Raw genomic sequence first — 257,769 nt, forward strand, 5'->3', positions numbered from 1 at the left:
CACATGCCATCCTCCCATGTGCAAAGCAGGGAAAATAGAAGGATATGTAATGTTTGCCAACAATGAATCTCACCTCTTCAAAACTCCAAATGTTATAATTTGTGGGATCCTTCTTTTGCCATTTTATGAAGATATGGTCCTCTTCAGCTTTTATGGAACTTGATATGTTCTCCAAGATTTCTTGGCCAGAGGAAAATCAAGTTCTCAGTAAGTTCTTTCAATACCTTAATTATGAGATTCAAACTCATTCTAATAAATAATTATTTGCTGTTCATTTTTCCATTAATTTCTCATTTTAATCCTTCATTCTGTTCTTCATAATTGCCTTGTGGAACGTATACTCAGAAAAGACTGAGACAAAATAGGAATTTAATAATTCTACCTTTTCAATGCTTACCTATTTGATCTCTTCATTGAGAAGTGAACATACTAATTTGTTTCTCTTTAGCCATTTTTGTTGTTTGAAGCATTTATATTTTTTGCCAACTTCAATTTATTCTGTGCTTTAGTCTGACATTAAATTTCAGGTTACCTCCATTTATCATTCTGTGATGCCCCTCTTATATGTCCATTTCTTCAGATCTTCACTAAGTATTTTGTGCAGCTATGTGGACTTCTGCTTCTTCAATTCTTCTTCCCTCACTGCAATTGTGCTTTTAGGATCTTCTTTTTTAGAGAACTCCCACATATCTTGAACCTCTTTTCCCACTAGCTTTCATGATATGGAGCCTTATTCATGATTGGAGAAAGATTATTAGAATTCCCTTTTTTAAAGGAAGATAGACAACAAATCACATCCAGGTTTTCCAAAAATAACAACAAGAACATTATATAGGCTCTTTCTCCAATGCTAGATCCAGTTCCTCAACTAAGCCTAAACTATTTGGTTAATTTCAAGATGAGTATCAATTTTCTGGAAGAACTTCATTTGGCATTCTCCTAACAATTGCTAGCGTAATTACATTTTTCCATCATTACCATTTCACAGCACTTTAAAAGAGCACAAAAAGCAGTGTGATGAAGGAAATAAAGGAGTCAACTATACAAGGACGGACTAAAGCAGGGGTCCCTAAACCTGGCAACTTTACTTTTAACTTGGGGACTTCAGGCCTCAGAATTCCTCAGCCAGCAGTTGACTCTTAAAGTTGTGAGGTTTGGAAACCCCTGGGCTAAACAACATATCCAACAATTAATAAATACAGGGAAAGAAGTGCTTATGTGTCATACTTTACTAGCTACAAATACTCTGTTTGAAGGGCTGTCGAGAAACAATTCATTTTAATGTTAAATGTATATATGTTACCCTTCAGAACAAAGATATTCCTAAAGCCTCATCCTAATTTAACAATTTGAGACCTGCAATTGCAACACATCGACTAATGTCTCTCGTTCTTTCATGCTGCAGTTGAAAAACTGGAGCCATAGTCCCTCTTTCTCTGTGTACATGAACTGGCCATCTCCTTTCAATTCATGGGGGGAAAGTGCTTGTGGCAGGAATTATTTCAGTCATGAAAAGTATATTCTATAAGAGCATCCAGAGGGACAAACCATTAGAGGGCAGCATGTTCTTAATTGTTTTAATTTGTTTGGTTCATATAGTAGTAGCTGGATTTAAAAGAGAGAGAGAGAGAGAAAGAGAGAGAGAGAGAGAGAGAGAGAAAGAGAGAGAGAGAGAGAGAGAGCATTGAATCTCAGATTAAAGGCATTGTTATTGGGTTATCTTTAATTAGTTAAATTAATCCATAGATCCTTAGGCAACTACTCTTTAGCTGATTTATTCATCATGGACAGACTGGTTTCATTTCAAGATTATATTTGTTTCAGAATGTCCACATAATTAAGAAGGGAAGGGAAAGCAGGGAAAAAAAATAGATTCTTTTCTAACTGCAGACTTCAGAGGTTGTTAATATACACATTGTTGAATAAGAGGCACATTTATCAATCGTTTTATATATTTATGTTCATTTTAATATAATAAGATTCCCCTCAGACAATACAAGATTGCAATCTTAATCACGCCAGCTCTGCTTCTAAAGCATCATATGCCAAAAATATTGTTTGTACTCCATTTAGGACAGTCGGTGTAGTTTGTCACCATTGTGGTGTTTATTTATTTATAAGTGAAATTTATAAGGCCGCCCAACTCATGGTGGCTCTGTGTGGCAATGTGCATTAAGGGCATTGAAAGAAAGAGGGGTTAAGGCTCAATTACACTGAAATAGCACTAAGTCTCTGAACAAATGCTGTCTATTTGAAGCCATTCTTGTTAAACATATTCAATTATTTTTAACCTGTGGTATAATCACCATGGAAGCAATAATAGCTATATCTCACATTTTAAATTTATCCCCCTGAAATCAGTAGGACTGAAGCTTGGTCACTTGCAGTGAGAAGTGAGAAGTGAGAAGAGAGGAGAGAGGAGAGAGAGAGGAAGGGAGAGGGGACAGGACAAGACAGGAGAAGGGAGAGGAGAGGAGGAGAGGGGAGAGGACAGGATAGGAGAAGAGAGAGAAGGACAGGGGAGAGAAAGAAGGAGAGAGAGAGAAGGAGAGCAGAAAGGAGAGGAAGAGGGAGGGGAGGAAAGAAGACGCTTCTGTGAGAGAACATTGAAGAAAAGATGGTTAAAAGGGAAAAAAAGAAGTACAATCAGGAAAGGCCATCAGAGTATGGCTCAATTTCCTAGCATGAGACAATATTCTCTAAACATGGCAGGGAAGGGTAGATTTACCACATTTTGAAGTGAAATCATAAGCCAAGATATGGCTGTGGAGACCAGAGTTGAACATTGCCTGGGATGATTACTGGAGAAAAGTGGCAGAGAGGATTTAAGGTGGAGGAGGATCTGGAGTTAAAAAGAAAAGGAAAGATTAGTCTGGGGATTAGGATCAGCCAATGAAAGAAAGGTAAACAATTGGGATTGCATGAGTTTATTGTGGGATTATGTCCCCGGGCATTTATTAAACAAGTATAAACAGCAGATCTTTAGCATGCTGTTATTTCTCTTTTCCCTGTAATTGGCTTCTGAGGATAGACTGTTGGCAAGTGAGAGATTTGCACTGCCAGTTGAATTAAGAGAGGGGATTGTCCTTCAGCAAAATATATCCTGCTCTACAATTCACTCTCAGGAAAGAACAACGGAAACATCTTGATATGCAAATGCTTTGTGGCCATGACATTATACCAATACAGATGAAACAGGAAAATTTGACCTTGCCACTTGGGTACAATTTTCAGTTTATGTGAATCTGACTCTAAATATGTTAGCTTGGCTGCTGGAGAGGTGTCTCACGCTTCCAGGAGTTTAACACAAATTGTTAAGATGATAACCACGAGTGGTCATCAATGTATGACCACAACTGAGCCCAAAAGTGAGAAATTTGTCAAGTGTGTTTTGCCCCATTTTACAGCTGTTCCTGCCACAGTTGTTAAGTGAATCACTGCAGTTGTCAAATTAGTAACATGGTTGTTAAGTGCATCTGGTTTCCCCATTGACTTTGCTTGTCAGGAGGTTGCAAAAGTTGATCACCAGGACACTGCAACTGTCATAAATATGAGTTAGTTGTCAAGCATTTGGATGTAAATCACGTGACCCACAGGGATGCTGCAATAGTCATAAGTGTGAAAAATGGTCGTAAGTCATTTTTTTCAGTGCCGTTGCAACTTCAAATGGTCACTGAGTGAAACTGTTGTAAGTCGAGGACTACCTGTAGTGGCATTTTTTCCTGGTTAAGGGAGCTAATTTGTGTCAGCCTATTCTTTTGCTTTCTTTCAAAGGAGTAATTTCTTCAACGACCAGAGTAGGCAAGTGAGTCACTTCCAAATAGTTCAGACTTCAGTTCTTACAACCTGTTGCCACCTTGGCTAAAATTTCTAGATGATTTAAATCCCCCAAATCTAGAAGAGACTGGGTTGCTTGCCCCTGTCTTTTCATTCATTCACTCATTCATTCCTCTGATTTATCTAGCTGCCCATCTGACATATGTGACTCTAATATGAACTAAGCATGAAGGTGAAAATACAATTAGATTGTTGTGAGTAAATTGCTGCATTTCTCTTCCCCACAGTCAGCAAACACCAATCACCCAAGCTTCAAGTCTACAGCTACAATTCTAAAATGAATTAGATGCGATATCCTTTCCGTCTGTAGTAAAATCTGGGAAGTATTCCTCAGTATTCCCAAATACCATGTTATATGATCATTTGCTTAACCAAAGCTTGAATGAAAACTGTGAATGAAAAGAATTTACCATATTTTTTGGAGTATAAGATGCACCTTAGTTTTTAGGGAGGAAAATAAGAAAAAAGCTGATTGGCAGGTGGATTGGCCTCCCGGAATACGCCCAATCAGCTGATTCTGTAACTCTGCTTCAGAAAAAAACTTTCTTTTCTGCCTCTGAAAGCCTCTGAAACAGAGCTTCAGAAAAAAAGCCTCTTAAACTCTGTTTGGGGCTTCTTTTCTGAAGCTCTGTTTGGGGGTTTCTTTTCTGAAGCTTCGTTTCTGATGCTTTTTTCAGCCTCTGAAACCTTCGTTTGAGAAGCTGGGCAGGGCTACATTCGGAGTATAAGACGCACCCAGATTTTCACCCTCTTTTTGGGGGGGGACAGGTGCGTCTTATACTCCGAAAAATACGGTAAGTAAATTTGAACAGTCAGAATATTAAAATGGTACGGCAAACTTCTTTGTTTTTACTTGGTTACACAAACATACAGCTAGTCCTCAACTTACAACAGTTCACTTAATGACCATTCAAAGTTACAACGGCATTGAAAAAAGTGACTTATGACCATTTTTCACACAACCATTGCATCATCCCCATGGTCACACAATCAAAATTCAGACACTGGCAACAGACTCATATTTATGACAGTTACAGTGTCCCTGGGTCATGTGATCCTCTTTTGCAGCCTTCTAACAAGCAAAGTCAATGGGGAAGCCAGATTCACTTAACTAACCACTTCAGTGATTCATTTAACAATTCTGGCAAGAAAAGCCATAAACGTTTGGGCTCAATTGTGGTCGTAACTCAAGGACTACCTGCATGCCTATACATACATATCTGATTATTTCTCAACAAATCAACTGCAAAGTTGACTGCACTGTCAATCAAATAATAGAGGATGGAAGGGAAAGCAGGAAAAAAAGAAACACCGTTCTCACTGCAGACTTTAGGTGTGGGTAATAAAAGATCTATTTTACATTGAAACGATTTGTTTTATATGCTGTTTGATGAGATAGCTTCATAAAGATCCATGTGTACTGGGTGGCTTTAAAACACTTTATTTTTTGTTGCTGTATGAAATAAGGATCACAGCATCCTTATGTCCATTTGCCACTCGGAGTTAATCCATCCTTTTTTTTAGCAGTTTCTTATTTCTTAGCACCAACCTTGGACTGCCTATCTCTCTTAGAATCAAATTAGAAGTTGTTTTACATTTCAAATTCAATGTTGAAAAATGTAAGGTTCTACATTTAAGCAAGAAAAACCAAATGCACAGGTATAGACTAAGTCAGGGGTGTCAAACTCAATCCCATCGTGGGCTGTATCAGGATTTTGTTTGCCGATGGGGCCTGGTCATTGCGGCTGACTGGGTGTGTGGGCCAGGGTGGAGCGGGTCTGGGGCAGCACAGGCCGGTTCCACGCTGTATCTGGGACAATCCCGTGGGACAAATCTGGGCATATCGCGGGCCAGATCCAGCCCACAGGCTGCATGTTTGACACCCCTGGACTAGGTGGTATCTGGCTAAATAGTAGTAACTGCAAGAAGATCTTGGAGTCTTTGTGAACAATCACTTACAAATGAGCCAGCAGTGTGCTGCAACTGCCAAAAAGGCAAATGCAGTCCTAGGCTGCATCAACAAAGGAATAGAATCAAGATCACAGGAATGTTAATACCACTTTATAATGCCTTGGTAAGATCACATTTGGAATAGTGGATCCATTTTTGATCCCCATGATGTAAAAAAGAAATTAAGACTCTAGAAAAATACAGAGAAAAACAGCAAAGATGATTAGGGGACTGGAGGCTAAAACACATGAAGAACGGTTGCAGAAATTGGGTATCTCTCATTTAATGAAAAGAAGGACTGGGGTGACATGATAGCAGTGTTCCAATATCTAAGGGATTGCCACAGCGAAGAAGGAGTCAACCTATTCCAAAGCAGGATAAGAAGCAATGATAGGAAACTAATCAAGGAAAAGACCAAACTATAACTAAGGAGAAATTTCCTGACAGTTAGAACAATTAATCAGTGGAACAACTTGCCTCCAGAAGTTGTGGCTGTTCTAACACTGGACGTTTTTAAAAAGAGATTGGACAACCATTTGGTATAGGTTTCCTGCCTGAGCAGGAGGTTGGACTAGAAGACCTCCAAGGTCCCTTCCAACTCTTATTCTGTTATCGGTTAAACATATAAGAAAATCTGATGAAAACCTAGTGTTTTCTTGCCAGAATACCTAACAGATGTTTACTAGCAACAAAGAAGAGCAAAATTGGTTTATCTATGTGTTTTCCCTCTGAACAACAGTCACTGGGAACAACTGTGAGAGAGAGTTATTGTACTTGTGAATTTCTCATGGGCATCTGATAAGCTATTGGGAAACACAAATGCTGTTTCATCTTTTATTCTAAACTTTTTCATATATAGCACACAAATGTACAGCCATACGATGGGTGTGAAGTTCACTTTTTTTTTCTTTTATTCAGATTTATATGCCGCCCTTCTCCCGTAGGACTCGGGGCAGCTCACAACAATAAAAATATGTATTGGAATGGAGAAGATGGATTGACTATATACAAAACAAATATGGGACTAAAAAGTTGAAAATAGCTTATGAATGAAATATTTGGATGATTTTTCTTCTTATTCTGATATTTTGGTACCTATGGGGGAGTTAAAGAGTAAGGGGGAGTTAAGAGCTTATAGTTAGTTTGTTTATGTTAGATTATGTTTGTTTGTTTGTATTTTGCTCTGGGAAGTCGGGGGGGGAGGGAGAAGGGAATGGGTGGGGGGAGGAGGGGGAAAATCTGTTTGTAAAACATTCTAAAACTTTTCAATAAAAAAAACAAAAAAACAAAACAAAACACAAATGCCACAATGAAAGAAAACTTAAGATTCCCATAAGATTTGTGAATGGTTTTATATGCAACTATTAAATGATACAACCATTCTCTCCTTCAAATACCTTTGATGCTGCAGCCCACTTAAGTTGAGATCTACTTGTCAATTGAAATTCTGTTGCTAAGATGCATAACAATGTTCATGTTTTCTATCTTTTTGACCTAAGGACTGTGCGGGTATGGTAATAATGCTCTAACAACTCCCAAAGTCACAGGAAATTTAGGGTGACTTTTATGGGGCAACTCCTCAACCCCTTCCCAAAGAAAATGGCCCCCAAAGGTTGAACCTTAGCATTTTGTGGCACTCTGGGGAGACTGCAGATTGAGCAGTGAAAGGCTTTATACAAACTCTGCATTGCTCATTTCTGAGTTAATGATTCCCAGAGCAATTATGTGTATAGAGCAGTGGTGGGTTGCCCCCAGTTCGGACCGGTTCACAAGAACTGGTAGGTGAAACCGTTGGGAAGCCCCGCGCCCACCCCGGATGTCGTCATCGGCGATCTGCGCATGTGATCCGTTGCGAACCGGTAGTAAAGGTAAGTAGAACCCACCCCTGGTATAGAGGCATATAAATGCTGAACTTTTAATGTTGAGCTGGAATATGCTCGCCCTCAGTTGGGGGGGGGGAGAAATTGTCCCTATTAGAACGGGTTCGCAATTTGGGTGTCCTCCTAGACTCACAGCTAAGATTAGAGCAACATCTGACAGCTGTGGCTAGGGGGACCTTTGCACAGGTTCGCCTGGTGCACCAATTGCGACCCTACTTGGACCGGGAGGCTCTCCTCACGGTCACTCATGCCCTTGTCACCTCACGGTTAGATTATTGCAACACGCTCTACATGGGGCTACCCTTGAAAAGTGTTCAGAGACTACAGTTGGTCCAGAACGCAGCCGCACGAGCTGTCGTGGGTGCACCTAGGTACACCCACATTACACCAATTCTCCACGAGCTGCACTGGCTCCCTATTAGTCTCCAGTCACAATTCAAGGTGTTGGTTATTACCTTTAAAACCCTACATGGCTCAAGGCCAGGGTATCTTCAAGACCCCTTCTACCGCATAACTCCCAACGACCGGTAAGATTCCACAGAGTTGGTCTCCTCCCGTCAGCTAAACAATGCTGGCTGGCAGGCCCGCAGGGGAGGGCCTTGTCTGTGTCTGCCCCAGCTCTCTGGAACCAGTTACCTCCTGAGGTCCGGACCATCCCCACCCTATTGGCCTTCCAAAAAGCAGTGAAGACCTGGCTTTTCTGGCAGGCCTGGGGCCGTTGATCTCGCTCTTGCGATCCGGCGAGATCTGGCCATGAATGGTGTGAATGAGTTTTAATGTTTTTAATGTTTTTAATTTTTAAATGTTTCTTATAATGATTTTAAATGCATTGTGAGCCACCCTGAGTCTTCGGAGAGGGGCGGCATACAAACTGAATTAATAAATAATAAATAAATATCTTCAGAGTGTGGTTAAAAAAAAAAAGCAAGATGGTGGACAATATGGTGTGACCATAGCTTCAATCAACCATACCCTACTTTGAAATGCAACCTTTGAGAAAGAACAACAGATTGTGAAGATTGTGAAGTAGCGATAGCATTTTAGGCTTATATACCACCCCATAGTGCTTTACAGCAGTTTCTGGCAGTTTACAATGTGAGCATTATTTGCACGTTGGCCCCAACAATATGGGTCCTCATTTTACCAGCCTCGGAAGGATGGAAGGCTGAGTCAACCTTGAGCCCCCTCAGGATCGAACTCCAGGCTGTGGGCAGAGTTTGCCTGCAATACTGCACTTTAATCATTATACTACCACAGCTCATTATTCCAATTTAATTCATGAAAGAAGAATTTTACTCTGTGCTAATGGGAGGAGGGAGGAGGGCAAACTTCCCTAAGGGAAAGTCTGATTGGTTTCAATAGGTCACTCCCTCTTGAATATATCTCTGAGACAGAGATTTCATATATACAATGGCAACATCAAATATTCCTGTGCATCATGTACAAAGCATCTCTGCCAAACACAGTATGTTGTTAATCCACGTCAATTGGATCATGAATTGAAGCGCTTATAATTTAATCCGACAGCACAAATCAAGATTAAGAACCGCAGCTGCACAAATGCCCAATTGGGCACAAAATGGGAGCTGTTTGCTAAGAAGAAAGAAGCAGATGCTGGATTAATAAGGTCTACAGTAACATATCAATTTCCGCAAAAAGAAAAGAACAGTCTGCTCCCTTGATCCTTTTCTCAGCCATTATTTTCATCACCCCTAATCAGATTACTATTACCAAAACTCTCGTATTCCAATATGTGAGAACAGTTTTCATATTCTGAACCCTAAAATGTTATATTGGATAACAACAACAACAAAAATATGGAAGAATGAGTAGAAATATCATTCCTACTCAGTAGTGACATGTTTATTTCATGATTTATTTTGCAGTTATTTCCAAAGAATTATTAGGGAAGAAATTCTATTAGAAACATATTTCTATGTTTCCCAAGGCAATGCTTCTAGCACAGAGAAGTTTTAAAGCAGCAGCAGACAATTTATCCACCTCTCCTTGAAACCTAATAATCCACATAGATTTGGTACTCTGATTGATATAGTCCAACAACACCTCTCCATCAACCACTACTCTAGTTCTTTCACTGGCTTCAAAATGGCAAATGCTACTGGAGGGATCAAAGCCCTGCCTCTTTTTACATACACAGGAATTAAAAAGTAGTAGGGCTGTGATTGATCCGCCATTTTGATGCGGTCGACTATTACTTCAGATTGCCCTGAAAATTCTGCCACTTTCTTATAGCAATAGCACTTAGACTTATATACCACTTCACAGTGTTTTACAGCCCTCTCTAAGCAGTTTACAGAGTCATCATATTGGTCCCAACAATCTGGGTCCCCATTTTACCGACCTCAGAAGGATGGAAGGTTGAGTCAACTTTGAGCCTGGTGAGATTCAAACTGCCAAATTGCAGCAGAAGTGGCCTGCAGTACTGCATTCTAACCACTGCGCCACCACGGCTCTTATAAATCCATGGCTGCTATACTGATGGATTATTACCAAGGTAATCTGCTTTATTAGCACATGAAGATCTGAAAATCTACTTAATAGAAATATTTGTGTGGGTTTTTTAAAACACTTTTTAATAAACAGAAGTTTATTAAACCTTTAAGCCTATCATAAACTATCATAGATTTCCTGCCAGTCTATAGAAAGATTCACTGAAACATGACCAAAACCTGAATTGGGATAGGTCCTCCAGATCCTGACTTGATACATTAGAACAATAATCCTGTTGTCTTATGCCTATAACTAAGTCCCACTGAATAAGTAAGCATAATCACAACCAGATTTTAGAAATGTTCCGAAATAAACAGTGAACTTACATTTCCTGTATAAATACGCCTACCTGCTATTCAACTAGAGAAGAAACAAATCCAGAAATTCCCCATTTCTTACCCCTTTCCATGCATTCCAAGGATGTCCACACAACTTTGCTTCCTCTACCCAATTTTTCTTCCCTGTGAGGGTATGTTCATGGTGGAACATGAGCAAGGTTTTCATTCAGAGTTCAGAGGCTGATGGTCATGCACCTGTCATTTTGCAGAAGGAAGGTTAGCTTCATCTCATCACTAAGTTATGGATTGTTTTTACAGGACACATTTTAAACTGCATCAAGGATGACATTCCTTTGTCTCCGCGAAAGGATGTAGAGCTAATTGGCCCCAGGAGATTGTTAGGGTGAGCGGTATGTCAGTATGTGAAATAGAAAAGCTTTTTCGGGCAGCTCTTTTCAAAATGAAAAGCTTTCTGGTGGTTTTCTTACTGCATCATCTTACATCTTTTCAAACCAAAATTCCATCTTGACTAGTGGCCATCCATCTTCTTCACTGATTTAATCTCTATGGAAGTTATAAAGTTTATCCTCTAAAAATGATATAATGGATGAAGTTTAATCTACAAGATTCTACAAGTGTGTTCTCTCTCTCTCTCTCTCTCTCTCTCTCTCTCTCTCTCTCTCACTCTCTCTCTCTCTCTCTCTCTCTCCCTGCCTCCCTCCCTCCTCCCTCCCTCTCCCTCTCCCTCTCCCTCTCCCTCTCTCCCTCTAAAGAAATTAGAACCACATATTTTTGTTCTCATCTGTGGGTCTTTTTCCTCTCAGTTTCTAATACAAGGACACAGATATATATTTAAAAAGTTTGATAGTGTAACAAGCAAATGAAAGAAGCAATGCATAACTCTGGTTTCTACAGTGGCATTCTGAAGTTTGAAAATTAAAATGTTTGTAACATTTTAATAGTCCATTTCACTTCCCTCCACCCTAACCTAAATATGAAGCAATTGTAAGGGGAAACATCTGGTTTCATTTTTCTTTTCCCCGTTGCTATTTCTATCTGACAAAACGGTAGTGCCTGCCAGTTTTCCCTAGTAAAATTAGATGTTGTGCCAGCTCCTTTCTAAGGCCTAAACTTTTAGTGTGAGGTAAAAGAGTTCTTATCTTCACAATAGTGTTCAAATGAGTATTTCCAGACATGGCTTTGGATTCTTACAGGAAGCAAACTGAGTTACCTACTACTCAGTTGATGGTATCACTGGGGACTTTCCATCATGACAGGTCCTGGCTTCTTTCTGCTATGATGGAAATGTTTTCTGCAGTTACAATAGTCTTGGCCCGGTCCACCATGGTAGACATTTTATGACAGAGTAATCTTTTTTACCAGCATTACCAGTAGTCCTTACAACCATTCATTTAGTGGCCATTCAAAGATCCAACAGCATTGAAAAAAAATGACTTATGACCGTTTTTCACATTTATGACCATTGCAGCATCCTCATGGTCAGGTGATCAAATTTGGACACTTGGCAATTGGCATGTACAGTATTTATGACAGCTGCAGTGTTTCAGCGTCTTGTGATCACCTTTTGAGACCTTCTGACGAAGAAAGTCATAGGGGAGCCAGATTCACTTAACAACCATGTTACTAACTTAACAACTGCAGGGATTCACTTGGCAAGAAAGGTCATAAAATGGGGCAAAACTGACTTAGCAACTGTCTTGCTTAGCAACAGAAACTTTGGGCTTATTTGTGGTTGTAAGTCGAGGGCCACCTATACTGTATATTGAAATATCTTCTAGAATTTTTCAAATTCCAAAATGTACCACATCAGTTCCAAGAGGTGGAAAAACTATGTAGCATATATGTATAGAAAATACGTCTGCCTACTAACATATGCATCTGACAGAGTAGCCTTCAGAAATTTTAGTCACAATAAGTGTGCCATTATTTGTTGTTGCTTTCATTCCTTGGATCTTACACTAGATATATATAGGCATATTTACCTACACCTCAAGCAAGTATGAATCAATTGTGTGCCAATGCTCCAATCCAGTCAATAGGCCTTCTATTCCTTCAGCATCAAAACAGAAAAGTGAATGGAAACAAAAATCATGCCATTTTTACTCCTTGAGATTCTCTCTTTCTCTCTTCTCTTTTTCCCCATTTTTCCCAGAAATTAAAAAGAAAGAGGCTGGTGAATAGAGAGACAAAAAGGCATCTGCTACTCTTTGATCTGTTGTAGAAGTAACAGAAAGACAGGATCAAAGAAGGTACTGAATGAATAAAACATCTTAATTAAACATAGCCCTAAAACAATTGACACAAAAATGTTATGAATGTTAACATTTGAAAATATAATCATCATTCTCTGAAATACCAAAAGGGTGATAGATTCCCATTCTAGCCCTTTGTCAAGGATGTTGTAATTCTGATTTATGTATTGGGGATAGTGTTGGGAGTATAGTGGGAGGGGAAAGTTGACCTTGATATCTGTGGCTCCTTCAAACTCTGAGATCTGGTGATAGCGCATCTCTCTATGCTATACTCTAGTCACCATGGAACTAGTTACTTCTGATGTATAAGAAGAAAAGGAGTATTAAATTAATTGTCTCATAGATTTCTCTATCTATATCTCTATATCTCTATCGCTAAATTGGCAAGGGTCTGAGTCTCCCTGCTATGATAAAATACATTCTTTTTAAAATACATTAATTATTCATACACTACAATCCCTATTTTTAAATTAGCGTATGTCTATTTCATGCACTTCGGCATCTTATCTTCTCCGAACATAATTTTCCTCTTTAATATAAATGGATATCCTAAAGGAAAATTCAATAGACACAGTTTCCCGGTGTGTAATTCCCATCTCCTCCCCTCTCCCTCAAAATTATTTTTCCCTTATTCTTTTCCTGCATTTTTGGCTAGGCATTGTGAAGTGGTGGCTTTGTAATTCAAGAGGGTAGTTAAATAAGGGACATAGAGAAATACATGATCATATCAGGAGCCTGGTGGTGCAGTGGACTAAACTACTGTTAAAGTAGTATTTATGTGCCAGCTACCTGCAATTACTGCGAGTTCAATTCTCACCAGGCTCAAGGTTGACTCAGCCTTCCATCCTTCCGAGGTAGGTAAAATGAGGACCCAGTTTGTGGGGGCAATAAGCTGACTTTGTATAAAATAGAACACCGCTTAGGGAGGCCAAAAACCCTACTAAGCAGGTATATATAAAAGTATGAAGGCTATTGCTTAAAAGCATTGTAAGCCACCCTGAGTCTCCGGAGAAGGGCGGTATATAAATCAAACTAAATCAAACTAATAAATATCTGATATCAAGGTTACATAGATGCACTCTTCCTGAACTTCTGGGAAGAAGTCTCTTTCTTTGCAACTATAAATAGTGACATAGTTGAAAAATCAGGACTTGTAAAGAATTTGTTTAAGATGGTACGGACTGTGAAAGTGATAAGATATTATTAAAATACTGTATCTGTGCACACAATTATTGTCTGTGTTGTCATAAACTGAGAATATCTGGATAATGATGTACTTTTATTTGTCTTCTGGTAGGTTTTTGTGTAATAAAACAGCTTGATTTTCTGATATTTTTATTCTGGGTAATTTGCTTTTTTCACTTATTTATGTGAAGTCTTCTATTTTATTTATGTGAACATTTCTATTTTATTTATATTGTATAAGAAGATATGATTTACCCATATAAAGGGTTCCATCAGAATTTGCACTGTGAAAAAAAAAATTAAGGTGTGGTAGAAAAACTGTTTTACTGAAGTGAGGCATCATTGGGGGGGGGGGAGATTGAAAAGCACTTTTAGAATGTCCAAGTAGGCAAAAATTTGGGTTCAAATTATTATTCAAACCGGACTTATTGGAAGATCTGCTACTAACTTACTAAGAGCAAGAAGACAAGAGAACATCAAAGCCAGGGAGATATGAAATGTATATGTATCAGCTCTAGATACAGTAAAATATAGTACGACAAGCACTTTTGTCTACTTCAGAGATGTTCAACCTTAGCAACTTTTAAGACTTGTGGACTTCAACTCCCAGAATTTCTCAGCTATGCTGCCTTGGAAATTCGGGGAGTTGAAGTCCACAAGTCTTAAAATTGCCATGGTTTGGCACTCTTGGTCTACATCAAACTTCAGAGATTTTCATAAGTCAATTGCAAACAGCAATGATTCTCAATACATTCAATCAATCAATCAATCAATCAATCAGAATAGAGCTGGAAGGGACCTTGGAGGTCTTCTAGTCCAACCCCCTACTCAATATACCATTTCAGACAACTGACTGTCCAGTCTTTTCTTAAACACATCTAGTGATGAAGCATCCAAAATTTCTGATAGCAAACTGCACCACTGGTTAATTGTTATCATTGTTAGGAAGTTTCTCCTTAATTCTCTCCTTGATTAATTTCCATCCATTGTTTCTTATCCTGCCCTCTGGTGCTTTGGAAAATAAATTAATCCCCTCCTCTTTATGGCAGCCTCTCAAATACTGGAATACTGCTAACAAGTCCACTAGTACTTTTTTCTGTAGACTAGCCAAACCCAAATCCCGCAACCATTCTTCATATGTTTTAGTCTCAGGCCTTTAATCATCTTAGTTGCTCTTCTTTGTACTTTTTCCAAAGACTCAACATCTTTTTTGTATTGTGGTGACAAAAACTGGATGCAGTATTCCAACTGTGGTCTTACTAAGGATTTATAAAGTGGTACTAATACTTCACGTGATTTTAATTCTATGCCTCTGTTTATACAACCAAGGATTGTATTAGCTTTTTTGGCTGCTGGCTCATATTTAAGTGATCGTCCACTAGGACTCCAAGGTCCCGCTCACTGTTTTTGAGCCAGGTTTCGCCTAATCTGTACTTGTACCTTTGGTTTTTCTTGCCTCAGTGTAAAACCTTGCCTTTCTCCCCATTAAATTTTATTTTGTTGGATAGGGCCCATTGTTCAAGCCTATTAAGATCTTTTTGGATCCTGAGCTGGGATGTTAGCTATTTCTGCCAGCTTAGTGTCATCTGCAAATTTGATGAGTTCCTCTTCTATTCCCTCATCATTTATAAAGATATTGAAGAGTATCGGGCCTAAGACAAAACCTTGTAGTACCCCACTGTTTATTTCCCTCCGTATAGATGTAGTATCATTAAGGACAGATGTAGTATCATTGAGTACAGTTTGTCAGTTACAAATCCATCTGGTGATGATACTGTCTATCCCACATTTTTCTAGCTTACCAAGAAGTAGATTGTGGTCTACTTTGTCAAATGCTTTGCCGATGTATACATAGTATACTATGTCCACAGCATTTCGCTGGTCTACTAGTTTAGTCACTTTGTCAAAGAATAAAATAAGATTGACTTGGCATGATCTGTTTTTAACAAACCCATGCTGGCTTCTAGTTATAACTTTATTTGTTTCTAGATTCTTTCAATATGAAACTCATTTCAGTGGTTTCCCTGCTCTGCTTTTGTGGCAATATCTAAATAACATCTACTGAGGACAGCTCCGTTATTTTTTCTGCCTTTCTTTCTTTCTTTCTTTCTTTCTTTCTTTCTTTCTTTCTTTCTTTCTTTCTTTCTTTCTTTCTTTCTTTGCACATGTTAAATCTACAACACGTAAAGGAAATAGTCATGGTGGCATATTGATTATTGAACTGAAACCCAAGATTCAATCCCTCACATGACTGGGGAGCTCACAGGATGACCTGTTTTGAGGATAAAAAATAATAATAAAGGGTAATGCCATATATACTTCTTTTGGTTCCTGAAAGGAAAGCTGGGATACAAACCTCAGAGGTACAAAAATAAACGAACATAAAGAAGCCCAAATTGTCTGTGCTCAACTGTCTAGGGGCATAAATAGCTAGCTTCCCACGAGGATCAGACCAGCCTTGGCTTCTTCTTGTGTGCTTTTAATATTCAAATGCAAGGGCCTGGCAAAGGGAATTGGAGCTGGTAATTTCCTTTCTGCATCAACTTTTCAAAATTCTTTCTGCTGGCTTAGTGCCTACCTGTAACCCCCTCTCTGGAGCAACAAGCCAAGCACATGTGGCCTAAAAGCTGTTCCTCCCATTGAGGGGAGAAAGATACCAAACCACAGCAACACTATGAATGTATAGCCATCTGCATGAGCTGTTCCAACAGTTCCTTGGTGGAAGGCTGGGACCTGAGCTAGTCTTAGGAAATGCCAGCCAATTCTGCAAGCCACACATCTAAAGGTTGGCAGCTGTTGAAATGCAAATAGTCTTCAGCCTGACCTTGGGACAGAATTTGCCTTACTATCAGAGCTAGAAAGGAAAAAGGGACAGAATCCGAGTGCATCAGGATCGTGATAATCTAATCTAATCTAATATATAAATCCAATAAAATAAAATAAATAAATAATAATCTAAACCAGTGGTGAAATCCAAATTTTTTTACTACCAGTTCTGTGGGCATGGTGTGATGTGGCTTAGTGGGTGTGGCTTGGTGGGCGTGGCAGGGGAAGGATACTGCAAAATCTCCATTCTCTCCCCACTTCTGTGGAAGGATATTGCAAAATCTCCATTCCCATTTCCCACCCCACTCTGGGGCCAGCCAGAGGTGGCATTTGCCAGTTCTCCGAACTGCTCAAAATTTCCGCTACCGGTTCCCCAGAACCTGTCAGAACCTGCTGGATTTCACCCCTGATCCAAACCCTATTCAATTGAGATAAGGAGCTTGCAGGAGAAGAGCAGGCAGAACTGGAGGCAGAATACAATGCATCATCAGTTTAGAATCCTTGCCTTGCTACAAAAGACCCAGGTCCATCCACCTTGCATTCCATTATCTATCAATTTAGTGCTGATGGTTAGTTGACCAGATTCTTATTTATAGGCTTCAATAAATCATGTAGGCTGCAACCTACATGAATGGTCCTGATTCTTTGTACCTGATACAGCCGGGGTATCCCCACTGATAGCTGTCTTCCTTTTCATGAAGGACAGCCCACCAGCCCTCTAGGTAATGGATATAACATCATAGGTATATAATATGCTTCATTATCCACACTTCCAGAGATTGGGAGCTTTTTGGTAAATCCAGGGGACACTTTTCTCCCTTTCACTAAGGGCACCCATACACAGTTGCAGAGCACAAGATAAGAGAGCCTTTTGGGGGCTTTTGGTATAGACACCAGTTTCTTTGATATCAAAAGTCTTTCATCAAACAAACCTGGATGTAAAGGATAGTTATGATGAAGCTGAGGTGGAAAATAGCTTCTTCCCCAACCCTGCAGTGCTAAATATAAATTTGGGGTACCATTTTTGTTTGGCACCATGCTAACTTCAGGACTCAAGTTTCTACCCTTCCCGTATACAAAGACATACAGGTAGTCCTTGAGTTAAAACCACGATTGAGCCCAAAATTTAGGTTGCTAAGTGAAACATTTATTAAGTAAGTTTGCCCCCTTTTACGATTTTTCTTGCCACAGCTGATAAGTGAATCATTGCATTTGTTAAGTTAGTAACATGGTTATTAAGTGAATCTGGATTCCCCATTGACTTTGCTTGTCAGAAAGTCATCAAAGGGCTTCACGTGACCTCAGGACACTACAACCATCATAAATATGAACCAGTTGTCAACCAACTGAATTTTGATCATGTGACCATGGGGATGGTGCAACGGTCATGTGAAAAACGGTCATAAGCAGTAGTAGGCTGCCTGCCGGTTTGGACCGGTTCAGGCGAATCAGTAGTTCTGACCAGCGGAACTACTGATTTAGACACTATCACAGCCTATATAATTGCCGGGTTTTCAATGCTGCGCGCATGCGCGGATGGTGCACGCACGAGCAAAGTGCGCAAGCGAAGGCGGGCTCACATTTTTGGTTCCGGGCGAACCGGTTGTTACAACTGGCAGAAGCCCACCACTGGTCATAAGTCACTTTTTTCAGTCACTTTCAACAGTCACTAAATGAACTGTTGTATGTCAAGAACTACCTGTACTTGGATTCTGTAATTGGCCCTGAGCTGCCTACTTTGCATATTCTCAAAAGGATTATTTTGCACTCAAGGGTACCAGTAGATCATGTCATCAGTTGTAGGTTTGGTCTGAAATATCTTGCTATGCACTCAAGCTGCCCCTTCCGCCCAAATCTAAAGAAATAAAGGTGCATAATAACTGCATGACAGGCATTTCTTTCTGTATTGGTAGGTTTGTTTCGTTGTTTGTTTATTGGCTCTATGTATAGAAACTCAAGGAAGAATAGATACCGCTTCTCCTCCTGTTTTTCCCCCAATCAACAATCTCCTTGGCCTTAATTAGCAATCATAATGAATGACACTAATAATTTTCTCTCCTTTATGGCCTCCAAAAGGGGCCTCGCTCAGTTTCAAGGAAAAACTGAAGGAGATCCTGAAGTACTGGACATGCATAATCTTCCCCTGATGATGTTTCCAACAGATGCATACACAGACCTTCTCCTCCCCACCCAACCACCCCCTCTTCAGCATCCCCTGTGCTGACTCAGGCTTTATGGCAGTTTGTAGTTTCTCTAAAACAGGGATTCTCAACCTCGGGAACGTGATGCATGGACTGTTTATGAGAGATAAACAGGATGAGAATACAAACAAAAATTAGATACCCATTCTGGATAAATAACCTTGCCTCGAGCCTCAGGAAAGCTTTACAGCAAGCAGGGCTGTTTGCAAACAGGATGGGTCATCAGATAAGGAAGTGCATTTCAGGCACCAACATTTCCACTCTGCTGGCTTTAACTCTATGGAAAAAAACCTTCTCCCCACAAGAGTGTGGCTTGCTTTTGAGCATGCTCGGTATGGAAGCCACTAGAGATATTTATAAATCCTATAAACAAATATCAGATTTGCAAGGCCATTGATTCATATGATCCATCCCAGCATCAGTGCCTTCATCTTAACTTATTTGTTTCACTAACTAAACCAGCTAAATCTATTGACCATATGGGATTGGCTCAGTTTCCAGCTATTAAAAATATTAACTATTAAAAATAGATAGATAGATAGATAGATAGATAGATAGATAGATAGATAGATAGATAGATAGACAGATAGATCACTCTCCACCTGTTCATCGTTTTGGTATTCCCATGGTGTTCTTTTTCATTGTTTATTTTATTGTTCTATTATTTTACTTCTGCTATTTTTTATTTTCTTCCTTTTTTATTATTGTAAGTCACCTTGAGTAGCCCAACTGTGAGAAAGCAACAAATACCATAAATTTAACAAACAAATACATCAATAAATATTCCCTCATATAATTATTTAATGCAAGGACAACTTTTGGAGTTCTGGACAAAATCTGTGGGTGACAGATTGCATGTGAGCCTAGGACCTGAGACTGTACATTCTTGCCTTAAATGCGATTTTAAAAAATGTATTTATAAAGAATTTGTAGATGATTAGGGGGCTGGAAGGTAGAACATATGAAGAGCAGTTAAAGGAATTGGGAATGTCTAGTTTGATGAAAAGAAGGACTGGGGTGATATGATAGCAGTGTTCCGATATCTGGTGCAGGGGTGAAATCCAAATTTTTTTACTACCGGTTCTGTGGGCGTGGCTTGGTGGGCATGGTGTACAAGAAAACAAAAACAATGAAAAGGCAATAATGATAAATACTAAGAATCAAATAGATAATCCCTTAAGAGTTTACAATAGCACCGAGAGAGAAAAGGAAGACTTCCCAAAAATAATGAAAGGGTTATGGATGAGTATCCAAATGATGCAGCAGAAGGAAATAAGGAGTAAGGCAGAGGGAACATTCAGTCTATGTAAAAATGTTAGAAAGAAATATAGGATCCCAAGAGAGAAATATAAAAGAATCACCAAAAAGTCAATAAATGATGAAATTCTAAAAAAGCTGAGAGATGACGGATAGAGACATAATATTTTGTAATACTGTGATTGTATTAAAAACTAATAGAAACAAATAGAAAGTACCGTGTTTCCCCAAAAATAAGACCTGTTTTATATTTTTTTGAACCCTGAAAAAAGCACTTGGCCTTATTGCCATGCACTCAAAAGCCCAACTGGGCTTATTATCAGGGGATGTCTTATTTTGGGGGAAACAGGGTATAAATTGGGAAAATAGTAACACATATATAGATATATAATAGAATTTATTATAACCACAAATATACTAAGGTTAGGAGGTGGAAGACTGTGATTAGGCATATTTAAATGTATTATTATGACTAACTGTGTAAAAAATATATTGGAATCCATAGCTTTTAAGGATTACAAATTCAGGGGATTTAGTGATATAATCCCAGGATCGATTAAATTTTATTAAAAATTGGTTTATAGAAAACTAAGATATAAGAAAACTAGGATTTATGGCGGAAATTGAGTAATACTTAAAATATTAAAATATTGATGACTTAACAGGGATCAACAAACACATTGTACGAAGAAATGTAATTGATGTTTAGATATATATATTTTGGAGAAAGCGATAAAGTATCATAAAGAGAGAATAGTACTGTTTAAAGATAAAGAGGTGAATATGAAGAACCCCAAAAAGTGTGTGTGGGGGGGGAAATAAGTACAAATTGGGAAAATAGTATTATACATATTAATATATAAAAGAATATATTATAATTATAATGAGCATATTAAGGTTAGAAGTTGGAAGATTAAAACTGTAATACAATATGTAATTGTATTATTACTGTCAGCACTGTGTAAAAAATGTATTGACCCAGTCATTACACTGTCCACAAGATATGTTGGGTGTTAAAAGAAAACTGCAAATAAAACATATACAAAGAAGAAGAAGAAGAAGAAGAAGAAGAAGAAGAAGAAGAAGAAGAAGAAGAAGAAGAAGAAGAAGAAGAAGAGGAGGAGGAGGAGGAGGAGGAGGAGGAGGAGGAGGAGGAGGAGGAGGAGGAGGAGGAGGAGGAGGAGGAGGAGGAGGAGGAGGAGGAGGAAGAAGAAGAAAAAGAAAAAGAAGAAGAAGAAGAAGAAGAAGAAGAAGAAGAAGAAGAAGAAGAAGAAGAAGAAGAAGAAGAAGAAGAAGAAGAAGAAGAAGAAGAAGAAGAAGGGGGACAGATTGGAGCAAATTCAGAAGAAGGCTATCAGGAAGACTACCAGGATATAACGGAGTTGGATGGATTATAAGCCTTTTAATGAATGATTGAAGAACCCTGTCTATGTTTAGCTTGCATAACACACAATCAAAGGGAGATATGATTGGGGTCCTTGGTGAGTTTGCTTGTTTTCTTGTGGATGTTTCATTACCCAAACTAGGTAACATCATTAGTGTTAGTATCTAGTAGCACTGATTACGCTACTTAGTTTGGGTAATGAAACGCCCGCAAGAAAACAAGCAAGCTTAGAGAGCACCAAGGACCCTTCATGTCAACCCTAAGCTACAAATAGTCTCCTTTATTGGGAGATATGATCAGTCTTCAAATATCACAAAGAAGAGGAAGTGGGCTTCTTTCTATTGCCCCAGAAAGCAGGACCTGAATAAAAGGGTTGAAATTAAAAGGAAGTAGGTTCAGACTAGAAGTCAGGAGAAATTTCAAAACCGTATGAATTTTCAACCAGAGAAATGGTTGCCACATAACATGGTAAGTGTTGCTTCATTGAAAATCTTGAAACAGAAAAAATTGGCTGGTCATCAGAAATGTTCTAATGCAGGGGTGTCAAACTCGTAGTGTCATGGCGGTGTCATGTGACGTATCGGGACTTTTTTCTGCTTTGCTAAACCGGGAGGGGGCAGGGCCAGTACGTGACGCATCCAGCCCATGGGCCGCAAGTTTGAAAGCCCTGTTCTAATGGATCCTGCACTAAGCAGACAATTGTAGTAAATCCATCCCAACTCTGATTCAGCTACACTGGTTAACCCTTCAAAAAAGCAATCAGATTAACCAGATGCTACCATCTACCAGGGCACTGTGTAAAAACAACCAGATCGTTCATTTGGTTTTTACCAGTGGTGAAATCTAAAATTTGTTACTACCGGTTCTGTGGGCGTGGCTTGGTGGGGGGTGTAAAGTGACTGGGTGGGCGTGGCCATTTTTTTTTTTTTTTACTTTTAAAACCATTTTTTCTACAACTTCTTCGGCAAAGAGGTTGTAAAAAATGCTTTCAAAAGGCTCTGACTATCCCAACTCAGTTGGGATCGTCAGAGGCATTTAAAAGAAAAAAAAGTTTTTTTCTTTTAAAAGCCTTTGATGATCCCAGCTGAGCCGCGCGATCATCAGAGGCTTTTTTTTTTACTTTTAAAAGCATTTTTTGCCCAAAGAGGTTGTAGAAAAAATGCTTTTAAAAGTAAAAAAAAAGCTTCTGATGATTGTGCGGCTCAGCTGGGCATGGGGGGGGGCAGGGATTTTTGTTACTGGTTCTCCAAACCACCCGCCTCCATCGCTACCGGATCAGGCGATCGGGTCCGAACCGGGAGCATTTCACCCCTGGTTTTTACTTATATCTTGACATGAACTGTATTCTCGAGTATTTAATGGGAAACAGCACAACAAATCATGAACTTCCATTTTAACTTGTGTCTAATTGTTTGTTTACCTTTGGAAAATAAAAGCCATATTCCCAAGTAACGAGGCAAGATATCTTTTGAAAACTGAGTGCCAGTGCTATCTAATATGAATTCATTATAGCACAAATCAGGGAGTCAATTTATTCTCCAAAGCACCTGAAGGTAGGACAAGAAGCAACGAATGGAAACTAATCAAGGAGGGAACCAACCTAAAACCAAGAAGTTTCCTGACAGTTAGCACAATTAATCAGTGGAATGGCTTGCCTCCAGAAGTTGTGAATGTTCCGACACTGAAAGTTTTTAAGAAGAGATTGGACAACCGTTTGTCTGAAATTGTATAGGATTTCCTGCTTGAGCAGGGGGTTGGACTAAAAGACCTCCAAGGTCCCTTCCAATTGTTATTCTGTTAAATTAATACGATAGCTACACATGTGGGCAGATTACTAAATCTTTTTGTGGTCTAGTGACTTTTGTGGCTTAGCTTTCACATTTCATCATGTGCAAGTAACTGCCAATAGCACACTACTCGGGTTCAGTGTAAATGTGCAATTATTTAATTCTACATTGTACTAAAATCTAGGGAGCGAGAAGAATACAGACTGGCAATGATGATGCACAGTTGCGACGTCCTCGTGAAAGTGACGTACACTTACGTGGACTGCACTGCAGTCAGTCACATTAATTCTTGATACAAAATCTGGAAGATAATGAGAACCGAAACTGGATAAGTTTCAAAGAAGAGTCATATGCTTAAAAGGGGAGTTACGATACAATCAGCCTAGTTTACAATCTGCCTATCTAGAGATATTTAGAGATGCTACACTCATACTTCATGTAGGCAAACAAATACTAAATATATACTGTAAGTGGAAATACTCAAGATAATTGGGGAGGAGGAAGTTTGGGGAATTGATATACCTTAAAAATGTAAGCTGCAATGGATATTATCTTTCCCTCCTTCTCAGGCTGTTTTCACATGAATAACTCCTGATATTAATAATCCAAAGGTGTTAGCCAGGCCAACTATACCATTAATATAGAGAAGGGTGATTATAATAAAGACCCAGCTATTGGCATCCCAAGAAACTACAGGTATAAGACTATATGATTCCCCTCAATAATAGCTAATTTTCAAAGGGCAAGATCTTTGTTCCGATTCATCTCTGATTGACTAACTTGAAGCAAAGGATGTACTAACTTCTACAAACCTGTTCAATATGGGCAACCCAATGAGAACAAGAAAGAAACTTGATTTTCCCAGGATCCAAAATAACTCTGTATCGTTTAACCACATGCTTCTTTTATCACCCATCTGACTTTCCATTTATTTAGTTGTTGACTTAGAAGTTTGTTCTGAATTGCCCTTTGCCTGTTGATTTCCCAATGTTTTTTTCCCCTTTCCATTTAATCATGTCGAATTCTTAGAAATTTCCTGGACAAATCCGTGTTTCCTTGGCAAGATTTATCGGAAGTGGTTTACCATTGCCTGCTTCTTAGGGCTAAGAGAAAGGGACTGGCCCAAAGTCACCCAGTTGGCTTTGTGCCTAAGGAAGGGCTAGATATCATGGTCTCCTGGTTTTTAGCTTGTTGCCTTAATCATTTCACTAAACTGGCTCTTCCTGAGTTATATATTAATGTAACACATTTTCTTATTCAACACCGTATTTCAGGAAGTGCATTCCCTGTTGGATTACTGTTTTTAATTCTGCTTCTTTTTACTGCCTTAAATCCACTGAGGCTGCTTACCTGTTGTGGCCTGTCAGTGGCCTGTGCAGCTAGTAGCTGATTTCAACAGCGAGGAGGCTAGTGTGGTGCTGCGCCAGCAGCCTGTGCAGCTGGCACTCGAGTCAAACAATGAGGAGGCTGGAGAAGATGTGGTGCCAGAGGCAGGGATTCAGCCAGGCCCTTCAGAACCTCCAGAAGCTCCCATAAGTGAAGAGGAAGAAGAGGAGGAGCCTCTTCTCGATGCACGGGCGTGCAGAGCTGCCAAAAGACAGGAATGGTTCCTCAGGAGAAGGTCTCCTCGAGAATAAGGCTTGGGGCTAATTGGCCACTCCCTTAGTGTATTTAAGGAAGGACGATGACTGAGGCAATTTGCAGGGAACAACTTCGTTCACTCTCCTTCGCATCTTGATCATAGTTCTCTTATCAGTTTCCTGCAAATTGCTTCTGGGCTTTCTGCCAACCATAGTAAGATTATGATTATTTATTCTTTGGATTCTTGTAGGCTGTTAAGAAAGTTAATTAACAGCCTTTATTTGAAAAAGACTGATTTAATTTAGTAAACTAAGGCTTGTACAGACTTTGTGTGTGCTGCGTTCTTTGGGGTCCGTAGCTGGGGCAGAACATTACCAAACCCCTCAAGTTTCTTTCCCTCTTGTGCTTCCCCAACCAGGACTCCTCTTTTGCTGGACTTCAATCCCCATTTATTGTCAATCATGATGGTTAGGGATAATAAAAACTGTGTATTACAATTTTTACCTCAAGGACAAAATCAGTAAAGGTTCTCTGCAATGTCAAGCCATTTATACAAACTTGATAACAGCAGTCTAATAGTATAATTGTAGACATTAGGGAAATACTGGCCAGGGCAGGTACCTTCCATATTAATAATGACATTCCTCCAAGACCCAAACTTAAGTAAGAGACATACACTTTCATTATATTTGAACCAGTGTCTATCAGAATGCTACACTCTACAGAGTCTATCTTCCTTTAAGCTCTCACAGAAGAGAGCTAGAGATGTTATATTACTGTTTCCCCAAAAATAAGCCATCCCCTGATAATAAGCCTAATCGGGCTTTTGAGCGCATGCGCTAAAATACCCCCCTCCAGAAAATAAGCCCTCCACAAAAATATTTAAACACATGTGCAGCCAGTCCCTGCCATTTCCTCTGGTTTCCTCCACGCGCCCCAAAATAATAAGACCTCCCTGAAAATAAGGCCAAGCGCTTATTTTGGGGTTCAAAAAATATAAGACAGGGTCTTATTTTGGGGGAAACACGGTATATCATGTCCATAAAATTTTATATGAAAGGCGAGGGATATTTCCATTTTTTTCCAGAGTGTATATTCCATATGGAACCCAATGGCATAATTAATGTCAATCTCAAACAATAGTTGGACATATACTATATGCCATTTAAAAATATATAGTATTTTCTTGCAACAGGTTGGGCCATCTTCTGGTGTCTGAGGATTGGAAGTGAAGTACTGGAGAAATCAGGAGATCCAGTTCAAATGAGTATAAAGATTTATTGCAAGCCTAAGCTCTCTACAAGAATCTGAACTATTAACAGTCCTAGCAAATTGGCAATAGGTAAGAGTCACAAGAATTCAGAGTGGGCTGCACTTAGATCTCCTGTGAGCACAAAGAGATTCATGACTGATGACACATTTGGGCTCAGCCTGGTCATCTCCTACATTGTATGTCCGACAAGGCCCAGCAAAAATGCAATGGTTCCAAAAAGAAAATGATCTTAATCCATTTTGCAAAGCTAATACTTTTTATTTTTTATTTCAACTATTGGGTGGATGTTATTATTTTTTTTAATGTAAAACTTACTTTAGCATTAATGACACGTTGGCCATTTGTTTTAACAGGATAAAAATACCATCTTTGGAAATCACATCAAAAGTACAAAAAAGTGGGGGGGGGGCATTCTGAAGTCACACATCCATTTCCATTCCCCCCCCCTCCATATCCTAGAATCCAGTAACATGCTAAACCTATCAGGAAATCCATGACGGGTTCCAGAGACTTTGAAGATGGTGAGCATGCTAATTAACCAGGGGTGAAATCCAGCAGGTTCTGGAGAACTGGTAGCGGAAATTTTGAGTTCGGAGAACCGGCAAATACCACCTCTGGCTGGCCCCAGAGTGGGGTGGGAATGGGGATTTTGCAGTATACTTCCCCTGGAGTGGGGAGGGAATGGATATTTTGCAGTGTCCTTCCCCTGCCACGCCCACCAAGCCACACCATGCCCACCAAGCCACACCCACAGAACCGGTAGTAAAAAAATTTGGATTTCACCACTGATGCTAACTATGGGAACACCACATCCCAGCAAATGCCACAAGAAACAGAAGAGGCAGTGGGTGTTGGAGCTTTGTGAAATGGAGATTTATTTTGCAATCTACATGTATTATGATCAGAAGCAATGTTAAAAATTAAAATTCTGCTCCAGGCAGAAATGAGGGCTGCTTAAGCAATTTACCCAGGCTTTGGAGTTTGATGGGAACTCAGCACTGACTCTGCGTGACTGTGTCCTCTTAAGAGAAACCAGAAGAGAAAACACTGTAAACCAAGGCTCATTAAACTTGGGGCCAGGTTGTTGATAGAACTGACAACCAAACTTTTTGTCGGGCTGAATATTAATACTCATAAGAAAAGCAAGGGAATGCAGCTGTTGGAAACATTGGCAGTGTCATCTGTGATACACTTGGCCCTGCAGGTGCCGTCCCACTTCCTTCTTATATGCTCTTTAATAAAAATTGTGGGAATGTTGGAACTGGGATTAAAAGCCTGTGGACGACAGCATCTAAATGATCAGAGATTAAAGTTCATAGAAATCTTTTATGCAGCAACTGTCAGTTTCCTCTGAAATACAGCCATAGTGTCCTCACAAAGAAATTATTTATCTACTCCATTAGAGGGGTCAGTGATATTCTCAAAATACCCTTAGAAATGTCCTAAGGATTACCGTGATACACACTGCTTTGCTTAATTCATACTCAATAGTGAGTTTGGAAAAATGAAAAATACACCATACGATTTTTCATGGCAAGGTGTGCTGCAGTTTTTTGAAATAAGAAAACATTGACTCAAAAGTGTTTCTTTTTTCCTTGAAAATCCCATTTTCTTCTATAATGACCTTTCTTAGGAACAATAATGCATTCATCATCATTATCAAATTAAGACTCCAAGACTTCAAATGCCCAATTTTCTCCACAGCCTGCTTTTCCATCTAGTTTAACGTATATATGTACTAGATGTCCCATCTTTTTTTTTTTTTTTTGTCTTCTTGTTTATCTCCCCATGCTGCAGCTTTCAAATATTTCTTTTCCATCAGCGTTGAAGCTCAGGGCAGCTCCCAATCACAGGAATGATTAGAAACATATGTCTTAATAAAATACTCCTGCCGGTGTTTGTGTCAAATCATTTTGAGTAGGGAAATCTGCCCATTTGTCTCTCTTGGATGTTGAAATGAATCTGGCTTAGGGAATACTGTAAGTATTTACTCAGTCATTAGATCTTAAAAGAAAAGTAATCACTCCGAGATGATGCTTCTAATATCTCTCCAGGGTACCATGTTCTTACAACTGTGCCACCCAGTGGCGAAACACAGCTACAATATCAAAATTATACGTACAATCCACCTTCCCTTAAGCTCTGAGAGATGCAGATGTTACATTAGGTCATGTCCCCATTTACGAAGTGTTACTGTACTTCCCAACTCCATCTTTGGAAAGGAGTTACCGTGTTTCCCTGAAAATAAGACTCTGTCTTATACTTTTTTGAACCCCAAAATAAGCGCTTGGCCTTATTTTCGGGGAGGTCTTATTATTTTGGGGTGCGTAGAGTAAGATGGGGCTCCTCTTGCCGTCTTCCCTGATTTTCAGCTCTGCGTTTAAATATTTTCAGGGAGGGCTTATTTTCGGGGGGAGGCTTAGTTTAGCACATGCGCTCAAAAGCCTGATTGGGCTTATTATTAGGGGATGTCTTATTTTGGGGGAAACAGTGTATATACCCTCTGTGATGTATTCTTCAATTCAAGAATTAAAAGATCTTCCCCCTTTATGCATTTGCACTAGCAAGGTAACTATTTGCACTAAGCGTGGGCAAATATGAAGGGAGAAAAACAATTCAGTTTATTATTAAATACAAATCTTTGGAGGGGGACAAAGTAACTCATTAAGAGAAAGAACAAGTGTAATATTCTGGGTGTTTTTTGCTTTTGAAAAATAATCCCAACTGAAAATACACAAAAGCATTATTAGACTCCCAAATGCACGAAAAGATCATGGTTTTGCAACTTCCAAAGGTACGATTTTCTTTTTAAATATAACCTTTTATTGCGTAGATCGTTTGATACAGAACAGCATTATTTTCATCACTTTGAATCTGGAAGTAACATATAACTGAATGAGAAGAATAGAAGTACCCAAAGAAATAGTGTGATTCTCTGTTCATGTGGCATAAATCAGTCTTGTACACAACTTGTAGCAGCAGTTTTTAAACGTTCCCTTTCGAAAATATATATATATCTATATTTCTATATATAAATTGTACACACTAATTATCTCCTTGCACGGGCTGAAACTTTTAGAATTAAAACATCCATCTTAAGTGAAGAGAGAGAAATACTCCCCTCACCCCATCCCATCAATACTAACCAAACTTGCATTACCAGAAGGGAGAATCTTCAATGGATAAGTTACCTCCTCAAAACCATGATAGTGTCACCTTGGGCTGAAGGACACAGAGGTAAGGGATTTATCACTTCATGCAAGCTCATTGCCCTGACTTCCTTTCTGGATCTTTTCACCGACTTAATGGCTTTGAGAAACCAGAGGATTTAAGGCAGTGTCGGCTCTACTCTCAATTATTTCACAATTCAACCATCCGACCAACACAGCAGGCAGCAACACGCAGGTTCATCCTGGGACTTGGAGGTACTCCAACAGCGACTATAGCGTTGATGGGAAAATTGAGGATCAGGTTGTAGAAAGAAAACAACAATAACAACAAATCATGGGGAAGCTGGAATTAAACCATCAAGAGAGCTAGCTCTACATCAGTAGTGCTGTTATTGCTGCACGTATCAGGTCTACTTTTATTCTTGGTTCTTTTTATACTTTCACAGTCAAGTGCTTATTGTAGTGATTGAATTTTCACCATTAGCTCCTTTACAAGTCCAACAAGAGATTTTCAGATTAAAAAAAAAAAAAAAAAAGCCCTGAGAGAGGAAAGGGGAGGGAGAAGAAAAATCATGAAGATGCAGAGAAATGAACTAGCTCAACATGCAAACTAAGCCTAAGATTCACCCATAGTTTAAACACATTATAAAGTTCACAGTTTTAATATAGGGGGGGATTGTGAATGTGAGGAGAGGAAACAACAAAAGGGAACACATTTTTTTTCTTCCATCAAATGCAACTAATAAAAACACCAGTAAAATGTGGCAAGATTTTATAATATACTACGATATACATAAAGACTAAATAAAGCTTTAAATCAATAGTGATTATTGCTAGCAGATGTCCCGGCAGGGTGCTGGGATATTATTTGCTACATTATTTCTGCAGCATAAAGTTTTGTTCAGATCTGTCAGACTTGCACCCCTCCCCAAACAAAGGCCAAGAGATTAAATAGGTCTGCAGAATGACCCATTCAGCCTGAGGGCAGTTCTGACACTCCTGATTTAGCTAATGGCTTCTCCCCCACAATATTGCGCAGTTTAGTGTGGGGAGCTGCAAAAAAAAAATACCCCTCAAATTAATAACAAAATATTCCCAAATAACAATTATAATAATTATAATAATTATAATAATAATAATAATATAATAGCAATTTATATTAAGGGATGCTGAAATTGACTTTGATGGAAAGCATCATTTAGCAAATGATTTTATATTCTAAAAGAAACAACTGGTATTTATTTTTAATAATCCAGAGGATTGGTTTCAAAACTGTTTTATACACCCTCTACAACAATGAAATCTGTGCTTCATATTCTGTATGAAATACTATCGCCCCAAAATGATCTCCTTGCTCTTCCTCTGCAGTCTGAGTTGAATCTCTAAAAAAATAACGAACATGAAATAGATTGGTATAATACCCCCAATTTTGACTGAGAATTCAGGATATATTACTTTATTTCTATGTAACATCAACTTGTTTCTAATTTGTTTTCAGTGCTATTTGCACGGAGTATCACTTTAGGCAAGGCGGATCAAAATTGGTTTTCCAGAACTTTTTAAATTAATGTTCCAAGTTACAACAGCCACTGATTAAGAATGCTGGGTGTTTTTAAACCAGTCAATTTGGAACTCCACTATTTTTTTCCACCCTGGATTAACAATTTTAAATTAAAGGGCAGGGGGGAAAAACTGAACAAAAGAGGTTCAATGTGAAAGAACAACAGAAAAAAGTCCCAGAAATACTATGCCTTTGCCCTATTATATACTGTATATATATGCCCCACAACTAAGTAAATGATCATTCCTGACCCACAACTCAGTCTGAATCAGAATATGTGGACCCCAGGCAAATTTCGGCAGACTCCTACATATGCAGGGTTTCTTATAAAAAGAAACATATCGTCTCTTATCAAAGGCTCCTTGAAGAGAAAAAGAGATTGCTTTGAGAACTGGGTTCACAATCATGTAGAACTGGAAAATAATTGTAAATTTCCTCCATCTTTAAGATGAGGGTACAGAATTAGGATAGCCATCCCAAAAGGCAAGCTTTTTTCACACTGGGCACAGAATTAGCCACATAGCATCCTCTGGGTCACGCATTAGTAGCAACAGACCTACAAGTGAAATTGTCAGCTGTCTTGTTCACATCCAATTCTGCGTTTGTTATCTTTAAAATTGAAATACAGGAATGTAGCAATGCAGCCATATTTGCACACATGCACACAAGTCACACATACATGAAGAGGGCAATCCCACTGAAATTAGTTATTTTTTTCCCTCTCAAGACAAATGGGCCACACATCAAAGTAGCAGAAAATGAACCTCACAACCGAACACACCAGCTTAACTGGGTCAGTGGATCAGTTTTAATGTTGGAGGACTTGCCTTATCTCCTGTTGCCAGCAACAGGAATGTATAGTCCATTCCCAATTCAGAACAGAGTTGAACATTTGGAAAAACCTCTAGAAACCTTGGGGAGTAAGTATTTTTGTCCATCTGGAAATTTTATTGCCAGTAGTAGACGAGTTCCTTGCTTTAAAGCACATTAAGGTAGTAAGATCACTTAAGGCTTCAAAAGTTTTCACTTTTCTCTATTGTTTCTAGAAGACTAAATCACCTTAGTTGTGTTTTTTTTTAACCGCAACTACTGCAAATTCCAAACTATGCCACCGCATTTGCAGTGCCTTTCAACATGAAATCTGGATAGCCTTCTTCTAACTCATTTATCTTCACGCCAGCCTGCCATTAATTCATTTGTCTCCTCTCTCTTTTATTAACTTACACTGAACCCCCTTTATCTGCTGAGGTTCATTTGACACAATCGTTCCCGAGAAATTGAAGGCATATGTATGATTGGATGGGAAAACAGAAGTGGACACACAGTAGCAACTTACATACGCTACATGCATTCAATTGGTTGTGTGTGGGGGTAGGGAAAAGACATAGGAACAATCCTCTGTGGCATGAACTTTCAATTCCAGCAAGGACTCTTGTTTTCCTGAATTCCTTTATCAGACATGCACTTCTTACCTATGTATCATCAGTATGAACACAGAGGAATTGGGGAAAGACCACTGCTTTAGTATTCACTCTTTCTATTCCCTCCATGTAAATTTATGCTATGTCCACCTGGATTGAATTGTGAACGGGCCTTTCACTGTTTTCCATTTGATGCTAAGAGGTTTCTATGAATATATATTAAAAGAGCGTCAAACCCAAAAGAAGAAACGTCGGTGAGAGACTAGGCAGAAATATCTAAGCAGGCAATCCAAGCTGTGTTGTAGATCTCCGTGGACAAATATTGTCCATTGGTTTCTGCAGAATGCAGAGATTAGCAAACTAACAACTTTTATAAAATATTAAAACAATAATATATTGAAACACAAATCAAACATTTATATATATATACACACACACACACACACAAACTGTATGCATATATATGTGTATGTATACACACACATACATATATAAACATAAACAGTGGGCGCCTATTTCCATAGGTTTTTTTGATTCACTATGCCACCCTTTCTGTATACTCTTTAAGTCCACAATGGTCAGAAAGGGCCTTATACAAAATGACAGTAGCTAGAATGCCATCACTGATCATGTGAAGAAGAGGAGGAGGAGAAATAGAAGAAATAATGAAGATAACAGTAATTGTGGCTTCCTGCTTTTAGCTTGAACCAAGCTTGAAAACCTTAATTTATATTAATATGTTAAACTGCTTTAACTCTCCCTCATGTGATTAAAAAAAAAAAGTCTGAAAAGACAAACCAAAAACAAGTTAACCTTTTATATCTACTTCTTCTGCTTGGGATTTTTTAAATTTTCTTCCAGTTATTGGCTGCAGTTTTTTAGGGCTTTCCTTGCACCACTGACCCCCCCCCACCTTGTTTCCAGCTCAGAGAATACACAAAAGCGGCTATCACAGATATACAAGAACAAACTCACACACCCGAATTAAAAAAAAAAAAGTAACATTAATGCTTAAATGAAAAAGGTCCTCTCCAAATAATTAAAATATTTTTTTTAAAAAAAAATCATCTAATTTGCTTTAAAAAATATCTACGATACCAAAAGACCTAATAAAGTAGTAAGGCACTCAGACCAGTATATAATTGTAGTCTTTTGCATTATTTATACTGAAGGGTTTATGGCACTGAATCCAGACTGCCATATATCCTCCCCGATCCCATCCACCCATCGCCCACTCCTGGGTCACCACAGCAGGTTGACACAGCAGCAAAGGAAAGCTTGCTCTGTCAACTTTAATCCTGTGTCTTGGATCAGGTTGCTGGGGTGCCGCTGAAGCCATAGCTGTCATTCAACTTCCAAGAGCTGAGGCGCATTCTCTGCAGAGGCGAGGATATGACTCATGGAGGATTTCTTGTTCTGGATCTCCAGCAAGTCCTGAATGAAATCAGAGGAGCTCTCCCGAACGGCCTTTCCTCGAGACTCCTGCTCTTTCGCTGTCGATTTCGGCACGTTCTTGCTTGGCTCGGCAAGGCCTAAACTTGAGGCTTTCCCAGCTGGCTTATCTTCCTTACAAGAGTGATCCTTGGTGGCATTGGCCATGCTTTCTCTGCGGCTCCTGGTCACTGGAGAATGGCTTCCAGGCCCCACAAGGGCATCGCCCTCATTTTCCGAGATGGGGTTTGTGCTGCTGGGGAGAGACTCGTTCTCACTGTCTTCTTCCCCTCGTGAACGGGTGTCCTCTCTATCACTGTCCTTCTCGTGATTCTTGGCACTTTTTACCTTCTGATGAATGCGCTGATGACGAACCAGGCTGTGTTTCAATGTAAAGGTCCGTTCGCAGGTTTGACATTTGTATGGTCGCTCCCCTGGGATCAAGGGAAAAAAAGACAAAATCAAAGGTCAGACATTCCTTCATCCCTGAGAGGGTCCTTCCTTTCTTGCTTGGGATGACCAGTGACAGATCCTCTTTAAGGTGTACAGAATTAGCAAGACTGACTAGGGGCAAAGGAAAAGTGTCTACCATGAACACTGGGACAATATCATGATTTTTAATCCATTTCTCCTGAGGCCTATTTAAATGGCCATATTTTACCCAACTAACTCTAACCTGTATGATATAACCTAACAATTATATCATACAGTATATCACAGAGATGAGTACACCTGCTCACCTTTTGTAAATATTTAAGTATATCTTTTCATGTGACAACATCAGAGGTGGTATTCAGCAGGTTCTGACCAGTTCTGGAGAACCAGTAGCGGAAATTTTGAGTGGTTCGAAGAACCGGTAAATACCACCTGTCTGGCCCCGCCCCATCTATTCTCTGCCTCCCAAGTCCCAGCTGATCAGAAGGAAATGGGGATTTTGCAGTAACCTTCCCCTGGAGTGGGGAGGGAATGGAGATTTTACAATATCCTTTCCCTGCCATACCCACCGAGCCACGCCCACCAAGCCATGCCACACCCACAGAACCAGTAGTAAAAAAATTTGAATCCCATCACTGGACAACACACAAAGTATTTTTTGTATTTTGGGCCCCACACTTTGGGCCCCATTTTAGCATTATCACTTAGGGATGTACTCACTTTTGTTGCCAGCGGTTTAGACAATAATGGCTGTGTGTTGCTTTATTTTGAGAGGACAGCACATTTACATTGTTATACGAGCTGTATACTCACTACTTTACATTGTAGCCAAGTGTCATTTCTTCAGTGTTGTCACATGAAAAGATATACTTAAATATTTACAAAATGTGAGGGGGTGTACTCAGTTCTGTGACATACTGTATTATGACATATATATATATATGTATGACATATATGTATATGTGACACGCTGTAATTTAAGTAGTAGAAATTTCACCATTACCATCATTTTTGTCTTATTTTTAACAGCAAAAGCAACATGGTGCATTTTAAATGTTTTCAATTACAGCTATCACATTCCTTTTCACATAAAAATTCCAAAATGGCTTTATCCTTGGCCAGATTCAATCCCCTCAGCAGTTATTGAGGGAAGATACTATAAGGTGCCCTTTGAACAGAGACTGTGACCATACAAGACAAATAATTGAAACAATGGAACATGCAGAGGCTCATATCAATAGCACTTACACTTATATATTGCTTCACAGTGCTTTAGAGTCAGCATTTTGCCCCCAACAATCTGGGTCCTCATTTTACCAACTTCGGAAGGATGGAAGGCTGAGTCAACCGTTAAGCCATCGAACTCATGGCAGTGAACAAAATTAGCCTGCAATACTCCATTCTAACCACTGTGCCACCATGGCTCCTCACCAGGAATTAGTATTTCCATTCTTTACTAAACATCAAGATCTTTAGAAGCTGGAAGACTACTTCAAAAAACTGATTGTTTCATTACAATCCTTTCAGATATAGGGTTTGCTGATGATAGGAGCTGAAGACCCTTGACAATGCTGCTAGGAGAAAGATTTGTGCATTTGTCCCTACTGATAGGAACAGGAAGAAAATGCTCTGCTCCTCTCACACTTTACCTTTATAAATGTCTATCTAATCATGTCTATATACAAAAGTCTGCATTTTGTTGTGGTTTTGAAAAAATAATCCAGATAGATACCGTTTCCTCCAAAATAAGACATACCGTGATAATAAACCCAATCGAGTTTTTGAGCGCATGGCAATAAGGCCAAGCGCTTATTTCAGGGTTCAAAAAATATATATAAGACAGGGTCTTATTTTCGGGGAAATACGGTAGATGGATGGATGGATGGAGTTTAGATAGATAGATAGATAGATAGATAGATAGATAGATAGATAGATAGATGATAGATAGATAGATAGATAGATAAGCTTAGATAGAGGATGGATGGATGGATGGATGGATGGATGGATGGATGGATGGATAGATAGATAGATAGATAGATAGATAGATAAGGGATGGACGGACGGACGACTATCTGACTCTACAGAATACACAGAAGACTGGAAAATTAGCTCTTATAAGGAAAGATAAGGGCTTAATAGAGGGAAAAATGTAGTTTCCATTATCTTCGCCTCATTTGGCTTCTTTAAAAAAAAAAAAAAGGAAGTAAGAATGAAGCATTCCACTTTATCAAAGGTGTAAAGTATTTGGTCTTCAATGGTAGATCGCAAAGGAAGTGCCACTTCATGAGTTGTTATGACCGGTTTTCATTTTTCCCTAGATTCATCTTACACGTTTTATCTTTTTAACTTTTTTAAGAGATTCTTTTGAGGCTGCAAAGAAAAATGCCTTATCATAGCTACCTGACTTTCACTAGCTACCTGAATTTCACTAGCTACCTGAATTTCACTAGATGGGCAACTATCATACCTCATACAGTTTGTTTGTTTGTTTATTATTTATTTATTATTTATTTATTTATTTATTGGTTCAATTTATATGCCGCCCTTCTCCGGAGACTCAGGGCGGCTTACAATGCATTAAGCAATAGCCTTCATACTTTTGTATATAGTAGGGCTTTCGGCCCCCCCAAGCGGTGTTCTTTTTTATACAAAGTCAGCTTATTGCCCCCACAATCCGGGTCCTCATTTTACCTACCTCAAAAGGATGGAAGGCTGAGTCAACCTTGAGCCTGGTGAGATTTGAACTTGCAGTAATTGCAGGCAGCTGCAAGTGCTACTTAACAGCACTTTAGTGTGCTGTGCCACCAAGGCTTTATCCTTCATTTTTAAGCAACATGCCAAATCCTTACAACATGGGAGAGACAAACCCCGTTTTTAAATCATCTTACAAAATCTTTGCTGTTCCACACAGATCAATGAGTGATTAATGACCAAAGACATATTTGCAGAAAAATAACTTCTTTCACTAAGTTTAATTCAGAGTAGAATGGATAGGAAAAAGACTGAAATGTAGGCTGTCGTCTTTCAAAAACCCACAGATATCTATTGCAAGAGCTCTTGCTTAATTCAGAGTCAATGTGATTAGATTGCTAAACTGGGGAACTCCCTGAATGACTGCCAGACTGAAGCGTAGGAAATTTAGTAAGTGACCTGGGATAATCACCATGTCTTGGACCAATCATCACCTCCACGTCTAGCCTGGATCACTGGTAGTTGAGAAGATTAGAGAACCACCTAGTTTGTCTTCCTTAGGACAGAGAAGGAAAACCCATCATGGCTCATGAGCTTAATCTTACCTAACAGAGCTTTAAACAAGGCCCCTCTCTGCCAAGATTGCCAATGACACATTTCCAGGCAGCTAAGCTACAGCACCTGCAAGGGTGGCTTATCTTGGCTTCCTGTTGCCTTCAGCGAAGAGCCAAGATTGGGCATGACCACTCATGCAAGCGTTCAAAAGCACCCGTATATTCAACCCAACCACTGAAGGCATGAGAACTCTGAAGGCACTTTTAAGCAAAGACGGCAATATTGTCTCTCTCCTCTATTCCTTCTCCGTTAGCCTGAATATGTGTGACAAATCAGATAGATGGGCTGTATATTAACTAACCCAGAGAAAGTAAATACAGGCAGTTCTCCACGTACAACAGTTCATTTAGTGACCGTTCAAAGTTACAACGACACTGAAAAAAGTGACTTATGACCGTTTTTCACGTTTATGATTGTTGTAGCATCCCCATGGTCATATGACATGTCCCGGAGTCATGTGATCAGTTTTTGTGACCTTCTGACAAGCAGAGTCAATGGGGAAGCCAGATTCAATTAACCACCGTGTGGTCACTAACAACTGCAGTGATTCACTTAACCACCGTGGCAAGAAAGGTCGTAAAATGGGGCAAAACTCACTTAACAAATGTTTCAGTTAGCAACATAAATTTGGGGCTCAGTTGTGGTTGTAAGAAGAAGACTACCTGTATTTGGGATTTTGTCAGGCCAGAAGCTTTTCTCTCCCATATTTTGTGACCTTCAATTCAGAGGTGGTATTCAGTAAGTTCTGACCAGTTCTGGAGAACCGATAGTGGAAATTTTGAGTAGTTCGGAGAACTGGTAAATACCACCTCTGACTGGCCCCGCCCCCATCTATTCTCTGCCTCCCGAGTCCCAGCCGATTGGGAGGAAATGGGGATTTTGCAGTATCCTTCCCCTGGAGTGTGGTGGGAATGGACATTTTACAGTATCCTTCCCCTGCCACGCCCACCAAGCCACGCCCACAGAACTGGTAGTATAAAAATTTGAATCCCACCACTGCTTCAATTCCAACTGAGCTCCCATCATTTGACATGGAATCTCACACCAAGTGGTTTTGTACAAAACTGCAGATCTCTTGAAATACAGACACAACTTGCTAATAAATACTGAACTTCTGAGGGGAAATCAAACAAGCTGCAAAGTAAAAGTTGAGATAAACTACCTATAGTAGAATATGCATCTAACTTATATGTCCTACTGTTCAAGGTACTAAGAATTTATGCAGGATCCTAACCTAAGTTTGCAAAAGTGGGCTCATGCTAAATAATTTTATGCTAAAATAAGTGTTTTGGAAAGTTGCCATCTTCCTTCTTTATGTTGCTCCAAATATTTCAAACTGCACAGGGCCGGAAACCTGAAGTTAGTTCTACATATTACTTGGTGCGCAAGGGAAATCAAACACTTAAAATAACAGGTTTTGCCTTATGCAGAATCTGACAGTCCCACCTACTGTAGTTCAGCAGCCTCTGAACAGCCAGTTTTTTAAACAGTGGTGTTTCCTCAGTTTAACAAAACATCTTATGGGTTCTATCTGGAACCTCTGAATATATTCTATCACAGAGTAATTATGTTACTGCAAATAATCCTCAGTGGCCCCCATGTACCTGTGTGGGATCTCATATGCCGAGTCAAATCTTGTAGAGACCAAAATCTCTTGTTACACACTGTACAGACTTTCTTCCTTTTGTCTGCTTTGGATTCACTCTTAGTGCCCGCACCAGGCTTTGGCTTCCGGTCTTCATCGCTCTTTTCAGAAGATTTTCTTTCCGTGCTCTCTCCCTCGGAGATGCTTTCGCTCTCCTCATTTTCCCTTCCTGTTGCCTCACCATCTGTGGGAGACTCAGCGCCCTTAATGTCCTTTCCAGGCTCTTCCTGTTCAAGAGATGGGTCCTCTTGCATGACAGGGACACGGGCTTGGTCTCCACTTTGAACATGTTTACTTTCATCCTCACTGCTCTTTTCATCTTTCCTGTCATCATGTGCATGGGCTTTTTTGTGCCGGCTAAGAGTACCAGCAAATTTGAAGGATTTCCCACATGTATCACAGGTGTGTTTATTTTCAGACTGAGCCCCATTGCCTGGGTTTTGATCATTCTCAGCCAGCTTGAATTCCATGAACTTGCTAGCAAAATTGAGGTCCAGACTTTTGTTGCTGACTGAATCTTCTTCTGGTTCGTCTTCCCCCTCACTTAATTTCCCTTGTGCAGTCTCCTCGCCTTGGGATAGATCCATCTTCTCCTCTTCTTTGGGACTGCACTCAGGTTCTTCTAGAAACTCAGTTGCTTCCTCTAGGTGGTCTCTCTCCCCAGAGGTCAAGTCGAGTGCTTCATTTCCTGCACTTGTATTTTCTTGGTCAGACTGACTATCTGCAAGAGAGAAGAAAGAAATATTGACTTCTTCAACACTCAAGGAGGCCCCATCAACATCAACTTTCTGTAATACCATCGTCGACTATGTTTATCTGTTCTCTAGTCTTTTGTGTCTTGCATGTAGGACATTCAGCAATATATAATAACAATATTCTTGTATTCCAAACTCAATACAAGGACAATTGTGTGATGCCAAATATGTCAGCTTAATTCAAAAATGAACAAACAATAACCTGGTGTATGAATGCTTGAGCCCTGTGCAGTAATTTCATCAATTCATGTGCAATACTTCATATGCTATGACATTCTGGGAAGATTAATAAATCCAAATGTGTTTTTTCTTAGCAACATGATAGAAATGTGAAAACAATGGAGCAAGCTATTTAATTAATGGGATCAGACTCAAAGAAATCCTAGTTCCCCATAGTTAAATTGTTGTTGATTTATCTGTGGATACCAAGGAGAAAAAAGCGGAATATACTATTAGCAAAGTTACTGGAATTTTGATGAACCTTTTGTCATGTTCATGAACTATTTCCTTTAATCTAATGGAAGGAAACATGCACAACAAACAGTATTCTGCAAAGTTTTGATTGAACAGCTGGACTATTTATGAACATATTCATCAACATCTGACTGAAGGTCCTTGAATTAATCAGTGACTTTCACTAGAGGCTTCTGAATCAAATTTCAGTCCATGGAAACCATGATGCAGGCACCCTTTTAGCATTCCTCTGTTCTCTGAACTACATCAGGGAAACTATTTTTAGAATTGGTGCTCCTTCCCTATCCTTACAAGCTAATCCTATATTCCTTCTGGTACTCCCAGAGAGACACATAGCAACATCATTATATCTCTTCCAAAATCCCAGGGATTATATATTTAGTTTGTCTAAACGAAGTCATCCTTTTAAATATTTCATTTTTGAGGGAAGGAAGAGGAGGGGCAAAGAAGCTTAGTCAGAGTGGAGGGTCAGTATGGTAGTTAGTTCTCGACTTAAAAACAGTTGGTTTAGTGACCATTCAAAGTTACAACAGCACTGAAAAAAAGTGAGACTTATGACCCTTTTTCACACTTATGACCATTGCAGCATCCCCGTGGTCACATGAACAAAATTTCAGATGCTTTGCAACTGACTCATATTTATGACGGTTGCAGTCTCCTGGGTCATGTGATCCCCTTTTGCGACCTTCTGACAAGCAAAGTTAGATAACAACCATGTTACTAACTTAACAATGGCAGTGATTCACTTAACAACTGTGGCAAGAAAGCCATAAAATGGGGCAAAACTTATTTAACTCTCTCGCTTAGCCACAGAAATTTTGGGCTCAATTGTGGTTGTAAGTCGAGGACTACTTGTATGGTGCAGTGGTTTAAGTAGTTAGACCAGGGTTGGGAAAAGGCAGGCTGAAGTCCACCTTCAGCTTTGCAATCGCTCTGGGTGACCTATGGCTGGTCACTCTCTCTCAGACCTACCCACTTCACAGGGTTGTTGGGAAAACTGAAGGAGGAAGTGCTATTTGTGTCATCCTGACTTTGTGAAGAAAAAATGGGATACAAACCTAGCCAATTAACCATTTCCTTTTTATCTTCAGCACACTTCATCAGGCTGGATATAAAGACTAGATGAATGATGAATGGAACAAAAGAATACCTACTTAGATGTACAAAATGAGCACACTGTTTTGTAACTTTCTGGTTGTTTCTAATAAAGTTCTAGCTAGCTGTGGATTTTTTTCTTCACCAATCCTCGCCTCCCCAACCCCCAAACTTTAGCTAATGTTGCAGCATAATAGGCTATGTAATCCTGATTAGATTTGGTATTGATAGCCATTCTGTTTTTTAGAATGCCTTCTATACTTTACAAGAACGAACAGTCTCTAGATAAAAAGTCTAAACCCTTTGAGTTTTTTGAAAGCTCAATAGTGGCTTAGAAATTAAAGGGATGTTGGAATGCTGATAAAATAACGTTTTAGATCCTTTTTGTGCTGATTCATCGAGTCTGCATTTATGAATGACAACAGGACAACCTTGAAAGACCAGACAAAGACAGGCCACAAATCAAGAGGCTATGCACAGAGTTTTAAACACATGAAAAATAAAATGCAGGCATTTCAAAACAAAGGGGGGGGGGAAGGTAGGCTACGGAAATAAAGCAGTATCACTGGCTACAGATAAAATTCTATAACAGAATACCTGATCTGAAAATTCATGTGTTCTTAATGAAGTAACAGCAATAAAACCGTAGTTGATTGATGGAGGAAAGAGCCTATGTTTGAAACCTTTATTCAAGTAATCTGTGGGCAGGCATTTAAGCATGTTTTGTCTTTGCAATGGGAATGGGATAGGGATGAGGGTGCCGCAACTCCTCCTTGAAGCTAGCATTTGATAGCTTGCTCAAAATTTCCCAGCATCCCCAAATGTCCTCACCTTTAAGGACTATCTGCAGAAGAAACTCCATAATTACGCAAATGCTCTTTGGCAGTTCAGCAGGATCAATATAGCTTTCTTCTCCAGACTGAAAAATAACTTTTCGCACTATTTCTTGGGAGTGAAAATATGTATATACATATGTATGTATGTATGTATATATTGAATTTTTGTCCCACTTTTATGACTTTATAAGTAACCCAAGGCAGCAAACATACACAATACTCTTTCCTCTTCCTAATTTCCACACAACTCCTCCTCTGTAGAGATAGGTTGGGTTGAAAGAGTGCACGGCTTCAAGTCAACCAGCTGGCTTTCACATCTAAGGCAGGACTAGAACTTACAGTCTCTTGGTTTCAAAGCTGTTGCCTTAACCACTACACCAAACTGGCTCTCTATATCGTACTGCGCTGCACTGATGAAAAGATTACACTCTAATAAATGATATGAATAGCCAGAATCCATCTTGCAAAATAAAGGGCAGTTAAGTCCCCAAAAAGCTTTTCAATTTATAAACCAGCCAGTGTTGATTAACTGAATCTCTCAGTTCTTTTCAATAGAAAGAGTGCTTGACACCTATTTTTTCTTTCTTAAGACGAAAGCTTTGTATATATCTCGCAGGCCAATGCAACAAAAAACTCAAAAAGCCTTATTTAATAAATGAGATTTTAAAAACTAGATTTGGTTACTAAGAAGCTGAAGCCCTTACTCCCATTTGTCTCCCCATTAAAGTGTGATTTTAATATATCGTTTCACATATGAATTCTATTATTTCTCAATTTTTGAATAACATTTTCCAGGTTTCCTTAATTTCTCCCTCATTAAGGATGTTTTGAGATTACAGATGTTTTGATTTTACAGAGTTTCAGCCTGACTGGTGGACAGAAAATAGACTGAGGTCTACTAGCAGATCTGAGTGATTTTCAGTAATGTACAACTATGTATCATTAAGAGCAATAACTTCTACCTAAATTAGAATGTTGAAACAAATAAAGTTTGGCTAATCAGATATGAAATTTTGGCACAAAGTTTATTATTTAAGGGGGCCATCCCCCTGCTTTGCATAACTGATTCCAGTTCATAGATTTGAAGGTTCTAGTTAAAAAGACAAATACAAGAAATCAATACTTGGCCCCAGACAACTAAGTAATGTAAGACCAAACAGAAATATAGCACATCTGCCTTCTCTGTTGCCCAGCCACTCCCAGAGCCATATTTTACTTATATTTTCATGTGAAAAATCCCACATCCATGATTCCTTGGGTTAGTAGAACCAAAACATACATATTGTACCAAATTTGTATGTGGGAAATGACAACTTCGGTAAACCATTTCCTGGGAGCTGTAACCTACACCACAATAGTATGGCATGATTAAACATTATGCACCAAACCTAAGGGGAAGTTGAGAGTTTATATATACAGTCACCAGACTTTAAGGTATCTTCCTAATCCAATTATCTTTTGTATGTTCTAAGCATTTTGCAGGTTGCCATGGACTGCTGACCTCATAAATCTGCAGCTAGACTCCCTAATACTCCTCGCTTTATAAACATGTGAACTTTAGCCCGTTTATCTTTTTCTTTTCTTTTTTACGATGACTTGAGCAAAACCCCACCCTGATCTTTCAGAGACCTTATAAATACATGCCCATTGTGTTGTCCTCCCTTCAGTAAGCACAGAGAGTCACATGAAATACTGCTGCTATTAGTAAAAAGAATAGATGGCATTATAGAAATTCTGTCGGACTGGGAAGCCAAGTTTAAACCCTGTTCTTTCATACAGGTAACTGTTCTTGGGTGGGGTGGAAACAGCAATTCGTTATTTAAAACTGTAAAGACCAAGTTTCGAACCGAGTGGCGATTCTCAAGCACCACATACAGGCCTTAACTAAAATGCCTGTACGTTTTATGATTTGCATAACAGCCTGTTATATAAGGCATACATACCAGCTTTCAAAGGCTTAAGTTATAAACCATTGGCACTTTGTTCCTAAAGGACTCCTTTTCATTCTGTCACCAAACAGGGAGAAAACAGCAGCAAGCAGGACCTGAAAGGTCACTAGCTTATTAAATCTGACTCAAGAATGCGAAGATCTAATGACACATGCTCCTGACTGCACTATTTAAGATGTGCAAATAATGCAAACAAACATTTTCAGAAACCATAAGATAATAGCTAAGTAAATAACTAAGAAGGGGAGGGCAGGGGGTGAGAACAAGTTTTTAATTCATATATTTCTCAAGTTATTTAACATCACGCTGTATTGATTCCCTTTTGTTGGCTCATGACTTTATTTGTAAACTAAGAAGCACAGCATACCAACTGTAGGCAGAAATTAATCCAGGATCTACTATTAGATCTCAGGGTGATTTGCAGTAAATTGTATACCTAATTCCCAATTATCTAACAATAGCAGCATCCAAAACCATTTGATCCTCCCTAATTGAGGATGGTGATAAAGAATGTTTGGTGGAGGAAGTGGGAATAGATTTTATCTAAAGAGACTTATGAGTTTAGTTCTGGTATGAGTTTTAATTTGTGAGCTGTCCCTGGCCTCACAACACTGGCAAAACACTGCCTGTCTGAATTTGCATCTATCTGAACATGGCACCTTACTGTAGTTTATACCCAACTCAAACAAATAGTAAGCCTAAAATGTTGAAGTATGCACTTCCTTCATCTACAGTCATTTCTAATTTCTCTCAACAGTAAATTATATATATATATATACATATACATATACATATATACATATACATATACATATATATATATATATATATATATATATATATATGTATATGTATATGTATATGTATATGTATATGTATATGTATATGTATATGTATATGCATATGTATATGTATATGCATATGTATGTATATGTATATGTATATGTATATATATGTATGTATGCATGCATATATATATATATATATATATATATATATATATATATATATATATATCCATATCCTGTGGTTTTTTTATAATGTTCCAATCTCAAATAGCTTCCACTAGGTGGAACACTTTGGTAAGATCACTTTCATACAAACGAAAGAATTCATATCAAATGCCGATTAAACTTATCTTAAATAATTTTCAGTGATGTACTTAAATTTATCCCTTGATAGGTTGCCTCCCCTCTATGGCAGGGTTGCAGTGCGTTCACTCTACTTTATGCATTGCCTTGTAGAGAGAAAAAGTCCTCAAAATTAAACATCCATGGTTAGAACCAGACACAGATTCCTAAATTCTCCAATCTGAGATGCTGAGAACAAGAACATGGATGGCAGCTAAGAGCAGGTACTTGCAAACATCACATTCAGAGGATTGCTTTTTTTGTTCTAATAATGGGAAAAGGTCTCTCCTCCTGTCTTTAGCATATTTCTACATGTACATCCACTGAATTCCAGATACAGGTAGTCCTTGACTTACAAGCACAAATGAGCCCAAAATTTCTGTTGCTAAGTGAGTCAGTTGTTAAGTGATTTTTATCCCATTTTATGACCTTTCTTGCCACCTATGTCAAATGAATCCTTGCAGTTGTTAAATTAGTAACCTGACTGTTAAGTGAATCTGGTTTCCCCATTACTTTGCTTGTCTGAAGGTCACAAAAGCTGATCCCATGACCCTGGGACATTGCAATCGTCATAAATATGAGTCAGTTGCCAAGCCTCTGAATTTTGATCACATGACCATGGGGATGCATATCGTAAGCGTGAAAAATTGTCATAAGTCACTTTTTCAGTGCTGTTGTTACTTTGAACAGTCACTAAATGAAATGTTATAAGTTGAGGACTACCTGTATAGATAGATGAAGCATGAACAACCACAATTCAAGTGATACAAAGGAATAAAAAAAGAATGAAGCGGTAAATTTACATTTTCTATTATTAAGTTATGAAATTTTCAATTTTTCTGTCAGTTTATTCCTATCTATTATTTCCATTTATCCTCTGCTTTTCTTACAGGAAACCGTGGCATGCTATAGCTGCTTCTCTTCACAAGAATCCTCGCTAAGCTGAGTGAGAGGTGACTGCACTAAACAGCCCTTTCTCCAAAAACTACCCAGATTCCCAGTCAGCTTTCTAATTTCATTCTACCACTCAATACACCAAATCAAATAAAAATAACTGGTTAATGATACTAAACTATCAATAGTAGTTCCCAACTATCAATAGTAGCTTTAATCCAGTTAATTTTCTCCAACTTCCATATAAAATGTTACAAAAGCCAAAACATCTTAATAATACAAACACAGGATTTCTCATCATGTATTATCTTCAGGTGAAGGCTTTCTTACTTAGCATAATGGAGATCTGGAATGCCAGGGAAGAAAAACGGCAAACTGAAAATGGCTCTGAAGGATGCAACAGAACAAAGAGCCAGTGAGCAGACCGTCTTTTTGTAATTCTTTATGGACAAGGAAAGAACATGGGGATTGCCCAAAAATGCTTCACAGTTTCTCCTCATGAGGAAACTGCAAGAGAGGTGTCTCCAGCAGGTTTAGAGCTCTAGTTGACAAGGGAATAAACTATCTTGCCCAAACCACAGGTGGTATCTTTAAAAGGATCCTGGGTTCGCATTCTACCCTTTCTGATCTCTTTTGAAAATTGCTTTTTAATTGCTTTTCAGATACTCAGAACTTTTGGATCAAAGGATTTTACAGTACTGGGTGAGGTTCCTTAAATCCTTAGTGAAATCACTTATAAATACAAGTTTAAGGACTTTTTAAAAATCTGGATAAACAACACAGGGGTGATTAAAATTTTAATTTTAGAAAGTTACAAACATCCATCTTTATAAAAAGTGAAGGTAATTTTGAAATAAGATTTTGCAATTAATTATAAGGAATTCTTCTTTTGGAAAAATGTTTTTGTCTTGAATTCTTAAAAACAGTAAGATCCAACTTTAAAAATTGGACATCATAGAAAACGAGAAGCAATTAAGGATTACAATTAAAGGGAAAGAACATTAAAACTCAACGTACAAATACAGAATGAAGCAAAATATTTTAACATTGGACATACTGAAAGGAATTTTTCAACAATGTACTCAGAAGTTAATTTTAAGAACGTCTGTCTCATAGGTAGACTATGTATTAAAGCTGCTATGGAGAACGAATATTACCTGATGTGATTGAAATTGATTTGAAAGTGCATTTAAAAATGACTAGCTACAAGAATGACATGGAAAAAGATGTTACACCAGACATAGAAAAGAAACTAGTTGATGTTTTAATAATTAAGAGGAATGTACAAATAACAAGCCAAGAGAGTGACATGGATAATTTTCTTATACCGGATTTACAAAAAGATTGTTAAAACTTCGAAGAATCTCGTGAGAAAGAAAAAATGAAAAGAAATCAAGTTCTAGACCATTATTTGATGATAAAGATTGTTAGAAGGAAACGAAAAGAATATAAAATTGGTTTATTTGATCAAGGTTAAAATAATTTTTATTTCATCTAACACTCAATGGACAATTGTTGATCAAGATTGAAATGACAAGATTTTAAGGATTTTTTTTCCCTTTCTTTTCTATTTTTTTCCCCACACCTTCTATTTTTCCTTTTTCTTTTAGGGTTTGCATCATTGTGAATTGTAATTCTAATAACATTTCTATAAAAATAGGATGAGTGGGATCCAAGACATTTAGAAAACACTAAGTGATTCCTCATTATGGTACATATATGCTGTAACAAATCTCATTACAATTTAAAATTTGTAAACTACTATCAGGCATGTCTGCTTTGATAACCTATCTAATCAGATAGGTAATCTAGAACCAATGACAACTATCTTGGTCCCTATCTCCTGGGTATTTGCTGAATACAAATTCCTCTCAAGGCCAAATTAAACACTGCAGCAACACAACCTATGCATCACCGAATCCAAAACTTGTGATTTCCAATGCTGAACAGATGAGCCACTGAAATCCCAGCACTGGGCAGGCAAGAATGTTGAACATTTTTCTGTCCCTTGATGTTTGCTGGGTAAATATTATTTTTCATCTGAGATCTTCATCTGAAGCAAAAATTAGGGTAAGATGAGAAAGAGCAAGATTTGACATAGAATCCTCTTGCCTGTCTGTGAGACGTTCAATGCTCCCACCTCTTCTGAATAGGGTGGAAACTCCCACAACAGACTTAAGTTAGTCAAGGTGTTAACATCTAGTTGAATTTGTCTATGGAGAGTCTCAGTCATCCAGGTCATGCTTGTTCCAAAGGTGCTTTTTTTCCAAGAGGCAACTGGACTTTCTGGTTTTTCTTTGAAGATGTTTCGCTTCTCATCCAAGAAGCTTCTTCAGCTCTAACTGGATGGTGGGGATGAATAGTGGGGAATCCTTCCATTCCCCACCATCCAGTCAGAGCTGAAGAAGCTTCTTGGATGAGAAGCGAAATGTCTTCAAAGGAAAAAAGAAAGAAAGTCCAGCTGCCTCTTGAAAAAAGCACCTTTGGGACATCTAATTGAATTCCTCAGGTCCTGAAAAGTCTTCTAAAGCCTCACTGATTCCTCTAAAGGCCCAAAGCAAAAAGGAACACAACTTATCTTTAAATTCTGGAACAACCTAAAAAAGCTACCTGTGCTATCATGAGCTCCAGCATCACTTTCTTTAGACTGGGGGATAAGCCCGTTTCTTCTCAGACAGTAGTTGGCAACTCCATGTTTGCGTAAGAGGTGGCGTTCACAGTTAGATTTGGTAGAAAAGAAGGCATCACATTTTTGACAAGGGAAGGGCTTCTGACCTGAATGAAGCAGGGAAAAAAAACATATTTATCTTTTTTTTTCTAATGTATCAGAGGAGCTCCTTGTGTTTTCCTATCCCTTCAACTTAGTTTGAACAACTTTGACTCAGCTCAGTCCTAAATCGATTAATTTTATTTTAAAAAGGTCCCTAATAAATTTGAAGCAATTTATTTCCCAAGTAGCACGTTCAGGATTCCAGTATAGCCATACATAAAATAACCTAAGAAAGATAGACTGACTCTGAAACCCCAAAACTCTGAGAGTTCTCCAATATAATTGCCTGAAAAATCACTTAATAACAAATAACTATTTTGAGATGTTGGTATCAGTGGAATACACTGTAATCAATTGTTCATATGACACCACATAAATCCAGAAGGAAATATATGATTGGCTGAAAATGATCATAGCTTCTGTGGCCCATTTAGAACTGATCTACAAGGTCATGGGCTTGATAAAATGAAAGGCAACTATAGAACTGGCTTGCAACCTTCCTTTGGCATTTAAACTCATCCAAAAGCTTCCATCAGTTACTTAAAGGGAAGATTCTTTCATTTCACACATTTATTTAAGTCCCCAATAAATTTCCATGGTGCTATCTGTCTAATTAGAACACTCCATGATATCATTCCTTATTCAATCTACCTGCAAGAAATGAGTTCTGAGCTCAAGAAAAAGAAAGTTCATGACAAAATTAGAGACAAGGCTATGGAAATATATGATTAATTCATTTTATAAAGTAAAATTCCAAAGAGATAAGGTATGTGATAGAGAAAAAAAAGATAGAGCATAGGGCATGGAGAAACAAGATGCTTCAGAAAAGTTAACTATCAGAATCGTTACTACCTCTGGCCATTTCTATAGCAAGTAAAAGGCTTAAAAGTTAGCTGCCTAAGGAAGGCCACAATTCCTCGTAGTTGCATGTAGCTTCGATCAATTCACACACAGCTATAAAAACAAACATTAGAAGGCAGAACAAAATTCTCTCCTAGTCAAGTCATCAAAATACAATTTGCAATGCCAGCTGGGCTTCATAAGTAAAATAACATACAACTAGTCATGCCATTCAACCATGCATAAAGGCAGCCTCTAATCATCTTGAAACCCCCAAAAGAACATGAGGCAGGAAAAGGAGAATAGTGGAATATCACAAAACAGAAAGCAGGAATGAATCAGAGTGTCAAAATACTTTTTTCAAGTATATTTCAAGCATTACAATCTCTCAAGAGTCTTCCTAATCACTGCTCGGGTAGTAGGCATTTTCACAGTTCATTAATGGACATTTTTTTTCAGATACACACATAAGCCTCTGGGAACAGATAATTTCAGAAAATAAATACTATGTTATTTAATCTCTCTCTTAAAAAAAAAATCATGTTATCATATTGTGCAACAGGTCCAAATAAAAGTCTCAGTATGATCTGTATTAAATAATAATGCATTAGGCCAATTATGACAAACCTACGCCAGCATTCACCTACACCCAGCAACAATTATTCTCAAAAGTATGCCCCATTCTTCTGCAATTTTCTGAAGGTTGTAGAGGCCGTGTAAGAAAAAGATGTACTTTTGTGCGACCTCTAGAACCTTTAGAAGTTGCGCGAGGCCATGCTCTTACAAAAAGAAGCCTCCAAAAATCACATGAGAATGGGGTGTGGATTGTGCAATTTTCCAAGGCTGCAGAGGCTGTGGAAGAGCCTTCCCCAAAGCTGCTTCAAGAATGAAGGTCTTGTGCGACCCAGAGCAGCTTTTGGGGAGACTGCACAGGCTTAAAAATAAGCAGCACATTGAAGATCCTGGGGGGTGGGGGGCTGTTAGCTGAAGCTGAGGCCTGGTCCTTGACTTTAGGCCCAGCCTCAGGGCTACCACCAACTGCTACTGTTCAAGGTAGCCTAGATTTGGGGGGGGGGGGGGAAGAGAAATAAAGAATTGTTTGTTTTGTTTGGGGAGGGGAGGGGAGGCAATGACATGCCAGCAAAATCAAGTTAGGCATTTTCTGAATTTTTGACACACTGAGCCCAAAAAGTTCTGGTTGGTCTCTAAACATGGTGGGCTTAAACTCTCATAATCTTCCCTTGGCAATTAAAGGAACTGGTTTTGTACGATTAGAAAGTGCTAAAATTATGAACCAGGACCAAAATCTTTTTATTTTCCGCTTAACAGCTTTTTCCTTTAAGAAGAGGAAGAAAAAAAACCACCCACAAAATCTTGATACTGGAGCAAGAGCTACTGTGGGAATCTTGTCATTGCAGTGTGAGATTTTAGGAATGTTTTCCAAGTTTGAATTTGTCATTTTCTTCCTCCCCGCCCCATTCTGCTGCAGAAGCAAATGAATCAACACTGAGAAATAGGTGATCATAACCACAGGGGAGTCAATGGCAGATATTTAAGGATAATACAGGCTGTGTGGTAGACATGGAGGGCTTGCTCTGATTTATTCATCATTACACCAACATTACAAGAAAAAATAGAAACAAATAAAAAGAGGTGAGAAACAATGAAATTAAATTGATGGAGGGAAAGTTAATGTACTGTATTTTGTCGTAATTGTATGAAATCCCAGCTCCAGGGAGTAGCAGTTAATACTGAAGTTACCACAGGAATGACATAAATATATGGCAGTGCCCAATTCATTCATCAATTGTACATATTATCAAGATTTGGTTGGTATGTAGTGTGGACAGCCCCTTCCCTTCAATAGACAAGCATTCTTCTGAATGTTCTGGGCCTTTGGCATGAACATTGAATTTATATCTGGTGGTGGTGGTGGTGGTTGTTATTTTTTGAGGGGTGGGGCTTCTGAAAAGGAGGGAAAATCACACAAAGCAAATATTCACATGGAGCTATAGGAGGGATTATTTGTAAAGCCAAGAAGAGGGCTGTTATATTGTTCTTAAGCCTGCTATTTCAGCATTGACCCAGCTGAATGAATTCACCAGGGAATAGTTTGCCAAGCATTGCAATACCCAAGTTCTCCCAATTTGAATGGTATTAATAGATTCAGCATGTTACAGCAACATCTAATGTACAGAATATATTTCCATTCAATCAATTCAGTTCAGATTCTTTCCAAATGCTCAACACCTACTGTTATGCATTCTACACTTATTATTAGCAATAGAGTTCATATTTATCAAATTTATATCTCATCACAATCTAAATGGATGCTCATCAGGTTACAGCAAATAGGTATTTATGAAAAATAGCTTCACCCATGAACAATAAACTGTCCTTATTCCCCTTCCTTTGCTACATTGCATCCCAGAGGGTGTCTCATGCTATGAGAAAGTCTATTAATACTTAGCCCTTTTAATGCATGTGGAAGTATGAACTATGGGGTTCTTTTTTAAGTGACAGAGCCAGCCAACAAGTTCTAGACAATACAGTCCAAAACAATGAGTTAAATCAACAAAGAGAATTATTTGGGGAGGCTATAATTAAGATTTTAAAAATGACCTGGGTCTACTCTGAGTTCAATGGTAAAGACTAAATTGGCAGAAGTTATCTTCTACACCCGGAATGGCGAAGCCACATTTTTTAAAGAAAAGGCTAAGACTTTTGGTTAGCATGGTTCATCTCATTCAGGAGTAAGCAGCTACTTTGAGTCAAGGACCGTTAATCATCTTGCCTTGATTCCAATTTTGGAATTTCTTCTTTTGTGCCACTACTGGTGACAAATATTTTAGGACTATTCTCCTATTGCTGTTACCCAACACTAAACTCCTGCCATTCTTGCAAATAGGTTTAATTCCTTCCTGTAGATTCTATCCTTTCCCGATGACAGCACCATAAAAGGAAATAAGATTGACGAAGAGGCTAATCCTTTGATTCCCTCATTTGAGACAATGCAAGCACCTATACTGGGTGCTTAAGCAGGCCAACTGCTCTGGCTGCCCCACGCAGCTGTCCTTGAAAATGGTGGGAGAAATACTATGTATGAGCAATGCATTTTAATAATTAATCACTGTCTTCAATGCCAATCTATTGCCCTTTATTATTTGCAAACTTCAACAGCCTAGTCAATCCACAAGTGTTCCTGTTGCCTCTAACACTGAATGCTCTAAAATATCAAAACAGAAAACAATTGTTTGAATTCAGAATTAATAAGACGAGGGAATATATTTAAGATGGCAAGAAAGAAGTATGGGGGGGAGTATAGGTAAGAAAAAACATAACAATATTCATAAACCTAACAAATAGCATTTGCCAGCAGTATATGAATCGTAGGAATTTAACAACAGTACTTAACTGCAAACAGATTTGCAAAAACAAAGCTAGTTAGTGTATCTTTCACACACTCTTAACCACAATAGTGATTTTTTTCCCCCTCTTACCAAAGCCAAATGTAATAAAGAAAGATCCCTATCTTAGAATCTGGAAGCTAAGTTTAAATAAACAAAAAGCTCTGATGCCATTTATTAAAATAGAGACCCATATAAAGAAAGACAAAAAGGAAGAGTAGATGTATGTCTCTTTCTCCCTTTCATCTATGCTTGAGGAGAGTCAATAGAAAGGCATTTTTTCCTCACCGTGGCTTTCAATTCAAGAATCGGATACATCAAAATCAGGGCATGTCTAGTCGTTGAGTGATAGCAAATTTTAGATATTCTACATGGGGCATCTACATCATAGATATTAAAAGTTAATGCAAGTTTTGTCAGCAATTCCTTTAGAAGGGGGGGGGGAACGATGGCCCTTTATGACTTGTAGACTTCAACTCCCAGAATTCCTGAGCCATGAAAAGCAACTTCTAATGAAGGCAATGAAGACAGGAGGAGCAGAAAGTAGCAGCACTGCGGCCTTCTTTCCTCTATTGTTATTCCAAATGCTGCTCAATATTTTTCTTTTTTCCACTGCATTGAAGTGTAGGAGGAAGCAATGTTTAAGCCTCACAAATGGAAAAACTGAGAAGGGAAACAAATCTGACAGCAGGAAAACAGAAGATGTACTCTTCCCTTCTGCTGTTTCTTTCCTCCCAATCTATTTAACCCAACCTTTGCTCTCTCAGCTTTTCCCAACCTGGATCCTTCAGATAACCTTGGCATTTACTTCCCATTATCTCTAACGCCTGATGAAACTAGAGTGGATAAGAGTCAAAACCCTATAGCTACTCTAGTTGACAAGGAGGGAGAATTAAGTCAGAAATCCTCACTTATCTATCATTTTAAAAAAAAATATTCTACAGAATGAATTTAGGGCATAGCAAAACTACTTCTGCAACACCTTCTAGTTTTGCTTTTTGTCAGAAAAAAGAAATCCTTATACTCAGAGCAGTAGTTAGAGGTTAAGAGATTAAGTTGCCACAGTAGAATTTGGCACTGTAGCCATGAGTCCTGGGTTCTCCCACCCCTGATACACTCTACCCTGTTTGGTTGCCGCAAATCATAGACTGTCATGCTCAAAATAGAAAACTGGGCTGTAAATCAGGATTTGATCTTACAAGTACAAGGGACAACCCTCTAGCATGAGGTCAACTGCTGTTAATCCATGCAAATAGAGGGGAGAGGGAGCGTGTTGTCTGGTTGATTGTGTGTAGTTCAATTATGTTCTGCTGCTGTTCTATAATGTTTGAAGTTATGAACGTTTTTCATCACCAGGCTGTGCTTCACCTTTGTGTCTATTGCTTTTAACTGTTAGCCACCCAGAGTCATCTATAAGGGATGGACAGCTATATAAATTTACCAAATTAAATTATTGGTGCACAAATATAGTGCACAGTCATACATTTCCCAATTAAAAAAAACAACAACAACAGGATGTCCCCAGAATGGTGCAATAGAAGGTAAACTTATCAATACACTAAAGCTGGCAGATTTTCCTGGCAATTCCTTTTGGATGTAATGAATGAATGATGCTTTTCCCTCTAGATCCCTCCCGGTCACTCAACTAAGATTCCTGTGAGCGTATCCTGCCCCTCCCTAACCCACCCACCCACCCCCGGCCATTTTGTAAGAGCTCTCTTACCTGTATGAGTGAGCATGTGCCTCTGCAAAGAACTTGCCCAGGGGAAAATTCTAGGGCAGTGGGGGCACTTGATTTTCTGAATGCAGTTTGAGTAGGCATTTCGCTTTCCACGCAGGAGCTTGTCTTCAACAGCCTCTCTCTCTTCCTCGCTAGCTCCGTTTTTATCAGCCGCTTCTTTAAAGTCTGCAGTTGATTGTAGAAATGTGCTAAATTTATTGGTGTCTGTGGTTGCCAGCATTTTCTCTATGCTGGCAAACTCCCCGCTTGATTCCAAGTCCAGACCGCTGCTTGCTTTGGGCTTGTTTTTTGTGCCTTTCTTTCTGCCTCTTTTCTTTACCGATCCAGACGTCGAGGATTTCTGGGACCCCGTTGGACTGCTGGTGCTCTTCGTTAAGTCACTGGGAGTGTTGGTATCTGTTTGGATAGTGGCTAGGAGAGTTGCTTTAGGACTGGGGCTTCCTAACTTTTCAGAGGTGGTAGAGCTGCCAATGGCCACCTTGGGGACAGAGTCTGAGACTTCTGCTTTGAGCAAAGCCGGAGCAGAAGCCACAGATGAAATAATCTGTGCAATGGAAGCGAGGGGTGGCAGCTCTTTTGTTGCGAGAGGTTTTGGCAGGAGAAGCGGAGGTTTGGGCCTCAAAGGCCTCAGCAAAACCGAGTTCCCCAAGATGCCTGGAGAAATTATTGGGACAGTCAAATGAAGTGGTCCCTTCAGTGGTTGGGAATGTCTGAGAGCTGTGTTTTCCAGGTTGCCGTTAGCTGGAGGAGGCGGTAGACAGCCTTGGAGTTTTTCATCGTGACCATCATGGAGCTCTTGCTTCTTATCCTCACTCATGCTACCCTCATCGCTGTCCTTTTTTGGAGGCTTGGGAATTGACAGATCAATGGGCTCCATGGAGCTGTCGTAGAGAGAGGACCCGAATGGGTTCTCTTGCTTGACCAGTACAGAATTCAGGGTTTTGTTCTTTTGTGAGAAATCTAAAGGCTCATCAAAATCCATTGGGAAGTTATTTGCAGTTTCAAGTTTGATCGATGCATGAGAGGGAGCCCCCCTTAAAAAGCCATTCTGCGATTCCAGGAAAGGTGACACAGATTTGCAATCCAGATAAGTGCTTTCTTCCAGTAACACAGGGTCAGGCTGGCTTTCTGGAGGAGTGCAGTCCACGGCCAGCACATAGCTCTCGATCTCCCGCTCCTGGATGTGCAAATGCTGCTTGAGGATATGATGAATGCAGTTCCGCTTGGCTGAGAAGGCAGTGCCGCACTCCTTACATTCAAATGGCTTCTTCTTCTGGCAGCTGCTATGTGTCCTCATGTGGACACGGAGGGCACGGTAATGTTTAAGGTCCTCCCCGCAGAATTTGCACACGGTGTCTGGGGAGCAGAAAGCATCGACCATCTCGGCCGCATTGCTGGCCACATACTCAATATTCTTCTCGATTTCCTTTCTAGTTGTTTTGAGGTGTTTCTTGCGCAGGTGCCTTTCGCAGTTGGCTTTCACCGTGAAAGGGTAGTGGCAGATCTTGCAAATGTACGGCCGCTCCCCACTGTGCGTCCTCAAGTGCCGGATCAGAGCTGCCTTGTCGGCTGCAATGTAGTCACAGATGTTACACTGATAAGGGGAGATACCTAAGTGAGAACGGATATGAGCTCTTAAGACTCCAGAGAACGGGAACACCTGCTCACAAAAACGGCACGGATACAAAACTTTCCTCACAGCTGGGGTTTTCTTGTTTGCGGTTCCAGTCATGATGGCCTTGAAGTCTCGCTCAGTCACCTCTTGTTTTATTTTTGTCCCCATTGTCAAAGGCAAAAGGGCTTCTATGATTCTGTCTTGCTCCAGCTGAGTTTTCATTTCATGTTGAGCCATAGATTCTGGCTTAGCCTGGGGAGAAGGACTGGAGTTTGTTCTGGATTTATTGTGTGTGATGGAAGAATCTGAAGTTGATTCTTGGTCTGAGGTTTTGACCATTTTGGGCGGTACTGGAGGAAGGCTTGGGCTGATACATCCTGGCGAGGCTTGCTGAGTGTTGACCAATGGAGGTGGTGTTGAACTTGCTACAGCAGTCCTAGGGGTTACCAATGGCTTTGGCTTCAGTGGAGGCATATGTTTGAATATGGATGGGATGGGGATATGAGATGCCTTAGACAGCGGTGGGAGGTTGATTTGTGGAGTCGCTGAGGACGCCATCTTTAGGATCTGCTGGATATCTGCTAATTCACCAGAAATGGGTTTAACAACAATGCTATTGTCAGGCTGGATTATGAAGCCTTTCTGGAAAGGCTGTAGTGAGAGTAGCTTCATATTTTCTTTTGTAGGGGGAAGGACTGAAAAGGGGCCTCCCACAGAAGCACCCTCCAGAGGGGATAGGTTCAACTGGTTATCACTTCCAGGTTCCTGAGGTAGGTTACATTTCAGTGTTCGTAGCTGCATTTCTTGGACCTCATCATCTGGCACGAGCTCCTCCTGCTTGACAGATTCAATATCTTTGGTATGCTGCAGCCCCAAGGATGCCATATAAGCTTTTAGGTCTGCGTCCTCTGAGTGCAGGTTGTGCACGTCTCTTCCCTGATCGGTTGCATGGGTGTCTTTGTGCAGCTTGAGCGCTGAGAGCATGGGGAATGCCTTGTTGCATACATCACAGATATAGCGATGATAATCACTGGTGCATCTCCGCAGGTTTGTTTCACACCAAACCTAGGAGACATCACAAGAAAACACATGAGCATTAAATTATCCACAAAATCCAAAGGTCAACAGCAGCCAGTTTTTGTGCAACTGAAACTGATTCCAAGAGACCGATGCATCAAATATTTAGTTCCCAATTCTCTTCTAAATTAAATAGAAAAGGAAGTATGGATATTACACAAACAGCCAGGTCAAATGAGCAAATACCTGAGAAATGCGAGGAAATTTCCTACAAGAAAAGTCTGTGAAGCCCAAATCATGGAAGCCGGCAGGAATTGAAGGATTGTTCTGAATATAAGGCTTTCCAGTTGAATCCTTTGGAAGTTGTTTATGAATAACTGCATTATGCCGCAATAACCCCCGGTGTGTGCGGAAGGTAATACAGCAGACATCACACCTAGAGAGAGGAAAAGAGCATAATTACTTATGAGAAAGATACATAATCACACCATTGGTATCAGTCCAAACAGAACACTGTTTCTTACCATTCTCTTTCCTTGTAAAAACAGAGCTAGTATCATAATGGAAAACCAGATGCTAAAAAGTTCCTATAACCAAGGCAAGTAACCGTTGCTTCTGGATAACCAAGATGATCATCTCCCAACAGGATTCGTTGGCTTTGACTTGGCATGACATGTGAATCTATCTGCAATTCATGGCATGCATGGTTTATGGCAGTGAAGCTCAGTCAGAGATCCCCAGGCTATGTATAAGTCCTGTCAAACTTTGAGTATGACACTCAGAACGACTCTAAAAGTGGTTACCAAATTGTGAAGTTTGTATGATGTAGGGTGCAAATTATTAAAGAAATAGGGAGAAATCACGGTAACTGTATTCAACATGTCAATTAACTTACAATTAATTTTAATTTGTTTTAATTTAAAATACGGATTTTTGCCTTGACCCCACCCAAGTATTGCTCCTGCCTCTGTTAAATTCAATTGTTTTAATGATGCGATGTTTTACGTAAATCCAATCACATCATGTCGGAAAACAGCATTCTAAACTCAACACCTGTTGCCATGATTGCAGATGGAAATCTGAAGTCACAGTAGCAGAGCGAGAAGTAGTCACCCAAAAACATCAACCAGACACACTTCATTTCAAAACCCGGCTCCTCCCAAGACCTCCCACTTACTCTCTGGCACCTTGTTTCCACATCTCCTCCAAAAACAATAAGGGTCATTGTGAGTGGACTCTAAAGGCATGAAAAATGAAAACAGAGATAGTCTTTGGGCTTTTAAGGTCTCTCCTGTGAATCCCACTTGGGAGCATCAAACAGCTGGAATGAGGCCATTACAGAGAAAAGAGCAATAAACTATGTAACAGCAGCTAGCTAGAGGAAGATAGCAAACCACCAGGGAAATATTAACCAATTATCTTCTCCACTGATAGAGACATATTGAACATACTGTAAAAAAGGGGCTCTTACTTTCACACTAATGCTCAGATTGACCAAGGAAAAATAATTATAAACTCATCCTGAACACAACACTTTAGCTTTGCAAATAAATCCACAGATATCTTAATCCAGGATGATTTTTCAAATTACTAGTTTAATTCCCCCAAATATCTGTATCGAAGTACTGCGCCTAACAATGGGTTCATTGACATTTAGATTTCACTTTGAGCAGTGAAATGTCTCTGTTACCACTAAGGATATAGATAAATTAGCTTAAATGCCGTTTGATGGAACTTTATGATCCTATTCCCAGTAAGAATCAATGTAGTACTAACTGCAATAAAGGCCAGGAAATATAAACAACTTTGTACAGAGTTCTACTATTAATTCTTGCAATAGATGTGAAAAGGATATAATTAAAACCAGGCGATTCATAAGCATTTATGGACAGCATCTTTAAGGACCAATTTTGAGCCTCTTTATTGAATTTTAAAGAAGTACCTTTTCATACAGAAATTGGCTGTGTCAATGGAGAAAACATATGATAAACACCTTGAACATAATGATATCAAAAAAGAGAGAAAACAAAAAACATGCAATCTTAATGTGAACACCTCACACATAATGTCAAGCTAAATACAGATAGGATGGTTACATAAAGCAGAGATTGAAGCAGACAGAGGGATTTAAAGTAGAATGACTAACAAGAGTGACAACTAAAGCTGCTGTACTAGCAAGGCATTTTTCCAGTTGTTCTTCAGTGACAGTTTGATGTAAGCTATGATATTAGCATCAGAAAACTAACATTTTTAGTTATTTGCAAACAGAACTTAACTTCCACTTCTTTTTCAATAACAGCAAAAACAAAAAAAAATCAAGCTGTCCAACAAGAGTCAGATTTGTGTAACAGCACATTTACATGTGTGCAAAACATAAATTCCCTTGCACCAGGCATTCCAACAGGATTTTGCAATAATGTACAAAATTACATTTTAAAGCTTTCTGTCATGTCAGCTACTGCATATAAAGAATATTCAAAAAGGACTTGAACATGAGTCTCTTGCGATTCTTGGTGTCAAAGGAAGGCATTCTGTCGCACATGCAGAGGTATTTTTATTATCTATCTCCTCCCCCCCCCAGAGTCACAAATGAAAGCGGGAACTGATCATGATAAATGAGTATGGTGAAGGACAGCACAATTCTCAGATTCTTTCCACTTTAATTCCAAATTAATAACATGTAAGTGGGCAGATTTAAAGATCTAGTTAAGGTTACTCACGCTGAAATCAAAAGCAACAGAGAAATGCTTCACTTTTTCTTGAAATGTGCCCAATGTTAGTACTTTGGTGCATGCAGTACTTTAGGGCTAAACCAGTGATGGCTAATCTTTTCCAGACAGAGTGCCCAAAGCACACACGCCCGAACCCCCAAAATGCAATGCGTGTGTGCCCCCCCCTGCATGTGCCCTGCGCATGCATGCGCTCCCCGCACATGCACTGCCCAGTGCATGCACCTGTGCCCCACCCATGCACGCTCTGCCCCACACACGTGCCCTGCCCCCGCACATGCGTGGCAGGGACCCAAAGACCAGCTGTCTGGCGGGAGGTGCACACACAAGCTGGGGCAATGGAACTGGGGCAATGGCTTGCGTGCCATCAAGCGGGCACTCCGTGCCATCTCTGGCACATATGCCATAGGTTCGCCATCACAGCCCTAAACTGTTTGTTTTGTTTTGGTTTTTTTAAAAAAGTGACCCAGCTTTTAGCCATGGGGAGAAAAAGCTGTAAAACTGAACTGTACATAATTGTTTACATTAACCAATACTCAGGCAGAAATTTCCTGATCATCACAAAAAATATTTTCTGAACCTCCAAATGCCCCTTTGCTTCTGCTTTAAGAAGAGATTGGCAGAATTCTAAAACAGCTTTGAAGTAAAAAAGCACTAAGTAGCCATTCAAAGCAAATGACTTATTCACTGTTGAAAAGATTTCAATGTTCACCTTTATTAAATGTGCACTGGTTTATGTCCCTGTTAACATTAGCAGTTTTTGCCTTTCAGGACAACCCCAATCCAGTCTTTTGCCCAGAAGTCTCTGAGAAATGGGATCAAACAGCTGCATTAATCCCCAGTTACTGGCACTAGAGGAGCTGGCATTAATACTGAAGGGAAAAGAGCCAAGGGTGAAAATCTGACCAACAGATAGTGGGACAAGACAACTGTTATTCAACAGCTTATAAACACAATCAAGAGCTTTTAGCTGCAAGAAAAGAGGTTCTATACTACGATGGGACTCAATTAATTCCCCAGTATATCATGCCAGCTGCTGTATGGAAATAATATTCCTCACCCTGTGTTAATAGGCTTGCCATTCCTTCTAGAAGGCAGAAGAACACTCCATGCACAAGTTTAGGTCGCAACCAGGAAGCTCTGGAAATTTCTCAGAGCAGCCTGGCATTTTCAAATTAAGATTCCCATTCTGGCTTTCAGCTGAAATGAAAGCAGAGCCTCCCAGGGAAAGGTTTGATAATGGTCAAGGAGGAGATTTAACAGATTAACAGAGTTTGAAGGGACCTTGTAGGTTATCTGGTCCAAAGCCTGAGGAACAGCTGAAGAAGTAAGGTCTGAGAGGAGACTAAGCAAGTTTATACAAGTTTAGAATCTGTGGAGGACAGAACAGGGAGGAGACAGGGCAGGAGGTATAAATTGGAGGAAAGGAGTCAATATTTGCTAATAAAAGTAATAAACTGAAAGTAAACATATGTCACAGACTTAGCTGTTCACTCGACAGGGTTACATGTTCTTAAAAATCTGGCCCATTCAGATCTAAAAGCTCTTATTCATCAAAGTTGGTTCTTCTCTCTCTCTCTCTCTGCCTAATTGTATTCAAAAGTATAGTTGATTGTAAAATCCCTGATTATTCACATCATATTTTCAGCACCAAACCTTAAAGAAGCAGAATAGGATCAAATGATCTAACCCTATCCCCTCAGGTATTTTCCTACCAACCATAACATCTAAACCAAGCTTTGACACATTCTTAGCCCTTTTCCCTTTTAAACTCAGGTAGACATTTAACATCATACATTACAGAATTTACTGTGAAGGGATACCATCTTCAGTGCACACAATTTGCTTCCAATTCCCAATCTCACATCACAAACACCAAAGCAATGAAGACGGTAATCCTGCAGAGTTTTATCTTCAGTTGATTAAAAAAAAAATCATTTCAAGAATTATGTGCAATGCTATATACCCCAACATTCCACAAAACACTGGTTTACTGTGAACCAGCCATTGTTTTAAGTTCTTAGAGAGCTATTTTAAAGACAACGGGCAGATAGGAAGATGGACAGAAACCTAAGAATCATGGTATGCTGGCTGTCAAGGAAAGACAAAAGAAGAATGAAACCAGTGTCAGGGACAAACCTCCAATCAACTGCCCAAGAATGAAACTAACTTGTATTTTTGTTCAGTTGTCACAAGAGGATTTCTATTCTCCTAGGCAACTTTGAAAAGAAGAATGAAGGAGCTGGACTGAAGGCTGAGACTGACAGAAACACAGATAGGGAACAACTTACTTAAGTAGAACAGTTTGGATTGCAACCTGGGGTACCCCCAGGATTTGGCCAAACTTTTGTGTATTAAATTCCAGAAATCCAGAAGGGGTGAAGTACCAGGCAATGGAGGTCGAAAATGAAAATCCAAAGACCTACAGAGCCCTGATGCCTGGGAAGATTATAAAGCAGACCACAAAGAGAATGATCTTGGTGTGCTTTAAAAAACAATGTAACAATTACCAGAAGTCAACATGGGCTTGTTAACAACAACCAATCTTACTTTACCAGACTGCTGTAGACAAATCTTAATTTCAGCAAAGCACTTTAATAAAGTGTCTCATGACATACTGACTAGCAGACTGGTTAAAGGCACACTAAATCACATGAAACAAAACTGATCATATAGGTGGGTTTGAAAATCATATTTAAAGAGTACTTCTTCTTCATCAAATGAGTGGAGTGTTAAGATTCAATCATGGACCCTGAATTCTTGAACAAGTTTTTATTAAGGAACTGAATGAGGTAAAGCAAATGCTTATCAAATTTGCAAATGATACAAAAGTGGAGGGGATGTCTAATACCCTAAGAAGACAAAAATACAATTCAGAAATCAACTTGATAAGGTAGAGAAAAGGCTGAAAATTTGAATGAAATTTTTAAAAGACAAATCTAAAAGTAATGCATGTAGAGGCCTGAAATAATTTGAACAGGAATATGATAGAGGATACCAAGTTAAGCAATATTAGGTGTGAAGAAGTTTTCTGAGTAGGAGCTGGGTGAAAAATCAGTATGACTCAGCATTGTGAGATGGCAGAAAGAGAGACAGACAGACACACACACACACACAGCACACACACACACACAGAGAGAGAGAGAGAGAGAGAGAGAGAGAGAGAGAGAGAGAGAGAGAGAGAGAGAAAGAAAGAAAGAAAGAAAGAAAGAAAGAAAGAAAGAAAGAAAGAAAGAAAGAAAGAAAGAAAACCGCAATTTTAAACTATATCAACTGATGTGTAATTTCCAAACCACAGGACAAAATACTTCTAACATTGGTCAGATCTCACTTCAGGTTTCCAGATCCCGGCACTACACTTTAAGGAGCATTCAATAAAATTGAAATAGCTTCAAAGAAAGCAACAAGGATGAACAGAGAACAAGAATATGGTATCCCAAGTACCGATCTTGTTCTATGCAACATCCTTTTAGGTAAAAGTGAGTTCAAGTTTCACCTTAGCCATGAAAGCCAGCTGGTGATTTTGGGCCAGTCACTCTCTCTCAGCCAACACACCTCACAGGGTTGTTAGGGGGAAAATAGGAGGAAAATGAATTGGATGTGTGTGTGTGTGCGCGTGTGTGTGTAAATGGAATTTAGGAGTCTGCCTAAAAGGATATCACACAGAAGAAAATCAATGCTATATTGCTAATAAATGCCTGTAGAGCAGGGGTGAAATCCAGCAGGTTCTGACAGGTTCTGGAGAACTGGTAGCAGAAATTTTGAGTAGTTCGGAGAACTTGCAAATACCACCTCTGGCTGGCCCCAGACTGGAGTAGGAATGGAGATTTTGCAGTATCCTTCCCCTGCCATGCCCACCAAGCCACGCCCACAGAACCGGTAGTAAAAAAAAGTTGGATTTCACCACTGCTACAGAGCCCATTACATTAAAAACAGGCCCCTTTAGAGCAGGGGTCTCCAACTTTGTCAACTTTAAGACTTGTGGACTTAATTTCCATTGCTTAAAAAATAGACAATACGGAATAATGGATTTAAATTGAAGGGAGATTCCAACTGAACATTAGGGAAAAAAACCCCTTTCTATTGGCAAATGAAGTTTAACAATGGAACAAATTACCGGAAAAGTAATACGTTCCTCTTTGCTGGTTGTGCTAAAACAGTTGCTAGACAGTCATCCACTTACACAGGATGGTCTTAGTGGCTTTAATCTTGATTCTATGATTTAAATCCTCATTCATCAAAAAGCCTTTTTGAGTAATTTAGTTTTGTTACTGCTGAAGCTGTTGAATGCTGAGGGGAAGTAACATTTATAGCTTCAGTAGGAAAACCAAACTAGGCACGGGGCAGTTTCAGAAGAGAAAAATCCAACATGTGAAAGACTGCTTGTTTTTCCCTATTGGCCATGTGGCATTTCCCAGTTCGGCTAATTATATCATCGCTCCTATATAAATGCACCAAAATAGCTGGAGCCCTGCTGGCTGGCCTGACTGAAGAGAAAACTAGAGTCTTAACTAATCCTAGCAGGAGGGAAGCCAGGATGAAAAGGGCAGTGTTGTGCCCATCTCCTAGTGATGATGATGGTCCCTAGAAGACATCAGTCAGAGTTACCCTGCCCTAACTAGCCAGTGTGGCTAGCTCCAGGTTGTTTCAATAGGACAAGAGTTTAGACCTGAAGAGTAAATTCTAGGGTAAGCGCCTCATTTGCAGCCAATTGTCAATGCAACAAAGGACCCTATTATTTTGCATACAGACACACACAGCACTCATGGAGAGGGCTGCCCTTAGCCGTAATTATCAAAAATGCATAATTTAAAGGTGTCACATCATCAAAAGAGGCTGGCCACCCCCTCAAAAGAGAAGTTTCTCACCCAGTCAATGCATGTGTTTTGAGATCATACATTTACATTCAAAAGACGTTGGTGTATTGCTCACTCGCCAAGTATCAGACTGATCACCCCCTTCCTATTCACTTGCTAATCTGACAGTAGCAGAATAGGTTTGAATCCACCTGGTCACTTACAGCCTCTCTTTGCACAGTTTCAAAGGCAGGACTAGCAACCCTTCCTCAGACCTTATTTATTTGCACAATAATCCTGTGTGCACTTGAATCCCAAGGACTTATTCTGCCAAAAATATTTTGGGAGGCTTCATAGAATGATGCAATTAAAAATAAATTACTATGGGCCTGCTATCCCTTCAACATCAGATTTACTATGCCAATAATGCTGATCTATTTCATTTCATTAACTTTATCAAAAGAGCTAAAGTAATTAGTTTTCAGGAAAAGGCGCTTCTATACAGGAAGCGTACACACACAGGACATACAGTATATATCAGCATACACATATGAGCACTTTCAAATGGGAGAATTCCTTCATTTTTTTTGTTAAGAGCCAACTTAACAAAAAAAAACCCTAGAAAGTGGAAACTTAGAAGAATTATACAATGCTACAAGTTATGAAGTTCACATTCCATGCAAAATCAAACAGTAACAGAACACAATTACCACATTCACATAACAGCTTAGGCACAAACTGCTAAATCATAACGTGTGACATGTTGGTTCATATGGCCTGCTAAAAGAACAGCTAAGTTCCTACAACATCTGAACTTCAAACTGCCCAATCTCACTTTTAGCACAATGTACAATGCGCCTTTGGCGTTTAGTCATGCCAGCCACATGACCATGGAGACGAGCACCGCCCCCTAGAGTTGGAAACGACTAGCACATATGTGCGAGGGGAACCTTTACCTTTACCTTTACAATGTTATGGGAACTCGGTCTCTGAACCGAGGTCTTTGTGGCATGTCCACAAAGAGACTTACTGCAAGGCACATCTTAGACCTGTGTCTCAACTACTGATTGATACTCTATGCTAGATTAATTCCCAGCCTTGCACCACAGTATAATTTGAGTGCAACAGTAGCATGTAGAATAGAAATGAGAACAGATTAGTGCATTCACAGGAACCTGATTGCACAAAGATCACACATTCCAAACCACTGTTTCCCAAACTAGGCAACTGTAAGATGTTGTAGGCCAAAATATTGCCTCCCAAGATGTATTTTATTTTGTCATGAAGATAGTAAAAGTAATGGTAACAGCAATGAAGTTTCATAATAATGCTAAAAAATGCCTGCAGAGCCCATTTCATTAGAAACAAGCCCCTTTAGAGCAGGGGTCTCCAACCAGCTTGCTGGCTGAGGAATTCTGGGAGTTGAAGTCCACAAGTCTTAAAGTTGACAAGGTTGGACCCCTGCTTTAGAGTTCAAATGTGACTCAAATTTGCTGCACGTGACATCAACTTGAAGTATCTTGTGTTTCACAAATTATCTCGCGGCACTCTTCTTACCTCAATGAGGTATCTGGATGTACTTCCATGTGGGTTTCCAGCCCAAACTTGCAGGAGAATTCTTTGAAACAGACTGGACATCGATAAATTTCATCAGCCCTTTTTTCAGCTTCACCATTTTGTGGTTCCTCCACAACCTGTTCATGGTAAAAAATTTTAAAAAAAGAGAAATTTTCAAACCCAGGCTGCAATTCAGGTAACATTTTCTGGTAACTAATACATTTCAGCTGGTAAATAATTCACTACTTTATCCCTTGGCTAAATGTTACAAAAAGGGACTATATGGATCAATAAAGATAAATCCAAAATTTAACCAGGAATTTCTTTTTATATTTGGAGAGCCATTTTTTTAAAAAAAGAAAGTCCTCAACATTAAGGAATGTGAATGTTTCCTTACAAAAGCAATTTAGTTTAACTAGCTCTTTTGACCTGTTTGGATATTTCTCTCATTCCACTCCCTTTATCCCTTCTTTAAGAGGTATTCCACATCACACAGAATATGAACATATGGAGGAAATTATTTCATTTCTCAAGGTTATCAGGCAAAACAATTTGATTACAATCAATTGTCACTCACTCAAAACAAATCCAGTATAGTAATGTAATTATTCCAAATAATAATAATAAATACAAAGAATCAAAATACAGAACTCAAAACATCGTTTGAAGTTGCCATGTTGACAGAGAAGGTGTTTTCACTAATATTTTATCCTGAATCTTTGGAGACAATCCAAAGTTACACTATTTATACACTATCATTTATTTAACATCAGTCCTAGAGGTAAATAATGGAGATCAGCATAGATAAATAGACACAACATCTTCTGTTGGCTGGGAACTAAAGGAGCTGAAGAAAAACCCACAATGTTTTTATTTCTGGTCCTGACTAGTTACTTTATTAAGTATATATCTTTATCCAAAATACTGCATAATACTTTCATAAGAAGTATGCACAACTTCTAAAGCATGCTGTGTGTCTCAAATTATAAACTAGTTATTGTGTATCTATTATACTTCGCCTTCTTTCCATTTTTAAGTGATTAACTGAATTCATAATCTCTCATTTTAAGCAACCAGCGGGATTTTTTTTTTTGCTAGAGGACCTTCTTTGCTGGACTCTGCTCTTCCTTGTCGGCCTCGGTTTCATGACTGAGTTTTCGTTTGGTGGACAAGCGCCTGCGTTTCAGTGGAGAGGCAGGGGTTGTACTTGTGGCACCCGTCGCATCCTTCTCGTGGATTTTCATATGTCTAAAGTCAGGTGGGAAAAGAGTGAGAAGGCAAAAAAGAAGATGTTCGTTACAGGTCCTGAACTGGAAAGTAGCTCAAATCAAAGTTAGACTTGGAAAGAAGCCAATTTCTTGTTTAAGGAAACTCAATCATAAGAATAAGAGTTGATTCTTTTTTTTTTAATATGCTAGTTACTAAGCTTTTCAACATCAATTTAAGATATCAGAAGTATACAAAAGAGCACATTATCTGACAAGCCAAAGACAACAAAAGAACTCTGGGGCTAAACTGAGGCCACATTTTCCAACTACCACTCCTAAGAGAGCCACTAGTATCTTTAATCCTTCATGATCTGAAAGTATTTTATTATGAGCCCTCATTTCGGAACACAGGATGTAGTCAGTGCAAAACCCACAGCTGTTAACTGACTCACTAAAGCATCTTTTCCCTGTTTTAACTTCCCCATTTTTTAACGATGTGTCAAGTCATTTGTCCCAGAAACTGAGGTGCAAGAGAAAAGGAGAGACATTTGGTCAGGGTGGTTGCCTGTATGTTGTCTCATACAGTCTGAGTTGAAGAAAGCTTGTTCCATTATGGCTCTGTGGGGTGTCCCAAAATACTTCTGGGTCTCCACTGAGATTCTGGGTCTCCACTGAGGCAAATGGAAATATTCATGCCAACAAGAGAGCAGCCAAAAAAAAAAAAAAAAAAAGTCCAGGCTGCATTTAGTAAAGTTCAATCAGCTCAGCAATAATGACTTTAAACAAATCCAGATGCATCCAAGCAATACAGTGAGTGCTTACTTTTCATGAAACCGATTCAGTACAGCCACGGGCTGCTTCTCCTGGGACATACTGGTACTGATTTAATAAATAGATAAATAAACAATGCAACTGATAAAGCAAGCTCAGAATTCATAGGCAATCTTAAACTGAAAAATGCTGGTGTATAAAACTTATCCTTATTAGGTACATACATTTCAATTTAAATTTAAATAAACTAGGAGGGAGAAACCATCCATTTGAAAATGATGTCAGCAGAATTATCAATCTGCCATTTTTTAAAGAGAAACTCCTAATTCTAAATGTGTAGATCCAGTTTCCCAGAACTAAAGGAGATTGAAGAAGGGACTTAACAGAACGGACTAAGGAAGTGGGAGGGTGGGAGTACTATAGGAAAGTGGGTGGGGGGGACTTGGAGGAGGGTAATTGAGGGTAGGGATATAATTGAATTTTCCACCTGGACCCAAACCTGATTATATGGGATGGGGGGGAAAAATAGGCAGACAGGACATTCAACCACACTGACCAAGATTGTATCAAAAGAGAGCTAATAATCTCTGCAGCATTGAGATTTTCTCATGGAGAGTTTCACATAGTTAACTGAATACCCAGGCTCCGACTATTAACTAAGTAACACCAAAGAGAAAAATTCAGATGATAAAGAGATGGTATCATTTAATCCTATTAGGAATACAGAAGAGAAGCCTATTCACTTAAGTATATTATTGAAATTTAAGAAAATTATCTATTTCCATATTTGAAATTTATTCCGCAAAGTATAAACTATTGTTTTACTTTCCTTTTTTTTTTTTTACCAAAATATATAATACATCTGCTGTAAACCAGATTCTTCCCTCTTCCCCCTCCCCACCCCCCACTCCCCACTTGCTGGCTTTGGATTTGTACTTGCAACTAAATTTATTTATAATTTTGGCAAGGCAGGATATTTTTTTTTCTTTCAAATAAGGAAGAAATGAATTGACCAGCAATACTAAGTAAATTAAAGTACAAAAAGATAATTAAAGTACAAACAGCATAAAACATGGCATTTTTTCTACTCCTTCACTTTACATTTCTGCATCACAAAAGTATGCTAGAATCTTAGATAATAAGTTTTAGATGACTTCCGCTTCTTCAAACTTGACAAGCAGCATAAAAAAGCCACAAACAACTGACATATTTTAGCTGCTGAAGTGGCCATGGTAATATACCTAATAAGGCACTATAATTAAACAGTATGTTCCTATGTATGTTTTTAATCAGTGTAATCATTTTTATGTAATGACAAATGAAAATTAACATTTTCTGGAGAAATTCAGGAGAAGGGTTTAGAAAATACAGTTTAAATGAAAATAAGATACATTCCGATACTCATAAAGTCCAATTAAACTCAAAGGGATTTACTTTGGAACAGACATTTATAGAATTACAATCCTACTTTTTCATATTTGCTCTTCTCTTTTCACAGAAGGCCTGAATCCCAATAGACACAATTTAATTCATTTCCAGTGGGACAGCAGTGTAAGTATCTCACAGCACTTTAAATATGAACCAATAAAAGACTAATAACTCTGTTAAGACATTGTGATTAATGTTGCCAGGTTACCTCAAACACTACTAAAATATATTGTGTGTGATCTCTAACACCGTGGGTATAGCACATTCTGAAGCCAGTCTAACACCAACATTATTTCATTTCGGTGCTGACCGAAAATATTAATTTTAATTCTGACTTGTCTTAGTGACCGCAGATCAACTTGAAGTCACCAGCAGTTTACAGTAAATCAGTTGTCGATTTAAGCTATACTGTGATGTTATTGTTTTTATCGTGGTTTGTTTTTACATGGTTATTATTGTATTTCATTCCAGCAACTACTTAAATTGAATGTGTTGTAAATGTTTAATATACAAATTAATTATTGTCCTGAGAAATAGAGATGATCCTGTTTATCTAAATTTGTATGCTCAGGCGGTGATAAAGGAACATGGTTTATCAGGAAACCTAGCCTTATAGTAATTTCAAATGCAAGAATTTGAACCTGAGTGCATAAAATAGGGCTATATATTTGGGGGTGAGGGCAAATGCCTTTGCCTTTTGAGTGCCATGTTGGAGGCAATTATAAACAAAAAACATGGCATTTGATTTCATTGATTTAATGCAGAGTAAACTTCCAATACATTTAACCAGCTGGACGCCCGTGCTTCGATATGAAACTATGTGCTCGGGCTTGATAAATTGACACTTACAGCCTGAAACTTAATGTAGAATGTGTAACTCCATAGCATCAGATTGTGTTAATATAATGCAACTGGCAGTTGGAACGGGGGGGGGGGGAGGGGGAGTAGAATGTCCCAGCCCGCAGCATCCATCAGTATTCATCTGACTAGCAACCTATCAGTGTGTGAGAGAGTTGAGGGGTGTTTGGAAACTCAAACAGTATTTGCTGTGTGAGCAAGAAGGAGACAGGAAGGAGGCTGGGTGTGGTTTAGCTCAATTGTTCTGTAGTAAAGCTGCTTGCTGCTGTGAAAGTAAAACTAAAAGTGAAACTCTTCTCTTCTGCTTGTGTTTTGCATTTGGAACAGATTTCTTTTCAGGTGGGGAGGGGGAGTAGAACTCCTTAACATCAGAGGGATATTTGGAAAGTGAAATAGTATTTGCTGTGTGAACAAGAAGGAGACAGGAAGGAGCCTGGCCATGGCTTAGCTCAAGTGTTCTGTATAAAGCTGCTTCCTGCTATGAAAGTAAAACTGAAAGTGAAACTCCTGTCCTCTGCTTGTGTTTTGCATTTGGGACAGATTTCTTTTCGGGGGGGGGGGAGGTGGAGTAGAACTCCTTAGCATCAGAGCGTGTTAATAATAATATAGGAAATACTAATGCTCTGATGGTCATTTAGAAAAATCCTTTCTTAGTGAGCACCTAGAAGCCAAGAGGAACATACGTGCCAAATTTCAAGTTTGTAGGCTTTATGGTTCTGGAGATTTCATGATTACGGCGTGACTGGTTTTCGCTTTTATATATATAGATAACAGTTCAGAAGGGACTCTTGGAATTTTATTCAAAGCTTCTTGTAGCTTTGTGTAACCCCAGAGTCTAAAGTCATCCACCTGGTCTAAGAACTACTTATTATCACAGGAAAGATGCTCCAAAATAATTTATTATGAGGTAATAAAAGAGTCATATTTGTCAAGTATATTAGAAATACATAATACAAATAATTTACAGAAGCACATCTCAATTGTACTTCTATAAATTATGTGATTAAGAAAAATAAGGTTTTACATTTAGGCAAGAAAACCCAAATGCACAGGTATAGACTAGGTGGGACCTGGTTCAATAGTAGTAACTGCAAGAGGGATCTTGGAGTCCTAGTGGACAATCACTTAAATATGAGCCAGAAGTATGTTGCTGCTGCTAAAAAAGCCAATGCAGCCCTAGACTGCATTAACAGAGTGGTAAAATCAAGATCACATGAAGTGTTAGTACCACATTATGATGCCTTGGTAAGACCACACTTGGAAAATTGCATCCAGTTTTGATTGCCACGATATAAAAAAAGATGTGAGATGCCAGAAAGAGTGCAGAGAAGACCAACCAAGACAATTAGGGAACTGGAGGCTAAACCATATGAAGAATACTAGCAGAAGTTGGGTATGTCTAGTTTAATTAAAAGAAGGACTAAGGGTGATATGATAGCAGTGTTCCAATATTTGAGGGGCTGCCACAAAGAAGAGGGAGTCAACCTATTCTCCAAAGCACCTGAAGGAATGACAAGAAGCAATGAATGGAAACTAATCAAAGAGAAAACCAACCTAGAACTAAGGAGAAGTTTCCTGATAGTTAGAACAATTAATCAATGAAACAGCTTGCCTCCAAAAGTTATAGGTGTTCCAACACTGGAGGTTTTTAAGAAGAGATTGGACAATTTGTCTGAAATGGTATAGGGTTTCCTGCTTGAGCAAGGTTGGACTAGAAGACCTCCAAGGTCCCTTGCAACTCTTATTATTCTGTCAATTCATCACAATGAGGTAGGCTTTCAGCATCCGTAGCACATATCAAAAATGTCTTGCTTCTCCATCTCTGCCCTTAGCATAACATAATGTGCATGCTTTCCTTACAAAGCACGAAAAATAACTGCAATGAAAAACAAGTAATAAGTAGAACTTTCTACAGTTCTAAATGGAGACAAACCTATTAAAAATTGATGGAAACTCCAGGAAGTTCCCCCATCTCTTCCAGTAAGTCTGAATAAGAACACTTGTCGCTTTGAAATAAGATGGCTTTAAAATAAAATTACTTTTACCACAAGAATTAATTATTTCAAAGAGTTTCATATAAACCAAAGGTGTGACCAGTTTGGAGGTTATTGTTCACATGCGAGTTTATTTTCACATCTGTCAAACCATAAGAAAGGCCCTGCTGAATCAGCCCAAAGACCTATTTAACCCAGTATCCTGTTTCCACAGTGGCCCACCAGAGGCCTATGATGTCTACCAGCAGGACATAAATACAATAGTATTCTCCCAAGGGGAGTCTGCAGCAATTATGCTGAAAAGCATATTGTCTCAAAGGTCAGGAGTAATATAGCTATTATGACTAGCAGCCATTGATAAATTTATCCTCCATGAATCTTTCATCAAATCATTCTTTCTACTTCTGCACATGTATTTTAATGCTAAGAACTTAGTACACTTATTTATTATGAGGTAAAAATGGCTGCTGTCCGCTGGACCATCTTCAAACCAGCTCCTTGTGTGGGAAAGGAGAGAAAAATGATCTTTAGTCCCCACATTCCCTTTTGTGCTCAATTCTCTTCTGACCATAATTGCTAAAACCAGTGGTGAAATCCAATTTTTTTTACTACCGGTTCTGTGGGCGTGGCAAGGGAAGGATATTGCAAAATCCACATTCCCTTCCCACTTCTGGGAGAAGGATATTGCAAAATCTCCATTCCCACCCCATTCTGGGGCCAGCCAGAGGTGGCATTTGTCAGTTCTCGGAATTACTCAAAATTTCTGCTACCGGTTCTCCAGAACTTGTCAGAACCGGCTGGATTTCACCCCTGGCTAAAACCAGCACTATTTCTTGCCATTTTAAAACTGTGTTAATAATCATGTCACTCAGAGGTGGGTTTCAGCAGATTCTGACCAGTTCTGGAGAACCAGTAGCAGAAATTTTGAGTAGTTCCGAGAACCAGTAGTAAAAATTCTGACTGGCCCTACCCCCATCTATTCTCTGCCTCCCAAATCCCAGCTGATTGGAGGAAATGGAGATTTTACAGTATCGTTCCCCTGCCACACCCACCAAGCCACACCCACCAAGCCATACCATGCCCACTAAGCCACACCCACAGAACTGGTAGTAAAAAAATTTGAAACCCACTGTTAAAAATAAAAAACAATTGTATATGGTTGTACCCACTTTGCAGGCCCAAACTTTCAAAGGAAAGGGAGCTACTCCCAAAATTATTCACCTATGTCTGAGAACTTTTGTAACAGAGTATTAAATCACACCCAAATCCTTCTGATTTTATAGCAGTACAGGAAGTTCTTGACTTACAACCATTCGTTTAGTGACTGTTCAAAGTTACAAAGGCACTGGAAAAAGAGACTTATATTTTTTAAAGTCTATTTTTCAGACTTATGACTGTTGCTGCATCCCCATGGTCATATGATCAAAATTTGGGAGCTTGCCAAATATTTATGACGGTTGCAGTGTCCAAAGATCATGTGATGATTTTTTTTCAAACTTCTGACAGGCAGCCTATGGGGAAGTCAGATTCACTTAACAACCATGTTACTAACTTAATAACTGCAGTAATTCACAACTGTGACAAAAGAACTCATTTAACATCTGTCTCGCTTAGCAAGAGAAATTTTAGCCTCAATTGTGGCCATAAGTTGAGGACTACCTGTCAGAAGTCATATTCATGGAAACTTTGTTTCTTAGAACATAAGAGCCATGGTGGCACAGTGGTTAGAATGCAGTATTGCAGGCTAATTCTGCCGACTGCCAGCATTTCGGCAGTTCAATTCTCACTAGGCTCAAGGATGACTCAGCCTTCCATCCTTCCAAAGTGGGTAAAATGAGGACCCAGATTGTTGGGGGCAATATGCTGACTCTGTAAACTGCTTAGAGAGGGCTGTAAAGAACTGTGAATATATATAAGTATATAAGTCTAAGTGCTAAGTGTATATAATAGCTAAGTGCTATTGCTATAAAAAACCAGAAGAGTATATGAGACTCTGCATATGAGGAGAAGGGAAGTGAGTGGCAAGAACTTTTTACAGTATGTCTCTAGAAAGCCAAAATGTGTAGCAAGTACCTCATGGATTTAAGTGCTCAAATTTGGGGGTGGAGTGCTGTTTTACACAGTCAAATCTACTAGGATCTCCTGATTCATTCTTTTAGCAAAAAAGGCATTTTCCAACTTCTTTACTGCACTTTACCACACTCTACAATGTAAAAGCATCCTAATCATCTTCCTTCAGGGCTTCCAGGTGAGAGGAGAACCCTGGTGATTACACAATACACACACGCATACACACTTAAAATATTCTTTCTTGAAATAGATTCTGGCCTTTGAATTTTGGGTTTAAGAGAATGAGCTAAGTATTCTTGCTTTGGCTCATAATTAATGGGAGTTGGAAATAAAACAAATGTCACCAAATTAGAAAGAAAATGATTCTGAGTGAGAAAACTGGAGCAGCCTTAGCATACCTCCCCCCTCCCCCAAAGGAACTGCGGGTTAACTAAAAGCTGTTGGTTAAAATAATAATACCCCCGCCAACAAAATTATTATCCAGATTTTTGGTTTTGATTATAGATGCGGTACTTCTTTGGGGCTAATTTACACATCAGTTCAGGAGAGAACTGATAGAATCAAACATCCTTCTATCTCTGCTGGTCATTTACATAAGGGAGTCTGTCCTTTTTACAGCTGCCACAGAGAAATCTTTCTAACCTTGGTGATTTCAGATGTGTAGCCTTCGATTCCCAGAATTCCCCAGCCAGCATAATTATAGCCGAGAATTTCAGGAATTGGTCTACAGCAGGGGTGGGGAACGACACCTCTTTTATGACTTGTGGACTTCAATTGCCAGAATTTCTGAGCCAGTCGCCTCCCACCCCACCCATGTTAAGAGGCAAGCACTAACTGAACCTGACACATTGATTTGCAATGTTTACAGAAAATTCCCTTGTTCCCAAGATTTATGGGGAATCCTAATATTCACTAAGTCAAAACGTCAATGCTGAAGCATTAAAAAAAACACAGATGAGTCCATAGATCTGGGGAAATTGCAGGACACATTTAAAACAAAACTGCAACCAGAGGAAAATAATCAATGCATGTCGGCTTGCACATGATAAGCAGGGAAAAGGAGTACAGAATTGACCCTAAGCAAAACTGTATTTCAAGCCCTCTCTCAGATGGAGATACCTTACACTGAAGGCTTCCTGGCCTCAATGGGCTACAAAGAAAAAAGTCCCAATGACATGGGGTCAAAACCAGTAAAGTCTCTACCTTGAAAGGTTTCAAACAGCACCAGAGAGAGGCGCACACATGCACGCACGCACCTACACACACACACAAACACCTCTTCCCCATCCACATTTTGTTCAATGGAAAGACTAAAGTAAATTTTCCCCCTCCAGCTGTTGTGGCCCACCAGCGGCCTGCACAGATTGCTGCCGATCCTGACGACGAGGAGGCTGGTGTGGTGCTGCGCCAGCAGCCTGTGCAGCCGGCGCTCGAGTCGGACAGCGAGGAGGCTGAAGAAGAGGTGGTGCCAGAGGCAGGGATTCAGTCAGGGCCTTCAGAACCTCCAGAGGCTCCTTTAAGTGAAGAGGATGAAGAGAAGGAGCCTCTTCTCAATGCACGGGCACGCAGAGCTGCCAAAAGGCAGGAGTGGTTCCTCAGGAGGAGGTCTCCTCGAGAGTAAGGCTTGGGGCTAATTGGCCACTCCCTTAGCCTATTTAAGAAAGTACACAGCTGGTAACAAGCTGCAGGAAACAACTTTAGTTTGCTAATCATCGCGTTGGGATGTCTCTGCAAACCTGGTTTCTGGGCTTTCTGCTAACTCCAGGAAGACTCTGAATATCTTATCTGTGGAATTCTGGCAGGCTGTTAAGAACGCTTTATTAACAGCCGGCATTTGCTAAAACTGTGTTATTTGAGTAAACTAAGTTTTGTTCAGAGTTTGTGTGTGCTGTGTTCTTTGGGATCCGTTGCTGGGGCAGAACAACAGCAAGCATTTTTCACATACTTTTTTCAGCCCCAGAGAGGGAGTGGAAATGATGCAATGATACCACTTCCGAAGAGGACAAGACCTATGTGGGTAGCAGGACTATGTCCTTAAGTCTACCATAGCTATTTAGAGTTTAACTCAACAACAACAAATTTTTAAATCATGCCACTAAAAAATAGTCACATACTGTAGTGATCGTGGAATCTGCAACTCTCTGCTGGAAAAGGGCTTGAAGTATTCTGGTATTTTCTGATATTTCAGCAGGTTTTTGTTGTTGTTTTTTCTGGTTTCCAGCTCACATGGTCTTTAGGACAGTATTTCCAAATTCTACCGGGCATTCCATATACGTTCCTTTTACATCTGGTATTCTTTTTCTTAAAAATTACACATTCTTGTAAAACAATTTATCAATCTTTGTAGTGCACAAGTATACCTACTTTTGAGCTCACAAAATTGAATTCCCTGTTTTTTTAAAAACCAAGTAACATTTTCCAATCAACTGTGTTATGGGTAACACAGTAAATGCTGTGCTGATTCTCTTTATGAAACTGTCAGCCAGCCCTGCCCTTATGCAGAATGCTCTATTGTCCTCCCCAATCAGCTAGCATTCCCTACCATCAAGAACAGCTTTCCTTACTAGTCTGCTTTGGACATCTTTCCCCATTCCAGATTTCACTCTTTTTTCTTTTGTTCTGCTCATTGTAACCTGCTGCAGCTTCTTTTTTACGTATCACCTTACGCAAACAGCTGCAATCAAATAAAACTCTTGTAGTTAAAAGATTTTATTGGCGGTGAAGAGGGGGAAAAAACTGTCTAGCAGTCTACAGGTAGAAAGCAATTTTTACGACTATGCTTGTCAAGGAAGTACAACATTTGACAAGGGAAGGATGGAAAATCCAGTTGGCACGCTCGTTTTGGTAGCTGTTGCTGTTTCACTTGGATACTAGATAAAGGATCAACTCCAATGTCTCCCCACCACCACCATCATCATATCCAACCAGTTCTGCTTTGTGGTAACAATGTGGTCCACGAGAAAATTTTGGTGGTCTGCAGAAAAATTATTTGCATTTTTTATATTGCACTAAATCAGAGGTCCTCAAACTACGGCCCCTGGGCTGGATACGTGCAATGAAAGTTTGAGTTGCTGCAGGGAGTCTCCCCCTTCAGGGTCTTCTTGTGTAGGTCAGAGAGGGACAGAAATTCCAACTTGGGGTCTGCTTCAGCCTCCTGGTGCAGGACTTTGGGCGATGGCTGGAGGGAAGTGCTGCTGGTGGTGAAGAGCCGGAGGACCTTGTTCCAGTGGGACTGCCTCATGGCCTGGAACTGGCTGACCATCTCAGCCTGCTGAGCCTCCAGGCGCCTGTATCTGGCCTTGCACTCCCACAGGTTTTCCCTCTGCTTGGAAAGCCTATGCTTGTAGTCCTCAGCGAGGTGCTTCTACTGAGCCTCCTTCTCTGTCAGATCCAATTTGAACTGAGCTGTTTTGCCAACTCTTTCTTGTGGTGGCTGCTTAGCTCCAACAACTGCTTCCTGTTGGGGCCCTAAGGAGCCCCGACAGGGAGGCAAGGAGTGGCTGGGAGGGGAGGGGTGAGTAGAGGCTGGCGAGGCATCCCTCGACGTGAGTGACATTGACTTGGCCACGCCCACCCAGCCACATGACCACCTAGCCACGCCCACCCAGCCGATCATTAGGCATATTGTATTAGTGGTCCGCAGGATTTAAAATTATGAACTTAGTGGTCCCTGAGGTCCAAAAGGTTGGTGACCCCTGCTCTAGCCCATGTGTTAGGCAGCTGGCTCCTATGTTCACAGGAGACAGAATAAATTCAGTGTTGTGCCCAACAGCCTCTCTAAGCATTTAATGATAACTGTGCAGGAAGCGGTGAGATGGTCAACAAGAACTAAGGATTTTGGCATGCTTTGAATTGCTCACTTGTTGCTTACAGAAACATTCTGCACTACTACATCTGTTTAATGTGATTTGCTTATTAGCATGATATGTGGATTGGACTGAAGAAATAATGAGTATATTATTCTACTGCAGGACATCAGAGTTTCTTGTTGGCTAACTCATTGCAAACTTTCCTGTGTAGTAAGAACCAGAATATCTGGTTTGTTTGCGGTTTTCTCACTTATTCCTGGTTGATTTTTGTGCTTCAGCCAAGCCTTTAACCATCTCACATAAAGTCAAGACAAACATCTATAGTCAAATGATTCAACCTTTTATCAAATGGACATTGTTGAGAGCAATTATTCCCAACCCAAACCTCTTCAGAAGTGCTGGACTAGCATTACTAACCATCAACTGAGACTTGTAGTCTGTAGTCTGATGTAGTCTAACATATCTAAAAGTTCCAAATATTTGCTTGATGCTATAAGCAACCTGCAGCAAGCAACTTTTTCCTTCCCAGACTGTCATTCCTATGAGGATAATAAGCAATAGGCACTGGTAATGCAAATGACATCCATTCGCCACCTGTCCATACCACTATGAAAAATAGGAAAAGTATTAGGGAAGGAATGATGTAATGATAGACAGATGAAATAGTTGCATGTAATATGCCTGTGCTCCCCTTCCCCCACCCCACCCCCGCAAATTATCCCACTGACATTCCATCTCTTCAGGGGTGAATTTGAAGACAAAGGGAATATAACCTACTGTAATTAGAAAGATCAAATTTATGAATCAAAGTATGCTTACTTGGGGCAATGTTCTTTAAGCACATGCAAATCGGCAGATTTTTACCAAACAGGCCTGCACCTAATGTTTGAAGCTGGATTTTAAAAAGTGGTGGAGAAATGCAAACCACAAAAATTATGCTATGAATAAAGTGCTGAAAAGGGAAAAGGACAAAATATAAGGCTCTCAAGCACAGCGCACAATCTAAGAAATTTTAACTTACAGAAAACTGGGATAACTTATTATTGTTGTGAGCTGCCCTGAGTCCTGCGGAGATAGGGCAGCATATAAATCCAATTAAATAAATAAATAAATAAATAAATAAATAAATAAATAAATAAATAAATAAATAAACAAATAATAACTTAATAAGGGAAGTGCCAAAGTAATCATAAACAACAGTTAACATACTTGTATATTTCACGCTAAATATAGTTTTGATGCTAATGTAGGATCAGTGTAGTATAATACTCAAGGTGTTACATTATAGAATATTCAGAATATTCAAATCCCAATCTGATGACCCCTTATCAAGTTGGCCAGCCCCTCTCTCCCCTCCATGAACATAGATACACACACATCACTAAGGAAAGGCACATAAAGGATATAAAAACAATCAAATAGAAAATAAATTGGAGCATCAGTTGTAAATATGTTCAGAGTACTGATGATAACTGGTGAATAATATAATCTTTTTCCAAAAATGTCTTCTTTAAATGAGATCAAACGAAAAGCCATGATGAAAGTGAATTTCTGAGAGGAAAAAATGAAAAAAAAACCCACCCCCAAAAAAGTGTCAGTAAAATGTCAAGCAAAACATGCTACCCTTAGAAAAGGAATTTAGATTAGCTGGACTTGGTTGTCTATTTAAAAAGGACCAGAGGATATTTGTGCATCTTTACTAGTGTGCTCCGCTTTTCATCTGAAATCAGCACCAGGCCTGCAAGCTTATCTCTACAACCTTGAAAACTGTAAACTGACATTGTTAGGATTCTGATGAGAAGAGCCTGAAATGAACACCAACTGCCTTGCAGCTATTCACATGCTCTGTACTTGGGTTAGTGCACCCATTCAAATGCCAAAATCATTTCATTTTTATTCCATATCTGGATTTTCCATTACTGCCTTCTCTGACCCTACTTTAGCAGATACATACCATCACTCACTTGCAAATAATCAATATTCAGATTTAAGATCAAAACCCTTGGAAGATGTAATGTGGGCCAGAATGGAGCAATTTTGAAAGAAAAAAAAAAAGAGTAGTTTACACAACTGAAACTGTTAAAGGTGCAAGTAAAAGCTTGCGCTGAAATAACAAAAGGCCAGTCTGTGCATGCTGTGAGATTCTCATGATGTCACACCCCTTCCTAGCACATACAGTTTTCTATATGCAAACAGATTTTCCCCATCTCTCAGATCGAATATGAAACACAAGGTGCTGAGAAAATTCCCCTGTATCAGGTCAGATGATTTTCTCAGCATCTCAAGCAGAAGTTTTCTCAGTTAAAAGATTCAAGTAACCAACAAGTGAAAGATATCAGACATCAAATCTAGGAATCTTTGAAAGGAGGTTATATAAGTCCAGGAATTTCTCTATACAGGTAGTCCTTGACTTACGACCACAACTGAGCCCAAAATTTATGTGGTTAAGAGACATTTGCTAAGTGGGTTTTGCCCCATTTTATCAACTTTCTTGCCACAATTGTTAAGTGAGTCATTACAGTTGTTAAATTAGTAACCCATTTGTTAAGTGAATCTGGCTTCCCCATTTAACTTTACTTGTCAGAAGGTCGCAAAAGGGGAAGTGAACCCCCCCCCCCCGGGGACACTGGAACCATCACAAATATGAGACAGTTGCCAAGTGTCTAAATTTTGATCATGTGACCATGGGGATGGTCATGTGTCATAAGTGTGAAAAATGGTCTTAAGTCACTTTTTCCAGTGCCGTTGTAACTTGGAAGAGTCATTAAATGAACTGCGGTAAGTATGTGAGCCGCAGTGGCTCAGTGGCTAAGAAGCTGAGCTTGTCGATCAGAAAGGTTGGCAGTTCAGCAGTTTTAATCCCTAATGCCATGTAACGGAGTGAGCTCCCATTATTTGTCCCAGCTTCTGCCAACCTAGCAGTTCGAAAGCACGTGAAAAATGCAAGTAGAAAAATAGGGACCACCTTTGGTGGGAAGGTAACAGCGTTCTGTGCGCCTTCGGCATTTAGTCATGCCGGCCACATGACCATAGAGACGTCTTCGGACAGCGCTGGCTCTTCGGCTTTGAAACAGAGATGAGCACTGCCCCCTAGAGTCGGGAACGACTAGCACATATGTGCGAGAGGAACCTTTACCTTTTTAAATCGAGGATTACCTGTACAGAACTGAGAAATAAGCCTATAAGCAAAATCTGCTCCGAGTATAAAACTACATGCATCCAACATAATGATGGATAGCATAAAGATATCATCATCATCATCCATCTGCTTGTACCCATTCTGGGAAAAGAATAGCTGCCAAAATTCTTAACATTGGCAGCAGAATCCCTTCAGCTAATACCTTCCCCGCTTTCAAATTTCTGACTAGTAAATTACACTGCATGTTTTGACCTAGGAGGATGATCTTCTAGAAGAAATGGTTGAACTTAACATGAGTACAGCTTATATAGCAGAATAAAATCTCTGCTATTCACCAAGGCAGCCAATTTGTTTTTACAGGCTGCTTGTACGAGCCTGGAAAAAGATGTGGCTGCTATAAGCAGCTGACCTATTATAATTAGAGAAGGCACATCTTGTTTTCAGGCTTCTTCAGTAACCTGGAGAAAGACCAGCTGCTTTCGTAAATAGAGAGGTGCTGTGTTTATAGAAAGTTCAAAAGGCTACGGTACTTCCAAATCATTTTTGAAGTGTGCACAGCCCTACTTTACGGGTTTTCCTCTAGCTCCAGCACAGCCAAACCATGATCAGATTAAAAAATCTCACGGTGATCAAATAAAAATTCTCTAAAAATACCAAAGCAAGCAGGAATGTGATGGAAAAATCAATATTCTCTGTTACAGACACGGCAAGATCCTTCACTTCTGGACCTACTCCTCCCTATGAAGTCTGAAACAAATCTCTAACACTAAGTACTCCAAAGCAAAGAGACCATTCATTTAATAAGACGTAAGAAAAAAGGATAACAAGCAATATGAAAAGAGATAAATAGCTGTGCATCAGCCAACCTACAGTGTGACAAGCATCCCATGTGAAGCACACAGAACCCCCTATTAAATGCTAATTTGTTCAAGCTCAGTTCTCTAGAATTGATGTAATAACCAAAATTAATTTCTTGGAAGCAGGATGGCAACACTGAGTAATTCAACAGAAACCCAAGAGCAGAACACGCACAAGGAAATTCCTCTGTAGAAGTCCCACTGAAATGAAAGGGAGCAACCTAAGAACATATTTTAATTCTTGGGTTATTCCCACTCACTGCAATGCAGCAGCCCAAAGAAAAACTTCACAGTAGGCTGTGACCCTGAATATATGATGCTCAATATTAAGAAAGAAAATCAGTTGAAAAAGATGAGCAAGATATATCTGTTGTTAACAGTACCATCTTCAGAACATCATTGTATGTCAGGGGTGTCAAACTCCAGGCCTGGGGGCCGAATTCGGCCCACAGGACGTTTAGATAGGGCCCGCGGGCCCGCCCTGGAAACAACAAAGGACCGGCCCGTGGTGCCTCTACCAGCAAAAACAGAGCTCAGGAGGGCCACATGTGGCCCCTCAAGCTCCGTTTTCACTAGCAGAGGGTTGCAGGAGGCTGTCACAGCTGAAAATGGAGCTTGAGAGCCCATTTTCGCTGGCAGAGCGCTTGGGCCACCACAGGTATCCTCTGACACGAATGACGTCATGCTGGCCATGCTCCCCCCACTGCCCCCCCAAGGTCAAACACAACCCTGATGCGGCCCTCAATGAAATCGAGTTTGACACCCCCGTTGCATGTGAAGGACTTATTTCTTTGAAAGAAATCTAAAACAGAAAAGAAACTGGTTCAATATGGCAGCACTTTATTAAAATGCATGTTAAAACCTGCATCCACAACCTCACTCATTCCATTTTAGATTGGCAGAGTTTTTGTAAATGGGACTAGTAAGCCACCAACCACAAAACAGGACACAAATGGTGCTTGAAAATATGCACAGTGAGGAAGTATTCCAGCTAGTCGAGAGAAGGAACGTGAGATATCCCAGTCTCCCTCCTCACTGCAAAACAGAGTGATTTTTGAAAAGCACTTTTTCTAAGTAAAACCTAGTATCTTTATCCACAGCTGATAGCAGTTTTGACAGATGCGTATGCAGTATTGTACATTTTATCCTGGCTGACAGTCAGTAATCCCCAGAAGGACCTCACTCTGCTACCTGCAAGTTAACAGATTTCCACACCTTCTCATTAATGGCCTGTTAATGTACGGCCAAAGCCTCTGGGACAATTTAATATAGTATCATGATGGAAAGATACCACTGATATCAGGAGTACAAAATAATGTTAAATGATGCACATTTTCTTGTTCTAAGGGTTTGGGAATCCAGTGCAGCTTCTCATCGGCTTTTATTTGCAGTCTAACAAAGCATCCAATCACTCCATGGTGGTGGCAGCTGAATACTTGGGTTTTTTTGGTTACTTGGTGACTTCCAAGCAAAAACAATCAAAACTATTGCTTTGATTTTTAAAAGCCACCTTATTCCAAACTAGAAGTCATCGGTGTCATCTGCCTTGTGACTCACTACATTTTTCCTTACAGGAAAAATATGTTTCAACATTTTTGGTACTCATCATGCCTCCCGGAACCAATTAACGATGGGTACCAAGGTAGTTGAGTTTGATAGCTGACATACAGATCAGAGATCGAATATGACATAAATAAGGCAGGTTCAAGTATTTATTTATTAAAGAAATTTATATAGCTGCCCAACTTACACATAGGTGACTCGAGTCAGCTTGCGATATTTAAAAATCCACTACATAAAAAACCAATGACAAAACCACATTTTATGTCTTTTGAAAAAGACAACTGGGGGCCAATTGTACTTCTGTGGGAATAACATTCTATAGAAAAGGGGCCACCACCAAGAAGAGCTTATCTCATAATAACCAATTTCTACTATTAAATATATCTCCCCTCCAGCAGCAGCACTAGCAAAGAAAGGACCCTTGTGCATAAACGTCTTTAAACTAACAGACAGTTAGTTGTCTATTTACAACCATTTGCTTAGTGACCATTCAAAGTTACAAGGAATTGAAAACAATGACTTATGACCGATTTTCATGCTTATAACTGTTGTAGCATCTCCATGGTCATGTGATCAAAATTCGTGCACTTGCTCCCCCGGCATGCATATCCTAGGACAGGTGTCTTCAACCTGCTGCTCCGGAGCCGCATGCGGCTCTTTGGGCCCTCTGCTGTGGCTCCCTGTTGGATGATCCCACCACTGGCTGGCTCCACCCCTCGCCCTCCCCTCCCAGTCACTCCTCACCTGGCCTGAGAAGGTAAGGGCGACGGCAGGGGATGGAGAAGCAGCCGGGGGAGACAGAGAGATACGGAGAGGCGGGAGAAGGGGGGGGGGGAGAGAGAGATGTCAAAAGGTTTTGTGGTTCCCGTTGTTTTTTAACAACTGGTTCTCTGCCTTAATGACCAGCTGGGTAGGCATGGCTGGGGGAGGGGGTCATGTGACTGGTGAAAGTGAGTGATGTCGAGTTGGCCACACCCACCGAGGTTTTATGGCTCCCAGTGTTTTCTTTTCTGTGGGAAACGGGTCCAAATGGCTCTTTGAGTATTTAAGGTTGCAGACCCCTGGCCTAGGATCATGTGATCACTATTTGTAACCTTCCCAGCTGGCTCCAAACAAGCAAAACAAATGGGGAAGTCAGATTCAATTAACAACTGCAGTGATTCACTTAATGACTGTGGCAGAAAAAGGCTGTAAAATGGGGCAAAACTCACCTAACAACCACTTACTTAACAATAGTAATTTGGGGCTCAATTGTGGTTGTAAATTGAGGACTTCCTGTATTCCATCATAAAATCAATTTTGTTTACCTGGCAACTAGTTTTTCCCTTGTGGTGCCTCTTTTTTTCAGTGCGTTGTACAGCCCTTTTCTTCTCCCAGCACAAACTAAAGCTTTTTTCCCCCAAATATTGATATTTCTATCAACCTGAACAGGATGGTCTCACTTTACAATATAGGGTAGGTTTGAAAACATTGGGAGATTTTAAGTGCCTTAAATAAGAAAAGGTCACTCATTTAACTCAGCAGAAACTCGGAATAATTCTTCTGAATTGGAAAGAGACTTCTCAGAATTAGATTAGAAGATTTCTTGCTTTGTTTGTTTCAAACAGAACAGCTTATTATTTTGCCTATCGGAAAGAAGATACTAATCACAACTTTCTGCTGTTCCATAATGATCGGGAAATTAATGAAGACGTGAACCAGAAGTACCCAATATCGTATTGCATGTATAGGGATCAGATTGAAAAGTACTCTGAACTATGGGACACATGTAATTAAGGTACAGGTAGTCCTCGGGTTACGACAGCAATTGGGATTGCCATCCCTAAGTGATGTACTCTAAAATGTGCTGCATTGCTTAGCAACGGCAATCCCAGTTGCCTTTGTAATCACAGGATATATAAGTCATTAGGCAGAAAGAAGAGGGAGACAAGGTTGCAGTGGGGGTGTGTGAAAGGGAGGGTTGGAGTGGGCCAGTGAAAGCCTGAAGGGACTGGTGTGAATTGGGAAAAAGCCTGGGAGGGCTGAAAGGGTCCTGCGGGCAAGAAAAGAAGTGGGAATGACCCGTGACCTTCCCTGGTAGCTTTCCCATTGATTTTCCTTGTTGGAAGCCAGGGAAGATCCCAAATATCTCCCTGCAATGTTATAATAATGAGCCAGGCTCTCAAGCACTCAGACTGTGATCACATAACTGCAGAGGTACTGCAATGGCCAAAATCTGGAGGATAGGTCATATGTCCATTTTTTCAGCATCACTGTATAGAACAAGTGGACATAAAACCAACGATTATTTGTGATCCTAACATGTAGATCTTGCCACTCTTAGCAGCTGGAATGCCCAAAATTAACACCAACTCTGGTGACTTCCTGAGAAAAAGGAAAGTACAGGTAGACTTATGATTACAATTTATGTTGTCAAGTGAGAGATTTGTTAAGTGAGTTTTGCCCTATTTTATTATCTTTCCTGCCACAGTTGTTAAGTGAATCTGGATTCCCCATTGTCTTTGCTTGATAGAAAGTCACAAAAGTTGATGATGTGACTCCGGGACAATACAACTGTCATAAGTATGAATCAGTTGCCAAGCGTCTGAATTTTGATCATGTGAACATGGGGATGCTGCAACGGTTGTAAATGTGAAAAACAGTCATAAGTCACTTTGTTCACTGCTGTTGTAACCTTCAATAGTCACTAAATGAACTGTTATAAGTCGAGGACTACCTGTATCGTCAAAAAAAAGTATCTTCAATCTGTAAACCAGAGGGGTCCAACTTTAAAACTTGTGGACTTCAATTCCCAGAATTCCCTAGCTGGCCATCTTGTGGAGTTGAAATCCACAAGTATTAAAGTTGCCAAGGTTGAACACCCCTGCTGTAAATCAATCAGTTCCAAGCTGCAACTGAAACTGGAGAAAAATATAATCTGAAACGTGCACACGAAGATACTATAAAATGCCATTTAGGAAATGTAATTTCAAGATGTTTCCTTAAAAGTGCACCAAGACAAACAGACTCTTCCAGATATAATTCAACATAGAATATCGTGAAAAGGCCCCTCCTTTGCTTGACACTGCTTTTTCAGGGGAGAGATCTTCTGCCATTCGTTTTTGACAAAGGAACAAAATGCATCCTCGGTAAAAAAACAAAAACCTAACTTTTGTCAATGGACATCTTCTGTAAATTTGCATTCTGAACCTGATTGATCCTGTACAGCACAAGCCCTCCAAGGCTTAACAGATGGAAGGTAGGGAGGTCAATTTAGAAAATTCACTCTACATCTCAGTAAGTTAGAACAGTGAAAGGACCTCACTGAATATTCAATCTGGCTAGGAAATTAGAAGGGTAACTGCATTCTCATCTTTAAGCTACCTCTTTTATTTAGCAGGTATCTAAGAGATGGTCACACAGAGATGGGAAAAGCAACATAGGAAATAGTTTTTAACCTATATACTACTCACAATCCACATTTTCCTAAACAGGAATCATTGCCTTGCAGAATATTGCCTAATTCCTCCCATACGATCAAGAAATGCATAGTGCAATGGACACCTAAATTCCAACATGAATGGCTTGATATGTCAAGCAAGTTAGCAAGCACTTCAAAAACCTGTTCGGCCAGGCTTGCTTCAGGGATCAAATATAAATATTTTGAGTTACGTGATTCTGCCGCCCTGCAAAGGAGAAGCATGCTCAAGTGTTGCCAACATAAATTTCATACATGCTGTCTCTTGAGCTACACTACTTGTTACTCGTCAACAGGACTGCCTCCCTTGAATCTCTTAAGCCTGCAGTTCATTTCGACAGAGCTAAAACAGAAGTAGGAGGACATTCATTGAAATGCTTTGTCAAGCTAGAATTTGTCACAAGGTTGTTAGATGTAATCAGAGAACAAGTATTATTTTGCAGATTTTATAATCTCCCTTTACTAAGGGGAGCTACAGCAAATCAGTTAAGCGCCCTTTAAACGATTAAAAAAAAAGAATTAAAGATTAGCAAATAAAAAAGTTTCTAAGCATCTCAAATGCGGGAAAATTAACTGCCAAGGACGATTAGAGAGAAGAGATAGATGGACTGCCTTTAAGAGGATATTCTAGGACCATGCAGCCAATCTGAAAAATGACCTTATCCCTGGCATTCATCAGTCTAACTCTTGTCACAACCCAGCCAAAGAATAGAGTCTAGGATGCTTATTTTAAGGCAAAGGCAAATATATGCAGATGTATCACTTCTATTGAGAACTTGGTTCAAAATCATTTAGGGTTTTTTAGATCAGTACCAATGTGTTAAATTGGAATAGCTGCAGCACTGCAATTTGCTTTCTGAAAGAGTACACAATAAGGGTGACCTTAGGCAGCTTTAGAAAAGACTAGACAAATTTGTCAACAATAGTTATTAGTCTTGTGAAGCTGAACAGAATGTCCTTGTGAAGAGCAGAGCAGTACAACTCTGATTATCAGGTAACTGGACAAACAGAAGATACTTCTGCCTTACTAGGCTGACCACCACTGGAGGGATGGAGGGGGAGTTGAATTTGATAGAGTCTTAGTCCGATTCAAAAATGTCTGCTTATGCTTTCTTAGCAGAAAGATGTCAGGTTTTGTACCTTGGGAAATAGTCCGTAGATATGTACAAGATGTACATATCTATGAGTAGTCACAATTGAAAACATGCCAGCAAAGTATGGAAAAAGAAATACCAGTGTCTGTGCATATACACAACGTTTTGCATATTCCTTCACCAAACCATGTTCCTCTGCAGCAGTATTTTTCAAATTTCAAATAAGTACAAGTCTTAAAGTTGCCAAGTTTGCAGACCCCACTGATCTTCCCCACTAGAGGAAGCAGATTAATGAGAAGTTGAAGTTATCTATCTTCTTTTTAGCCAATAGCTGTGCAATGGAGATTTCAGTAGGCTTTGCCCTACTACATCATTCTACCGTAACAAACATACACCAAACATTTCACTTGTAAAAATATCTTCAGTTCTAAAATCACTGTTAAAAAAAATACTAAAATACTTAGTTTTGAATTTGTTATTTGTTATATACCATAAAATGGAGAATCTTGCAAAGTTTTCATTTCTGTTGTATACTTAGTGCCTGTAACAATTGTGTTTTTGAAGCTTACCTTTCATGAGAGGCCCAAGATACAGTATTAATATAGACCACACAAGTGGTTAACAGTTTATGAGACTCCTTATTTAAACCCCACTTTTACCCAAAGCTACCATTAACCATAAAAAGACAACGCAATAGGCATCTCTGTTGTAACAAACCAGGCATCCCATCCACAGGCAAATGTTTTATGGAGCAGCAAGAAAAATATAGCTATTTTTTGTACTAAAAAATTAAGCTTGTCCTACATAATTGTTGGCTTTGCTTGCTTTGCACAGTGCTGCCTTGATCTTATAATAAAGCTTATCAATGTGTGATGCAACAAGGGGGTTGTTTTTGAGTCAGCTTGTCACACAACTTTATGTTGATTTAGTGCTGAGAGGGAGGGAGTGGCCCAAGGGCATCCAGTTGATTTCCATGCCTAAGGGGTTTTCTTTTCTTGCTTCTAATCCACCATTTAACTACTACACAACACTGTCTTCTGATTTTTTTGGCCAAAGGTCTAGATACAGATGAATATACCATATTTTTTGCACTATAAGAAACACTTCCCCCCCCCCAAAAAAAGTGGATGGAAATGTCTGTGTGCCTTATGGAGCGAATGTTGCCAAAGCCCCGCCCACCCGCTGGCTCCCACCCTTCAGCCTCTGCCTCCCAGCAATTTGCCTCCTTGCAGCAAATAGCAAACAGCCTGGTCAGCTTCAGCACAGCCTGATTTAGCACGAGCATCTGATTGGTGGTTGGATCGGCCTCCCGGAATACCGCCAGTCAGCTGTTCCAGGCTGCAGGGATCGTTGCCACCCATCGCCTATCACCGCCTCCACACGCCCCATTTTCAGCCTCCGGGCACTCCATTTTCAGCCTCTGCTTCTCCCGTTTTCAGCCCATTCCAGGTGGCGGGGATTGCCGCCGCCCTTCAGCAGCAATAGGCAGTGGCAATCCCCGCCACCTGGAACGGGCTGAAAATGGGGCACACGGAAGCCGAAACTGGGACGTGCAGAGGCTGAAAATGAGGCACACGGAGGTGGTGATAGGCGGCAGCAATGCGCAGCAGCGATCCCCGCAGCCTGGAACAGCTGATCAGCTGTATTCTGGGAGGCCGATTCAACCGCCAATCAGATACTGGTGCTAAATCAGACTGTGCTGAAGCTGACCAGGCTGTTTGCTGTAAGGAGGCAAATTGCTGGGAAGCAGAGGCAGATTTTTTTTCTTGTTTTCCTCCCCAAAAGCTAGGTGCGTCTTATGGTCTGGAGCGTCTTATAGTACAAAAAATACAGTAAATCCTCACACCCAATGCAGACCTATGATTATGTAGAAGATATTATGACCTAATTAACTCTAAACAGGGCTTTATTAAAACGCTTGGTTCTACGTTGGCTGTTTGGGAAAATGAAAACACATCATTCCATTCTTTCTACCATAATGGAAAAAAATCACACTGAAAAGATACAGTCTGTTAAGCTTGCTGTTTGTTTCACAACTATATCATTTCTTTCTACAGTGGCGCTTTTAAAAGAACAAATTACCTGACAGGTGTAATCTCTCAGATACACGGTTCACAGAATGCATATTAGATTAAATGAATCAGTAAATCAGAATGAGATTGTCCCTGACAATAGCACTGTAGGTTTATTTAGAAGAGGTTTGAAAATCTTGGCACCTGCCTGCCTCCCTTCCTCACCTTTGGGTTGTCTCAAAAAGAAAACATGAATATGCTTATACATAAATTTATACAGATAATCCTTGACTTACAGTCACAATTGAACCCCAAAGTTCTGTTGCTAAACAAGACAGTTGGTAAGTGAATTTTGGCCCATTTTACTTGCCACAATTAAGTGCTTCAATGCAGCGGTTAAGTGAGTAACATGGTTATTAAGTGAATCTGGTTTCCCCATTGACTTTGTCAAGTCGCAAAAAGTGGTCACATGACCCAGACACTGACACATGCCAATTGCCAAGCATATGAATTTTGAATCCATGACTCTGGCTATGCTGCAACGGTGGTAAATGTGAAAAACATTCATAAACCAGTTTTTAAAGTGCCGCTGTAACTTCAAACAATCACTAAACGAATGGTTGTAAGTCAAAGACTACCTGTATTGAAAGATAAAATGAATGAATTTCCTTCATTAGGATACATTTGTTTTCTTCTACCTATCAAACTTTAATGACATTAGGAAGAATTTTGATAAGATAAAACTGATCAGTGCAACTTATATTCTACCGAGGGAGTGTTTTTTCAAGTATTTCTGAGTCTTTGGCAAAGATTGTTATGTTCAGCAGTATTTAATAAGCTCAGGCTGGGCCAGTATTTTTGGACAGAAATAAAGGCAAATCTACACTGAGAAATGGCCTCCAATGCATGGGCAGGTTCCCAAATCCCGTCGCTACCGGTTTGCTCATGCATGCGCAGAAGCATCCGGGCAGGTGGGCGGACCCTCCCACCGCCACTGCTACAGGTTCGCCTGAACCGGTGCAAACCGGTAGCAACCCACCACTGCTCCAATGTCTCCATTAAAAAGAGAAGGCTTTGGTTTGGAAAGTTTATGTATACAAGACTTAATTAAGTCCCATCTTCCCATAAGCTGTTCCAACAAGAGGACATTCTAAAGCAATTGATCATGCACTGGAAGGAACTGCTATCAGATGACCATACATGCTAAAAAGAGACACATTGGATTATAGCCCTGAAAGGGAATAGGACATGCTGTAAACAATCTTCCAAACATACATATTGATCACCCTTTTGCATGCTGTCATTTCATTCCTGGCTCTCACCTGTGCATGTTTCCATTGGTGGTGAAGGACTGATCGCATACTGAGCATTTATAAGGCCTCTCCCCAGAATGCACTAGCATGTGGCGATCGAGGGAGCTTGCAGAGCTCAAAGACTTTCCACAGATGCTGCAGGAATGGTCTGTTCCTCCAGTGTCAGTGTTATGCTAAGGGAAGCAACAGATTTTTCTTTTGAGTTCTTCTTGTTCAGGGTCAAGGACATACTAGTCAATTGCAACCATCATCGTTCTAAGAAGGTTCAATGCAACAGACTCAAGTTAGCATGAGGTAATCATTCCAGTTATCACTCAGCCTAAAAATAAAATACATCGCAGGAAGCAGGGGAGGAAAAAAGGCAAAAAAATTGGGGGAAATATATGGGATTTTTTTTTTACATCTTGAATTGATCACCATATAAAGCATCGATAAACAGCTTTTCTTCCCCTTTGGAATGTTGCATAAAGATTGCATAACTAATTTCTGTTCTGAACCAGGAAACATTCAGAAAAGTTACTGAGATGATGACCAAAAGGAAATAGAATGGGCTGTACCACATGCTTATATGGAATGCCTCTAATGGCCTTGAAAAATGAGGTTTATGGGCCAATTCAAACTCTGTGGGTTCATTCCCATTAAGGTCTTGAGAGTACATCAGAGATATAACTGTCTTAAATGCATTTTTTCGGGGCAGGTTTCTCTGGTATGACCATCACAAATTATAGATGGTTCTTACTCATCCCCCACAAATCACCAAAGAAAAAGGCCTTATTTTATCACGCAGTTCACAGAAGATCCATATAAAAAACACTAATTCAAATGAAAAAAAATTCTGTACACAGGTGTGTACACATGCATACGTTTGTTCCTGTTGGGCCAGCAGACTCCTAAAAGGTCATTTCCTATAGCTATCTAAAGGTAAAGCTTAAAACACAGAATAGGTTTTCCCATTTAACCTTCCTTCCTACTGCTAGGCAATACAATGCCTTTTATGAGATCTATTTTGCTATTCAACCATAGGAACTCCTGAAAAGTACTGTTTTTATCCTTCGTGCTATTATGATAAATGAATATTCATTCATCTTCTTTGTTATGGAGTTATGGGAAGATTATTAACCTGCTACCATGTCCCAATTTTTCTCTTCTTTCTTCTAACTCATTTTTGTTTCTGATCCATATAGTTATAGCTAAATCACTTGACCTGGAGACCTAACTCAATGGACCTGTGTATTTTGATTCCCTTCTTTTCATATTCCTTCAAAAAAAATGTATGCAGAAAAATAACATGCACACTTATGCACCGATGGCAAAGCATAGTATTGTCTGATCTAAAGCTGGGGGAAATGCTGAGTATTTTAGAGTGATCAAGGAGACATTACTTACAAAAATTGGATTCCTGGACCAGCAGCTTCCTAAGTTTCAGTATATAAAAACAAGGAGGCAAAAAAGCAAAACCATAACTTGGTTGTGACTATCTGCTGGGAGCTTTGGTAATTCAGGTAGTCCTCGACTTACCACCACAATTGAGCCCAAAATTTATGTTGTTAAATGAGACATTTGTTAAGTGAATTTTGCCCCATTTTACGACCTTTCTTGCCACAGTTGTTAAGTGAATCACTGCAACTGATAAGTTAGTCATATGATTGTTAAGTAAATCTGGCTTCCCCGTTGACTTTGCTCATCAGAAGGTCGCAAAAGATGATTGCATGATCCCGGGACACTGCAACAGTCATATTAACATGAACCAGTTGCCAAATGTCTGAAATGTGATCACATAACCATTGGGATGTTGCAAAAGAGCCTTGGTAGTACAGTGGTTTAAAGCACCCTGTTATTAAGACCAGCTGCCTGCAATTACTGCAGGTTCGAATCTCGCCAGGCTCAAGGTTGACTCAGCCTTCCATCCTTTCTAAGGTAGGTAAATTGAGGACCCAGTTGTGGGGGCAATAAGCTGACTTTGTATAAATATACAAAAGGATGAAGGCTATTGCTTAACGCATTGTAAGCCACCCTGAGTCTCCGGAGAAGGGCGGCATATAAATCAATTTAAAAAAAAAAAAAAAAAAAAGGTCATTAACTGTGAAAAACAGACCTAAATCACTTTTTTCTGTGCCGTTGTAACTTTGAATGTTCACTAAACGAACTATTGTAAGTAGAGGACTACCTGTAGCAGCCAATGCCCAAGGAATTAGGATGTTTTGGAATAAAGCAAACAGCTATGATTGCTGTGACATAGAATTCCCCTAAATTTTGGGAAGATTTGAAATAGATCCAAGCACACTGAATACCAAAAACGTAAATTTCAGCCCAACCCTAGTTGAAACTACACCAGTTTTCTGAAATTTCTGGTCTGGCATCAATAGGAAAAGAGGCAGAGGGGAAGAATGAAGCAATAGCAACAGAGGGACAAAGACTGTGTATAACTATCTTTAAAATAAAAATGGTTCACAGCTGGAAGAGGGAGAGGCTTCAGGATACACATTGACAGCCAACATAATTGTGGGTTTGTTACTATAAATTTATCGATAGATCTCCAGATTAAAAATATTATCTTGTAAAATTACCAACTTACCTGACGAATATGCATAGTCAGCTGATGTTGGGTAGTGCAGATCTTTTCACACAGAGGGCAGATGTAGGAAGACTTCTCATCTTTTGTTTCCTATTTTTTTTTAAAAAAATATACATTTTCATAATGTTATTTAAAAGCCAAGTTATTTACAAAGAAAATGTTACAGTGAGGTAACAATGATACTCCCTCATATTCACAAGTAGTGAATTCTTGCAGTGTTAACATGGGAAAAATATTATTAAAAGGGCTTTTTTTAAAAAAATATATATATAATAAAAAAAAAAAGATGGTTCTTTCAACCAAGGGTGTTGGAAATTTTAACATCTAAAATTATGGAAGTGATTTGACCAACCAGATTATAAAAAGCTATGGAGGAGGAACACAAGTCCAGCACATTTTGATTCCTCAAAATGAATCCTAAAAGATCATTATAATCAGCTATCCTGTAGAAAAACTTCCTGGAAATTTTTCTGCCTTGTCTCTTCAATGACAGTAATCAGGAACAACCTACACAGTAGACTTTCAACTGGATTCTTCTCTTCCTCCCCACAGAGTCATTGCCAACTACTATTCTGATCATACAAATTTATAGTTCCTTTGTGGTAAAATAATTTTATTGTAGTAAATAAATGTATGTGGTAAAATAAAATTATTGTATTATTATTATTTTGTTTATCTTGCTTGTAAGTCATTTTAGAAGATTTTTTACCTTAAAAGAGACTATAAATAAAGGTAATAGCAATAAACAAAGGCCTGTAGTTTCAAATATTAAAGTATTAATAGTCTTAGCCTTCATGCGGCTGTCTAATCCAGGGTCACCAACACAGAGCCCGGGGAAGCTGTGCCTGCCAACATCTCTCTTGCTGATTGCTAGCCTCCTTATCCCATCTGATACTTCATATTTTAAATATATCTATTTTTAAATGAAACAAGTGAAAAATGACATATTGCAAAGCAAAGTACTGGCCTCCGGTATCACCTTTACTTGCAGAAATGTCCTTGGGCCCAGAAACTTCCTTCAAAAATAAAAATGATGGACAACTGCAGTTCTCTGGCTTTGCTTGGAAATTTGCCTAGCTTCCCAGAAAATGAAACATCCATAGCGGAGGCTGCAGCAGGAGGAAGGGGTCAGAGAAAGCGAAAGGTAGGTTATATCCCTCATGCTACCCATCCCCTGAACGAACAAGCTCCTTGCTATACCCAAAATGCCACACCCAGCTAGAAAAAATGGAAACTCCTGGGATATTTTTAAAAAACTTACATATGTTGGAAACTTTCACAATATCTTGATATTACAAAATGTACAACCTAAACTACTTGCTGCATGAAAGGAGCATTTTCTTCTGTTTATCATGGGTAGCATGAGGGATATAATCTGCAGATTTCCTAGAACCTGATCAAGTACAATGATATTTTTCGGCTTTTCCCATCTGCAGTAACAGAAATCACCCCAAACTGAAAACAATAGAGAGAAAAGGAAATTGCTGTACATTCTAATCTAAACCTTAAGAGCAGAGCAAGTTATATATAAGAATATGGGATGGGAAACACCAAAAAAAAAAAAAGGTATAGTAATAAATCATGGGGGGGGATTAGCAAAATTATAACTGATCCATTTTTTAGCTTTCCCAATTAAAATTTGACAACGATGCTTGCATTAAACATGAAACACTGCTTTTAAAAAATGAAAAAAAGGACCCATAGACTAAATGTCTATGGTGAGTCTCAATCATCCAGGTCATGGTTTGAAAAAGCTTCTTAGATGAGAAGCAAAACGTTTTCAAAGGAAAAAAAAAAAACAAGAAAGTCCCGTTGCCTTTTGCAAAAAGCACTTTAGGGACCCACAAGCTGCTCAATTAGATGTTTGCATCACTTCTGCATAACAAAGAACTATAGCAGCCTCACCAATGCTCAGCCACAGAGAAGTCCTAAAGAGAAACAGCCAACCCCTTCATTTTACTTTCTGTTACTGTTATTTATTGCTACATTCTCCCCACCCCCCAGCTTGTAAGGCAAGCTAGAATCAGAGTTAAAAAAAACAAAAAGGAAACCTTCAACTGGTCCTGCTGTTTTGGGGGAAGAAGCAAAGAAAACAGCTCGGGAACAGAATGATTCCTGATTAGTTATAGGTATGATGGGCACTGCTCAAGAAACCAAAACAATTTGTGTCTACCCAGAACATCCTGATTCATTCATTGGTATTTTTCAAGATGCCTTTGGGATATTGAATCAGACACCAACATTTCTGTCAAAAGACAGACGGGAAACAAGTTAATCATTTTCTCTTGCCAAACTGCTTTAAAGAGTCAAATTATCCACTATTCTATCATACATAGCACATCTAGTTTTATTTTAACTTTCCCAGGTTCTGTCCACACTTTTAAAAAACAGTCTAAACTGTCTCCAGCATTCTGAAATGAACTGTCCAATACTTCCTGATATATTATGAAAAAAAAAATACTAGTAGAATGTAATCCTAAATAATTTAAATTTGCTCCACATATATGTGTGTGTGTAAATGTCCATGAGTTTTAAATCCCTCAAAATACCAGGGGCATTTTAATTAATTATTCTCCCGCTGCCTCTAAAACTTTTTTATTGTTGTTGTTGTTCATCAGCCAGATGAACAGTCTGGGTTTGACTTTTTTATCCATCAATCAAGTCCTTTCCAAGGATCTGAGATAGGCAGGTACTGGTAAATGTACTGTCAAATGTATTGTTGCAGGATATAAATTGTTCCAAGCCTTTTGCAACTGATTGATTGATGGTAACTTTGTCAAGGTTGAAGGTGTTCAAGGGATGCCCCAGAAGTTTTGGGATTGCATCCAAGATTGCACCAATTACTGTTGGTTCTATCTTTGCTTTCTTTTGCCACTGTGGTCATACTTCTATTTGCACATCATTGTATTTCATGATTTTCTCCAGTTCTCTCCTATTCTGCTGGCTCCAGGTATTGCTACTATCCAGAGGGTTTTTTTGCCTTTCTTATCATCAGTGGTTAAATCTGGGGTATTATGTGGCAGTGACCCTCTGAATTCTAGAACATTTTAGCTACTATCCATTACTTTGTCTATTTTATGGTCCCACCGATGCTTGCAAGGCAAATGGTATTTCTTGCAGATTTTCCAATGCACCATTGTTGTTATTTCACAATGCCATAGTTTGTAGTCAATCTGTGCAATCTTCTTGCAATAGCTAACTAGGTGGTCCACTGTTTCTTCAGTTTTTTTGCAGAAGTGGCATGTGCTGTCTGTTGCTGTGGCTCTCAACTCTGGCTTTTATATGCATTTGTTCTTAAGCCTTGGTCTTGTGCAGCCAGAATTAGCCTCTGTTAGTCTCTTTCAACACCAAATTCTGATGTACTTTTGATAGTTCACTTAAAGGAAGTCCCAATCTTCTCCTTTACACACTAGGCCTCTATGTCACATCTCTACAATTGCACAGCACTGAATTTTAACTCCAGTAGAGTTAATTTTTTTGCAGACTGAGCCAAAACTCTGCCAAAATCCTTGTTAATAGTTTACAAGGCAAAATTACTGAGCTATTTCCTTTCATCTACAGCACTTAATAGTTGGTGGACCAAAACAGTTTATAAATTCATACACATATTGATTATGTGCCATTAAGTCTTATTTGGCTCTTAGCAACAACATAGATTTTCTCTACATCAATTTACCCTAACCTGGTTTTTCTAATCTTCCAATGATGTTCTCCTCACCACTGTAACTGAGTCCATCTACCTTGCTGTTGATTGTCTCCTCCTTCCTTCACCCTTTTCCAGCATTAGAACCTTTCTGAAGAGCTGAGTCTTTGGCAATGTGTATGAGTGTGAGTGTGTATACCACATCACGCACGGAAATGCAACTATATATTTTTAAGTTACTTTCAAAGACATCTGAACCAGTGGTGGAATTCAAATTTTTTAACTATTGGTTCAGTGGGCGTGGCTTGGTGGTCATGGCTTGGTGGGCGTGGCAGGGGAAGGATACTGCAAATTCCCCATTTCCTCTTCACTCCTGTGGGAAGGATATTGCAAAATCTCCATTCCCACCCCACTCTGGGGCCAGCCAGAGGTGGTATTTGCCGGTGCTCCAAACTACTCAAAATTTCCACTACCGGTTCTCCAGAACCTGTAAGAACCTGCTGAATAGCACCCCTGATCTGAACATGGAATACCATTCATTAAGACAGGAGTGTAAATCAAGCACATTTAGACTCCGGAGAGTTTTGACTGTACCTAAGGCTTTATAGATACTTAAGTACTTAGCTGTTCCTGAATTGTTCTTTTCCTCACAGTTATTACAGCAAATCGATCAAAACTAAGACAGCAAACTATTCATTCAGCTCAAAAAAGTTCCCAGAAAAAGTGAACATACTTTTAAAGAACTTCGTTAGAATATTTTATATTGGATTTTGGAAATTCCACCAGCAAAATATCCAGCAGATCCTTCAGGTAAATCTATTTAAAAATGACTTAACTGTAGTATCACTTCACTGTTAAACCTCTTTCTTATACTCAGGAGCATACAACCTTTTTAAAAAATAAATTTACATAAGGTTTTTGCTATCTGCAGATTTTTCTTTAGTATTCCATTTAAGAAATTCTTCTTTTTGCCTTTCTCTTAAAAAAAAATAAGTGTGACACGTTGGATAAGCACCCCATATTTTCCTTATGCATGGCTCAAGTAACACAAAATTTGTGTGCTCGTATGTTCCTATTAAAACACTTGTTAACACATCCTATACCAAGCATCCAAATATAAATCACCTGACCATGGGGCTGCTGCAATTGCCGTAAATGTGAAAAATGGTCATAAGTCGCTTTTTCCAGTGCCATTGTAACTTTGAATGTTCACTAAATGCACTGTTGTAAGTCAAGGACTACCTGTACTAAAGTTTTTCTCAGGGACCTTCAAATTCTAATTGGCTCACAGAGTTACCCTCAGGTGCATCTCCTTCTTCCACCATGCTAAATATTGTCTCAGCAGAACAAACATATGGGGACGAAATATGTTTGTGCAGGCTTTCCTGTGAAATATATGGCTCCCTTGCTGAACAAAGCCTGGCTGTGCAATGCCATTAATTGTTTGGAAGCCTTGTTTTCTAACATCTGCCCCTTTCAAATGAGCAAATTACCGAAGAGTGATTATTAGTCACCTTTAAAGCAAAGAGCAAGATGGGCCAAGGCAACTCGGTCAGAACTGATTAGGGCAAAACTTCAGATTTAATATTAGCCCAACTCTGTGCAACTACCAGGCCTGTGCTTCCTTTGCTTTCCACACCCACCCACCCCCGATGTCTCAGCTGGTGAGGCTTAAACCGAACAGGCTCAATACCCTGAAACAGGCTAGCTAAAAGGAAGAATCTGTTTGGACTCGGTTTACAATGAAATAGTTTTAATACAACTTTGTGTGTACATGTGTATTTGGGATTTTTTTTTTTAAAGTTTGGCTGAAGAATTTGGACTGTGGCAAAACTGCTTGTCTAGGCTGAAGTTTTTCTGATGGGGTGGGGGGGACCCTTCTCTCAAACAATGCACCAAACAAAAAGCAGCCAATTTGATAAGAAGTCTGATATGTCTTTTAGGTGACCTCTGATAGAGGTGGAAAAAAGCACCCCTGGGAATTTTTGATCTCTCATATCATGAAACCAACTATAAAGAGGGGAATAAGCATTTATAATTTTAAAGGACATATTCTCTGAATTGGATTAAGATCCTTCATCCTAACATGGATCTCTCTTACTAATAGGTGTCCCTGCAGATTTTATTCATTGCCGATTATAGGGTTTCATGCTCATCTCCGTTTTAAGGCCCTTGAGCCAGCGCTATCCAACATCATGGAGCGCTGTTACTTTCCCACCAAAGTGGTACCTATTTACCTACTCGCATTTGCATGTTTTTGAGTTGCTAGGTTAGCAGGAGGTGGGACATGAAAAAAGAGCTCGCCCCCATTGTGTGGCACTTAGGGGTCTTGAACTTGGGCTGCCAGCTTTCTAGCTTACAAGCTCAGCATCTTAACTACTGAGCCACCACACTGCCCTCTCTTACTAATAAAAGAATGAAAATTGCACCTCCCAGTTACAAAGTGATTTAAAAGCATTTTCAACATGTTGAGTCCAACATGTAACTTCAACTCAAATATTTCCTCCCGTAAGATTTAACAAAAAAAGCACATTAACCCACAAAATAACCTAGCATAATGCAAACTGTATTCAAAATAATTCATCTGGTCCAGGATTCTATCTCCACTGGCAACCAAAATATTACAAGTAGGTCATGAAGCAACAGCTTTCCAGTGTAGTTACCGTATATTGCCTGTGAATATGGAGATTTTATTTCTTTCCCTTGGAGGACTGCCTCCTCCCAGTAAAATTGAGCAATAAAGTTCAATAGCATAAGATTGGAATCAAACAGTTTCCCCCACCATCTTCTTTCCTTGTGTCAGACACTCAGAATGTTATGTTTAAACTTCAACACAATCTTTAAAATGTTGCGCTCTCTCAATGCAGCAGGAATTGCCATCGGATAGTCTACATCTGCCTATCTACAGCAACTTTGTGGTAAGGATCACTAGCAAATAAAATAACGACTAAACCTCATCTGCTTATACCATTCTAGGTACTCCAATCCAAACAGCAAACCTACTTAAATGTCAATTTCTATTTTGATTAATAGGAAAGTCACTCATAGCCCCTATTCATTATTTATTTGTTTATTTATTAAAGTGCAAGTATTTATGTTAATCCTGTCGCATTTACTGTCTTGATCCAATGCCCAGTGAAAGGGTTGATGTGATTAAAGGGCCAGTGGCTCTAAGTGTAAAGTTCACACAAACATATCCACTTTCTTCCTGCTTTTCCAACAAAGTGCTATACAAAGGACCAAAGGGAAGGAAATATATCCAGCCCAATGGCTCTATCACACATACCTCAAACCTTGGCAGACTAGGTAAAAATTAGGGTATTGATGTGCCTGTCGGCTGCCAGCAAAGCTAGCAGCAGACTCAGATGAAGGGTGGGAGGGAGCCTGGGCTAGCTTCAGCACCTTTGGAAGGCTCTGATGAGGAAGCAGAAGCAGAAGCAAAAGCAGAGGTAGATATAGAGCCAGGGCTTTTTGTCCGCCCCCAGGGGGAAAGGCAGCTGTCTTCCAGGTCTGACCTGAGTGAGTGAGGGGAAGGAACAGATGTGGCCCTTCCCAGATGCGAGTATGCGTAGAGAAGAGAAGGAGAAGGAGAAGGAGAAGGAGGAGAGGAGAGGAGAGGAGAGGAGAGGAGAGGAGAGGAGAGGAAGGCAATAAGCCGGCTCTCAGGGAAAACAAGTTGTAAATCCTAGCAAGTCCCTCCCTGACTGGGAAAAGACTTTCATTTATGACTAATTATTTTTCATTTTGTCTATCCAACGTGAATAAAGACTGTTCGTACCCTGTTTTAAGAAAAAAGGGGTTTGTGTTACTCGTGAGTAAGTGGTTTCTCATTGTTTGTGAAGGCTGGGTCAGCACAGGTATAATGTTCAGGAAAACATTGCTCCCTCTGCCTTGTATTACTAGTTTCTCCATGCAACCACAGTTTCTGCTAACATCCTGCACAAAGAAATGTGGTCCAAGCAGGGTACCATCACTTCTAGCCTTGCCTAATATCTTAAGTCATTCTTGTACATTTTCTGACTGGGGAAAACATGAATTACATTGAAGCAGAGATGCCCTTGTAAGGCAATCCTATAAATACAGCTGCCAAGGGCAGTTCCTGCTGTCTGTGGCAACTCCATACTTTTCCCAATTTGTAGAGAAGTTTGGATTACAGAAAGGAGAACCACCCCCATCAATAGTGAGGAGGAACTCTAGAAGAGAGACCAAGTGAGCCTACATACATAGGGACCATACATCATACATACATAGGGACCATACATCAAGTTCCCATTAAGAAGATTTAATGCTCAAGATTATACACAAGAATCTAGTCAACTAAGGTCAGCACTAAATTAGATAAGAGTTAACAGAATTCAAACGGGGACTGGAGTTGGATAGCTTCTGGCAACATAACTCCAGGCTGATTCCTCTCTTGACTCTTTCTCCACACTCTGCCTCTTCTTCTTCTCTTAGATCTGTGAGATTTGTGCTAATTAAGGCAACCAAAGAAGCCATGATAGCTCCAACATTTTAACACTGCTTTGAAGTTCACTGCAGAATAGTTAGTAGCCTGATGCTGCAGGATCTAAAACATCTTGTGATCCAATGCTGGTTACGCCCCAGCTTTAGGAAACCGGCAAGACATATGTGCCTTGCCAAGTCACATTGATTTCTCAATAAATGTTTGTTATGCTTCAAAGACTCCTTAAAAATTGCAGCATTTTTTTTTCCTAAGCAGGCCAATTTACTCCTAAATTGTTTCTTGTTCTCATAGAAGAAGGTACCGAGACATCTGAAACCCTTACAAAAATTAAAGATTAGATAGGATGGTTCGGTTTTTGTATTTTGCTTATTACCAAGCCTGGCTAATTAGAAACCTTGATTTTGGAGGTGCTTTCACAGCTGCTTAACAACTAAACACATCATTCAAAGTTTCATCCTCCAAGATCCCTTCCAATCTTATGAATAGGTGATCTTTTACAACAAAAAGTAGCCCAATAAAAGCTCAGATAGATAAAAGAAACCCTGCAAACATTTTTTTTTTCTGATAATAACCCACCAAAAAGGCAAGAAGATGGTCAAGTCACTTGCCTATAACAGATCTGGGAAACAGAAACCACACAGCTTCCCCTTCCAGCCCTGGAAGGTGAACAATAGAGGAAGCAGCAAGGGAAATGGAGCAAGAAAACACCAGAGGAGGAATGAGAGCATGTATAAAAAGCATGTGTGGCTTGACTGCAATTTTCCAACCTAGTACGGTAATCATTTGCAACCAATCATGATTAGTGGAGTTCATTTATTTCCAATTTGCTCAAAAGCTATTTATTCACAAATGCTTAGTCTCAAGAGCTGCTCCATAATAAATGAGAAGGCATATACAGACTAGCTTTTGAATATACAATATATACATTTCTCATTAGTTGGGAAGACTGATAGAATTTAGCTAACCAGGAGGAGGCAGAGTGGAGAGGTGTTCTTCTGAAAAATAAAGATAAATTATTATTCCTTACCTGGTTTCTCCTGCCAATCCGACTAGGAGTAAGAGATTTTGACGGGGACTTGACATTTTGAGATGCCATACTGCCATTTTCAGCAATCTTTCCCAAGCTCATAACTGCTGCCATTGCTGTGTATTGAAAGGGCAAATACGCACCCTCAAAACAGTTGAGAATCTTGGTGCTGCTGTACAACCGCTTAAGATTTGGAGTTTGTTCTCTGGAATTATAAACAGACATACATATAGTGTAATGTCTTACCAAACCATATAACTCAAAACTATGATCGCCTATATGTACTGCATGACACTTCCTTTAAGAATGAAGCAACAAAACTAATGAGGAGAATGGGAAGGCAAGTATTTTATTGATTAGATTTTATTATTATTATTATTTACAATGTTAAATTGTAAAATGTTTTACCCCATCTTTCCCCTAGGTGAAATATATGTACACTTCTTGCATTCTTGCTCATTTTTTCCCCTCCATATCAATAAGCCTATGAATTTTAAAACCCTTTCAACAACCACAAGGCAAGTACTGTATTATACTTTTTTACTATCACAATTGGGACTGGAACTTTTGTTGCTAAGCAATGCGATCATTGAGTCCTTACATGAGCTGTGGTGGCACAGTGGTTAGAATGCAGCATTGCAGGCTAATTCTACTGACTGCCAGGAGTTCGGTTCTGACCAGTTCAACATTGATTCAGCCTTCTAACCTTCTGAGGTGGGTAAAAGGAGGAATCAGATTGTTGGGGACAATATGCTGACTCTGTAAACTGCCTAGAGAAGACTATAAAGCATTATGAAGCGATATAGAAGTCTAAGTGATCAGATAATTTCCCTGCCGTTGATAACCAAGGTATAATAATCAATGATTAAAATTGCATGAAAATGACTCAAAATAATCTGCTTTTTCATCTCTAAAAACTGCCCCAAATCCATCTTCTCAAGGATCTTTGGATTAAGTATCAATATAAATCTCCAAGTCTTGGAATGGGTTTTAGATTAAAGCAAATCTATGATAATTTATTGCCTAGGTTCACACTAAACCACAACATGACTTAGTTTGGCTTTGGCTTAGAAAAATCCATGAGCCTAGAATTGTTTTGTAAATGGTGGTTTATTATCTACCTGGAAAGGATGATTTCCATCCTCTCTAATTTTGTCACTGAGCTAAGCTAAGTGCTAAGATCTTTATTTATTGTTCATCCATAATCATTGCTCTAAATAACTGTGTTCTGTTCTATGATTAATTCTTCACTTTTTATTTTTTATTTCTTTTATGACATTTACTATTACTAATTTTATTAGCATCAAGCTTAAGTCTGACACAAATACATATGGCACTTTCCCCCCAGCTTTCTATACCATTTGAAGGCAGATTTTAGCATGTATATATTGTACAGTAATGTTTTGGGATTTTTTACAATATTTTTACCATATTTTAATATTTTTATACTGTTAAAATGCCTTCACCTTCATTGTTGTTAAGAAAGGCAAGTTATAATATTTTATTGCCACAATGAGAATGAAAAAAGAATAAAAAACAAAATGTCCCCAACTTGGGTTCCTTTATTATATAACATTTTAAAAGTAGATAATTTAAAAATAAAGGCTTCATACAATTTCTCTATTTTTAAGAGGGCAGAGTGCATTTAATGAAAGAATCCAAAACGTATCCCAACATTTTCAAAGAAAAAAATTAATAATCTGGGAAGTATAATTATTCTGCATAATTAAAGCAGCAGCTATTAAAGTATCATATCAAGTCTGATCAAGCCATCTTGATTCATCATTATCCCATTTATTTTCAGCATATTGCAATTCAAACGAATTCAGATATACAACTGTATCTATGTCTCAAACTGATGATGTAGACTTTTCCACATCATAGAACATCAAACTCTTTCAGACCATGGAATCTCTTAATTAAAAAAAAAATCCACAACACCTTTTCAGGGGGTAAAGCCTTAGTGATAAAAAATAAACGGATGTATTTGAAGAGTGGGTGGGAAATCTTAGTGCTTGTGGAATCCCATCAAAGTCTCATGATACTCTAGGATTCTGCAGAATTCTGCTTAAAGAATCCTGATGCAGACAATACAGAGAGTAACATAAAAGGAAGACTATGATGAAAAACTAGAAGAGAAAAACTCAGTAGGAGAAGAATGACTCAGAACATTTTTTTTAAAATAAAATGTTGGCACAAATAACAGCACTGGACAGAAAAGGATTTACCTCAAGGACAGAAAGAAAGCTAGACAGACCTGCTGCCTAGTATACCGAGAAAGGATCAAGGACTATAGGTCAGGAACCTATCATGCCTGGTGAATCTTCTCAATTTCAATGTTATCAAGAAAAAAAGGAAGCCAAATTTACAATCTGCAATTACTGTCATGCTACATGTGCGATCCCACGTTGTAGTTGATGTAAAAGTACACATTTTAAAAAAAAAGCACAGAAGCATTGGAAATTGGACCATGAATACTCTGTACGTCACAACTGTTTAGATATTTTCATAAGAACAAATACAGCTTTTGTAAAACTACAGTTTCGTTTGCTTTCAAGAAAATGCAGCATTTTTCGCACATCTTTTGGACTGGGCTGTCTCACACAAATGTTAAGCTCAGCTGTCTCTTAAAGCCTCCACACCTTCAATGGCATCTTCTGCCAGTTAGAATGTCAACAGAAGACTAACAATGCAGCAGAAACTTATTTTTTTATGGTCACATTCTCATGAAATGTTTCCCTGAGGAAAATGATCTTTGCCCTCAAGGAGCGAGTTCCCAGGACATTGATGTAGTTTTAATGAAAGCTACACACAAACTGGCCAGTTGCACTGTCAAAAAATGGACCTGTTTAGATGAAGGGTAAAAAAGGAAGCATTATCACAGGTTAAAGTTCACAGGAATGCCCCCTTCGCTTCCATTTGGATCCAGGCCCTCCAAGAAAAAGAGCAAGCAATAGCTGCAAGACTCAAAAGCATTAACACATATAAATAGACTACTAGAAGCTACCAACAGCAAACAAATCAGTGGGCTTTTGACAAAGGCCAGCTCAGAGGCAATGTCAGAGTGGTCAGCCCAAAGACCATGAAAAAAAGGCCCTCAGAGACGATTCATGATTTAAATAAGAAAAATACAAAAACAAAGAAATAAAATTAAACCAAGGCTTGCTGTTTCTCATTCAGTCTCAACAGGAAGAAACTTGCTAAATTTGTTTCCTCTGTTGGGATTTAAAAAAAAAAACCTGAGGAAAGAGGTAATTACCTAAGTGAACACCAGACTTTTATACTAACCACTCTTTAATCCTATATATATATATCCTAAGTAAGTAAGTCATATTAAAGTTCAGTGTGACTTACTCCCAAATGCATATTCACAGAACTACAGGCTCATTAATATAAATTAAACTTTTCCACCCTGAGCCCATTTCCAAAGACCATAGCTCACTTTCTTTGTTTTCCTCCTGTTTCCCTTCATGCTTTTTAAGAAAAAATTAAAAGCCCCAACTATGATTTCTCTCATACTGCCTTCCCCATGAAGTATATGTTGGATTAAAAAAAATAGCAAGATGGGTATGCATGATTGTATGTAAAAAAATCCCATCATTCCCACCAATATTGCCAGAGAACACAAAGATGATTGGAGATTGTAATCCAACAATGGAGGATACACAGATTGGGTGAGTCCTCCAATAGAAAGATCAGAGCAAGAAGCAACAGGATTATAAGGCCCTCTAATTATGCCCCCTATCCTTACTTAATAATGGTGATAACAGTTCCAAATCTGTACAAATTAGACCAAAGAAAACACTGTTAATATTTCCAACTCTATTATTGTTAGGGCACCCAAAGCAGGAAAGTATCTCACAAAGGATGTTTAACATAACTAATTAAAGATGAGTTGGGTTGAGAGGAGGACTGGTCCAAAGTCGCCTTGCCGACTTTCATGCCTAAAGCAGAATTAGAACTCACAGTTTCCTGGTTTCCAATCTAGTGCATTAATCACCATATCAAACTGGCCTATTAATAGTAATTAACATGCACATAATTATGTAATAATATTAATATTGTATTATTAATAATAATAATGCTAATTGGCTAGGTTTACAGATTAAACTATTGTTTCATTTATTTTCCCAAATACTAAACTATTAATCAACTTTTACAAACCAGATTTTAGCTTAGACTAATATGTGAATCAAATCAAGCCATGTGACATCACTCTGTGTGTGTGTGTGTGAGTGTGTGTGTGTGTGTTCTCCTATTAACTTTTCTTACTCATTTAGCAATGTACGAACCTGCCAAGATCTGTGACTAAAATGATTACAATACTACAAAGACCTCCAGATTTTCTCAATACTTGAGAAGTGAGACCAAAGCGTGACCATTCACATTTTTTACAAAACTTGTGGCATCGTGATCGAGCTCTTTGCTACAAACCTTATTTGTCTGCTCATATGTGTCTTTCCTCAAAGTCCTGTTTAACAAACTTGGTTATAAAAAGCAGAGAATCTGGCTACACATCTTATTGCAATTCAATGTTTTCATTCAATACTGCAATTGATTGGAAGCCCATTGCCAGGTTCCTGTTCCTTACAATACTGTATATAAGGTACATTTAGTTAAACATCACGCCATGTTGGATGTTGAATGGTGATGATGTGATACAGGTTAGAAAAGTGTGGAATTCACACCACTGGACTAACACTATTGCTATTCCAGCAATTGTCTTTGAAAGGAAGCACAGAGAAATGAATTAACTGTCATACAAATTCACACCGTATCTTACGTTTGCTTTCTAGGCTCTAGCTGAAATTAAGTATTTTCAGAAGGGAATAAGTAAACAATTTCATATTGAACATATAATTCAACATCTTGATAATATCTTGTGTGGGGAATATTTTATGTTTTGATTTGTTTCTAAAGAGCAAATTCAGGTTCCTCTCCTTTTTTGAAATTAAAAAATGTATTTATGTATTTGATTAATGTATTTATGATTTATGTATAGGTAGTCCTTCACTTACAACCACAACTGAGCTCAAAATTTCTGTTACTAAGTGAGACAGATGTTAAGTGAATTTCGTCCCATTTTACGACTTTTCTTGCCACAATTATTAAGTGAACCACTGTGGTTGATAAGTTAGTGACACAGTTGTTAAGTGAATCTGGCTTCCCCATTGACTTTGCTTGTCAAGTCACAAACGGTGATCACATGACCCCTGGACACTGCAACTGTCATAAATATGAATCAGTGTTTTAATTTTGATCATGTGACTATGGAGATATTATAATGATCGGGTGAAAAACTGTCATAAATCACTTTGTTCAGTGCAGTTCAATAGATGAACCGTTGTAAGTCAAGGATTACCTGTATTTATGTATCATTTTTATCTGATCAGCACCCAGCAATCTCAGATACTGTGGCTGTTTTGTCTCATGCATCACAAGCCAATCAGTGCAACTGAAATATTTTGGGTTATTTCTCTTTATTGCTTCCGTATGTTTGCATAAACCAAATTGTACATTGAACCATATTGCATCCTTTCCTGAAATTCTTTTCCATTTGTTGATTTGGATAATCTATGAATATTATTATTTTATTCAACCAACTTTAAATCAGGGGAGGGAAGAGAAAGGCCCAGTGTACAATCGCAGGAACCCAAGAAAACCCTGAGCAAAGCGCTTTTTCTCACAAACAATTTTACTAGCATTTGTTCTACACTTCTACCACTTCTTCCCACATGATTAAAAAAACAACTGTAGGAAAACCAATTGCTGAATTCTGTTCACAGTCAATGGAAAGGTGGTATGCAAATAAGTGTCCCATTCAGGAGAAAATGTTGACTTTTGGTAAAAGAGAAGGGAGCATTTCCTCATAAAGCTTCACATCCATTGTAGTCTACAAATCCTCCCCCATCTGCCTGATCCTGGCAATAGCCAAGGCCCTGTTGGCCATAGAGGGAACATATGTATAAACGGAAAACTCCACTACCCCCAATTATACATAAAAGACTTCACAGTTATAAATGAGTTGGAAGTGAACCTACCCTTTGGAGAATGTACAGGTAGTCCTCAACTTACGACCACAATTGAGCCCAAAGTTTCTGTTGCTAAGTGAGACATTTGTTAAGTGAATTTTTCCCCATTTTACGACCTTTCTTGCCACAGTTGTTACTGTGAATCTTTGCAATTTTTAAATTAGTAAAACGGTTGTTAATCTGGCTTTTCCATTGACTTTGTTTGTCAGAAGGTGATCACATGAGCCCAGATCACTGCAATGGTTATAAATATAAGTCAGTTGCCAAACGCCTGAATTTTGATCGTGTGACCATGGGGGATATTGGAAAGATCGTAAGTGTGGGAAAATGGTCATAAATCAGTTTTTTAAGTACTTTTGTAACTTTGAATGGTCACTAAATGAACTGTTGTAAGATGGGGGTCTACCTGTATATGGTCAAAAGGAATAATATTGATAATACGGATGAATATATTGTATTATTGATGATATATTACTTTTGGATCACTGGACTGAGAATTTATATGGCCAAGAGGAATAACTATTGCTAGTATATAACTTCTGGCTTGATGGAGATTGAGAATTTGAGACTAATCCTGTATAGGGAATCGGACCTCTTGCCATAGCCAGCTTGCTGAGGCCAGTTCACCATCGCCACAGGCAACTTGTTGCAGGCAACTCATCACCGCCAACCAGTGGTGGGTTGTCCCCGGTTCAGACCGGTTCTATAGAACCAGTAGTAAAACTGGCGGGAGGCTCCGCCCACTGACCCTGACGTCATCAGAAGTGATCTGCACATGCGCGAGTGAAGCGAGCGCGCGCACGTGATCCCATTGCGAACTGGTAGTAAAGGTAAGTAGAACCCACCCATGCAGCCAACTCTCTGCAGGACAATGTAACAATTCTATGTAATTATTTAAAATAAATAAAAAATATTTTAATTTTTGTCTCTCCTTTTGCATCCTTTCTTTAATGAATCTATTCCACCATTTCTTTGATGTTAGTGTAACTCTTGTTCCACAGCGAGTTGTCCTGTGGTGAGTTGGCTGTGGTGAATTATCATAGACACCCCCCACCCCCTACCCCGTACAGGTTTGAATTCTTCCATCTAGTGCCCTCTCTAGAAGTACTGGGGCTATCTCTCGCCTTACACTAGCTGGCAGTTATGTGTGTTTTCACAATGAGTCTTGCTTAGTCATGTTGCTTTACAAGTTAATCCATGGAAATCGCTTCTCCATCCATTCACACACACTCCCAATCCCTTCTCTTCCCTATTTGTGTTTTTGGTGATCCCTGTGGCAGCACAAAAATAGACTTTCTTTCCCAATATACAAGTCAAATTCCTCCCTTCCCACCTGAACCCAAGCAGCAATCACTCAGCAGCCTGGGTTGCTTCCACATTCTGCTGATCTCTGAGGATTAAGGACAACGTCAGACAGTGATAGAGGCACTTCAGGAAAAAAAGCAGCGCAGGGGAGAGATGAGAAAGAAGCCATGTTGATCCAAACTAACCTTTAAAATGTGAATTCTGAGTTGCTGGTGTAAATTGAGTCCTGATGATGTCAGCACAAATGAAGGATTAGTACAAAAACTGCCTAGAAAAGAGAAAATGAAAAAGATAAGTGTCTTCCACAACTATTTTTTTTTAATTGTATTACACGTTTGCCACTTCTTTGTCATTGGATGACTTGATATATGCATTTTTAGTACGCAGGCCATTTTCCTTCAGACTCGTATGAAAATTAAATTGATTTGTTTTAATTTAGTATTGGCAAACCTCTCAGAATAAAGCCTGCAGAAAGCTGACACCTGCCTCAGAACCACGCTTAATGTTTATGATTTGTTTTTCTCTTAGCCAAAAAAAATAAAATAAAAATCAGTTACCAGAGTTCATACTTTGAAATCTACAACAGCAATTTGTAAAGCTTACACCCATATAAGGATGTAATATACAAGCACTACAAATATCTAGAGAAAACTGACCAGTTTACAGCCTTTGGGGCAGGCCTACAATGTGATGGAAAACAAAACTTGATAATCTAAGCCAAAAATTTTTTGAGAAGTATTAGTGCCTGGTACTTGGTGCATCATTTTTGTACCAGAAGAGTACAAGCAAAACATGCAAAATATTTTTCACTGACATTATAAATTCATCAGTAACTCGGATCATAAGAGGCTTTACAAATTAAAGCCCACAGTGCACCTCTGAAATTCAGAAATTTTCATATCTTCAAGATACATTTTAAAGAAAAACAATATTTGGTTTATTTGTTTTGAACCATTTTATCCCATCCTCTCAAAGTAGCTCCTAAATTGATGAATATTTCTGATGCAGTGTGTCAAGCCTAGATTCCATTTCTTGATGACTTTATTTATTCATTTACTTATTTATTTATTATTTATTTATTTATTTGAATTTGTCAAACAAAAATGAGAACAAGAATAAAAGAATAAAAATACAATGACAGGGGTGATAGGCACATTATGCATGCCCCCTCTACTGAGTATGATGTAAGGACCACGGAAGGAATGCAGTGGCTCAGTGGCTAAGACACTGAGCTTGTCGATCAAAAGGTTGACAGTTCAGCGGTTCGAATCCCTAGTGCCGCGTAATGGGACGAACTCCCATTACTTGTCCCAGCTTCTGCCAACCTAACAGTTCGAAAGCACGTAAAAAATGCAAGTAGAAAAATAGGGACCACCTTTGGTGGGAAGGTAACAGGATTCCATGTGTCTTTGGCGTTTAGTCTTGCCAGCCACATGACCACGGAGATGTCTTCAAACAGCGCTGGCTCTTCGGCTTTGAAACAGAGATGAGCACCGCCCCCTAGAGTCGGGAACAACTAGCACATATGTGCGAGGGGAACCTTTACATTTACCTAAGGTCCACAGAAGTCAATTTGTGACTGAAACTGTGAAAATTTGTAGCTGAAACAATTGAATCAGGTAGAGCATTCCAAACTTTGGCAACTCTATTACAGAAATCATATTTTTTACGGTCAAGTTTAGAACGATTTACATTGAGTTTAAAGAGGTTGTTAGCACGCATATTATTGCGATTAAAACAAAAACAGTCATTTACAGTAAAACATTACTACGTATGATTTTGTATCCAATACCTACATTAACCTGATTGAACTCTGGAGATTTTTTAAAAAAAAAAATAAATTAGCCTTTTTTTCAATTGGAAATTCTAAGTAAAATGATAAAACTGTTGATTTCCTTATCCATAGCACTTATACATGATGGCAGAAATTGTAGCCCAATACATTTGAAGAGAACACTGTATTGTTTCCAAAACAAAAGGAGTTCTACTACCAATGATCCCATAATCAAGGAGATAAAAAATGAACATTAAGACCTTATATATGCAACGGCAGTCCAATTATCAGAGTCCCCCCCTTGAGTCCATAAAAGAATGCTACTTCCACTCAGCATGTTGCTTCACAGCCTGCATTGTTCAATCAGCTGTCAGACTTATCTTTATCTGCTAAGAGAATGCCAGAAAACAAGGGTTTGGCCCATTTCAGCCTGCTTTTAAGAACATGTCCAGGCAAACTAGAAATCGAGGTTTTCAAAGAGAGATAGTTTGTAGGGTTGCTAGCAGCATCATGGACTGCACAAGTTAGAACAGCACTAGAATTTCAAATACACACACCACTACTTCAGGCAACAACTTATCAAAGTCAAACACTGTTCTCCTAGTAGTCCTTTCACTCCAGACTAGAAGCAATTAATGGGGACATATAAAAGAACTCACTCCCCTTACACATTATATTGTTCCTTTGGTGTAACCACATGCAGACTTATCCTCTTTAACTTTAAGGCAAAACACTGCCATTGCCTCTTTCTTTGAAAAGAAACAATTCCTTGGATTAAGTTTGCTTACAAATGTTTACATGCTTTACAAAGGCTTTTAGTGAACACACCATTTTGGGATTAGGCTTCCTGGTTTCCTGAAGCAAAAACCAATATTTTTTTTTTTTTTTTTGCTTTTGAGAGGAGAAATCTGGGCTGGACTTGGGCCTTAACATCTTCAGATTTTTGCACTGTCAACTCAACTTCGATATTACTGCATGAAGTATTTGCAAATTTTTGTCATTGCTCCTTAGCAACATTTGCTTACTATCCTGAATCACATCTATTTTTTGTTGTTGTTTACACAATGCTATTTTTCCCAATAGGCAGATCTGGGGTCAAAAACGCTAATCCAGAACAGATTCCTTAACAGTTTATTCTTTATCATTACTGCAGAGTTCCTCTTTCTCACTGCAAACCCACCTGGATTTATCTACAACTTGAATCAGGATCTCTTGAAGTTTGCAATACCAAAAAACCCAAAAAATTGCACAGCATGGGAAGATTTGCAGCTGTTTCAGCCACTCAACTCTAATGACTGGAGTAGCAGGGGCAGTAAGAAAGAGACTGAAGCCAAAAAAACAGGAAAATGAAGGAAAGATGCAAACCAACAGGTGTCTCTAGCCAAATTTTATTTACTGGACTGTTGAAGGTTACAATGTTTAAATAACTAATTTTTCATCCTGAGATCATTCAACAATAACAGCATTTCTACCAAAAGCTAACATCAGGATAATGAATGTTAACACTGTGTGTGTGTGCGTGAGTGCATATTATATATCTACATTGCACAGAACTTATAACACAGAGCTTATCCACAAAACAAGCTATTAGAATATTCATAACAATAGCCTTTTCCAGCCTTAGAAAAGTGTGTGTGTTTGTTTACTGCAATGTTTTATACTTGAAATGTGGTATTTGAGCAATCAAGGCCCAAAAATATTTTAGCAAACTTTGAAAGAAAGAAAGGAAAACCGAACAAAAATAATTGATTATACGCCTGAAAATAATCTCTGTATCGAATGTACAGATTTGAAATAAGGATGTAATCTTCCTGTGATAGGTGACCAAACTTTGAAATATTTCAGATAATTCTAGAAAGTAAGTAAGTAGCCAGACTACAGAATAGGGAACACAACAGCAGGATGAAGGAGAACCATAACCGTGGTATCACAAGTCTAATTCTTATAGTTATAGTTATATAGCTTTAAAAACACTGCACCCCAATTGTGGACAAACTGGGGCTGCCACAGGCCATGTAATGACAGCCCCTGCCATATTCATGGCTTTCACGTCCCAGTTTGACCATCAATTGGTCATGCAAATGCCAAGAGCTGGAACACAACGGACAGCCAAGGGATGATCAGTCTGGCTATTCTTACTAAGCCACAGTGGAAACTGAAGAAGCCGTAATGCCCTGATGAAGGAAAAGCTGCAATTCAGTGATGTCAGAAATCTCTCTGGGCATTTGCTCCTTGCACCTGTTAACTAGGAGAAAGGCAGGGAATCTCCCTTCCCACCCCTGGCTTAGGAGCCTGGCAAGCAAGGGGAGGAAGGCTGACTTTGACCTTCGTAGCCAAAGATGCTTTCCTCCACAACTATACACTGAAGCAACATGGAAGGAGCATATTTACGCAGCCACTTACACACTAAGTTAAGGTATTTTTCCTCACTAATTGACAGGGGAGGATTTAAAGCGCACCCACCGACAGCAGTGAGTTAACCAATCAATGCTCACTTTTCACTGCTTTTATGACCTTTAACCATCTTCAAAATCTTTTTTGCCTATCTTTTTAACCACAATTTTTTCTGCTGAAAATCTTTTCAGGGATCCCCAAAGAGAAAGCAACAAGGCTGCTTCTAATGTTTTCTGCATGCTATTCTAACTTGTGATTTTCTCCAGACTCCCCATCAAAAGCCTCTTTAAGCTCATTAACAATGCATAAACCTCACCACTCCCCCCCAAAATAAAATCTCTCCAGCCCAGGAACTACAAATAGCATCCAAATACAAATCAAGTGACCAATGGCTGACCGCAAAGCTATTCATGTGGCAATAGCCAGTGATCCAATTTTTGACTCACTCCAAAAACAAATATGGGACTGACTGGAATAAAAGAGAAAGTCAAGCTTCCCTAAGTAGAAAGGAGAGACAGTACATGAACTCGAGTTGTGCAAAAACAGAGGCTTTCAGTTATGAAGTTCAGCATCCTTCGGGGCATTTTCATCCTCTTTTTTTTAAAGATGTGTATTTTGGCATTTATTAAGAAGAGTACAGCAGTTGTCTTTTAGTTGACACTTGAATTCCCACTCTACTTCTACTATGCTTTGCTTCCCTCATACCAATTTAGAAATTCATTGCAATAAACAAGACAAACACGTCACAGAGTCAAAAGAGTTGGTTGCCCCTTAGTCAATGCCGGCTGATCTCTGAAACCTAAGAAATGTGGGAAACAACGGCAGAAGATGAAAATAGCAAATCATTTCCATGTTAGACGTTTCCCTCTACTTACAGCCTCAACTGAACCCAAAATTTCTGTTTTTAAGTGAGACATTTGTTGGGTGAGCTTTGTCCAACCTTTCTTGCCACAGTTGTTAAGTGAATCACTGCAGTTGATGAGTAAGTAACCCAGTTGTTAAGTGAAACTGTCTTCCCCATTGACTGCTTGTCAGAAGGTCACAAAAAAGAATCACATGCAATGGGACACTGCAATGGTCACAAATATAGGTCAGTTGCCACGCCTCTGAATTTTGATCACATGATAATGGGGATGCTGTAAAAGTCGTAACTGTGAAAAACAGTCATAAGGCACTGTTTTCTGTGTTGTTGTAACTTTGAACAGTCAGTAAACAAACTGTTGTAAGCCAAGGATTCCACTGTATAATCACTATTACTTGGGCCAGGTTATTTGAGGGACCACTTGGCCCCAATTACACCCACCCATCCCATCAGGTCCTGCAAGAAGTTCCATCAGCCAAAGAGGTTCACTTGGCGGGACCAAGGAGGAAAGCCTTTTCTGCCATGGCCCTCTCCCTTTGGAGCATCATCTCCTCCAAGATGAAGTTGGCCCCAACCCTATTGGCTCTCCAGAAGGCCCTCAGAACTGGTTTTGCCATCAGAAAGCATGGAGCCCATCAAATGGCTGGTATAAATATGACTGAATTCTTCTCTGTCATTTTTGTTATTACAGGTTTTTTTTTTTAAGTAGATGAATTATACTGGTTGTTTAATGTTTGTTTTAATTGTATACACTGCCCAGAGTTACATCAGGCTATATAAATTCAATAAACAAACAAATAAATAAACCTGAGGGAGGCTTTATCTCTAGCATCTAATGTAAACAAAGTAAATAACAGCATTACAAGTTCTAAATAGAAAATACCTGGGGATGAAAAGCAAGAAACAGCAGCATCAATAACAACCATTTGTTGGTATTCCAGATACATCTTAGTTAAAGGGATGTCTCTGAAATAAGATTGGCTTGTTTAAATGAGTAGCAGCTCATTAAGAAGAAATTAATAAACCTCATTATGTCTTAAAATCAAGCCATTCCCAATTAACATTTGCTTTAAGAAAAAAAAAAGAGCCTAATCTAGGATTATGGCTTTTTAAAATCCTCTCCATCACATCTATCTTTCAGTGACACTGATGTTGACTTTTTTGAAAAAAAAAAAGCAACTTAAAATGTGGGAATATTTTATTCTTGGTGTTTTTCCTTTTAACGGTGGCTGAGGAAAAACCCTGTGAAACTTTCAAAATAATCAAAGAATTTCACGATATAAACCTGCTGATTATATGAAAGTCATTTATTTATTGGTTCGATTTATTGGTTCGATTCATCATCATCTCACTATCTCCTATTCTCTCTCCTCCTCCTCCCCACCCCCAAATTGAATTCTGCTTGAAAGCAGCATTTGCAATCCTGGCTGCTCTTACTGACGGGATTAAGGGACAAAGCTGGGAGACAGCTGCCACACAGTCATTTATTACGGAGCGCCACTCCTCTCAAGTCAAGAGCGAAACAGACCCTCTTATTTTCAGCTGTTTTATCCCTGGGGGTTTCTTTGCTTGGACGGCTTTAGTGACTAGGCGTCTCCTAAACAAATGCCTCTCCAACTTCCCCCCCCCACACCCTCTTATCATCCGCATCATTTTGTCTTCAGCTCCCTGACATCACACTTCCAACACACACAGTGATCCAGTTTGCTGTCTCTTACTACAGACGTCTCCCACCTTTTGAAGATGAGTTTCACTGGGAAAATAGTTTGAGATACCAGCAAGATATATGCACAGCTTTATTTGCTTTTAATTAACTGAATAAATTATCAAGATGCCTTCTATTTCTTGTAAGCCACGCTAACCTTCTGGTCTCCGAAAGAGCAAAAAGTCAACTCATTAAGATGGGTAATTGCCACTCATCCTGTCCCCCTTCCCAACAGTATGAAAAAGAGTCAAAGCAATTGCCCATCACACATTGTACATACACAGTGGCCGCGTTGGCCACAGCTTAACCACATATGTCACTACAAAATGCATCTCCTTGCAATAAAAGTCATTAACTTAAATGAGGCTCATTCCTAGGTCCACAAAATTATTGCACTCTTTCTTAATATTAATTTAGTGAGAAATACCGGTACTTGGAACCTAGGCCTTATGCTTTGAAGCCAGGGACAATCCCATATTGAATTGGAGAACTGGATTGGTGTGCGTGTAAGATCTTGATGGTTGCACTGGACTTCTCAGGATTTCAGAAAGCTAGCACAACTCTAGGGATGATTAACCTGAGTAAACTGGGGAAGTGGGATTGCCTGAAGGCTGAGCGCAGATCACTCATGCTACACAGTGTACAGAAAGCACAGTTCCAGCCTTTCTTTACTGTTTGAAGCGGAAGACCATGGGTTCAGTCTTCTCACTATTTCTATGAGTCTCCTCATAGGAGGAGGAGTGGTACCTCGGAACTCATTGTTAATCGGTTCTGGAAGGCACGATCAGCACCAAAATGATGAGTACCAAACATTTGTTTCCGATAAGGAATAATGTAGTCAGTCACAAGGCAGCCGACACTGACAAGTTCTAGCTTGTGCATTGGGTACTAAACAAACAATGAGTACCGGGACAAAATTTTCGTGTCAAAATGCGTTGAGTACCAAATTCAATGAGTTTCATAGCAGCCGAGTACCAAAGTACTACTGTACAACCATAGGCAGGTGATATTGGAGGAAGCATCCTCAGAAAGGAAGACTCTGTCCACAGGAAGTGAGCTAAGTTACGGACTTCTATTTTGAAAGAGACATAAACAAAGCTGACACTTTTACAGTACCTGCACCTAATACAATGCATGCTGAACATCACAGGAATGCAACATATTGTTTCCCTAGCCTGATTGTTCAATTTAGTTAATCTACTTCTACAATCTCAGTGTGTCTCAGTGTGTCTAACAAGGCATATTCCAGCCTTCCATAACCTGCTACCTCAGTTGTGTCGGTAATTCCCATCATATCTGAGACTTTGAGAAGTCTAATAGCTTTCTCCTACTATAAGCAATTTTGGCAAGCCAGGGACTATTCTTTCAATTCTTTTCTTTAAAAAAAAAAGTTCACCATTAAAAGGGTAATTCTTAATGATATAAAATATTGTGCCATTTTTCTCTCAGAGATACAGGCTTTACAGCATGTAAAATATTACCTGGAAATATCCTCAGTTCATTCAAACACAAGTCTCAATGCATTGGGTTTTTTTTGTTTTGTTTTTTGAGAATGCTGTTAAAAATTAAATCATTATTTGCAGGAAAAAAACTTTTTAAAAACTGGCTTTTCAAGTAAGACACTCACCCAGGGATAATTTTTAGACAATGGTGCAAAAGAACTTTAGAAAATTCAATTCAGGCTTGTTTTGTTATAGCTTGTGTTTTTTTATTTGAAGCCAAAAGTGGGCCAAACCCAAACAGAATACGTAGACTCGAGAGGTGGTAAAAATCTTTCTGGTCTAAGCACTTTTGAGCATTTTTAAACATTTTCTTTTTGCCAGATTGGCTTTACAAGGTGCTAACCAGGAGAAGATGTGGGAGAAAGATGAAGCCATCATCTCCAAGTGCTCACTATGACATCGTGAAGTAGTTGGTGAATCTTAATCACTGCAAACAGGTGGCACAACATACCAGCTGAATATTAAACTGAAGCCCAGCAGTCAAATTTCATAGGATCAATGTCTAAATTAAGAAACAAGAAACAACGAGCAAGCCTCCTGCTTCAGTGTATGGTTTGTACTCCAGCACAGATCCATATTTGTGGTAGAAAGCAAAATCCTATTTTACTTACTTGGAAACTCTACTTATTCACTCAAGGATCTCTGAATATAAATAAAGGCACTGGAGGGCAGGGAGCAGAGAACAGAGAAAGCAAAACCCTCCTTTTGATGGTCTTCTGGAATTCCTAGCCTCAGCACTACATTTTTAGGTAGCTAAGCAAATAATGTTGCTCAAATTATTTCCAGACTATATTCCTCAAATGAGGCAGATCCAAGAGCCAGCAACAGTAAATAAAACTGGCAAAAGGCAATACCTTTGTTAGGTCAACTGTAATTGTACAAAATTGCTGCAAGCTTTTGAGTTCCAAGCTTGTAGAAATGTTGTAGTATTTCAATTGGTTTGACAGAGGTAATACCTTTAAGGACCTTTCTTCTCATTTAACACTGCCTTTTACTTGTACGGGTAGTCCTTGACTTACGACCACAATTGAGCTAGAAATTTATGTTGCTCACTGACACATTTGTTAAGTGGGTTTTGCCCCATTTTATGACCTTTCTTGCCACATTTGCTAAGTGAATTGCTGCAGTTGTTAAATTAGTAACATTGTTAAGTGAATTTGACTTTCCCATTGATTTCACTGGTCAGAAGGTTGCAAAAGGTGATCACATGACCCCAGAACTCTGCAACCGTCATAAATATGAACTAGTTTTCAAGTATCCGAATGTACTGTAAATCACATGACAGTGGGAATGCTGCAACGGTCATTAGTGTGAAAAATGATCATAAGTCATTTTTTTCAGTGCCGTTGTAACTTCAAATGGTCACTAAATGAACTGTTGTAAATCAAGGATTACCTGTATTTCCAAAAAATAATAATAATAATCCGAAGACATCTGATAACATATGAAGAAATAAGTTGCAACTCTTGAAAACTGATGCCTCTTAACGGGATAGATTAGTTAGAAAATGTACTGCTAGATTCCCTCTGATTATTATACCCCAGAGTAACACAGCTGTTCCCCTACAAAGGGATCCTTGCCACATTCCTTATGTCAAATTGGAACAATTCTGCAGATCGCTCCTGAGTTTTAGAGATCCTGATCTGAAAGAAATTTGTTAAATTTCTTTTCTTGAGGAGCAAAAGGCTTTAAAATATTAGTAGGGCAGTTCAGAAGAATGTGGCTTGATTCTAGGGATTATCACGCTTAGAAGATGTCAAGCAATTGTATCCTGGGTATATTTCATACCTTCCTGAACTCAGGGGAATGATTAGTTCATAATAACCCATTCCCCGGGGTGCCTAATTGCTTAACTGGCTTATTGAAACAAAAAATGGCCATGCCAGTCTGAGTCACATAAGATTAGGGGTGATGATTTTCTGTTTCATTTACAGACTTACCCACTAACATAACAAAAACAAAACACACACACACGTATACACACACACACACACACACACACACACACAACACCACTCGTGAGACCTACTACGTTTTGAGAATGTACTGGCCGCTTAATTGGTAACAAATGTGCTGGAGTTTCCCATCCTCCCCTTCTCATAAAGCAGCAGCACGAGGGATGAGCAAAAACAGAGGGAGGGAGGGAGAGATGGAGGGAAAAAACCTAAAGAAAGGATGCAATGAATAAGAGATCAGATGTCTCTCGCGTAGCGGTTCCATGAAGTTGTCAAAACTGCATTAATCATTTAGAAAGGCTGTCCTCAACGGGAAAGTTAACATACAAAATTAAATGAATGCGGAGGGTTGGATTGCGGAGGGAACAATATATTTTTTATTACCAATCCTTCGAAATGAAAAGACAAAGTCAACCCATGAAGTATAGAGCAGAACGTTACATGTGGCGTTTCTATGCAAAGCAACTACATTTAATGGTTTGAGGGTTCAACACATTCTCGGTGTTCCTGACACCACCACACTACTGAGTCAGCATAAATTGAGAGCAGGCACGTCTCTTTCTATTTTGAATCCATGAATGCAGGAAAGTTCCACTCGGTCGTTGCTTAAGTTTGCATCCAGCAGTACAAGGGAGTCCCCAGCAGCCCAAGTCTTGTCTGTTTTTATCTTTTGCTGACCACTCAGCAGTCTTTGGATTTCCTGCTAGCTCTCTGAAAGGAGGCCGGTTCAACTTATGTAAATATTGTTCATATTGAGCGCTTTGGAGTTTTGCCCAAGCAGTGTTATTGTACAGGCCTCTCTAATGCAACCGCACATTGTCTCACAAAAGGGAAGGGCCTGGTGCCATTAGATTTAACTGACTTACCTTTAAGCTCTTTTTTTTTTTCCTGAATATTTATTTTTTGCTACAAAACTAAAAAAGATCTGTGATTCCTGACCCCTTAACCAACACATGCTAAATTCTTTCAGACCAGATCACCTTAAAATTAACTGCCACCTATCTAGGTATTGTTCCTAAGCAGATGTCAATAGCAAAATGCTTTGAGTCCAAAACTTAATCAGAATTCTTGTATTAGTTTTATAAATAGCTCAAGATACTAGCAGTTTATTCAATTCAGTGGAGGAGTAAGTGTCATTTGGGAGGCTCTGGTGACTTTCAGAGTTGCTGACTCACAGATAACCGGAGATCCTGTTTGTGAAGCTGGGTCTAAGGATGGGGAGGAGGGGGGTTGCCACGCTCTGGCTGCTTCCCTGGCTGGGCTCTCTGACCCACGGAAGTGTGATCTGAGTTTTTCCTCAGCAATAGTAGCGTGATCTGGATATTGATGTTTGTATCAGTCCCTTGTCAAGGTCTTATCACTCTTTGATTGCCCCGGAGCTCTTCATGGCTGCTCCTTGCCACAGGGAGACAGGACCTGTTCAATTGGTCTGCTCCAGGCACTGATGGACCCCTGTCAGGCTTCAGAGGAAATCTGTCTGATGCAACTGACACATTAGTCATCACTTGGAATTAGACAGCAACAATGATCTTGGAGATCCCCTCAATTTTCATAGGAACTCTAGGAAATTAAACAAGAGAAGAGATACCTCTAAAGTGTCACAGAGGAGGACGAAGAGCAAATCAAATATGTCTGGTCTGGGCAAAAGATTCTTAAAGATTGCTTCATGGCAATAAATCTAGGCAAAATGGAGGTGTTTTTCCATTCTTATTAAGCCTACAGACTGCCAACAGGTGGCCCTGTTTAAAATAATCCAGACCCTCTGGGCATGGAATATATGCAGCGTTGTTGTGAGGACTATTCAAGGTATCTATCTAATATAGTTCTTCAGATTTGCTCTTACTTGGAGACTAGCCTATACAAGTCCTATGGAGTTGGCTGAAGTATGGCCAGGCTTCTTTACCTGGAAGAAATTTAAGCTTGATAGTACTAAGGAAATGAGTATGTTATTGAGGCTATGATTGGACCACTGCTGGTAAATCCATCTCTTGCTAACAGGTCAGAGGCCCCAAGACACAACATGTCATTAGGTCCAAGCAGTAGTGAATTCATCCTTGACGGAGGAAGTAGACTTACCTGCACTTAAAAAGTGGTGGTTTATATTTTCATCAAGTAGACATCATTGGACTCAACAGTACTAGACATATTTCATCTTTTCTTTATTTTAGATATTTATCCCACCATTTTCTTCATACACATCTCACGGTGGCTAACATACCAATATTCCTTCCTCCTTATTTTCCCCATCACAAACCTGTGAGATGAGTTAGACTGGCCAAAGACATCCAGTCAGTTTTTAATGCCTAAGGCGGGACTAGAACTCACAGTCTCCTGGTCCCCAGGCCAGCATCTTATCCACTACAACAAACTGCCTCTTTTGTTTTCAGCCTTCCCTTTGGGGGGTGGTATGTGGAGGGCCAAAGAAGTTATTGAGAACAGAGTCAGGCTACAGAGAACCTGGGCAAAAGCTAATAATTTGGATCTTTTGGTTGCATTTCATTCCTGAGTATTGTATTGAGATAGCATCGGTTGCACTTATGTGGATACCTCTGGTTGGATCAGAATGCAGGTGGTGAATTCATCCTGGTCCTCCTTACGTCTCAGCAGCTTTCAATAATATCAATCATGTTATTCCATCTGCATTGGCTCAGGAGGCTAGGCGTGGGAGACATGGTGTTACAGTTTTTCTATTTCTTCCTTCAAGGTTGGTTCCAGTTTGATATTGGTAGAGGGCTAGACAGATCTAAACGCCTGTTTTGCTGGATTTTACTCTCTCCCCACTCCTATTTAGCATCCACATAAAACTACTAGGTGAGGACATCTGACAGCATATAGTCAGGTATCATCAGTACACTGAGTGTTTGACTCTTGGCAACTGCCTAGACTAGTCCCTGAAGTTTTCTTGGCAAGATTTCTCAGAAGTGGTTTGCTATTGCTTCCTTTTTAGGGCTAAGAGAGAGTGACTGGCCCAAAGTCACCCAGATAGTTAGTGCCCAAGGCAGAACTACTAATTAGTCTCCCAGTTTCTACCCTTAACCATACCACCAAACTGGTTGTCTGATGATACCCAATTGTATCTCTTGATCCCTGGTCAACCAAGTCAAGTTGTTTTTTTTTTTTTTCAATGTTTGGAGACCTGGATGAAGAGAAACAAGCATAGGCTCAATTCCAACAGAATCAAATGTCTGGGGATTTTCAGGCTCTTAAATGTGGGGATTTTCTTCCATTGTTTCTGAATGCAGTTACATACCCTCAGAAGGAACTGGCAGTTAATTTGAGGGTCTTCTAAGACTCTCAGCTCCTGGGGCAGCTATTGCGAGGAGGGCCTTGCACAAATATAACATGTCCCCCAATTGCTCATTCCTGAATCAGAATGTCTTGCCTGGATCCCCTCCCATCAGGATTATCACCAGGTGCTCTACATGGGGAGACCACCAAAATGTGGTCTCCCCACGTTCTGGTTCAAAATGCGGTAATACAGTCCCATTTTCCATCCTGACTACCACTTTATAAAAATGAAGTAACAAAGACGTGGTCTATAACATGGTTTTTTAAAAAAAATATCAAATACATTTATTAACAATAACATATCTAAGATGACTCTTATTAAATGAGACAGACCAATGTCATCTGTAAATGGAATATAGCAGTCTCTTCTACATACTTTACTCCATCAGGAACTTTGAGTTAACTATGGCCTTAAAATACCAAGGCACATAAAAACAACAACAAAAAAACAGCCAGTGATTTCACACAGCATAGAGGCACAAAATGTTTTTTAATGGACTTGTAGCAAGAAACGATGAAATACCAATAGAGTTTAACAATGTGATATAAAGGTATTGTTTTAACAATGTACACATTATTATTTCAGAAACACAATTTGTTCCAACACTAGAATCAGCAATTCAAACTATAGTAGTAGTGTACTAAATCTTTATTATAATAATAATCACATGTTCAAAGCATCATACAGCCTGCATGTAAAATGATTACTCTGACTGAACTAATGCAATTAAGGCCACAATTGAAATTTTATTTATTTATTAAATTTATATGTCACCCATCTCACTCTGTCAGGTGACCGAAAAATCATCAAATGATTCAAATTGTAGATTGTGCAAAGAGGCAGGAAAAAAAGTAGATCACACACTCAGCTCATGCAATAACGTTTGCACAAACTAGTTATAAACAATGACATTACACAGTTGCTAAACTGATTTACTTGAACATCTGTGAAAATGATCATATGCCTGCAATGAAAAATTTGTGGGAATGTAAGAGTTGAAAAAGTAGTAGAAAATGAACAAATTATAATGCTTTGGGATTTCCGAACATAGACAGACAAAATCTTGGCTCATAACGCACCAGATATAACTGTGGATGAAAAGAAGACAGTGTGAACAATTGATGTGGATAATAAAATAGAGCACAAAGAAATAGAGATCTAAAGATCACAAAGCATCAAGATCTGAAAACTGAAAGATTATGGTGGTCCCAGGGATTATTGGCACACTTGGTGCCATAGCAAAAAAAAGCCTGCATGATACTGAGAAAATCTGTTCAGTGAGAAAATTTCCACACTGCTTAGACCTGCACATATAGTACCCCAATACATTAAAACATCCTAGGTTCTTGGGAAGCACTGGATGTGTATGAAGGCACAAAGAACTGGCAGCTGTGACTTCACATTGTTGTGACACAACAAAAATAGTTCATAGGTACCAGTGCAATCCCAAAACACGGGAAGCCCTACTTGAACACCACTGGTGTTAACAAAATCACCATCATTCAATTGCAAAAGGAAGTAGGACAGCTTCCATCCTGCAACGATGCCGTTAACACCATCAAACAACATCTGCCTATCTGAGGCTGACTTGAGAAGGACTGGATAGGTGGATAAAAATGCCAAATCCAGTCTAAACATCTGGCTAACTGTGAAACCAACAACAATTAAAGCTGCAAATCAACAGCAAATCTTCTGACCAAACACTGCTAGAATAGAGAGAGAGAGCGGTTTCTCAAAGCTTTGCTGCACAGAAAAATAGGGAACAAGAAAGTGCAAGCTCATTTGTCCTGAATCTTATGATGTTCTTCCTCTATCCTGCCCCCATCTTTATCCTCCTCCCTTAAGTTAAATTTGTTTTTCCTCCTCCTTTCTAAGAATAAGAAAAAAGCTACTATTCAAAAATAGTAAATTGCATTTCACTAAATATTCAAACCTGCTGCCTAGAATGCCGACATACCAGCATGGTCATTACAGATTGTAATTTTACATTTAATTATCCAGAAAATCCATATTCATTATCCATAAAAAGCAAACCGTTTAGCATCAGAAGAAGTCACTTTGCTTTGTATATGAATACTTTAAAATATTTTTTTATGCTGAGTTTTATGCTGGGAGACCTGATGCCACAGCTGATCCAAAAAGCTGCCCCCCCACATCAGTTCTTATATGAAAGCAGCACATTCAGTTTTAGATTTAAAGCTGCTATAGTCTATTATCGTTCCACATTGGAATTCTCAAGTGTGGGACTATGCGTTCCAGCATGGAATCCAACAATGCAAGCCAAGTCACAAAATAACTTACTCTGCAATGTAGAATTAGTGGGCCTAATATATCTCTGAATTCATCTTATAACTTTTTTAAAAAAAGAACACAATTCCTCATTACTATAAAGTTCTGAAAAATTGGGGCAGCACGTTCAGTATCTTTGAGGACTTGGAACTTGAGAAGGATAATACCCCATACATAATCAAGTTTGCTTTTAATCTAGAGCAGGAGTGTCAAACTCAAGGCCTGGGGGCTGGATACGGCCCATGGGGTACTTAGATCTGGCCTGCGGGGCCGCCCTGGAAACAGCGAAGGACCAGCCCGTTTTCGCTGGCAGAGGGTTACAGGAGGCCATGGCAGCCGAAAATGGAGCTGGGGAGCCCGTTTTCACTGGCAGAGCATTTGGGCCACCCCAGGCGCCCCCGACAGGAGTGATGTCGAGCTGCCCCCCCCTCCAAGGTCAAACACAACTCTGATGCGTCCCTCAATGAAATCGAGTTTGACATCCCTGATCTAGAGGAACAATTCTAGAGAGCAAAAGGGAAATCTCCTGTCTGGCTGCTATGTCTGGTTAAGCAGAATATTTTTCCAATAACATCACTCAGATTAACGGAGTCTTCCTGGGCACAGCTCAGTGTAGTGATTGCAGCAACATCTTGCCATGTTATCTGAAATTCCTCCTGACCTGTGGACTTTGATAAAGCAGACAGGATTCTCCATCATAAATCCCTGTACACATGTATGCTTGATTCTTGCACCTCCTGGCTCCTTCAGGGAACCAAATTGAATCATGGAAGTGACCAATGCCTCTCTTGGATTAAGGCCAACAGTCCTGAAAGAGTTTGTGGTTCAATCTCTCCTTTAAAAAATCCCTCTTTTGATCCATCTAACGTATTTTTCGGAGTATAAGACGCACCTTTTTACCCCCAAAAAGGGGGTGAAAATCTGAGTGCGTCTTATACTCCGAATGTAGCCCCGCCCACCCGCTGGCCCCCATCCTTCGGACATTTTCGGGCAGTTCAAGGCGGCGGGGATCTGGATTGGGGCACAGTAGGGGTGGGTTCTAAAAATTTTTACTACCGGTTCTGTGGGCGTGGCTTATTTTGTGGGCATGGCTTGATGGTCATGTGACAATTATTTAGGATTTAGCAGAGGTACTGGTCTACCAGGCTTTTAGCTGCTTGCAGAGCTGTACTGATCTACTCATGTATTTTTGCAGGCACTGGTCTACCCATTTATTTTTGCAGGCACAGGTCTACCCATTTATTTTTGCAGGTACTGATCTACTCATGTATTTTTGCAGGCACCAGTCTACACATTTGTTTTCTTTTAACACTGATCAGCTGTAGGGCAGCCCTTTGAAGCCCCGCGGCAAGAGTTTAAACAGTTTTTTTTCCTCTAGCCATCAGCTGGGACTCAGGAGGCAGCAATAGATTGGGGGTGGGGCCAAATAAAAGGTAAGAATAACGCGGGGGTGGGGGGTGGGGCGGCAGAACCGGTTCGGTGACATCATATCATCACTGCTACCAGCTCGGCCGAACCGGGCCAAACCGGGAAGAACCCACCACTGGGGCACAGCCTGAGAAACAACCCTCTTTTGGACGGTCTTGGGGGGGAGAAAATCTGCCCAGCAGCTTTGGGGAACAAGGCGGGCCCCACTGTTTGCTGCTGGTCACCCCTCTGGCCGCCCAGCAGGCTGCTTAGGGCACACAATGGTCGCAATGACTTCACTCCCCAGCAATGTGAGGATCCGCTGCCTAAGCCCACTCTGCGCCCAGGAGCCGAACAAGCCGAACGGGAGCTCCTAAAGCGAAACGTCCCTCCTTTCCAGCCACCGCTGCCCGGATTCCCCAATGCAATTCTCAGAGCCATGTTTCAGGCGGCAGGCGGCCAGTTCCCCTGCAATGTGCAGCAGGGAACTGGGAACTATTTTGGATTCGGGGAGGGGATTGCAGCGCTGCTGCCTGAAAGTGCTTTTCTTCCCATTGCACATTGCAGAGCCACGCGCCCTCGTCTTCCTTCTCAGCAGACTCACCTTCTCTTTCCTCCTGAAATGTGATGCACTTTTTTTGCCTCTGCACACCCCATGTTTGGAATCCGGAAGGAGATTGCAGGTCTGCCACCCGAAAACGCTTTCCTTTGGAATCCTGATGCCAAAGGAAACGCGCCTCTGAGAATTGCATTGGGAAATCCGGGCAGCGGTGGCTGGAAAGAAGGGATGTTTAACTTTAGGAGCTCCCGTTCAGCTCGCTTGGCTCCTGGGCGCGGAGAAGGCTTAGGCAGCAGCGGTGGCAGATCCTCACACTGCTAGGGAGTGAAGTCATTGCGACCATTGTCTGCCCTGAACTGCCCGCTGGGCGACCAGAGGGGTGACCAGCTGCAAATCGTGGCGCCCGCCTTGTTTCCCGAAGCTGCCGGGCAGATTCCCCTTCCCCAGACCGTCCCAAAGAGGTTTGTTCCTCAGGCTGTGCTCTGTCCCTCCCCCAGAGCATGCTAGGGGTCTCTTTGGGGGAAAGCAAGTAGTCCCTGCAGATCGCAGGAGCACCCTGATAAGTTTTCTGGAAAAGAACTTATCAGTAATCGATGCCCTCTTTCCCAGCCGAGTCTCTGAGGCACCTCTCGCTTACAGGAGGAGGAGGAAGGCGGTGTAAAGCAGCGCCACCTTAAATGCTGGTAGGCAGAGGTAGAATTCTTGTTTGCTTGTTTTTCTCCCCCAAAATTAAGGTGCATCTTATACTCCGCTGCATCTTATACTCCGAAAAATACGGTACATTTGACGTGTGTGTGTGTGTGTGTGTGTGTTATGTGTATGTATGTATGTATGTATGTATGTATGTATGTATGTATGCATCAGTGGTGAAATCCTACCAGTTCAGGCAAACTGTGGGTGGGTTTACTGCAGAGTAACTGATTCAAAGTCACCCAGTTGATTTTCGTTGCTAAGGTAGGACTTGAACTCACGGTTTCCTGCTTTCTAGCCTGGTGCCTTAACCACTAAACCAAACTAGCACTCTAAGCACTTTGACTAAAAGCTCCTCTTTTTAGGGGAAATCACCGAGATTGTGGTCAGCCTATGACCTCTGAACATTCTAGAGCAGGGGTATCAAGCTCAATTTCTTTGAGGGCTGCATCAAGGTTGTGCTTGACCTTGGGGGGCCAGGGTAGGCGCGACCATGGTAGGTGTGACCAGTTCGACGTCACTCGTATCAGAGGTGCCTGTGGTGGCCTGAGCACTCTATTAGCAAAAATGGGCTCCTGAGCTCCATTTTCAGCTGTGATGGCCTCCTGCAACTCTCTGCCAGCGAAAACGGAGTTTGGGAATGCTGCCCACGGCCCTCACAAACTCCATTTTCGGCTGCGATGGCCTCATGCAATCCTCTGCCAGCGAAGACTGAGCTTAGGAGGGCCGCAGGCAGCCCTCCCAAGATCCATTTTTGCTGGCAGAGGCACTGTGGGCCGGTCCACTGTTTCTATGGCTACTGCTAGATTGGTAGGAACAGGCCATGGCCAGAACTGTTGCACAGATTCAACTGGTATACTGGTTGCAGTCCTATCTGAAATCGAACAACCTCATCACCATTCATTTGGTCTACCGCAATGAAAAAGCTAACTTTGAAAATCATTTGGAAGCTTCAATTGGTTTAGAATGCAGTATTCTGGCTACTAGTGAGTACCCATTGACATCAATATATTCAACTTGTGCTTTAGGCCCTGAGCTGTATTCCTACAGTATTAACTTCTGAGAACAATCCAAAGTTCTGCTTTTGAGTTAAGTGCTATTTGGCTTGGCACTACAGTATTTTGCAAGATTTTTTTTCATCCAGTTTCAACACACCTGGGGCCCGGTGTGCTTGAAGAACTTGCTGGTGTCCCTCAACTTTTGCAAGGTGGAGGTTCTTAACTGCTATATCTCAGTTGTTCCGTTAGCCTTGTAAAATATCTCTTCCTCGAAATATAATCAACTCCCACTTCACTTAGCATTTCTGAAGTTGCTCCAAAAAGAAATATTTAGAAGAAGATCTGAATTGAGATTGCTACTATCTAAGATTTGTTGGGTTTTTCTTACTTATTTTAATGGTCTCTGTGCTTTTTGCTATATGTTAGGAGGGGTTTTCAGTTTTCTCCATTTTTATTAAATTAGATTCTGGATATATTAGACAATATTTAAGCAGGAAAGCATCATTTAATTGTGACAGCAACAAATCTAATAAATGCATTTAATTCAATTAATTTTCGCTTGACACTAGTTCCATAATGACGAACCTATGGCACGGGTGCCGGAAGTGGCACGCAGAACCATCTCTCTGGGCACCCATTGCTCTTCTGGGTTCCGGCGCACCGGCCAGTTGGTCTTCATGTGCGCAGGACTGCCAGAAACCGGAACTGCCAGAAACCGGACTGCCAGAAACCGGAAGAGCAGCCGCCGGCCACCTGGTCTTCCAGAGAAGAGCCCCAGCAACTCTGGTTTTCCAGAAAAGAGCATGCGAAGACCAGCTGGCCACTGCACATGTGCGCACCGGGAACCGGAAGATTGTCTTCCCAGCACATGCATTTCTGGCACTCCTGGGTGCTTGAAGACCAACTGTCCGACATGCCAGAACCCAGAAGAGCAAGGGGAGCAGAGCTGCCGGCCAGGACAGGCGGGACAGGGCTTCCCTCCCTCCCTCGCGGACTTCTTGCGGGCCCAGCCCTCGAGCCTGCAGCACCAACGCACATCCACGGTCCAGAACACCTGGCCGGCTCGGGCACACTGGGTAGCAGGGCAACGTTTACTGGTTGGGTGGCTAGCTGCCCTGCCCACTGCTCCTGCAGCCACCAGGGGCGACGCCGGGATGCTGGACCATCCAGGAGGAGGAGGAGCATCCTTACGCATGGAGATGCCACCGAGGGCCTGGCTCACCAGCGGGGGAGTGGCTGTGGAGGCCATCTGGTCACTACTGCCTCTTGCCCTGTGGCTGCCGCTGCCACTGCTGCTCTTCTGGGGTGGGGGGGCTGCACAGGAGTTGAGTCTGCATGGGACTCTTGTCTGGTGACGGGGAAAGAGGCGTGGTGGCCGGGAAGCAGTTGTGCTCCCTTGGCAGAAATGGTGGGAGTGGGGGGCTGTGCTGGCTTTTTATTGGTGGTGGGCTGGGGGGGGCACTTCATCCCATCCAGAGTTGGGGCAAAGCTCTCCCGCCTGCTGGCCCCCCAACCTGAGTCCCGGGAACATTGACGCCCCTTCCCTCCAAGGCGGGGAAGGGGCTCCAGCTTTCCAGCAGAGGGAGGCAGCATTCCCCACCAACTTTGTCTCTGTATCTGAGGCTGTGGAACCGGGATGTCCCGCCACCCCGGCGAGGACCCCCAAAAGGCCAGAGTCAGCACATGTGCACCTGGCAGCTGGTCTTCGCACACACATGTGCACCAGAAACTAGAAGATCATCTGCTCTTCTGGTTTTCAGCATGCGGGTGTGCATTCCTGTTTTGGCACTCAGTGCCAAAACGGTTCGCCAACACTGCACTAGTTCATTTACAATTCCCACCTTGCTGTACCACTTTCTTTATCGTATAATAGCTACTATAATATGATGTTCTTCAGCTGTATCAAATTACATAACCAACAATTTATGGACAACATGGCTGGAGATATTACAAACGATTGCCAATCATATCTGGAGAACAGCAGGCTGGGGAAGATTACAGTGCAGAATCACTATTCTTGGGGGGGTGTCAAAGAAAATTGGCTAATGTATATTTAACTGCCCAGAATCAAGTAAAGAGGTTACTGCAACTTCTTCACTAGCTGAAATCTATTATCATTCTTTCCTTAGTATTAATGGACACTATCAACTAAGCAGTTACGAAGGGTTTCTCAACAATTTAACATCAATGTGTTGTTATTTATGAATTTCAGGCTTACTTTAGAAGCTTTATATAAAAATCTTTGTTCAATTTTGCAAAAACAAAAAACAACACCCACAAAAGCATACACACACCCTCCCAATATTTACTGAAAATATTTGTGTACAAGACTTTTTCTATCCCAATGTTTCCTGGAACCTGGGGATTCTGAGAAGTTCAGCATTGTAACTGTCAGTGAAGTGTGATGCGCAACCTATATATCTGGTTGAAAAGCTAACTATGTCACAAGGGCTTTCCCTATTACACTGCACACAGGGAATTCATGTGCAGCATTTTAGCAACTCCGATCACCCCACATAAAATTAAGATCACTTACTCTTTATGAACACAGACTTCATCCCCATAGGAATATATTTGCCAAGCTGTAACAGCATAAGCCAATTATGGATGTAGCTTGGAAGCTATTGTATTGACTGAATTGAACAAATATTGTTTAAAGATACACACACACACACGCAAAAACCCTTTATAAGTTATCTGTAATTTTAGCATCCCCAGGTTTGTCAAACTCCCATTTTAGTCCTGGCACTTCCTAAAGTACACTTCACTTAACAGTTATGGATATATCTGAAGGGAGGGGTGAGCATGGAATTGATTGCTCCCAAAGATCTTGTTTCCATGTAGCAAACTCTTAAATCTTCTCCAAGAAACGACTCAGAGCTTCTAGGTGTGCCACATTCCTTTTTCTAAGCATTCCTGCTGTGCATAAGGGAATGTAAATATTGCTGCAATAGGCTCTGTGCATAGAGATGACTGTTTTATGAAGATACTGTCTGTCAAGCAAACAAGGAGTAAGAGCAATATAAGAATTACATCCTCAGCAGATTTCACAAGGGAAAAGTCATGGGTATTGACTGATACACAAATCCTTTGGGCCAGATGCAGCCAAAGGAGGTGCCGAGTTCCGAGAATGTAGATAGTCCACCTCGGGGAACGGTACAACTTTTACTCCCTCTTGAGGTGAAGGAACCTACACTAGGAAACAATGCTTTAGCTCAATTCTCTCCTTGTAAATCGAAAATTAACACAGATTTTTTTTTTCTATACAGGAAAGCATTAACATTTAAAATGACACAAACCATTCGCTTGTGTCATGTGAAATTTGGAACCTCAAGGTTCTCAGTTATTTCCAAGTTTCCTTTCGAACACTTCTGGCAAAGTCTGACGCATGGACCACATGGGATAAGACAATCCCAGAAACGCATCCTTACAGGAGAATAAAACTGCCAGAAACTGAGGCTTTTCTGCCTCCTGGGCTTAGACCTTTTCAGACATGACTTGAGCAGCCTGGGAAGAAACTACACTACAGCTACCATGCCATGACACGTTTATTGGAAGTTTATTGGAAATTTATTTCTGAGAACCCAATGATCTTGCAGTACTGTAAAAGCTAGTGCCTTATCCCAAGTCTGATGCAACTATTTTCCATGGCTCCACCACAGTACCTTGGCATCTAATGGCCTGGAAAAGAGGGTTCCAAACAAATACCAAATCATTGACTGTTTAGAAGTTGTCATCTATGAGTCATTGTGGGCTTTCAGAGGCTTCATCCCAAAGATAAGGAGATTCTCTGGTCAAAGTTGGGCTCAGGGAGCAGATGGGATTGTTACTTTCTACCATCTCCTTGCTATACCCTTCCTGAACTGCTGGATCCTGTTGCTGGGCTGGAAGTTGAGAATCTTGAGCTTATGGTTCTTGGGGACTTCAACCTTCCACCTGGAAACTTTTGAACTTTTGGGGTGGCTCAGGAGCAATCTTGGATCTGCTTCAGGTCATGAGGGTGATGCATACCAGAGGGTAAAAATTAGACCTTGGTTCTGCCTTGGGGTAGTTGAAATGTGATCTGGTATTGGAGGATATAGCTATATTTCTATTACTGTGGCAAGAACACTTTGTGCTGTTTGGCTTGTTGGTGTCATCCCCACACTTCAAAGGATCAAGGTCTGTTAGATTGGTCTATCCCAAGCAATTAATGGATCCAACTTGGTTTTGGAAATAAGAAGAACAAACCTGATCAAGCGCAAGTAAGAAGCCATACTAGGAATTACACCATGATAATACGGTTGGCAAAACATGCTCATTTCTCTGCCCCTGTTGCATCTGCCAGCAGATATTCAGTGGTCCCATTTGACCCGTACCTTGCTGGGGGATGAGCTGCCATATGCAAGGTCATTTTGAGGAATGTTCTCACTATTTGGCAGATAAAATCATTTGGTTGACTCCAACTGTGATTCCCAAGGAACTGAAAACGGTTTTCCAATTTATTAGCTCAGCCACTTGTTGTAGTCCCTCCCAGATGATTAAGACTACCCACAAGGTGATGTGTGGTTGAGTCCTGCAGTAGGTGTCAATTTGTTTGAGGGAGGGATGGTCCGCTCAGCCCTGAAGGAAGATGTGTTGCATACTCTCCTCAAGAAGACATCACTGGATTTAACATGAAGTTTTGTCCAGGACTGATGTTTTAGGGAAGATGCTTGAGGTGGCGATCAGGCTTCAGCTCCAGAGGACCCTAGAGAAAGTGGATTATTTGGACCTATTTTGGTTAAGTTTCATGCCAGGACCGAGTATTGAGATCCCATTGGTCATGCTCCACCTGAGATGGAGCCAAGATAAGAGTACTGCATCCATGATTTTGCATCCATGATTTTGCTCTCAGCAGCTTTCTATACCATTCCCCACAGCATCCAAAACTGGCTTTGGAGGTTGAGAGTGGGAGATACTGTTTTACAGTCTTTTCCCCCTTTCTCTGTGGCTGGTTTTAATTGGCATTGATAAGTAGAAAGAGATCATATCCATGGCAGTGGGTGGGGTGCTAGAGGGATCAATGCTCACTCCCCTTCTGTTTAAAACCTACATGAAACCTCTGAGAAAAGACATTTGCCAGCTTGGGTCAGATATCATCAACAAATGGATGATACTAATACATCTCAATCGCTGGCTGATCAAGTTTAGCTGCTGAAATCCTGACCCAGTGCCTGGAAGCCAAGTGGGTCTGGAGAGGAGAAACAGACTTGGGCTAAAACCTGTCAGCTCATAAAGTAGATCACCCGGAAACCAATGCACTGTCCTTTTATTGTAAATCTTTAGTAACAGAATCTTGCAGGTCTAAATGTGCTTCCCCCTTCCCTCCCTTTATCTTTGTGTGAACAAGGGAGGGATGCCTGAAAGTTTACTCACATTACATTCTTGCTCCAGACTCAGGCTCCTTTATCTGAGCACTGCTTGGTTTCTCATATCCTTCAAGGCCTTTCCCTCTGCATCTTTTGACAAGACCAAGCAGCTTTGACTGTTTGGGCTACCCAAATTTGGAGGTATCCCATTACTGTAAAAATCCCTCTTGGTTTGGTTTTCCTTTATTTTACCTTATTTATTTATATTTTATTTTGGTTTGCTCTGTTTCAGTTGTTTTTGTACTTTGCTCTTCTGTTCTGTTGTATTTTTCTTTTCATGAGTTGGGGTGAGGGAGTTGGGGTGCCCAGAGTCATTTGGATAGTGAGTGAGTGAGTGAGTGAGTGAGTGAGTGAGTGAGTGAGTGAGTAGATAGATAGATAGATAGATAGATAGATAGATAGATAAATAGATAGATAGATAGATAGATCCTTCTAAATTCTATTAGAATTTCTTCACCCTAAATGCAATTAGAAATAGGCAGCTCCTCCCAAAAGAAGGCAGGGAGTAATAATATTTCCACATAATCCATAATTAGCCATGCATTTTGTCTTTTGAAAAAAAAAGGATGGAGCATCAGATTTGTAGCTTAAATACATTGGTAGAATTGATGCCCTATGGCAATCATATAAACCATTAAGGGAGGATAATTCAAAGAGATAATAATACAATATATATTTATAATTACTATTAAAAATTGTGGAGTTCAAAAGATAAGGAACACCCAAATTTCCAAGTGGCTTGCTCCAGTTAAGAGGGAACTGACACACTTGCTGGGTGAAGAACAAACATCCTTGTGCCAAATTACCAAATCCTGTTCAGCGATCACTGTACACGGGAAACTACTTCTATCAATGTTTTTTCCCTACAAATCTTGCAAAGCAGCTTACCAGCTACACTTTCATTAGAAATATCAGAAGATGGAAAACTCTAAATTTATATATATATCAGAATTGCACTGGCACTCACTATCATAGACAAAATGCCTTTCTGAGGGCTGTAGTGTCATTCCTGAAAAAAAAAGTTATTTCCCATGTAGTGAAACTTTAAAAATGCACATAGCTCTGTTCATATTTGTAAAAGGAAGATAAAACAGGCCTATAACCGAACAAGGCAGTTTGAAACATGTTTGATCAGAGGATTATATAACTCAGTGAATAGTAAGTGAGCCAAACCCTATTAGGAAGGACTCTTTTGCCTTAACAGCCTGACAGAATAATTTGAAGGATGTTACAGAAGAACCAGCACTCCCTCTCGCCAGCTAGCTATTAAAGGCACTGTAATTTCATCCAGAATCCAACCTTGTTTTAAATCAACTGACTTGCTGCCTTGTGTGGATCACAGTGGGATCCTAAGAAGAGTAATGACCACCTTCAATTATCAATCTGTGTCAAGCTTGTCCCATTCTCAAAGACATTGTCATTGCAAGCTTCCATAGGTTTTGGTTCACAGAGTTCACAATCAATTTTAAGAATCAAAATCTAAACTTTTTTGGAGTCATTAGAACAAAAGCAAGAGCCAGTTGGGTGCAATGCTGCACTGGGTTAGAATCCAGGAGACTGTGACTTTTGATCCTGCCTTAGGCACAAAGCCAATTGGTGACTTTGGGCCAGTCACTCCCTCAGCCCTAGGAAGGAGTCAATGGCAAAACCCTTCAAAAACCTTGCAAGAAAATTGCATGGACTAGTCCAGGACTCAATAATGACTCAAACAAAAAACTGAGAGAAAGGAGGGAGGGAGAGAAAAATGGAAGTAGCTGCCTTAGAAATTAGAAACAAAATTAAAAGTAGTGAATTTATTACTTTTTTTTTTTTCAAAAGCCATGTTAGTTCTTCAATAACCGGAAGGTGGGGGGGAGAAATTGTTAAGAAGATATATAGGAAGACCCTCCCTTTTCTAACAAATTCTGGAATGACTCTTTTTGACTATGTGCAGACCTCAATTTGCAGAATTCCCAAATCTAAAAATTGCTGAGGTTGAGAAACACTGGTCTACCAGTATATCCACAGGTGCTTGCTACATATGAACACAATTGCCAGACAATAATTTAGACTCCTCCTTATAAAGTTCGCATCATCCAGCAGAAGAGATGAATTAGCTGTGGAAAATTTGAGTTTAGGTAGCAGATTATTTTCACTTGGGGAGCTAAGAGATTCACAGATTGCTGCCCGAAATCATAGAAGACTTTTGTTTAAATAAAACTAAATTCAGGGCTTAGATTTTAGAAGTTAGAAACAAGCGTGGCTTTAAAGGCTGCTTTTGCTCTATAATCTCCCATGTCAATACTAAAGGATGGATTTTAAAATCTTTCCCTTTGTATTGCTTAATTTATAACCAACATAAGTTATAAAGAGAAAGTGGAAAAGTTCCCCTTTATCATCACAAGTCAGAATTGCTACTGATAGCAGATTTGGATGCAGAAATTCACTGAGGCTGCAAAATGGGCCTCTGGCTGAGGAGGAACACAATTTCCATCTGTGCTCAGTTTCCAAGATGACATGAAGAAAAGGCTTCTTCATCTCCACGGCCAGAGAAGCTACTAAGCTCTCCGAAACCTCACTTTTGCTCTTGTTTTCTTTTTAAAAAAGCAGACTAGCAGCTTTGGTAGACGTATTTAGACTTTAGACTTATTTACAGCAGCTGACACTGTCTTAAAATTGAGGTGCAAGAACAGAAGGAAAGAAAGAGTTGGGAAGGAGGGTGGATCTTTAATGCACTTTCCATAACTGTGGTGAAGGGGGGGGAGGACTTAAAGGGCCCAAGTAACTGATATTAAATGATCCCGATTGCAAGCCTTCCATCCAGAACCCCCTTTTCATGATTTATTGAATCTGAAAGAAGGACAGACAGCAACTTCACTTGGCACCGTCCAGGAAAACATGCAGAAAAACAGCTGTGGGGAGGGGCAGGGAGAGCGCCTCTGTTTCTTTGCACAGCCCTAGCTAGGCCCATTTCTGTACAAGCATTCCAGCCAAAATGACAGGTTTGCTTTTGGCAGCGGCAGAAGCAGCATTCATCCAGCCCGTCTTTCAGATGGAACCTACACAGACTTTCAAGTCGAAGCTGAGAGGCAACGGCTACGTGCAACTTCTGTTTGTCACCACACAGCAGCACACTGCCTCCATTTCCTTCTAAGTAATTCCAAAGGGAAATGTAATGCTTTCAAAGTTGTTCTTCCCACCACACCCAATTCTTTCTCAAAAGCAGAGCCACTCCTTGTTTCTTTTTTTTTTTTTCCTAGTCACCAAGAAAGGTGAAAACTTCCCGCTTGCAGGGAAATTGCCTGGGTTTCAGCACAGTCTATTTGCTGCCAAATCCTTCACAAGGCCGGGCCCACGTTGCCTTCAACCTTGGTGCCTCTCCTGGAGGGAGAGGGGCAGAAATCTCTTTCTCATCACCTGCCAGGTGAGGAGCGTCTACAGTTCCTTGCCCTCATAAACAACTGGGCCTGCTCTGTTTGTGGAATTGCGATGGGCTTTCTCTATTTTGGGAGGACGATAGCCTTTTTTGAGCAAATACAGGGAGTCTTTGACTTACAACAGTTCAGTTAGTGACCATTCAAAGTTACGACGGTCCTGAAGAAAGTAAACTCATGACCATTTTTCACACATGCCTTGCAGTATCCTCAAGGTTATGTAATCAAAATTCAGATGTTTGGCAACTTGACTCATCATTTATGACGGTTGCAGTGTCACAGGGTGCAATCCCCTTTTGTGATCTTCTTACAAGCAAAGTTAATGGGGAAGCCAGATTCACTTAACGACCATGTTATTATCTTAACAGTTGCAATGACTCACTTAACAACTGGCAAGAAAGGTCATAAAATGAGGAAAATTTACGTAACTGTCTCACTTAGCAACAGAAAGTTTGAGTTCAATTGTAGTCATAAGTCGAGGACTACCTGTATTTCATTCACTTCAAGACTCTCAGCACCCCTTGTGCCTTTCTTCAATGATGATGATTTATCCAACAGCCAGACTCACTCCAGTTCATGTATTCCTTAAATCAACTGAGTGGATTCCACTCTTTTATCACCTGTTTCTTTAATCAGTCCTAAAACTGAGAAATGGTACAATTATATCCACAAAAACAACCCTTACATAAAAGGAGGGCTGAGGTAAATTAGCCTGGTAATGTGCTCTCAAAATAAATAAATGGCAAATCACTACTATTTGAATCAGATAGATTAGTTAGCAACACTTTGTTGAAGAATGTTATCAGCAACATTTAGCTATCTATCCATATATGTATTATTTTCAGTTATTTCTTATTATGGTAGTCCATTCAGCAACTGCCTTGTTATAATGATGTGGAAAAAGTAATTTTATTTTTGCATTTACCAATTTTTGCATAGGTCTGGTAAAGCAAAGAAATGCTTAAATAAGATTATAAACCCCATTCTGCTTAATGGCCAAGTTGCCAGTCCCTATTGTGGTAGCTAAACAATAGGGATTTAGTTAATTAGAACATCATCTTGAACTTACTTCAACCTCCTCTCGATCTTGCTATACTGCTCACGAATGGACACCCTTTCCCCCTATTTATTTATCTCTTGCAGAGAGTGAGAAAGAGAGATAGATTGAGATTTTAAATTGCTTTATTACATTTCTGGCATATCTGGTTCTTTGTTTAGTGCCTTGTATCTTAGGAATGATGGGCAACTAAATATTTTAAATCAATGAATAATATTTTATTGTATTGTATTATAAACCTTCAGTATTGGGTGGTTTAAACTGTTTAATTAAAAAAGAGCAACAAAAATAAGTCACATATTAAATGAGTTCATAAGGTTAAAAATAAAAGGATAGAAAAGGACTTCAGTGCTCCTTCTATGGGAAAAATAGAAGATTAAAACAACATCAACCGCAAATTCAGTAACACACAGGTGGTAAGCTAGAATAACTTCATCTGCCCACTGCAAAACCATATGTCTTTAAAAAGAGACAGGAGAGATATCTAAAATGCATCTACCTCTTTACTCAAGTAGTCAAGTTTTTTTGTGGTAAGAAAAAAAAAAGATATCAGCAGCACTGGGAAAATACAGGAGAGTTACTAAATGAACAACATGTCAAGTATCCCTCCCATTGCTGAGTTCAATTAATGAGTCATGTTGATTCCACAATCAACTTTTGTCTGGAACCAACTCAAGAGGGTTTTTTTGTTTTTCATCAGGCATGTCAAGGATTAAATCTGAAATTTTCCGAAGGCTTCCTTCCCAAATCCAGATTGTCTAACCATTGGCACGCCTATCCCTATCAAGGATCAATACAGGCTGGCTTTAAATAAACATTATACCTTATATTAATTGATCCTAAGATAGGGAATATAGGAACTATTATGTTTAAGAAATTGTGTAAATCAGGAAGTTCCCTTAGATATGAAATCGAGAGCCTTAAACAAGCCATAGCTTGTATGCCACAACCCAATCTACAATAGACTGTAGCGATAACAATATTCATATACTATAGAAGATGCTATAAGGACATCTCACAGTAGTGTTTTGCAAACTTAGCAGCTTTAAGATGAGTGGACTTCAACTCCCAGAATTCTCAGCATGGCTGGCTGGAGAATTCTGGGAGTTAAAGTCCATACATCTTAAAGTTGCCAGGTTTGAGAAACAATGTCTTAAAGCAGGAATGTCAAACTGGTGGCCCATGAGTCACGCGCAGGCTATGCCCACCCCAGCTCTGCGAATGGGAAAACCGTCGTGAAACATCACGTGATGGCAATGTGACGTGGCGAGTTTGACACCCATGTCTTAAAGCCTATGTAATGCTGATCATGTTCTAAGAGTTAACTTGCAGTGAGATGAGTGGCAAACAAATTTAATAAATAATAACAGCAAACATATATGTATTAGAATGCTATTACTGACAAGGAATTTTATCAACCCACAACTATGGATTCAAACTTCCTTTAGTGCAGGGGTGTCAAACTCAAGGCCCGCAGGCCGGATCCAGCCCACAGGGTGCTTAGATCTGACCCATGGGGCCATCCTGGAAACAGTGAAGGACCGGCCTGCACTGCCTCTGGCAGCAAAAATGGAGCTCATGAAGCCATATGCGGCTCTCTCGAGCTCCGTTTTCGCTGGCAGAGGGTTGCAGGAAGCCGTTACAGCTGTTTTCGCTGGCAGAGCGCTCGGGCCAGCACAGGTACCCCGACACGAGTGATGTTGAGCTGGCCATGCCCACCCCGTCCACGCCCACCCAGTCTCCTGAGGTCAAACACAACCCTGATGCGGCCCTCAATGAAATAGAGTTTGACACCCCTGCTCTAGTTTGACTTCAGCAAAAAATCTTATACAAACGTTTTAAATCTCACTCATTTTAAACCAAAAATTATTAGTAACAAGAACATAATCACAAGCTTGCATATTGTTCCTCTATACCTAGGCCATTGAAATCCTACAAAAATTTAAGGAGATTCAAGCAAACAGATTAACTGCAGGCCAAACATGCAGTTTAAAAAAAAAGAAAAAAAAAAGAACAATCATAAATGACAGGCCCCTGATAGTATTTACACATGTTCAAGCAATAGGAGCATAATGCTTCCTATGTTTTACATAGCAGTGACTTTTGCAAACATTCTAAAAGGAGTGAATTTTATAATCCTCCATACTGTTGAAAGGATTGGGGTCATAACTCAATCCCTGACCTTTAGCAGGGCTGCAGGGGGTGGGGAGTGCTAATTGACATTTTTCCATATGCTTTTCCTTGGGGCAGGGAGGGAAATAATATGTACAAGAAGCCTCTTGAAGGAAACTACTACTATTCTTACTCTTGACCCACATTCTCAAACCAGCCAAAATCTCGGCAACAAATTCTGTTTTGGGAGGGTATAGCTAAATTAGCTTTGCTGAACAGGTTAACTTTTTCATATATAAAAGAAGAGTAGACTACTGTTATCATAAGGAAAATATAACTGTACCATTATTCAGTTTTGTCAAGCTTGGGAACCATAAAAATGTCTCTTTAATGATCAAATGCAACCAGCACAGGTAGTCCCCATTTAGCAATCATTCACAATTACGAGGATGATGAAAAACATAATTTTAAGACCAATCTCCACATGTACAAACTTTGCAGGTCAAAACCAAGGAAAGCTGAAGTATGATCAGCACAGTTGTGGTTTCACTTAACAATCGGCTTATTTAAAAACAGATTTACTGGTCCCAATTATGATAGTTAATTGAGGATTAACGAAGGCGTAAGATTGAAAATACATCAATATTTATTTATTTATTTGTTCAACTTGTATGCTGCCTTTCTCCGAAGAAATATGGAAATATGTTTTCCAAAGTCCTCTCACTTTAAGATCTGAACAGTAGCTAAAAGCTTGAAGCAACTAACAATTAAAAACAAATATAATCTTTAACAGTAAGGAGTCAGAATAATTACAAAATAAAATAACCCTAGATAAATTTCATGGCAAAAATCATATTGGTAATTTATTTGATACTGCCTTCAGACATCTAAAGTTCATCAACTGAGGGATAAAATTGTTCAATTCTTCCCCCAAGTGCTTACAACTAGACATTGCTTCCAAAAGCAGGCATAAAAATCTTCAGTACACTGAATGTGTTTTCATTCCTTTGCAATTGAACATTCAAAAGGCAGAGGCAGCTCAAGTTATTTTAGCATCTCCAAATAATTATCTTTTATTTTGTAGGGGCTGAGTTATGTGTAAAATTTGACTTTACCCAGAAGAATGACCTCTCCACCTTAAATGTATGGAGAGAAGGTCAGGCTAGCAGAAAGCTGGTAGATGTGTGGAATTCCAAAATTGCGATAAACACAGCAAGGCTGGCTGCAATCACAACAAACTCTTTTATTTCCAATGCTGATGCAAATACAACTTTCCTTACCCTTTCATCATCAGCCATAACATAAAGTTCATCATCAGCCATAACATAAAGTTTACTATTCCCTACTGTTTAAAGATAGAGGAATGTCATATCATAAGGCGTGGTTGGACATCCAGCTGAACTCTGGGAACATGAAGATCAGACTGCTGGATCAGGCCAAGAACCATCTTGCTCCATCAGTTTGGATTTCACAATAACCAAGCAAATGGCTGTGGGATGCTTACAAACAGAAAACAAAGTTATACCCATCGGTCCTTGCCATTCTCTTGCAACTGGTTTGAGGCAAGCTGTCCTCAATTCAGAGGTAACATCTTGTCCTCTGTGAACTTATCCAATTCTCTTTTAAACCCATCCAAATTAATGGCCATCACCACACCTTGTGGTGATGAATTCCACAGATTAATTACAGAGAAGATAATCCAAATCTTTAGTGTTTACCACTGAAGAGCCCTTAAACTCACTGGCTTCAGGGCTGAACAGGAAAAGCTGAGGCTTAGAGCTGTTCAGGAAAGAGGGGAAAAAACAAAAGTAGTACTATTATAGTGACATGGCAAAAAGCCTAACCGGTCCAAAGGATTCCAACAGGGAGCAGGATAAAGAAAGTATCTCTTCCTTATGGGAACCTAAAATGTGCTCCAAGACTAGAGCACATGTGGACACTAGTCCACATTAAATTTCTACACTTGGATCAAGGTACTTTGGATTCAATTCCTATATTCTTTTGCATCTGCAAAACAATCAACTGCTTTAAATGGGAGCCTGTATGAAGTTCCAGAGCATTTTGCAGAATCAAAAACAACAGTGAAATGGGGAGAAAAGGTTTGTAATGACTGCACAAACCTGTATTTACAAGCTGCCAAGAAAGCCCCATCAGCTATACAAGACTGCTCCTTCACCTCGTGTATTAGGTAATTGGACAGTTTGCTTTGAAAGAATCAACAGAAGGTTAATTCGGAAGGTCTTCTGGAAAAGTTAAAATGCTGGAGGATGTCGCACACGGAAAAAGGCCACTATTAAAAGAAACCACAGAGCTACCTTCATTTAGGACACCAAATAAGAAAGTAGTTATTCTGTATTGCAGGGGTGGGAATCGATAGCCCTTTTGTGACTGGTGGACTTCAACTCCCAGAATTCCTGAGCCAACCATGCTTCTGGGAGTTGAAGTCCACAAGTCATAAAAGGACCACAGTTCCCTACGTCTGCTACATTGCTTCAGCCTCAGCAACTTCTCAAACAAAGATGCTTGATGAAGGCAGACAGAGAAGGATTTATCAGCTTAGTGAATGGGAAAGAGGGTCCAATTAACTACCAAGCAGCCAGACATAATTCACCCTGATGAGGCCAATCAAAGAAGAGGAGGAGGAAATGCAAAACTCAACCACTCATAATACTGCAGGCAACACCTTTTCCTAAATCACACGAAAATGGGTCGAAGCGAGGTTATGCTACCTTTGTGGAGAAAAATAATCCACTTGAAAGCTAATCCTATGAATCCCAAATAACAAATATTTTCCCAGTGCTTTGCTTCCATCCTGACTATGAAAAGTTTCTAAATATCAGTTCAGTCACTGAATCCAGTGGAACTCTCCAACACCCAAAATGTGAAAATATTAACTGTTTGGGAGTTGTATTAGATTTTTTTCACTTCATCCAATATTGCTGTCTGGGGCTGCTAGCAGCATGCCCCTGTTCCTGAGAAAAAACATTTGTTGAAAAAAAGCATTATGGTATATTGTGTCTTCATCTGTGATTTCAACTGATTTGTTTGTGGTAACAAATGATATGCTAGCAGCCAGAGAGAGACAGAGATAATATAACTGGCATTATATTTTGAAATGCTTCAGTCTTTGCCACATCTTGGGAATTATGTGCTGTTAAAAGGGGTAAATAAGGACTTCATCATCGACAACAGAGGTGGAGAACGATGGCCCTTTTATGACTTGAGGACTTCAATTCCCAGAATTCCTGGCTCAGAAATTCTGGGAGTTGAAGTCCACAAGTCATAAAAGGGCCATCGTTCTCCACCCCGATCTACAACAACATTAGAGGATTCATGAAATATTGCTTGTAGCTGCCATTTCTTAAAACTAATCATCTGAGTTGAATTTATACTGTGACTTGACATAGGAATATTCAAAAACTCAGGACTGTTATATCAAGATTTCCTCTCTTTCATTATTTTTGCAATGATCTGTTTAGCGTTAGAACTGGCACAAGAAACCCAATTTAAAAGTTGCAGCATATGCCAAAATTATTATGCAATGAACTGTGTGCACACAGTGGCTCACCACAACCATCGGGCAGTTTTCTCCCACACTACCTCAAACTGTCATGCAAGAAGCGTTCACCTACAACATTATTGGCTTGAGGAAAAGTATACACAAAAATGGCTAAGTATTAACAACTACTATGAGACGTTAGGAGTGTGCCAGTTGCAATTATAATATATATATGAGTGTGCCAGTTGCAATTATAATATATATATATCATAAGACAAATGTCTTAAATATTCAATTACAGATATACCGGCAAGTGCCCTTATTCCAAAAGAGACAAGGGGGGAAATGAGAATTCAGTATCTACCACAGAGAAAGACAGTTTGTTTTATATAATATGGTAGTCCTCAACTTGTAACGATTCATTCAGTGACTGTTTTAAGTTATAACAACATTAAAAAAGTGACTTATAACCAGTCCTCACACTTACCACCATCACAGCATCTCCACAGTCACATGATCAAAATTCAGGGCTCGGCAACCAGTATATATTTATGATGGTTGCAATATCCCAGGGCCATTTACAACCTTCCCAGCTGGCTTCCAACAAAGCAGTCAATGAGGGAAGCAAGAGTCACTTAACTGCATGATTCGCTTAACTGTGGCAAAAGAGCTTGTAAAATCAGGTATGATTCACTGAACAATCCACTTGCTTAGCAACAGAAATTCTGGTCCCAATTGTGGACATACTATAAGTTGAGGACTTCCTGTACCTAAACACAGCGTAATGCTAAACCAGGGGTGTTAAACTGGATTTCTTTGAGGGCTGAATCAGCATTGTAGTTCTTCTCCGCAGGCTGGCATGAGGGGGGCAGGGAGCGGGGGGAGAAGGGACGGATACCTCCTGCAGCACCCTGCCAGCCAAAACGGGGAGCGGGGATGCACACGCGGGGCCCTCTGCCCTGTTTTTGGCGGGAACGGCTTCCTACAGCACTTTACCGGCCAAAACGGGGCGCGGGGGGGGCTGCTCATTTTCAGTCTCCCCAGCCTCCTGCAGCACTCTGCCAGCCAAAAACAAGCCCCGCAGATACCCTCCGCACAGCCCATTTTTGGCTGGCAGAGTGCTGCAGAAAGCCAGGAAGGCCGAAAACAGGCCATGGGGGCCTGCCCGCGGCCCGTTTTGTCCAGCAGAGGCACCGCAGGCAGGTCCTTTGATATTTCCAGGCCAGCCCCATGGGCCAGATTTAAGCACCCAGATTCGCCCCGCGGGCCTTGAGTTTCACAGCCCTGTGCTAAACCATTTGATAGGCCACAAAATCCCAGAACTGGTTACAAGGAAACACATATCCAAATACTAGGGAGAAACAGGCTGGACTTAATCTGTTGGAAAGCAGCTCACCAATGCTGTTCTGTAAGACAGTTGCCCTAAAAGTGTTCATCATTAGGAACCAAAGATCACAGCAATAGCTAAAACTGCAGCTTTCAGGTTGAATAAAGCAGAATGCTGACCATTTTCCCATAGCAACAGAGCCAATGCTCCCCAAATTTAAGTCACTCCGTCCATTCACATACACCAGTTTCAGGTCAAGATCCACGCAGTGAAACTACAGGCTTCATTGTCGAACAGTCAGTCAAATGATGGAGGCTCAGACATTCACATCCACTGCCATCAAGAGTAAAAGAACATACACATGAACTAAGCAAAAGGAAAGGCAGTTAGCTGCCAGATATTGGGAGTATATATTAAGAAAGAAACAAGAGGAGAATAAAGAACTTAAAAGGGATGGTGTTAGAAACTCTACCCACCGAAGGATCTCCTGCCAGATGTGTGATTTTATTGAAACTAGCCTGAAATCCAAGTTCTAGTAATTAAGCAGAGCACTGCAGACATCAAAAAAGGACAATGTCTTCTTTACTTGCCGTAAAACCATGGCAAGTGAGTATATAGCCCCCAGTGCATTTTTATGTATACACAAACACAACTGTGTGTATGCACTTCTAGGAGAGTACCTGGCAGCTGGAAGCTGTAGCAAACCAAAACGCAGAATATATATGGTGTGTTTACTAAACCATCTGGTATCAACAGATTGCAGAAGATGGACAACAAGCACTTCAGGCGAGATGCTGGGTCTGCCTTTCCCATGGCTGCCCTTATCTTACGGAATACCCTCCCACAGGTGATCTGGCAGGCCCCCAACCCTTCTAGCTTTTTAGGACCCAGATCAAGACCCAGGTGCTGGGATAAGAGTTATCTGGATATCTGGAGTTGGCTGAGGGACATCCTAAGTAGATGACTGAAGCACCGGGTTTTTTGTTTCTGGCTGTTATAGTTCATGATTTTTATACAGGTAGTCCTCGGCTTACAACAGTTCATTTAGTGACTGTTCGAATTTAGCACGGCACTGGAAAAAGTGATTTATGACCATTTTTCACACTTATGACCGTTGCAGCATCCCCATGGTTACATGGGGATATCCAGATACATTTATATGCTTGACAACTGGCTCATATTTATGACAGTTGCAGTGTCCCGGGTCATGGTGGCCATCTTTTGCGACCTTCTGACAAGCAAAGTCAATGGGGAATCACTTAACCGTGTTACTAATTTAACAACTGTAGTGATTCCCTTAACAAATGTGGCAAGAAAAGTCGTAAAACAGGACACAACTCACCGTTGAGCTATGCATGCAATTTCTCACTTAGCAATGTAAATTCTGGGCTCAATTGTGGTCGTAAGTCAAGGACTACCTGTACTTATAGCAGGGGTGAAATGCTCCCAGTTCGGACCGGATCGCCTGATCTGGTAGCAATGGCAGTGGGTGGTTCAGAGAACCGGTAACAAAAATCCCTGCAGCATGCCCAGCTGAGTCGCGCGATCATCAGAGGCTTTTTTTTTTACTTTTAAAAACGTTTTTTCTACAACTTCTTCGGCCGAAAAAATGCTTTTAAAAGTAAAAAAAAAAAAAGCCTCTGACGATCGTGCGGCTCAGCTGGGATCGTCAGAGGCTTTTAAAAGCATTTTTTTTACAACCTCTTCGGCCCCCACCAAGCCACGCCCACAGAACCGGTAGTAACAAATTTTACATTTTATCACTGACTTATAGTATTGGTTTAATTGTTGTCAGCCACTCAGAGTTATGTTTAAGATGGGCAACCAGCCATACAAATCTTCAAAATAAATAAAATAAAATAAACTCAACTTCCCAGAATTGGTCACAAATTCCCCCATTATTCCTTGAATAGGTATGCATGCATTGATACTAGATGTGAATTGCCAGTAACTGAAAAGCTTCCTTGAAGTTGGCAGCTTTTTTTCAACTATTAAAACAAATGAAAACCTCAGCAGTGTTAGCTGTAACCCTGCATACCATTTTTTTTCCTCCTCTCTACATGGTCACAAGACAATTTCAACAGAGGGCAACAACACAAGGTACAGAATTTCCTCAAGGAACTGCTGGGAGCAGCAAAGACGACTGCTGATCTTCGACCACCCCAAATGCAAGCAAGGATAGACTTCATAAGACCATTTAAAAGAAAATTTGGGGAGGGGTATCGAAAGAGGTAGGAAGAAAAATTTAGGGAAGATGCCTCAAAGCACAGAGAACCGACTCATAACTGGATTTAGAGTCCTGTCTAACCTGTTTTGCGGTATGTACTGTTTAACTGTATGTGTTTTTTCCCTCGCTCGCTCCCTCCCTCTCTTCTCATTTCTTGGCAAGAAGATCACAGCCCCTTTCCTTCCTCTCTTCCACATATTAACACAACACAGGCCTCTGAGAAGGCGACACTTTAAAAGAAGCATCACACTAAGTATATCAACCTGGCAAGAGCTGCATTATCAACACACAGCATCTGTATTTTCAGCATTAAATTACTCAACCCTTCTCTTGTCGTAGCTTTTGTTAAAACCTCTTTGGTGCCTTCTCCAGGAAAAAGGGGGGTGGGGAATCTTGCTTCACAGAAGCATTAATATCTTATGTATTATATAGACTCAATCCAACGTATTCAATATACCGTATTTTTCGGCGCATAAGAGGCACCTTTTCCCCCCCTAAAATGGGGTGAAAATTTAGGTGCATCTTATACACCGAATGTACCCCGCCCACCCACTGGCCCCCACCCTTTGGCCTGTGCCTCGCAGCAGTTACCTCCTTGCAAGCAAACAGCAAGAAAAAACAGCTCCTTTCAGCTCTAGCACAGGCTAATTAGCACAAGTTGATTAGATCGGCCTCCCGACTCTCAGCTGATTTGCTCTCAGCTGTTTTGCGCAGGGCTCTGCTACTTGCTGCAAGGCTGGAGCAGATTTTTTTTCCCCTTGTGGTAATCAAGCTATGCTGAAAACGAAACTGAAAGTAAAGCAGGCTGTTTGCTACAATGAGGCAAAATTAGGCAGAGGCAGAGGGAGATTTCTTTTTCTTCTTTTTCCTCACCAAAAAAGGTAGGTGCGAACAATGGGAAATTTAGAGCAAAAGAGGAGAGTTCAAGATTTTAAAACACAAAAGAAAAAAAGGAGAAAGAAAAAGGCAAAAATAAAAATGGGAAGGGAGAAAAAGAAATGAAAGAGAAAGACGATATACATATTTAGAATTGAAATAAGATTAGTAGTAAGAAATAAATGGGAAATCATGACTGTAAAAATGAAATGAATATTAATTGGAATATTTGTATTTTTGAAATCTTAGACAATGATAAGTTTTTATTTTTTATTTTTTTTAGAAATATGAATAAGTATAAACTGTAACAATTGAAATACCTTTAATGGTATATGGTGGTGAAAATAAAAAGGATTAAGTTGTAGCTTGGATAACAGTTAGAACATTTTTAAATTTAATTAGGGAAATTGTAACGATTGAAATATTTTTAATTATATATTGTGATGAAAGTAGAAATGATTAAGTTGTGATTTGGAGAATTATATGGGCAAAACTTTGGGTTATTGGGAGAGTTTAAGATGCGAAAATGAGTGACATAAGGGGAAAGCTCTATTTAACTAGGGAATTGTAATAATTGAGATACTATTAATTGTATATTGTGTTCAAAGCAGAAATGGTTAAGTTGTAGTTTGGAGGAATATATGGGGGAAATTATTTGGTTTAATATTATTGGTAAATATAATTAATTGATTTGTAAGAAATTGGATTGCATGGAAATAATTGGAATATTCATGTTCATATTAATATACAAAAAAGATAGTTATATAACTAATTGATTTATATTAAAATGTTGAATTTGTATTAAACAATTGTAATATTACATAATTAATCAATGTGAGGATGGATATAAAAATGGATGACAATGGGAAGGGGTATAATATAGAATAGAAGGGGAAAATTGAATTTGATTAAGATTAGAGATGAGGATGAAGGGTAATATTGTTTTTTTTTTAAATAGATGAGGAATAAATATGGCAAAAAGGAAATATAGAAATTGTAAATTTAATTGAAATGACTAAATACTGTTTAAATTTGTGAACCGGCCAAATACTCTGTTCAAAGAAAATACATTGTATGTTTGTATGTGTGGTTGTCTAAAAAATAAAAAAAAAACTTTTTATAAAAAAAAAACAACAAAAAAGGTAGGTGTGTCTTATACTCCGGTGCGTCTTATACTCCGAAAAATATGGTAGTTCCTATATTCCTTTCACTGATCCCTATCTTTATAAGCAGTGGCTCAGTGGCTAAGACACTGAGCTTGCCAATCGAAAGGTCAGCAGTTCAGCGGTTCAAATCCCTCGTGCCGTGTAACAGGGTGAGCTCCCATTACTTGTCCCAGGTTCTGCCAACCTAGCAGTTCGAAAGCATGTAAAAAATGCAAGTAGAAAAATAGGGACCACCTTTGGTGGGAAGGTAACAGCGTTCCATGCGCCTTTGTCGTTTAGTCATGCCAGCCACATGACCACGGAGAAGTCTTTGGACAGCACTGGCTCTTCGGCTTTGAAATGGAGATGAGCACCGCCCTCTAGAGTCGGGAACGACTAGCACATATGTGCGAGGGGAACCTTTACCTTTACCTTTTATCTTTATCTCTAATACCAAACCAAAACCAGAACGTGGCTGTGCTCCGCTCAGTTTTCTGATTCCTTCAAGATTTAGATGGATTGACACCTGTCACTCCAAGTCAAGGCAAATAAAGAAAAGGGAAGAAAGTCAGTAAGAGCCAGTGGGTTCTCCAGGCAAATACTTAGGCTCTTCCAGGAAATGAACTTTCTACTTGGCAATCAAGAGGTTCTATGCAACTAAAATATGCTTGATATATATCCTCAGAGGTGGAAAGGAAGAAGCGTGGTTTTCTGCTTGGACGTGAAAACAGTCTGGCAACTTATAGAAGGTACAGCAGAAGATCTTTAATCTCAATAGGCCAATGGAATCATTTTCAGTTCTTAAATATATTACAGTCTTAACTCAGGATTCTCTTCCCCCAATAGGAAGAAAAAAACCTAAAGTCTCACAGATAACACACATATATGCACTGATATATACACATAAACACACATTATTGTTTGTGAAGCTTTTTAATTTAGGGGGAAAAAAACCCAACTTGTATAATTCCCTAACAAACCAGAGAAAGTATACAGAGGACATCCCACAGGCTAATAGTTTAAGACTGTGAATGTAAACTATTTTAATCAGTGTTATATTTTAAGACGGGTGAATGGACAACATAATGACTTCCAGATACTGCTGTATTCTCATTACCCCTGCCAGCAGTTTGTGGGGAGAGCTGATAGAAGTTGTATAGATAGAGGTTTATCTGGGAGGTGTCTGAGCCTACGAATTTTGAGAAAGCAGGCTGGGTTCTTTGCATTGGTTTCATTCTGCCAAACATAGACTGGTCCTCTATTTGAACTGGCTAGTTAAGGCAACCACAGATAGGACAAGAATCTGAATCTAGATCAATGCCACCATGAGGGAAGGAAAGGTTTTGGTTACCTCAAAGAGACACTTGGTCTGCCGCCTCTCAAGAGGAAAGTGTTGGATCCAATGTTACTGGATAATTACCAACCTAATTCTAATCTCCTTTGTCACAGCAACTACTGTGGTTATACAGGTAGTCTTCGACTTATAACAGTTCCTTTAGTGACTGTTTAAAGTTACAACGGCACTGAAAAAAGTGAGTTATGACCATTTTTCACATTTCGAATCTTATAGCACCCCCATGGTCACGTGATCAAAATTCAGTTGGATTCAGGACAAATGAAGTGACAAATTTATGGTGGCAATTTTCCCAGGATCCGAAAGGGTATTCCCAATATTCCCAGGATCCTTTCCCAGGATCATGTGATCACCCTTTGTGACTTTCTGACAAACGAAGTCAATGGGGAATCCAGATTCATTAAACAACCATGTTACTAATTTAATAAACGCAATGATTCACTTAACAACTGTGGCAAGAAAAGTCGCACAATGGGGCAAAACTCACTTAAGAAATGTTTCACTTAGCAACATAAATTTTGGGCTCAATTGTGGTCCTACCTCAAGAACTACCTGTACTTAAAACATCTTTATAGTAATGTTCAGATGTGCAAATGAGCAATCCCCCCTAACTTGCCAACATTTCATCACTAACTCAGAATTGAGGGAATTGAAAAATCATGGTATAAAGTCTCCTTAGTGATCTGCTTTATGTTTTTTTCTCCCAGTTTTCTTAAGCTAAAGCGAGTATGATATTAGAATCATGTTTAAGTATAGGGTCAGTGAAATAATACAGGCATTTCAACACTTGTAGTAGCAGCCAAGCTATGAAGGTTCATATATAAAGAATGACAACCTGGCCTATTAGATTAGACAGCTCCATCTCTAATCTGAGGTAGGGCTTAGCAGATGCTTCATGTCAACCACTGTGTCTTACACAGTAACCTCAGCAAATCGCCAAGTGATCATCCCTAGCTGTTTTTATTTAAGATGCCCGCAAATGCCCAGAATCCAGCCCACACAGCATCACCCTTGTCTGCTAAATAGCAGTTTTTACCTTTGGAGCTGTAATTTTTAAAGGATTATTTCAGCTTCATTTGAAAGAATGCATGCAAATTTAAGAAAAAGAGATCTTTCCAAAAAAAAAAAAAAAACCTCCAGCAGCCAACTATCCCAGACAAAATGGTGCTGTTGGGATACAAAAATCTGGTTTGCGCAAAGACCTTCTGCAGCTCAAACTGATCCCAAACAGAGTGGGATGCAGCCTGTTATATTGAACAGTTGTGCTCCAGCAACAAATAGGGCATTCATAAAAACTGGAAGAGCTTCTGTTCTGAGGCTTTAAGTTCTGCAAATGAAACAATCCACTGCTGATGCTTTTATGAGGGAGTGTTAAAAAAAAAAATAGACCGAGGGGTAGGGGTAAGACTCTTTCTGAGAGGGATGCCTCAGCTGCAGAAAATGTTATATGCAAAAGAAATACCAATTTAAAAAACCCACAGACACACAAGATGAATAAGAGCTACTGTTGCACACTGTCACCCATTACTGACTTAGTTGGCAACGCAGGAAATGTTGCCCAAAGGCACAAAGCATAGCATAATAGATAATACATGGAAAGTTAGGATGGGGGGTTGCAAGGGCAGTGAGAGAAGGCTGGATAAAGATGGAATAAAGAAAGAAAGTCCCGGTGGGGGAGGGAGGGAGGGAGGGCACACATTTTGTCTTTAAAGAAATGTAAGACTTCTAAAAGACCCCCTTCCCAAAACAGATTCCTAGTTTGATCAGCCAAACAAGACTACTTGATGTCAGGTTTAGTCATTATTAGCTAGGCCTCATCCTTAACTACATCAAAAAGGAAACATCTGGTACAAATTAAATGCTGTGGTAGACCTCCCTTATACATTTTTTAGAGCTGTAACTATTACAGGTAGTCCTCGCTTTACCTCCATTTGTTTAACAAAGCTTTAAAGTTACAACGGCCTTGTAAAAAGGAATTGCAACCCATCCTAGAAGTTACAACCCCGCAGTCAAGAGATTGCCATTTGTGGTGCATTTACAACAGTTTAGAGCATTTTTAGTCATATGATTGCAATGTGTGGCCTTCCCATTGTGTCATAAATTGAGAACTACCTGTAAACTAAAGGTAATTTACACAAAATGCTCTATCTCAAAATACAGAAGCCCCACTCCACAATAGTGTACAGGCCACATGAGAAACAGGTGAGACATTTGTAAAGTGAGTTTTGACCCATTTTATGACCTCTCTTGGCACAGTTGTTGAGTGAATCACTGCCACTGTTAAGTTAGTAACACGGTTGTTAAGTGAATCTGGCCTCCTCATTGACTTTGCTTTGCAGCAGGATACAAAAGTTGATCACATGACCCCGGGACACTGCAACTGTCATAAATGTGAATCAGTTGCCAAGCATCTGAATTTTGATGACATGACCACGGGGATGCTGCAATGGTCGTAAGCAGTGGTGGGATTCAAGTAATTAACAACCGGTTCTTTGCCCTAATGATTTCTTCCAACAACCAGCTCACCAAACTGCTCAGAAAGTTAACAACCGGTTCTCCCGAAGTGGTGCGAACTGGCTGAATCCCACCACTGGTCGTAAGTGAGAAAAACAGTCATAAGTCACTTTTTTCCCAGTGCCATCGTAACATTGAATGGTCATTAATGAACTGTTATAAGTCAAGGACTACTTGCAATTTAGCGTTCTCTGCATGAGGAAGACATACCAAAAAGATGTATATAATTCAGTGTTTCATTTTGTATATTTCAGTGGATCAATGGTATTTAAAATATTAGAATTAATTATATTAATATAAGATATTAATATTTTTCCTAACAGGTTATATTTAGCTATTCAAATTTCAGTTAAGATTGACAATGGGCATGAAAAACTAATAGATTTTTACTTCTCAAAATCACAAAAGTCATTCGTATACACACACACACACAAAATTATTTGACTTTTCCCTTGTATTTAATACATATTGCAATTTTAAATTGTTAGTGTTTTCTATACATCATGTAATTTTTTTGCAAAATTTACAGTTAAAAAACCCTATTTTTAAAATGATCCGTTAGTTATGATGCAGTTTTTAACAAAAAAAAAAACCTGTTTAAAAATATTAAGAGTCTAAAAAATAAAATAAAAACCCCAAAGTCACCCAATAAGCTTCCAGGGCTGACAGTGTATTAAAACCTGGCTCTCCAGCTCCTTAGCACAAACACTTTAATCCCTACACCACATGGTCTCTCCTTGTTCTCTGTATGGCAAATATAGGGAGTGCATCTGGGAAGCAGCTGTTTGCCAAAGGTCTGTGTGTTTATTAGCAGAGGTGAAGCTTAAATCAGCTGCTTCCTTGTTCACAGACTATATTCTCTTTAACCATCTCTCTATGCTAGCTGCCAAAAGAAGTTTGCTTGGTAGCAACACCTAATCTTCAACACTAGTATATGCATCCAAGAGGCCTCCCCTCTATCTGTGGTACTGGCTGAGAAATTTGGGGAATTGAAGTCCACACATCTTAAAGTTCCCAAGGTTGAGAAACCCTGGTCTAAAGCAACAGAAATCTATCCCCAAAAATAAAGCAATAGGCAATAGCATTTAGACGTATATACCGCTTCACAGTGCTTCACAGCCCTCTAAGTGGTTTACAGAGTCAGCATATTGCCCCCAACAATCTGGGTCCTCATTTTACCGACCTCAGAAAGATGGAAGGGTGAGTCAACATTCAGCCGGTGACATTCAAACTGCTGGCAGCCGGCAGTCAGCAGAAGTAGCCTGCAGTACCGCATTCTAACCACTGTGCCACCACGGCTCTCAAGCAATAGCAATAGCAGATAAAACCAATTTTAAAACCGCACAGGTCAGCTATATAGATTGCTGGAAATCGGGATTTAGAAATGAAGATGTGATTGGTTAAAAGACATTCCTTTTGCATCTCAGCCAGACATGCTTAAGATGCCTAAGTGTTGCATTGTTTAGAATGCAGAATTAAGAGCCGTGGTGGCACAGTGGTTAGAATTCAGCACTGCAGGCTACTTCTGCTGACTGCTGGCTGCCTGCAGTTTGGCAGATCGAATCTCACCAGGCTCAAGGTTGACTCAGCTTTCCATCCTTCCAAGGTCAGTAAAATGAGAACCCAGATTGTTGGGGGCAATATGCTGACTCTGTAAACCGCTTAGAGAGGGCTGTAAAGCACCATGACGCGGTATATAACTCTAAGGGCTATCATAGGGACCCAAAGAACAGCTTCCTCAGCAACTTTTAAGAAGCATTCAATGGTTGGGAAATGAGTCCTCACAGTTTTAAACAGTACTGTGCATCCTTTCAAATGTATTTATTTATCAAATTTCTACACCGCCCATCTCACCTAAGTGACTGTGAAAATCAACAGAGTTAAGAACAGCATTCAAGAGGTTGTTTATTTTGGTTTGCAAGAGTTATAAATTGAATTATAAAGGTTAAACGTTTTAAAAAGCAGAGGGAGTGTCCTGAAGCCAAGTGGGGTTGCATGCCACACTCAGACCCCTCCCCCATGCCAGTTGGCAGATTATCTTGATGCTCTTCTGGAAGTCTGGCAATGGGGGGGGGGCTGCCTCACCTCAGAGGCAATTCCATAGGGCTGAGGCAACAGCAGAGAAGGCTTTCTTCCTAGATCCCACTAACTGAAATTCTTTAAGCAATGGGAGTCTGCTACCTCCCTTCCCTTGCTTGACCAGGTTGGACGGTCTCAGCACCCAGTGTGCAAAAGGAGCAACTGCTCTATAATGAATGCAGCATCAGTTTAACACATTCTGCCCCAAATGATTCACCAGTACAGAATAGTATATCACAACAGTCCAATCTGACTTATTTTTTGTTATAAGTTTTTTATCCTGCCTTTTCTCCTCAAACTCAGCATTGCTTAGGTAGGGTGTAAAGTAGGTTGAATTGAGAAAAGGAATGGGGGGAGGGTGTTCAAAATTATCTAATGTCATGTCTGACAGGAGGCAAGAACCTAGTTCTCGTTAGTTATCATCCAACACAGTTAACCATCAAAAACTGGCTTATTGAAGTGCTTTGTGTGTCAAAGCAGGCAGGTAGTTGCAAGAATTGTGCTCCACTGGGGAAACAAATCTGACAGTTTTGATTCTCAGCCCACTGGAAAAGCATGGAAAACTCTCAAGTGTGTGGCAGCTGCACTCTGTCTCACAACACCCTCCCCTCAAATGGTTCCATTTTGCAGCTGTCTTGCTGCAATGAGCATTTTGTTCTTGTGTGATCGCTTCCTTCCCGTATCTAACCCAGACAGAATGGGTGCACCTCATGATTAGGAGGACATAGGAGCAGAACTTGTAAGACTTGCAAGGTGGACAGTTGCAGCACCAGGAAGAACAACCTGTCCTTCAGCTCAAGGCACTGCTGGGCAAATGCCAGGGGCCGTTGCGTTGCTATTGCTGCCAGTGACACGGTTTAACTAGATGGAATCCAGGGTGGTATACAATAGCCACTAGACTAGTTGCGTGGCCTAAGTATTCTTAATATATCACACACACATACGCAACTCCTCCTTAGTAGCCCACAAAGGTACAGGAATGATCCAAGTTTCAGACTTATTCATGCAGTGAACTATCCAATGCAGAGTATGGCCCAAATGAAATCATGTCATTTACTTTTACTGGAAAACTACTGAAAAATGGAAATGCTATTTTTGTGTAAAACACACAAAAAAGGGGTTTTCGCTGTTAACTTATCAATAAATCATGCTCACACTCAAAGATGGAGAATTTCACCCCATTCACTTAGAACTGTCACCTGACCTGCACAGTGCAGCTCTGCAGGCTTGATGCCAGTTACTACAGATGCTTCAAAGAAAATGGATATTTTGAACCAATCTTGCAGCTTGCCGCTATTAACGGGGAGGGGACCACAAACCAACCCCCAAATCTGGAGCCACTTCCATTCTGCCCCCAATGCAATCAAGACATAGCTTTGCCTGTCAAAAACAGCAAGCTGATCACCACAGCAGATAAACACATCAATCACATGACTCATTCTGCATCAATTTAAATATATCACATGGATTCACTGAACTGAAATGCACAGCATGGCATAACAAAATCTTGTTTTCCTTTCATTTTTCATTTTGACATTGTATTGTATTCTGCTTATCTGGCTGAAACGGCCAAGTCAAGTAAGAATGCCCTCTTCCAAATATTCAAGGACTTGCCATATGGGAAAATATCCTGCTGGTACTTTTGATGCCACTGTAAAACCTTGCAGTGGAATTGTCAGTTTTACAACAGCTGGTCACAAACATCACCAAAATCACTCATCCAGAGATAAAATGGATAGTTTCTCAAAGCAAACTCTTGAAACATACGAAGTGATGGGTATATCTACAACTCTACAATCAATGTATTTTTAGCAGAGGTATACTTGCTCTTCCTGTTAACAGTGCGTACAAAGATCTCTTCTGTACTCTATGCCAGCAATTTTGTCCTCCCTCCCTAACACAATAATTAATACAAACATGTATTTAACAAGATCATTTAAAGAAAATGGATGGCCATATCTTTTTTAACTATGTACTGTGACAAAACTACAAAGCTCCCCAAATAAAACAATGCAAATTAACTAACTTAGTTGCAAAGTAAAACATGCCACAATTAGTGTATGGTGAAGTTTTTGAGAAGAGGCTTTATTTTGTGGAGAAGAAAAAAATAGTTTGAACAAAAAGGAACACAAATGTAAATGGAGTTTTATGAGAGAAACTCCTCAAACCTGCTGCTCAAACCGGTTCTTAACCTTTACAAATCCTCTATTTACTGGTTTCAAAATAATTTGTCAAGTACTCATAGCATCGAACAATCTGAAACAGACATTTCAGTTGTATTTTTAGTTGCACCATGTCTTTCTACCAAGGCTGAAATTGCATGACTGCCTTTATATATAATCTCTCCCTCTCTCCCTCTCTTTTCCTTTTCAGTGCTGCAGCTAAAGATGCAGGCCAAAGTACAAGCAAGAAAATTTAGCCAACCGTAGCTGAAGAGGCTCACCTCCTCCCTGCCCCATGTGGCATATCTGGGCCAATCACTATGCTACACCCAGCTGTTCTGCTCTGAGCCTGCATCCAATGACTGACAGCAGTGCACTGTTACTGCAGAAGGTGTCATCCATCACTGGAGAAATAGAGCTTTGCAGTGTACCAGAAACTTTAGACAGCTTAAATCCATCTTAACATCTGCATTTTCTCCTTTCACAAGGCACTCTTTTAAATTGGGAGGAGGGGGTGTTCAGAAAATGCACATACACACAGAAGAATAAACAGAAAAAAAATATCAAAACATTCATGAAACTTTCTGTCAAGGCAGCTGGTTTTCACTTACCAAAACCCCAAAACAATATAACTGCCTGCCAGCACGTTTTTAGTTAATATGGCTTCTTTCCTCCAGCATTTTAAAGGGCCAGGTGAAAGCTAATTCAACGAATTATTTGTAACATGTCTCTCAATTGATGCCACTGTAAAAATAAAATATAATGTGGCGAAACGAAAAATATACCTAGAGGATGCCGGCTTGCTGAGAATTTTGGAACCAAATTTGCAAACTGCTTATGGAATGAGGCAGCTAGTACTTCTAATCTGAAGACTCTTCAAACTTCTCTACAGAAACTGTGTTTTTAAATTATTAATTACATGCATGGGTGTGAACTTTGAACTTGTATGCACACATGCAACAACGGTATGTATGAAGTTCCTAACGTTTTACTTCCAAGAATTGTGTTATAGTGCCTTTAAAAAAACATTTAAATCTATTAACAGCATCCAAGATGCACCCCCAAACTTTTCCATAAGCTTTCGTTTCTCTTTTTTTTTTATAACTTAGATATGGAGAACTAACAGATTAATCAAAGGGCAAAAGCAGAAGGAATATTCCTGGGGGGGGGGGTGTACTCAATCTTTGGGCTCCAATTTTTTTTTGAATGAATGCTACTTTTCTCATGCCCAGGATTTCACCTTGATTGCATTGTACGATATTCCCCTCCCATGACTTTAGTATTATGTCACTCAAAATGTTAACACAGAGACACTAATCTCTGAACAATTTAAAACAATCTTCCAATCAAAATCCTGCAAAATTCCAGAGCAGAAAATATGATGAAATAGCAGTGGGGTTACAGAGTGTACTCAAAGAGGAAAGAACACAGTGACCAACCAACCTGTTTATTCTGCACTAAATTTGCCTCTTGTTTCAAGATTGCAAAGCAACCCGTCACGACAATTTTATTCCAAGATTTTCAATCCAGTGAGCCAGGAAACAGACTCAGTTTCCAAGCCAATCATGGAACTCACTTGATGAGTTGGGTTAGTTAATGAGTTGGGTCATTTAGCAACCACAATGGGACTGCAAACCTGGTTGCTAAAACAGTTGTTCAGTAAAACTGCAACTGTGCTTTGCTTTGCAGTATAGAAACGCGAAGGTCATAAATGCATGAATTTGTCAAAAGCTTATTTGTTCTTCACCATCGTAATTGCAAATGATTGCTAAATTATTCACAACTAATCAAAGAGAGAACCAACCTAGAACTAAGGAGAAATTTCCTGACAGTTAGAACAAATAATCATTGGAACAACATGGCTCCAGAAGCTATTATGTGCTCCAACACTGGACGTTTTCAAGAAAAGATTAAAGAACCATTTGTCTGAAATGGTACAGGGCTTCCTTCCTGAGCAGGGGGTTGGACTAGAAGATCTCCAATATTCCTTCCAACTCTGCATTCTGTTTCTCTGTTAAATGAGGCAGTCACTGAACTAGGTCTACCTGTATTCCCTTTTAAACCAATCTGCTGCACAGGGCAATTGTGAGGACAAAATTAGAGAGGCCATGAGGCTCTAGAAATGGCAGAGTATAAATACTATGAATCAGTCCTCAGAGGAGATGTTAAATCTGAACTCACCAAAACTAGGATCCAATTTAAAAATTATATTTAAATGTTTTAACTCAAGCGTAAGTTATATTAGCACATACCCGAAGAGTCTGTTGTTAACATATCCTTGACAAGGACATTTATAGTGCAGGTCAATTTAAATGGGGGGGGGGAGAATCCTGGGATGCTGGGATTGAGGTGTGTTGCTTCTTCCTTTGCTTCAAAAAAGTTTACACCAACATGTGGAAAAAAACAATTATGAAGCCTGCTTTCTAAGTTTCTTCACTGAAATCAAAAATACAAAGTCTTCCATCTTTCTGACCTTGGACTTGTTCATTTCGTTGGTGTCTTTCAGCACAGTCTCTTTACTAAACCATTCAAGGCACAGTGAGCCCTGATAAAAGAAGTTAATGTTTACTGAAACCTGTGCATGAACTGTACTAGACCTAATAGAACTTTTTTTTAAAGAAAAAGCCAAAGTTCTGCTTATAGCATCTATTACCATTTAAAAATTGGGCAAATTATGATTTTCTAATGAACCATTATCAAATAGGAAGTACAAGGAGGATATGGGGACCCAATAACTGAGTATGGACAAATATGTGCAACTCTTTTTTTACTGGCTGCTACTACCCATCCTGGCTGCTGTCTCCACTCTCAATGGAGAAATGACAGCACTCATCACGCGTGCAAGTGAACAAGAAACAGTTGTCTGTATAGAGGTTTAATCACAGGCTCAAATTACAGGTGCAGATCCCAAATTATATTCTCAGAATTCCCAAGACAGGCTGCAGAAACTCCTTTCCTAAACTCTAGTGAGCCACACACGTTAACTCTGTTACACACAACAAGGCACCATATAAATACAACGCGTACAGCCTAATGCATATATTCTGGAGAGAGAGAGAGAGAAGTTCCCTGAGGATAGGCTCCAGCATGAGCCCAAAAGCTTGTAAGAATAAACCTTTGGTCCTGGTGACCGATTCAAGATTGGATCCTGCAACACATTAATGGTGGCCAATACTGGATCAGATGGTTCCATGGTCCAAATCAATACAAGGTCGCTCCTATAAAGGGGCTACGGGCATCAAGTGCTACATCCACTGCTTTAAAATACGCATTTTAAACTGCACAAGAACATGGCTTTAAGGTACAAACATTTCATTTTGCAATGTGTATCATATTGCTATCCTAGCAAAAGCATCAAAGATACAAGCCAAAGATCAAGGATCAGGGTCACAAAATTATTGAATTCTTCATCCATATCTAACAGATGCTGTCAGCTATTAAGCAAGCACATCAAAAGAGAAGGCCCAATTCAAATTATTCACATATTACATTCAGCATAGCTTTATACATCGATCAGCACTTCATGCAACTGCTGAGAATATTCCCAAAAGGGAATTGTTGCTCATCCGAAGGAACCGTGAAGAATGAAAGCACTGTACACCAAATGCCATCATATTTTGCACTACCAATCCAGTAATGGTCTTCTACACTTCTCTATTAAGATAACATAAATATACAGCTGTCTTCATCATTGCTTTTATTTATGTGAGACTACTTGATCACAAAAGTTAAAAAGGAAATAATCTGGACGTCTAAACAGTGGTGGGAAAAAAATGTGCCTTTTTTTCCTGCTCTCCCCCATTTCTCCTCTTCAAGCAAGATGCTCCCAGGTGTTTAAACCAACTTTTTTCCCCTTCCCTACACAGCAGCAATAGAACTACAGTCACCTTGGAAACAAACATTGCCCAGTGTTTGCAGAACAAACAATGGTACCTTTTCAGCCAGTACGAAGCAGGCAGGGCAAGGGGCAGTCAAGCAATTCTAGGGTTTACAGGAGTGTTAACATATTGCATTCATTCACCAAGTCAAAAAATACTTCAGCACCAAAAGAGAGATTCTTTCCAAAAGAGTGAATCTTTGGCTGGAAACCGCAGCCAGACAAGATGATGAGAAGATCAGCCCAGACTCGCAATGTGTATGCAATCTTTACGCCATTGTTGAGTCCAAGTGTTATTTCTAAATGCCTCATGCAGATGGTTAATTTTTTCAGCTCATTCTTCATATATACACACACACAGAGAGATTTGAATCCCCTATACAAAATATATTGTATAATTCACAACTCCTTTCCACAAAGGCGATTTTCCTGCTTGAACAGGGGATTGGACTAGAAGACTCAACATCCCTTCCAACTCTGTTATTCTGATTGTCGACTGTTCTTCAAGTTGAGGGTAAAAAGTTCCCCTTAAATGTAATGTAAAAATGTGCATGAAGATATATTATGAACCAGACACTTGCTTCTGTATTCAGCTGACAAAAACAGGGATTCAAAACCATATCCTGAATGTACACACAGAGAATTCAGGTCACAATGCTAGTGTCAAACACCAGAAAACCAGATTGTTTAAAGAGCTGCAGCTACTTAATCTCTAATAAAAAAAGAAAACAAAACTGTTATACTTGGAAAAAGAAAAATATAAAGGCATTCTGTAAATAGTGATAATATGCTGGTCCTCAATCCTTAATGTATATAAAATTAACCCTTTTGCATAAAAGAAATAACAGGTAGCAGAGAAAGGATTATGCTGATTCAATTAAGGCTTAACTGTCCTTGATATCTTCTTTGCATTTAATGATAAATGTCTAATTATCTCTAGAATGAATAGGATGAAAGTATATTGTTGTTCCAGGTTGAACAAAAATAGTTGCTGCTTGATAGACGTGCACAAAAATTAACATAAAAAAAAAGAACAGAGGAAAAAACCCAGAAACCCAATAATGCCAAAATTTCTGCTAAAGCATCCTGAATACAAAATCTGATAAATAAAATATTTGCTTTCCCTGATGGAAGTAACTGATGAAGTAAGTTATTTTGAAGTTCCACATAGGCCATCTGGGTGGAACATATTGATGTTTTATTTATCACCAAACAACTCCGCTCTGAAATCCTGGTTATCCCTTCCTGAAAAGTATTACTTCTGGCAAACTCCTACTGTGTCAATTTCCTTGTTGCAAAGAAACAAAGCAACTTTAAAAGGGCGATACCACCCAGTTGCCCTCATCACCACAATCCTGGAAAGTCAATTCAAGTATCCCTTTTCTCAGCAAACCCACAGAGGCTGAGGAAGGAATTAAAAGTGAGTGTAAGGTGTTAAATTCACACTTGACAGCACCCGAGGAAAAACAGAGAATGAGTCTTCTTGTCACTACTATCTGCATTGTGTTTTTTTTGAGGGGGGGTGTGGAAATGAGAAACACAGTAAATGTCTATGGAGATTCTCAGTCATCCAGGTCATAGCTGTCCCAAAGGTGCTTTTTCAAGAGGCAACTGAACTTTCTTGTTTTTCTTTGAAGACGTTTCGCTTCTCATCCATGAAGCTTCTTGCTGAAGCTGAAGCTGCATAAGAAGAAGTTGAATGAAGAGAAGAACAAGACCCAGATGGAGGTGAATTTTTGCCTACCTGCCTGCTTGCCTTGAACAGCAAGGTTCTAGATCTACGACTATCCGTTTATCAATGAAGCTATGATGGCCTCAGAAAAAATGACTTACAACCTGTCCTTGAAGTTGCAAGTTTCACACCACCACTGTGGTCTTGTGATTGCCATTTGGAGCTTAGTAACTGGCTTGCATTTATGATAGTTGCAGTGTCTTGCGGTCATGTGCTCCTGATTTGCAACCTTCCCAGCTGATTTTCAACAAAGTCAATTGGGGAAGCCAGATTCGCTTAATGATGTGATTCATTTAACAACCATGTGATTCACTTAATGACCATGGTGATTTGTTTAATGGCCATGGTAAAAATAGTCATAAAATCTGGCCCAGTCAAATGATGATTTGTTTAATGACTGCATCGCTTAGTAACTGGAATTCTGGTCCCAATTGTGGTTGAACTTTGAAGAACTTTAAAAAGAGCCTTGGTAGTACAGTGGTTTAATGCACCCTGTTATTAACACAGCTGCCTGCAATTTCTGCAGGTTCGAATCTTACCAGGCTCAAGGTTGACTCAGCCTTCCATCCTTTCTAAGGTAGGTTAAATGAGGACCCAGTTTGTGAGGGCAATAAGCTGACTTTGTATAAATATACAAAAGTATGAAGGCTATTGCTTAACACATTGTAAGCCGCCCTGAGTCTCCGGAGAAGGGCGGCATATAAATCATATTTAAAAAAAAAAAAAAAGATTATCTATAGTACCTTTAATTGCTTTTTTTTTTAAGCATAAATTTTGCATATGTCTTCTTGCCACATATCTACCATTGAACAGTGGACTACCAAAGCTAATACCTTTGCTTTAAAAAAAAAAAAAAAAAAAAGGAAGCACAAATTTTGCGGTAAGTTTTCTTGCCATGGATTTGCAATGAAATGGAAGCTTTCCCTGTTGGACTTCTGTTTTGTAGGTATGAAAAATAATTTGATCCTAAGCATCCTTTCAGTTAGGTGATGTGTATATAAATTTATGCTGAGTAAGGAATGTATTCAAATCTAAGCCAGTGAATATAAATTACAGGTTACCTTGCACTTATTTGTGAATGGTTTGAGAAAACGTACAATATAAAGTTGCCAATTATTTGGAAAATCCTAGCTTGATGTGTTTCTGCACCAAACAGCTGCAGAAATGGGTAAATTTCTTCACAGCAGAGGAGTTAGTAAAAAGTTGGCAAAACCTCCGGTTCCTTAAAAACAGTATTATGAGAGAAGTATAGGAAAAGTGCCTGAGGGAGGTTAGAGTAGAAGAATGAGTACTGTAGGCCGCATGGTTGGCAAGTAGAATTGAGGAGGCCTTCTTGCTTGGCTTGAGAAGGTGGGATCTGGGGTGGGGAGACACCTCTGTGCACATACAAAAGAGGCTGCAGGAGTTTAGATACTGTTACGTGCAAAGCAGCAAATAATCATTGCTTTGCAGAAACAGGGAGGGGCTCCACAGAAGTGGAGGATGTTCATTCATTGGTGAAGGGCAAGGGCAGCGAAGAGGCACAGCGGAGCTGTGGGGCAGGGTGGGGGGTGCTGGCTGCAACACCTCTTCCCTCTCCCTGCCCTATAAACAGTCCTCCCAGCTGGCAGCCTGAGGATTTGTGATAGTGTGAGTGAGAAGGAGGAGGTGGACAGATTTCTTCAGTACCTCTGCTGTGTAACCGTGGCTTCAGCTTGTCAGGCTTCACAATTCAGAGGTGTTTTTTCTATGGGTGGGGTTTTTAAAGGCAATGAAAAACTTTCACTCTTGGCTTTCTTTGCATCTCAGTGTGCGTCTCCCCTTCGGTTAGTTTCTTGTTTTCTTTCCTTAGTGCCCTCCTGCCCAAGAAGATCAAATGCAGGGGGAAAAATGATGCTGTGAAATCAGAGTTCAATCAGAATAGAGCTGGCAGGGATCTTGGAGGTCTTCTATTCCAACCCCATGCCCAAGCAGGAGACCCGGGATCATTTCAGACAAGTGGCTCTCCGATCTCTTATTAAAAACCTCCAGTGATGAAGCACCCACAACTTCTGAAGGGAAGCTGTTCCACTGGTTAATTGTTCTCACTGTTAGGAAGTTTCTCCTTAATTCCAGGTTGCCTCTCTCCTTGATTAGTTTCCATCCATTTATGTGTGTTGCTGATAAAACACACATTTGGTCCTCAAAAGTACACCTTGTTGTATAGGAGCAGCATTCACCAACACTGTCAAAATAATTAATATTAAAAACAGGCAGGATGACATAATGGGAGAAGATTTGGAAAACACAATTCACTTACATTAGTTACACAGATACTGTCCAGATGAGATTGCTAACTTTTCATCTGATTCCAGGATTATTAGCAAATATACAGACAACTGTGTCTTTATGTGGCAAACATTTTCACCTATTTATTTTTTTTACACAGCAAGCTCTTGTTACAAGATACTAAAAACAGGTGAGACAAGATTTTTCTCCTGGTAAGTTGGCAGTTCTCAAAGAAGTAACAAATGAACCCTGTTCACCATGGCGAGCATCGACAAACCAGTCACCTAGATATCAAATATATCATGATTTGAGCCCGCCCCACTGAATTTAACAAAGTTTACTGATTCAAGTGTGCTTAACAATCCACCTTAATTTTTAGTAAGAACTATGGTTAATTTGGAACACTACACAGCTCAACATGTTATTACAAAGATTCATTTGTTTTCAGATATTATTTTTATCTTTAATTTGTGAAAAAAACACAAAACCCCAAGACAAATCTAAACTTGCATTTAAGAAAGCATTAAGAGAATAGCCTTTTTTGACATTAAGATATTTTTGTTTGCTTCTGCTCAATAGATTATATTTAAGAGCCAGCATTATAAAATCTTACTATATATTATATACTATATACTGAAATATATTAATAATCCACTGTTAAACAGATTAAATCTAATAATTAAATAGAAAACAGAGTCACTGGAAAGCCCAAAGTTCCCTCTCTGTTTTTAATTACAGCAGCATTAGTCAGAACACCTTCCCAAAATGGAATGGTATAAACCAGATTAATTAACCAGATGCATTAGATTTGCCATATCCTCAAAAGCCAAAGCTCTCAGCCTATATCTCTCACTCAGCAAGCAAATTTTTAATATTTTATTTGCCTTTTTAACTGAACATATTAAAGAAAATATATAAACATAAAAGAATAAATGAATGTAAAACAGCTGAATATACCAGGGATTTTAAAATATCATGGAAATAATAGCTTTCTAATATACCATTAATTTAGAATAGAATAGAATATATTTTTTAATTGGCCAAGTGTGATTGGACACACAAAGAATTTGTCTTGGTGCATATGCTCTCAGTGTACATAAAAGAAAAGATACATTCATCAAGAATCATAAGGTACAACACTTAATGATAGCCATGGGGTACAAATAAGCAATCAGGAAACAATATCAATATAAATTGTAAGGATCCAAGCAACAAAGTTACAGTCATACAGTCATAAGTGGAAGGAGATGGGTGGTGGGAATGATGAGAAGATTAATAGTAGTGCAGACTTAGTAAATAGTTTGACAATGTTGAGGGAATTATTTGTTTAGCAGAGTGATGGCGTTCGGGAAAAATCTTTATTTATTTATTTATTGTAAATAGTTATGGGTATTTTCACAGAAGGGGCCTTGGAGGTTTTCTAGTCCATCCTCCCTGCTCAAGCAGAAAATCATTTACCCTTTTAGACAAACAGTTGTCCAAACTCTTCAGAGAGAGAGAGAGAGAGAGAGAGAGAGAGAGAGAGAGAGAGAGAGAGAGAGAGAGAGAGAGAGAGAGAGAGAATTATATAATCATGTTAAAAGATTAAAAACTATTACATTTCATCTAAAAATGAATGCCAAAAATGAGGCTTAACGCAATGTAAATTATCAAATAAAATCATACATTATAATCAATTTATTGCATTAAATTCAGTCCAGTTTGGGGTGTGCTACCAATCCATGTATTAAATTACAGTCTAATACTGTAGTTTTCAGTTTGAAATACATAGGTACTTGGTTTCTTCATTTCATTTTCCAAATTACATCCACTATAGTTTGCCCAAGTGACTCCATGGATGACACAGGATATGTTTGTCACATTCAAGTCCAGCTTTTTGCTTACCATTGTGGACTGAATCTCAGTAGTGGGAACTAATAGTAAGCACAACAACTGGTAGCAATTTATGGAAAAGACTGTCTGCCTGATCTTGAATAGTACACTGCCACTCACAAGGTAGCTTGTTATGAACTTTTTCTTACCATTTTATCTATTAATGATAGCAATGAGACACTTTCAGCTTCAGAACTTGTCTTTAGCACCTGGTATTAAGCTTTAAACATAGAAAAACATCAACTGAACCTAAAGCATCCCTAACCCTGGTTCATATGCCTAGCCCTACTAGATTAAGCATCTAGTTTGTTGGCCTTGACCATCTTTATCCAAGATAAACCAGTGCCCTATCGCACCAGTACACTTGGGGCACAGCACCTCCATCCTGAAACTGCAACATCTGCACACATTTGCTTTTAGGTACCTGCACACAAAATACACTACTTTGCACCACTTTCTAAGCATCAGAGATGTATAACTTTTCAACACTGGGAATCATCTCAAGATTAGGTATACATTCATATGAGAAAGCATACTGGTCCATACCAAGGCTGTACAACTTGCAATTCTCTCTTCTTCTTTTTTTACTGTATAAAATATAAAAAAAAAAGAAAATAGGAAATTAAGGGAATGGGAAAAGGGGGTGTGAAATACAAGGAGGAAGAGAAAAAGAAAGAAAAGGGGGCATTGACTTCCAACTCTTCCTAGCACAGTACAAGATAAATACACTCCAACCTCAACTTTTTGCTTTTACATATTAATATAAAGTAAATATAAAGTTCCCCTCGCACATATGTGCTAGTCGTTCCTGACTCTAGGGGGCGGTGCTCATCTCAGTTTCTAAGCCAAAGAGCCAGCGCTGTCTGAAGACGTCTCGATGGTCATGTGGCCAGCATGACTAAACATGAAAGGCACACGGAACGCTGTTACCTTCCCACCAAAGGTGGTCCCTATTTTCCTACTTGCATTTTTTACGTGCTTTCGAACTGCTAGGTTGGCAGAACCTGGGACAAGTAACAGGAGCTCATTCTGTTACGTGGCACTAGGGATTCGAACCACTGAACTGCCGACCTTTCGATCGACAAGCTCAACATCTTAGCCACTGAGCCACCACATCCCCTTACATATTAATATATAACTAGCTATTTCTGTAACACCAAATCTTTCTAATCAACAAAACCAAAATCAAGGTTTCTTTGTTTTTTCTCTCTTCAACTTGCAATTCTCAAGATTGTTTTAAGTGAAGGGTTCAGGTCACTGGCAAGAAGAGGCTGTCATTTTCTGTAATGATTTGGGGAAATGACCTTGGAAGACAGGGGAAGAGATGCTACCTAAGGAACAGTCAGATAAGAGGAAGTATAGCTCATTACTGCATAATGGACAGAGCAAGAGGCTCCCTAATTAACTGGGGCAAGAGCAGGAGACTTGCAGTTTCAGGCTTGCAAAATTTTGTTAATGTAGCTTTACAGTATAGCAGAATTAGCTTATCTGGCCATGTTTCCTGTATGGTCTACCTGATAATGTTGAAACCATCTCAGAAGCCCAGTAAACTGAGAAAAGGAAGGGAAAATGTACCACAGAAAAGGGAAGCCATATATAGGTAGTCCTCGACTTATGACCACAATTGAGATCAGAATTTATATTGGTAAATGAGAAATTTGTCAAGTGAGTTTTGCCCCATTTTACAATAGTTGCTAAGTGAATCACTGTAAATGTTAAATTAGTAACATGGTTGTTAAGCGAATCTGGCTTCTCCATTGACTTTGCTTATCAAAAGGTGGCCAAAAGGGATCACATGACCCTGGGACACTGCAACCATCATAAATATGAATCAATTGCCAAGCATCTGAATTTTGATCATGTGACCACGAGTTCAGGGCCTTAGATCGGTAGGCCTTGGCTATACAAGCTCTCAACCATCTGCCAAATGTTGATGGGGTTACTCTAGATCCCATGGAGGATGGTTGGAACGAAACAAAGAGAGTCTATCTTTCTATCTTTGGCCATTAGCTTGATGTAAATCCGGAGAGCCCTCTGTACATCCAATGTATGCCATTGTCTTTCCAGAGCATGGGAAGCAGGGGTGAAATACTCCCGGTTCGAACCGGATCGGGCGATCCAGTAGCGATGGAGGCAGGTGGTTCGGAGAACCGGTAGCAAAAATCCCTGCCCCCACCCCATCATGCCCAACTGAGCCGCATGATCATCAGAGGCTTTTTTTTTTACTTTTAAAAGCATTTTTTCTACAACCTCTTCCAAAGAAAAAATGCTTTTAAAAGAAAAAAAAAAAGCCTCTGATGATCGCGCAGCTTAGCTGGGATCATCAGAGGCTTTTCAAAACATTTTTTTCTGCAACCTCTTGGCCGAAGAGGTGGTAAAAAAAATGCTTTTAAAAGTTTCTGGCAACTCCCAGCTGAGTTGCCTGATCTGCAGAGAGGTATTTTTTAAAATGCTTCTCTGATGATCCCAGTTGAGTTGCCTGATCAGCAGAGAGGTATTTTTTAAAATGCCTCTCTGACGATCCCAGTTGAGTTGCCTGATTGGCAGAGGCTTTTCAAAGCATTAGAAAAAATGCTTTGAAAAGTTAAAAAAAAAAAAGTTGGCCATGCCCACCCAGTCACATTAATCCTCCCCACCAAGCCACGCCCACAGAATCGGTAGTAACAAATTTTACATTTCACCCCTGATGGGAAGGCCCTGGACAGAAGTTGGGCAGGATAATCTCCTGGACTCGATGGAACCAGGAGTTTACTTTTGGTATGAAGGAGGGATCTAGTCTGAGGAACACTCTGTCTGCATGGAATATGCAGAGGTTGTCCCTAACTGACAAGACTGCTAACTCCGAAATACGCCTTGCTGAAGTGATGGCCACTAAAAATACAACTTTAAGGGTCATATAACGGAGAGTAGTAGTCCTTAGAGGCTCAAACGGTGCCAAACTGAGTGCCCGCAGTACCGTAGTCAAATCCCAAGTGGGATATCTATGGACCATGGGCAGATGTAAATTAGCCACACCTTGAGGAAACAAAGAAAGGGAGTCCCGATCTCCAGTACTCAACACCGTGGAGAGGGCCACCACTTGCCTGCGGATGGTGTTGTGTGAAAGACTGTTCTGCCCACAACAAAGACCCCTATCCAGACCATCCTGGAGGAAGTCCAGTACTTGTGGCACTGAAGCTGCAATGGGGTCAATGGGTCTCTTCAAACACCAAGTGGCAAAAGCCTTCCAGGTGGCATTATAAATCCAGGTAGCTGAAGGCCTCCTGGAGACCTGGGTAGTCTGTATTACCCTGGAGGAATACTTGTCCTCCCTCAAGAGATTCCCCTCAAGTGCCAGACGGTCAACTGGAGCCACTGAGGCTCTGGATGTACCAGGATCCTCTGGTTGAGGGATATCTTCTCCTGAAGAATCCTCCAGGGCCAGGAGACCGATAGACTCACTAGGTTCGCATACCTCAGACATCTGGGCCAATGAGGAGCCACCAGCAGTACCTCCGCTCTTTCCTCTAGCACTTTCCTGATGACCCCCGGAATAAGAGGAAGGGATGGAAAGGCATACAGTATTTGCTGGCCCAAGGGCTGTGAAGGGCATTGGTCCCCTCTGCTCCCAGTGTTGGCTCCTCAGCACTGGTGTTCCCGGAGGATCTGAGAGCATTAGTCTTAATCTTCTTGGCTGCTCTCTTGGAAGCCGACCTCAATTTAGCCAAGCCTTAGCTGGCGGGCTCCAGCGAAGCTGGGGAACGACCATTACCTCTGTTTTTGTCATCAAAGGAGTGCTCCGCCATTTTGACAGCCCGGGCTCTAACAGGACAAGTGGAGTATGCCGGAAAAGGCAGGGACTCCAATGGGTGGTCAGCCCGACTGACAGCGGCAAAAAGAGTGTTGGCGGCTGTGTTGGTGGACCAAGCTAGCCAGCAAATCACAGGCGGCTTGTAAAGCCAGAGCCGGCGCCGGAAGCTGCTTGATAGAAAGGTAATTCTATGGGTCGGCAGCATTGCCAGAGCACCTGGATTGGCCAGCGCAACTGTTCAGGATGAAGCTGAGTGAGAGTTCCTGCTGCTTCCGTTGCTCCGAAATAGCCAGTAATCACAAGAAAAACCTGATTAGTCCAAGAATCCAAGAATGGTTTTCGATGTCCGATCTGTCCAGAATTGTGTCTCTCTCGGGCTAAACTGAGTCAAAAACTTGAGCCAGAGAGAGAGGCTGAATTTTGATGACCCAGTCCCTGGGCAGTAAGGACATCGTTGAATCCCATTCTTGGACTCTTTCGCTGTCACACAGGAGAATGGGCATGTTACCTACTTGAAGTTGTTTTCATTCCAAATAAACAGCTTTCAGAATATAGGGTAAAATTACTCAATCCATCACATATAGTCTTTGTGCCTATGCTTCTTCCTGAATTTCTTGTACCATCACTTTGCTTCAACATTACTGTACTGCATAATTTGGAAATGTACAGTTACCCATTTGGATTCAAAATTCAATACTCAAGTCTGAAATGAAATATATGTAGTTTATTATTTATTGTACACAGTGGTACCTCGGTACTCATTGTTAATTGGTTCCAGTAGATGTGATGAGTACCAAAAACAATGTGTACCAAACAAATTTTTCCCATAAGGAATAATGTAGTGAGTCACAAGGCAGTCAACAATGACAAGTTTTAGCTTGTATATAGAGTACCAAACAAACAATGAGTACCGGGAGAAAATTTTCACATCAAAATGCATTCAGTACAAAAATCAATGAATTTCAAAGCAGCTGAGTTCCAAGTTATCACTATATATGGTAAGTTTACAAAGACAAGAGTTTAAACTGAGAAGTTTACATATATTATTAAGCCAAAATATAGTTTGTCTGTTTCTGGTTTAACAGGATGCGAAACTCATTTCTAGGAAGAAGCTGCATTACAAATTCAAACAGTACATATTGACAACAAAGAACGGCTATTAGCTACCTCACTAATCCTCCATTATTTTAAAATATACACACATTTCATCTTCTATTCGCTATCTTGCTTTAACAATAATTTGAGACATTAGCATTCTTCCCACTTGCAAAACCAGCAATCTAGTCTCATACTTATCTGCCATTATGAATCAAGGTGAATGACGGATGTGCTTGTTTCCTCAAGAAAAGTATCTGACACTGAACCAAAATACCAACACAATTAGGAAGGGAAGGGTTGTGCAAAGAAAGAATATGGCCCAAAAGAGATAGGCAACTCTCACAGAACATTACTTTCAGTACCTTTATAAATACATAAGCCAATAGTACATATTCAAGATGGTAGCTTGTAGACAGAGATAGCCTGGATGTAGTTAATTAGAAGTCAATACAGAGCAATTGAAGAATGGAAATCAGACCCCAAAAGTTAGTAAGTCTCCCACTGTGTTAGACTATAATCATTAATATATCCACATTTATTCTGAAGAAATTTAACAGTGACTTTGTTACTGATGGCAGTGGAATATTAATTGGTTTTTCCAACTCAGTGCAATCTATATAAAATAATATATTCATTTAATTGTTATATTTTTAGTTACTAGGAAAAACTATTCATGAAGAAACTATGTGGTCACTAGGAGATGAAGATGACTGAATGCGACATAATCAATTAATCAAAATTTATACATAAACCAGTCCAATGTTTTGTGAGTGGATATATACACAACCCTTTTTTTTCTTCTTCTGCTTGGTCTAGAGGCCACCGTTAGAAATAACAGCATTAGGAAAATATCATAGAACTACTGATACCGTACACCATATAATCTTTGTGCACTCTTTCTGGAAAAAATAAGCAAAAGTCGCCATTGTATCCAAAAGAGTTCAGACACAATGTTTTTAAGAGCAAAATGATCTCGAGTAAACATTCCAAATCAAAATTCCCAATTATGATAGAAATACAATTCCTACAGTGAATATATACAGTAGAAGCATATATATCATAATTCACCATCTGCATTCAACACTAGTCTGCTAAATCATAATCACTGCATACAAAAAAAAAATGATGAACCAAAATAAGTGATGTACTACATTCCATTGTTGTAGATTTGGTACAATTCAAGTTAGGTACTCAGAATTGAGGTTCTTCTGTGTAACCAAGAAAGCAATTCACACAATTTCCTCCCCGTTCTTTTGTGAATGGACCAACAAGTAAGATATTTCCAAAATGTTTATAACTAACTGCAGAACAATAAATGAATGTGAGCTAAATATTTGGGGCTATAGAGTTAAACATGAGAAATGTTTGTATGGTATCAACCGGGAATAATATTCCCCCAAAAGTCTAGAAATCTGAAGATATACCTGTTCAAAAGTCATCAGTCACATTTATCTAAATTATTAAACAGATTAAATACAAAATCTATTCCTTTTATGAACATTGTTTTATGAACATACTTCCATTTTCTCTAATGAAGATTCATGCTTAATGTTTGTCCAAATTTTAAAACACGTTCAGCAAAGATATGTACTTCCTTTTGTTAAACAGTATGTACTGGCCCGAGTAATTTTGGCAACTAGAATATGGCAAAGTATTTAAATGTGTTTGTTTTGTGCCTTTGAATCAGTACTGACTCCTGATGACTGCATGGACCAATCTCTGCAGTTATCTGGCAAGCTTCCAGAAGTGGTTCACCATTGCCTGCTTCCTAGGGCTGACAGAGAGTAAGTGGCCAAAGGTCACTCAGATGCCCAAAAAAGGACTAGAACTCACAGGCCCCCAGGTTCCACAATGACTTTAACCATCACATCATTTTAATTTGGGAAAGTATATATCTACATGCATTCTTGAGAATAAGACCTGGACATACCAATGAAATCCTTTTGAAGTGTGTAGCCTTAGTTCAACAAGATCAATATAGTGTTTATTTTCAAATTAACATATAAATCAAATTTTAAAAAAATAAATAAATTGCAAAACACCTTTTCATATACCGATGACTGGTCTCTCTATATACTATGCAGTGATTCACCTTCTATAAATACCACTATTATGATTTAATTTTCAATTGAGATATTAATTGTTCGTGTAAAATTCTGTTTCAAAAAATGCTGATCTATACCAATGTCTGAAACGGAAGCAAAATCCAGTTCAAAGCAACTGATTCAGTCACTTTGCCATATTGTATGTATCTTCCAATGTATTTGATTAATGATCATATATTAGATAATTAGCGTAAGAGCGAAAAGTGTGGAGACCTGGCCCATAGAATCACTAAGAGCAGGACACGACTGAACGAATAACATCATCATCATCAATATATTTAGAATCCAACTCCATCCCAGTGCTAATTAATTATGCTTATTATATCTCTTAATAAATTCTATAGTTCAAACTCCACATGCAGGTTCAAAATAGCATTATAACCTACATCACTTTCTAGAACACGATGCTGGCCCAGAGATCCAACCTTAATAAGTTGGATCTTAATAATAATAATAATAACTTGTTTCAGTGGGAGAGCAAATATAATGTTTTCCATTCTGAGAAGAGTCAAAAGCGGGGAAGCCCTAGCAACAGGGGCGTGGCTTAACAACTTTAAACGACTCAGTCCTTCAACTGAACAGACAAGGACAACCCATTCCTGGATGTTGTCTCCACTACTATGGAGAATGGTAAGGGTAAAAAAAGGAATGGGCAGAAGATGATCAAGTCTTTCCATTTGAACTGAATCAGATTAAGGATTCAGCATTGTAATCGCCACAGAGCCATACTACACAGCTAGCCAAAATCTTATATGGGTAGTCCTCTACTTACAACCACAATTGAGCCACAAATTTATGTTGTTAAGTGAAAGATTTGTTAAAGTGAATTTGTCCCATTTTAGGACTTTTCTTGCCACATTTGTTAAGTGAATCACCGCAGCTGTTAAATTGGATAACATGGTTGTTAAGTGAATCTGGCTTCTCCACTGACTTTCCTTGTCAGAAGGTCACAAAATGACTCCTGAACACTGCAACATCATAAGTATGAACAGTTGCCAAGCATCTGAATTTGTATCACCTGATCATAGGGATGCTTCAAAGATTGTAACTGTGAAAAACAGTCACAAATTACTATTTTCAGTGCCGTTGTAACTTTGAACGGTCACTAAATGAACTGTTGTAAATCGAGGACTACCTGCATTCTGATTTCATGATAATTTGGCAAACCCTAAAACAGTGATGGCTAATCTTTTTGCCATCGTGTGCCAAAAGTGGGAGGAGGACAGGGGGGTTGTGCGCGTGCGTGCCCACACCCATAATTCTATGCGCCCCGCCCCCGTGCATGCGCACGCGACCGCCCTGCACTCCTCCAGCTTTTGGCACGCAATGGCATGGTGGACCCGGTAGGCCCGTTTTTTGCTCTCCCCAGGCTCCAGAGCCTCTCTAGGAGCCTGGGGAGGGCAAAAATGGCCTTCCTCACCCCCCAGGGGCCCTCCGGAGACCAAAAATGGCCTGTTTGCCAACTTCCAGTCCCACCTCCGGAGGCCTCTGGGGGGTGGGGAAGGCCATTTTTGCCCTCCCCAGACTCCTAGAGAGGCTCTGGAGTCTGGGGAGAACAAAGAACGGGCCTCCCCGTCCCACCGGAAGTAGGCAAAAGGCCTTTTCCTGCCTCCGTTGGGCCTCCGGGAGGGTGGTAAAGGCTGTTTTCACTCTCCTCAGTCTCCAGAGCCTCTCTAGGAGCCTGGGGAGAGCAAAAACGGGCCTTCCCAACCCCCTAGGCGGCAGGAAACAGCCTGTTTCCCTACTTCCGGGTGGCCCAGAAGGCCCAGAAATCAGAGCTGAGCTCACGTGCCCACCGATATGGCTCCATGTGCCACCTGTGGCACGCGTGCCATAGGTTTGCCATCACGGCTCTAAAAGTTTGAGTTAACATTAGCTGGCCTCATGCGTTTTTGGATTTTGTTAAACTCAGGGCAATTTTAAGAGCAATTTGGAAATTTTGTGGAAGAAATTTCAGGTAAGAAAGTTCTTTGAAACATACTATGTACAGAGAACCCACTGAGAAAGAAATCTCCTTGGATTGCAGTCATTTTGGTATAGGCAGCAGTGTAGACAGTATGGTTATTTCAACAAGATAACTCAAACCATTTCTCAGTCGTTGATGCTACACTGATGGACATCAAGTAAAGTCTTCAAAAAGGCTTATAGGGGTTGCAACTACATTCCCAAGAATCTACACTCCTGATACTTCAGAGAAACTTCAATCTCACTCAACATTTCTATCCAAAGTAGCAGATTTCCTGACTCACAGAGTAAGTCTTGCCTGGATTAAACTGTAAATACTCATCTGACCTAGAATAGCCTCCAAAAATCTGTTGAAGAATGCTAGGATTCTACTTAGGATTTCTAATTTGAAAATAGAAGAACTTATTCAAGTTACTTTCATGCACATCCGAAATATGCAATGTTCATCAGCTCAAAGACCATACCTGGATTTTCATAGTGTGCTCAGGGTCATACTCCCAAAATAGACAAACAAAGGATCCAAATTAAGCTCGGCTTAAAGGATGACACTGGAACATTATACTTCTGCAAAACTTAAAGGCATCCATTTTTCCTTTTAAAAAAACAATTCAAATTTCCAAATGCATAAAATTAGCCCAATTGTGGGGGGAGGGGCTCTGAAGTATAGATGAGAGCTACTCACATATTTTAAACCCTTGATGTTTGTGGTAACAAAAGAACAGGATGGATCTTCAAGGCAATTCAAAGCTGCAGAACTGAGCTACAGTCTCTAGCCTCAGCTTCTAAATACTGCTTTTGGGGTACTACTGAAACCATTATAATATACTGTGGTATCACTTGACCAAGAAGGATATGTTAAGAGATTATACTAAAGTCAGGAGAACTAGACAGCTGCCTACCTTCCACTTTTCTACATTAAGACTTCTACTCTTGTGTTCGAGGTCTTTTCTACCCTCAAAATCTAGTCAGAAAACAGACTGAACTGAATCCAAACATTTTGTATCAAGTTAAGTGTTAGGATCTCACTAGAACTAGAATAGTAATGACAGCTATTCAGAACCAAATTGCCAAAATCTTAAGCTTTGGCATCCTTTATGTAGCCGTATTCTTTCCACTTCAGAATTTTCTCTTTTTCATTACAGAAATGCAACTGATAACATAGAGTATTGCTGGATCCAGCTACAGCACCAAGTGTTCATACAGAACTCAATGCAGCAGAAGGGATTGATGAGTACATATCCCATTAGCAAACAAAATATAAGGTGTAAACCAGGTGACCAGCATGGCCCATATACCTGCAATAAATAAGCAATGCACAATGGCATAGAGAATTCCAAAACTACATAGTGGTATAAATATTTCATTCTGTTGCCTTTTGGTTCTACAGCAGAATTTTCAGTGGCCGACATACTTAAGCAAATCTGAAAGGTATACGCAGGGTGTGGCAGGCCATCAAATGTCTACAACATGGATTGCTTAACAATTTCCACACCTGCCTACAATCTTTACACTGGATGCCCTACTTTAATGCATGTGCTGAAATCAAGATGTGTTCTAAACTGGAGGGCATACCTGGGTATTTAAGAACCTTTTTCTCAAATAACTAAAGACTAGTTGCAACAGTGACCAAAATAATCCTTGGAGTCAAGCTTGATTTGCGGCAATTACATGGGTACTTCTATGATACTTTTCTTTTTCTGAATTTTTTTTTCAACTCCCCTATCTAGTCAACCATCTTGCTCCACCCCACACACACTTACCATTTTTTTCTAGATCTAATTTTGTTTAGCTTTCTTGAAATCAGCCAAGATTGGTGAGTTGCAGCCACCTACTGCTGTAACACTAAGCCTCTACAGCAGTGTTTCTCAACCTTGGCAGCTTGAAGATGGGTGGACTTCAACTCCCAGAATCCCCCAGCCAGCGCTGCTGGCTGGGGGATTCTGGGAGTTGGAGTCCACCCATCTTCAAGCTGCCAAGGTTGAGAAACACTGCTCTACAGTAAAGAAATCCAGTGGATTCTAGTTTTTTGATAAGCCAAAACTAAGAAAATGGTGGATCAATAAAACTGCAAACCAATCAATAAAAAGAGGAAGGAGATTAGTATCACTTCTTACTAAGGCAAAAGTGTATCTATTAAGGCAAAACGTAGTGAGACAGAGAAAAATTACCCAGGTATGAAAGTGGTAGTACAGTATGATCTAGTTCAGGGGTGTCAAACCTGCGTCGTCACGGTGTCGCCATGTGGCGTATCACGACTTTTTCCGCTTCATGGAGGAAAAACCAGGGGTCGGGGTGGCCAGCACATGACGCATTTGGCTCGCGGGCCACAAGTTTGACACCCTTCATCTAGTTCACACATTACACTAAACTATAACATGGTTTATTTTGCTATGACTTAGAACATGATTCCAGCCAACGGTAAACCATAGTTAAGCCATCACAGCTTCATACAACAGGAAGACCAAGCTTCTAAAACTATAAAACTCCTGTCTGCAGTTTCCTAGATTTAATATACACGAGGGCAGAACCCACAAAGTAAATGCTTGAGCAGATTCAGAATTAACTTTTTGCTACAACCATGAGCAGGCTTACTTACTAGGAATTAATATAACAATCAGACATGTGTTATTTGGTGTGCTTTCCCCCCCACAAAAAAAAAATTTAAACAATTTCGTACAAGTTTTCTTCCCCTAGGGAAAAGAAGCATCTGCTGACAACCACAAAGCAAGAACAAAAAGCATTCTTATTGTTGAACCTCATTTACTAAGTTACACTCTTTTAAAAAAAAAGTCCAGTGGATTAAAGGTAGCAAAAATGCCATTGGAAATGTTCTGTTAGTCAGAGTTCTTCCATCTTTTCACTTCGGTTATATACTTCCTGTTATCTTGTTGCACATAGCAGACTGATCTAAAACACTGGTCTAAAAGTATCATTCTTCCCAGCCAGTATAGCCCATGGCTGTGCTGGCTAGAAATTATAGTGTTATAATACAACACATCAGAGGTGGGTTTCAGCAGGTACTGACTAGTTCTGGAGAACTGGCAGCGGAAATTTTGAGTACTTCGGAGAACCAATAAATATCACCTCTGACTGCCCCCACCCCTATCTATTTTGTGCCTCCCAAGTCCCAACTGATCGGGAGGAAATAGGGATTTTGCAGTAACTTTCCCCTGGAGTGGGGTGGGAATGGAGATTTTACAGTATCCTTCCCCTGCCATGCCCACCAAGCCATGCCCACCAAGCCATACCACACACCCCCAAGCCACACCCACAGAACCAGTAGTAAAAATTTCTTCCATCACTGCAACACATCTATATGACTTGGGAAAGACTTAGAATAAAACTGTAAGCACAAAAATACAATACTAACCGCTGTTGTTTACAAAACAAAAATATTTCCCAGGAAAGCAAATTGTTTAGAGCAGTGTTAAAAAAAAATTCTATCAGGGCCTTGTTTCACTTTTAAAAATTAGGAAAGACCCCTGCAAAGTGTTTTGTTTGTGAGTTATATTTATTGACATTTACCACGTTGAAAATTAAATTTGACATATTAGCTGCCACTATGCTTCTCACAAGTGTTTGAGGGGACTTTGATATTATATTCTTTTTCAACATAGGATGACAAATAATTTTGATTTTGTGGATACGTGAGAGGATCTTGAGGGGGCCACACTTTGAGAAAGACTTGTTTAGAGAGAATACACAGAGAGCAATCTTATTAAAGGAGATAGCCATCCCCTGTGAACTGACATGGAATACTTAAATGCCAAGCAGAACACAGCAGTTTTAATTATAACCCCTTTGTGACAATTCTTTTTTTTTTCCAGTAGGGCTTGGCACATCCCAACAAGATTGGCCAATAATCAGGGATTATGGAACTTGTAGTCTAGACTGAGCAAATGGAAAGAATGTTTGTGATGCCTTTAATAGCTATTTAGAAGTGTGGGCACATAGGAGGAACCACATAAACAAAATTCTTCCTTGCTTTTGCCTTTATAGAGGGTTACCTTTATTTGGAAATACCAAATCTCAGTGATGTCAAGAGAAATAAACCACAATTATTGAAGGAAGTAAATAACCAAGCACAGCTATAATACCTTCATTCATCTCTCTGCAGGAATACTCTACAAGTCCCACTGCAATCAATTACAAAATGTTCCATAGATTATGTGAAGCAACCACCATAATCATGAAGTTAATAGAGAGAGTATTAAATTTCAGTGAGTCATCTGGAACCAATAGATCATATGGAACTACAGTTCTAAAATTAGGGATGAGAGCTTCCTCCAACCACCACAACACCTCTTATAAAATACAAAAACTGAAGCAACCGAAGATCCACCAAAGTTGGTGTAGCGGTTTTCAAAACATTCGGCCTAAATGGAAACTTGTTCTTCATTGCCATCTGATAAGAGGTTCATGTTGACCAATGTGATACAGGTAGTCCTCAACTTACGACCACAGCTGAGCCCAAAATTTCTGTTGTTAAGTGAGACACTTGTTAAGTGAGCTTTGGCCCATTTTATGACCTTTCTTGCCAGAGTCGTTAAGTGAATCCCTGCAGTTGATAAATCAGTAACCCGCTTGTTAAATAAATCTGGCTTTCCCATTGACATTGCTTGTCAGAAGGTCGCAAAAGGGGATCACTTGAACTTGGGTCACAGCAACCATCATAAATATGAGTCAAGCATCTGAATTTTGATCACATGATCATTGGGATGCTGCAAAAGTCTCAACTGTGAAAAATGGTCATAAGTCACTTTTTCCAGTGACGTTATAACTTTGAATGGTCACTAAATAACTGTTGTAAGTCGAGGACTACCTGTAGGTGACTTCAAGCACCAGGTTAACTCATGATTTAACCATGGTCTACTGAATAAGCCAGAACAAGCTAAGCTAGTATGTTATGCTAAGGAAAGAATATTATGGTTTAACGCAGTGTGAATGTAACCTTAATACAAGAGGCTCCAAATAACCTACAATACCTAATTTGTCCTAAAAAAACAAATAGGATGCTACCATATTGTTTTTCAGAGTAGGTTTGTCAAACCCAAACAATACATTCTTGCACTGTAAATGGAATCATTTTCAAATGGTAACCAGAGGATAATAATTTGCCTTGTTCCATGATTTTTTTTTTTGAATTCTTAAACAAGGCTGGAGTGGTCCAGTGCTGACAAAGTGTTATAACATGAGGTTACATCACTAATTCTTCCAGAACAGACCAATACCACAATGTGTCTACACAAGTTGCAACCACCAAAGAAGGGATATAAACTCATATCTCAGCCTGACTTTGACAAGCAAAAACAAGTCCAGCCATGATCTGGATTTGGGATGGAAACAGAAGCGCCTTGCATATTCCCAGCAACCAACTGCCGATTTCATAAATGCCATGCAATTTTCGTGAACTTCATTAAATCATGCACAATATGAAAATTCCAAAGATATACAGCATGTGCCTATTGATGCAAAACAAAAGAACAGAAACTGGACACATGAAAGTCATGTGCTTCAAATCCTGTAAACTCTTTCCCATATACTGTAAGAGGAAACTCAGCATCATTAACTTGCAAATTGTCTTTGTGGAGGGACAAATACATCTCTAATATGTTAACCAATCTACCTATTAATTCCCAAGAAGCTACCATTCTACAGATTAAAAATTTTCGTTTTGCTTTTTCCATCAAGCAGTTCAGCTCATCTCTGCAGCCTTGAACTTAAATTCATTAAAATAATAGTAAAGGACTCATGAAATGGCTGTTGGCTGAATTAGTTCATCTTCCAATGCCACAGCACAAGAAAAGGAGCCAATCCATTCTTAAGATATCAAACCAGGTTTTTTTTCAGCTTCAGCAACAAAGCTGCAGAAAAGCATTTATAAAAAGGAGTAAAAATATCAGCTAGAGAAGCCAGGGAGAGGAGCACATCAAAGTACCGTGTTTCCCTGAAAATAAGACCTGTCTTATATTTTTTTGAACCTCAAAATAAGTGCTTGGCCTTATTTTCGAGGTGGTCTTATTATTTTGGATCGCGTGGATCAAAACAGGGCTCCTCTTGCCGTCTTATCTGATTTCCAGCTCTGTCTCCCTAACCCTAACCAGAGAAAATGGTGGGGACAAGCTGCGCATGCATTTAAGTATTTTTGGGGAAGGCTTATTTGAGCACATGCGCTCAAAAGCCTGAGTGGGCTTATTATCAGGGGATGTCTTATTTTTGGAGAAACAGGGTATGACCTTACCTATACATTTGGTTAAATATAAAAAATGCAAAATTCAGAAACACTGACCGATTAGTATAGGCCTTGGCATTATCCACTCCCTTTCTTATTAATTATTATAAGCTGTTCGCAAAAGAAAGACAACATTTTCCCCATGTAACAGACAAGCTACTGATGCTGTCGGAGGTAATGCAGCATTAACACTGCTTAATCATCCTTTTGACAATTAGGAACACAATTATCAATTTGCACATACAAGACTTGCCTCCACTTTTTCAATTTTTTGCAGCCAGCATTTTATGTCCACAAAGCAAGAAAAGACCCTTATTTTAATTTTTGCCGTCCTCATTGTCTTTGGAATGGCTTTATATTATATTTACTTCTTTTGTCTGATGTACAGGTAGTCCTCGACTTACAACCTCAACTGAGCCCACTTCTGTTGCTAAGTGAGACAATTGTTAAGTGAGTTTTGCCCCATTTTACCCTTCTTGCCACGGTAATTAAAGGAATCGCTGTAATTGTTAAGTTAGTAACATGGTTCTTAAATGAATTTTCGTTTCCCCATTGACTGTGCTTGTCCAAAGGTCACAAAAGGTGATCACATAACCCTGGGACACTGTAACCATCGTAAATATGAGTCAGGTGCCAAGCATCCAAATTTTGAGGATGTGGCCATGCAGATGCTGCAACAGTCATAAGTGTGAAAAACTGTTACAAGTCACTTTAAGTGCCGTTGTAGCTTCAAACGGTCACTAAACAAAAGGTTGTAAGTCAAGGACTACCTGTAAGTACAATACCATACTTCTGAAGGTTTATTGTTATTGGTTGTATCTCAGCTCACTATTGTTTTATGCTTTGTGTTCTCCCAAGAGAAAAGCATCATTATCCTTCACCTCAGTGCCCAAATCTAAGAGGAGGAAAGGAAATGATCAGAGCCTGCAAAGTGGGTAAGGGAGGCTGCAAGAGAACCAAACCATTGAAAAGATCATTGCTCTGACAGCTGAACCAGCAAGGTTCAAATCTTGGCAACTGCAGTTGAAAATCCCGCATAGTAAGTCATCAGGAGGGCAGGAAAAACAAAACCACTGTGTGCAGATGCAGCTGTCAAACTGACTGGATAGTTGTCAGTTCTGATAAGCAGTAATGATGCCTCTAATGGAGCATCCAGGAATGTCCACAAGGGGAAGTCTGCCAAAAATCAAGATGGCAGCTGCAATTGTAAGATCAAAGCCCCACCCTTTCTTTAAATGTATAACATCACACGCAAGCAACACCTAGGAAAGTCACATAAAAAGAGGCAAGGCTCCAATTACCTTGTCGTGCCTGCCATCTTGATTTTTATGACCTGCTTCCTGTAGAAACCTCTGATGCATTTTTGAGCTAGACAGCATTAACAATTAGCACTCAAGTTTCCAAATCTCTGCTGAAACTTAAATCTGAACTAATATTATTTTAGCCATGTTGTTCTCACTCCATTTATAGAATTTGTTTGCTAATTATAATTGAGGAATATAATGGCCTACTTTCTATACAGCACCAAACCACAATTTTACTAACCATGATTTGTGGAGGAAACAGCTGTCATAAGCAATGATTTAAAAACCATAATGCTTTAGGATTACCCTACACGCTAAGCCAAAATCAAGCAACTTCATTGTGAATATGGGAATTCAGTCAAGCTTTTCACACTAAGAAGGGCAATCCACTTCCGTGTATGCACAAAGATGTTCTCTAAGGAAAGGAGAACTTCTAATAAAAGTTACTCTTGAAATAATACACAAAGGAAGAAATTAGTAGTCATATGAATATTACTTTCATATGACCACTTATGAAATAGCCTTTTAAATTGTTGGATAAATATCCTACGTAGCTAAGCAAAAACTAATCATGAGGTTATCTCCCATCTGGAAATTTATTCAGATTGGCCCCAATAAAGGACCATTTCTCAGAATGGGGCTGTTAATGTAAAAATACGCTGGAGAAACAAAATTTCTAAAATAAAAAGGTGAAGTTGAAAAACTATGACTCAGTCTCTAGGCAGATCCTACTGTAGCAACCAATGTCTGGCCGATGCCACAACCACACTGGAGAATTGTTTTTAAACTGAAATATTAGTGAAGGCGTTAAGTCATTGAAATACTTTTATATTTGAGGGAGGGAGGGAAGAGTCAAATTTATATATCTTTTCTTGTTTTCTTTTTCACTTCCCATGCTTCTTTGTCTTTACTTTCTTTTAGTTTGTATTAGTTATTTTACCTTTCCCTTCTTGTATAAACATTAATAAAATTATTTAAAAGATAACTTTAAGGATGGTACAAGTGACATTCCACAGCTGATACCTGCAGATGTCCTGGCCTACAATTTCATTACCCCAAATACAATTTCATTACCCCAAATGGATTGCCAAGCTAACTGGAGAGAGTAAAGAATTTTAACCTGGAGGTGATCTAGTTGAACATTGTGGCTTGCTGCCCAAATAGTATAAATTTGTGAATGACTGAACATGAAAAGAAAAGAAAAAAAAAAAAAGGAACATGCTTTCAAAAGACTTCCTTAGACATACTAGACGTACTGGAGACATAGCAAAATCTGATGCTGAATTAAAAGTGATATTTTTAAATTCGCAAACTACAAATCTGACCCTATACAAATAACCATTTACATCGGGAGACGCAATACAGACCCTGGCCTAAAGCAAAGGGAAAGAAAATAGCTTCAAAGCAATCCATAATCCTCTTCTGGGTGTCCTTAACCTAACAATGCTTGTCTGGGGGGTTTCAATTGCTATCCTCGGGTCTTGTTGGTATTACCCCCTTGGAAGTCTGGAGGTGAATCCTTCTTAAAACTATTCAGCTACCCTATCTCAGAGGCCCTCCAATTCCCTTAACATGACTTACTTGAATAACATTGAATAAACAATCCCCACCCATCACCTACTTCTTTTGTCCACAGCTCCTATTCAGAGAACTACCTTTATTGACTGCAAAGCAGGTTTGCATGAAAAACTGGAGAGGTAGTTAGAACCAGATGCACTAGAATGACTTCCATCCTGCTGGAGGCAACAAAATCCACAGGTTCTTCAGCTACAGAGAGAGAGAGATTGGGTGTAATTCCAGAATCATTGCCCTCGCCAGGAGACATGGATCTGCGTGATTCAACTAGCAAGCCTGACCTTTCTCAGTTAGCTTACGGTCAGTCATTTTCCACTGCACTAAATCCAAACTGCACAATAGCCTACCTCCTATATATGTGTGTACACATGCACAGTGCAGCACAGCCATAATGCTTGGGCCTCAATCTCTAGCAAAACTCTGTAATATTTCAGGAGAGTTTAAAGTTCCATAACTTTGATCAGAACAGCCTCAAGAAGATCCATAAAGAACAAAGGCAAGGATGCTTCAGTTAAGCTAGCACACTCCAGCTGTTGCTGTCTTATGTATTGCTACCTTCAAAGTGCTGGTCCTATTATTTGGTACTTTGGTACTATTATTTGGTCCTATTAAATAACCAAGGATGGTTATTTGCAGCCATGTTCAGTTACTCCAATAACTCTTGAGGACAGATTGCTGGTTTTTAATGGCCTTCATTTAAAAGTGAAACTTTAAACACACTTGGATGTTCTCTGTACAACTAGAGGTAGTCCTCGACTTACGACCACAATTGAGCCCAACATTTCTGTTGCTAAGTGAGACATTTGCTAAGTGAGTTTTGCCTCATTTTACAACCTTTCTTGACACCGTTGTTAAGTGAATCACTGCAGTTCTTAAATTAGTAATACGGTTGTTAAGTGAATCTGGCTTCCCCATTGACTTTGCTTGTCAGGTCATAAAAGGTGGTCACATGACCCCAGGATATTGCAACCATCACAAATATGAGTCACTTGCCAACCGTTCGAATTTTGATCACATGACAATGAAGATGCTTCAATGGTCATTTTTTTCACTGATGTTGTAACTTTGAACGGTTACTAAATGAACTGCTGTAAGTTGAGGACCACCTGTACATAGATTGCCCTCTAAGGCTGCCCCAAACACTAAACTTGTATTCATCATCTTTCAGATAAACTGATTTCTTGAACAAATTAAAAGCTCATCTTTCACACATCAAACTTTTTCCTATATAGCAGCATCTTCTCATACAGTATCTCCATACCCAGGTAACAGCAAGAAAGCAAATTCCAAATATCCTTAACCCCATGCAGTAAAAATAAAAGATTTAGCTTTTATCAATCCTCTTGTGCCTACTCCCAAATAACATTTTCCAATCCAGCAAATCATTTGACAGGTTACAATTTTGCAAGAAATTCACAAACACTCCATACATTATTGTTATTGTTGTTGGCAATAGCTAGAGAGAGGAAGGTAAAAGTAGCAGGTATTTTAGGCAAAGAGATAAAAAAAAAATGGGCATTTTAGATTCATGTGCAACAATGGCAATTTCTCAGCTACCCACTGTACATAAATGCTACCAACACAGGAACAAAAAAACATTTTCCCCAGTTCTTTATTCAAGTTAAACCATATTTAAAAGTAAAAACAAGAGTTTAAATGTTGCATAAATATGGTCTCTATTATGTTTTCATCTAACATTATCATATGAAATTGCCAATTACTTTGCTATGTCTTCCACTGTTTCAAATCTAGTTTTCATTGCTTTTATCATTGCCATCAGCGCTAGAAACCCCACAACTTCCTATGAAATTCTGTAGGCCATATAATGTTCTGTTTAAAAGATATAAGCAGTTCCTTGCTGGATCAGACCCTTGGCCCATCTAGTCTAGTAGTCTGTTCTCACAATGGCCAATTGACTCTAATATTAATAAATACCAATACATATAATGTTAACATCAATAAGAATGAAGTTATTTAAAAAAAAACACATAAGAGACTTTGTCATATACCATAATCATCCGTTCATTCAGAATTACCAGCCCCCATAAGATTTCCTTCAAATTCTCACTTTTGCCATTCTCGAAGGGGGCAGAGGAGAAACCCTTTTTTTGCCATCCCTCTTATATGCTTTCTCCTTTATATACTCATTTTTAGAAAGATCTTTAAGAGAAGATGAGTAGAAACTTAAAGCAATTCCTACCCTTTTTAAACTTCAAACTGCTCTTCAGAAAAGCACTTTATATCTGTAAAAGAGAAAGAAAAAAAATCAAGTTATAATAATCAGGTGCAATGTAAAAAAGTTCTATTAACCAACTGGGCAAAAGTAAAAGAATAAAGAAAACCAACTTATTTTTCTTTAGTTTGAATGCTGGAGATGAAGCAATACAAAAGAACAGACTTAAATCATATGCAAAAATGGGAAGAACCCAAACTACTACTATACTGCCCTGTTTTACTTTCTCCACCCATCTTACATCTGGCTGAGGGAGAAAAATTATATTCCACCTGTGCTTCAAAATCACATGGATCAAGGAATCTAGAGGACAGAACCAAAAAAATAAACCCCTAAGAATTTCGTAAGATTTATTGTTTTAATTGTTAAAAAAAAGCATTTGGAAAACACCAACTTCCCATTCAAAGACATATTTAGACTTTTCTGATAAGTGATCCCCAGTATTCCAAAAGTATTTTTGGATGGAAGCATGCTGAGTTGCACTTTGCATTGAAGCTACTACTGTAGTAACTAAGGCAACAATCTCACAAATCCTTGAGCGACAGCTTCACCCAAGACTTCTGTCCTAACTATCTTCTGGAGTTGGAGTGGGTAACCTTCCCTAGCAGGCCCATACAAAGCCCTTCAGAAATCTTCTGCAAGATCAAGAGTGGAATTTTTTCCTCTCCAGCCGTCTGCTGGGGGTGGATGGGGAGGGGAATAAAAGGTTAAGACAGACAGAGTATGTTGCCCCACCCACCTAAGGTTCTGGCCCCACTTTGAAGCAACAGAGCCTAATGCAAAAAAGGTATTCACTACCCAGCCTTCTAATATTAGGTTCATATTATATTAGATTTTTCTTACAGAATTTTTGTTTAAAGTGTGTCATACCATTGCAAATTTTTAAGCAAGGAAGTATCCCTGTTTCTTTTTTAGTATAGTACTTTCTCTTGACATTGCTTTCCAAATGAAGCATCTCATTTCAGGAACCAAAGACAGGTCACACACTCACTACATATAAGAAACCCTCTTGTACATTTAATTTACAGTAATTTAGAATTTTCCAATGCTCCAATACTGGAACAATGCTCCAATGAATTTTCCAATGCACTGAAAGTTTTCAAGAAGAGCTTAGATAACCGAAATGGTATAGGGTTTCCTGCCTGAGCAGTGGGGTTCAATGAGAAGATCTCCAAGGTCCCTTTCAACTGTTATTATTCTGATTCCTAAATGACCTTCCAACGTAAAATATTGCCATGTTGGGTGATGTTTTGCTAGCTCTTCCAGTAGATGTATCATTATACAATTCAATTAATTAAAATGTTAGACAATTGCATTTCATTGACAAAAAGAAGCAAGAGAGTGAAACCCTGCTAGATGCAGTTGGGTTAATTTTAGCATCTGTTTAGCTGCTTAGCAACACTTATCCTATGACCTTCTATGCACCACCTACTTTCACAAAGGATAATAAGTACAACCTGAGATATCTAGCAACGATACCTAGTTTTCACTAGCTGTGACTAGTATAAACATCACTTTGCACAACAAGGAAAAGAAAAACAATGTTGTTGAACAATATATTTCTTCAATAATGGAAAGAGGATACTGGAATGTAAGCTTATCAAGTAAGTGATGAAAACCCATAAAACTCCTGAAAAAGGTAGAAGGAGTTTTCAAGCACACCTTCTGCCTCAGGCCAAAACAAATTTATCAAAGCCACTAGCTATGCAAGGAGGACTTTTGGTTTCTGCATCTGAAAGTTTTACTTCAAAGAATCCTTGGCCCGCAAAAAAACAAAATAAGTGATGTAACAATGCAAGGATGAAAGCATCTCCTGCTCAAGATGGATTTAATTTTTTTCAAACTACTTAATTTTTAGAGAGCAAAATCAAAAGTGTTCTTATCTTGAAATGTTGCTTTAAAATAGAAATCATAAGAGTTTTAGAGTGAAATTGAAATTAAAATGCAAGTTCGTAGAAATTGCAAGTAACTGAAATGGCATGCATTATTTTCCTAAGCAAAATGTTATGCAAAACAGAATTTTTCCTGCTTAAATATACTGTTGGAACTAAGACATACATTCACACACACACCAAACATCAGTTTGGGAGGGCCAATTGCACTAAAACAAATAAAACCATTAGGTGCATCTTAAAGCAAAGGATGAAAAGAAATGTTGTGGTAACTTGATTGATTGGATGATGGAGCCATGCTGTTTCTGAGTTTCTAACACACAAAAGGGTCTTTTCTCTGAGGGATGTACATAACACCAGTTAATGCTAATGGGCATTATATACACACATCAAGAGAAGACTATACCCCTAAGCCTTCAAACAGGAAAATAAAACAAATATGGCTTGTGTGATCATGAGTCACAAGGTACCTCCCTCTTTTTCTTGTATACGCACACATAAATTGATCTTTGGGAACTGGGACCAGTGTTAACCTTTTCCAAACTCTTCTAGAATGTCTAAAAAAAATTATAATAGCCATCTCACTGACAAAGCCTTAAAAATTGGTGGGGCAACTGCTATCAGAAGAATTTAATGAGTTACCCAAAATGCCACCAAGGAATCCAGACTGCTGGTTTTCAGATCAAAAGGAAACCATTCTGGTCCTGTTTACCATATTCACACGGATGCAATTTACATTCACCAACTACATTCACCGCACTTCAGCTTGTTTAAAAGGTAAAGCAGTCATAGAGAAGGACAAGTGAACCAAAATTGCCACACGGTAGACTACTTTGCCACTACTTAGTGCAAAAAAAAAGAGTACCAGATTTACTGAATATACACTTTTAATCTGTTCCTTCCCTCCTCCACCCATAATCGTTTTCCTCCCTCATAAATATATATATATACATATATATATATATATATATATATATACACACACACACACACACACACACACATATATTCATATATATATACATATATATATATATATATATATATATATATATATATATATATATATATATCATCATATATATTAAAATGGCAGAGATGTAAGCAAAGATTTTGGGACAGGCCAGTGAATTTTTTTTAATTTATGTCCTCCACCACCCTTCCAGAAGTGTGTCCTCCAGTGCTGGTTCTGTGTGTTGTGAAGTTGTGGTAGAATAGGGGCGGCTCATCAGGATCTGGCCTCTAGTTCTATCTTCTAAACTGAGCCACAAGGAGCCACAGAGGGCAAAAATCTGCTGAGCCAGGAGAAACGCCTGCCCTCCCCTTTTATAACCTATCAAGGATGCATTGCAGAGCACTCCAGAGAGGGAGAGAGATAGTGTAACGCGCGGAGGTAAGAGGGGGTGGGAAAGAGAGCAAGCGCAGAAGCGAGGGGAGGGGGGGGGAGCCAGAACAAACTTATCAACGGACATGACAAAGTTCAATCCACCTCCACCATCAACAGGCTGCCGCTACAGCAGCATTAGCAGCAGGAGCAGGAGCAGCAGCAGCAGCCGGCTCCTCCCTCTTCTAAGTTTTCAGCATCTCCAACTCGCCTCCTCTGCCCAGCAACGAGATGCGTTTCGCCTGTTGCACAACTGCTGGAAACGGACGAGGAACTGATGAGAAGCTCAGCAGCGGGAGCAGCAACCACGTTTCCCGCGGCTGCTGCTCTTTCCTCTCTCTCTCTCTCCCTCTCTCCCCCCAGGCCGCCCCTCGTTAACTATGGGCAGGGAGCAGCAAAAGTCAGCGGCGGCGAAGTTTTAAGATCCAACGCCCCGAAGCAGCCAGCAGCAATTCTTTTTTTTTTTTTTTTGCAGCCTCACTTTGTTTGCTTTTACAAACTAGAAGGGAGCGAAGGGCTGGGGAGGGGGGGGGCTGTAGAGAACTAAGGATCAGGCCGACCTTTCGCTTAAGCGCTCAAAGAAAGGAGGAACTGTATCCCTGTCTGTCAAGTCAAGAAGTGGGGAGGGGGGGGATATTCCGATCTGCAAGGGGCGTGGGAGAGGAAAGCCTTCCCCCGCTTCTTAGCAACGTTTAAGGTCGCAGCTTCCTAAGAGACGAGTCCCGACTAGTCTGCATCAACACGTACCAGAACTGGGGGGGGGGGCGGCGGGGGGCGGGAGAAGGAAAGAGGGGAGTGTTTTGCAATTCGTTTTAGATGTAGCGATCGGAGAGGTGCGGGGTGGGGGGGGGGCCTTAGGCGATGGGTTGAAAGGCGGTGAGAAAGGAACCACAGATCTGGACCACTCTTTTAAGATGTTAAAACTTCGCTCGTTTAAGTAAAAACAGCCCCGCAGAGAGAGAACGCGCGACCCGTTTTCCTGGTTTCGGATACATTCGGGCGCTTTTCCTGTACTCGTGACAATGCGAGTGTGCGCTTCCTTCTATGATCCATACCCAGAGAGAGATGCCTGTCCAGTTGACACGGCATACGTGGGATGGGGTGGGGGGGGGAAGGAAGCGATCTCTCTCTTTCCCTCTTCCCTCAAAACTTTCTGGGAAATTCAGACAGGGCGTTAAGGGCCCTTTTGATGGTGCCTGGCACCTTCCCTGGAAGGCCAAGGAAAAAGCCAGAGAAGCTGGCATGATCTCCGTAAAAGCTCCTACCTCCCACTTCCCCGCCCAGGGTGGAGGGGAGGGTAGTGAAGGGGAACCAGAAGTACCGAACTGCGAATTAAAAAGACACACACATAACACAGATGCTTCCAGCGGAGCGCCCTAAAACAAGGCGGAAAAGTTAGCAGCAACAGATGCCCGGGAAGAGCAAAAGCCCCAAACGAGTTTCTCTCTCCCCCACCCTCCCCACACCCGCTTTCAATCCAACCCACCACCACTCCCGACCGCTTCTCTACCTCGAGAAAGACGACTCCACTTCCCCATAAAAAGAGGGGAGCCCAACGCCATCTCGCTCCCCATCATCTTTGTCAACAAATCATAAAAACTTCACCAACTGGAGAAAGGGGGAAGCGAACGACGAGCCAGAGGAGGGATGTGCTTGACGCGAGCGAGGCCAATTGGGTTAAAAGATGCTGCTTCTCGCAGGCCCTTTCCAACTTCGCTGGTTAAAAATAAACTTTGCTGTAGGAGGGGAGGCGAGAGAGATGATCTGGATGAATTCCTGAGCTCAGACGGTTTAATATGGATGAGCATCAGGTCCTGCAGGCAACAGTCTGCAACGGGTGTTGCTGGTTGGTACAGTTTGCAACACGGAAGAAGGGGGGGAGAGTGGCGGGGGGAGGCCAGGAGGAGCGGGGGATGGGGGTGGAAAAGCAGAAAAGGCTGCATGGACTTTTCAGCATCATCGACGCTGCTGCCAGACAACTTTTTCGAAACTTTTTTTTTCCCCTCTCCTCCCTTCCGTAAAAAGCTACGATGCAAACATTAAACCGAGAAAAAAAGTCATGTCACTCTCAAAACGGTCAAAGCTCCCTACGCGACTTCTCCTCCTCCTCCTCCTCCTCCTCCCCCCCCCTTTCCGTCTCATCAACCAGCAAATACGTTCCCCGCCGTGCTTGCTTTCTTAAATCATCGGCTTCACCGAAACTTTTTTTTTCCTCCCCCCCCCTTTTTTTTTCCTCCCTTTTCTTTCCAAGGCGCAGGTAGAAATTTGACCTTGCGCTCTGGCGTAGACTTACGTTTGACTTGCTCCAGACTGGGCTGCTTGGGTCGAGCCATGATGGAAAGCTGGACTGGCGATGGTGCGATCGAGTGGTGGGTTCGGTTTTTTTTAAAAAAAAAATAATAATGGAGGGAGGGGAGAAAATAGGTGGAAGGGAAAAAGAGGGGGAGACAGCCAAGAGAGAGAAAAACGAAGTTTGTTCCGGAGGGAGAAGGGGGGGGAGAGAGAGAGAGAGAGAGAGAGAGAGAGGAATCAAATTCAAAATGGCGTTTCTATGGATGTGCAAAGTTCATCAACTCTACGATAAGTTCCCTTCTTCCTCTTCCCCGCTGGAAGAAGATGGACAAAGTTATGGACCTTCGGCTCTACAGCGGCGCTTCGAATGCGCCCCCGTCCTCGCCCCCCTGCCCACTTCTCAGCCGCTCTCCCCCTCTCACCCTAAGTAGACACATCACGTGTTGCTCCTGCTAGTCTCCAGGGGACGTGTTACTCAGCCAGGCTGCTGCTCGCTTGTTGGTTGCGAGCGGTAGCATCCCTATCTCTCTCTCTCGCTCCTTCTCTTTGGCTGGGAGGGGCTCCTCCTCCTCCTCCTCCTCCTCCAAGAAGAGAAGTGAGTACAACTTTTCTCCTTCCTCCTCCTTTCTCTCTCCCTCTCTCTCCCTCTCTTTCTTTTCTTATCCCCCCCCCCCTCCGGTCGTCTTGAGCCAGGAAGCGTCCTACTTAGCAACTTGGGCGACACTTTGCCAAAGCATCAGAGAGCAACTTTCTGCCTCTTGCTCTGCCGCCCCCCCCACCCCCCCTCTTTGCAGCGTTGCGCGTATTAATAAATAACTTTTCCCTTCCCTTCCTTCGAATGATGGTGGGGATACGAAGGAGGAAGTGTGCAGACTAGAAAGGCTCTTGGCGGTAACGTACCATCTGGCGGCGGTGGCGACTGCTGCCTCCCCTCCATTACACAGACTTCCAGTTGTAAGGAGGAAGCGCTTGCTGCTGCGCCGAGAGAGGCAGTTGGGTGTTAGCGACTGATAAAAGCGTCAGGGATGCAGACCGGGCAGTATCAGCTTTGAAGGGATCTCGGGCTGCCCCGCTCCTTGTCTCTCTAGCGGCTTAATCCATTGTCAGCCAGGTGCCACGCATTCATCTCTCTTTCTTCCCCCCCCCCCAATCTAATTAACCAGAAAGGCGAAGAAGCCCCGTGTATGTTGTGGCTTTACTCCAAGCCGTGAGGTTGGATGGAGCAACAAGTCGGCGCAATTAGCAATAGGCTTGCAAGCTTCGATATGTAAGCTAGGTTCAGGGCGGCTCGCAGGAGGCTTTCTCATCCCTTGCGCCATCCAGACAAATGGACAGGAGGAAGGCTCCTCCATGTTACTTCAGATGTTATTCACCCAGGATTCCCCCTTTTTTTTTTTCTTCAGCGGCCAGAACATGCTAAGATGTTTTGCAGAGGATGTTTTAATTATTATTTCTAAGCTTTATTTTGTACCAGGCTTATGTTACTTGCTGCTTCTTCATTTATTTATTTTTTTTAAATAAAAACCTGTTATGGGAAAGTAGTATCTCAGTAGTCTCATTATGTCAATTTTTGAGCGGGATGCTATCTGGTTAATTCACTTTTTGAAAGTATAATTTGGTTGGTTGGGACATAGTATGAAGTGAGAATGCTTTCATTAGGGTTTATTTAGCATGATGTCCAATGGGAGCATTTTGTCATATCTGACAAACTGATTGAAAATCTTGGTTCTGCATTAGGTGGGATCATCTGTAATTTAATTTCTTAGCTGCCTTGTAAAACTATGTGCCCAAGGATAGCTTGCATGCCAGCATAGCTCAGTCTTGAACGTAATTACCTCTAAGTTCATCAGGCCTTATGTCCAAATGCACTGTGCCCTTAACTTGTTTTTTTTTTTATTACTTCCTGCTGTCTGATCTTTTTGGATGCTCATAAGTAAGTTCCATAGATAGCTGCAGAACTTGCTCCCAAGTAAGCATTTTTAGAATGTAACCTTAAGGACATGCTGTTTATTCCTTTAATGTAATAGTTGGGCTTAAAAGTATTTAATTTTGGTTCAGCTCAGGTACCCAAGATAGTACTTTAATAGTTTCTTATTGGTTTGAATCCAACATGGAGGCCACAAGAAAGGAAATGGGGGTGCAGGAATTGCAGCATTTGGGGGCAACTCCAGAGCATGATGATAAGCATGATAAAAGTCCATGAGGAAGGGATATGTGAATAATATAAAATAGCACTTTCTTTTCTCCTACACAGAGGCTCTGTTGAATTTTGAGCTATACTAGGGATGAAAAAAGTTCCACTATTTGTGGGACAAGTGATTTGCATCAGGGGCGAAATGCTCCCGGTTCGGACCGGATAGCCCAATCTGGTAGCGATGGCGGCGGGTGGTTCGGAGAACCCGTAGCAAAATCCTGCACACACACCCATGCTCAGCTGAACCACGTGATCATCAGAGGCTGTTTTTTTAACTTTTAAAATCATTTTTTCTACAACCTCTTCGGCCAAAAAAAATGCTTTTAAAAGTAAAAAAAAAAAAGCCTCTGATGATCGCGCGGCTCAGCTGGGATCGTCAGAGACTTTTAAAAGCATTTTTTTCTGCAACCTCTTCAGCCGAAGAGGTTGTAGAAAAAATGCTTTTAAAAGGCAAAAAAAAAAAAATGGCCACGCCCACCCAATCACATTACATACCGCCCACCAAGCCACGCCCACAGAACCGGTAGTAACAAATTTTAGATTTCACCCCTGGTTTGCATCCATTGTCCCAGACTAGTGGAATATAGGCAGCCCTCGATTTATAACAGTTGATTAAGTGACCGTTCAAAGTTACAACAGCACTGAAAAAAGTGACTTATGACCATTTTTCACACTTACGACGGTTGCAGCATCCTCATGGTCACGTGATCAAAATTGGGATGCTTGGCAACTAATTCATATTTATTGTCCTGGGGTCATGTGATCCCCTTTTGCAACCTTCTGAAGAATAATGTCAGTGGGGGAAGCCAGATTCACTTAACAACCATGTTACTAACTTCACAAATGCAATGATTCACTTAACTGTGGCAGGAAAAGTCATAAAATGGGGTGAACTCACTTAAGAAATGTTTCACTTAGCAACATAAATTTTAGGCTCAATTGTGGTCGTAACTTGAAGACTACCTGTATTAGGCCTTCAAGAGCTCAAAAGATTGCTAAGTGGATGATCAGAATTGGTGAGTAAAACAGGATTTCCAATGAATGTGTACTGGGGATACTACAACAGATAGCATATAGTAACATCGTCTACAGTAGGGAAGCACATACATTTGATTTGCAAAATAATTTTAAAATGAACATTTGGCAGAGTGCCGTATTCAACAGGAGTCAAAGAATCTCTTTGGGTTACACTAATAAATCTAGTTTACAGAACTGTATGGGGATGTGTTTGATGACATTATTCAGGGGTGAAATCCATCAAGTTCTGACAGGTTCTGGAGATCCGGTAGCAGAAATTTTGAGTAGTTCGGAGAACCACCTCTGGCTGGCCCCAGAGTAGGGTGGGAATGGAGATTTTGCAGTATCCTTCCCCTGCCACACTCACCAAGCCACGCCCACCAAGTCACACCACACCCACCAAGTCACGCCCACAGAACCTGTAGTAAAAAAATTTGGATTTCACCACTTCCATTATTAAATTGTTTCCAGGCAAGTGTGTTGGGAGGAGGGCTCTCTATTGTAACTGCAGTACACTGGTCTGAAATCACATGGACACATTCATACACCCAATTCAATGTGCTATTCCTGCACACAATTTCTACTCAAATTCATACAACTGACATAGGCTTTTACATCCTTACATTCATCCAGTTAGGCTATGTTCACGTGGTACCCTAAAATATTCACAGAGTTTGTAGGATACACTGAAGCATGAACTAACCACACTGCTTGGATTCACACACACATTGTTAAAAGATGGTTCATTGTGTCCTGTGGATACAGCTGTTCGCTATGAAGTCAGGCTTCCTCGTCATTCCTTTATTTCTGGTGATCACAGAGAACATCTGGAAAGGAGAGGCCTTGCAAACCTAAGATTATCCAGACCTGGTACAAACCCTTCCAAATAATAACTGAAGGAAAAATGTTCCTGTTCAAATGTCCACTCATTCCAGTATATTTGTCTTCTCTCCCCCTCCCCGCAGCCAGGCATAAATCAGTATTTTGGAACCAGTGCATACACTTAACCTTTATTGTGTTCTCTGAGATGCTCCTGGTTTGGGAGTAGGTGTTAAAATCTGACAGGTCTTTGGGTTCCCTTGCAGATACTATTATTTTGTTCATCACTGAGTGGTTTCAGAAATGATTAGCATTAAAAAAAAATGAGGCTGCTATTTCTGTGATATTCCTGAATATTCGTAAATTATTTATCTTGGTTTTCAGATTACCAGTGATCAACAGATTGTCTCACTATAAAGCACTGTCATTTGTCCATGGGCCTCCTGATGCTTAGGACCTTTTCTGATTGAATCAGGAAGCAGAGATGGCAACCACATAAGAAAGGCTAATTCAGTCCCCACACCATAGCTCAGAGTGATCAATTTAGGTGGCATTGCCAAAAAAGTGAAAATGGATTCCCACAAAAATTGAGTACATTTCCATTAAATGTACTTGTGTTGATCCCAATGACTTAAATTTAGAGATGATTACTATGAATTAAACAAAGTACAACATCCCTTACCATAAATGCAGAAGACTATGTCCTGCTAATTATGTGCTTCACTGTTAATAGGTAACTTAAGGACCCAGGCGCGCTCTCTTTTTCTCTCTCTCTCTCTCTTGTTAGGGTTCTTTATCTTCCAACTAGATTTGAAGAACCTTACAGACAGAGGAAGCCTTCAGATAGAGGACTATCCACTGACTAGTCTTGAAACAGGACTGTCCTCAGTAGATCAGCTGTCAAATTCTATCCAGCCTTCTTTAAAAAAAAAAAAAACAACTCCAAGGCAAAGAACGATGGAAACTTGGCATGTTTAGTTTTCTTTTGCCACTTAAGCTCTTTCTGGAGATGCTGGGGTAGAAAGTTCAGATTCCAAGCTATACCAGGAAGAGGAAACAAGCAAAATTGGAAAATGCCAGGCAGAGAAAGATGACACCTCTATCTGAGTAGTCTTCTTCCTTCCCTTTTTCCTTTAGTTCTTAGGAAACCAAGCTTAGCCATTGCATTACTGTGCAAGATTCTCCTTTCAGAATCTTCTCTTCCTATTTGATTTCTTCAGAAAAAGGGGGAAAATAGATTGCAGGAAAGGAAAGCTTTTCTCATCTAGAAACTGTTTCTTTATCATTAACCCTTCGCTCCCAATAGCACAAAAAGACAGTGAGTGTGTTAGTAGGTCATCTTATATGTTAAGATATACTGCAGCTCTTCCCAAAGTTTTGTGGAATTTCTTAGCTACAGAGGTAAATAACTGAATTCCAGTGGTCTTACATCAGGGGTCTCCAAACTTGGCAACTTTAAGACCTGTGGACTTCAATTCCCAGAATTCCTCAACCAGTCATGCTGACTGGGGAACTCTGGGAATTGAAGTCCACAAGTCTTAAGAGCTCTGTTCTACCTAACAGATGGTAGCTGTTTCTCTTTCAGTGTCACAACCTCACACCTGTCCCTTTTGTGTGAAAACAGGAGAAGAAAGCATTATGTACACCACCTTAAATTTACAAAACAAAGCTGGGATATAAATTTAGCAAGTAAATAAATAATTACAGCAACTGATTTGACAGTGCTTGTTTTAAAATGTCTTCTTAGATTGCTGAGCTAGTGAAATCTGCGATGCTGACTAATAGAGGGTATGCTTATTAGTTCTTTATGTAAGGCGTTCATAAACCACATACTAATGCAAAGCCTTGCCAAGATGATGTGCAGAAAACAAATGAACAATAATACGTTACAAAGAAAATACACAGCATTACCTACATAAGTAAAGTTGGATTACGTAGCTCCCAGTTCTCTTTGAGGAAAGCACTAATAAAATAATGGGTTTAAGGCCTTCTAAAATGCCTGTAGGAAAGGAATAGCATAAATGCCAGACCTAAGCAGTTCTCTCAATTGTGGACCCACTACAGGGAATCTAAGGCAGCAGATAACACAAATGTTCAATTAGATACAGCTCTGAATTACTCAGTGAAATATTGCAATGTTTCTCAACCCTGGCAACTTTTAAAATGTATGGGCTTCAACTCCTGGGGAATTCTGGGAGTTGAAGTCCATGCATCTTAAAAGTTGCCCAGGTTAAGAAACACGGATCTACTGTATAAGCTCTATGTTGGGGCCAAACAGGCAGGATTGAAGGCCTTTCTCTATTTGCATCCACCCCCTTTTTAATGCCATGTATTCAAAATGCTACCTTCATCTTCTCTTCAAACCATACCTGATGTAGTTTAAAAGTTGCCCTTCATTGTTCTGGTGTTACAGCAGTACTTGATCATAAAGCATGTGAAACTATGGCAATTCTGTCCTGGGTGCAATCTGATATATTTCACTGGCATTTCAAGTCAATGCCACAGTCAAAGGTTCAATCAACATTTATTGGGTATTTTAGATTGGTGAAGGATGTTCTCTTTCTTCCTTGTGTACTGTCTTTCAGATATGCATGGGCACTTCAGAATTTGGCTCCTTCAAAGCTGGCATTTCCCTCTCTCTGTCAGCTTCCCAAGCTCAGATAACCAACCAACAGTTGGTTAGCAGTCACAAAATGGACAACTACACAGTATAGTAAGAAAATGACAGTTCTCTTTTTCTGCTGCTTCACATACCTCTTTCTATGCCTGTCAGCTACATCTGGCAGACTACTCTTGAATGTCTTATTCTAGAATTGTGCTATTTTAACTGAGAGTCCTTCTAAACATACGTGTGCAAGACACATATAACTAGAGCAATTTTTAATAAGAGTTAAATCTACTGGTGTAGCAATTATCAAAACTGGACTCTTCTCTGTCTCCATCCTACTATCTCCATCCTATTGTGTGAACAGTTAATTGTTTTCCTACTGATTAGTGACATTTGGTAAAAGGAGAGGGAAACAGAGCTAGAGATACTATACACCTATACTTGTCCTTAAAGCATCCAGTACACCATAAACAAGGACAGTATCGATGGCAGCATTGTGCTTGTGCACACAGATTGCTAATGGAGCAGCAAGTTTTACTTTATCTTGGTGCAATTTTATGCTCCTGAAAAAGTTATGAATAACTCTGTAGCTTGTCTGTTAAGAAGCCCTTGATACTGCCTTAACATCAGACACCTACACAGTGAGCCTGAAAAATAAAATGTCTACATTTCATATCCACCCTTGTAAACATGGACAAGTAATCTGCAGCATTTGGGCCAACCAATCTGATGCAATCTAACTGTTTAGTATTTTTTTTGCAATGGATTAATTAAACAAAATAAAATGGGAAGCTGACAGACTTCAAGGCTTTCGTTTTCAGTATTATGTTTTTTCTCTCGGACTATCTGCAGAATCTCTCTATTCCACACATATTCTTGAACATGCATGGTTTCGTAAAGTCTGTTTACTTGCTTAGAAAACAAGATAAATGGGGATGATTGGGAGCATGGGGATGGGGGGCATCCATCTACTGGCTGGGGAAACTAGATATCAATGTGACCCTTAGGAAGTAGATACTATACCCAAATTCTGTCCCATAGTTCTTTACTGTGGATGGAATTCACACATTGAACTAAACCATAATCTGATTGTCTTGGTTTTAATTTATAAACCGTGCTAAATGTAGGCATTAAATTATGGTTCAAAACCACAGTTTCCCATTATAATCCATAGATCCCAATCATTGATTTGTCATTAATTGGAAGGAGAACTCTATACAGGATGAATCGGGTATAATCCAACAAAGTTTTTCATGGTTTGAAACAAATGAAAACCAAACTGTTAAACTTCAGGCTCAGTTTTAAACAGGAAACAAAAATAGAATTTAAACAATTGGGCTACTTTAACAGTAGAATAAGTTTTATCCTGTGATGGTGCTATTGCTTTTGTTACCTGCCCTAAACTGTGGATGGAAACACCTATAAATCTATACAAATCCATGCAAAAAGCTCTAGAAATTGCAGCAAGATTTGACTTATGACAGATTCACCAGCAGTAGCTTTAGCAAGTTAATTGGTACTCAATTTTACTTCGTGATCTCATAAAACTGAGGGCACATTTTGATAGCTGAGCTGATTTAGGTCTGGGGGATGATTGCAAAAGAGCATTTGGAAAAGAATATTCAAAGGTCTGTTTCTAAAACTGAACAGTGGCTTTCATGATGAAGCCAATGGGACTTGTTATCAAAGAACAAGTCCCATTGGAACTTCATGTTGAATCAAATACACTTCTAAATTCACTCTATCTTCCAACTTCCTAACCTCTCATAGCCATCTTTTTGGCACAAGATAATACAAAGTCTTTATAAACGGCTATATACAATATGCAATCTGCTACTGTGTGAATAAGTATTTACAGCTTGGGATGCCAATTCAACATTTAGACATTAGAAACAGACACACCTATAATCAGCCTGCAGGAAAGGAAGGAGAGGGAACACTAATATAGGCCAGCAGCTCCCATATGTTCCCTATTCCTCTGCAGCTTCATTTAGTACAACACTTGGGAGAAAAATGCATCTAATTATATTGCCACAGAATTGCTTTTTTCCTCTTGGAATTTCACTCCCAGCCCAACAATCTCCAAACATTACAAATTTGCATAGTTAGTTTAATTTAATAAATGTTTAAAAATAAAAATGAATATTAAAATATATATTTTGCCATACCTTGGTACTCAACTGCTTTGAAATTCATCAAATGTGGTACTCGATGCATATTGACACGAAAATTTTGTCCCGGTACTTATTGTTGGTTTGGTACTCAATGCACAAGCTAGAACTTGTCAGTGTTGGCTGCCTTGTGACTCACTACATTATTCCTTATGGGGAAAAAAAGTTTGGTACTCATCATTTTTGGTATTCATTGCACTTCCTGGAACCAATTAACAATGAGTACCAAGGTACCACTGTATAAGTGAAACCTTCCTATTGAAATATCTATTTTTATAAAATATAAATGATAAACTTATTTATTAATTCAAAGGGCAGATGCCCCATCTATGTTTATATACCCATTCATATAGGTATAGATAGATAGATGATAGATAGATAGATAGATAGATAGATAGATAGATAGATAGATAGATAGATAGATAGATGACCACCAGTATGGTCTAATGCAGGGGTCTCCAATCTTGGCAACTTTAAGACATGTGGACTCCCAGAATTCTGGGAGTTGAAGTCCACAAGTCTTAAAGTTGCCAAGATTGGAGACCCCTGGTCTAATGGTTAGGGTGCTGGATTAGGAGTGGAAAGACCCACGTTCTAGTCCTCCCTTAGAAACAGAAGCTGGCTGGGTGACTTTGAACTAGTCACTATCTTTTAGCCAGTGGTGGGATTCAGCCACTTCGGGAGAACCGGTTGTTAACTTTCTGAGTAGTTTGGCAAACTGGTTGTTGGAAAAAATAATTAGGGCAGAGAACTGGTTGTTAAATTGCTAAATTGCTTTTAGCCCTAGATTGGATAACTCAAAAACATCTTATCTACCAACCTGCAGAATATGGTAGATCTTCCCCATAACCTTTAATGAAGAAGTCTTCATCCTACTATGCATTCATTTAGGAGGAGGAGGATATATGGAATATATGTTTAGTACTTTAATCACATGTTAGTCACACGACTCTGCAGATGTTAGATGATATATGCTGTTACCTGCACTAAAGTTCAAGACTGGTACATATTTTAAAAAAAAAAAAAATAGCCAACTGGGCTGCCAATCTGCTTCGACATCTTTGATGAGTCAGAATCTTCCGCAGCTTCTGCAGGGTGGAGCTAACGGGGGAAACCATAGGATGATGTCCTTCAGAATCATGGCATCAGTTTCTCAGCAGCACCCTCCAGCAAGGAAAGAGTGGCCCTGAATTTATAAGGTCATCTCAACATTTCACAAGAAGGCAATCAGTAGTATCACTCCGTCTTTAGAGAAACAATAGTTTTCAGTGAAAGACGTCTCCTCCTGATAACCGTTATCACTATGTGAATGAGTTATTAATCAGGACATCTGAATCCATTAACAGACAAAAAGAGGAATGGCTGCTGGGTAGATGGTCTTTGAGAATGATTAGATCAACTCTGTAGAGGAATGGTCTATGACTACAAGCCGGATGGAACTTCAAAGCCTGAGAATAAAATAAATTCCAGAATATACAGTAATTCTCTTAGTCCATGATGGCAAAAGTACCTTAAGAACGTTAAAGGCTAGCCGATGTATTGTGTGAATTATGATCCATTTCATCAGATCTGTGTCTTCAACTGAAAAGTAAGAATGTGTGGATACAAACGCACAGTTCTAGAGAGGAAAACAGTAAGGAGTGGATCCTATTTTCATTGGTGCAGTCTTGATCATTTAAAGCCCAATGGTATAAATAGCCCAGCTCTTATTCACCAAACAGTGATAACACTGTTGTTTTAGATTTGCATTGTTGAAGACTCTATCTCTCCTGTATGTAGGTTTCCCAGAGGCCCATTAACCCCTTTAATTCCAGCGTTTGATCAAGTTTGTGACTGGAAAAGCTCTACCTATTCATACTCTTCCCTGCTTTTTATTTTAAAAGCAAGTAAGCCTGATAACCTTCCTTCAGTTCATCCACTCACAAGATTCATCTCAAAATTCATCACTAGAATTTGGCTTTCTTCTGAATGGGTTGTTGGCTTGTTTCCTAGGTGGGTCACTGCTTGAGTAAAGTAGGGCCCTAATTAATGTATTGCAAAGGTAAGCTGAACATGATGGTTTTGCCCATCATCACATCATCGTTGGACAACCCTATGTGTGTAATTCAGGAGCACTCTACATTGCACCCAAATGTGTTTGCCTGAAGTTCACCCCCATTTATTTCTTCTCCCTGCTATAATTTCTACTCTGACGGGTCTAACAGCTTTTGAGGCATGATGAAAATGTTTGAAAAGCCTGTCTATTGAATATAGTGGGATGTGGACTGAACAGTTGTGATTTTTCTTATTACTAAATTACACTGTCTCAAAAAAAAAAAAAAAAAAAACCCAACCCACCCTATCTTGATTGCATGTATTTTTAGACTTAATTTATATATGTATGATGTGCTGAATATTTTTTTATTGACCTCTCAGTACAGTATGTTTAATACATTGCCCTTCTGTAGTTCTAGTGTTACAGAGGGATAGTATCAAGTTTACATGAAGTACTAGTACCGCTTTATACTGCACTGGTAAGACCCCACTTGGAATACTGCATCCAGTTGTGCTCAACACCGTATCAAAACAACCCAAAACATTGAGACTTTAGAAAGTATACAGAGAAGAGCAAGAAAGATGATTAGGGGTCTGGAAACTAAAACATACAGTGAACAGTTGCAGGAACTGGGTATGTCTAGTCTAACAAAGAGAAGGACTAGGGGTGACATGACAGCAGTCTTCCAATCTTTGAGGGGCTGTTACAGAGAAGACAAGGTTAAATTATTCTCCAAAGCACCTGAGGGCAAGACAAGAAGTAACATATGGAAATTTATCAAAGAGAGACCCAACCTAGAACTAAGGAGAAATTTCCTGTTAGTGAGAACAATCAGTGGAAAGGTTTGCCTCCAGAAGTTGTGGGTATTATGGAGGTTTTTAAGAAGAGATTGGACCAGGGGTGAAATCCAGCAGGTTCTGACAGGTTCTAGAGAACCGGTAGCGGAAATTTTGAGCAGTTCGGAGAACTGGCAAATACCACCTCTGGCTGGCCCCAGAGTGGGGTGGGAATGGAGACTTTGCAGTCTCCTTCCCCTGCCACGCCCACCATGCCCCACCATGCCCACTAAGCCACGCCCACAGAACAGGTACTAAAAAGATTTGGATTTCATCACTCGATTGGACAGCCATTTGTCTGGAATGGTATACTATAGGTTCTCGTGCTTGAACTGGGGGTTGGACCAGAAGACTTCTGAAGTCCCTTCCATCTCTTATTATTCTGTTATTCTATCATAAAAAGTTTCTTACTTCTTCACAGACTCATCTCTTCTCTGTCTTTTCTAACTCACTCTCTTCTCTGATTGGCTGGACTGAGAAATGGTGATAGCCCAGAAACCCTCACTTGCAAAGAAGGAGTTTGAACATCAGTTTAATTATCATTAAACCAAGTCAAATTTCTGCCTGGGTGAGAGTTTCTGTTTCTATTTCTGGATGGACCAGTTTGGAAGAAAAGAACTTCTTCCTTTTTAACTGCCTCACCAAGTCTACTTTCACCTGATCTTTAGACCTTTTGCAGGAAGAATGTTGCTGTCCTGTACTACCTGCACCCTGTGGGAAGGAACGGAGGTGAAAAGAGGGCGTGGTGGATCTTAATGACTCCTCACAAGTATAGCCTTGCCCTTAGCTACCTGCATATTCATTTCAGGTGAATAACGATGACTTCCAGGCATTTAAACCACAGACATGGTTTAGGTGAGCGGTAAACAACTTTACCTGGTTTAGTTTTTATCCCAGGCAGCAAAGAAGATAACAGTTTCAGCCACATCGTCTTAGAAATAATGTTCACATCACTGTGTATCTCTACTCTGTGTTTTAACTCCACCCAGTTTGGCACATTTTGACCAAATGGTAAGCTAGTACGTTTGTGCAGCCACAAGCCATTAAAAAAAAAAAACCCAGCAATAATTATGTTGTGAGTAAGCAGCATTGGGCTCTGTGTTGGCATTTCACAATGGGGAAAAAAGGATGTTTGCCTTATCTCAGGGTTTCAGGTTCCACAGGATTAAATTTCAATCAACTGATTCTACATGTTCTTTTTTTTATTTTACCATTACATATTTATAGCAATAAAATGTATGCCTTTCCTTAAGGGAAGGAACAAGCAGCTTCCAAAAAATGAAAAATGCCACTAAGAGGGCAATATCAAAATGTAAAGGCAAAATATTCAGCGGGACTCTCCTTATTAGGCTGTGTACCAATGCAGGATAGATATCCACAGCTGAAGTAAGCCAGGACTTTGGCTTATACATAAGGCTAATTACCAGATCCATCTTGCTCCATCTTTCATATATGCAGTTTTCATTTGCAATCCCAAAGATCTATTGAGCTGACAGAAGTGTGAAACTAGCATCTGTCTCCTGTCTCCTACAATTCCAATAGAAGATGAGGCTGCTGTAAAGAGTATTTCACTAACATACTCAAAGCCTGCCTGAGTTTTTCATTAGTATCTGCCTCAGTCCATCCATCCAAGATATTATAATCTAATATTTCTGATGGTTCAAAAAGTAAAAAAAAAATCCTTCAAAATACATCAAGGGCATCCAGCATTCTGTATCATCTTATGGCCAACAAGGTCATTAGAAATCTCTCACATTTGATCAACATTCGGATAAAACCAGAATACTTCTTACTACCGTGTTTCCCGAAAATAAGACCAGGTCTTATATTTTTGGGGGGGGGGAGGCTCCAAAATAAGCACTGGGGCTTACTTTTGGGGAAACACGCTTTCAGGGTAATCAGCTCAGCTGGGCGCCTGCCCCTCAGTGCGCACACAAGAGACAGCAAGTGTGCGGGGACCAATGGTATCTGGCAGCAGCTGCAGCTGTCCCTTGGTCGGCACACTCTGGGGCTGGGCAGCCCATGCAGCGCAGCAAGTGCAGCGCAGGTGAGTTGATTCCCTGCCCAAGCAGCAGGCAGAGGCATGGGGAGGGGAGGCGTGGGCTGCAGGAAAACCAAGAGTCAGTGGGCCAGAACGGGCAGGCGGCTGCAGTAGGCTTGTATTCGTGTGGTGGCACCAGCCGCATATGGAGACAGAGGCACGGGGTGGAAGGCAGGTGATCTCAACATGCCACACAGACTGCAGGCAAGCTGAAATGCGAAGACGAACCTCTCACAGCCACCTGCTGCTCTGACCCACTGATTCAGCTTTCTTGCGGCCTGCACGGTGCATCCAGATCGCATGCCTCCCCCGTCTCTGCCTCCAGCTGTTCTTTGACAGGTAATCAACCTGCACTGTGCGGGCTGTGGCTATTGCTGGACACCATTGGCCACCTCCTGTGCTGCCCATGCCCAACCCCCTTCAGTAGGGCTTGTTTTTGGGGGTAGGTCTTATTTTTGGGGAAACACAGTAGGACTTACAGAAAGTCAATTTGAAAAGATTCGTGGATGATTGGTTTTCTATATGGCAATTGCAGCAATTGCAGCAAGGTTATTAAATGCACAAAAATGGAAGAATGCAGAAATATGCACCACAAACTTGGATTGTGAAAGTGATAGAGGTTGTAGAAATGTCTAAGTTGACTTGTTTGATCAGGGAGGGAACAACCACTACTTTTCTAAAAGAATGAAAACCCTTTTTGGGCTTTTTGCTGAAAATGGATAAAAATAAACAGATGATTTCTGGATCTACCAATTAAATTATGGGGCATATATGAGCAAAAGGAAACTGAATCATGTAATTTTGAAAGGGGAAGATGATATTATACAGTATGTCTATAACTGCTATCAGAAATGTATTTGATTTTTATCCTGCCTTTATACTTTTTTATAAATAGCTCAAGGTGGTGAGCATAATACTTCCTCCTCCTACCGTGTTTCCCCAAAAATAAGACCCTGTCTTATTTTTATATTTTATATTTTTTTGAACCCTGAAATAAACGCTTCGCCTTATTGCCATGTGCTCAAAAGCCCTGTTGGGCTTATTATCAGGGAATGTCTTATTTTGGGGGAAACAGGGTATTTTTCCTACAACAACCATTTGTGATAGATTGGGCTGAGAGAGAATAACTGGCCCAAGGCCACCCAGCTGGCTTTCTTGCGTTAGCTGGGACTAGAACTCACAGTCTCCTGGTTTCTAGCCTGCTGCCTTAACTTCTGGAGCAAACTGGTTTAAAAAAATTGTTTCTTTAAGTACTTTTTTGCTCTTCTTTCTCATTTTCTATTGTTTTAGATATTGTACTTTTTCTTTCTCTTGTTTCTTTTATATTTCTATCAGTGTATCTTTCTGTATGGAATCTCTCACATTTGAACAGAAGCCAGATCAAGACTAATATTCAGTAGTAATTTAACTCTGCACAAATTTATTTTGTCCCTTTTCAAACGCTCTACAATGATGGTGATTGCTACTTCTGAAGGTACTGTATTTCAAGGAATTTGGGCCTGGGAAACATATGACTGTTAAAGGAGGAGGAAGGAGAGCCTTGGACAAGCTATTGCACATACCAGAGATAGAAGAAAGTGTGAGGAAATAACTCAATATAACCCAGCCTTGATTTTGTTTAGCATAAGATAGGACAGAAACTTGAACATGCTTTCAAGATTTTGTTATTGCACCTTACAACAACAAACTAGCATTCCTAGAGTCCCTATTATGTTTGTTTCTTGACCTGGTCTATTTTCAAGGGCTGGTAATTTCATAGTTTAACTCATATAACATTGTAGTTAAAGACTGGACAGAATGAGGCTCAGATCTCACTCAGTCATCATCATCATGTCTAAACTAATCTTCCTCATTCACAGACTGATAGGGTAACATGGGAAGAGAATTGCTTTATGCTGCCTTTAGTTTCTGAAAGTAAATTGAATATAACAGCAACCAACAAATAAATAGATGTGGAAAGCCATCCAAAATCTGTGAGAAGTAATGTATCTTCAGCATACCAAACTTTAACTTTAGCGGTGGTCTTCATTGAATCATGGACATAGAGCCAATTACTAGGTTATTATAGAATTCAGGTAGTCCTAGACTTACAATTCATTTAGTGATTGTTTGACATTACAAAGGTACTGAAAACAATGACTTACGACCATTTTTCACATCATTACAGCATCCTCATGGTCACATGATCAAAATTCAGACACAACTGACTCATATTTATGGTGGTTTCAGTATCCCGGGGTCATGTGATCTCCTTTTGCGACCTCCTGACAAGCACAGTGTATGGGGAAGCCAGATTCACTTAATAACCATGTTACTAAGCTAACAACTGTGGCAAAGAAGTTGTAAAACGGGGCAAAACTCCCTTAACAACTGTCTTGCTTAGGCACAAAAATTTTGGGCTCAATTGTGGTGGTAATTCGAAGTCTACCTATAGTGAAGAAGTGAGATAATTGTGTATGGAAGAATAGCCCTTTTGGATTAGGCTGAGGCCTATTTTTTTTCTCATACCTCTGAGGTGCTTTCAAGCAGGAGATGGCAGTGGTGATATAGCTGTCTCCTACCACTAATCCTACAACTGGTTTTGTAAGCAACTTGTCCACAGGAGGTATCAATAGACCTTATAAAGGATAAAAATAAATATTTGCAAAGTTCAGTGCACCAGAGGGAAAAAGATGATGGTTCTATTATTGCTTTAAATGAAACAAAATGTTAAGAAGTTATATTTTTGTAGTTAATTACCAAGCACACCTAAATTACATTAAAGTAACAAAAATAATTTACAATCCCCAAGGCACGTCACAACTTTTGAGCACCCCTAAACTTTGGAAATTGAAAGTTGAAAAATTTGACACGCCCTATCAGGGATGCCTCTTTGGTGGCATAAAATGTGTTGCATGGAATGTATTGTCTGTGAAGTTTTTTATCCACTAGTATATATCAGTGGGGACAAATAAAACAAAAATGGTGATACAGAGATACATTCAATTTCTGAATGATTTTCTTTTTCTCTCAGTATTCATAGCCTCATCAAAATGTTGATGTATTGCCTCATGGTCCATATTTTATTGCAAATTAATATTAACCATAGCACTATTTTTCATTACATTTTCTCAGTTAAAGTTAACTATACATACCATAAATGTCAGCAGAAGCATTTCCTTCTGCCAAATCTGGGAAAGAATTGGGGGGAGAGGGAGCTGGCTTAATGATGTGTATTGCTGGATAAATTAGGAGTAGCAATAGAGTAGCCCCTGGAAACATGAATTCCAAGCCTGATTAAGAATGCAAGCAAAAAATACTGTACATTTGAGAATTCTCTCCTAACTCCAACTAATGGCTGCATGAGAAAAAGAAGAGCACCTGTACCTGCTAAAAGAAACTAGGTATATCTGTGCCTACGTGTATCCACACACCTGTATTACATATTATTACACACGTGTGCACACACGCACTAAGAGCATTCAGTCTTTTTATTAATGACAATATCTGCCATGATTTTGTTAAAGAGGGACTTTTTGTTTTTGTTTTGAATTCAAATCACTGTTGGTATTCACAAATTTAAATTTTATGCATTAGAACAGCATTCATCAACTCGGGCAGGCACCTAAGCAAATTTGAGCAATTTAAATGTACAAAGTCTTTTTTAAATTCTAAGAATCTGTGGCTGGTTAAGGAATGTCCACAAACGGCAAGCAAGGTAGGTCCAGTCTCATCTTGCATATGGACTAGCAGGTCAGCAGTGATTTGTTTTCTGCTAATCAGAGCTTGTGATCGAGGTTCCTTGACAGCAGAAATAGAAGAGCAAGTTCAGAGGGTGGGTTCTCGGTTTTCTGCATGTTCAGCTGTTCTGTCAGCATGGTGGAGTTAAGCACGTAATGATCCTTGAAGCACTAGATTACATACCAAATGAAAAGTAGGAAAAGGAGTGGCAATTTAAACAAACAAACAAAAAAAAAAGGATTATGATGCCTTGGGAGCACTGGGTATGTTGAATTTCTCCCTCCTCCCAGTTTAATAAAAGTTTGGAAACCATATGAGCCTGGAGTAATCACGCAAAATAAATGTATGTAGGAAATACACCATACTGTAACTGTTATATAGACAAAATTCAAAGCACTTTATTAAAAACTATTAGAATGAGTTTATACTGAGGGCAAGCAAGCTTTATTTTCCTCTTTGAATCCTTGCAATCTGCTATTATCTTGACCCAGCAGAAAAGCAAATTTTTGAACCAAAAAAAGAAAAAGGGAAAAGGGATAAGCCATGATGCAGTTTGTCTAATAATGGCTTAAAGCAAGGCAGGATTTGTCTTTTCTTCTTAGTATGTAAGTAACTCAAAAGACACATGCAAAGAAGTGATGTAGAAATAAAATGAAAATATTAAAAAAATAGGCATAGATATTCCATATTTAGTAAATATTACATATGTTTATATTATTTATTACCTGCATGGGAGAAGGAATCTTTTTTGTTGGAATGATTGTAGCATAATTTAACAATCTATTATTATTCTTATAATAAAACAAGATAGCAATAGAAAAAAAAGGAACTTTTTCAAATAAATTGTCTTTATAAAGGTTTCTCATGCATATAAGGTCTGCATGTGTGTACACGAGAAAGAGTACATAAATATACTGTATATAAATAATTTTTACGTAACTATCCTCTTGGCATTAATAAGTATGGAGAACCCATTTTCAGTTTTCAGCTGCCAATTTCATTAGAATATACACAAAAACCTGTGTGCCTCTGAAAATATTAATCTTTGCTTCAAAATCAAATTCATATATGCAATTACTTCTTCCCAGATCATAACATCATGACATTGCAAAATAATCCAATATTCTAACAATCTATTATTCAGTTGCTATTCTCACTTTAAAAAACTATACAGCCATAAAACAACCAATATGTTTAGAATTGATTTTTGCATTTTTGTTTCCACCCTCTCTACCCACAAATGTCCAAAGTGGATCTATACATGATGTTTGAGATGATTTTTTTTTATTCCATAATTATGCCTTCAATCAAATGCAGTATGATCCAAACACATTTTAGTAAAAATGATTCAGATCTGTTCAGCTGTCAAGAACTGGGAGGTTGCTTTTTCTTTAATAATCTAAAACTATACAGTCCAAATGAATGATATCACAGACAGAAGCTGACAACAAATACTATTTTCTAGAATACTGTAAGCATAGAGCAGACAGATCTACAGAAATAGTTTCCTATGTCTGATTGGCCAACCATACTGCATCCATGAGCCTCCAGGGAGAACTTAGGAGGAAGTCAGGAAACAGGAAGTGTCTGTTAAACTCGATGGCTACCTTAGATACAGCCATGCAGCATACTGATTGTTTTAGACTGCATATGTGTATTTCTCTCACCACCTTTGTTTTATCCTTCCTGTTCTTAAAACGTAGGAGGTCCTCACTTGGAAGGTACCAGTGGTAGGAGTTTGTATATGCACCTAAGCTGCTTCCTTGTTTTGCAAAGGAAAATGTGGAGAAAGTGATTTGGGATCATCAGACACACATATACCATAAACACCCACACACTTTTTCCACTTCAAGTGCGCCCATCAACTCAAGAATATTGTTTTAGCACTGTCTTAAAACATGACCTAAGTACGCTTGGTTAACAATAAAGAAGTCTATATCTGGACAATACTTGGATAGGACACTGGCTAGTAAAGCTGTAATTGAAGAAATAAAGGTGAAAGATGTAACAAAGAAATAGTGTATATTTCTCTACCTGAGCAACATTGGACATGCAATACAATTAAGGGGTTTGTTGATTACCATTCATGTCAGAACCATCCATAGGAGGGAAAAGGGGCAAGAAATCTCACAAGTGTTATGATGTCATTCCACAAATGACACAGATAATGTTGTGTGAACCAGTTGTGAAACACAACGGAGGCAAATTACATAATTATCATTTGTACAAAGATGTATATGATATCACCGACTTGTATCAGATATCTGTAATCCCTGCTTCACTGCTTTCAGGCACTCTTGTTTTACAGCATCACAAACTGTGTGGATCTAGGAACGGAGAAGTTTGGAGCCACACAACCCACAGGTAGTATAATTAGTTACGATTCCGTATCTTGCCACATCTAGATCATTAGGTGAAGTCATTAAAACATGGATCAGTTAGCCATGAGTTTGCATGTTGTGGAAACAACAGCCTCCCAAAATCAGGCTTCCTGTTTTCACAACTAACAATGACAGGGTCTACCCAATAGTTAACAGACACGTTTATGCATTCACTTGCTTGTTTACAGTATATATAAACTGCCCCACTTCTGAAGGATTTTGGGCAGTGTAAAACAACACACACGCACAAAGAATTACATAATGAACAAACAGTATCATTCTAGTTTGCCTATGATAGATGCTCTAATTCAGATAATCTGAAACCAAAAGATTGTTAAGCTATCAGCTTTTACTCATTTCTAAAGTCTTAACTATATATAGCCCCAGCATGTTAAGTGTATCCAACCAGTGGATCATTATTAGACGCAGTGGTGCAGTGGTTAGAGTGCAGCACTGCAGGCTACTTCTGCTGATCACTGGCTGCCAGCAGTTTGGCAGATCGAATCTCACCAAGTTCAAGGTTGATTCAGCCTTCCATCCTTCCGAGGTCGGTAAAATGAGGACCCAGATTGTTGGGGGCAATATGCTGACTCTGTAAACCGCTTATAGAGGGCTATAAAGCACTATGAAGCGGTATATAAGTCTAAGTGCTATTGCTATATGAACTCCCAAAACTAGATTAAGCAAATCATGGTTCAATATATGAAAGTAATGAGAACTCAGTGACAAAATGCCTTACTTGTTTATCAGTCAGTGCAAAGCGTGAATCTAGTCATTGCAATTTCCAAACCATGGTTCGTGTCTTAGTATGAGACAGGATGTACAATGGGTGTTGTATGTCTGGTTTCCTAAATTTGTAATGACCTAACAGGACTTTACATATGGTATATTGTCTAAAACTATTCATTGGCATAGGGATCTATTTTTTATCTGCCCGGAGGCTGTAGGTATCATATTATACAGTGGACATTTTTCTTGAGTATCCATCATTTTTCTATTCACTTCAACTGGAAACTTTACATTTTAGTTTGTCCTGAAATACTATTTGAAATTCACCAAGTACGAAGCAAAGCCAGGGACCACCCGTGACAGGTGGCGCATTTTCACTTGGCCCAGGACCAAAATCAGAGGAAAATGCAGAAAAACTGTCAGTTTCTCTTTGGGCCTTTTGTGTGTTGCTGGCAAGCTAACTTTTTGAGATTAAAATACAAAAGACTGGGGACTTGAATGCAGTTGAGATGCAAAATATTGGCAGAATATTGAAATATAAAATAATATAGAATAATCTTAATAGAGGTCCTTTGCCTCTTTAGCCATATCAGTTGCCAAACTTTCATGTGGCATATTGTGTATCAGATTTTCCAACCTTTCAGGCTTTGTGGACCGGCAAGGGGACGGGGGGGGGGAGAGGAGATGGTTCTGTGGGAGTGGCCAGCAAGCACGCGTGCACAGCTCCATTTGCATGAGCAGCAGACACGCGCCCACCACTCATACAAATGGAGTGTGTGGACATGCACTCGTGCAAGTGGAGATGAATGCACATGCTTGCCCTCCACTTCTGTGGCCCTAATCTAAATGGCTCACGGCCCAGTAGTGAGCCACGGTAGAGGGTTGTGGAGCCCTATTGTATATCATAATTAAGCCTAAACATTATTCCTGATTGATGTGTTTTTAAGGATCTGTAACAGTGGTGGATTGCTGGTTCACCCCGGATCGAGTGAAATGGTAGCGGCTGTGAAAGGCTCTGCCCACCCGCCAGGATGTCTCTGCGCAGAAATTTCTGTGCATGCGCAGAAGTGTTGTGCTTGAGTGAGCGCGCGTCCACGAGCAAACCGGTAGCGACAGGATTTGAAACCCACTACTGATCTGTAACCGAAGAGCATTGAAACTATAATTCTCCAATATTTGCAATATGCTTTAGAAGTACACATGCGCATAATACTTCCCCTTGATTTGTGTGCTGCCATAAACTTTCATACACCATTATGTGCAAGCAGTCTTTTCCAATCTGACACCTTGGGTTGTAATGGAATGCAACTGCCATCATATGGTTCATGTTCTAGCTAGACTGACGCTTCAGTTAGTAACAGAATATACACAGTTTTCATATAACCTTATTTGTTATTTTCTTTCTTGTTCCCCAACCATATGTTAGCACCTCAAAGTACACCAGATTAGAAAACAGACACCATATGAACTACAAGAACTCTACTTTGTTGTTATAGGGTGTTTAGCAGAATCTTGAAACTGACAGATGTTCTGTCTTTCTCATCTTACACTAAAGAAAATTAAGGTGGAGCAATCTTGACTTTTCCTCAGCCTCTTTTGAATATCAAGGCTAAATTAATGTTTACATGGCATAGGCCCTGGTTACTTGTGGATCGCCTATCTCCCATAACATCTCCCCAGCTGATTCAATTCTGCAAGTTTGCACATTTCTTCAATTGAACAATACCATCTATTGGGATCCAGAAATGCACCTTCTTGTAGAATTGCCTGCCTTCTAGAACAAAGTTCCCCCAAAGATCCAGATGACCCCCACTCTATTATTGCTTAGAAGAGTTGGCTCTTCACCCAACCCTTTAGCAAGGAAGAGTGCGACATTCACTTCATCATGCTTGCTATCTTTTATCTTTATCTTTTTGTAGTTTGATTTTTTGGGTGATTTGTTTGATTGATATTAGCTGACCAGAATGGCTCACAAATGGTCAGCATTTGGCATTTTTGTTCAGCTATCGAGTCCTTCCCAAGAACCTGGGTTAAGCAGGTATTTTTCTTTCATGGAGTTAAAGGTATTGCCAGAGGATGTAAGCTGTTCCAAGTAAAGCTGCCTTTTACAATTAACAGACGGTGATTGTATCAATTTCAATGATGTGAAATGATGCTCCAGATCTCCAATCTTTTGGCATTTCATCCAAGGTGCCTATCACTATTGGTACTATATTATTATTATAAACTTTTATTCATTAAAGATGAAACTCAAGTCAACTGAATATTTAAAAATGTATCACAAATATTATTGAGTGGCGCTGAGTTGATACAGGTTGCTGCCAGCATTCTAGGTATCAACCAAGTACCTTCTTAAGATCTACATTGTTCCAAGTAGCGCGGTTTTTTGCAGTTCCATTGGTGTTATTGCAGGAAGCTGCAATTTATTGATGTATTTTGTAAAATTCTTGGACATGGAACCAAGTGCCCCGATAACAATGGGTATCACTGTTACATGTTTCATCCATAATCACGTAGTTTCGATGGCCAGGTCACAATATTTCGTGATTTTTTCCAGTTCTTTTTCTTCAACTCTGGCGTCTCCTGGTACAGTGATATCAATAAATTGTACGCTTCGGTTTTTGACAACTGCGATATCTGGTGTGTTGTGTTCCAAATGACGATCTGTCTGTATTTGAAAGTCCCATAAAGATCTTCAACTTCTCATTTTTGACAACTTTTTCCACTTTGTTCCCATGACTTTTTGGTAAGTCGTATTTTTTACATAATAACCAGTGGATTAATTTAGCAAATGGTCATGTTTAGCTTTGTAATCTCATGTCTAGCTTCGTAATCATTATCATCAACATTATTAATATTATTATTTGATTTAATTTTCAATTTGATTCACAGTCTGGGACTCATAAAAACTTAACAGTGCAAGTCCTAACCAAGAATCTAAGAGCTGTTAAGGTAACATCTGAGAATTATTATTATTAATTATTGTTGTTGTTATTGTTATTATTGATTTAATGGCCATTATATTCTATCTTCAGGGCCATCTCTGCATTTCTCTATAATAATTGTCTTAAAGATAAATCTTATTTTGATTTTCAACTCTTGGAAACTTTCTATACGGTAAAATTTCTGAGTGCTAAATACCGTATTTTTCAGGGTATAAGATGCACCTTAGTTTTTGGGGAGGAAAATAGAGGGAAAAAATTCTGCCTACCAAATATTCATCTGGCTAGCATCCTTAGTCTGGTCAGCTTCAGCACATTAGTTCACTGGTTTTGAGCATTGGGGAATAAAAAACAGCTTCTAAAGCACATCTGATCTTCGGAGAGAGAAGCAATGAGAAAAGCAGGCTAAGCTCGAAAGATGCTTCACTCGTTAGCACCTCGTTAGGGCTGGAAAAAAGCTTTGAAAAAGCTACATTTCGAGTATAAGACGCACCCAAATTTTCAGCCTCTTTTAGGGGGGAAAAAGTGAATCTTATACTCTGAAAAATATGGTAGACCTTCTTGGCTAGCCTATTTCCTCCTTGTTTCTTATTGGGATGGGAACATTTATGTGGTGTATTACAACCTCCAGCATGTCCTACCATGGGATACTGGGATGTCAATATTCCTTGTTTTAATGCCCAATTAACTCAGGATATTTGACTAAATCATGCACTGTGGGTTAAAACATCAGTATACAATGATAAGTATTTCTCAAATGAATGCTTTCTCAGGATTTTGCCTATTAAATAAAATAAAATAAATTTAAAGTGGATGTAGATAACAATACAAAACAAAGCATGTGTATATGAATGATGTAATATGACACACTAATTTCTTTAAATACAAATACACATGCAAGAGCATGATTTAAAAGTGGTTGCTAAACAGGGCAAGATGCTGCCTTCTAAAAATGTTCTACCCATCACAAACAGCAAAGAAAAAACCCCAGATAAACCAGCCAATTATATGGTACTGCGTGCAAAATGATACTGTATAAATAGACATTCAGGACATAAAAATAATCAATCATGGCTGTGGCCATACTCCTGTTTTATGAATAAACCCATCGGGAATCTAAATATTTATTTTGCTACAGTGTATGTTACAAATTATATTCATAATGACAATTTATTACATGGTGACAAAGGGCCATGAAATGTTTTTCTGCCTCTTACAGTTACCTTTTATCAGTTTGTAGCATTTTTTGGATTTAACTGGGTATTGCCCATTCTGTCCGCCATTTTCCATTTTCTTCAGACTACATTGAAGAAAGAAATATTTTTAAAATCACTTTTAATCACCTCCCTCCCCCCAGCTGATGTATAGCTAGAAGAGGAACCAAATCTTTGCCAAGATATTAATGGTGCAATCTAATACCTTTTTTATTGTGCCCATAATGGTTTTTTTAAACAAATCAATTACAGGATTATCTCTCTAACTGCCTACCATGGAGTAACATCCATTTTAATATTTCTTCTTCTCCTTATCTGTTTTAATCTGGCAGAGGGTACTGGAAATAGTATCTTCTGTCATCAAAGAAACCCTTCTTTAAATAACTATTCCAAAATATTTAAATTAATCAACATAGGCACCAAATTGCTATCCTCTGGATATAGGATTTGACATATCCCAAACTTTCATTTGGGATACACCCTCATTCCTTACTGACTGATACATATTTGGGAACTTGGCATGATGCCAATAGGCTTGACAGACTTTGATTACCAAAGTGATGATCCATTAGTGATGTCAACGGAATTCACAGAGGAAAAGGGACTGGAAATATGGATAATAAATACAGCATCTTTGGCCTTGAATTACTTTCCTTCTGGGGCTATGAGGCATGTTTTTTCTCTCATGCTGCAAGATCAAACCATTAGTTAAAGCATAAATAAATGAGGATTGTGAATATAACTACTGTGTACGATTATTTCAAGAATACCAATTTTTATTTTGTGAAGTCGCTTTTGCTAAAAATCACATTACTATTGATAATAATGAATAATAGAAGGAGCCATAGTGGTGGTGATTAGAATGCAGCATTGCAGGCTAACTCTGCCCACAGCCAGGAGTTCGATTCTGACCAATTTTTATGTTGTTTAATGATCACATTTGTATTGCTTTTCTCTTTCCATTCACTGCAATGTGGTCTGTGTGGAATGTAAAATCTGGTTTGCTTGAAAAATTGTGCCTGGCAAAGGTTACCCACCAACTTCATTAATCAAAGTACCATTCCTTCCCACTAAGCTTCCCAATTCATGAAGAGGGTTAATGCTTCTTAGACAGTTCTGATCAGAATCACTCTTTCATATGGGTGGAGGGGTCATCACCAAGAAGGAATGACAACCTTTTCCATCCTAACACCTTTCTGAAATGGTGGGGTTTGGAGTGCCATAATGGCCGGCCAGCCTGCCTATTTGCAAGAATCCCACTTGGTTTTCAGGATACCAACTGTGTTGAAGCTGCTTGCATATGGGAATAGAAAGCTGCTTGCATATGGGAATAGAAAGCTGCTTGCATATGGGAATGGAAGTTACCTTTAAAAATATTATTAATAGAACCTACAGGTCTGGCTTGAGGAATTTATCTTTCTATTATCCTTAGGCTGATTGAGCCTACAGAGAGGCAGTTCCAAAGAGTGCAGTAGTTTGCACCAGTGCTCTGGTGAAAAAGAACAAAATTGTATAGATGAACTTCAAACCACAAACAGGCCAGACTCAATTTTAGATAAGAAGCAGGGTGGCAACTTGTCTAGTTCCTGTACCCCAAGCACTGGCTTTTCAGATGCTAATATTTGCCTCCCCATCATCCCATACAGCAGGCAACCAAAGTGTATTGGTAACAGTGGCTTGAGTAGATTAGGAAGGCTTGACTAGATTAAGAAGATAGAAAACATGTGAAGAGAGGAGACTGTAAACTAATCCAGGCATATTCCTGACAGCAAATTGCTTGTAACCCATCATTAGCACTCTGGCTGAAATTTAGTGAATTATAGAATTCGGTTACTGTTGTAATTGAAATAGTTGGTTAAGTATGACTTCACAGTGGATCTTAAAAACAGAAGTATCCTTTTCATGTGAAAAACTGCCTTCAAACATGATTTCAGTCTACAGTTTTTACTTACTCAAATCAAATGCCTTTTCGAGAGAAGTATTGAAAAACATCAATACCTATTTTAAAAGAAGTCAGAAATAATAACACCTTTAAGGAATCATGGTGGGTGAACATCATTTGCGTATGAAATATTTCAGGTCTCAGAACTTCAGCAGTGTTACACAACTCCTTTCTCAAGGCCCTCTAGCCAGATGGGTGTTATGAAAAAGTAGTCTAACTGGTTTCAACACATCTTTTCAAGACTGATAAGCAGGAGTTCGTTGAAGTAGTTCTGAAAAACAAAGAGGCAAAATAATCCTTCCTTCCACTTGCTGTTTATGAAATTCAGATTCAAAAGAATGACACGTCTGTTTAAGCTTTAGAACAATGATCTGCCCGTTTCTAATGTGAACAGAAACTCTTTTACTGTACATGATTCACATGCTATTATCTGGACCACTGTCACATCCTTCTAGTGTCTGCCTTCAAACCTGTTGTGCAGGTGCCAGGTATGATCTCTATCTATATCTTGAAGCATCTCAGAGTCTGTCTTGGAATCTGAAGCAGGCAGACAGAGTCAATCCTTCTGAGATACAAACAGGCTGCCTCTGCCTGCCTGCCTGTCAGATACCAAAATTTATTTGATTTTTTTTTTGTTTGAGGCAAAGTGGCAGAAGAAAACCATAATGAGAATATACTCAAATATGCAAGTGGATTTCAAATATAAGCTGCTCTCTTCAGCATTCGTGGCTGCAAATAAGAACCAAAAAATTGTCAGTATTACTTTTGAATAAATATGCACAAGAATAGGACGAGAAAGCCACTACTTTTCAAAAAGAACATTTCTGCCTATCTACAGTTTTATAAGCCAATTGGTTGTTGGAAGAATGTTCTGTGGACAGATATAAAAGAGTATAAACTACTATAAAAATTCTCTCTGATGGGCACACCTGAGCCCTGGTGAGACTATAATGAATGCTAAACACAAGCTAGAAGCCATTGTCCAGCTGCTAACAAGTTTTTTTTTTTAACGTTTAAGGCCCTAAACGGAAAGTTGTCCAGTTGGCCCAACTCTGAAGCTTATATACATGGTGCAGAAAACAGTATTTCTTTCAAGGCAAACTATTTACCCATCAAGAACAGAAAAGATCAAGGGAGGGGGGAATTAAAAACTGCAAGGAATGTTCACATGTTGAGGTTTACGGCCTTCTGAACAGAACGTTGCCGTTTCCATCTTGCTTAAGGCCTGTTGCAGATTTCCTCTCCTCAGTTTAGAAAAACTCAACTAAGGACATTGATTGCATCCAAAAAATTGGTCATCCCCCCCTCCCCCAAAGTCACAAGGAAACACATCCCTCAGTATCCCTTAGTAACCATCAGGGAGCCTGGTTGGTGGGAAACAGCAGCAGCATAAGGCCTGCTTTCCATCCGGAAGGCAGTGCCGCCGCCTGTCTCTAAAACCAAGTGGGGAGGTGGTAGAGTCTAGTTACATTCCTGACCCACTTTCGTGTTCCCTTCTTTTCCCTCCTCCTCTCTCAGGGAGAAACCAGTCCAAGCTGTAGGAGCATCCTTTCTGATTAGGAGATCCAAGGTGGTGTGTGTACATAAGCCGTCTGCTTCTCAGCTGTGGAAATGCCTCTTAGCGGTTCCTTCTCCAGCTACAATTCATTTCAGAACATGCTGCATAATGAGGACAAATTATACAAACAAATGTGAAGTGTCAGGCAGTATAGATCATATGACAGTGTAGTGTACAATGGTGTAGATACAATAGTGTAGATCTTATGCACAAATAAAAATCACTTGCACCCCACAGAAGATGGGGGAGATGGAAACACAGGATAGAGGTTCTGTACAACCACAATTGAGGCCAAAATTTCGGTTGCTAAACAAGACAGATGTTCAGAGAGCTGTGCTCCACTTTACAATATTTTTTTTTAATTTTTTTTTGCCAGTTAGGGAAATCATTGCAGTTGTTAAGTGAATCATGCAGTTAAACAAATCTGGCTTCCCACATTGACTTTACTCATCAGATCACATGACCCCGGGGCAGTACAACTGTCATACATACATACCTGTTGCCAAGGGTCCAAATTTTGATCATGTTGACCATGGGAATGCTACAACAATCGTAAGTGTTGTAAGTGTTGTAATTGTAAGTGGAGCCTTGGTAGTACGGTGGTCTAAAGCACCCTGTTATTAAGACCAGGTGCCTGCAATTACTGCAGGTTCGAATCTCGCCAGGCTCAAGGTTGACTCAGCCTTCCATCCTTTCTAAGGTAGGTAAATTGAGGACCCAGTTTGTGGGGGCAATAACCTGACTTTGTATAAATATACAAAAGGATGAAGGCTATTGCTTAGCACATTGTAAGCCGCCCTGAGTCTCCGGAGAAGGGCGGCATATAAATCAATTTTTAAAAAAAAAAAAAAAGTGTGAAAAAGGTCATAAGGCACTTTTTTTCAATGTCATTTGTAACTTTGAACAGACAAAAAGCAAATGATTGTTAAGTCAGGGACTACCTTATGCTTTTTTTCCCAAGTCAAGTGATGGTGTTTTTACATAAATGTCCACCATAATATAGTACATACCTTGGATCCTCTACCCTGGATGATCTTTCCAGCTCAAAAGTCCCAAATATTTTTAAAATGTCTATACTTCTCTGTACACTGTTGTAAGACAGCTGGTGGACACACAGAAATCTGTGTAAAATAAGAGACAAGAGGATTCCAGTTCTTCACCATCACATACAGATCAAGACATTTGCATCTTTATTCTAGAGTAGCAGTAGGTAACCTGCAGCTCTGGAGCCAGATACTTTTTTTTATAAAATGCCACCAGCATGCTGAAATTAAAATATCATCCTGGTTGAGGCGGGTGATTTCCTATAAGGAAAAGCCTTCTGCAAAAAGAAAAGCAAAACTGTTGCAACGACGTTCCTTTATTTTGAAACCGAAAGATGCCTGGAAGTCTCGTCCTTTTAGGCTATAAAACGTGACCGCCCGTCTAACCAGTATGGATACGACTTCATGATGCCCCGAGAAATGTGTTTAGCATTGGCACGGAAGAACTCTTTTAAAATCATTATAGAATTTATAATGCCCCAGCGCTTGAATTCAGGCTCAAATCCGGCAAACACGTTATCCAAAAAAAAAAAAAAAAGTGAGGCAGAGTTTGCAAACAAATGGGGCTTATTTTATTATCTGGCAGGGTTCCTGAGCCACCAGCAGTTGTATGAGAGAAGTTTTAACAGCTGAAGATTTCCCAACATGGAAATCCACTAATTAGAGTAGGGAGGCGAACAGCAGCAGCCGTTTAATTTCTGCCTGTCATGCAGCTGTTTAGAAGACCCAACAACCCGAGGAGGCGGGCTTTTTCCTGGGGGGCGGGGGGGGCTCGGGGGGGGGAGCCCGAGCTAGCGGTTTTGCTGTTTGCACAACCGCGAGCGTTTCTGCAATCCTGCAACCGCTTGCAAAAAGTAAAACTGTGGGACTTTCCATTGGAAGCGACGGGGAGAGCCCCCTTCTCAAAATTACCCCGGACGCAGCGAGGCTGCTGAACCCCTTCCATTGAGAGACTTTCCCTCAGGAGCTTAGCGCTCCCGCGCTTCTCAAAAAGCAATTCCCGCGCATCTCGTGCGTGTGAAAAATACGAGCGGAGGTGGGGGAAAGGGGGTTAGGTTGCAAAGCGCGGCAACCCATTAAAACCACATCCTCGGGAGCAAGACAGCCACCCACTCACTCACCCCCGGAAACAGGGAGATCTCCGTCCCGTGGATAGGGCAAGTCTCTCTGAATTCCGAATTAAAAGGAATTTGGAGGCTAAAAGAATATAAAGAACAGTTGCTGGAATTGGGTATGTCTAGTTTAATGAAAAGAAGGACGAGGGGTGACGCGATAGCAGTCTTCCAGTACTTAACCGGCTGTCCCAAAGAAGAAGAGGTCAAGCTAATTCTCCAAAGCCCCTGAAGGCAGGACAAGAAGCAACGCATGGAAACCTTATCAAGGGAAGAACCAACCTAGAACTAAAGGAGAAGTTTCCCGACGGTTAGAACAATTAATCAGTGGAACGACTTGCCTCCAGAAATTGTGAATGCTCCAACACTGGAGGTTTTTTAAGAAGAGATTGGACAACCATTTGTCTGAAATGGTAAACGGTTTCCTGCCTGAACAGCGGGGTTGGACTAGAAGATCTCCAAGGTCCCTTCCAACTGTTGTTCTGTTTATTAAACCCGTCTCAGGAGAGGCTGCAAATGTTAACGTTTAGCAGTCCGGTTTGCAACGCTGGGGCCACCCGGTCCTGCCTTTAATTCCCGCTTCGGGCGTGGGCGGCGTGTACAAGCCAGCCTTCCACCTCCTCCTCCCCCCCCCACCCCCACTTCCAGCCGCGTCTCCTTTCCTCAGCTTTTTCTGCCTTCTCCGTTTCCCACCGCCGCCTCGTCGGGGGAGACCATCCGGGAGCGCCGCTTTGCAGAAGAATAACCTTTGCCAAAAGGTTCCGCCGTCCGCAGCTGGATTGAGATTGCGGCGCTCACCAGCTACCCGCGGGAGCCGTTCCCCTCTTGTCCCGCCTCGGGCTGGGCGGCGGCGGTGGCGGCGGTAGTGGCGGCGCTTGAATGACCGGACGCGAACAAGGCGCGCGGCAAAGCTTAAGAGCGGGGAAGGCGGCGCGACCCGGAGCTGCAGCTGTTTGGCAATCCCGTTTCCTCTTCGGCCTAGCGGCTGCAAGCAAAACCTCCAGCCCTGCAAGGAGGACCGGCACCTCACTATCCTTTGACGAGATAGGGGGAGACGCGCTCCGTTTTCCCTTCAGGAAAAAAGAGACGGACGACGACTCCCGTGCTGCAGCAGCAGCGGAGTTAGGAGGAAAATCCTCGGTTTTTCTGCGGGACACCTGTCCCTCAAGGCGGGTTACATCGGTAGGTGCAGTTTCCCCGGCAAAGGCAACGGATTGAAGGAAAGCGTCCTTTGATTTTTATTTACTTATTTATTTAAACAACGTGTTTTGATTGCCTGGGTGCTAAAAAAGATCGAAAGGTCCTCCTCCGCAGTATGGCAGCTCCGACGAGAAGGATCGCGTGGATGTCGTTGTTGTTTTTTTAAAACTTCCAACGCGTGTGCCGAAAGTGTATGACTTTTAGGAAGAAGACTCGTTAAGGAGAATCCTGCTCTACTTGCACAGAGGAAATAATTAGCCTTTTTTAAAAAAATCAACGACGCCTTCCATATGTAAAATAGCTTTATTCCCTATCCGGAAACCAGTAATAAATGCTTAAATTTCTTGTTAATATAAAGTATGTGAATTTCGTGTTTTTATGGCGTGGTCTGGGGATGAGATTGTGCCTTATTGCTACTGCGGTTAGTTCTGGTAGCTTGCGTGGTGCTTTTGGCACCGGGGCAGAATCTGGTTTATGGCAGATGGTTTGCAGTGACATCACGATCTGTACAGAGCTGTCTTTTTCCATGAGTTTAGGGGGCCAGACACAAAAAGTCAGGGCTCCTTACGGTTTTCAGGGCTGAGAATTTCAGCAGATGTTGTTTGCACAATAAGCTACACCTGTTCAAATGTCTTTATTTTTTTTGCACAGAAGTATTGGAGTCTTGTCTTACGGATCTTGGCAGCTCCAGCTGCAGGTTATTGATTGTGAAGGTAGTTTTCACAGTAGTGTCAGCAGAACCTGGTCATTGTTGTGAAACAAGCAGAGTTGCACAAAGCGTTGGAATGCATTTCTTATTCCTTTTCGTTTTGGGCTGCCTTATGTAGTCCCTCAGATTGGCATTACATGGAATTCTTCTGGTAGGAAAAGATCTCATCATTTTTCTGTTTTGTTCTGAAACTTCCCCTTCTTCTGTGCAGGGTGCATATCTTAATTTCATAGCATGCATAACCTCCTTAATCCACCTCCTTTCAAAATATTGTAGTGCTATATCAGGAGCAGGCAACCTGATGCTTTCCAGATGTTTTGGACTTCCAACTCCTTCATGGTCTATAGCAGAGGTTGGGGGGGGTAGTCTAAAAATATCTGGGATATGCTAGGATACCTACAGTAGTTTGCTTCAAGCAAATCAATTTTCTCCCATTGCTTGCACCTCCCCCCCCCCATGCTTTAGTCCTTGACTGAATTGAGAAACTAACACTAATTCAAACACACACACACAGCCTGCAGCCCTAAACATTGAAGGTGCAGGTGGATGATGAGAAAGTGCCATGTGGGCCCATGTCCTCCCAATTTGCTGCATTGAGTAAATTCTCTTGAGTTCCAGGAAGCCCTGCCTGCATTAGGATTCCCAGTCACATGGTGGCAAATGCAGACAGGTCTCATTCAGATCTAGCTGTTCATAGCAGAAAGGAGAACTAGGAGACAGTAACTGCTAATGGGCCTCATGCCACCCTTTTCACTCTTCTGTCTTCAGCTGGGCATCAGTTTAGTTTAGTTTAGTTACCTAAACTCTAGTTTCTTAGATCCTTTCTCAGTTTGGTTTCAGGACTATAATTTTCTCAACTTACAAATACTTATGAAATAGTGAGAGAAACTATCACCAAAAATGTCTTGGGAGTTCCTCGGAGTACAGTGCAGATAGTCTTCGACCACAATTGTGCCCAAAGATCACAAAAGGGGATCACATGTCCCTGGGACACTGCAACCATCATAAATATGAGTCAGTTGCCAGGCATCTCAAATTTTGATCACGTGACAATGGGGATGCTGCAAAGGTCGTGTGAAAAACGATGTTACTTTTTTCAGTGTCATTGTAACTTTGAACAGTTACAACAATTGTAAGTTGAGGACTACCTGTAAGATTCACCATCCTATAGCTAACTCACTTTGTATATTACAACATAGGCTGTCCTCAACTTACAACCATTTTTGTTTAGTGACTTCAAAGTTACAACTGTTAAAAAAAAACTTATGACCATTTTTCACACATCAATTGCAGCATCCCAAAGGTCACGTGATCAAAATTTGGATGCTTAGCAACTGGCATGTATTTATGACCGTTGCAGTGTCCTGGGGCCATGTAATCACCTTTTGCAACCTTCTGACAAGCAAATTCAATGGGGGAGCCAGATTCACTAACAACCGTGTTACTAACTTAACTGCAATGATTCACTTAACACCTGTCTTGTTCAACAGTGGAAATTTTGGGCTCAGTTGACGTCATAAGTCAAGGACTATAACTCTAATGTGAATGTTAGGCTCTATTCTTCAAATCAACCAAATTTGAGAATGTTCATAGGTGATGGTAGAAATATTATGCTAGGACTATGCCATCATAAAGTATGACCTAGAATTGAGCCAAAGCCAGAATTCCCATCCCCAGGTTCTGACTTGATCCTAAATTTTCCCATAGAAGATGTTTTGTGGCCAGGTCATCACATAAATTTCATATTGTCCTTATAGTTAGTAATATAAGCAGCTATTTTGTTTGGAAACTTTGTATAAAATAGGTAGTACTTGCTTTCTCTTCCAGAATGAAGTTCTCAGCAGGAAAAATGTTTCATAGGCTAAACAATTTATTGGACTTTGACTATACTGTAAGGAAAGGCACGTGACACATAATTCTATCTACTGTATGTAAAAGCTAGATTTATATATTGTGTCATGCTGTAACTTATTTTAACTGAATGTGTTGATGAAGCTACTGTGCATGGTTCACAAACAGTTGCTACCGGTAGGTTTATACAATGTACTGTTCAATAAACACTGTTAGAAACTATGACTACATCAGAGTGACATTGCACATGGGTCATATTATTGCATAAATCAAGACACAACTGACACAGGTTACATTATTGTGACATCCGTGTAATGGAGTCACTCTATATGTGATGTAACCTCTAACCCATTCATGGTAAAAGCGTTAAAACCAAATCAGGCTGGTTGAGCATGATGTATGAACTGATCACTCAGTTGGATACTGAATCACAACTAAGAGTTTACTGGTTTTCCCTCTGATAGCAAAAAGAAATCCTGTGACAATTGTTTCCAAATCTTGAGCAAACAAAAGAAACCTAGATAGCCTGTGTTAGCAAATAACATTATTTTTAAGCTGGTCTCATGACTGGTCACATCCAGTTACAGATCAACTAGGCTCCTGTCACCCTCAACTGATAAAGGGCAATCTCTCCCATAGATGGGTAAGCTGCAGCTGAGATTTAAAAGAAGGAAAGGTTACTATGCACAGTTCTGGGCTTATTTACAAAGGGCCATTTCAATTAGCATGTTAAGGTGTGTTCTTATGCATGGCATTTTAATAAGATTTACTCTAAAAGGATCTGCAGTGCATATTTGAAAAGTAAATGTCCAGAAGTAAATTAATTCTTTTCATAAGTAATTCCAAACAAAGGGTGTTTATGCATGGCCTAAATAGTGTGAGAGAAGGTTAGATTGCAGATCTAAATCTTACTTAATTAGCAGTAAGCCCCACTGCATTCAATGTAGTGTTGAAGGTGTATTGATGCCTATGTATATGAAAATACGTCAAGTGTAAAAAGAATAGTGGCACTTACCTGCTGCTTTATTTTCATTTTATTTTGTCACCTGAAGGTTCCAGGTCTCAGATGGAAGCTTCCCTGAAGAACTGGGAAACCAGAGAATATTTTATTCCATGCTGCTGATTAAAGTACACAACATTGCTGCAGGAGGATGTCAACAGTAGGGCTTTGTAAAGCAGTGTACCTTAACGAGCAATGACTTCCTCTTTCTGTTCCATTGTTACTGCTGCAATTGCAGTCTTAGGCTCACTTAACTTTGGAGTGAGTGCTGTTGTACACTGTAGATATTATTTTTAAGCAAATGTGCCTAGTTCACAACAGAAGTTCCCCCTTGCCCTACCCTAGTTGTTCCACATGATAAAGTATATGGGACTGTAGTTGGTGCCTGTTTCACCTTTGTGGTTTGCTTGTTTGTTTACTGTGGGGGGTTTTTTTTTCATTCATTTTATGCACTTTGAACATTGTAGTTGCTGAGAGGAGCACCACCATGTGGAGGAGAATTTTTGTGGTGGAAATGTTAATTTTGAACATTCACTAGACTGCAGAGACAGATAAGATTAATTTATTTCACTGCAAATGAAAACGTCCCTTAAAGTGAAACTGTACAAAATAAAAGCAAATTGTTTTAGTGGCATCTCTTCTTCCATACCTTTTGTTTTATATTCAGTGACAGATAAAGGATTACAAATATGTATCATGGGGACTGCAGATTTCAGTACATGGCTGCCATATTCTGGTTCCTTAATATGTTGCTTATAGTAATAATGAGCCCATAACATGTTCCTGGGTGATTCTTTTAATTAAAAATGGAAATGGAAAGCCAACATGCTACAGAGTAAAATAACTTTATATTTCAGTGATCTGTGGGACCCAGAGGCATACTCAGAAAATCAAATAGCCAGTGACTAGAGCCAATCACGATGTTTCTCTTTTGGCAAAGGGGTGCTTCATCATGGCTTGAATGACCATCATGATCATAAAACATTTTCTGGCAATGAACTTGGACATGCTCTTAAAATTCCAGGTCTGCTCATTGACTCAAAAGATCGGGGTCCTTTGTTCTTTAAATTATGCTGTAAAGGAAGAGTTGGGTAACCTGTTTTGGATTGTAGATGCTCCATTGTGGGTAGTGTGCAAAAACCTGAATTTAAGAAACCAATTGAGCCAAAGGAAAATGGGCAAAGCCAGAAGGAAAAAGATGGATAAGGGAACAGCAAACAAGGATATAAATATTTAATAAATAAAGTACTGTACATGAATAAAAGCAACGGCCATCCCAAGGGGTCCAGAAGATGAACATGATAATCCATCCATATACTTGCCAGCCTTGGACAGTATTTTTTCTTCAAACATAAGTTAACTTGAGTTTGTATTTTGTTTTGCTCAACTCAGTTTGTCCTCAAATGAGGCATTGGAACAGAATGTCAAGTTTAAATAGTTAAGAGTTCAATTGTAAGATACTTCTGAAGTTTAATTTTACTTGAATGCTTTACATAACTACGGTAGTAAACACCTGTCAGTGTATATATTTTTCATTTATCTTTTTTCAAACCCAGATTCAGATCTTAATTCTTTTATTTCTTTGAACTATACAATCTAACCTGTATGAGATTAGATCAAAATTAAATGTATATTGCCTTTTGCACAGTGTTATGTTCTCTGGATTACATTTCTCTTTATCTCTTACATACTTTTTCTTACACACATGTTTATTCTTGACATCGTAGGAGGAGAGGCAGGTTAGTACCGGTATATGGTAGCCGAAAAGCAGAAGTTTGGTAGCACTTCTTCAGCTGTCATTAAAAGGCATCAGATTTCCTGAATTACTGTCATTCCTGGTAGCCCTATATGTTGCATCACAATGTAATCCTGAGACTGCTATAGGATTGTTATTAATTAAACATATTTTCAAGAACCAAAGGACTGGCTTTTTCGGAGCCTGAATGTCTTCCTAACCCTGTATAGTGCAAATGGCCCGAAAATCCACTGCGTAAGAAGTATTGAATCATATATTGCTGGGCTATATTGACAACCTAGATTTAAGAGTTGCTGATAGTATTATTTTCATATTAAAATGCAAGGTTTATGCTCTCATTACATATGCCTTCTATTACTGTTTTAAGATTTCTGCTATGTAAACTAACTGGAGTAGACTTCACTTCAAAAGTTTGTCAATGGTTTAAATAAACATCATCAAGACTACATTTCTCTCTTTAAAAATGTACTGCTTCATCCAACATTTGCATCCTATCCCTAAAGTATCAACTGCCTGATAAGCAAGTATCAGAAAGCCTTCTAACATGCATGCTGCAGAGATTTTGTAGATGTGGCCAAGAATCTATAGGTATTTGAAATTCAAGCTATTTTTAACAGGAATGCTATCCATCTCTTTCTGCCTTTGGGTTTTATTCTGTAACTTGACTGCAGGGTGAGGGCTCAGTCCTACAAGGTTGGAGGTGGTAAACTAAAGTGTATTTCAGATATGCAGAGATCTATCTTCAGAATGAGTTAACTTTAGATTTTCTGTTACTGGTTCATGTTATAGCTTCAAAGACTATAAAACATAAAGCACTTCACATTATCAAAGAAGGAAAGGGCCAAAGTCTAACTACAATAGGTTAATTTGTCTCTTGCTTTCCTTTGGATTGCAAGTTAGTTATTGCTGTTTGAAAAAATTCAAATATCCAAGGAGAAAGTCTTGGTAATTACTATGACTCAAAAGGAGGAATGAATAAAAATTCAGTACCCAATGAACTGGTCAAACTTATCATTGTCCTCTTGGAAGAAGAAAAACAGCCAGTTTGCTTCTATTTTCCTTATACTTGTTTAGATAAGGCTTGATGAGCAAGGAACTTGTCTTAGATTCCCTTAAATTCAGTAGCACAACTTCTAATTTATTTAATATAAGTGGAAGCCCAACTTGTATTAATGAAATGATCGTATTGTGACTGTTTAGAGCAGGGGTCTCCAAGCTTGGCAACTTTAAGATTTGTGGACTTCCAGTTCCAGAATTCCTCAGCCAGCTTTGCTTTGCTGGCTGAGGAATTCTGGGAGTTGAAGTCCACAAGTCTTAAAGTTGCCAAGCTTGGAGACCCCTGGTTTAGAGAGAACAGGTCGTTCACTAGATATTTCTAACACAAGGGTAGTGAGTATCTCGCCACAGGATGAATCCAGCACATATCACACAGGACGTGGGCTCATGAAAGATTTCCTATGTGTCATACCTTTCCATAACCCCTTATCTCAGAGTTGGGGAGGATTGTTTTAAAATTGGTTTGCATATTATACCAGAAACCCCATGCTCTGTGGGCTTTGACTTTCAGATTATTTCTGGCAGGTTATTTTTGAAAGCAGTTCAAAGGCTTCTGGAGAACTTTCTGATCTTCAGAGTCTTCATTATTTCTTTGACGTCGTTAATCTCTAGAGTGGATCTGTTTCTCTAAAGCAGCTCTGTTGCTGTTCTTGAAGTTAAAAAGACTGTCGGTTTCTGGAGCAGATCAAATTCCATCTATGCTTCAGAGAATCCATTGCTACTATTTGGTATTTCAGCTCTCTCTGTTAGCGTTTTGAACATTTTCTCCCTGCTATGTCCAAGCAAATAAACAGATTTGGATACAACACATGGGAAGGAAAGGGGACCATGAATGTTAGTTATTATTTCAATATATACTCTGTTTTAGGAGAAGGTTATCTTGCAAGTGGAAACCACTGTGACTTTGGATCTGCACAGTTGGACGTCTGCCTGCCAGACTGTTTTTGTGACCATTTTCCAGTTCAACTCAGGATCTTAAAAGATTTCATCCCTCCAGTCTCATTTATTAAATCCCTGAATCCTATTTAGATCACAAAAAGACTTTGATGTTCCTTGATTACTGAAATATTTTATCTAAATCTTTTTGGACAAAAAAAAGGGGGGGAGGGACAGGCAAGCAGAGAAACATAATGTAGAATTTGACACAAAGATAGAACATCTTACCTGGAATTAGGATGGAACTGTGGGGTATGTAAAAATTACTGTTTGAAAATCAGGCAGGAATAACTTTTGGTGTGCCTGCTTTCTTGTTCTGTACATTTCTTACCAATATGGAAACTTTCTAATGCATTCTCATTCCTGGACAAGTAGTGAGTTATTAAAGGGCCAACAGTTTATTTCAGGTCAACAGTTATTGCAATAACTACGTTTAGCAGGAAAATGTAGTTATAGCAATAGCTCTTAGACCAGCGGTTCTCAACCTGGGGGTCGTGACCCCTTTGGGGGTCGAACGGCCATTTCACAGGGGTCGCCAAAGCCCTCTCTCGCCCCCCCCATGCCTTCACTCACCCTCATCCTCTGCCTCTGTTGGATCGCCGGTCATTGTTCGTTTACCCCGCCCACTCCCAATCTACTGCTGCCTCCTGAGTCCCAGCTGATGGCTAGAGGGAAACAAACCGTTTAAATTCTTGCCGCGGGGCTTCAAAGGGCCGCCCTACAGCTGATCAGTGTTAAAAGAAAACAAATGAGAAGACCAGTGCCTGCAAAAATAGAAAAAAACAGCCCCTTTCAGCTTCAGCATAGGTTAATTACCATAAGTTGATTTGATCAGCCTCCGAACTCTCATCTGATTTGCTCTCAGCTGTTTTGCGGAGGGCTCTGTTGCTAGCTGCAAGGAGAGGAGCAGATTTTTTTTCCCCTAGCTATGCTGAAAAAGCGAAACTGAAAGTAAAGCAGGGTCTTTGCTGCAACATGACAAAATGAGGCAGAGAGAGATTTCTTTTTCTTTTTCCTCACCAAAAAAGGTAGGTGCAAAACTGCAAACAATGGGAAATTTAGGGCAAAAGAGGAGGTTCAAGATTTTAAAACACAAAAGAAAAAAAGCTCTATTTAACTAGGGAATTGTAATAATTGAGATACTATTAATTGCATATTGTGTTGAAAGGAGAAATGGTTAAGTTGTGGCTTGGAGGAATATATGGGGGAAATTATTTGGTTTATTATTATTGGTAAATATAATTAATTGATTTGTAAGAAATTGGATTGCATGGAAATAATTGGAATATTCATGTTCATATTGATTGATATATAAAAAAGATAGTTATATAACTAATTGATTTATATTAAAATGTTGAATTTGTATTAAACAACTGTATTACATAATTACATAATTAACCAATGTAAGGATGGATATAAAAATAGATGACAATGGGAAGGGGTATAATATAGAATAGAAGGGAAAAATTGAATTTGATTAAGATTAGAGATGAGGATGAAGGGTAATATTGGTTTTTTAAAAAAATAGATGAGGAATAAATATGGCAAAAAGAAAATATAGAAATTGTAAATTTAATTGAAATGACTAAACACTGTTTAAATTTGTGAACCGGCCAAATACTCTGTTCAAAGAAAATACATTGTATGTTTGTATGTGTGATTCTAATTATTGCTATTTATTCATATTTGTTCTCTTTTATTCTTTAAAGTTTAACAATTCATTCTTTATCTTAATATCTTTATATTTGTTTGGGGTTGGTTTTCTTCCCTTTCATCTTTTTTATTGTACAGCAATCTTTCTCCTCAAACTTACCACCTCTCTCTTTTCTTTTCTTTCCTTTTTACTTTCTCTTCCCTCCCTCTTCTTCTCCTTTCTCCTTTCTCCTTCCTCTTCCTTTCTCCTCCTCCTCTCTTCCTCCCTCTCTTACCCTCACTCCTACTCTAATTTCCCTTCCCTTCCTTCATCCCTCTCTATTGCTGTATCCTTTTATGCATATGGACTACTCAGAGGGCTGAAAAAGTTATTTCTGACTGGTCCTCGCACTTTTGACCAGTCCTCGAATTTACGACTGTCCTCACATTTTACGTTTTTGCCCTATCTTGTCACCATGGTGAAGAGAAGCAGTTGTGAAATGAGTGACACGGTTGTTAAGAATGCTACAATGGGCATGATGACCAGTCATAAGTACGAAGACCGGTCAAAAGTGTGAGGACCTGTCAGAAATCACTTTTTTCAGCCCTCTGGGTAGAAATTTTGTGCACATGGAATGCTGCACGGGCATAAATGTGAGGATGGTCATAAGTGTGAGGACCAGTCAAAAGTGCGAGGATCTGTCAGAAATGACTTTTTTCAGCCCTCTGAGTAGTCCCTATACACATAGCCATGGCCACCCGGTCACATGACCAGCTAGCCATGCCCACCCAGTCACATGACCTCCAAGCCATGCCCACAAAATAAGCCACACCCACAGAACCGATAGTAAAAAAATTTAGAACCCACCCCTGGTTGGGGGTCACCACAACATGAGGAACTGTATTAATGGGTCGCAGCATTAGGAAGGTTGAGAACCACTGTCTTAGACTTATATACCACTCCTCAATGTTTATAGCACTCTCTCAGCGGTTTACAGAGTCAGCATATTGCTTCCAACAATCAGGTCCTCATTTTAACAACCTTGGGAGGCTGAGTCAATCTTGAGTGGATCAGGATCAAACTGCTGGTTATGGGCAGAGTCAGCCTGCAATACTGCATTCTAATCATGTGCCACCATGGCACAATTATGCACAATTGCTTATACACAAGCGATTGCATGGATGGTAGTATCCGTTCTTACATCCCATTCCACTAAGGTTTTTTCAGGACAGGAATAATAAGACAAAAGTTTTAGTAATGGTTAAGAATGAAAATGGTAAATTTAATCTCAAAAGTTTCTTCCAAGGGCAAAGATTCATCAGGCATGTATTTGTACTTCCTTATTTTTCTTGGCTTTTGGTAAATGTACCTTTTGTATTTGAATCTTAAAAGGAAAGAAGGCTCATTTGTATTCAGCTATCTTGAGCAAGAAGACACCTGTTAATATAAGAGAAAGGGGGAAGAGTTAAATAAAAAAAATTATGGTTCTATTGAAAGAACGGATATCCCCAGGTAGTATCTAAAATGGTACAATCAATTTTGCTGTCGTAGCTCTCAGCTCCCTCCTCTCACTAGAATAGATGTGCCTATTTAGTATTGGGATATGAGCAAGGATGGGCAACTATGCTCCTTTATGACCTGTGGACTTCAACTCCCAGAATTCCTGAGCCACCAAGCTAAGGAATTCTGGGAGCTGAAGTACGCAGGTTGTAAAGGGGCATAGTTGCTAACCCCTAGGTTGTGAGAATTCTGGGAGGGTTATCTAGGTAAAATGATATGCTAAAAGTCTTCACAGCCATTCATCAGAGACATGCAACTAATCCTTGGCTGAAGACTACCATGAACAAAGATTATTTGTGTTAGAAGCTGCACTTAAAAAGTGGTTAGGTCAGGATAAAGATATGAGGAGGGCCAAGATAAAAATTACATTTTCTGTAATTAAATTGTTTTGAAATGTAATAGTACTGTCCATATTAAAATATGTTCTCTTGGATTAAAAATTGCTATGCAGTAATGGGATATGGTCATGATGGTGAACCTATGGTCCCACCAGAAGTTGGCAAATGGGCCGTTTCTGACCTCTGGAGGGCCTTCGGGGAGGGGAGGCCATTTTTGCCCTCCCCACACTCCTAGAAAGGCTCTGGAGCCAGGTGAGAGAGAAAAATGGGCCTACCGGGCCATCACGAGCCAGGAGCGGGGAGGGGGTTGCATGCACAGGGGCGGGATACATAAAATTATGGGTGTGGGCATGTGCATGCGTGACCCACCCCACCCCCCACTCTCCTGGCACATGATGGCAAAAAGGTTAGCTATCACTGGGATATGGGATGCACATCGTTCAGTTTTGCCTCTGCTGAAAATGGATGTGACCTCATTTATAGCCTTCTTAACAACATTGTCTATATATCTCAAATAGCTTTAGCTGCAGCCAGTACAGTTTAATATCTGAACACTGGTATCCTAGGTGTTATATACGGTTGTGAATCACAGCAGAAGAAATTCCTACATACTGACACACTGACTCTCCTGTGTTGCTTTCTGTACAAGGGTTGTCAACCCATCGCAAGCATCAACCTGCCTATTCAAGCAGTGCCACTGGGCAAAGTTCTCAATTACTTTGGTGTGTCGAGCATTATTTCAAGGGTGTGACATAAAGGGAAGTGCCTTTTCCTGGAAGATGAATAAATGAATGGGTTTTCTTCATTCAGTTTACCCTAACAAACACTTAATTAAGGAAAGGTATCAACTCATATGGGGATAAGACTTGACCATCATTGTCCAGCTGAATCAACCAATGTTGATTCAGTTGATTAAGCACAGATTAATTGAAATCAAAGATTTAATCAGGCACATGTATATCGATTCGTTAAATTACATGTGGCTAATGTGGAGGCAGGCCATTTTTTTCATGGCCATGGGTTGCAGGTCTAATTTGGGGATAGGTTGATGGTGTAAAATGGGTACAATTGTATCTCCTATGTAGATGGGACTGTATCAAAAAAGTTGGGGGGATTTTTTAAAACCTTTTTTTAGCAATAGCAATAGCACTTAAACTTATATACTGCTTCACAGTGCTTTACAGCCCTCTCTAAGCAGTTTACAGAGTCAGCATATTGCTCCCAACAATCTGGATTCTCATTTTACCGACCTCGGAAGGATGGAAGGCTGAGTCAACCTTGAACCTGGTGAGATTCGATCTGCCAAACTGCTGGCAGCCGGTGATCAGCAGAAGTAGCTTGCAGTACTGCACTCTAACCCAGAGGTGGGTTCTACTTACCTTTACTACCGGTTAGCATCGCGCCTGCACGCACTCTTCTGCACATGCGCAGATCACCTATGATGATCACCTATGATGACTGGTTCTTGCGAACCGGTCTGAACTGGGGGCAACCCACCACTTCTCTAACCACTGCACCACCGTGGCTCTTTTTAGCCCTTATAGTACTAGTTTTCATGTGTTTTATGTCACTAAATGGTTTATATTAACCATAATCAAAGGGCCACAGCCCTGCAAAGAGAGAATTTGGGGGAAATTGTGGTCTAGGTGGAACATACTGTATGTCTTTTTCCATAAGTTGTGCATGCTTGAGTAAATGCGTAAATACATCTGCCACATGTAGGGGTGAGAAAGAGAGGAATTTAAGGCTATCTTTTGTTTACTTTAATATTTTACATGTGTTTGTTTCCATCCCACCTTTATTTTTAGAAATAACTCAAGGTGGAGAACATATTCAACGCACATTCCTCCTCCTCCTATTTCCCCCACAACATGAGACTTAAGTCTCATTAAACTGCCTTTTTGGATGGTCCAGATTTAAACATTTGGATGGTGAGTATCCCCCATTACATTATCAATACTGTAATGGCTGTTAAGTTTCCATTGAGTTTGGTGGACTTTTGTTCCTATGAGATTTTTTTCCTGATTTCTGTAGACTGTCTTGATGCTAGTTGTGGAAAAATGGATATAAATATTTGTATTAATAATACAGAAATGATTATTTCTTCAGTTTTTTTACCACTGCAATCTTGTGACCCTTGGCATTTTACAAAATAAAAATATCAGCAGCAAAATAAGGTAAGCAAAGTAACATAAGTAAAGATATATAATTATTATTTTAAAATCAGAAGAGTATAAAAATAACAATTAAAATTTGTTTATGACGCTATCCTGACAATTTCAAGAAGCCCTCCAGAAGAGTTCCATTTTGACCAACTTCTAGAAAGTCAAGGATGCATAGAAAATTATAATTTAGGGAGGAGGACCAATTATAAATGGAGCCAGGGCAAAAGCTGGCAATTTAGTTGTGCACTCATATTATGTTGGCAAATACCCTTCTTTTAACACACACTAGACAAGTAGTCTCTTTCTATAGGCTGTAAATCTAGTATATCTCTTTGCTGCCCATCTAATTATTGTTAGGAATTTGGTAGCCCAAATATGGTAGCCCTTCCTTCTCATTCAAGGACACCTGCAAACATTGAGAGAAAGTTTGGCCTAGTGGTTAAAGCACCAAGCTAGAAAGTGGGAGCCTATGAGTTCTAGTCCTGCCTTACCCATGAAAGCCAGTTGGGTGACCTTGGGCCAGTCACTCTCTGTCAGCCCAACCCACCTCACAGGGTGGGAAATAGGAAATAGGAGGAGGAATGTGTGTTGAATATGTTCTCCACCTTGAGTTATTTCTAAAAATAAAGGTGGGATGTAAACAAACACATGCAGATATTTTTGCAGATACACTGACTTAGGCATATTCGTGATTTGCACAGAAGGGAGCACCTGAAGCTGACAGAGTTTTTTTAATTTGAAGTTATTGTAAGGAAGCACACACACATCACAAAGACCTCAGGTAATGCCTAGCTATACTTTGTGAACAGCTGAGTAGTTTGGGCAGGCAGGAAGCATTAAATGTCATCTTTCCTCTCTCCTCCTGCCCTGATTCTGCTGAAACTAATGTATTTCTACTGCTGAGCAGAAAAGAGAGGGCTTGGTCGTTCTCAAGACATTCTAGAGACCTGAAATGATGGTCCGCAACAGGGCCAGTTCAGTGACTCTCCTTCTTCCCCAACTTCATTGTCTCCCTAGCTGTGCTCCAGTCTCAGTGTTGTAAGGAGTATGAGGGAATGAGGCAGGGTGAACAGCACATGAGCTGGCATTAGAAGTTCAGGACTGGTGGGAGTGCCTTTCAAAATTACTGAACAATGAACACATAACTGAGTCATCACTAGCCTGACAGGTTTCCCAAACCAAATAGGAGAAAATCGAAGAATAAAGTACAACGGTTTCCTGAATGTCCCGCTTTAAATTATTATTGAAAGGAGCAACTGATTAATCAAACTCAGGATTACCTACTCCCCCAATAGGATTCTTGTGTCTTGAAATCAGATCTTTAAAATATCCTGGCAAAGATCTTTGTTGTGTTGTGCTGCCTGAGATCCTTTAATAGGGAAACTTGAAGAGCCTGTGTTCTGGTACTGAATTAGCCACTCTCTAAAGCAGGGGTGTCAAACTTGATTTCATTGAGGGCCGCATCAGGGTTGTGTTTGACATTGGGGGGGGGATTTGTGTGGCCAGGGTGGGCTGGGCCAGCTTGACGTCCCTCATGTCAAGGGCGCTTGTGGTGGCCCAAGTGCCTCTGCCAGCGAAAACAGACTCCCAATCTCCGTTTTCAGCTGGAACAACCTCCTGCAATCCTCTGCCAGCAAAAACAGAGCTTGAGAAGACTGCATGCATGATTGGGAGCCCATTTTCGCTGGCAGAGGCACCGCAGGCTGGTCCTTCGCTGTTTCCAGGGCGGCCCCACCGGTCATATTTAAGCATCCTGCAGGCCGGATCCAGTCTTGAGGCCTGTGGGCCTTGAGTTTGACACCCCTGCTCTAAAGGTTATCCTATTCCTGCTTTTTTGTCAAAGTATGGATTGGCACATGATCCCTCCAGTACTCATAGATAACATCTGTGCAACCTGACTTTTATGGCTCCAAGGGTATGGTATTTGTGAAACCTAAATTAAATGGTTTTGACTTTGAACTAAATGAATGGTTGAGAGTCAGGGACTATCTGTATTATCATAACTCCAGACATCTTTGATAGGATACTTTACCTATGATCAAAGGAGATGTCCTATTGCCAACACAATATTTCTTATTCCATTGCAACTACTTGGGTGATTTTTATCCTAATGAAAGCATGGGAATATCCATTTGGATTGGGATGCTCACCCCTTCACCCTGATTATAAATCAGATTAGGTCTCATGTACCTTCATTTTGCATTGGAAAATAAACTAGACTTTTCCCCTGTGTAAACTGCAGATCTGGCTCCTTATCCTAATAAGGAGCACTGAAAACAAAGGAGTTCTGATTGGATCCACCGGGAGGAAGACATAGCTGCACACTACTTAATGAAAATAATTATTATAGTACTTTCCTGCTGGGCTGATAATAAGATCAGGATTTTAATTTTTTTAAAAATCCCTATACTTCTCTCTGCATTACACTGCCTTAATTTGCACAAGAGTCTTTGCAAATTGTTTGGCAGATGTAAGGTACTTGGGACCTCTGAGAAATCAAATCCAGAGCTTGCTATTTTTCATTTACCCAAATAGTTTGGAATAGATTGTCAGGGGGACTGGGCAGAAGCAAATTAAAAGCATAAATTCTGACACATGCTGCCTGCAGTAGTAGTAGATGATATCTACGGAACCAAAAAACCTAAAGAAAAAAGAAAAGAAAAGAAATTGACAATGCTCCTGACTGCTGCTCCTTTTCTTTTTCTTAATTTGGAAAAGTGGATCCCAAGACTGGGTCTGAAGTAATCAATCACAGCAAGTATAAAAAGACCAACAGGAGAAACTGCTTGACTTTGGGTTTTCAGTTCTTGATTTTGGGCTACCAACATTGGAAGACCCATTTGCCTGCTCCATGAAAGTCATGGCTCCTGATCCATCATTAAACTAATTAGCACTGTCTCAATCAAGCCAAGTATGTGATAAGTGTAAGACAGCTTTTCTAGATCTAACTGCAGCTCCCAAAATTCTCAGTAGTTTGGCACTCGCCACACTCGCCAAGTTGCCAGGATTAGTGAGAGCAGCAGTATAAACATATCTGGTTCCCAGATTGGGGAAGCTGGATCCTATGAAATCTTTTCATGTATTCCCACATTCCCACCAGGTTTCTGCATTATTATTATTTTTAAGTTGGGGCTGTTCTGCAGGGAAGCAACAACTACTGTTCTTCTTTAATGTAAGAATTGGAACTGGATGTTTTCCTGGAATTCACTCCCAAAAAAGCTTCCCTGAATTCCAGATCACTTGGAAAGAAGAGAAGAACCTCAAATGCTATTACTAATGTTGGCAGTCCTGAGGGTTTTCAACGTGCAAGTTTCCTCGAGGTGTGCGTGTGGAAATTAAAATCTATCACTGTCATCTATTTACTTATTTATTTATTATTGAATTTCTATACCGCCCTTCTCCCTGAGGACTCAGGGCGGTGTACAGCCAAAATTAAAAAACATGCAGGACAAATATTAAAAAACAATTAAAAGATATATAAATTTGGCCCAATTAAAACTCATTACCAATTAAAACGTTTAAAACATTTAAAAACAATTAAAAATTTCATCTTAAGCCAGCCCGGCTTGCTTGAAAAAATGGGTTTTAAGGGCACGACGGAAGGCACTGAGGTCCTGGATTCTCCTTATCTCTGGGGGGAGCTGATTCCAGAGGGTAGGTGCCCCCACAGAGAAGGCCCTCCCCCTGGGGGTCACCAGCCTACACTGTCTGGCTGATGGACCCTGAGGAGGCCCTCTGTGGGAGCGCACGGGTCGATGGGAGGTTGTCGGTAGCAGCAGGCGGTCTCGAAGATAGCTAGGCCCTATGCCATGGAGCGCTTTGAAGGTGATAACCAGTGCAGCTCGCGCAGGAGCGGTGTTACATGGGAGCGCCATGCTGTTCCCGTCACTACCCGCGCTGCTGCGTTCTGGACCAGCTGGAGCCTCCGGGTGCTCCTCAAGGGGAGCCCCATGTAGAGAGCGTTGCAGTAGTCAAGGCGAGAGGTGACGAGGGTGTGAGTGACTGCACAGGGAATCCCGATCAAGAAAGGGCCGCAACTGGCGGATCAGGCGAACCTGACAAAAGGTCCCCCTGGTTACAGCCGTCAAATGTTCCTCCAAGGACAGCTGCCTATCCAGGAGGACTCCCAGATTGCAAGCCCTCTCTGTGGGGGCCAATGACTCGCCCCCAATAGTCAGTGATGGAGTCAACTGACTATATCGGGATGCCGGGAGCCACAGCCACTCAGTCTTGGAAGCGTTGACTTGAGCCTGTTCCTCCCCATCCAGACCCGCACAGCCTCCAGGCACTGGGACATCACTTCAAGGGCATCATTGGGGTGGCCTGGGGTGGAGATGTACAGCTGGGTGTCATCAGCGTACTGGTGGTATCTCACCCCAAAGCCACGGATGATCTCACCCAGCGGCTTCACATAAATGTTGAACAGAAGGGGCGAGAGGACCGATCCCTGCGGCACTCCACAAATGAGAGGCCTCGAGGTCGACCTCTGCCCCCCTGCCAACACAAACTGCGACTGGTCGGAGAGAAAGGAGGAGAACCACCGTAACACGGTGCCTCCCACCCCCAACTCTTCCAGCCGGTGCAGCATGATACCATGGTCGATGGTATCAAAAGCCGCTGAGAGGTCTAACAGGACCAGAACAGAGGAGCAACCCCTGTCCCGAGCCCTCCAGAGATCATCAACCAACGCGACCAATGCCGTTTCTGTGCTGTGCCCAGACCTGAAACCCGACTGGAACGGATCTAGATAAGATGTTTCCTCCAGGAATTGCGGAAACTGTCGTGCGACCACACTCTCAACAACCTTCGCCATAAAGCGAAGGTTGGAGACAGGACGATAGTTGGCCAATATTGCCGGATCCAGGGACGGCTTCTTGAGGAGAGGCCTCACCACCGCCTCTTTCAAGGCGGTGGGGAAGTAACCCTCACTCAACGAAGCGTTAATAACACCCTGGAGCCAGCCTCGTGTAACCTCCCGGGAAGCCAGTACCAACCAGGAGGGACACGGGTCCAGTAAACATGTGGCCACACTAAGTCTCCCCAAAATCCTGTCCACATCATCGGGAGTCACAGCATCAAACTCCTCCCAGATAACATTCTCAAGACTATTCCTCGTCACCCTGCCCTGATCTACCCAGTCAGAGTCCAAATCCCCCCGGATCTGAGCGATTTTGTCATACAGGTATTGTCCGAAATCCTCCACCCTGCCTTCCAAGGGATCCTCCCGCACTCCCGGATGGAGCAGGGAGCGGGTTACCCTGAACAGGGCGGCCGGACGATTCCCTGATGATGCAATAGAGGCGGAAAAGTAATTAAGCTTTGCCATCTTTATCGCCACTAGGTAGGCCTTAATATGCGACCTTACCCGTGTTCGATCAGATTCAGCGAGACTGGCCCTCCAACCGCTCTCCAGGCATCTTTTCCGGCGCTTCATTTCCCTCAGCTCCTCAGTGAACCAAGGAGCCACGCGGGATCGGCACCGGGTCAGAGGCCGCAAAGGCACAACTCGGTCCAAGGCCCCACCAGCCGCCCGGTCCCAGGCGGCTACCAGCTCCTCAGCCGAGTCATGTGCTAGAACCTCAGGAAATGGCCCAAGCTCCGTCTGGAACCTCTCAGGATCCATCAGGCGCCTGGGGCAGATCCATCTAATTGGATCTGCCTCCCTGCGGCGGGGGGCAGCGGTTCGAAAATCCAGGCAAAGGAGTGAGTGGTCTGTCCATGACAAAGGTTCCACGTCTATATCCCCAATAACAAGACCACTCAACCACTGGCCAGAGACAAAAATCAGATCCAGAGTGTGACCTCCCCTGTGAGTAGGGCCATGAACTAACTGGGTCAGGTCCATGGCCGTCATGGAAGCCATGAACTCCCGAGCCACCTCGGACGTTTCACCAACGGATGGCAAGTTGAAGTCACCCATGACTAAGAGCCTGGGTGTATCTACTGCCACCGTGGCTATCACGTCGAGTAGCTCAGGTAGGGCTGTTGCCACGCGGCAGGGAGCCAGGTACGTAAGCAACAAGCCCATCTGAACCCCACGACCCCACCTCACAAGGAGGGACTCACATCCGGCTATTTGAGGCACAGTGGTCTCCCTAGGACCGAGATCCTCGTTAATAATAACCGCCATCCCCCCGCCCCTCCCCTGGGCCCTCGGCTGATGGAATGCTCTGAAGCCTGGTGGGCACATTTCAACCAGAGGGACACCGCCCTCCGGGCCCAACCAGGTCTCCGTAATACCCGCCAGGTCCGCTCCTCCCTCTTGTATAAGATCGTGAATGAGGGGGGCCTTATTTACCACGGACCTAGCGTTGCATAACATCAGCCGAAGGCCCAGATCCTGAGTGTCTAAGCCACCTAGTCTCCGAGAGGAGCCATGGGGACCGGGGCAAGCAATTGCTCTCAAACAGCGAGTGCGAGCCCCCAACACATGATATGGTCCCCTGCTCCCGCCATATCTGCCCCTCCCATCTACCGTGCTGATGTACAGACCTCGTAGGTATCGTCCCCCATCCCGTTCCCAGTCCCTCGACCAGCACCTCCCAAGTCATTACCCTGTGCCGGGCTCGGCTCTGACCCTGGTGGATTTCCCCCCCACATCCCCCAGAGTCTTCTTCCCAATTTCTCTAGAAAGATCATTACAAACGCCCCTCCCAGAACCCCTTAAAATCTTTAAAAATTTCCCTAAAAAACCCCACAAATTCTTCCGTGTTCCATGCCATCTCTCTGGACTCCAAAGTCCGTCATCGAGATAGGCCCTCGATAATGTGGAGGGCCAAACCTGCGAGAGGGGAGAATCTCGTAGGGAGAGGAGTTCCGACACCGAATACATATAATCATCAGGGGAGCCAAAGTCCAAGGGTAGGGGGTACCACCGATGTTACAAACACAGGGAAAATTCCAGTCCATGGTCAGGCCACCAAGCTCCATTGTCCTCTCACGACAATGGCAAAGGAGGTGTATATCATTCGACCCCAGAAGTTTCCAGGGCAGCCATGCTCTCACCTAGGCCACCCATGGAAACTCTGATGGAAATCCGGGCGTGAAGGTAGCCATAATCCGCCTCCAACTGGCCTTACGTCCATAGAACCAGTATCTAGGGAAACTCGCATTCACAGGGTTAATGGAGTGAATGTTAGTTTCATCTCATTCCAGTGCTTGTTAGAACACTGTGCTGAATAGGCATAGGAGGTTGGTTGATTTTATTAATTACATTTTTCTTGTATGTTTCCCAGCAGTGATGCTGATGGCAGGCTGCCCAAGTTGTTCAAAAGCACATCAACCCAAAAGAAAAAAAAAAGGCAGGCCTTCCTGTTGCAACTTGCTCATCTTCCGTGCAAAAAAAAAGAAGAGAGAGATTGCATTGTGACTTAAGTCATCTCATTTCTTCTCTTTCACTCGAATCTCATGGCTAGATCAGAACTTCTGTTATTCTTACTCAGGATTGTTCAGTTTAAAAAAAAGGGGGGGGAGCTGAACCAACATTTGCAATGAATCTGCTCTTGGGATGTTTTGACCAAGTGGCATCCTGTAGCTCGAAGTATTTGTGAAAGAGATTCCGTGGGGTGTATATTTACATCGTTTTTGAGTTTTGATCATTGTATTCATAAATACCAAGGCTTTCCTCATGAATTTGACAACTAAAATGGAAAGCTGTGGGTGTTTTGTGAGTTTTGAAGGATTTAAAATCACTGCTCTGACTTGATAGAATGTACATCGTTCCCCCAAATTTTGTCTACACTGTTGGGGTTGTTTTAAACACAAGATTCTTGTCTCTAGAATGTCCATTTTGTTCTGGGAGATTGATGAAGCAGATTAAGCAAGAGCTCAGAATCATCCAGGACGAGAATGTCATCAGTCACAGTTGTTGACTTCTAACCTAACACATCCCTTTGGAATAACCTTTGCTCTTATATAAAGCCTAGGAACTTCAGAACCTTTAAATGCCTCACTGTTAGTTGAATCAATACTCTAACCAAAGTCTATCCTCATTTAGACAATCTAGAATCCTAATGGGGATAAAGAGCCATTAAGGGTTATTTTACACATAATGCCTCTTTTGTAACTGCTGAAGGATCAGCTAGTTTACAATTCAGCGTCAATACAAGAGACACTTTTTTCCCCAAGAATAACATTTGTTATTTTAAAGACTCTTGAAAACACATTCTATTTATATTTGGTTATCCCTTGCTTATAGGCAATTGCTGTACTTTGCTTTTGCTGCATCTCTGTACGTTTTTTTACCATTAGTCTGCTCAAGGCTTTGGAGAAAACTGCTTTGCTCTTAAAGCTGCATTAGCACATGCAAAGGTTAATGAGATGTGAAAAAGCTTTGCTGTATTGAGGTTACAAAAGTCCAAATGACCACTAGATGTCAGAAAACATTAGCTCTTTGCTGCCATCTAATGGCAGTCCAGATACAAGAGCTCTCTCTAACTTCTACTTTCCAATTGCATATATTCCCCCCTTTTTTATGACACAGTAATCCCTTAATTTGGGGTAAAGTTGGGGTATTGGATGGAGCTGAGCATTTACTGGCCGGATGCCCTTTCTGATGCCACACAGAGTTTGCAAACTTTCCAATTGCATATGGCAGTGGAACTGAGACTTAAGAGTATTCTGATCCATTTTTTATAATCTCTCTACTCTGAAGATAAATATCTACCTGCTTCTCTTTCTATCTCAATTTGCTGTGACTGCTCTGTTCTGCCTCTTTTGGTGCCTAAATCTATTCTTAACACTCTACCTTTGCTTAGAGTTATCTATATATCTTTATACATTTATTCAGCCACAGTAACGTCTTCACTACTGCCACGATTTGTCACTCATGCCTAGTACTATGTCTAGATAGTACTACCTAGCTGTCCAAATTTAACTGGATGAATCTAGCCAACCTTACAATAATTGAAATTTGGATAATATTGTACATCTTGTAATAATAGTGATGTACAACCTGATCTTTGGTCAATGGTTAATATCCCCCTAATTATGTAAAGTGCAACTACATCTAATACATTTCAGCTCTGTTCCCAGATAAAAATTTCAGGTATATTAACAGTGAGTGTACAAATCATGAAAGCAATAATCTACTCTTTACTGAGGGCAATAAGCAATGCATGATTCCCACATGGTCCTCAGTCTTCTGTTGGATGGTTTTGTCTATTCCCTGGCACCTCCCATGCTTTCTTTTATCACCCAACACACAAGGTTGGAGGCCCAGCCATGGAAGATGAAGGCTACAGCATCTTCTAAAAGTTCAACTACTGCAACTGTTACCATACTTCATGTTCTTTAGAAAAAAGGTGTCAGAGCCAACTTTGTGGTGCGCACCTGTTTCCTCCCCACTTTTCTCTTGCATTGTGGAACTAGTGGGGGGGAGGGGTCTATCCCTGAAGATCTACATGGTCTACTCAATTGCAAATGGGAGAAGATGGAGAATGGGAAGAAAAATGTAAATGCGGAGGCTATCAGAGGATGGCATATATGGGTGATTAGTGTTGGACTGAAAAAAAATCTTTGTTACCTAGAATTACCAGTTACCTCTTGAAAAAGCACCTTTCGGATGACCATGACCTGGACGACTGAGAATCTCCATAGACATTCATCCTGGAAGCTTTCCACTGTGAAGGCTAAGGTGGAGCTCTTGGTTCAAGGTTCACCTTTTGCTGTTTTTAAGTTACAAGCTAAATTAAAGCCAGAGACAAGTCTGCGAAGGGGAGTTTTCCGCAGCAAAGAACTCTCTTAAGCAAAGGTACTGAGGAGTTTTGGGCTTGTTGCTGGAAGCTGCCACCAAATTGCCTGTGGTGGGAGGGGTTACTGACAGGGTGGGTTCCCACATCAAGTATACAGATTTTTTTTGGGGGGGGGGAGAATTATTCCCAATGGAACAAAAATGACACAAATCTACTTCAGAAGGGAATCATTTGCAACCTGGAATTTATTTCTGTCTTATAAGAAGCAACTAAAACAGTGGTCCTTCATTGAAGTTTTTAGCTGATGGTTCTAAATCCTGGCCATTGGTGTCAGGTAAACTTTTTGTATTTTCAGTATGCAGAAATTTTCTTTTAATGTTTAATCAGCTTTTCTTTTTTTTAAAAGAACATCTTGTAAATGCAGTACAGATAGCACCCTTTGTAAATTAATAGAGTCTGCCAAGTGTTCCAGAGTGCCTGCAGCAGAACCAAAGGAATAAAATTAAAACATTTTCAAATACGTGTAGTCCTCAACGTACTGCCACAATTGAGCCCCAAATTTCTGTTGCTAAGTGAGACAGTTTATTTATTTATTTATTTATTTATTTATTTATTTATTCATTCATTCATTCATTCATTCATTCATTCATTCATTCATTCATTTATTTATTTAGTCACATTTCTATGCCGCCCAACTCCCAAGGGACTCTGGGCGGCTTACAACAAAGAATAAAACAATGCGAACAATCCCATAAAAAATGTTAAAAAGAAAAACATTAAAACATTAAAAATGTTAAAACACATGCACTCCAATTCATGGCTGGGTCTCGCAAGATCATTATAACGAGATCAACGGCCCCAGGCCTGCCAGAAGAGCCAGGTCTTCACCGCTTTGCGGAAGGCCAATAGGGTGGGGACGGTCCGGACCTCAGGAGGTAATTGGTTCCAGAGAGCCGGGGCAGCCACAGAGAAAGCCCTCCCCTGCGGGCCCGCCAGTCGACATTGTTTAGCTGACGGGACCCGGAGGAGACCGACACTGTGGGATCTTACCGGTCGCTGGGAGCTATGTGGTAGAAGTTAAGTGAATTTTGCCCCATTTTACAACATTTCATGCCACAGTTATTAAGTGAATCACCACATTTTTGTTAAATTAGTAACAAGGTTGTGAAGTGAATCTGGCTTTCCCATTGACTTTGCTTGTCAGTAGATCACAAAAGGGGATCACATGACCTCAGGACAATGCAACCGTTATAAATTTGAACCAGTTGCAAACCATCTGAATTTTGATCATGTGATTGTGGGGATGCTGCAACGGTCATCAGTGTGAAAACGGTCATAAGTCACTTTCAAGGCCCTTGCAACTTCGAATGGTCACTAAACAATGGTTGCAAGTTGAGTACTATCTGTAGGCTGAAAAATGTATCTGTGGTAAGGTATTTAACAATGGAAAACTAAGAGTAGCTTGGAGTGGTACTTAAAAACAATTGAGCTGTCAAGCCATGTAATTACTCCCCCCAAACTATAACAGTTTAATTACATATCAGTGCTCCAGTTAAAGAAAAAGAGGTGGAGGAGGAAATTAAAATGGACAGTTTTAACAGTTCCCCAGTTTCAACCAAACTATGATACACTATGGGGTTTTTAAATAGCTAAGCAGGTTCTCAGAAAACATAGGAACTTGCTTCCTTCCCCCCTACAAGCAATATGAGCAGAGTCATTGTTTTTGCTCTTGATTTTTCTAAAAGCTGCTCTAAAAATCGGGAAGCTGATCTAATAGGGGAAAAGGACAATACACACCCCATGAAGGAGGACCCGTAAAGCTTTGTAAAACCCGTAGAGAAGAGAGGGTGAACATTCACCCTAAAGCCACCACATCAAAACATCCCATCTCTCCGAAGCATCATGTGCAATAATTTAAGAGAGAATTCACATGGTGCAGTGCACCTCTCTGCATCTGCAGGGCTGCAGCTGTTGTTTTCAGATGGAATCGTTCCTACACTCACTTGGAAACAATTTGCGCTGGGACTTTTTTGCAGGGGGGGGTGGGGGGGGAGGGAGGGAACAAATACTACCCAGCATCTGGTAGTTAGTCATGACTGACTTTGCTGAAGCGTGAAGCTATTTCTACAGCAAACTGGAATTTGCAGATTGGACAGGGTGAGACTTCAGCTCAGTCAAGACTCGGGAGCGGCTTGCATTTGCTACAAAAAGCGATTGTCCTCTTTGGAGTACATACTCTGATGGTCTAGCTTTACCATCTAGTTCAATTTTTATTGGCTAATTTATCCTCTTGACTGGATCGCTGTCTTTTTGGGGAGCGGGGACGGAGGTTATGTGTTTTACAGATTAATATAACACATCGGTCTCCTGTGTTGCTGGTAACTTTGTGGAGTAACTTTCCCTTCGTCCTACCCCAACTACCTACTTTTTTTTTTAATTGTCAGTGTTCCACCATCACCAAATGATATGGTTTTGGCCCAAGAAATCCAATGGTATGGGAAATGAAATGGTATGAGAAATGGCTGTATTTTAAGGCTCTAGGAGGCTTTTTGTTTGGCTCACCAGTGGTTCACCAGTTTTGCTGGATTATCACTACAGTCGTTTGTGCAAGTCTGTGAATGTATCATGAATCACGATTAATTTGAGATTAATTTGTGGAAAGACTTCACCACCGAGATTAAAGCCAGGCACCACTTAGATGAACAATTCCAAATGGAAAACACCACAGCATTTCATCAGCCATCTACTCTATGCTATGCACATTTCTGGTTTCATAAAAAAGAGGAGAAACTGCTGAATCCCCCCATATGCATCAGAGGTGCACTTCTGTTTCTCTTAGGCAGTTATAAAGTGATTTGTAGCATAAATGACTTAAAAGGATTAAAATTCTTATAAACAAACAAACAAACCAAATTATGAAATGTTTAAAAAAAAACTTGCCAAATCTCCATTCCTTCAGTTTATTTTATTTTGGGCTGAACGGTTACAATTAGCTAAGGAGCTCTGGGCAAGCATGACATCCTTGTCTGGGCCTTCACTCATCAAGTCCCTTTCTCAGCTCTGCTTTAGTTCTGTTTTACCCAGGGTAACATGATAGTGGGCAGCTGCTTTTCTGAATCATTCACACTGACAACCTTCTTTTACTTTTTCAGCAGAACATTCCAAACCTAAAGCCAGCCCTTTGTCCAGATTCCCCCAAACCAAGCACATATTTCCAAATAAAGTACGGTAACCCTTCCATTCTAAACTGCGTATGTGCTGTTACATCAGCCATGGACCATATGTAGTTGATGTACAGAATATCTTATCTCCAGCCTGGGATATCTACTTTTCCACCTCCCTGCTGCCTATCTTTTTTCCTCCAGAGCTCCAACCCGTTTTCCCATAACTAATAAATAAGTCAGCAAAACCTCCTAAAAAGCATGCTCTGAGCAATTGGAGAAGTTGCTGTGAACCTGCTGCACAGATAGATGCTTCTAGATGGGGCTCAGCAACCCAACCCGGTTTTTGCTGAGCTTATCAAGTGAAGCAGAAAACAGCATGAATTTAAATGTGCAGAATGAATAGGGACAAGATTGATTGATTTGAGAGAATGAAAAAGAAAACAGCCCAATCCTTGGAGATGGACTTCCAACAATAATCTGTTCCCAATAAGCTCTTTAATCGATTTTAATAGAGAAACAATGAGAAACATGGCTTAATTATAAGAAGGATGAGAATCATCCAACACAACCATTAAAAGTCGTATTCTTCCATAAGAGTCTGGACACATACTAGGGAGAACATAATTGGAATCATCACGTTTTATCTGTCCTGTTTTAACCTGCCATAATCCTCCTAGAATATAAAGGTGTTGTATAAAAGGGCCAAGACCACTAATCCGTCACAATACAGCATCACCATAAAAACTAGCTACAAGTCTCAAAGTGATCTTGAACTCATTATCTCTTAGCTTTACTTACCACACAGGCCGTTGTTAGAACGTGCCCATGGGTTTGGCCCTGACCTTGGAGGGAGGAGGCAAAGATACAGATATAATAAAAAATGTTCCACAGCTTTGTATCACTCTGTCCCTAAGCCAAGAAAAAGCACCACCTGTTATATTTCAGGGTGAGAAACTGCTATCGAAGGCTAAGAGAACACAAACTATTACTTGGACAAAGAGTAGTAAAATGCATACAGTATTTTCCACTACTTAGGACTGCAGCAGACATTTAAAATTCTGTTTGTGAAACCATTAAATTGTGTTTGGCATATGCCAAGAGGTCTTCTGGAATCAGTTATTTACAGGCAGGCTACACGTATGTCATTTTCACATTTTTAAACACAGGCACTCTTCATGACAAAATGTGTGCACATTTCTTGGCTGATAACTATTCCTTTAACATTGTACTGGTTGAGGAGCACTATATCTCCTGGTTGAGATGTGAATTCTCTGACCTTGTACATTTAAAAAAAAAATAGTACCAAGGTTTTAAGATGTGACTTTTCGAAAACAATAATATGATGTAAAAGTCTGAAAATCAATAACAAAGAAAATGATAATGATGCCTAGGCTTTGGTTTTTGACTAAGATAATTCAGTAGGGTTGCCAGGTCTGCTTCCAAAAAATAGCGGACAAGCGGGGGGGGGGGGGTTAAGTAATAAAAAAATTTAAAAAAAATTACAATTAAATTATATATTTTCTTACAAACATTTTAACACGTATTAAAATAATCACTTCAAAACTTTACTTAAAATTCAAAACATCAAATATATTATAATAATATGTAAAATATTAAATTACATTTTAATTTCATCATAAAGCTTTTGAATAAAAAAAATGTCCATTATTTTGTGAAAAAAAATAGTGAACATAATGTGAAAAAAGCGGACTGTCCGCTCAAATAGTGGACACCTGGCAACACTATCATTCAGGGAGCATTAAGTTAGCATGTAGGGATGTTTGTAAGGCATAGTACAGTGGTGGGTTGCTCCCGGTTCTGTCTGGTGCTTGAGAACTAGTAGTAAAAGTGGCGGGAGGCTTTGCCCACCTGCCCAGGCATCATAATTGACGATCTGCACACGCTCCTATTGTGAACCAGTAGTAAAGGTAAGTAGAAGCCACTCCTGGCATAATACATAGAGTGTTGTGGCCATCAGCGGCCTGTGCAGCTAGTAGCTGATTCAGACAGCGAGGAGGCTGGTGTGGTGCTGCGCCAGCAGCCTGTGCAGCTGCCACTCGAGTCAGACAATGAGGAGGCTGGAGAAGATATGGTGCCAGAGGCAGGGATTCAGCCAGGGCATTCAGAACCTCCAGAACCTTAAGTGAAGAGGACGAAGAGGAGGAGCCTCTTCTCGATGCATGGGCACGCAGAGCTGCCAAAAGGCAGGAGTGGCTCCTCAGGAGAAGGTCTCCTCAAGAGTAAGGCTTGGGGCTAATTGACCACTCCCTTAGCCTATTTAAGGAGGAACGCCGACTGAAGCAATTTGCAGGGAACAACTTTGTTCACATACCTTCGTGTCTTGTCTTGCTTATCTTTTCAGCTTCCTGCAAATTGCTTCTGGGCATTCTGCCAACCACAGTAAGCTTTCAGTATTATTCTTTGAATTCTTGGTGGCTGTTAATGCAGTTAATTAACAGTCGTTGTTGTAAAAAACTGGTTTATTTAGTAAACTAAGGTTTAATGGATTTTGTGTGTGCTGTGTTCTTTGGGGTCCTTAGCTGGGGCAGAACAATAGAGGTATGGTAGAGACAGTTCAAAATTTATTTTGGAATGAAGGGGGAATAAAAACTTCTGTTCATATTTAAGACACTCAGCTCTGTTTTGTAATTTTGCCCAAAGAAGGTACCAGAATATTGGTGGTACCCTAAGTATAAAGTTATTTCTACCTCATTCTGATTGCATTTACTCTTGCCACTGTCTCTCCCAGGAACACTCCACATGAACAAACTGCAGATAATTTACACTACAAATTACAGGTGTGCATGTACAGAGGCTAATAAATGCATCTTTTTTCCTTGATCGTAACAGTTTATTATCACATTTGTATCTCATGTTTTCAGTAGACAAAAACTAACAACCCTTCAAACCATCAACAACTGGTGAAAAGAAACACAAGAGAGAAATTGAAAACTGAAGAAAAAAATTCCTAATTTATGGTTCACATTGTGATTTTTCCGATGCTGCTGAATTATGATTCACAATATTCCCAATCATCTTGACCAAGGACCATCAAGCCAGTTAAATCTAAGGCAAATTATTGTTACCTTATAAGGAAATTTGATTCTCTTGTGATATAAACACTACCATTTGCACACAGGAAGACGAAAACAACCTGGAAGATATATTCAATATTTGTGAATACAGTTATTAAAAATCAAGAACAGAATAAAGAGGATTGGGAATCAAAGCCAACACACAAAAGGCTGGCCCTCCTGTCATGTTAGAGAGGACCAATTGAGGACTAATGGAAAAATCAGAAATCCTGGGAGAAGGAAAATGTGAGGATGTATCCAACAGATCAGTGGTGGGTTGCCCCCGGTTCGCACCGGTTCTATAGAACCGGTAGTAAAACTGGTGGGAGGCCCCGCCCACTGACCCCGACATCACCAAAACGCTTCTGCGTGCACAGCTCCGCTGCAAAACGGTAGTAAAGGTAAGTAGAACCCACTCCTGCAACTGATGGAACAGGAGCGTATAATATTCCAGTGTTTCATAGGTCCCATTTGCAAAGTTAATAAAATTAACTACCTTCTAGAATTGTTGTATGCTTTTTTTGACAGAATGATTATGGAATGCATTTAATGTGTTTAATCCAACTAGCCAAGGAAATCTGAATCCAGTGCAATTCCATCAGTAGAAGGAATGGTAGCTACTGAACAAACTCCTCCTTCCCCATCCCTATTTCCTGCATGCCCAGACAGCTGTTCCAGAAAGTTGGTGGCAGAAGGACTAGAGACAACAGGGAGATAAAATGCAAAGTGTATACAATAAAAATCTAGTCATGTGTCCAGAGAATTGGGAGAAGGTCCTATTTAAAGAACTGAGTTCCTAGGAATTATTATACAGTATGCTATCCAATGGCATATTGAAAATCCTGAACATAAAGTCATCAGTTGCCATGTTTAATCAGGAATAATAGAGAAAATATTGGGGAATATTGCCATAACATGTTGCAGTTTGAACTCCTACCTACCGTATTTTTCGGAGTATAAGACGCACCGGAGTATAAGACGCACCTACCTTTTTTGGTTGTTGTTTTTTAAAAAAAGTTTTTTTTATTTTTTAGACAAACACACATACAAACATACAATGTATTTTCTTTGAACAGAGTATTTGGCTGGTTCACAAATTTAAACAGTGTTTAGTCATTTCAATTAAATTTACAATTTCTATAATTCCTTTTTGCCATATTTATTCCTCATCTATTTTTTTAAAAAACCAATATTACCCTTCATTCTCATCTCTATTCTTAATCAAATTCAATTTTTCCCTTCTATTCTATATTATACCCCTTCCCATTGTCATCTATTTTTATATCCATCCTCACATTGGTTAATTATTTAATATTACAATTGTTTAATATAAATTCAACATTTTTATATAAATCAATTAATTTTTTTTAATTTTTTTTAAAATTTTTGATTTATATGCCGCCCTTCTCCGGAGACTCAGGGCGGCTTACAATGCGTTAAGCAATAGCCTTAGTTATAGGCTATTAGTTATATAACTTAGTTATAGGCTAATTAGTTATATAACTATCTTTTTTGTATATTAATCAATATGAACATGAATATTCCAATTATTTCCATGCAATCCAATTTCTTACAAATCAATTAATTATATTTACCAATAATAATAAACCAAATAATTTCCCACATATATTCCTCAAAACCACAACTTAACCATTTCTGCTTTCAACACAATATACAAT

General features: G+C 40.0%; 1 protein-coding gene and 2 long non-coding RNA genes across 8 annotated transcripts; 1 reads left to right on the plus strand and 2 right to left on the minus strand.

Moving 5' to 3' along the window:
• Positions 1–33,514: 33,514 nt before the first annotated feature.
• Positions 33,515–196,545, minus strand: RREB1 (ras responsive element binding protein 1). Of its 5 annotated transcripts, none has more exons than XM_087890299.1 (14): positions 196,495–196,545; positions 195,596–195,649; positions 189,994–190,036; positions 111,603–111,685; positions 104,081–104,285; positions 94,946–95,035; positions 92,380–92,543; positions 67,901–68,045; positions 66,798–66,934; positions 57,962–58,151; positions 55,066–57,763; positions 48,936–49,100; positions 39,152–39,913; positions 33,515–34,240 (listed from the first exon to the last, which is right to left on the minus strand). In XM_087890299.1, exons 5-14 carry the CDS (start codon positions 104,192–104,194, stop codon positions 33,720–33,722), a joined length of 4,986 nt encoding a protein of 1,661 aa, XP_087746425.1. In that variant the 5' UTR covers positions 104,195–104,285; positions 111,603–111,685; positions 189,994–190,036; positions 195,596–195,649; positions 196,495–196,545; the 3' UTR covers positions 33,515–33,719. The 5 variants fall into 5 exon arrangements, with proteins under 5 accessions (XP_087746425.1, XP_034284990.2, XP_087746426.1 ...); XM_034429099.3 differs by lacking the exon at positions 196,495–196,545 and adding an exon at positions 196,017–196,245; XM_087890300.1 differs by lacking the exon at positions 48,936–49,100.
• Positions 196,546–221,056: 24,511 nt separating this feature from the next.
• LOC117672458 (uncharacterized) lies at positions 221,057–226,396 on the minus strand. Of its 2 annotated transcripts, XR_015733274.1 has the most exons (4): positions 226,298–226,396; positions 224,812–224,922; positions 223,726–223,902; positions 221,057–222,514 (listed from the first exon to the last, which is right to left on the minus strand). It is a non-coding gene; the product is annotated as an uncharacterized LOC117672458 (long non-coding RNA). The 2 variants fall into 2 exon arrangements; XR_015733273.1 differs by having other exon boundaries at positions 221,057–223,902.
• A 577-nt stretch (positions 226,397–226,973) lies between these two features.
• On the plus strand, positions 226,974–232,918 carry LOC117672459 (uncharacterized). The gene is made up of 2 exons (XR_015733272.1): positions 226,974–227,513; positions 230,769–232,918. It is a non-coding gene; the product is annotated as an uncharacterized LOC117672459 (long non-coding RNA).
• The last annotated feature ends 24,851 nt before the right edge of the window (positions 232,919–257,769 follow it).

This window comes from Pantherophis guttatus, chromosome 3 (assembly GCF_059756535.1).
Source record: "Pantherophis guttatus breed Tessera chromosome 3, ASM5975653v1, whole genome shotgun sequence".
Lineage (NCBI taxonomy): Eukaryota > Metazoa > Chordata > Lepidosauria > Squamata > Colubridae > Pantherophis > Pantherophis guttatus.

Bases quoted from the DNA above. Each gene is read 5' to 3' on its own strand.
- RREB1 (XM_087890299.1), bottom strand. From the start codon at position 104,194: ATGGCAGCAGTTATGAGCTTGGGAAAGATTGCTGAAAATGGCAGTATG. The intron at 58,152-66,797 runs GTAAGAAGAGTG...TCCTCTCTCTAG, and splicing joins CATCCAGATACCTCATTGAG to GTGTGATGTCTGCTGTATTA. The intron at 34,241-39,151 runs GTACATGGGGGC...CCTTGATCCCAG, and splicing joins GCATATGAGATCCCACACAG to GGGAGCGACCATACAAATGT.